The 288,358-nt window shown below is 43.2% G+C and overlaps 1 protein-coding gene and 1 pseudogene across 1 annotated transcript; one reads left to right on the forward strand and one right to left on the reverse strand.

Moving 5' to 3' along the window:
- Positions 1–42,510: 42,510 nt before the first annotated feature.
- On the reverse strand, positions 42,511–236,615 carry LOC126234930 (inter-alpha-trypsin inhibitor heavy chain H4-like). The gene is made up of 17 exons (XM_049943670.1): positions 236,187–236,615; positions 139,996–140,168; positions 121,016–121,126; positions 120,779–120,917; positions 105,433–105,547; positions 101,785–101,945; positions 95,334–95,534; positions 92,614–92,779; positions 86,475–86,854; positions 71,064–71,281; positions 68,325–68,511; positions 66,347–66,428; positions 62,603–62,662; positions 54,648–54,857; positions 51,682–51,806; positions 51,418–51,560; positions 42,511–43,080 (listed from the first exon to the last, which is right to left on the reverse strand). The coding sequence occupies exons 1-17, from the start codon at positions 236,613–236,615 to the stop codon at positions 43,011–43,013; spliced, it is 2,970 nt and encodes a 989-aa protein (XP_049799627.1). The 3' UTR covers positions 42,511–43,010.
- Positions 167,598–167,715, forward strand: LOC126237929 (5S ribosomal RNA; annotated as a pseudogene).
- Positions 236,616–288,358: the final 51,743 nt, after the last annotated feature.

Consider the following 288,358-nt stretch of genomic DNA (forward strand, 5'->3'; position numbering starts at 1 on the left):
GGAGGACTGATGAGTGGAAGGAAGATGGGGAACGCTTATGCTCCAGCAATGAGAAACATTCCATGGTCAAAAAAGCGACAGAATGCGGAAGCCAACAAGAAACCAATGCTTTAAAGATCAGTACTAATAAGGCTGAAAAGCAGTTGAAATCGCTAAAATCAAATAGCATGGCCGGCCCGAGTAAGATCCCTGTCAAGTACTATATGGAATTTATGAGTGAATCAGATCCGCTCATGACCATAATCGACGGAAGATCTCTTGACTAGAAATGTGTTCTATGTACTTTATTTTTTAAACAGTTGACATATTGCCAAACGGAAGTATGCCACATTGTTGTTGTTGTTGTGGTCTTCAGTCCAGAGACTGGTTTGATGCAGCTCTCCATGCTACTCTATCCTGTGCAAGCTTCTTCATCTCACAATACCTACTGCAACCTACACCCTTCTGAATTTGTTTAGTGTATTCATCTCTTGGTCTCCCTCTACGATTTTTACCCTCCATGCGTCCCTCCAGTACTAAACTGGTGATCCCTTGACGCCTCAGGATATGTCCTATCAACCGATCCCTTCTTCTAGTCAAGTTGTGCCACAAATTTCTCTTCTCCCCAATTCCATTCAATATCTCCTCATTAGTTATGTGATCTACCCATCTAATCTTCAGCATTCTTCTGTAGCACCACATTTCGAAAGCTTCTATTCTCTTCTTGTCTAAACTATTTATCGTGCACGTTTCACTTTCACACATGGCTACACTCCATGGCTACTTTCAGAAACGACTTCCTGACACTTAAATCAATACTCGATGTTAACAAATTTCTCTTCTTCAGAAACGCTTTCCTTGCCATTGCCAGTCTACATTATAAATGTTTATATAATAATTTATTACGTCAAGATCGCTTAACCATTAAAATGTACAGTAGCGGTATCTACTCCCATTTAACTGCTTACAGCAAGCATAAAAAGAAAATGAGCACGCTGTTATCACAGCTTCGCCTTTGACATCAGCCTCCCTTTCTTCACCCCCCCCCCCCTCTACTTCCCGAACCCCCTCTTTCCCAGAATCCGTTTGTGAATAGCACAAAACAGCATTTTAATTTCAGTCTCTTTTACAGAGTGACCAAACGATGTATTGCACATTTACATAGTTTATACGACTTCGTGTTTTTCAAAGTGCTTAACTCGAATTGTTATATATCATGATTAGATTAGATTAGATTAGATTAATACTAGTTCCATGGATCATGAATACGATATTTCGTAATGGTGTGGAACGAGTCGAATTTTCCAATACATGACATAATTAGGTTAATTTAACAACATACTTAAGTTAATATAACAACTTTATTTTATTGTGTTTTTTTGTTTTTCTTTAATTTTTATTTTTATTTTTTTATTTTTTTTCCTTAATTTATATCTAAAAATTCCTCTATGGAGTAGAAGGAGTTGTCATTCAGAAATTCTTTTAATTTCTTCTTGAATACTTGTTGGTTATCTGTCAGACTTTTGATACTATTTGGTAAGTGACCAAAGACTTTAGTGCCAGTATAATTCACCCCTTTCCATGCCAAAGTTAGATTTAATCTTGAATAGTGAAGATCATCCTTTCTCCTAGTATTGTAGTTATGCACACTGCTATTACTTTTGAATTGGGTTTGGTTGTTAATAACAAATTTCATAAGAGAGTATATATACTGAGAAGCTACTGTGAATATCCCTAGATCCTTAAATAAATGTCTGCAGGATGATCTTGGGTGGACTCCAGCTATTATTCTGATTACACGCTTTTGTGCAATAAATACTTTATTCCTCAGTGATGAATTACCCCAAAATATGATGCCATATGAAAGCAATGAGTGAAAATAGGCGTAGTAAGCTAATTTACTAAGATGTTTATCACTAAAATTTGCAATGACCCTTATTGCATAAGTAGCTGAACTCAAACGTTTCAGCAGATCATCAATGTGTTTCTTCCAATTTAATCTCTCATCAATGGACACACCTAAAAATTTGCAATATTCTACCTTAGCTATATGCTTCTGATTAAGGTCAATATTTATTAATGGCGTCATACCATTCACTGTATGGAACTGTATGTACTGTGTCTTATCAAAATTCAGTGAGAGTCCGTTTACAAGGAACCACTTAGTAATTTTCTGAAAGACAGTATTGACAATTTCATCAGTTAATTCTCGTTTGTCAGGTGTGATTACTATACTTGTATCATCAGGAAAGAGAACTAACTTTGCCTCTTCATGAATATAGAATGGCAAGTCATTAATATATAATAAGAACAACAAAGGACCCAAAACTGACCCTTGTGGAACCCCATTCTTGATAGTTCCCCAGTTTGAGGAATGTGCTGATCTTTGCATGTTACGAGAACTACTTATTTCAACTTTCTGCACTCTTCCAGTTAGGTACGAATTAAACCATTTGTGCACTGTCCCACTCATGCCACAATACTTGAGCTTGTCTAGCAGAATTTCATGATTTACACAATCAAAAGCCTTTGAGAGATCACAAAAAATCCCAATGGGTGGTGTTCGGTTATTCAGATCATTCAAAATTTGACTGGTGAAAGCATATATGGCATTTTCTGTTGAAAAACCTTTCTGGAAACCAAACTGACATTTTGTTAGTACTTCATTTTTACAGATATGTGAAGCTACTCTTGAATACATTACTTTCTCAAAAATTTTGGATAAAGCTGTTAGAAGGGAGATTGGACGGTAATTGTTGACATCAGATCTATCCCCCTTTTTATGCAAAGGTATAACAATAGCATATTTCAGTCTATCAGGGAAAATGCCCTGTTCCAGAGAGCTATTACACAGGTGGCTGAGAATCTTACTTATCTGTTGAGAACAAGCTTTTAGTATTTTGCTGGAAATTCCATCAATTCCATGTGAGTTTTTGCTTTTAAGCAAGTTTATTATTTTCTTAATTTCAGAGGGAGAAGTGGGTGAGATTTCAATTGTATCAAATTGCATCGGTATGGCCTCTTCCATTAACAGCCTAGTATCTTCTAATGAACACCTGGATCCTACTATATCCACAACATTTAGAAAATGATTATTAAAAATATTTTCAACTTCTGACTTTTTGTTCGTAAAGTTTTCATTCAATTTGATGGTAATACTGTCTTCCTCTGCTCTTGGTTGACCTGTTTCTCTTTTAATAATATTCCAAATTGTTTTAATTTTATTATCAGAGTTGCTGATTTCAGACATGATACACATACTCCTGGATTTTTTAATAACTTTTCTTAATATAACACAGTAGTTTTTATAATTTTTGATAGTTTCTGGGTCACTACTCTTTCTTGCTGTCAGATACATTTCCCTTTTCCGGTTACAAGATATTTTTATACCCTTAGTAAGCCATGGTTTGTTACAAGGTTTCTTACGAGTATATTTAACTATTTTCTTGGGGAAGCAGTTTTCAAATGCATTTACAAAAATGTCATGAAATAAATTATATTTTAAATTGGCATCAGGTTCACGGTACACCTCATCCCAGTCTAACTGCTGTAGGCTTTCCCTGAAATTTGCAATTGTTAAATCGTTGACTGGACGTATTACTTTGGAGGACTGTTTAGTATTGCTGAATGGAGCTATGTCATATATTGTAACTAGCTGTGCACCATGATCAGAAAGACCATTCTCAACAGGCTGAGCATTTATCTGGTTAAACTTATCTTGGTCTATAAAGAAGTTATCTATCAGTGAGCTGCTATCCTTTACCACCTGAGTAGGAAAATCAATAACGGGTGTCAAATTGAAAGAACCGAGTAATACTTCAAGGTCATTTTTCCTATTACCCTCTTTCAGAGAATCTACATTGAAGTCCCCACAAATAATAATTTGCTTCCCCCTGTCTGACAGATAGCACAACAAGGAGTCCAAATTTTTCAGAAATAGATGAAAATTTCCTGATGGGGACCTATATACAGTTACAATTATAAATGTGCCTTTATTTAATTTAAGCTCACAGGCACATGCTTCTATATGTTTCTCTACACAAAACTTTTTTGTTTCTATACTTTTTGCACAATGATAACTTTTGACATATATGGCAACTCCTCCTTTCTCCATATTTTCTCTCATTACATGTGCAGAGAGCTTATATCCACTTACATTTACCTTATCCATATCAGTAACAATGTGATGCTCAGACAGGCAAAGTATATCTATTTCATTCTCAGCTTCTAAATCTTCTAAACAAACCAGAAGCTCATCTACTTTATTCTTTAAACTCCCAATATTTTGATGAAATATACTTACATTATTTTTAATTATACTTTTATGAGAACCTTTCCTTATTCTAACATTTGCAGTACTCTCCTGTCTGAGTTTCTCATTGTGCTTAGGCCTAGTTCCTATACCAGTGGTCACACGGTGTTCAGAGAGGCAGATTATGTCAACTGGGTTGGGTGACTTTAATTCATCAATGCAATTACCTAGGACTGAGATACAACTTGGTGGAGATAAAATTTCTGGTGATTTGTGAAAATTTATAATTGATAGCTGTGATTGGTGATCCAATGTGCTAGAATTGTGCTGTTTAATTTCTTTCCTAAACTGAAGATTTGTTTCAATCCTGACCTCTCGTAGAACTTGACATCTTTCTGTCTTACCTATCCTAAAAAAGGGTCTGCTCCAACACCTGTAACCACTGAAGATGCTGTTAATAGATTAATCACGTCTGAAGATGACAATCAAAACAAGAAACTGGTAATGTGAACATTATAACTATTAAGCGATTTTGATGTAATAAATGCATGAAAAAAATCCAGAAGACAAAGCCAGACGTCATTGTAATTTCGTGCAAGCAGACGCATTTTCAGAGACAGGTGAAAACCCTCTGTATCAATGGACAAACAAGGCTGCGAGTATCCGAACTGCTGGAGATGGTAATTTAACTCGCCCAACAGTACCGTTGTGTGTGCGAGAAGACACAGGTACAGCCTACATAGGAGACTGCTGAACTGCCTACGACACATGTGCAATACACTGAAGAGCCAAAGAAACTGGTACACCTACCTAATATCGTGTAGGGCCCCCGCGAGCACGCAGAAGTGCCGCAACACGACGTGGGGTGGACTTGACTAATGTCTGAAGTAGTGCTGGTGGGAATTGGCACCATGAATCCTGCAGGGCTGTCCGTAAATCCGAAAGAGCACGAGGGGTTGGAGATCTCTTCTGAGCAGCACGATGCAAGGCATCCCAGATATGCTGAATAATGTTCATGTCTGGGGAGTTTGGTGGCCAGCGGAAGTGTTTAAACTCAGAAGAGTGTTCCTTGAGCCATTCTGTAGCAATTCTGGGCGTGTGGGGTGTCGCTTTGTACTGCTGGAACTGCCCAAACACGTCGGAATGCACAATGGACAAGAATGGATGCAGGTGATCAGACAGGACACTTACGTACGTGTCACCAGTCACAGTCGTATCTAGGCGTATCAGTAGTCCCATAACAGGCTGCACTTCCGTCAAGTTGAACGATTCTCTTCAGTTGTCTTTGGTCTCGTTCTTGCAGGACCTTTTTCCGGCCGCAGCGATGTCGGAGATTTGCTGTTTTGCCGGATTCCTGATATTGATGATACACTCGTGAAATGGTCGTACGGAAAAAACCTCACTTCATCGCTATCTCGGAGATGTTGCGTCCCATCGCTCGTGCACCGACTATAACACCACGTCCAAACTCACTTAAATATTGATGACCTGCCATTGTAGCAGCAGTAACCGATCTAACAACTTCGTCAGAAGCTTGTTGTCTTACATAGGCGTTGTCGACCGCAGCGCCGTATTCTGCCTGTTTGCATATATCTGTATTTGAATACGCACGCCTACACCACTTTTTTTTGGCGCTTCAGTGAAGTTTATATTAGACTCCGGAGAGGACGGACACGACAAGGACTATGTTATGCATCCGGCTTACGTCACACAAATAATTCGCAAGTGGACAGCCATTTTCCAAACGTGAATATAACCGGCACACGGCTCTACTCTGGGGAAAGTACCTCGACACAGTGATTGGACAATCGTTAGACGGTGTCAGCACAGTGTCTCACTGAGTGTTTTGGGACTCATCTACGTCACCGCCAAGAGGAGACAAACTAGACATTAACGTTAGTCATCGTCCACTGGGTTTAGGGCTAATCAGTGTTTAAAGGCAGAGCCATGCAGGTAAACAGTGAACTATGAGGGGCAGTTAAATGAAGGCGAGACAGATAAAAAGAAAAAATAAGTAAACTGCTTATTACTTCTAAAGTAATCGCCGTAATTGTTAATACATTTATCCCACTGCGAGACAAGGTCCGTGCCTACATGGAAAAATGCTTGTGGTTGCCTACGGAACAATGGCTGTTCTCAGGCCTTCCTTCTCTTCGTCCGAAGCAAATCAATGGCGACAAATGTCTTTGTTTATTACTCCAAAAATATGGAAATCGCATGGGCACAGATCGCGGCTGTATGGAAGATGTGTACTGGCTTCCTAGCGAAACTTCTGGAGCATAGTCGAAACAGCCTTGGTAACGCATGGACGGACCCACGCTTCCCAAGCGAGTTTCGGTTGTTGAAGCCTTGAAAAAAGGCATTCGTGGCTGCCTGTTTGCCTCGACGAAGAGGTGGACTCCTGGGTACAGTCGTGGTTCTGTAGGCAACCGCAATCATTTTTCCATGAAGGCATTGCCCATCTTGCCTTACATTGGGGTAAATGTGTGAACAGTTATGGCGATTACTTTTGAAATAATAAATAGTTCAATTAATTTTTTCCGACTGTTTCTGTCATTTGACTGTCCCTTTTATATGGTGTTCCAGAATGATGTTTTAAAAATTTGGGGACAGGTTCCTTCCTCTAAAACAGGAAATAATGTCCAATAAACATGGGGTATAAAGTGAATACCTTAAAGCTACGAGTACTTGTTCAGTCTCGATACTGTGAAACACGTCTCTTTTACTGGAAGTTATTTCCTTTCCGTATTCTGGGAGGAGGGAGTACGGACCAAAACAATAAAAAATATTCAGTTAACATCGGCTCTAAAGTGACGCCTTAAGAAATACGAACACTTGTTCAGTGGAAGTGTTTACAGTAGCGAAGATGAACAAGTGCTCATAGCTCTTATGTTATGCACTTTTACGCCCACGTTTACTGTATATATTTTTCTTGTTTTGGTGTAAGGAATCCGTCCCCAAATCTTTAAAATGTCGTTCTGAAATACCCCATATATTGCCACACAATTTTCCTACTCCAATTGAGTATTGTTAAAGTTCTATCAATAAATTATTGTAAATTGTTGATAATCTTTACTGCCGACTGATTTTGCCAGATCAGTTAACTAATCCTATTTGGTCCGTGAAGAATCTGCGAGGATTTTTTTATTTATTTAATTATTTACTGTCATGGTCTGATAGGTTGCAAAATGGTAACCACAGTGAAAATCAGAAATATTTTAATTGCAGCATTTAGTTACACCTTCCAGCTACTTCTCTACATAGACTTAGATATTTGTCGTAACATGATGTCAACTTTCTAATACCCTCGTCACAGAAGGCAGCCGCCTGAGCTTCGCGCCAAGTCTCTGCGGTGGTCTCTGCAGCTCATTGTATGTGCCAAAACACTGTCCTCAAAGCCAGCGGTTGAAGTGGGAAAGGAAACGAAAATCAGAGGGAGACAAATTTGAGCTGTATGGTGTGTGATGGAACAGTTCCCATTGGAAACGCTACATGAGCGTCTGCGCGTCCTGTTTCAAAGTTCCTGCACCATTGCTGCACTTTGCTTCGGACATGTCCGAAAGAACAGATACCATTAAGGCTAACTGGCCATTGACCTTCTTCTTCTGTGCTGGATGCACACGCATTGCCCGAATTCTTACGGGACTTGTGTGGCGGCGGTTAATTGTTGAAAAATAATTGCTGTATAAATGTTTGCATGTTGATTCAGTTTCTGGCTTTTAGCATGTTGTTAATGCTGTCTTTCGCCGTTCTCAACACTGGCTCTCTATTTACTTTTTAGCCCCCAGAAAGCGATTTAACAAAACGTGAAGCCTGTAATTAGAGTTCCTAGTGCCCACTTCATCTGAGAATAATATTATAGCTGCAGCTTATAGCTCTGAGGAATTAGGAGATTGTCCGGGATTTCTAATCAAAAACGATTTTCCAAAATAGTTGAGTATATTCTCAAAGTCACAAATAAAAAAAACACACAAGCATCCCTACAACCTAACTAACAGAGCAGTTCAGAGTCTAATGCGCTGATGCAACTATAAATGTCTGAATTAAATGTTAAAAAGAATGCTCGCCATAATTTGATGAGAGTATTTCATCAAACGCCACGCTAAATAATTGGTAGAATGTCTGTCCCGCGATGGCACGTGAAAATACGACAATATGCAAACTGAAGCTAGATAATGAAAATCATCCCAGAATTAACACTTCACTTGAAATGATTTCCTGGTTCCGCGCATCACGAGTAACTGAATACGGCATCCGAGGCTGTTAGTAGCAGTGATACCGACGCGACGCGGCTCCCGACACGGATGGCGTGTTATTCAGCGTCTGGAGAGAACTGGGGCCTTGCTTCCTCGCGCAACGTTCTTATACATAAAGCCGCGGTGCGGACGGCTAAGGGAACGCCCGATCAAATCGGCTCTCCCGACTAGCCGCTGGGCCAGTAATGTACCACATTAAGATACATAATAATTCATAGCTTCTCTTGCTGATGGCCGATGAAGCTCTTAATTTAAATGTGCACTCAGCACGCAAGTAAGTATTGATAATAAAATTTTGACGTGGCTAAGTTAAGTATTTTGGGCGAGAGAATTAATTTAATTGCCCTGCACGCAGCAGATGAGCTCTGAACTGGCCCTTTTGAGATCCGCTATCGCTATAATTTTATAGGTATTCAAAAGAAACTTTTCACATCTTCATAGTCATAGCGGACCTCCAACCTATTTAAATCTAAACATCCTAGCCTTATTTACTAGCCTACTTAATCTATCTTGCTTCCTTCAGTTTTGAGACGAAAACCACAAAATCATGAATTTCCACTAAAATCTTAATTTGTGAAATCCAAAGTACTGTTTTTATTAAATCATTATGAAAGATGAATCTAAATATAAATTTTGAAGTCTCTAGCTCTTTTCTGTTGCGCCAATGATTTTTACAGAAAAACGTCCAAATTTCGGAAATGGCTGAAGTTATCGAACTGATATTTAACACATATTAATTTAGTATTACTTCTGACATGCCAGAAAAGTTTTAGGTCATTTGCTTGATTTATAAGGTATTGCGCAACATTTATGACGTCAGAGCTAGTTACAGCAGACTGGCTGGCACACAATGGAAACTGATGTGAATTTACTACAGCGTGAGTAGGCTGCTTCCCTACAGACTCAGTAAGATTGTCTGCCGCGAGTAATGAGTGTAATGGACAGAGGCACTACGAATGTAATGTGTGGACATTAAGTTGGGAATGTGGGTCTCATGGGGAGCGTGCAACGGATAAATCCCTGCAGTCGCACTATCCTCTATGCCCTCGGTGGCTCAGATGGATAGAGCATCTGCCATGTAAGCAGGAGATCCCGGGATGGAGTCCCGGTCGGGGCACACATTTTCAACTGTCCCCATTGATGTATATCAAAGGCTGTCGACAGCTTAGGGTCTTGATTTAATTACCATTTCAGTTGCTCTAGGTATCTTTAAGTACTCAATGTGTGCTCGGAAATGAAAAGCGCGATGTTACAGGTATACTACAAACACTTCGCAACCTGTGGTGTCACCGCTAGACACCACACTTGCTAGGTGGTAACTTAAATCGGCCGCGGTCCTGTAGTACATGTCGGACCCGCGTGTCGCCACTATGTAATCGCAAACGTAGCGCCACCACAGGGCAGGTCACAAGACACGGACTTGACCTCGCCCCAGTTGTACGGACGACATAGCTTGCGACAAGACGTATCACGTATTCCTCTCAATTGCCGAGAGACAGATTAAATAGCCTTCAGCTAGTCCATCGCTACTACCTAGCAAGGCGCCATGTGTATCATTGCTAATTGCTATCTACTATGCAAGAGATGTATTTCAACAAGAAGAACATCATTAAAAGTTAAGTAGATGACAATCTCTCTTCTTTTCTTTATAGTTTTTCATCCAGTCTCCTGTTTCAGAATTTACGCCCGTCTGCGTTAGTTTCGCGTGCACCTAGCCACTCATTGTGTCGAGACCTTAGGGAATCGACACAACACAACCCATGTGCGCAAAGCAGCATGGGGTTTTCAGTGTGGTTTCGATTTCGTGGGAAAAAAAGATAGCTCTCGTATATAAACGGTCCAATCACATTAATGTTCGACGTCAACATTCAATAACCACTCACACTAGAGAGTGTATGAAGTGTGTCAGGAGAGCCACGGGAGACTGTTCAGGCGTCGTCGTAATGCGGCAACGGAGCGATTTATCTGACGACCAAATGGGCAATATTATTGGCTTTCTGGCCAAGGGTGGAAGCATTTCCGAAATGGCTGAGTTTGTAAACTGTTCCCTTGGCCCCAAGGTTAAAGTATATCGTGCATGGCAAAATGGCGCCATCCAAAACCAGCGCCGAGGCAACTGTGGTCCACCACGGGCCATAGATGACAGGGATGAACAACGGCTGCGGAGATGCGTATGGGCGGATGGACGTGCAACTGTTGAGCAACTGACCGCCCAGATGAACCAAGGCTCTACCTACAGTGTCTCCTCAACGACCCTTCGGCGAACATTGCTACGTATGGGCTTTTGCAGCAGGCGCCTGGTCACGCACCCATGCTCACTGCTGTTTATCTACGACGAAGGCTGGAATTTGCACACCGATACCGTAGCTGGACGTCCACTGACTAGCGACAGGTGGGTTTTTCAGACGAATCACGTTTTATGCTCCATCGGTATGAAACTTCTAATAGCAAACACCTTGCAACAGCTGTTGGTAGAGTTCAGATTGGAGAGCATTCCCAGGGTCGTCTCCCCATTACGGAAGCCACAATGGATCTACAGGGTGGTCCATTGACAGTGACCGGGCCAAATATCTCACGAAATAAGCATGCAACGAAAAAACTACAAAGAACAAAACTCGTCTAGCTTGAAGTGAGAAACCAGATGGCGCTATGGTTGGCCCGCTTGATGGCGCTGCCATAGGTAAAACGGATATCAACTGCTTTTTTTAAAAATAGGAACCTCCATTTTTATTACATATTCGTGTAGTACGTAAAGAAATATGAATGTTTTAGTTGGACCACTTTTTTCGCTTTGTAATAGATGGCGCTGTAATAGTCACAATCGTATAAGTACGTGGTATCACACGTCCCGGCGGAGGTTCGAGTCCTGCCTCGGGCATGGGTGGGTGTGTTTGTCCTTAGGACAATTTAGGTTAAGTAGTGTGTAAGCTTAGGGACTGATGACCTAAGCAGTTAAGTCCCATAAGATTTCACACACATTTGTGAACGTGATATCACTTAACATTCCGCCAGTGCGGACGGTATTTGCTTCGTGATACATTACTCGTGTTAAAATGCACTGTTTACCAATTGCGTAAAAGGTCGATATCATGTTGTATAGCTATTGTGATCAAAATGCCCAACGGGCGTGTACTATGTATGCTGCTCGGTATCCTGGACGACATCATCCAAGTGTCCGGACCGTTGGCCGGATAGTTACGTTATTTAAGGAAACAGGAAGTGTTCAGCCACATGTGAAACGTCAACCACGACCTGCAACAAATGATGATGCCCAAGTATGTGTTTTAGCTGCTGTCGCAGCTAATCCGCACATCAGTAGCAGACAAACTGCGTGATAATCGGGAATCTCAAAAACGTCGGTGTTGAGAATGCTACACCAACATCGATAGTACACGTACCATATTTCTATGCACCAGGAATTGCATGGTGACGACTTTGAACGTCGTGTACAGTTCTGCCACTGGGCACAAGAGAAATTACGGGACAATGACACGATTTTTTTAGATCCGGAACATTTAGTGACGAAGCGTCATTCACCAACAGCACTACTGGGCAACGGAAAATCCACGATGGCTGCGACAAGTGGAACATCAGCGACCTTGGCTGGTTAATGTATGGTGCGGCATTATGGGAGGAAGGATAATTGGCCCCCATTTTATCGATGCCAATCTAAATGGTGCAATGTATGCTGATTTCCTACGTAATGTTCTACCGATGTTGCTACAAGATGTTTCAATGCATGACAGAATGGCGATGTACTTCCAACATGATGGATGTCCAGCTCATAGCTCGCGTGCGGTTGCAGCGGTATTGAATAGCATATTTCATGACAGGTGGATTGGTCGACGGAGGACCATACCATGGCCCGCACGTTTACCGGATCTGACGTCCTCGGATTTCTTTCTGTGGGGAAAGTTGAAGGATATTTGATATTGTGATCCACCGACAACGCCTGACAACATGCGTCAGCGCATTGTCAATGCATGTACGAACATTACGGAAGGCGAACTACTCGCTGTTGAGAGGAATGTCGTTACACGTATTGCCAAATGCACTGAGGTTGACGGACATAATTTTGAGCATTTATTGCATTAATGTGGTATTTACAGGTGACCGCGCTGTTACAACATGGGTTCTCAGAAATGATAAATTCACAAAGGTACATGTATCACATTGGAACTACCGAAATAAAACGTTCAAATGTACCTCCGTTCTGTATTTTAATTTAAAAAACCTACCTATTACCAACTGTTCGTCTAAAATTGTGAGCCATATGTTAGTGATTATTACAGCGCCATCTATCACAAAGCGAAAAAAGTGGTCCAACTAAAACATTCATATTTCTTTACGTATTACACGAATATGTAATAAAAACGGGGTTTCCTATTTAAAAAAACGCATTTGATATGCGTTTGATCTATGGCAGCGCCATCTAGCGGGCCAACAATAGCGCCATCTGGTTTTCCCTTCACGCTAGACAAGTTTCGTTCTTTGTAGTTTTTTCGTTTGATGCTTATTTCGTGAGATATTTGGCCCGGTCACAACCAATGGACCACCCTGTATACAGTAGGCATCTATCCTTGGGTACCGTTTCCATCCCTACATGCAGTTTAGTTTCCCTTGCCTCGACAGCATCTGCCGGCATGCCAATGCAACATGTCACACAGCTCGCAATGTGCGTGCGTTGTTCGAATAGCACCCTGACCATCAAACTCCCCAGATTTAAACCTATGGAGAATCTGCAGGAGCACTTTGATCGGGCTGCTCGCGCCATATGTCCAGAAACCTCGCGCAGCTGGTCACGGCACTGGGGTCGTCGTGTCTCCACATCCTGTCAGTATCTTCCAGAACCTCAATGACTCTCTTCCTGCATGTCGCACAGGTGCCCACGCTGCAGAAGGTGGTTATTCAGCCTTTTGACAGGTGGTCACATTAATGTGACTGGACAGCACAGTTGCTGCATGCACGTAAGCCACCTCGTAACAGCAACTATTTCTGTGGTGTGGTAGAGAGTTCTATTCCTGCCACATTTATATGTTTGGGGCCAAGTGCACTTGCTGAAAATAATAGTATCGATTCTCGAGGACTGTGTTAGACATCCCGAGAGAAAGTGACTGGAGTTGAAACTTAATGACAGATGAAAAACTATGTAACAAAAATTCGCACCTTACTTTCTACGCAGAACTCATAATTGCACTCGCAGTTTTACCTCCACCTATACCTCTTCTCTTGCCATCGAAACTTTACACAGACACTCCTGCATATCTTGAAGGACAAGAACTCCTGCAAAACAGGATATTGTGGAGAGATGGCTTAACCACCACCTGGGGGATTGCTTGCGGAATGATTCTTTCACTCTGCAGCGGAGTGTGTTCACTGGTTTCAAATTTCCTTGCACATTACAACTGTGTGCCAGTCTATGACTCGAACACGGAATTTTAGACTTTCGCGGGAAGTACTCTGACCGGCTGAGCTACACAGATACGAAACACCCTGCCGGCAACTCTATCCTAATTCCAAATTCCGCAGAAACTCTCCTATCTAAGTTGCGGGACTAGCACTCGCGGAAGATATCGATGAAAAATGGTTTAGCCACAACCTCGGAGTTGTTTCCAAAATTAATTTTTCAGTCTACAGCGGAGTGTGGGAAGTAAGAGAATCTGACTGTCTGCTGATGCCCATAGTAGAAGTTAAGTAGTGTTTTGTTTTCTTCCATTGGCTAAAACTGCATTCACAAGAAACTGCAGTCACCAGCATTGTCATAAATATCCCCAAAGCTGCTTCATTGGTTCACAGGCGTCGCGTCGGACAATGTTGTGGAAGCTGCACGATACTTCAACGAGACCACTCCCCGTTGTCTTCAGATGCTTACTGGCGTGTTGCTGCCCTGGCTCTCCAATATATACGCTGACTCGCTAGAAAAGCGCGGATGCCAAGGGGTGGGGCTATAACATCATTGTAGACGAATCACAGAGCGCGGCGACATCCCGTGCCTCCTGCCTGAGAAACGGGCCACAGTCTTCGCGTGCGCGACGCGGGAAAAGCGTAGCCGCAAATAGCGGCCCGGCGCGCGCGCGGGCAGTGTTCCCGCCCAGTTTAATTGTGCGGACTCGCGATTCCCCTTCTGTGTGGACTCGAATTCGTACGTCTGCGGCCCACGATGCCTTGTACCGCCAGTGTTCGTTCCCATGCCTTGCTGAGTGGAAGTCTCGTGTCTCTATTAATCAGGTCGTTACTTATATGTATTTCGACTGCTTCTTTAATGATGGAGTCCCAGTACGAGGTAGCGGACGAAAGGATCTTTGTCTCTTCGTAGCTCATGCTATGTCCCATGTCAAGACAGTGTTCAGCCACAGCAGACTTTTCTGGTTGACCCCCTTTTCTAGCGAATCAGAGTATACATTGGCGAGCCACTGGAGAAAAACGTCAGTAAGCACCTGAAGAAGGCGAGCAGCTGTCTTGTTCGAATAATGTGCGGCTTCCACAACATTATCCGACGCGACACCCGTGAAGCAGTTATTACTTCGGGAAAGTCTCGAACAGCACATCCTCAAAGCTATTTCGAAATTTGGATAAACATCTCTTAACCCGTCTTTAAAAAAAAATTAAACTTAGGAATATCCAAATGGAAGTCCATATCAGTATTCTGGAGGGAACTGATACCATTAATCCTGCAGGGCTGTCCATAAATCCGTGGGAGTACGAAGGGGTGGAGATCTCTTCTGAGCAGCACGTTGCAAGGCATCCCAGACATGCTCAATAATGTTCATGTCTGCGGAGTTTCGTGGCCAGCGGAAATGTTTGAACTCAGAATAGTGTTCCTGGAGCCACACTGTAGCAATTCTGAACATGTGGGGTGTCGAATTGTCCTGCTGGAATTGCCCAAGTCCGTCGCAACGCACAATAGACATGATAGGATGAAGGTGATCAAATAGGAAGCTTACGTATGTGTCACGTTTCAGGGGTGCCATATTACTCCAACCGCACACGCCCCACACCATTACTGAGCCTCCAACAGATTGAACAGTCCCCTGCTGAAATGCAGGGTCCATACATTCTTGAGGTTGTCTCCATACCCTTACACGTCCATCCTCTCGATACAATCTGAAACGAGACTCGTCCGACCAGGCAACATTTTTCCAGTCATCAACAGTCGGGCCCAGACGAGGCCTAAAACTTTGTGTCGTGCAGTCAGCGGGGGTACACGAGTGGACCTTCGGCTCCGGAAGCCCATATCGGTGATGTTTCGTTGAATGGTTCGCACGCTGAAACTTGTTGATGGCCCAGTATTGAAATCTGCAGCAATTTGCGGGTGGGATGTACTTCTGTCACGTTGAACGATGATTCTCTTCAATCGTCGTTGGTCCCGTTCTTGCAGGATTTTTTTTATGGCCGCAGGATGTCGGAGATTTGATGTTTTACCGGATTCCTGATATCCACGGTACACTCGTGAAGTGTTCGTACCGGAAAATCCCCACTTCATCGTTACCTTGGAGATGCTATGTCCCACCACTCGTGCGCCTACTATAAAACCACCTTCAGACTAACTTAAATGTTGATATCTGCCATTGTAGCAGCGGTAACCAATCTAACAACTGTGCTAGACTCTTGTTCTCTTTTACAGGCGTTGCCGACCGTAGCGCCACATTCTGCCTTACATGTCTCTTTATTTGAATACGCATGCCTATACCAGTTTCTTAGGCGCTTCAATGTACACTCTTGGAAATTGAAATAAGAACACCGTGAATTCATTGTCCCAGGAAGTGGAAACTTTATTGACACATTCCTGGGGTCAGATACATCACATGATCACACTGACAGAACCACAGGCACATAGACACAGGCAACACAGCATGCACAATGTCGGCACTAGTACAGTGTATATCCACCTTTCGCAGCAATGCAGGCTGCTATTCTCCCATGGAGACGATCGTAGAGATGCTGGATGTAGTCCTGTGGAACGGCTTGCCATGCCATTTCCACCTGGCGCCTCAGTTGAACCAGCGTTCGTGCTGGACGTGCAGACCGCGTGAGACGACGCTTCATCCAGTCCCAAACATGCTCAATGGGGGACAGATCCGGAGATCTTGCTGGCCAGGGTAGTTGACTTACACCTTCTAGAGCACGTTGGGTGGCACGGGATACATGCGGACATGCATTGTCCTGTTGGAACAGCAAGTTCCCTTGCCGGTCTGGGAATGGTAGAACGGTGGGTTCGATGACGGTTTGGATGTACCGTGCACTATTCAGTGTCCCCTCGACGATCACCAGTGGTGTACGGCCAGTGTAGGAGATCGCTCCCCACACCATGATGCCGGGTGTTGGCCCTGTGTGCCTCGGTCGTATGCAGTCCTGATTGTGGCGCTCACCTGCACGGCGCCAAACACGCATACGACCATCATTGGCACCAAGACAGAAGCGACTCTCATCGCTGAAGACGACACGTCTCCATTCGTCCCTCCATTCACGCCTGTCGCGACACCACTGGAGGCGGGCTGCACGATGTTGGGGCGTGAGCGGAAGACGGCCTAACGGTGTGCGGGACCGTAGCCCAGCTTCATGGAGACGGTTGCGAATGGTCCTCGCCGATACCCCAGGAGCAACAGTGTCCCTAATTTGCTGGGAAGTGGCGGTGCGGTCCCCTACGGCACTGCGTAGGATCCTACGGTCTTGGCGTGCATCCGTGCGTCGCTGCGGTCCGGTCCCAGGTCGACGGGCACGTGCACCTTCCGCCGACCACTGGCGACAACATCGATGTACTGTGGAGACCTCACGCCCCACGTGTTGAGCAATTCGGCGGTACGTCCACCCGGCCTCCCGCATGCCCACTATACGCCCTCGCTCAAAGTCCGTCAACTGCACATACGGTTCACGTCCACGCTGTCGCGGCATGCTACCAGTGTTAAAGACTGCGATGGAGCTCCGTATGCCACGGCAAACTGGCTGACACTGACGGCGGCGGTGCACAAATGCTGCGCAGCTAGCGCCATTCGACGGCCAACACCGCGGTTCCTGGTGTGTCCGCTGTGCCGTGCGTGTGATCATTGCTTGTACAGCCCTCTCGCAGTGTCCGGAGCAAGTATGGTGGGTCTGACACACCGGTGTCAACGTGTTCTGTTTTCCATTTCCAGGTGTGTATAATGCACTTCCTAAAATTAAAGTCAGATGAAATATTGTGATGTATGCTTGAGATCTATTTTCATTTCATTTATCATTCTCTCAGATACTATAGTTTGAAGCACGCTAGCTCAATGGACGCAAGGTAATCATTGCTTTAAAAAAAGCCGAAACTATTGAAAACATACAAGTTCAGCAGTATTCCTTGCATGGGTTGACAAAAGCTATGTTATACAGCATTTTCACATTAGTGCTGCTGATTTTTCATGACTCTCAGTTATGTTCGTAAGTACCCGCTCACTGCAAGTTGCGATCCATGCAAGGATATTCTCTAAACGGCTTGTACAAGCGGCGGTTGGAGCGCCGGGAAGCGCCGCTACCCGCCAAGCCCGTTCACCACGTCCCACGTCTCGTGCCACGGAAAACCTACTCAGGGTTATGGGCGTCCGCAGAAGTTTTTCCAGAAGGTCCAAAAATCCTAAACTTTCATTTTTTTAAAGTAAGTTCGGCGAGTTTGAAAACATGTCATGTCGCGTGAACTGAATCTGACATGAAGTGCAGAAAGTTTATTTTACGTCAAACGATTGATTGTTAGCCAGTTATTTTCAAAACTGATTATTGTAATAGCTAAACGTAAAATGGTTCAAATGGCTCTGAGCACTATGGGACTCAACTGCTGAGGTCATTAGTCCCCTAGAACTTAGAACTAGTTAAACCTAACTAACCTAAGGACATCACAAACATCCAGGCCCGAGGCAGGATTCGAATCTGCGACCGTAGCGGTCTTGCGGTTCCAGACTGCAGCGCCTTTAACCGCACGGCCACTTCGGCCGGCCTAGCTAAACGTAAAGCACTCTTACTTGTACATGCAAAGTTCATATTTTCATGCTATTAATATGAATACGGATGAAAATTTCTTGATTCACAGATTTAAAATTTCATCGTCATAACCGGCCGGTGTGGCCGGGCGGTTCTAGGCGCTTCAGTCTGGAACCGTGCGACCGCTACGGTCGCAGGTTCGAATCCTGCCTCGGGCATGGATGTGTGTGATGTCCTTAGGTTAGTTAGGTTTAATTAGTTCTAAGTTCTAGGCGACTGATGACCTCAGAAGTTAAGTTGCATAGTGCTCAGAGACATTTGAACCATTTTATCGTCATAGGAGTAAATCCATCATACCCAACGAGTTACGAAATGAAGTTAGAAAATATTTACAAAAAAAAGCTTATATCCCAATAATGTGCATGAAACGAAAACTACCAATCAGACACAAGGTAGACCGAATGATTTTTCATCGAAGTGTAGGAACAGGCTGTAAAATATGAGAAAAGCTTATTATTAGGTTGGCACGCAAGTTAGTAGTTTTTTTTTTTTTTTTGCATCTTGGTATTCCAGTTGCTATGAGTTTATTTATCAGTTGTCATTTTTTAATTTGTAGATGACCGTTGCTATGTGAGTTTACATATTTTCATTTTGATTTTGTCATTTGGAGATAGTGAGTGCAGTTGTGGATGCTAGAAAACGGAGTGGCAAGTGGAGAAATGCGGACATTTTCGACGTCTTCTTCCGTTTGAGTTCAATGGAGGGGTGACAACAGTGAAGGCGGTCGGGAGCATTTGCACTGTGTTCGGGAATAATACCACTAAACAGAGCACGGCAAGAAAAATGGTTTGGTCGTTTTAAGGAGGATCGTTTTGAGATTAGTGACTCTCCACGTTCAGGAACATTTTCGGAGTTTGATGAAGATCGTTTAAACGCATTAATGCAAAATGCTCCACGTCCGATTATTCAAGAGCTGACAAATGTAATGAACTGAGATCATTCCACCATCGTGCGACTTTTGCGTGCAGTAGGGAAGCTTCAAAAATCGGGTGCATGGCTAACGTATGCTCTAAGCTAAAATCATAAAAATCAGCAGATGGCATATGTGCATCGGTGATTGCTCATCATCATTTAGCTCGTGAGCGCCATCGAACATTCCGATACTGTATCATTTCTGGTGGTGAGAAATAGTGTGTTTATGTTAACATACGGAAAAGAAGACCTGAACGTATGCACAAAAGATAATTTTATGCATCTGGTGGAACATCGACGGTGTGATGTACTGCGCATTGCTTCTCCGAGGTGTAACCATCACTACTGACGTTCATTGTCAACAACTCAGATTCCTTGAAGACGCAGTCCAAGAACAACGACCAGGAAAGCCGAGTGAGGTGATGCTGCTCCATAATAATGGCTGCCCGCGTTCTACTAGAGTAACAAAAAAGGCTACACAGGAGTTGGATTGGGAAGTCATTCCTCACTCACCTTATTTGCACGATCTTGCGCTCTCACAGTTTCACCTTTCCCGCTCTCTATCGAACAATTTTCAAGGAACTTACTTTCTGGATTAAAATGAGCTCCGAACATGTCTTGACGAGTTCTTCGCCTCAAAAGCACATGATTTCTACAGTCGCGGAATCGAAAAGCTACCCCGGTGTTGACAGACTTGTGAATGGTGGAGGAGAATGTTATGTGTATCTGCTATAAATGATAATTAATTGAAACCCTCAGCTGCCGACAGGTGTTGTTGGTATACCATGATGGGGACAGCTGAAAATGTGTGCCCCGACCGGGACTCGAACCCGGGATCTCCTGCTTACATGGCAGACGCTCTATCTATCTGAGCCACCGAGGACACAGATGAATAGCGCGACTACAGGGTCTTATCCATTGCACGCCTCCCGTGAGACCCACACTCCCAACTGTTCACAATCTACATACGTAATGTTCCTAATAGATACTTTGCCCATCCACTCGTTACTCGCGCCCACTTAAGTTGACGATTCCCGTAAGAGTTCGGGCAACCTGCGCGCACTCGCACAGACGAAGGTCAATGGTCGGGTAGCCATTTAACTATATATGAAGAAAGTAACTGTTCTCGAAAGAACAGATACCATTGATGACCGTGCAGCTTCTCTAGAATAAATGATAATTAATTGAAACCCTCAACTGCCGACAGATGTTGATGACATACCTTGATGGGGACAGCTGACAACGTGTGCCCCGACCGGGACACGAACCCGGGATCTCCTGCCTGCAAGGAAGACGCTCTATCCATCTGAGCCACCGGTCGGGGCACACATTTTCAGCTGTCCCATTAAGGTATGTCAGCAACACCTGTCGGCAGTTGAGGGTTTAAATTAATTATCATTTATTCTAGAGAAGCTGCACGGTCATCAATGGTATCTGTTCTTTGGAGAATAGTTACTATCTTCATATGTATCTGTTATATTTATTAAACTCGTGGAAAAACGCTACGAACTTGAGCACCAACCCAATATAAGGAGCGATCAAAAAGTTTCTGTTCGGAGGCGGTACATTCCAGAATGCGTATGCCAATCAGGCAGCATCGCCGTGAGCGTCGAGGATATCATCCCACTGACGCACCGGGTTGAAGATCCCTGTCTGGAAGAACACCGCGTCCTGCTACGTGAAGAAGACAGTAATTGTCTGCTGATATCCTTGCCCGAGAGGAATCGTCGATCCTTCAGGGCCTTTTTTAAGGGACCGAAGGCGTGATAACGGCATGGAGAGAGATCAGGACTTGAGATCTGGTGCTTGAGTGTTTCCCATTGTGTTGGCGTAACTTCTGCGTTACGACATTTGCGGCAGAGGGAAGTGCGTTGTCATGAAGCAGCTACACCTTTTGTCGCAGTTTTCCACAGCGGAAAACAATAACGGCTGGTGGTCCTGTTTGTACGCTCTTGGTAACAACGTCGTCATAGTTCAAAATCCGCATTTACAAATGCACCTCGGAAACACACAAATGCCAGACTAACCTCTTGCCTACACGTCGATGGTTACATACGCGCAGCGGAGTCGTGCTACGTTGCATAAACGTTACTGCAACGATCGCAACCACGCTGCTGCTACGGTCGCAGGTTCGAATCCTGCCTCAGGCATGGATGTGTGTGCTGTCCTTGGGTTAGTTAGGTTTAAGTAGTTCTAAGTTCTAGGGGACAGATGAACTCAGATGTTAAGTCCCATAGTTCTTGGAGCCATTAGAACTATTTGAACATTTTGATCGGGCCTTTTATTAAAGCTTTATGGAATATAGGGTGACGCAGGAAAACGGGAACATTTCCACAATTCAATAAATTAGAAGTGATGAAGGAAAGAAATTGCATTCATAGTAATTGAAACCTTACAACTTTGCCATTTCCGAAACATTGATGACATTTATCATTCACTGGACTCGCATTCGGGAGGACGACGGTTCAATCCCGTCTCCAGCCATCCTGATTTAGGTTTTCCGTGATTTCCCTAAATCGTTTCAGGCAAATGCCGGGATGGTTCCTTTGAAAGGGCACGGCCGATTTCCTTCCCAATCCTTCCCTAACCCGAGCTTGCGCTCCGTCTCTAATGACCTCGTTGTCGATGGGACGTTAAACACTAACCACCACCACCACATTTATCATTTTTTTTAATTACGCCCTTAGGTGGCGTCCTCCTGTACGAATACATTCGCGAAATCTGCTGTTGAGATTCCTCATTGACCGCTGCAACATTTCAGCTCGAATACTCTGAATTTGCATCCCGAATTCTCTGTTCTAACTCATCCAGAGTTCTTGGTCGAGTCGTGTAGACTTTGCTCTTGAGGTAGCCCCACAAAAAATCACCAACGGATAAATCTGGCGATCTAGGGGGCCAGGTAATGTTACGGATCGTGAGATCACACGGTTGCCAGACACTTCTCGCACATGCCACAGATTGCCGTGGAGTGTGTGTTGTCGCTCCCCCCCCGTTGAAACCAGGCTTCTTGAACGTTAGAAAAGTTATTCAATGCAGGTGCAACGAAAGTTCGTAACATCTCCACGTAACGATCGGCATTGACAGTTTTTGTGTTTGCAAAAAAATACGGTCCGATAACCCTATGTGATGAAACACCTCACCATACTGTCACTTTACTAGCTTGTAAGGGGCGCTCATGAACGTCATTATGATTAGTGTTTGTCCAGTAACGGTAGTTCTGTTTAATCACGTAACCTGTGAGATGAAAACGTGCCTCATCTGGCATCCACGACTTATTTAGAAATTCATCGTCATTGTTTTGTTGACAGAATCCTATTCAGAATGGTTCAAATGGCTCTGAGCACTATGGGACTTAACTTCTGAGGTCATCAGTCCCCTAGAACTTAGAACTACTTAAACCTAACTAACCTAAGGACATCACACACATCTATACCCGAGGCATGATTCGAACCTGCGACCGTAGCGGTCGCGCGGTTTCAGACTATAGCGCCTAGAACCGCTCGGCCACTCGTGAGTCCTAATCGTAACCGGTAATTGTTGTCCCTCAATTGTTGCACCACTGCTGCTTGCTTACGAATTGAACGCCGTGGGCTCCGTAAGACAGACTCGCGCACAACATCAATGTTCGCTGGAGAACGCACCCTTCTTGGTCCTCCTGTTCGTTTCTTCTTGAGGGCAGATCCAGTTTCTTCCAAGTTAGAAATCCACCATTTTATCGTGTTTTTCGACGGAACGGCATCATGAAGTCCTAAATTACAAAAACGTCAAAACTCCCTCTGCACCGCTACCAAACTATCATTGTTTTTATATAACATTTTTAGGGCTAACGCACGCTGTTGTCCGTTCCACAGATCCATGATTATTGAAATGGCGGACTGTTTACTCGCTGTCACGAATACGCAGTGCTGTCACCTGCCCATGGCTGGCACTATTCATTTCAAACATTCCCGTTATATATCGTTAATTCTCCAAGTATCTGCCGCATATATATATACTTAATTCGAGGACGGCTAATGGTCTCTTCAGGGCGGATGCACACTAGGCTCGAACTCTTAGGGGAATCAGCGAAATGCCTCGAGTAATGAGAATAATGGGCAAAGGACACGACATTAGTGGCGTGTGGATAAGTTGAGAATTTGGGTCTGACGGGAGGCGTGCTAGAGTATGCCATGCAGTTGCATTGACCCCTGTGTCCGGATGGCTTAGTGGTCAGAACATCTGCTTAGTAAGTAGGTGGCCCGGATTCGAACCCTGGTTCGGCACAAATTTTCAACTTTCCCCATTGATTTAAATCAATGCCCACTCGCTTCCAATGTCTGCCATTCCTTTATATCGTAATTGGTCCCAGATTAGTTTAGTACGATATTTGTTTTATTGATATACAGGGTGTTACAAAAAGGTACGGCCAAACTTTCAGGAAACATTCCTCACACACAAAGAAAGAAAATATGTTATGTCGACATGTGTCCGGAAACGCTTACTTTCCATGTTAGAGCTCATTTTATTACTCCTCTTCAAATCACATTAATCATGGAATGGAAACACACACCAACAGAACGTACCAGCGTGACTTCAAACACTTTGTTACAGGAAATGTTCAAAATGTCCTCCGTTAGCGAGGATACATGCATCCAGCCTCCGTCGCATGGAATCCCTGATGCAGCCCTGGAGAATGGCGTATTGTATCACAGCCGTCCACAATACGAGCACAAAGAGTCTCTACATTTGGTACCGGGGTTGCGTAGACAAGAGCTTTCAAATGCCCCCATAAATGAAAGTCAAGAGGGTTGGGGTCAGGAGAGCGTGGAGGCCATGGAATTGGTCCGCCTCTACCAATCCAGCGGTCATCGAATCTGTTGTTGAGAAGCGTACGAACACTTCAACTGAAATGTGCAGGAGCTCCATCGTGCATGAACCACATGTTGTGTCGTACTTGTAAAGGCACATATTCTAGCAGCACATGTAGACTATCCCGTATGAAATCATGATAACGTGCTCCATTGAGCGTAGGTGGAAGAGCAAACTAAAATGAGCTCTAACATGGAAATTAAGCGTTTCCGGACACGTGTTCACATAACATCTTTTCTTTATTTGTGTGTGAGGAATGTTTCCTGAAAGTTTGGCCGTACCTTTTTGTAACACCCTGTATATTAACAGAGACAGTAAGAATAAAAAGCAATCCAACAGCAGCTCTGCGTGTTTGACGGTAGAAGTCGACATCGGCTAGGGCAGTGCTGTCGCTGCTGGAGATTAGATTAAATTAGATTAGTTTTTCGTTCCATAGATCCGTATTGAGGAGATCCTCGTGGATGTGGAACATGTCAATTTATGCTGAAATAACAATACTAATAGTATGAATATATACATCATTTGTTTCTATTAAAAAATTCGTCAATGGAGTAGAAGGAGTTGGCCACTAGTAAGTCTTTCAGGCTCCTTTTAAACTGATCTTTATTTGTAACAAAATTTTTTATGTTTACTGGCAAATTATTGAAGATGAGTGTTCCTGAGTAGTGGACCCCTTTTTGAACTAAAATAAGTGCTTTTAAGTCCTTGTGCAGATCATTTTTTTTCCTGGTATTGTATGTATGAACTGAGCTGTTTGTTGGAAAAAGAGATATATTATTTAGGACAAATTTCATTAAGGAGTAAATATACTGAGAGGCAGTAGTTAGTATACCCAATTCTTTGAAGAGGTTTCTACAGGACGTCCGTGAATTTACTCCACAAATAATACGTATTACACGCTTTTGGACTCTGAAAACTTTAGTTTGACTTTAAGAGCTACCCCAGAATATTATACCATATGACATTATGGAATGAAAGTAGGCAAAGTATGCAAGCTTTTTCATTTTTATGTCGCCTATGTCTGCTAACACTCGAATTGCAAAAACAGATTTGTTAAGACGTTTCTGTAGTTCTGTGGTGTGCTCCAAACTGAATTTATTATCAAGTTGTAATCCCAGGAATTTAAGACTGTCAACCTCTTCTATCTGCTCTTCTTCATACTTTATGCTGGGTGGAAACCTCTTACAGGTTCTGAATTGCATATAGTGAGTCTTTTCGAAGTTTGATGTCAGTGAGTACCTGTTAATACATAACGATGAACAAATATCGCTGTGGCAGCTCCATCGAATGGGTACGGAAAATTCCGATTTAAAAATCATTTTGCCTGTAACGAGAAATAAAGCGACGCTCTTCGTCGACGCTGGGCATCGCACAAAAAACATTATGAGCACTATTTGCTTGGGCTGACTCAAGCTACACAATGCAAAAGCGAAACTGCAAATATCTGCTGAACACCAGAGAAAATCCGCCTGACATCTCCCTGGAGAGACACCCTATATACCCGCTTAGGAATGGTGCTAATACGCTACAGCAACACCCTCAAATGTAAACTTTCTGGTCGCTCCTTATAGACTGATGTCTACAACGCTTTCTTTGCTCACTAAAAACATGTGATCATGTTAATGGATTTACTCTATCACTGTAATGTTCTCCGGTTTGCGATACTGACTGGCACAACCAAAAGTGAAAAAAAAATTGCTTGAAAACCTCTTTTTTTTGCCTTTTCGAGTAGAGTTTAGCCTTGAGCCTGTACCCGACGAGATGGTTACCAGGAAACTTCAAAAATCACCTTCAAATTGGCCGGCAGAAGTGACTTTTTAACTGTATGGGACTGAACAATGTCAGTCCTCGTCTCTCCAGTCCTCACAAAAGCAAGGCCGTAAGGACTTTGCTGTTGAGTTCGTAGTTCTGTGGCTGCAAGCGGTACTGTGTTACGCCCCACAGAGTTGAGAAGGTTCCAGATCCTGGAGAGAAAATTACACCCTCTTTTTCCTCTCTTTGGTGCATAAATTGTGTTTTCTGTTTCGACTGAAACATTTGAGCTCAAAAATTAAGTGCAGAGCCTACTGCAATAACTCTGTCGTGTAAATCTGAATGCAGTGTTTGTCAAGCCACCACAGGTCTTTTTTTCTGCACAGTTAGAGCTGCGCTCTATCAAAACAACGGTTCGGTAGTTTTGGTTCAGCACATAAATGACGTAGTAAATAGTAGGATGACAGGTAGTATTGGTAGGGAAAGAAACATAAATGAAGGTGTAAGAGAGAAAGCTGGGGGAGGGGGGCCCGCCAGAACTTTTGTTTGTTTGTTTTGCACGTAATTAGAACCACGCATAACTCAATGTTCCTCCATTGTGTATTTTATATCATTACAGAATATAATTGTGTTTTATAAGTAATAAAACTATTTGATCACGTAACTTTCCTGATCTCATATAACTAAAGCAATTACTTTCGATGCAAGTACAATTTACATCTTCAAACATTTAGAAATCTACACAATTATTGTTGTTATTTTGTGCTCAATATTCGGGGAGAATTTTCTTAAGGGAGGGGGATGTGTAGCGTCACGGAATAACAAAGAGTTGGAAACGTGGAATATTGTCAAAGTTTCGTTGCCTATGCCGAGAGCCAGAGGCAGTAGACTAGCCAAGAGGTAAGAGGATTGCACATGTATCGGAATGAGTCGTCACGCAGGGGCAATGGCCTGGTTACATTCAACAGGCGAGAGAGAATTGCTTAGCACGCGTGTTTGTGTTAGACGGAGACTTTCGTAGAGTGTAAGACAGAGGTATAGCGTCAGCTGTACTGCATTTCACAACTTCTGCCGTAACAACACGTAACTCTGTCACAAGAACACCTAAGGGGCGAGTACGAGAGATAAGTCAGCAGTATAAGTGGAACGAATGCGTTCATTACAAACGAGCATGACATCAGGATGTCACTCATGCTTCCTTTAAATACGCCAGCTTTGATAGCAACAAGGCACTCACAGTTAGACTTGCAGTTAGATGTGTACTGGGACGCTGTGTAGTGCTCAACTCTGTGATCGACATGTTAATCTTTATTAAGGAGATGTTGCAGTAAGGGCGGCCCATGCAGCAGCAGACGTGAGGGGACAGTACCAGCTCTGGTCCTCTCTGCTGCCACTGTCAATCATCAACCCAGGATTAGCAGACACCGTGGCAGACTCGCTCGCCGCCAATGCTGACCACATCAGTGAGCCTTCGTCGAGATCATGCGTGGCCTAGGCCCTGTGCATCCGCCGTCACAATCGGGTGAGCCGACGACGCTGGGGGATTGCAGCCTGTTCCGCCCGTCCATCGTGGACGAGCGACCAGGAGGAGCAGGGAAGAAGATTGAGTGGGATAGAGTACACTCCGCACTACGAGAATGCTTCTCATGCCAACAGCGACAGGACTCCAACCCGAAGCCCCCTACGCGCAGCGGCGTGCTGTCCGCCACTGAGCCGACAAGCCAGCCGGGTGCCGCCAGCCACACGCGCCCGAAGTAAGGGCATTCCACGCTACGTCACAGCACATGACGCTGTGCTAGCAAGACTGGTGTGGCCCGGAGCTGGTGTCATTGCTCTGAATCAGCAGGGACTCGGGGAAGGTCAATGATATCACCAAGCTCAGCCAGCCTGTGTTACGCGGGCCACATTGTACTCAGCAGGAATAAAGGTGTCATGAATTGATAATGTTTCTTTGGCATTTCTGACACATCCACAGTCATTTCCTAGCATCCTGACAACTGGAGAGGTCACCACTCGGCCTCCAGTCCACCGTAGGCGACCGGGACCACCGGGGGCGCCTACAATATGTATGGGTGCCCTTCATTGTAAGTGAATCGAATTTTTTGTCTCATTAATTCTGGATGTAGTTTCTGTTCTATGTAATTTCTTGTATACCCCCTCAGTACTTCACTATGTCACAGTTGTTGGTCAAGTCAATGGAAGATTTTTAAAATACATGCCCAGAGCTGCTATGGAGCTGTAGTTTGGCCACTCATTTGAATGGATTGCAATCAAGGATGTTATTCACTTTTTCTATTGAATGTCCATTCACTGTTTCATTTGTCAATCAAATTTAGTGTTATTGCATGTAATGTCAAAGATTTAAAAAATGCAGAACATTTTCTCTCACTTCGAGTAGTCTTGCTACTCTTTTTCCAAGTCAACAAAAAGAAGCTAGTTTCTGGGTGAGCAAGCGAAGAAACAACTGGCCAAAGTTGCTACATAGTGAAATTCTGCATACAGTGTAATGAAAATCTTATATCTCAGTCAACTGGTTTCACTTTTCAACAAGATTACAGGTCCACGTAAGTGGTATGAAGCAGCCTCTGCTGCTGCTTGCAGATTTGAAATCGTGGTGCAAGTCAGTTTTGTTCTACACACTTTCACAAATATTTTCCTTCAGATTGACAGCTTATTTGAGATAGGCCTACTGTAAATTAATTCACGATGAAAACTAATGAATTCCAAGAAATACTGAAAACCAAATGTGGTGGTTTTTAAAGAATATGGAAAGAGTCATTCATGACATGGGTGAACAAGTAACTAAGCATTCTATGCATTAAGCTGCAGTAAATCTGAAAATTAACCATGTAAGAATCTACTGCAAAATTTTGGACACAGTGATGGGCAGATGTAAAATAGATTCAGTAATCTGGACTGTTATTTTTTGAGCTTTTAAATATACCCAGTTCAGTATAAATAGTGTTACCCACATCTTGCACACAATCACTAACACATGACAATTGATCATTTTTTTACTTTTATTTTTTCTGTTTAAGATCACAGCTGGTGGTTGTGTATATTTTTGGAGAGATGCATCACAAAAGTGTTAATAATTTATTGAGTTTTGTTGTAAAATGGACACCAAACTGTATTCCCTGAAATTGTACATTTGAAATAAATTATAATTGTTTAAGAAGACCTTAATTTTTAAATATAACTTCTCTCGAGTGCACAGTTAAATAACAGGTGTACCAACTGAATTGTTATAATTCCATCCATATTTGTTTAATATTTTCTTACAGTTCCAGTTTTACCTTTGGAAGGAAGGTACTGATGCATGCTATTAATGGATAAAAGACTAAGTTTTACACTTGACTTTTGTTGAGTGGTACTTAAGATAGGTAAATAAATTAGTGAAATCAATGTGAAGTGAAGTAGAAATTAGAAAATAAATGAAAAACTTAGTTTAGTTTAGAAGAGTTACACACTGGCAAACAGTGGGCAGAGCAGAAGAGGCAATGACTGTCAAGTCAGCACATTCATGAGAAGCCATTGCCCTCCCCACATAAGCGGACGCTGTTGATTCAGCCATCAGGGCATCGCCCGACCGGCTCACGTGTCTCTCAATTGTCACATGTGATCAAAGGACCTCACCTACATTCCAAGAGCCAATGACCAATGTTAAGAAGATTCTTCGAGAAGCTTTTCAATGTGACAGGAGAGGCAATGACCGTGAAGTCATTCACCTCCAGTGAACTGAAGTAAATAAATACCCCAGACGCAGTGGGTGCGACAGTAGTTTTCAGTTCAGTTTCGGTGCTGAAGACCGTCATACAGGAACTACATCATACACAGAAGCACCAAGTCTGGCACTGTAATGGAATATCAAGCAGCAGCCTCGCCGCCAGGAGACAGAAGTTAGAAGGTATTTGAAGACTGATTTTTACGTACCCGGGTGACTCTTGAGGACGGGAAAGAGACAGCCTCCATCAGCAGTCACCTGTGAGCTGGTGATGAAGATCTGACAGCCGAAGACTGGTAAACTGGAATCCATTGTTCGAGTCCGGGACTCTGGCCTTCCCCCGCCACGCTGCTCCACTGGCCAATGCACAACAATGACACACGCAGCCGCTTAGAGAAGAGAAACACTGGGACGCCACATTCAAGGTGTCATCATCTGATTCACGACTTCGTTCTCAATAATTAAATGGGCCACCTCGCGATGCGCGTCTCCAGTCAACTGGGCGAAACAGCGACACAAGATACACACCGCCAGGCGTAGTCAGACACTGCCGCTGCCGCAGCAGAAGGCTTTGCAAACGACACAGCTGCCACTCTCCCAGCCAGAACAATCCAGTAAGGAAACCATTGTACAAATCTTCAATAAAAGTTATCTTATGTAAAAATGCTGTTTCATTCTACCTCATACCCGAGCCAAGGAAGAACCCACCCTGCCCACATGTTGTTAAGAGAGAAAAAGTAATTTATTTAGTGTTTTTCACCCTGACATAATGTGTTACAATCAAATGCCCTTTGCAGTAATGCTCATCCTGACAATTGACTAGCATCAAAAAAGGTTAACCAGTTACACTTTATTAATAACATGTTCACAAATCTACAAAATGCCCTACAAAACCAATAAGTAATGCACTACAAAACTAATAAGTCACTTTGAAGGAGACTGTAATCCCCATCTTCAAAATTTTATTTCTCACCTAAGAAATCTGATCACAGAAATCTCTTTAGTTTTGTGTAAAATCACAATCTGTCAGTCACTTCTGGGCTGAACAGATCAAATATTGTATCCATGGCTGGGTTCTGTAGCTTCTAAAGCCAGCCAGTCCTGCCATTTAATTAAAATATTGCTGAACAAATGTCATATTAAAAGAATAATCCCAATTCTCTCTGCTAGAACAAGACATAGAATTTATTTAAAGAAATTGCAGGACATAGGTGCTAAATCTATTGTATTAAAACTGTCTATTTGGAAAAATCAATAGTGAAAAATAATGCTCATCGTAAGTTTTTTGCTGCAATAGTTTATGTTGCTCATTGTCCTGAAAATAAAAATGAAAATGGGGTATGATTTCATTGAGAGGATGTCTGTTTCTTGAAATTGTTTAAGAGCAATGTATTAATATACTTCTTGGTCTCAGAATTCTGGTGTAGTTCATTTGTCCAATAAAATGGTCAATAATACAGTCCTTTCATGTTCTCAAAATAATGTAATCAGTTAGAAAATGAAATTTCTTCAAATGAAACAATGGAAATCACCATCATGTATATTCCCTCACTCCTGAGTAATCACAGATAAATTTCTCATATCTCTTCATTATAATTGGTGTGATGGAAACAAGGTACTGTGTTGCCTTCCTACATCTGGTCATCAACACAGTTACAAAATTACTTCTCTGCTCCACAGCTCAGTACAAATACTCTTCAGCAACAGTAACATAAACCCAAGTTACAAACCATGTCGACGGATCATAGAATGTCATTCATATCGAAGTCTGTTCACAGATGACATGTGTACAATAGTTTGTACTGAATAATAATTGCATTTTTGAGAAGTTTAAATAATCAGTTAATACTGGGGAAAATAAACGATAATGGGTTTTAACAGTTTTATACGTTGATAAGATCAAATTTCTTTGCTGATATCTGGTAAGTGGAAACATAGTTAGTCACATATGATTATCAGTGGCTTACCCTGGTAATTTGTAATATCTCTCGCTCACACACACACACACACACACACACACACACACACACACACACACACAAAGGAAGACAAGCAAACATAACAGAAGAAATATGGGCCCTCAAATAAAACAATAAACACTAAAAAAGACAAGATGGCTAATGTATTAGACATGCCATAACGTGGCTGCTAATTAACCTTTGATTTGTAGTGAATAAGACAGTGTTCAATAAAAACTGTAGTGCATACAGCTATCTAATCTAAGTTCCAGTGGCTCATAGTTAGTGATAACAACATTGCCTTTAAGTTTAAATAACAGCTTAAATATCATGTCACATCGAGGTGCTCATTGTACAGGCTCCCATCCTAAGAACAAAAACACGGGTGTGTCTTGCCATGTATGTGGTGAACTATGATAAAAGGTTTCTGAATTTGTGCTGAAACCCATCTGTGGATTCATTCTTTCTGCATCCAGTGGCTCAATACAAAAAATTCATGTTACTATGACAGTGAACAGTGCATGCACATAGCCAAGTTGTTAAAACCTTATGATTTAAGTACTGGACAATTCGTCATAGAAATGCTAGTAAACCATACCTTGTGACTAAAAGATAAGCTAAGACTATTAACAATAAATATGCTTAGTAACAACAGAGGTGTGTGTGTTGAACAAGAAAAAGAAAATGTAAACACAACTGAAGAAAAACAAAGCTTAATAGGCCCGCAAAAAAAATTAGTTGTAAGCAAACTAATTTAACACAGACAATATATCATCAACAGTTGTGACAGGAAAAATTTACAGTGTATTATATGAAGAAGAAACTGGCAGCCAAAGAATAAACTTATGGCTACAGGAATAACAAAACTAAATGCACCTTTGACTGAGATAATAAAATCTGGTGACTCACTAAACGAGTTATCTAAGAATGATATCACCACAATTATGGGGGTAGCAATTATGTTTGCCAGAATGAGGGTAAACATGCTACACAGTACTTAAAACCTACACTACATGCACTCGAAATGCCCAATATTGTAGTTACTCAACATTGTAGTTACTAGCATACCACACAGATACAACCTGCATGATAACTCTGTCATAATTTTGGTGCTTGAAAAAATAAACAGACAGTTTGAAAAAAAAAATATGATAGGCCTACCATAGTGTGACATTCTTCGAACTTCCCATATCAAGAGAACTGTTTATGAAACATGAACAGCATTATAACAATGTTGGGAGATCACTCATTCGTAAAATGCTAGCAAAATTAATACAGAATGTTGACCTCACTGTAAGAAAACCAGTTGTTATAGAACCAGTCTCTACACAAACCATATTAAGCAACTGTTTGAGCAAACCTGAAAAATGTAATTTAGGAATTGTTTTTGATGAAACTTGTGCAGCTATGAAGAAACACAGGAAAAAGACACCTACAGGGAACAAAACAAAAATGTAAAAAAATACAACCACAGCTACAGGAAAAAAGACATCCAGTGTTAGAAAACAAAACAGCCCTGAAAGATTGCCACCAACAAGGATCAAGGATTTTTTATGGCCTCCGCCCCAAAAAAGAAGATCAAGCAGACACCAGTGGTGAAAGCGCACGAGTGAAAAAGAAGGTAAGTGGTCAATTACGAGGGCTGTTCAGAAAGTAACCTCCGATTGGTCACAGTGCGGGTTGTGGGGGGAGTAGCGACGCCATCTGTGCGTTCACGCACTCAACAGGTCAGTCGGCATCAAGCCGTGGTCGAGTGAACGTCGTACCTGCGCTAGTTTAGTTTTTGTGGCAGTTTGAAATGTGTGCTGCAATAGAAAACCCCACCAAATGTGAAGTGCGTGCTGTCATAAGGTTTTTTACAGCCAAAGGATATTCTGCAGCAGCTATTCATCGTGAGCTTTGTGCCGTGTACGGACCAAGAGTTATGAGTGAAGGAGTTGTCCGTGAATGGGTACGTTTATTTAAAAGTGGACGAGAAAACGTTCATGATGAAGAGAGGAGTGGTAGACCATCATTGGTGACTGACGAACTCGTTCAGACAGTTGATGCAAAAGTTCGTGAAAATCGACGTTTCTCAATGTCGGAGTTGTCTACTGGTTTTCCACAGATTTCTAAGACTCTCTTGTACGAGATAGTGACAGCAAGATTGGGTTACCGTAAGTTCTGTGCACGATGGGTGCCCAAAATTCTTACCGACCACCACAAAACTCAAAGAATGGCCTCTGCATTAGACTTTCTGTCACGTTATGAGGACGAAGGAGAACCATTGTTAAACAGAATCGTGACCGGTGACGAAACCTGGACTAAGTACGTGAACCCTGAGACAAAAGAACAATCAAAGATGTGGGCACATTCAAATTCGCCTACCAAACCAAGAAAAGCCTCGCAAGATTTTTCTGCCAGAAAACTGATGGCAACGGTGTTTTGGGATGCCAAAGGGGTGTTGTTGGTTGAATTCATGGAATGTGGTACAACCATTAATCAAGACGTGTACTGTGAAACAATAAAAAAGTTACGACGGGCTATACAGAACAAACGCCGTGGTATGCTGACTTCAAGTATCGTTTTTTTGCACGATAACGCCCGTCCTCACTCTGCTCGCAGAACAACGGCCCTTCTTGAGTCCTTCAAGTGGGACATTATCAACCATCCACCTTACAGCCCAGACCTGGCGCCAAGTGATTATCACCTCTTCATGCATTTGAAGAAATGGCTCGGGTCACAGCGGTTTGATGACGACGAAGAGCTCAAAGATGCGGTCACAGGCTGGCTCCAGGCACAAGCGGGTGATTTTTATGCAGAAGGAATTTCAAAGCTTGTGAAGAGATACGATAAGTGCCTCAATCGCTATGGAGACTATGTAGAAAAATAGTGCAAAGATGTAGTTGTAAGATGTATATATTAAAATATTTTTATTTAACTTGGTGTATTTTTTTAAATCAACCGGAGGTTACTTTCTGAATGGCCCTCGTACATATGCCTGAACTTAACATAAGTACAAATAGCATGCTCTTATCAGAATGTTCAATATTTTCTGAATAAAATCAACAAATTCGAAATACTCTTGTCAGATGATCTCAAGGAAGCTTCTGTTATATGTTTAAGTGAACATTGGTTGAGTAGTAATACGTTAGCAGTCACAAAATTACCAGGATTAACATTATTCTTATCATTTTGTAGGACACACTCTGCAGATGGTGGGATATGCATTTTTATTAGAAGTAACACTGAACATCACTGCTTAAAATCCTTAGAGGTATTGGGAAAATAGAAAGACTTTGAAATTTCAGCTGTAGAAATAACATCACTAAAAATAATAAATAGCTTATACAGAGGCCCAGACGAGGACTCACATTTTCCTATGGAAACTAGACAGTGCACCCGGCAAACTAAAAGCTAACAAGAAAAATCTAATAGTACATGGTGACTTCAGCATAAATTTCCAGAAAAACTCAAATGTAAAACAAAATCTCATAACCATTCTTTCAATGTATAATTTACAGGCCACTATAAACTCTCCCACTAGAATTACGAAAACTTGTGTATCACTATTGACCAAATATTCATAAATGCAGAAAAAAAGACTTCCAAGCTGGAACCATAAAAACAAAATTTAGTGACCATAATGGACAGTATGTTCATTTTCATGCAATACCAATACCTAAACCCACAATGCCAACAGATCTAGTCAAAGAAGAATGAATCCCAAGCGAACAGAATAGAGACACCTTCAGACAACTGTTAGCTAAGGAAACATGGAAAGCAATATATGAGCATGGAAGCACTTGTGGAAAGTCCAACAGATTTATGGAAATATTTAGCAAGTACTATGAAACTGCATTCCCAATAAAGAAACATAGACTGAGCTCTAATAGTAGAAACAGATGTTGGGTAACAACTAGAATAAGGATCTCAAGAAAGACAAAGAGAAAATTATATGATGATATAAAGATACAGCAGTTAGGCAATGAATTTCATGCTTATTACAGAAAATACAAGACAATACTTTAAAAAGTTGTCAAGGAACCAAAAATGAAGGCAAATGACCTATACATTCAGTCTGCTGGAAACAAGACCAAAGCCACATGGAAAGTTGTAAGACAACAGACAGGTAGTCACTACCACAAATGCCAATATCATACTATGTCAAGATGGAGAGAAAATAACAGACATTGAAAGTAGCTAATAACTTCAAGAGCCATTTTACAAACGTAAGTGTGCAACTAATCAGTAAGATTACTCCAAGTAACCAAACCACAACAGCATCACCACTTAAGATCAACAGCTCTGCTGCCTCATTCTATCTATACCCAATGAATGAAGAAGAAATCCTGACCATCATAAAAACCTTAAAAATGCAACAGTCCTCAGGAGTAGATGGTATGCCTGATAAAAAATAATAAAAAGATGTACTGAACGCATTGTAAAACCACTACCAAGTTTATGCAATAGTTTACTGGTATCAGGAACTTTCCCTTATTGTCCAAAAATAGCAAAATTGAAACCAATCTACAAAAAAAAGGAAACACAGAAGAAGTTAGCAATTACAGGCCAATTGCCCTATTATCTGGCTTCTCATAAATTCCACAAAAGACCTACAGGCTTTATGGAAGAATATCAAATCCTATGCACAGCACAATGTGGATTTAGGAAGAACTGCTTAACCAACAGTGCTGTCTCCTAATTACCTAATTAAATTTACCAGAAAGTGGACAGTGGCAATTATATCACTGGTGTAAGCCTTGACTTGTCAAAAGCATTCAATATTATAGATCATGAAACACTGCTATAGAAATTAAATCAACTAGGCATCAGAGGCACACCTAATGACTGGGTCAGGACAAACAGTGGAAATACAACATATTTACTGCAACAAAATCACAGACCATTACTCAGATTACCAAGACATGGAATGGTGTTCCCCAAGGATCAGTACTGGGACCAGTGCTGTTCCTCCTATATGTAAATGACCTACAAACGAAATACAGTGTCAAAATGCTTATCAGTTTGCTGACAACATAAGCTTTCTCGTCTCTGAAGAATCAGGAAACCTACTAGAAGAAAACATAACAATGACAATGGATAGCATAGCAGAATGGTTCACATACAATAATTAATAATAAATGAAGGAAAAACTGTGCAATCAACTTCCATAATGTTAAGGAAAAGGTTCCAGAAACTATAAATATCCAGTTGTAAAATAAAGCTGTAAAATATAGTTAACCTGACAAAGTTTCTTGGGCTGTAGATCCAAAATAATGTCAGGTGGGGAACTCGTATTGACAATATCAGCATAAAATTGAACACATCCTGCTATGTGATGAGGAACCTTGAAAGCAACTGTAGTAAAGACTGCCTAAAAAGTGTGTACTATGCAAGTGTCCAATCAATGCTGACGTATGGAGTCATTTTCTGGGGAGCTTCTCCAAACACCATAAAGCTACTTAGAATCCAAAAAAGAATCAGGAGAATCATAGAAAGTGCCAAACACAGAAAATCTTGCAAGTCATGCTTCAGAAAACTGCAAATCCTCCCACTTTCATGCCTTACATTTACATGAAACCATAAGTATTCCCACAGCAGTATGTGACTGAAAATATCCGCACTCTTCCTCAAAAATGAAGATGTACACATTCACAACACAAGGCAAAAAATGAATCCCATATGCAGCTTACAAAAACTAAGCTCTGCCAAACTGGAGTTCGGCACCATGGGAAAAAGATGTTCAGGATACTACCAAGTAACACACAATTAATAAACAACATAGCAGGGTTCAAAGCTGCAGTAAAGACATACCTAGCTGATAACTGCTTCTGCAGTCTGAAAGAGTATTTTGATAAATAACAATGTGCCAGTATGAATAATAGTGTACCCACTGAAACTATATTAACATTGTAACCACTGAAAAAATACAAATAATGTGCAAGTAATAAGTAGTGTAACCATAAGAGGTTAACAATATTAAAATGACAGAAACAATACTGTATTAAATGATGTCCAACATCTTATGTACATTTTATGGACCAACAAGGCCCCATGGATAAATAAATAAATAAATAAATAAACAAATAAATAAACATACACTGAGAAAGTACACTTAGCCAATGTTACAAAATATTATAGGATATTGTGTTGTACATTAGCTACAGCGATATCGTCCTCCCCTGAAGAGGATTCACCATCCAAATCCAATGGAATAAGAAGGAAGAGGATGAAAGAAGCCACCTGACACCAGCAATTATCAAAATTCCACCACTGTAGCCCCGAGAAACCAACAGTGCTGAAGGGAGGTCAGATTTTCAAGAATGACAGTATGGAATACCTTTTGTAATGCCCTTATATCAAAAGTCACATCATCAAAAATAGTGTCACTTGAAGTTCCATAAGTTTCGCTGAACCTTCAATACCTCTCTCTCAACTAATCATCAATTTGAACATTACATTTTATATTTTCAAAATTATAGCTGTGTCATTTTTATCCTAAGTAAACTTTTTACACATATTCACAAAAGAAATTTAGGAAAAAGGAATATACCTAATTTGTGCAACATCAAATATGGTATCAAAATAATTATAGCAGTTTTAACTGAAACCCTGGAAAAATTGCTAGAATTCTTTCCATAGTGGAATAAGGGGGTATTGTAACACTTTTCACATGGTATTGAGCCCTGTGTTTTACAATCAAATCAGTAACTGAGCTGCAAAACCTATCAAACTTGGTACTGGTCACCACAGTTGACAAGTTTTCACTATGAGTTAAAGATTAACATTCATAACTAGAATAACAACATTTTCAATACTATTTGAGATGATGACAAGCACTTACTGATGTAACAGATGAATTGATCTTTTCCAATTAGTGATATATAATGACAAGCCAAAATTCTTACCATGATTGAAACTATGTGACAAAACAACATGAACTAACAGCTAGCACAATGATACTCATTCTAGTCTACTACAAACAACAACTCATAATTAACCTTCAAAACCACCAATATATAAGAGCAACAACCACTTTCAAGCAACCTATAATTAAAAGTATATAATATAACACAAACTATTTACCATCTCTGAAATTTGTATTGTTCTAGAAGGATAGGGGATTGAGACTCCAGTAAAACTTTCACTTTTTATCAAATGTATTAGACTGAAGAGTATTTGACATAAGTAAGACTTATATTGCATCATAAGTAAGATATTCAAAGCAACTGTTGCCTCAATGTCACATTCAAAACTCCACTTTTAATTAGATATGGTCAAATTAATTAAATAAAATGAGAAACACGACAGGTTTGAGAAATGTATAATAAAAATGTAATGTTGATGAGCTCACAAAAAATCTCATATGCTAGTCTAAATACATGTACTACTGACACAAGAGCTCATAAAATCATATTTCCATATTTAATCACTCATACTACAACATTTGATTTATCTAGAAGAAACATCAATATTTATACTAATTTTCACACCTACACTGAATTTTTCTAAACACCTATATCTGAAATTATTATTGTAATTGATCATTTGATACTGGATGTGTTCCAAAGATCTCAAGCACTTCTGAGGCAAAAGACACTTTAAATGTTTATGACTAGTGACTACACACAAGTGGAACTCACTATGTAAAATCTACTGTTCGCCAACTCCGCTGAAAGTAACACAATGTTTAAGTGTAGTTTCAGCTCTCTGAGACTGCGGATGTGTGTGCAAGTTGTGCTTGTGTGTGAGTGAGTAAGTGTGTGTGTGTGTGTGTGTGTGTGTGTGTGTGCGCATGTGTGTGTCTACTGCTAACAAAGGCCTTAATGGCTGAAAGCTATGATTGTATGAATCTTTTTATTGTGCCTATCACTTCTCAGCATCTCCGCTGTATGGTGAGTAGCAACTTTCCTTCTCTCGTATTGTTACATTCCATTCTGGATTTCCCATTGTTTAATTAATGTATAGCGTCAGCTATCTACCAGTCAGCTAATAAACATTTATGTTTACCAGCACAAAATCATTTTTACTTAAGAGACAACAGAGAAAATTAACATATGAAAGCTATGTGAAAAACTTAACTTAGGAAACAGTGCAAACTTGACCAAAACAATACAACAAAAGGTGAGTTTCAACTTTATATATACATGATTGCGTCATTTTCTTAAAGTGTGATTTTGTTTTTGTGTGTGTGTGTGGGGGGGGGGGGGGGGGGGGGAGGAGGGCGCATGTGTGCATGAGTGCACATCCGCACACAACTCATGACCTATGAGAGCATTTTTGATTTCTGAGCAAGAACACTCAGTGCAGAGCACACAGGGAAATTTGTTCTGAATTATATGTTAATCATCAGTATGCACAGTTCATTAAAAATAAAATACACCAGCTCAAAGTTGAATTATAGTCTTTGAACAGCACGAGATTACGCTTTACAGTGTACTGTTTGTAACAAAGCAGGTTGATTCTTTGCCCCGTTATGTTTTTCTACCATCCTTCCCCCCCCCCCCCCCCCCCCCCCCAACAATTTTTATTTCCTTTTCAAATATCATCAAGGTCTTCACTTATGTGACATGTGCACCAGACATTTTTAATATTAATCCAGGGCTTAGCTAACTTTATTATCCATTGAATTCTTTTGGGTGACTGGATTTAAAAGTATGATTAGTTTACTTAAAAACTGTGCTATTTCCAAAAACCAGTAACAGCATACTTCATTATCATTGTTCATATGTGAAAATATACCCAATTACTAACCTTCAGCTGAAGTAGATCAAAAGTATATATAAATAATTGAAGTATCTAGATAGTGACTGCTGGAAATCAGTTACTAACTTTTCCAGTCCTTTACTTTCAGAGTAATAGGCATTATTACCCAACATTGTTACTGAAATAGTTAACTATTTTTTGGCAAGCTAGATAGCATAATTCAATAGCAGATGCTATTGAATGTTGCATGTTGTGCCACAGGGTGGCCTACTACTGCCCAGCTATGGCAAAGACCTGGGTGGTCTACAGTGGCCAAGAGCAAAATGGACCACCATGCAGCTGAATGTAGTATGCTTTATTTCAATGGCTGCCTCACTACTGAGCCACCTGTATCCTCCCCTCCACAACCAGCTTTTCTGAACTGTGCAGATGGGAGCCATCCCCATAACACATTCTTCGTTCCCATAATTAACCTACACTCAGCCTATGGTAACATACCGTCATCGCACCCTCCACCCAACAGTTCCACCCCCTCTGCCCTATCATCTCCTCCCCATTCTTGTCTTCCAGTCTCTTTTTAATGCCTTCGATACCCATAAAAGAATCTCATAGATAATAATTGAGTGTACATAGGTGCAGTACATCCCCCCCCCCCCCCCCACACACACACACACACACACACAAAATTCATGCATGTACAACTCACAGACATAAGCTCTGTGTCTAGGCACTGGGACCAGACCAGTCAGTGCCTTACCTTGTGGTGATGTACTACACCTATGTACACTGAATTACTACCTTATGAGATTCTTTTATGGGGATCGAAGGGGGGGGGGGCATCATTACTATGCCAAGTGAGTACTGAGTATGTCTACAAATCTATGGAAACATTAATAAATACTTCACTAACAGTTCTACACAGAATCATAAAGAAGTGCCAGTTTGGAATTATGTTTTCCCAAATTAAAAACTCATAACAACATTTTATGTCAGGGGATAAGACTGTATGATAAACTGCCAACAGAAATGAAAAAGATTACTAAAATACATAGACAGCCAATACATTCTTCATAAGAAATGCATACTACACAGTTAAAGATTACTTAGTGAACAGAGCAGTGGGTACTAATGGAATGAGATAACTACACCACCTTGTCACATTTCACTATGTGATCATGGTTTCTTGCTGTCACAGGGAAATCGTATATCAATATGTAAACTGCATAACAGCAATATCTGCTGACTCCGTTTTTCAGATGAACTGAGGAGCATAGTTGAATATGGCAGGAATGGAGTTGGGAGTTGGTAGAACGTGGACAGCAGTGTCTTCACAATCCAAGGGCCATCAGTAGGTGTTCTCCGTGTGTGCGACGATGAAGAATGGAGCTATGTCTTATTTTGTAAGTTACCAGAAATAAATTCTTTGTAAATCAAGGAACATTATACAATAGGGTCTAACTGCAAGAGGCAGTGCAGTTCTTAGGACACTGAGCTCATGATCCCAAGGATGGAGATGTTGTGTCTGGCCATCCTGATTTGGGTTTTCCATGGTTTTCCTAGATCACTAAGGGCAAATGATGGAAGACTACCTCTCCTATCTTCATAAAGTGGGTACATATGATGTGTGTTGTATGTTTTGACCTATTGATTTATACTATATTACCTTGACAAACCCTACTTCATTTTGAGGTGATCCTTGGATGAATAAGAAGATAAATAAAGGTCAATGCTTTAGAGTCTCTTTCAGCTTTCATAAATGTGTATTGTGTTTATGCTTCCAAATAAGTAATAATAGAATGTTTATTAATTTTGTAGCATTTTTCTTTCACCTTGTGATAAAATATGTCAATTGATGTTCAGTGATGATACAATTGTCCTACGACAGCTTCAGTATCTTTGTTTTAACAGACATCTTTACACTTTTCCTGCCTTATACTGATTAATCTCTCAACTGACATTTTTTACACACAACTCTTTATTTACAAGATGTCATGTAGTATGTTTATTATTATGTAAGCACAAATGTCTGTTGGAAGTATTACAGCAATGTATTATGTAAGCTTGCAGTACATTTAATTGGACATTTGGATATTTAGTAATAGGAAGGAAGAAACATCTTGGTAAGGAATATAAAAATTTATTTGTAAAACATTGACTCAGATCACCAGACCTTTGTAAATGAACAGCATGTGTTTGTAAAACCAATATTTTACAGGCTAAATCTATGTTCCAGCTATCAATATTCAACAGATAATATTTGAAACAATGGCATCCTATAATTCAGTGTGCAATAACCAGATACACAGTTCATGGAAATTTCTGTTTTAGAAATCTGATTATCATTTCTACAACAAAATAGGTAACTGTATCTTAGTAAACAGAAATAAAATTACATAATAAAATAAATATATTGCATATGTAATGCCCATTACAACTTTTTACAATTGGTTTTTAACACACTGACAATATACAAACATTCTTGGTCACGTAAACATCCAATGTGTGAATGTCATCTCTGTGGGGAAGAGTTTACTGACCTCAATATCAAACTACTTCATGTATAAATATAAATATTATTTTATGCATGAAGTATTCATGTACTGTACAAAAATCTAGAAAAAGGATTGTCAATAACAATCCTCATATTAGGAACTTGCCACACTTGACTCTGTCGATGAAACTTGAAGCTCATCAGGGCAGCACACACCTGCATACCTGTTGAAGACATTTCATTACTCAGAAATACAGCGAGCAAAATTATTCCTGTTTCAACTTCTTACATCAACAACCAATAACAAAGTATGAAAAATGTTCAGTGCTACGGACATAATGTTAGGTATCTTTACAAGTGACTAAACAAGAGTAAATTGCAACCAAGCACATGGCACTCAAGTTACATATTCATCAGGAGGATTATTACTAAATGAACTGAAAGGAGCACTGTCTGGAGGAAACTGGCAGCAGAAACTTGCAGGAATGACAGCCAGTGACTCATATGAAAGTCTGTTCCAAACCTTAAGAATGAAATTTGATAGCATGTTCCCACAAATTCCCAAGAAGAGTCCAGGAGGCGAATCACAAGGAAGAGAAAAACCCAGCAAAGGGAAGATGTGTTATACACCTGAGCTAGATAAATTAAAATACATTATCATAATGTTCAGGGACTGCACGATGATAGCTTCAGATCTTCCAGCTAAAGGCCTGCTTCATGATAACTACTTAAGAGTCAAAACTGAAGCTTGACATACCCCAGGGATCCATCACAGGACCTATCCTGTTTCTTAATTATGGCTGTAACAACATTTTACAGATTGCTGATGACACCACCCTTTTTGTTAGAGAAAATACTGCTGCACAAGTTCTACTAGCAAAAGAAGTATTCTTTGCAAACATCAAGAAGTGGTTTAGCAAAAACAATATGGAAAAGAGTAAAGAATAAATTCACCATCTGATATGTAGCCTCAGCAGTGTTGCATGCCAGGATGACAGCAAACTATCAATGAAAGAGCACACCATATGTGTGTGTGCTCCAAGCTCTCCCATATGATACACCTTCTGATGAGACCAAGGGATGTATTAACATGACCAGTTCCTTATAGCAGTGAGCTATGTGCTATTTCATAGCAGCATTAATTGTGGGCTCCTATTATGGGGACACTCTGCAGATTGTAAGGATATATTAAACTCAGTGCGAGGCAAGAAATACTTAACTATGATGCCAGCAACATGAGAAGCAAAGAAATACCAGACTGTCGAGTGTCTGGAACAGGAGATAGTTTTACAATGGTCACTTTAAAATGTCCAACGCACTGCCTGAAGAAGTGCAATGTGCACAGGACTTTACACAGCACCCATAACACTCAATTGGAGAATTTTTCAATAATGACTACAGTGATTAGACAAAATAATTTATTTTGATCTATATATGCACACATCCTTGTTGTGAACAATTTTCTTTATATGTTATATGAAAAACTGAACAGCTTGAAGGTAATACGTGATACATAACTTTGGTGCAGTCTGTCCAGCCATGACTAGTAAACAACGCAGATCTAGTAATAAAATTATATGTGAGGCATGTTCCATTTTAGTAAGTAATTTTTCAAATATGGTCGCTGTAGTACTGTAGGCACGTTCCAGGACAGCAAGCTGAGCACCTGCATCTACTTACTACACACAGACACCTTAATGGAAGCAAGGGTGCCCATATACAGTTCTTTACCATGGCCTAGACCTGGGGGTATAGAGGATTTTTAATATCCTGGAAGACTGGCGACTTTTAAGTAGCCATAAGAGAGTTCCAGTTCTGACCCTGTGAGAAACCTACATAATACAAACTTTTAAATCATTCTCTTGAAAGAAAAGCACCTGACAACACTATAATTATCTTTTTCTTTCCTTGGGAGCTGGGGGAGGGAGGAGAAGCAGCCCCCCCCCCCCCCCTCACCTCCAGGCATGGTGCCCTTGAATGGAAGCATTCATCTGTGTCTGTGTTTGCTTGTGCTTGTGTAAAATGCACATTAATTGAAAATTCTAGTTGGTGTGAAATATTCACGTATATTTATTTATATAAAAGTATTTAAAATTCTGTGGCAGATTAGTGAAGTTTATGGAAAAACCATGGACCTCACCGTTGGTGGGGAGGTTTGCGTGCCTCAGTGATACAGATAGCCGTACCACAGGTGCAACAACAATGGAGGGTTATCTGTTGAGAGGCCAGACAAACATGTGGTTCCTGAAGAGGAACAGCAGCCTTTTCAGTAGTAGCAGGGCCAACAGTCTGGATGACTGACTGATCCGGCCTTGTAACATCAACCAAAACTGCCTTGCTGTGCTGGTATTGTGAACAGCTGAAAGCAAGGTGAAACTACAAACGTAGTTTTTCCCAAGGGCATGCAGCTTTACCATATGGTTAAATGATGATGGCATGCTCTTGGGTAAAATATTCTGGAGTCAGAATAGTCCCCCTTTAAGATCTCTGGGCTGGGACTAGTCAGGAGGGCATCATTATCAGGAGAAACAAAACTGGCGTTCTTAGGATCGGAGCATGGAATGTCCGATCCTTTAATTGGGTATAATAATGAATAAAAAAGAAAAACAGGAACACAGATAAGCTATTATGAACACCATAGTGAATGCATTATTGTAGACAAAATAGACACAAAGTCAACGCCTAACACAGTAGTACAAGTTTATATGCCAACTAGCTCCACAGGTGACAAAGAGATTGAAGAAATGTATGATGTGATGAAATAAATTATTCAGATAGTTAAGGGAGATGAAAATTTAATAGCCATGGGGAACTGGAATTCGATAGTAGGAGAAGGAAAAGAGGGAGAAGTAGTAGGTGAATAGGGACTGTAAGTAAGGAATGAAGGAGGAAGCTGTCTGGTAGAATTTTGCACAGAGCATTACTTAATCATAGCTAACACTTGGTTCAAGAAAAATGAAAGAAGGCTGTATACATTGAAGAGGGCTGGAGACATTGGAAGGATTCAGATAGATAATATAATGGTAATATAGAGATTTAGGAACCAGGTTTTAAATTGTAAGACATTTTCAGGAGCAGATGTGGACTCTGACCACAATTTATTGGTTATGAACTGTAGATTAAAACTGAAGAAACTGCAAAAAGGTAGGAATTTAAGGAGAAGGGACCTGGATAAACTGAAAGAACCAGAGGTTGTAGAGAGTTTCAGAGAGAGCATTAGGAAATGGTTGACAAGAACATGGGAAAGAAATATGGTAGAAGAAGAATAGATAGCTTTGGGAGACGAAACAGTGAAGGCAGCAGAGGATGAAGTAAATAAAAAGATGAGGGTTAGTTGAAATCCTTGGGTAACAGAAGAGATATTTAATTTAATTGACAAAAGTAGAAAATATAAAAATGCAGTAAATGAAGCAGGGGAAAAGGAATACAAATGCCTCAAAAATGTGATCAACAGGAAGTGCAAAATGGCAAAGCAGACATAGCTAGAGAACAGATTTAAGGATGTAAAAGCATATATCACTAGAGGGTAAGATAGATACTGCCCACAGGAAAATTAAAGAGACCTTTGGAGAAAAGAGAACCACCTGTATGAATAAGAGCTCAGATGGAAAACCAGTCTTAAGCAAAGAAGAGAAAGTGAAAGGTGGAAGGAGTATAAAGAGGGTCCATACAAGGGACATGTACTTGAGGACAGTAGTATGGAAATTGAAGAGGATGTAGATGAAGATGAAATGGGAGATATGACACTGCGTGAAGAATTTGACAGAGCACTGAAAGACTTAAGTCAAAACAAGGCCCGGGAGTAGATAACAATCCATTACATCTACTGATAGCCTTGAGAGAGCCAGACATGACAAAACTCTTCCATCTGGTGAGCAATATGTATGAGACAAGTGGAATACCTTCAGACGTCCAGAAGAATATAGTAATTGCAATCCCAAAGAAAGCAGGTGTTGACAGGTGTGAAAATTACTAGTCAGTTTAATAAGTCATGACTGCAAAATACTAAGACGAATTCTTCACAAGCAAATGGAAAAACTGATAGAAGCTAACCTTGGGGAAGATCAGTTTGGATTCTGTAGAGATGATGGAATACACAAGGCAATACTAACTCTATGACTTACCTTAGAGGATAGGTTAAGGAAAGGCCAACCTATGTTTCTGTCATTTCTTGACTTAGAGAAAGGTTTTGACAATGTTGACTGGAATACTCTCTTTCAAATTCTGAAGGTGGCAGGTGTAAAATACAGGGAGCAAAATGCTATTTACAATTTGTACAGAAACCAGATGGCAGTTATAAGAGTCGAGGGGCATGAAAGGGAAGTAGGGTTGTAGCCTATCCCTGATGTTATTTAATCTATATATAGAGCAAGCAGTAAAGGAAACAAAATAAAAAATTGGAATAGGAATTAAAATCCATGGAGAAGAAATAAAAACTCTGATATGAAACTTTCTGGCAGATTAAAACTGTGTGCCCGACCGAGACTCGAACTCGGGACCTTTGCCTTTCGCGGGCAAGTGCTCTACCAACTGAGCTACCGAAGCACGACTCACGCCCGGTACTCTCAGCTTTACTTCTGCCAGTACCTCGTCTCCTACCTTCCAAACTTTACAGAAGCGTTCGCATATCAGCGCACACTCCACTGCAGAGTGAAAATCTCATTCTGAAAAACTCTGATGTTTGCCAAAGACAGTGTAATTCTGTCAGAGACAGCAAAGGATTTGGAAGGGCAACTGAACGGAATGGACAGTGTCTTGAAAGGAGGATATAAGGTGAATATCAACAGAAGCGAAATGAGGATAATGAACTGCTGTCGAATTAAATCAGGTGATGCTGAGAGAATTAGACTAGAAAATGACACACTTAAAGCAGTAAATGAGTTTTTCTATTTGGAGAGCAAAATAACTGACGATGGTCAAAGTAGAGGGGATATAAAATGTAGACTGGCTATGACACTAAGTGTTTCTGAAGAAGAGAAACTTGTTAACATCACATACAGATTTAAATGTTAGGAAGTCTCTTCTGAAAGTATTTGTATGGGATGTAGCCATGTATGGAAGTGAAACATGGACGATAAACAGTGTGGGCAGGAAGAGAATAGAAGTTTTCAAAATGCAGTGCTACAGAAGAATGCTGAAGATTAGATGGGTATATCACATAACTAATGAGGAGGTACTGAACAGAATTGGGGAGAAGAGGAATTTGTGGCACAACTTGACTAGAAGAAGGGACCAGTTGGTAGGACACGTTCTGAGGCATTAAGGGATCACCAATTTAGTATTGGAGGGACGCATGGAGGGTAAAAATCATACAGGTAGACCAAGAGATGAATACACTAAGCAGATTCAGAAGGATGTAGGTTGCAGTAATTATTCAGTGATGAAGAGGCTTGCACCACAACTACAACATGGAAAACACAATATGGGCCATAAGAAAGTAAGTTACATGGTTATATTAACATTCATCAACATGTGTGAAGACTAGTTCAGAAAGTTAATGTATAAATTAAAAATAAAGTTTTGGAATTTGATGCTAATTAAGGAGTCTCCAAATTTCAAGAATGATTATTTATGAAAATGTTACAGAATGTGTGAACTATTTTGAGCTCTGCTCACATTGTGTGCAAAAATGATCACTGGCATGAAGAAAAAAAAAAAAAAAAAAAAAACATCCTTGAATGGTGAAGTTTCATGCTAAATTATCACTGGAGACAAAGCAAGAGTATGTTATTTTACACCACAATAGATTAGATACAACAGTCCATGCAGAAAGCTCAGTTAAGGCATGGTACTTGAGTAAACTTTTTTTTTGTCAATTGTTCTTGCATTTTAACAGAAGAAAACCATTTAGGTAGTCAGCATCATGTCGATGTTAAAATGGCCATGCAGCCATGGGTGAAACATCAAACAGCACATTTTTTTGTGAACAGAGTTCAGAAGTTGGTTGAGTTGATTGATTGTTATGTTAAGTGCCTCCACATTGCTGGAATCTTTAATGTAGATTAAGGCGTAGTAATATTTTTTTAATGTGACATTTTGTTTAATGTGAAACTGGTCACACTTAACAAAAACATTCCTCTTATGAACCATTCTACATTTAAATAAAATATTTACACTGGTGATTTTCACTATGCATATTATATCTAAGAGTATCTTAGCAGCTCATTGACATTTTACAGAGTAAAAGCAACTACTTTAATCTATTTTATTTGGCAGTATCATGTTACTTTCCTAGATTATATACCGTATTCTATTATACTTATGTAAAGCTGTGGGGGTTAATGCTTTTGAAAATGAAAGGAGATAGAAAATGAGTGGAAAGGAAATGGTTGCATCAGCTCCAACCCAGCCCAGTCAGAAAGAGTCATGTTTCAGACATATTAATGTGGAAAGGAAGAAAAAATAAATGAAGATAAATGTATAGAAAACAAGAGAACTATAAAGCGAACATACACTGAGGTAGCAGAAGTCACGGGAACCTCCTAATATTGTATCAGACCTTCTTTTTGCCCAGTGTAGTGCAATGTCAAGGACTCGACAAGTTGTTGGAAGTCCCCTGCAGAAATACTGAGCCATGCTGCCTCTATAGCCATCCATAATTGCGGAAGTTTTGCTTCTGCAGGATTTTGTGCACAAACTGACCTCTCAATTATGTCCCATAAATGTTTGATGAGATTCATGCCAGGCAGTCTGGGTGGCCAAATCATTTGCTTGAATTGTCCAGAATGTTCTTCAAATCAGTCACGAAAAATTTGGGACCAGTGACATGGTGCACTGTCATCCCTGAAAGTTCCATCATTGTTTGGGAATATGAAGTCCATGAATGGCTGCAAATGGTCTTCAAGTAGCTGAACATCTCCATTTCCAGTCAATCTTTGGTTCAGTTTGACCAGAGGACCCAGCCCATTCCATGTAACATTCCACACCATTATGAGGCCACCACCAGCTTGCACACTGCCTTCTTGTTGATGACTTGGGTTCATGGCTTTGTGGAGACCGTGCCACACGAACCCTACCGCCAGCTCTTACCAACTAAACTGGTGTTCCAGTAATCTAGGGTCCAACTGATATGGTCACAAGCCAAGGAGAGGTGCTGCAGGTGATGATGTGATGTTGGCAAAGGCATTATCTGTGGCTTTAGCCTATTAACACCAAACTTTGCCACACTGTCCTAATGGATGTGTTTGTTGTACATCCCACATTGATTTCTGTGGCTATTTCATGCAGCGTTGCTTGTCTGTTAGCACTGAGAACTCGATGAAAATGCTGCTGCTCTCTGTTGTCCATGGTGAGAGGTAACGCCTGAAATTTGGTATTCTTGGCAAACTCCTGAGACAGTGGACCTCAGAGTACTGAATTCTCTAGTGGTTTCCAAAATGATCTGTTTGATACATGTAACTCCTACAATTATTCCATGTTCCAAGTCTGTTGATTCCCATTGTGTGGCCATAATCATGTCTGAAGATTTTTCATATGAATCACAGTTCATATGAATGACAATTCCACCAATGCACTGCTCTTATATACCTTGTGCATATGTACTACCACATCTGTAGATGTGCATATAATTACTAACAAATGTCTGCTTGTGTCTGTGTATGTGCGGATGGATATGTGTGTGTGTGTGTGTGTGTGTGTGTGTGTGTGTGTGTGTGTGTGTGTGTGTGTGCGCACGCGCGCACAAGTGTATACCTGTCCCTTTCCCCCCTAAGGTAAATCTTTCCACTCCCGGGATTGGAATGACTCCTTACCCTCTCCCTTAAAACCCACATCCTTTCGACTTTCCCTCTCCTTCCCTCTTTCCTGATGAAGCAACCGTTGGTTGCAAAAGCTTGAATTTTGTGTGTATGTTTGTGTTTGTTTGCATGTCTATCGACATGCCAGCGCTTTTGTTTGGTAAGTCACATCATCTTTGTTTTTAGATATATTTTTCCCATGTGGAATGTTTCCCTCTGTTATATTCATTACAATGTAGGAAATTTATAAAAACAGCTGTCATGTTCCCTAACCAAAAAGGATAAAATTATGTACACATCACTATACCATGACTTGTCACCCCAGTGCATACTAAGAGAAAACTGACATTTCAAACTTAAACAGAAACAGGAATAAAAAGAGCAACAGAGACATGTTCCAGTTATTTAGGATTGAAACGAAGCAGTGTAACTTTTGCAGAAGATGTGCAAATGAAAGAAATAGCAAAATTATAACAAGCAGATGATGGGAGAGAATGAGCACAGGGGCATATGAAAGGAAGTGGGTGGACTTGGACTTTAAGTAACCGCAGAGATGGGAAGAACACATATGTAAGTAGGTGAGATTTGAGGAATGGATTACAATGAGAGAAAAAAGAATTTGGCATATGAAAAAGCGAAGTCACCACATATTAAGATTATTTAGTAGTGAAACGGTTACAAAAGTAAGTAAACTACTGTTTCAATGTTGCACATCATACACTTGTGCTTCCCCCCAGTTGCTCCAGATAACCTTATTCCATCACGCTTCTGAATTAGTAAAGATGTTTTCAATAATGCAATAATGAAGTTTTTACTAATACTTACCCATTAATAGAGCAGAAGTATGGAGTGTTGTAATATAATGTCAAATTGGATGCAAATACATCAAGTGCACAGTATTTCAAATAACGGCAGTGGCTAGATATCTCAGGATCGTGTCCAACACATACTTCATGTTCCAAGTTTGCCTGTAAAAAAGATGATAGAAACTTGATATAGATGTTTAACAAGATAGCTTTTAAAGAATGTATAATTACGTTTAGAAATTGCAATAATGACACATTGTTTCTGCAGGTCATTTATGCTCACCTCTGTGACTGCAAGCTTGTATGTCTCCATGCTGCCTGAAATGTTTGGTAGATTGATAGTGTCATTGCCAACTTTGACACTTTTGAGCCACATCAAGTCTTCCTGTGGGATGATGTGTGGTGCAACTGCAACATTTGTGGACTTCAGAAATGAACCAAACTAAACTTTTGGAAGAGAGATTTAAATTTAGATATTAAATGATTTTAGCCCTCAGCAAAGCATTTCAAGGAGTATTTCATAATGGTACCACACACGATCTCTAACGAAGGCTTAAATGCTGCTTTTATCTTCATTTTCACAACATATTTTATTTACTGGATTTTATATAAACCCCGTGTTTCTTCCAGTTTTCTTAGCAGTAGTGTCAGTGATTTGGTTGCCACTTCCACTACTACCACAACTGCCATCACTGCTCTTTTGAGTGCATTCATAACAAACTTCCTCATCTTTGATTTGCTCACTGTCTGCAAGTTCTAAGTGCTCATGTTTTCAAATATTGTCCAGTTCTAACAGTCCATTTCCCCCCTTAGCGTCGTGTGTGACTTTTCCTATATCCTTAGGTACTTGTATTCTTTTTCCAATCCTTTCTGTTCTTTTGATAGAAGAATCTCCTGACATGGAAGTTAACAAATTTACTACTTTCTGGATATCACCTATTCCTACTTAGCATAAACATTTTCAGTATCACTCAATATTGTCTGTCAATCCAGTAGCCATGATCAAAACTTCATCGATAAACATCCAACATACTGGCAAGTAATTAATTTATTTTTAAGAGCTGTCCAGTAATTCAGTAATCAGTATAAAAACAATGCACATTTTCAATGCAAAAAAGATATTTCAGTAACTACATCTGCAACTACATAAATACTCCACAAGCCACCACACACTGCATGACAGAGGGTACACTGTACTTCTGCTATTCATTTTCTTTCCCATTCCACTAGCAAATATAGTGAGGGAAAACTGACTATCTATATGCCTCATACAAGCCCTAATTTTTCTTATCTTATGTTAATGGTCCTTGCACTAAACGTATGTTGGCAGTAGTCAGCCTCAAATCTGGTCCCCTAAATTTTTTCACTAGTTTTCCCTGAAAAGAATGCAACCTTTCCTTTCCACATTACTCTATCCTATGGAAACCTCTTCACCTATACATAATTGTAGAAGCTTACACCCATTCGAATCTGTTTCCTGTATTCGAGCCTTGGTCTCCCTCTACAATTTTCAACCCCTTCCTCCTCCTTTCTGTTAGCAAACTGATGATCCTGAAATGCATCAGGATGTATCCTGTCAACTGATTCCATCAAGTTATATCTCTTTCCTTTTCTTTTTAATTCAGTTAAGTAGCTCCTCATCAGTTATTTGATCTAACCATTTAATTTTCAAGATTCTTCTGTAGCACAACATTTCAAAATCTTCTATTCTCTTCCTGCCTGAACTGTTTATCATCCATGTTTCACTCTATACAAGGCTACACTCTAAACACCTTCAGAAAAAGCTTCCTAGCATGTATATTTACTTAAGTATTAAAAACTTTCTTTTCCAAAAAATGCTTTTCTTGCTAATGCTGGTCTGCATTTTACATCCTTTCTACTTTAGCTGTCAGTTGTTTTAATACTCAAATAGCAAACTTATCAAGCAGGTTTAGTGTGCCTTTTCCTAACCTACACTACTATAGAAACACAAGATATTCTGTGTTACCAAAAATCTAGAAAAGTTCTTGACCTATTTACTTTAGATTTTAACATGTTACTCTAGTAAACATAAGCTACATTTTTTATGCAGCAGTGTACAAGTTTTCTGTTTAATATGACTGAGAAAGAAAATGCTGTGCAGTGAAAATGTACAGTTTTCTTTTCTTTCTCACAATCAGTTTTAACATCAATAGCAGGGCATTTAAACCATTAGAGAATTTTTATATTTCATATATATTCTTTTTCCATATATAAAATTTAAACAAAAATTGTATACACAGCAATATGCTGTTTTGTTATGTTCTTCACAGTCTGTTCTAACAGAATACAGGAATTTGTGTTCACAGATTAATCTTTTATAAATACTGTCACTGAAGTTACTACTCACACAGATCCAGCAGCTGAAGATGTCTCTTGCACTCCACATACCCATGATCTCAACTGATTTACCCACTCATTTTAAGTGAACTCAATTCTCAATCAAGGTTTTGTTTGCAATAACAATAAACAAGTCTGACGGTAAGGAGGGGAGGGGGGGAGGGGGGGTGATGATGATGATGATGATGATGATGATGATGAGGAGGAGGAGGAGGAGGAGGTGACGGACAGAAAGAGTGGAAGGAGGAGATGATGTACAAAGAGAAGAGAGGGAGCACAATAATATGAGCTGGGAGAAGGGGGGAAAAAGGAGATTAGGACATATATCCAATTCCCATACACATTTAGCATACATGTTAAGCAATGGTGAAGCATTGTTGGGTTCACCAGCCTAATTATACCAGCATCACCTGATTTAATTAAGTTATATTCTATTACCCTCATTTTACTTTTGTTGCAGTTCATCTTATAACCTCTTTTCATAACATCAACCAATGCGTTCAACTGTTCTTCCAAGCCCTTTGCAATCTCTGCAAATTACATGTCATTGGCGAACAGCAAAGTTTTTATTTCTTCTCTCAGAGTTTTAATTTTTTCCATACTTTACTTAGCTTTCCTTTATTGCTTGCTCAATACATTCTTGTAGCTATAAATTGAATATAATAAATTAAACTACATGGAAAATCAGAAAGCAGCAACATAAGTACAGGTAATGCATTACTTTTCTGTTCTTAGCTTAGAAAAGGTAGCAATTAATTGTATTCATGGTGCGCTTGCAACCAGTGGTTTTTGAATGAGCTGTTACACAAAAAGTGTGAAGATACTCAATAATAACACGAGCACAAAATTAAATGCCTATGCATTGCACAGATTAGTAGGAACATCTGTTACCTGTACTTTTATGAGTAGTAGTCGACGTTGCTGCCATTGTTGTTGATGGTTGTGGTGGAGGTGGGGGTCCACGAACTGTTGTAGAATAGTATGGTCTGTTAACTTGTGTTGGCCGGATACCTAATGCGGGAGCCCCAGCAAATGCATATGATGGAGGCCCTGGAAGTCCTGGAGTACCAGGAACCCCTGCTTGCCCAAAACGATCGGGTGCTGTTGGAAAATTAAGACAGAATCTTACAGTTCTTAGAATCATCTACATGCTTCTTCCTAAGTAAGGAACTTGCTATTATAAAATTATATTTGAGCTTCAGTAATATGCATCACCTCTTTAAGTGTACAAGCTTCCATAATAAGTATTAATCTACAAAATTTATTTGTATATCTATCTTAAAGAAGATCTCCATTTTATAGAGAAAACTAGTGTGGGTCTGTTGCTGATTAAAAACACTGCTGAAGCCATGTTTCAGCACAACTGGTAATAAATAAGTGTTATTCATAAGAAACATTGATCAACACATTTTTTTGTAAGGATGGAATGTTCTGTAATGGAGCTGACTGTTACTGAAGCTTTGCTGTATAGTAGTTCAGTTTCAAGATGAAGAATCTAAACACAAGACAATAATCTTACTAATTAATAGGCATTTTTGAAGAACATAAAAACTACTGTTCATTGCAAGGTAGCTTACTAGAAAAGTTGAAATATGCATTACAATAAGCATTTATTTCGTTCTTTTCCTGCCCTAGTTCATCTTCCAAGGTCTTTAGCAAATTCGCTGTACAACAGTTTTAATGGCCTCATTTTCTCAAACAATTTCTCCTCTTTCACTGAATGACTATTCTGAAAGCTAATAGCATAGTAACCTTCCATTTGTGCTTTATTCTATGTTTCATCAATTAAAATTCATATTGCTTGCAACAGAAGTTTGTTTATAATTGCTTCAATTATCATCATCCCATTTACATGGGCAATCAAAGAAATTTATCCAAGAGGGTGCAAGATTCTAAAATTGCCATTTTTCATATAACTGAATTGGTGAGTATGAAAATGTGTCCCTCGCCAAGGACTAATACTGGTGGCATGTATACAAAATTTATGTTATCTCTAACAATTGACAGTTGTTCCCCTGGAACTTTTAAGGTAGATTACTTCGATAATGCAAGTGGCAAGCATATTTCAGTAGCATATGGAAATTCCACTTTAAAAACCAACAAGTTAAGAAATATAGCTAGAAAATATTGCACAAAAATTAATTCACAATCCAATAATGTTAGGCTGGCAATGAAATTTAAAAATCTGAAATTTAAAAAAGAATGACAGAAAATTCTCTTGAATGCCAACAAAAATAAAGAACACATAATCTCTCTTTAATGTTCCTCAAAGTGGAGGAACAGGGATAAACTTTTAAAAAACACTCATCTGACTCTGATGACATTGTTTGCACACAGAATTTCACAGCTGATCATGTTCATGGATTTACTGCATTACTTTCATATTTACATACTTTAATTTATACTGGAATAACTATGAATGGAAAAAAACATGCTTTTCTAAGCTAAAGTTTTTTGAGCTGATTGGGTAAAGTGTAACTCAGGGCCATTATACTAGATGAAGCTTTTCAACCTTGAAATTTCTCATTTCTTCTTTCACCCTAGCCCATGAAATGGTTTTTTTGACTGATGTATTTGGCTCCATAGATTACAGCATGACTGTGTTCTACAGTAATTTTATTGCCTGAGACCGAATGTACAATCAGAAAACTGATGTAGTTCTATGTCCACAGACAAAGGGTAAACAGCTACTGTGTACCCACTGCGCTTGATGGGGAGGTAGCATCCATAGGGAAGTTGGGGATGAATGATAAATATCTACTGCAACCATGTTTATGTTATACTAGGAACTGAAATCTGAATACACATGCCAATGCAGGCTGTAGGGGCTGGTCCCTTTCTGCACTTCAATAGTTTTTGACACTATTACGACACAGTTCTGTAATGGTTTCCACCCATCTTGACTACAGAACAGTACCAAACCCCTCGCTGCAATAAGCAATGGACATAATTTCTGGTCAACAGAGTGAAAAAACATTATAGTCATTCTTAAAGTCACAATATTTCCCTTCACATTCAGGAATGTTAGATACACAGTTGACTAGAGTCATACACAATCATTGCTGAAAGTTGACAGAATACTATTATGAGTAAAAAAAACTTTGCTCCAGGTTCTGGGGTGGGATTTGAGAGGGGGAGGGGGAGGGGGAGAGAGGGATGGGGAGAGGGGGAGGGGGATGGAGGCAGGAACCCTTGCAGGTGCCTATATCTCACTCAGTACATATGTACTACTTCTGTGGAGCATATGCACGGCAGTTTTTTCATGCTGTGTTAGGGGTCACATCTCCCCACATACTATATGGGATCAAAAAGTAATGGGAATTTTTATTTTTCTTCTGATTTATTCAACAGCATCAACTTCGTCCCTTTCACAGTAATCCCCCTTCGATATAACACACTTGTGCCAGGCCTTTTTCCAGCCTTGGAAGCACTTCTGGAACTCATTTTTGTTATGGCATTCAGCTCCTCTAGCGAATCTGTTTTTATCTCATCAATGCTGGCAAAATGATATCCTTTCATGGATCTCTTCAGTCTTCAGCCTCAAGAATAGAAAGAAGTCACGGGGGTGGGGGGCCAGTTCCGCAAATACAGTGGGCTGAGGCAACATAATGGTTTCGTTTTTTGCCAAAAAATCATGAACAAGCATTGAGGTATGAGCAAGAGCATCATTGTGATGCAGTTTCCATGAGTGCCTTGCCACAATTCTGCTTGGTTCCTTTGGATTACTTCAAGCAAATTCTGCACAACTTCCACGTAGTATTCCTTATTGACCGTATGACTAACAAACTCCTGATGCACTACCCAACTGTAATCTAGGAGAACAGTGAGAAGAACCTGCACATGTGATTGAACTTGTCCAATTTTTGTTGGTCTTGGCTCTTCAGGCAATCCCCACCCATGTTTTGTCACCTTCTTTAGGAGTTGTGGATTGTTGTTGACTTCATTCAGCAATTCCTGAGTAATGTCTGTATGACATTGTATTTGGTCAAAATTCAACAATTTTGGAAAAAAACATTGCTGCTACACATTTCATGCCCAAAACATCCAAAGAAGTAGCTTGGCATGAGCGAAAAGACATCATCTGCAACCCCTCTGAAGGTGATTCGATTATTTTTCAGAACCCCTTTCATTACTTCTTCTTTGGCTGTTTTGGGCATGGAATGTGTAGCAGCAATGGTTTTTCCAAAATTGTTGAATTTTAACCAAATACAATGTCATACAGACATCACCCAGGAAGTCAATTTTTGAAAATATATCCAATTACATTACATTGTCATCAGTAATTAATATGCTAGCCAGAATGGTCATTGCCTTAATCATCATCTCAATCCTCTGACTCATAAATGAAAAGCCTCAATCAACATTTAAAATTTTGTGCTTCTCTTTATTCCATTTTTCCATGCACAATTTAACCAAATTCTTTGATCCAGCTTTTCCACAGTTAAAAATTCACTGAACACATGAAAACAGATATAACCTGTCAACAATAAATTAAATATTAAAAACAGACGAAAATGCAAACATACATCAGGAACATGTGTACCGGTACCAACATGATAAAAAACTGTAGAAATCAGATTAATAAAGGCCACAAAATTTAAAAAATTCCCATTACCTTTTGATCACACCTCATACATCATAGAACATATGGTCACGGAATGCAATATGCAGAAGTGATTAACAAAAATACATGGTGGAATAGATTGCTATAGCTACACTCAATATGTTTTGCTAGACATGGTTTAACATAATACTCTCGGTGCCAATTTTTTGTAGAATACTTTTATTATTACCATATGCTGCAACGTCCCTGAAGCTTATTTGATATTATTTTATATAATAAGTGGCACCTTGTCTTAAATATGGATTAAATGTAAAAGGGTGTACTCAAAATGAAGGAAAATATACCATAGGTCCCAATTCTAGCCATTAGTGACAATTCTCTGGACTGCAACGTATCAATTTAACACCTAGAAATATTTTTATACAACTGTGTGAAGTGGAACAGGTAGAATCACCTGGGAGGGTAATGACTTGTCCTATGCAGATGGTATCTTCACCAATTAGGAGAATCCTGAACTGCACAGTGCAATGATCTATCATGAAGTCCATAAACATGAAAAACTTTTGCTCTTTTCTTTTGTTGGTATCCTCAACAGATAAACATAAAGGAGTTAAAGGAATCTAGAGATGTCTCTAAGTTTGTGACTGGTTAGTTTCATCTACATAAAGGGATTAGGGATATGATCCACGTACCACTGCAAAAAATATGATAAATATTCTTGTTAAATACTGTTAGGATATTCTAGGGAATAAGTCCACTAGAATGAATGGCCACTGCCAAACTGCGGAAAAGAGCAGAGATGACCATCCAGTGATGGAATTCACAGCTGGGCACAATGTGCTCAAGTCAACAGCTGCTTTACAGCCCACACCCTCTGGATCCTTACAACCAGCACCAGTATCTGTGAACTTGGCAGGTGGGTGTTCCCCTTACAACACATTGTTTGCTCCTGTAATCCTCTTGGCCTCAGTTTCCACCAACTCACTGCACCCAGACCCTCTACCCAACAGTCTTCCCTTCCTTTGTCCTGTCACCCCCTCACAATCTATGCCTCCATGTCACCACCTTGCACTGTCCGAAATTACCAGCTCCAGATCCTGTATGTTGCATTCCTATCCCACATATCTGCTACCTCCCTCCATACTACTAAGTACCCCTTTCCAACCCTTCCTCCCACTTCCCACCCTTTTCTCCCTCTACCAATCCTCAGTGATTCTATTGTTCAGTGAGTGATCTGCTTTCCTCAAACTATTTACATCCTGCCACAATTTTCCTTACCACCAAGTAAGTATATATAGGGCTAGCAAACTGAGGATGTGTTAAATGATGATCAGTTCGGCTTTAGGAAAGGTACAGGCACCAGAGACAAATCTCTGATATTGCGGCTGATAACAGAAGCAAGACTAGAGAAGAATAAAGACACATTCGTGATATTTGTTGACCTGAAAAAAAGCATTTGAAAATGTGCAAGATGTTCAAAATTCTGCAAAAAATGCTGATCTGCTATAGGGAAAGATGGGAAATATACAAGAGCCAAGATGGTACAATAAGAGTGGAAAACCAAGAAAGAAGTGCTTGGATTAAAAGGGGTGTAAAACAGGGATGTAGTCTTTCACCACTATTGCTAACTCTATACATCAAAGAAGCAATGACAGAAATAAAAGAAAGGTTCAAGAGTGAATTAAAATTCAAGGTATGAGGATATCAATGATGAGATTTGCTGATGACTTTGCTACCCTCAGTGAAAGTAAAGAAAAATTACAAAATTTGTTGAAGAGAACAAACAGTCTAGTGAGTACAGAATATGGATTGAGAGTAAATCAATGAAAGACGAAAGTGATGAGAAGTAGCAGAAATGAGAACAGTGGGAAACTTAACATCAGGATTGCTGAGCACAATGTAGATGAAGATAAGGAATTCTGCTACCTAGGCAGAAAAATAACCCATGATATATGAAGCAGACTAGCACTGGCAAAAACAGAATTCCTAACCAAGAGAAGTCTACTAGTATCAAATATAGGCCTTAATTTTAGGAAGAAAATTTTGAGACTTTATGTTTGGAGCACAACATTACATAGTAGTGAAACATGGACTGTGAGAAAACTGGAACAGAAGAGAATCAAAGGAATTGAGATGTGGTGCTAAAGAAGAATGTTGAAAATTAGGTTGACTGATATGGTAAGGAATGAGAAAATTCTCCGAAGTATCGGTGAGGAAAGGGAAACATTGACAAGAAGAAGAGACAGGATAGTAGGACATCTGTTAAAGACATCATGGAAGAGGGATGGAATAATAATATACCATAGCACATTAAGAACCATATTGTATACTGACTTCCTTCACTTGACCAAGTCCCTCCAAATTAAATATGTGAATGTAATAGCAATACTATTATTAATAATTGTATAACATACCTTCTGATGTGCACTATGAAGTACAGTGGGATCTAATTAGTACATTTTTGAAGGGATAAGTGGGAAAACATACCCCAGAAAAATACTGAATTTGTTAATGTCACACACACACACACACACACACACACACACACACACACACATATATATATATATATATATATATATATATATATATATATATATATATATATATATATATATATATATATATATATATATATACACATTTATGATGAAGGCCTTGGTGGCCAAAAGCTCACTTTCTGACAGTGTTTTTGTTGTGCCTACCTGTAACTCAGCATCTTCACTATACAGTGAGTAGCAATATCATTGTCATAATATTGTTACATTCCATACTGGATTTTCCATTGTTTGAATCTGGTAATGATTTTTTTTATTTTATTTTTTTTGGTGGTGGAAATTGGAAATGCAGAATTAAGGGTACCAAATTTAAGGATTTGAGGTAATAAGTGATCACACTTCCTGACATGCTATCACAATAAATTATAATTCAAATTGTGCCTTTTCAGGAACGTATTTAGAATATCACACCCAGAAGTTCTAAAAATTATGCTTCAGTATATAAGAAGCAAAAATGTGTCAAATATGTCAAAATTGGCTAAATCCAATACGAAATCTGTGAGTCCAACTTTCTGTGCCAAATATTTTGCTTTAGCAAGAATAATAAAACCATCAATCAAAATACTCAAAGCTTGAGTGTCTTTGATCCACTTTAGTGCCACGTTTTCCAGTTCTGGAAACTGACTGTCATACACTTGTTTTCATTTGCTGTGTCCTCCTTCCAAACATGCCACTTCAGTTGTTTTTATTAGATCACTATTGCATTCAACATTGATGAAGGAATGTTCAGTTTTTGTGCAATATCCACATGCCTCATCGGTGAATTTTTGTCCACCATTCAACCGAAAACGATCACAGACAGAATCAATCAATTGCTAAACATGGACAAAGAATACCATCAACTGAGTTAAATGCTTATAAAAGTTTAGTTTATTGTTTATCCACAACTTCACACCTGCCTTTCCTTAGTACTCGCCTGTAGAATTCTGAAGTTTTGACGGCTACTGCCAACCTATATAAACTATTCTCATGCATAATTTCTACAACAGAAAATGATCTGTTTGATGCACAAAGCTGCCGGCCCTAAACAGAACTGCCTCCCCGCGTGTTCCTTCACCCCATGGCTGCAGACGTCCTACTCCCACCTTTCCCAGAACTCTCGGTGGCAAAGTTGCAGCAACCAACCGCCAAATTGGAAATGGTAAGCTGGGAGGGAGAATATATAAGCAAGTCATTTTAAATAAGTAATTAATGCAATTGGGACTGGGACTTCCATAGTGGATGTACTACAAGTGAAAATGTTGCAATGATTGACATACTAATGAGATACTACTATATACAAATACATAACTGTAGGTAAGGAGTCCAAATATGAAAAAAAAAAAAAATCACAGAAATAAAATGTCTTTATATCTCCATAGATGTATTTTTTGTTCTAAGAATGGCTAAGTGTCATTGTTGAAATGGGTCATTTGGTTGATGCCACCTGGCTGAATATCCAACAACTTTTCAGACTAATCATATACTTAAAATCACATTCCCCAGATATACTTTCAGTGTAAAACAGGGTGACAGTAGCTTCAATGATCAATAATACCACACAAAGCTATGACAAAAGGTGTGAAAGATCATTCATGTCAAATACCTCACTTCTTAATCTAACAAAAAGTGATGGTTTGTAGTTTCCAAGAACTACCAATAATATGCAAGTATCAGAAACAGATGTCATACTCACACATTAAATGAAACCAATGGTTTTTGTAAATCAGTTCTTTCATACTCACCAAAAGCACTTAACATAAGAGCTGGGGTAGCAAAGTTTGAGGTTCCACTAGATGATGAAACTGGAAACAAAATGAGACATTGATGACATAACAAACAAGAAAGAAAATGCTTTTATTCCTAACTTAGCACAAGATGTTTCCCTTATATCTTATGATTCACAGTTATTTTAATATAATTTAGCAGTATTCCAAAGTAAATGCTAGTCAAAAGAACATGAATGACTATATAATTAATGTAAAATTAACAGGAGGCAGAATGAATGGCCAGTGCTTAGTGTCAGGGAAGAAAGAGTGGTAGGTTGGGGAGGGTAGGAAAGGAGCAGCCAGTTACTCAGACCACAAGTTCCCACCTGTTGGGAGGGTGAGGATAAGAGTGAGGGGAGGCAAAAGATGTAAATGCATGAAAACCTTGGGTCTGAATGACCTGCTCTTGCTCCCCAGCCTTCCCCAGTCTATCCACCTTTTGTCACCAAGGAAAGAACGTAACTGTTATTCATACTGAAGGTGAGCGATGGTCTGGTCTCATTGTAATTTTACATTTTTTGGAAATGAATGTGCCTTCAGTACAACAAATGTGTCAGATAAATTGAAGGCTTCTGCTATAAACAATGAGGATAGAGTTATCACATGCAACAGGGTAAGAGATATGCATTATTCACAGTAACTGATAGTTCCATGATAAAGTGAGAAATGAAAGCTTCAGCTCTAACTTTTGATTCTCACTAATGGGCACTGCCAGGACGTGTGCATATAAATACTGGTAACACAGCTGCCAATAGTAGTAACTAGTAGTAACGTGTGGAATCTTCATGCAGGAAATGCATTTCAGGGATGATTTTTTATGACTGAGGGTAGTATGGATGAATAATAAAGAACCTGAATATGTTCCTGAATACAATGCACTTGAAAAGTTGTTTCTAATCAGGTAAATGTGAATATATATTTAGTTGAGTAAGTGAAAAAATTTATTCTGTGTTCCTTACCATAGTTTGCGTGAATTTACATAACAGGGTGATGGCAGAAATGTTCAGGGCCATCCTTAATATTGTTTACATGCTTTAGTACAGATTAATTACTGAGATTGTTATACTTTATTATTGCAAATAAAGATTAATTACTGAGATTGTTATACTTTATTATTGCAAATATTGATAACACAAGGCTTAATATCAAAAAGTAAAACAAGTCAGAACTTTTAAATTTTTATCTGTGAGAGGTTTCACAGAAATGGTTCATTCATTTGCCCAGCAAGTAAATAGTGGTCAATGCTAAAACCCATGTTCAGTGCACTCAATTTGCAAACATACATCTTGACAGGTCAGGTAACACTGGGAAAATCTATTTTAAGGGATTTGTTTTATGAGTGTAGCGGATTTTAAACATTTTAGGACAATGCCATCACTTTTGAATAATTGCTGCTTGAATGGAAGAATGGCTACAAAACTTGACACTTATGTTGGAGGATTAGTGTTTAAATGCTTGACTGTGAACTCATTTTAGATCTTCCAAAAATCCCTAAATTACTTAAGGAAAATGGTACAATAGTTCCTCTGAAACAGCCATGGCCAATTTCTTATCCTAACCATTCTTGCATTTGTGCTCTGTCTGTAACGTCTTTGTTGTCAATGGGATGATGATGATCTCGGTTTTAAAATTCAAGAAACTTCCTGGATGCTGCACACTTACATTGATGTTTAGCAATCTATTTGGGAGCTAAAATAAGTACCGTATTTACTCGAATCCAAGCTGCACTTTTTTTCCCGTTTTTGAATTCCAAAAAACCGCCTGTGGCTTAGAATCGAGTGCAAAGTAATCAGAAGTTCTGAAAAATGTTGGTAGGTCCCGCCACAACTAACTCCTGCTGTCGAATATATGTAGCGCTACACAGGCATGCTTTGCAGGCACAAAGATGAATACTGGCGCCAAAACCTCTGTGTCAGTAAAAAAAAAAAGGTGGAAGACGAGCTTTTTTTCTCTGCCCCGAGTTTCGACCACTGCATTTTCACACATTATCCAATGAAGGAAATACAAATTTTGTATTGTTCATCTTCGAATGTAGCAGCATTTCAATGTACTACGAAAATCCAACTGGCAAGACTGTTTGGGATGTTTGTCAATATGGGAAACTCTACGTTCTGAATTTTTTCCTACCTGTGAGAAGAGATGGTTGCTAATAGGAACTTTTATGAATTGTGAATCACATGCAGTATTCTCTTCACTGTAAGAATAATACAAATATAAACATTTTGTCATGTATTCTTTCGTGTTTGCAGCTATCTCATTTAAATCCTGTCTGCCTAATAAACTACAAAACTAGAGTGAGACAACAGCAAACACTGAAGAATACACATATCGTGTCATGTTTATATTCGTGTTATTCTTATGCCTGATAGTGATACAGTCAGAAATGAAGCACAGCAATTGACTAGATTTTTAAATCTAAGATGACTAATTTCAGTGCAGAATGTAATGTACTAAAAGAGGCGTCTGTAAAGATTTTCAAACGGAGAAAAATTTTCGCTAAACTGTCGTTCAGAACATCTTCTATCATACACAGAATATTATTTGGTTCTTGTTGATCATTATAAAAGAAAGCAGCAGTGTAAGTGACAACAAATAGCAGTCTCTTGCCATTTTATCGCTAATGAGACGATTCCTCTTCTTTTTTCATTTTTTATTGTAGGCAGCAGTATCGTGCACAAAAGCAAGCCATGGGGTGAGCGGCGACAGGTCGTAAACACTCATTATCAGAAAGCGACAAACAATGCATGGCACAATACACAATACAGTAATACATTTTCAGCTTAGAGTGATGTAAACATCTATAACAAAGAGAACAGCACTTATCAGATCAAAGAAAAATAAGCAATCAATTCAAACCAGACCAAGCACGTGAAAAAGGAAGGCTACCCGTATAAATACGGACGGGGCACCTGACGCATAGCAATGGCTACCTGGTAAAGCTTAACTGCTAAGCTTATGACTAACCAAACTACTGTAGCTGTATCGTCATTCATTCAACCTAAATTATGTCTCATATTATAATGGACCAACTTTGTTTCGATTTGGAGGTGTGGCCTAAAACTTTTCTCTCACCTTGAATTTCGAGTCTCAAAATCTCAGGTGTGGCTTAGATTCAGGAAAATTTTCATTTCCTTGATGAAGAGTCTCATTTTTCAGGTGCAGCTTAGATTCGAATGCAGCTTAGATTCAAGTAAATATGGTAAATTATGTCCAGTTAAACAATATGTAACATATTTTATTGGAAGGTAGAGCTAGATTTTCATGTAGGAGGAACTAGCAGGCGGAAATACTTTGAAATGAGTAGCTTAGTACCAATTTAAAAATTCTGCTTTAATATAAATCCTTTCCAGAATAAATAAAAGAAAACTAAATACTATAATTCAAAAAGTTAACAATAGTTTGGAAAAGAACTGGGAAAATTAGAAAGGATTTTGTGGGTTAGGGAAAATTAATCACATAACCCATAGGATTCATCAAAATGGCCCGAAAAAGTAAGTAAATGTTGAGAAACAACTTGCCAAGAGATGTAACTGTGAAAAGGTAGCCTAATAAATGGTATATGAACAATTTAAAACTTGTGTGTGTGTGTGTGTGTGTGTGTGTGTGTGTGTGTGTGTGTGTGTGTGTGTGAAAGAGAGAGAGAGATAGAGATACCGTTACTTGTCAGCTCTAAAAGAAACTATATTTATTATGTCCTCAACTTGTTCAAACATTACTTACCAGGCTGCACACTTTCTGAGACATTGGATGTCTGATTTGGTTTCACTACTACCAGAGATGTCAGTTTAGTGACGAATGAATACTGCAAGAAACAAAGAAAAAACAATAAATTTTTAACTGGGTGCTAAAATTTTAAGGAACACAATTGCACATCCTCTTTCAGTTTACCTATTTACTCAGTCAGCTTTATGAATGAGAATTGTGATAGGGGTTGACAGAAAATTCACTGGTAGTTATGAGATGAATGAAAGTAGCAGTAAAGAAATATTTATTTATCACTGAAATTTGAATTTTCCGTAAAATATAATTTATCTTTGGAAAAACTAAGGTTTGCCATATATTTTGTGTACATGAAAACAGGCTGTCAGAGTTTTCAAATTAGTGTCTGTAATTCAAATTTCTATAACCATGAAAATGTTGTGAGATTTTCTACATTTCATCCATTTTTAAACTGATGAAGAAGCTAAAACTTAACCTATAAATGTGAAAATTGGACAGTGTCTTCCTTCAAAGAACACTTGGAATGTATGGTATTAATTAGTTTATAATTTTAATACATCAGAACAAAGATGTAGTTATGAAGAAGCATGACAGCAGATTGAATAGTCAGGTAAGTCACAGGTTCATTCTTAATTAGTCCAAAAGAAAAGTGAATGGACAGTAGGTGTATGTTACTGGAATGAGTCATTCAGTTGTTCCCAAGAGAACATACATTTGTATCACCTATTGCCTTATCTGATTTCTTATTTTCCTAAGGTTCTGGCAGAAGATTTCCTGCATTTTGTCATCTCAGCTATACCTTTCCCCTCTCTTCCATATAATTACATGCTGTTTCCTCAGAAACTGCCATCTGTGTCATAAGCCTTCAACTTAAATTTATAACTAACATATTTTCCTTTTGCACCAGATATTAGTTTCATGAAGCCCCTTGCAAGGACCTACAAAATCAGGCCATGAATAATGATTTTTAGTCTTTAACAACAATCAGCAGCATTGAGAAATGAGGGAAATAAAGAACCTTTCCTTATTCTGGCAGTGATGAAAAGGTCAAAAAGAGTGAAAAGGGCTGGAGGGGTTGGGGGGGGGGGGGGGTGAGGTGTCAAGATGCAAACAAGCAAGGTTCATCATAGTTACACAGTCTGTTGTTTAGGTCTTCAGCCAAAATACTGGTTTTGATGCAACTCTCTGCACTACTCTATCCTGTGCAAGCCTCTCCATCTCCTAGCAACTACTGCAACCTATGTCCTTCTGAATCTGCTTATCTTATTTATCTCTTGGTCCCCCTTTACGATTCTTACACTCCACGCTTCCCTCCAGTACTAATTGGTGATCCCTTGATGCCTCAGAATGTGTTCTACCAACAGGTCCCTTCTTCTAGTTAGGTTGTACCATAAATTTCTGTTTTCTCCAATTCTGTTCAGTACATCCTCATTAGTTGTTTGATCTATCTGTCTAATCTTCAGCAGCACCACATATCGGAAGCTTCTATTCTCTTTTTGTCTAAAACTGTTTATCATGCATGTTTCACTTCAATAGATGGCTACACTCACAAATACTTTCAGAAAGGACTTCCTCACACTTAAATACTTGATATTAACAAATTTCTCTTCTTCAGAAACACTTTTCTTGACATTGCCAGTCTACACTTCATATCCTCCCTACTTTGGCCATCATCAGTTATTTTGCTTCCCAAATAGCAAAACTCATCTACTACTCTGTCTCATTTCTTAATCTAATTCTCTCAGCACCACTGATTTAATGTGACTACATTCCATTATCCTTGTTTTGCTTTGCTGACGCTCATCTTGCAGCTTCCTTTCAACACACTGCCCATTCCTCTCAACTGCTCTTCCAAGCTCTTTGCTGCCTCTGGCAGAATTAAAATGTCATCGGCAAACCTTAAAGTTTTTATTTCTTCCCCCTGGACTCCTACTCACCAACCATAAAACTGAACTACTGGACTATCCATAACACACACCTGCAGTGACAGTTTGAGTGCCTTGGCCTTGGCTGCTGCTGTGGCATTGTCCAACTTCTTGTCATCATGGTCTGGTGCCTGCCATGGGTATACAGGTGTCTCATCCAGGGCCCCAGCCACAGCAACCTTCTCAAGCAGCTGTTGCACTGTTAGGAAAGCCCATAGACGTTCCAGAGAAGGGGCATGCCTGTAAAGAAGCATTTATTGCCGTATGTCACATTCCACCATAGTTGAACACAAATGAGAAAATATTTAAAATATCTAATGCAACAAAGTTCCTAGGAATTTAATCTTTAGTCAGAAACTGGGGAAAAAGCAGTTAGCAGCACCCGACTGTACCTGAAATCTATTAGTTTAACCCATGAGGCACATACCATTTACTGCTCTCTGTAACAGCTACATATTCCTATAGCAAAATATGAATATGAAGAATCTAGTGAAATAATAGGCTATACGTTGAAATCCCATCTGTTTCATTAACAGCAAACTACAAAGTTTGGCATGAGTCTGCTGAAAGCACTGACATCAAACTGACAATGAAATCATATAGTATACACTCAAATAACATGTGTTGAGTTTAGAGCAAACAATAAGGTGGAGCAAGAGTCTTCTAGGGATGCTACGGTCAAATGGGTTTCATATTAAAACATAAATTTTACAGATGTGACACTCCGCTGCAGTCAAAGGAGCATCAATTCGGTCATTTGAAAATCCCATTCCTCATATTTCTGATAACTCACTATGTCATGGAACTTATCTATAGCCTTCACTGTACAGTCATTTAAAAAGGGCTATGACTGCCTGTGTCCTAATGCTTGCCTCACAAAGTGCAAAGCATAATCATATTTTCCTGTGCCAAGATGCCATCAGTAGTTGCCTTTCCATCCAATCTGGCTGAAAAGTGACTGTCTAAAGGAGGCTGTTTCACATGATATGGTCCACACAAAGTTTACAATTCAAACACTTCAATAGCACTTCGATGTTGAATCACCTACAGTTTATGGCCAGATTTATAATGATTATTAGAGTGAGAAAAACATAACAGCTGTTTGAAATCCACCTACTTTGTCCAAGTGCTTTGACAGACATCAGTATCAGTAGCATCTCTAATGTTAAAAATTGCAGAAATTAAAAGACCTAAAGGCAGTTCATCAAAATTGTGTCAAATGATGCAGGCAAAAAGCAGAATTGGTAGCTATAATTATAAATAAAAATGTTCCAAAGGCGAATACTCTAAGGGGAAGATGAAATTTTAAGCTTCAGTGGGCTTAAGTAACAATAAAATACTTGCAGTTCTTCATGCTTTCCTGGCGATCTGTTGACATCTTGGATATTCGGGAATCCAGCTGGATGTTCACGTCGTTCTCGCACGATATTTCAACAGTGTGCCTCACTGTTTTCTTCAGGTGCTACCTGGGACTGACAGCGAGGCACGCTGTTGAAATATCGTGCGAGAACGACGCGAACATCTGGCTGGATTCCTGAATATCCAAGATGTCAATAGAATGCTTGCCTAATAAATATTTTGACTGATAATGACTGGAGGTATTCTTGCTGTCCAGAAAGCTAGTGAGATGAAAATTAAATCTGGCATTGTCTTGATCTGGAATCACTTCTCTCACAGTAACAACAGACTGGGGGAATGTGCAACATGAAAATTTGATTCATTGTAAAACTATGTGAACATCGTATTTGTATGTGATATTGTCATCTGTTACTTGTGCTGCCTCAACAGCATTCACAAATGAGTGAATAAACCACGGAAAAAAATCTTTGAAGTGAGGCTTATAAGTAGACTGGCACTGTCCGATTCAGTCCCAGCCATGAGCATTTTCAACTGTTCACGGTGTAATGAATAGTCCACCATTAAACTGAAATACATGTAGCCATTTTCACTTCTGAATCAGAAGTTGCTATGATCATTAACAGAGTAGTGGATTACCTCATTACATAAATAATCAGTGGTAAAACATATAAATAAAGCTCAAAGCAATATGATTAAAACCAGTTAAACAGCCATACAGACTATCAGTTATGACAGCATCTGTACAGTATCTTGACTGAATAGAAGGATAAACTGAATGATGAAACATTTGGGAATTTAATGACTATCTTACAGAGCTGTTCAGATACTTAGTTTTAGGTTCCACGGATAATTTGCATGATAAATTGTAATGATATCGACAACACAGCCACTCTATTAGCAATAAATATCTGGAGTGTTCTGCTCCGAAACTGGTTGTGCTTATAAATAAAGTACTTACAGTGAAGTGGACTTATCTTCATAATGACATATCCAGGTTGTGGCTGCCCTGACTACCAAGTCTGTTACATACTCTGATGAAGTTTCCAAACAGCACTAGATTTTATATGGACTTTAAATGTGTGACAATTTGGTATGTTGCAGCATTTTACATGTTAGTTTCATTACTCTCTTTTCTTTTTTGTGTTTCATCCACATTTTGCAATATTACTCTCTTAATTAGCAAATTATTTTGTCTATGCTTTTCTTTGTGACAGAACCTTACTTCTGAAACTACTCTAATACTGTAATTAATCTGTTACATGTGAAACCAAACCCATTTTAATTAAATAATGAATCATGGGTAATGGTAGTGAAAAACTACTATTTTTTTCTAAATGATGGTCATAATATTGAAACAAAAGGTTTCTAAACATCATTCCACTTGTTTACTTATAATATGGTTGTCAGGAACTTACAAATTATGTAGTCAGTACCTCTTTGATCCTGGTGAATCATCAGGGCGAGGCTCAGGAACTAGCCACAGAGGGCGTAGCTTGTGAAAGTGTGCCTCTCCTGCTGCTCCATCTCCTGAGACAGATACTTCAGTCAACTGTTTTTCATCATTTGCGGAAGACAGGCGCCCTGCCACCACCAATTCTGACCCTCTAAATAATGCAGGGAAGTGATCACGAGTTGTTGAGTTCTCCTCTATCTGTAATGAAATACAAAATAAAGTAATTACAAGAAAATAAAGACCAAGATAGGTAATGAAAAGAGTTTCACAGCATTAATCCACACTAAAAGTATGCTGGATAGTTTTAGCATGCATAATTTTAATGGCTGGCAATTTACCCTCAGAGTTACTGGATCCCAAATAAGAGACATCTTTCCATTTCATCCAATCCTCTAACTCTCCCTTGACCCAGGGTCCTGGATGCCTTTTCCAAACTTTACCCCTTTTCCTAAACCTTCCCCATCCTATTCCTTCATCTCTCTTCCTTTCCCTTCACTCCTTCTGACAGAAGGAGCCACTGACTCTGAAAGCTTGCAAATTTTAATACCTTTCATATATGTGTTCTCCTGTCACTGCCTGGTGAGTAGATCCAATTGCATTATATTTTCAAAATTTGATAATTTTCATAAATATTAATGATGATAGCTAATATACAAGATAAAACAGAGTTCAATGTATTTATTACATGTTCTGCGTCCTAATTTTAACAGTGATTCCAGCACGATTCATTTGTTCATTAATTGTAGAAGCCTGATTGTTAACAACTCACACAAATTCATTCTTCTTTTACTGCTATAGCACATTTCTGTCTCATTAACTGAAAATGAAATTGAGGTACACAGGACAGGTAAGAAAGTGAGCTGATTCTAGGTTGACAAGGGATGTTCTTTGTTAGTGTCCATAAAATTATAATGGAAGATGGGTAGATGACATTATAAAACATGCAGCAGCAACATGGTTGCATGTATTTGAGGAGTGTAATTCCTGTAAAGATCTAAAGAAGTCTTCATAGAGTATTACATCTAAAATGGCTTACAATTGTAGTTTAATGCAATTACTGATAATGTTTAACCTTCACTGTTACAAATATTTGTCTGTTGGCATACAATGGAATTTTCTTAACGTTATGAAAATGAAACAACATACATGTTGGAAGCTCCAACCAGCTATACCATACACAAATGCTAAACATTTATTTTTACAAATACTGATTGATATTCTTGTAACCCCACAAAAAGTATTGATGGACTATGTGGAACAGTTGACAAATTTCATTACATCTGTGTCTGGCAAGGGCCGGCTGATCATGTGAGATCATATAGTTGGCTGATTAATGCCTAAGTGGCCATGAGCAATTGTGGCCACGAGCACACTTATTCTCTGTGAGTCAGCTCATGTTGTATTCTGATCTAATTGATGCTTCCCTGGATGCAACCACTTTATGAACTCTGCCTGATAATGAAGCAGACTATTCTTACTGCTGTGGAAGCTGTTGCCTGTGTATGAGCTTGCTACAGTGAAGTAAAGCTTTGGTGCCAGCAGCCTGATATACTTATTCAGCCAACTAACTACAGTGGTTTCCACCATCTTCTTTCAATAATATCATACTTGTCTTATGCTAGACTGACCTGCATCTTGTTTAACCTGCATGCACAGTGATTTAATTGTGCAAATTCTTTAATTTTCTTATTTCCCAAAGCAATTATTGTATTTTATTATGAACTTATTGATTTTTGTTTCATATTGCAGTGCGCTTTCACAAGTGTTGTAAATAACTGATGGAACAGAAGAGTGAATCACAAAAAATATTGTTTTATAGTTCAAAATGTTGCATTATGTATTACCGTACTTAAAATCACTGTGTGAAATTACCAATCATGGTGACTCACTCAGTTGGGACTGGTATGATTAAATATGCAGATAGCCAAACAGAAGTGGCAGACTCTAAGAAAAATATGATTTATGTTAGAGAGGGTTATAAACTTGTAAAAAGAGAATGACCCAAACACAAATATATTATAAAACATGAAGGTTTGACAAAGTATCACTAAGACTGGAATGGAGAAAGAAATTGATAGTGTCCTTTCAAAATGAATCATACCAGTATTTACCTTACGTGATTTGTGAAAATCACAGGAAATCTATGTTTGCATGTCCTGAAAGCTTATCATGAACAGCCATCGCCCAAATAGAAGTATAGTTTCCTCACCCTTGCAGTGTCACTTGGTATCAATACTAGAGTATGGATGGTACAGTGTATGAATTTTTGGGAACACAAGCAGACTAGAAAAAGAAATACAACACAGTGGTTGTTAATGGTAGATGGTCACCCCATGTACTACACTGGAACAGGGCAGAAGCAGAGCCAAGAGGCCAAATTAAAGTACTACATAGAAACAAATACATACGACAGGAGACACTTATGGAATTTGGGTATCAGTCTTGGCACTTGCACACACAATTAGCCTGGATTATTCCTAGTGCTACAGCTGTCCTCAGATAAAAAAAAACAGAAGCCTGGATAGAACTTATTGCATCAACAACAGAACTGAACTTTAAAGCTATTTAAATGTACATACAATCTATATTTTGGTTGGTCTGATGATAGCTTTGGCCAAAATGCACCATATGGAATAAGCATACTGTGATCTAGACAAAACCTGTCAGTAAGTGCTCAGGATTTACTTCTTGCAGTATCAGACACTGAAAGAAAGTTAGGTATTTTACATTTGTCTAGCATCAACACACACAGCTTTTTGTTATTTGTTTTTGTATATCAGCAAATCATTAGTTGCTAATAATATCTTTACATTAGTGGGCAACCATTCTCCGCACTTTCCTAGACTCTGCAGCAAACAAACTATGGACGATACGATTAATATCATCATCTGTCTCACAATTGCATGGGTATGATTTAGTCAGTTCTAAAGAAGGATGTGTTGTTTAAACCACTGAATCAGTAAGACCACCAAAAGAATAAATAAAAAGTTATTGTTCATAGACTAAGTAATGTACAGCTGGTACTCTCTAAGAAAGCTTAGTGAGATGGCCAATTAGAGTGCCTGAATTGACAGAAATATTAATATGTTGACCAATATTTAATACTTTTAACTGCATGGATAAATGTTTATGTTAAAGCACTACTTCCAGGATGGGAGGTGTGCTGGTCAAAGATCTAATCTGCCTGATGGATTAACAACGAGGGTCACTGTGCTGGCCAGCCTCGGTGTCACTTTTAGGTGGTTTCCCCCACATCTCACTAATTGAATACCAATCTATTTCCAAACACTTAGAAAACTTTTGTCCACTTTCACATTAATAACATTGCATGCAGGCAGCTGGGGTACACATATTCTCCCCCACATGGAAGGGCGGGGGGGTATAATTGAGTGGTGACAGATAGGGCATTCGGCCACCCCTGAAACTAACATAATCATGGATGCAGAACAAAGACATAATAAAAAGAAGAAGGAATATTACATGTTTCTCAGCTGCTAAGAGACAACACAGTGTTTTAAGTGTCTAACATGTCAATAAATAAAATGATTTCAAACTCAATTATACACAACATTTCTTCAGTCTTTAAGTCTGTGTCACTTCTGCATTCATTGATGCTGAAGCCTTAAGCACGGTGGCCAGTGGCATTGTTAGGGTGAGTGGTGATCACAACAAACTTTGACTTTTCATAACTGCCAAATTTTAAGGAGAGCTATAGCTTGTCAATGTGACTGGCTGTTACTTTCTCATGCATTGCTTGCACTCCCTCAGCAAGAATCAGGCCTGGTTTTCAACAGAGCAAATGCAACCGAACTCAAGCAAAGGAAAGTTAACAAACAATTTGCTAGTGTTCAGTACCATTCACTTACAGTGGATGGAATGGAAGAGAACTTATGATAATGAGGATACCCTGTAATGCTGGGGTCGACAGAAGCGTCTGATCCCACGCGTCGGCTTTGGCCCATGACGTATGGGTGTTGTCGTGTGTGACGTCATGAGGGCGCGGAGTTTGGCTTGTGAGTGTGGCGTGGTTGTATATGTCATGGTGTTGTGGTTTGTTGTGCTCTCTGGTGGTATGTTCAGGGTTTTCGTTTGTGTGGTGTAATGGGCTCAGTTTGCTTTTGCTACTATCCAGAATTGTTTGAGTGTCGGCTGTGTTTGTAGTGGAATTCGTTTCAGTGGATTAACGATTTTGTGTTAAGGTTAATTTAGTGTTGTTCGCTGTAGATCGTGTGGTAATTTTAGTAAAATTAATCGGTTGATGTTTTTGTTCAGGAATGGGTATAACAGATAAAATTAACAGTGCGCAGGTCAAGGAAAGTGTTCGATCCCAATGTGTGGCTGTGTATGTTGATATTGGTATCGGGAGATGTTTTTGTGCTATATAAGCCAAGGGAAGTGTTTGATCGTAATTTATGGGCTCGGGAGCCGCTGTTGAGGTATATAGGTCAAGGGAAGTGTCCGATTCCAGATATTGTGTTTTGTGGTATTTGGGGAGTTTTGTAATGTCGGTTTTTTTTCGTCGTTTTGTGTGGTTTTGTATGGGGGTGGGTGTCTAAATTTGTTTATATTTAGTTTGCACCTACCCAAAAACACCCCATTTCCCGCGCTTGTCCCGTTAGTGTCATTAGGCTTTTTGTGGAAAGACTGTGTGTGTGTGTTTGTTTTTCGATGTATTTTCGTCCTCATAATGTGTACGTACCGACTTTATATACGCCATATTGGAATCGTGGTTTATGGTCGTTTCCGCCATATTTGTGACGTCATGGGTCTAAGCAGACGGGCGGGATCGGACGCTTCTCAATATTGTCGAACTATCAACGTACTGACCGTCTGAGGCTGCGTATTGACAGTACTAGAAATATTGATAAGCAGTATTGATGAATCTCAAAATATCCTTAGCATTGTCAATACATACTGAACTTCTGAGTCAAATACTGACAGTTCGACAAGATTCTCTATTCTGAAGCTGACAGTGCTTTTGTCGATAAATATCGAACATGTGCAGGCCCTGGAGCTCTCTTTCGTTAGTTATCTCTGGATGTTAACAATGAAATTATACTTTGAAAAAATCTCTCTAAATCAACGGATGAACAGGAAATGCAAACTAAGGCTGTGTTTGAACATGACTAGAACTGTTTGAACAGTTTGCGTCACAGTTCGGGAAATATCGGGTTCTGTTCGATATCTTGCTTAGCTTTCAATCTATGGACTCTCGCTGGGACTACCAACGACCTGTCTTAACGTTTTTAATGCACTTTGGGTTTTAATTATAAAAATAACTGTGAAACATGGACTGAAATGTCCTCAAGGATGTAGATCATGCGTAATAACAGCAACTAATTAACAAATGAAAAATTGCCGTTAAGATCGTCTCATGATAAATATGACAATCAATTTATTACTACGTTCGTTCGGCATTTGAGTTGTTTAATTTTCCGGATTCTTTCAGCTAAATGTTGCCGTCTTGTTTTCAAACAGATTAAATATGGTGACATTTCTTCCTTTAATTTCAATACATTAACAGGGATTGAACTGTTTATTTGTAAACTACTTTGTAAATCATTACAATCTCACATAAATGAATAAAATATTGTCCTGGATTCAGTCAAGTTATATTCTAGGGAAAAACATTTTCATCCTTTCTTTTACCTTTACTAAATTTTAGCCTACATATTAATACATGTCGGTAATGTATAAGAACCAGCGAATTTGTTCAGACACAACAGGAGTTGTGCAGTAATTGGATGGAATGTCATTTCGTCCAGTGATTCACGAAATTGTCAAATTTTAAACATGGCTATAGCGTAGTGTTGTACCAGTTACTAGTTTCTTAAGGATCCATCACATTCGCGTTGTGTGAGTCAAATGTTACGTGGTTGTTCGAACAAGCTTGATATTATATCGAACGCTCCGGTGTAGCGGGAAATCTCTAGCCTGTTCGAACACGAATATCATTTGCTCAGCCCTAACGCAAATAATATTTTGGCACTTGCAAAGTTCAGGTGCATTAATTTCAGTGTTTGCAGTGACTCAATTATTTCGACCTGTTGACCGTCTTTTTTTCGTTTGATTTAGCAGCATATCTTTGAAAACAAGGCATTCACTAAAAATATCGAACCATTGTAACACTTTAAAGACAGTTAATTTTTGTACTTTTTCACTTGTTGCTGCAATATCTTTGTAGTTTGATTGTATTACATTTGCTGGATGAAATAAATCATTCCACAGTGCGAATAACATATTATCACATGGGGACATGTACTTTCATTTGTTTACAACTAAAATACTAAGATGTTGGAAATTGAGTGACACTTCACTTTTTAACTAGTCACTAAATCCCTCATTAACCTTACAAACTGTTTTACCAACATGACCAGAAGCAATTACATTCATTCTGTTCTTTAGTTCTGCTATTTTTGAAACCAGCAAATGAGAACTCAGACAATTATTACCAGGTTCCCAAATCTGAAATTTTTCATTTTCGCCAACCAGTTTACCACGGAAAGAAATTTTTGTGAGAATTGTTTGAAAAATAAATGGAGGATATCTAAATTTGTATGTATGTATGTATGTATGTATCAGACAGCTTTAAACCAAGTTCCAATCTACTCAACACAGGCTCGGGATGCAATGAAACTGACAATTTGGGAATTTCTCGTCAAGGTATGAACAGTACAAGTGTTTGGTTTCGACTCAATGGCATTAAGCTCTGTCAAACTCTTTCGCAGTACATCACTGAACGAGTTGAAATTATGAGCCCAGCAAGTGTAGTGAATTAAATTTTCTCCCATAATTACCTTCAGTAGTTCAGAACATTATAAAAAATACGGGCAGAATCTGTTTCTATAAGAGCATATTAAGTTGACACTTGGCGCCGAGGCTGATCGAAGCGACCGTAAAAACATTACAGGTGGTGGCTCATGTCGGTACCAACGACGTGTGTCGCTTTGGATCGGAAGAGATTCTCTCTGGTTTCAGGCGGCTAGCGGAAATGGTCAAGACTGCCTGTCTTGCTTGCGAGATTAAGGCGGAGCTCACCATCTGCAGCATCGTCGATACAGCCGACTGTGGTCCTTTGGTGCAGAGCCGAGTGGAGGGTCTGAATCAGAGGCTCAGATGGTTCTGTTACCGTGTAGGCTGCAGATTCCTTGACTTGTGCCATCGGGAGGTGAGCTTCCGGGTTCCGCTTAATAGAAGTCCACTACACACAGGAAGTGGCTACACGGGTAGCGGGGGCTGTGTGGAAGGGACTGGGTAGTTTTTTTTAGGTTAGAGGGTCTCAGGAAACCACAGAAAGGTAGTTGTGGAAACGATCGGTATTGTAGCTGTAAAATGTCGTAGCTGTGTTGCGAAAGAACCAGAGCTCCAATCCGTTGTAGAAAGCACTTAAGCTCAAATAGTTATAGGTACAGAAAGCTGGCTAAAGCCGGAAATAAGTTCAGCCGAAATTTTTTCAAACGATCTAATAGTTTTCAGAAAGGATAGATTAAATACAGTTGGTGGTGGAGTATTTATTGCTATCAGAAGTAGTTTACCTTGTAGTGAAATAGATGTAGATAGTTCCTGCGAAATAGTATGGGTAGAGGTTATACTTGACAATCGGACTAAACTGTTAATTGGATCGTTTTACCGGTCCCCAGACTCAGAAGATATAGTTGTTGAACAGTTCAAAGAAAACCTGGTCTCATTTCAAATACAACTACAGTTGGTGGTGACTTCAATCTACCCTCGATATGCTGGCATAATTATTCATTTAAAGCCGGCGGCAGGCATAAAAATTCATTCGAAATTGTACTGAATGCTTTCTCAGAAAAGCATTTTGGACAATTAGTTCATGAGCCCACTCGAAGCGTAAATGGTTGCGAAAGCATACTTGACCTCTTAGCAACGAATAATCCTGGACAAACAGGGAGTATCGTGACGAATACGGGGATTAGTGACCACAAGGCAGTTGCTGTTAGGCTGAACACCATAACACAACCATCAAAAAGAAACGCAAAGTATATCTATTTAAAAAAGCTGATAAAAATGCTCTTAATGCCTTTTGAAGAGACAGTCTTCACTCCCTCCGACCTGATCACGTAATCGTAGAAAAGGTGTGGAATGACTGACGGCAATTAAGAAGCAATGGTACTGATCCCCGAAGGTACACAAAACGAGTCAGATTGCTGTTTCAGAAGCAACGAAAAAAGCAGACCAAATTCAAAAGAACACTAAATCGACAAGATTGGCGAAGTTTAGCAGATGTTCGAAACAGCGTGTACTTCAATGCGAGATGCTTTTGATAATTTCCACAACGAGACTGCCTCGGAATCTGGTAGAAAACCCAAATAAATTCTGGTCATACATATCATACATAAAGCACACCAGTGGCAAGATGCAATCAATACCTTCACTGCGCGATAACAACGGTGAAGTCACTGATGACAGTGCCACTAAAGCAGAGTTATTAAACACGGTCTTCCGAAACTCCGTCACCAAAGAAGATTAAGTAAATATTCCTGAATTCCAATCAAGAACAACTGCCAAGATGAGAAACATAGAAGAAGATATCCTCGGGGTGGCAAAGCCGCTTAAATCACTTAATAAAGCCAAGGCCTCTGGTCCAGATTGTATACCAGTCAAGTTCCTTTCAGAGTATGCAGATGCAATATTCCATATTTAGCAATTATGTACAACCACTCGCTCACAGAAAGATCTATACGTAAAGACTGGAAAATTGCTCAAGTCACACCAATACCCGAAAAGGGAAGTAGGAGTAATCCTTGGAATTATAGGCCCATATCACTAACGTCAATTTGCAGCAGGGTTTTGGGACATTTACTGCGTTCGAACATTATGGTTCAAATGGCTCTGAGCACTATGGGACTTAACAGCTGTGGTCATCAGTCCCCTAGAACTTAGAACTACGTAAACCTAACTGACCTAAGGACATCACACACATCCATGCCCGAGGCAGGATTCGAACCTGCCACCGTAGCAGTCGCGCGGTTGCGGACTGCGCGCCTAGAACCACGAGACCACCGCGGCCGGCTTCGAACATTATGAATTACCGTGAAGAAAACGGTTTATTGACAGTCAGTATGGATTCAGAAAATGTCATTCTTGTGAAACACAACTAGCTCTTTATACTCATGAAGCAATGATTGCTATCGACGGGGGATGTCAAATTGATTCCATATTTTTAGATTTCCAGAAGGCTTTCGACACCGTCCCTCACAAGCGTCAAACTGTGTGCCTATTGAATATTGCCTCAGTTGTGAGACTGGATCCGTAATTTCCTGTGAGAAAGGTCACAGTTCGTAGTAACAGACGGAAAGTCATCGAGTAAAACGGAACAAAATATCTGGCGTTTTCCAAGGAAATGTTATAGGCCCTCTATTGTTCCTGATCTATGTTAACGACATAGGTGACAATCTGAGTAGCCGTCTTAGATTGTTTGCAGATGATGCTGTCATTTACCATCTTCTAAAGTCATCAGATGACCAAGACGAATTGCAAAATGATTTAGATATCTGTATGGTGCGAAAAGTGGCAATTGACCTTGAATAAAGGAAAGTGTGACGTTATTCACATGAGTACTAAAAGGAATTCGCTAAATTTTGATTACGCGCTAAGTCACACAAGTCTGAAGGCTGTAAATTCGACTACATACTTAGGTACTACAATTACAAATAACCTAAATTGGAACGATCACATAGCTAATGTTGTGCATAGAGCAAACCAAAGACTGCGATTCATTGGCAGAGCACTTTAGAAGGTGCAACATGTCTACTAAAGAGACTACTTACACCACGCTTGTCCGCCCTATTCTGGAGTACTGCTGTGCGGTGTGGGATCCGCATCAGGTGGGACTGATGGATGACATCGAAAAACTTCAAAGGAGGGCAGGTCGTTTTGTATTATTGTGAAATAGGGATGATAGTGCCAATCATTAAAACAAAGGCGTTTTTCGTTGCGACGAGATCTTCTCATGAAATTTCAATCACCAGTTTTCTCCTCCGATTGCGATAACATTCTGTTGGCACCCACCAACACAGGGAGAAATAAGAGAAATCAGGGATCGCACAGAAAAATTTAAGTGCTCGTTTCTCCCGCGCGCCGTTCGAGAGTGGAACGGTAGAGAGACGGCTTGAAGGTGGTTCATTGAACCCTCCGTCAGGCTCTTTATTATGAATAGCAGAGTCATCACGTAGATGTAGACTCATCCGCAGTTGATCCCGTCAGCCACAACTTAATTCTTGCGTATAGTAGTTTGTACGTATAACTTCACCTTCTCATGGTTAATTTCAAATGTACGCAAAGCAAGCAGGATCACTTGAGAACACGTTCCGCAGTTTGCGGCAGCTACAAATGCACATTTTAACAAAAGTATTTCCTGTTAAAATACTAGATATTGAGTTCTGATCAAGCCCTCGAACACACAGCGGCCTGAAGAGTCAGTAGATTCGTTGCAGACTCTGATTTCCCTTCTGAAGACTGTTTTATACTATCTACTATTTTGTTTGCACAATGTGGGACATATCGTTTCTTTAGTTTGTTGGTTGTGGGAAGGTCTCTTGATCCTAACCAACAGCAAAAAGAGAAATAAGCATCAGAAACAGTTCTTAGAAACCCTCATTTTACTATCAGTGAGGTTTTATTGACAGACATTTTATACCTGGTGCATCTGAAGCCATTTCTGGACTACATGGTCGCCTAACTTGTCCAATGGGATGTTGGCTTTGAGTAACATCGCAGTTGTTTCATGAAGAAATTCTGTCTTTTGTTTTTGCTGTCCGCCCCCGGTAGCTGAGTGGTCAGCGCGACAGACTATCAATCCTAAGGACCCGGGTTCGATTCCCGGCTGGGTCGGAGATTTTCCCCGCTCAGGGACTGGATGTTGTGTTGTCCTAATCATCATCATTTCATCCCCATCGACGCACCAGTCGCCGAAGTGGCGTCAAATCGAAAGACTTGCACCAGGCGACCGGTCTACCCTACGGGAGGCCCTCGTCACACGCCATTTCATTTCATTTTCTCTTGCTTATCTGACAAGAGTTCTGTTGTTGCCTGCGATTTCACTGTTGAAGTGCTTGCTTTATGTTCTAAATGTTTCTTTTTTTTTTAAAGCAATGTTTTGAAACAGTATCGGTTTTCTCCAGTTCAAAATTTGCACTTCAAAATATTTCTTTCCGAAACGTATAAGTCTTCGTTCTCAAAATGTTTAGCACTGCAGTGCCCCTTAGCTCTCCTGCGCATCGCACTTAATTGATTCATCTTCGCTATTACTGACGACTGTTCATCATTAGAATAAACCTGCTGTAAACAAACACTAACGCGATGATTGGTCAAAAGCCATAGCACACGTACACTGGTGGTTTTACTCTCTTGGAAGTAGGTTCAAATGGCTCTGAGCACTATGGGACTTAACATCTATGGTCATCAGTCCCCTAGAACTTAAAACTACTTAAACCTAACTAACCTAAGGACATCACACAACACCCAGTCAGCACGAGGCAGAGAAAATCCCTGACCCCGCCGGGAATCGAACCCGGATGGGACTTAACATCTATGGTCATCAGTCCCCTAGAACTTAAAACTACTTAAACCTAACTAACCTAAGGACATCACACAACACCCAGTCATCACGAGGCAGAGAAAATCCCTGACCCCGCCGGGAATCGAACCCGGGAACCCGGGCGTGGGAAGCGAGAACGCTACCGCACGACCACGAGCTGCGGACAGGAAGTAGGTCCTATCTATATATTTGATATCTTATTAATAAGTTACGTTAAACGAAACTTTAAGATATTCAAATATATTAACAACCATCAACGTTTCTCTTAATCACGCTTTAGCTACCTAGTTTTTATTTCAAAAATCGTGTACAGTTACAGCCTCTGCAGCGTTGTGCTCTGATTGTCCCACTGTTAAGGAGCAGTATGTAAATGGCTGAGACTGCTTTCTGTTCCGTAGTGAAACATGTGCGTGGAAGCGGTTAAGTAGTGCAGAGAAATAGCTGTTCTTAATGTTTTTCATAAATTTACGGAGATAATCGGCTTTGAAGTTTTCCCAGCACTGTATATACTGCACTTATCAATGGAACTACTTAGGTCGTGTAGCATATCCGGTAGTCGGTAGCGTAATAAAGCGTGAGTCAAATGTGCATTTAGTGCGTTGGTTCAAATGCCTCCAGTACCATTGTTTTCCTCGTTCAATTTGAAATACCTACATCTCGTAATTACAATACACATCATAATTTTTTATGAATAATGCACGTCTTCTTGTTTCTAATTACATATTGGACGCGAAATTCCTGTTTCCATTTCAAATACAATTTCTTGATTATCGATGTTTTATGAAAGACTGTTCACAAAATTTGTTTAAATTAAGAAAACATAACAATTTAATTTTTAGAGCAAAAATGAAAAACCTAATCCTCTTTATTTGGACTACGTCCATCGTTTTGTACCACAGAGGTAGCTAAGTATCGTAGAAAAATAGCATTGAGCACATCATACAAATGCTGCATTTTTACATTTGCTAGTGTACCATTACAATATGAAGCCAACAGAAATGATCTGGAGTCAAGCTGAGGGATTTGGCCCTATAAGTAACAACACTGGTAAAACTGCCAGACGTTACGGTACTTCTAAACAGCGGCAGCTCACATCACAGCAGGCTAGCTGAACCAGCTGACCGGCCAATGCTGTCCAGTTAAATGGGCCGGTAAAGCTGTTGTCCTGTATTATTTCTAAGTCGATATGCGCGTAACGCACAGTGCAAAACGTACCCTTGTTATCATACTTGACGTTACTGGAGACAGCTTGGCTGCAGTCCCACGTGAAACGGAAATCCAATGAGGTTCCAGCTAACGCGGAAGAATACATAGTGCAATGTTTACATCAGGTTTATTCTTACGATGAACGGATTATATAACTTGGTATTCGGCGAGCGGTAGTTGCGTTTACGTTACGGGGAGACTGTATAGGGTACACTGCGGGGGACGTATGATGCGGTGGAGAACGAACTCCACCACCATACACAGTAAGTATGCAGTTCAGGCAACAGAAACTTTTATTTTGAGCTTCCACGAGCTCCTGATAATCTGCTGCCTTTTCTGAACTGGAGTAGAAGTTAACACTGCAATGTACCAGCAACCACACGAGCACTCTTCTAAGAAAAAAAAAAAAAAAACATCACAATGAAAATAGCGCAACGTAACAAACAGTAACATTACAGCTCAGTAACAAAGCAGATGACAATGCAGTTAAAAATAGCTCATGGTATGTTGCACAGTTGGCAACAAACATCTACGCATCACTACAGTACGAAGTCTTCCGACTGTTGCCGACTGCTGCCGATCAGAACTAAAGAGTCGACGTGCCAAGTTTTAGTTCCCCCACAGCACAAAGACGCAGAAATACACCAAGGTTTTGTGCAGTCAGCTGTGCAGCCACTAGATGTCATTAGGGATTTCCAAGAATATTGGCGTTGAAAAATAAGAAGACAGGCTGAGGTGGGATTCCCAACCACTCTTAAGAACAATATTCCAAACATTTCGTTTTGCAAGAAGCCTAGAGTCGAAGTCGGCAATATTTGTGTCTTTGATTATTCAGAAAACACCTCGTCCTGGCTAAACCCTTTCACTCATTGGCATCAAGCTTTAAAGAGATTTTGCGCAATATTAAAGATATTAAGTATTTCTGTCCTGTTGAGGAATCTGTTCTCTCTTCCCTCTCTCTTCATACGTGTAATATTGGAACAAAATTTTAAGCTCGTTATTCTTTACAAATTTCGTTTTAGATCTTTCTTATCATGAAATAAGTAAATTTCGCTTTAAAATGACGTTATCAAATTCGAGGAAATAGGATCATTATTTTCTTAACCATAAACATATGATTCGTAAATACATCGCAAAGTCACTTCAGAATGTCTTCTGTCACTTTTATTATTTACGCAAAAAAATCACGAGAAAACATCATTAAAAAAATCATGAGAAAACATCATTTAAAAATCATGCATCTAGCTAAAGCCAACACGGAACAGGGGACAATTATCGAACTATATGAAATAAAATTGTCAATTTCTGAGCGGTTTGCGTTAAGACGTTCAAACTGCACCATTCGCCAGGTTCAAATGGTTCAAATGGCTCTGAGCACTATGGGACTTAACATCTATGGTCATCAGTCCCCTAGAACTTAGAACTACTTAAACCTAACTAACCTAAGGACAGCACACAACACCCAGCCATCACGAGGCAGAGAAAATCCCTGACCCCGCCGGGAATCGAACCCGGGAACCCGGGCGTGGGAAGCGAGAACGCTACCGCACGACCACGAGATGCGGGCGATTCGCCAGGGCACCATGAGAATTAGTTTGCACTGCGCACGTGCCTTGACGACAAAGCCCACTTTCATTTGGATGGCTTCATTAATAAGCAAAATTGGCGCATTTGGGGGACTGAGAACCCGCATTTCATGATCAAGAAGTCACTTCACCCTCAACAGGAGACTGTGTGGTGTGAAATATCCAGTCACGGAATAATCGGTGCGATATTTCTTGATGGCACGGTGACTTCCGAACGGTACATGAAGGTTTCGGAAGATGATTTCATCCCCATTATCCAGAGTGGCCCTGATATCGACAAGATGCAGTTTATGTAAGATGGAGCTTGACCCCATCGAAGCAGGAGAGTGTTTGATGTCCTGGAGGAGCACTCTGGCGACCGCATTCTGGCTTTGGGGTACCTAGAGGCCACTGGCATGGGCCTCGATTGGGCGCCATTTTCTCCGGATCTGAACACATGCGACTCCTTTTTTGTGGGGATATGTTGAAGAAAAGGTATACAGCAATAACCTCAAAATCATTGCTGAGCTGAAAACAGCCATTCAGAAGGTCATTGATAGCATTCCCACACTTCAGTGGGTCATGCAGAATTTTGTTATTCGAGTGCGACACATCGCCAATGACGGTAGACATAACGAATGTGTCACAACCCAAATCCGAATATCTGAAGTGACGTTTACACGTTGAATAAACTGTGTGCACGCCGTTGTAGCTAATTCATTTTTTTTTTTTTTTTTTTTTTTTTTGCTTGCTTCAATACTTGTCACCCTGTACAATCTTCCTTTGACAGTTTGCCAAAACATCAACATCCAGCAGAGCGTGAGTGAACACTACTGATTACAAATTAAAGATGAACGATGCTGTACGCTCGTGCTTGCCCAGTGTTTTCACTAGAGAGAATTCTCATTCCCTTGTGTTCCCTCTTGTGTACACCAGGCTTCACATGCCACGAAATTGTTTGAGCAGCACTCTAAGCTATATTGTAATCTGTGGTGTAACAGGTTATCTCTGACCATTCAAACTCCAGTAGTACCATTTGTGCAGCCCTAATATTTCTTACCTGTCCCTTGGGGTAGGTGAAGGTGACGTTGGCTAGCAGCGGCGAAGCGATCTGCTTGTAGAAATGCTTGAGCTGGAGTGCAGCATCGGCTGCCTCGTAGATCTTCCTGGCAAAGCCAGCGTTGCGCAGCGAGAGCCTCCTGAGGAAGGGCAGGTCGGCGTCGTCGCCGAAAGCTAGAGAAAAGATGGCGGCAGACGGGTGTTCGTTGCGCTCACTGACCGCCGCGAAGATCTTGCTGGGCCGCGACTCTCCCACTGTGGGCTCTCCATCTGTCAGGAAGACTACCAGTGGCTCGGGCCGCACGCCTTCCAGCGTCACATTCTCCAGACCATCGTGCGTCACTTCTAGAGCTGTCTTCAGCGCGCCATCGATGTTGGTACCTGTACAAGAAGATGGTGTTCAAAACTTGACACAACCTTATGAAAAAATGGCTCTGAGCACTATGGGACTTAACTTCAGAGGTCATCAGCCCCCCTAGAACTTAGAACTACTTAAACCTAACTAACCTAAGGACATCACACACATCCATGCCCGAGGCAGGATTCGAACCTGCGACCGTAGCGGTCACGCGGTTCCAAACTGAAGCGCTTAGAAACGCACAGCCACACCGACCGGTAAAACCTTATGAAATAATTTTTTTTTGTTGCTGATGTATTCTCAGGGCCATTGCTAGGTGTTTTGCCATACTAGGTGAGAACTTAAAATGATGCAACCTCTTTTTTACTACAGTCGGTCTTCCCAATATCCTCCCTCTCTACCACCACCAACATACAGCAGCACAACAATCTGCAGCTCCTATTATACTCGTAATCATCAAACTAAGATGACTAGATGTCCTCATTTTCTGGGGACAGTCCTCAATTCAACTGACTCAGAACAAACGATCTGTAGGGGCAAAAACGGAAAGAGGGACAGAGGGATGTATGGTATCAACTTAAAACACGACTGCAAGCCAGTGCATGAGCCCCACTCTAGTGCTCAACACAGATGACTCAGGGTCGTGTTTTTTGCGTTTTGTACTCGGTAATAGCTGCTTTAGTTTTGAGGCGGGTAGAGGCAACGTGTTTACTTTCATCAAATTAGGTAAAGACTTATTAAACAACTGTTCCACACAGTTTTGAAAACAATTTGGTGTTTTAATTTTTCCTCTTTTTCATTTTTATCCTCATCTACTCAGTTTTTTCACTGTTTTATTTGAAATTAATTTTTCCACCCTTTGCTGTGCCTAAAATTTTGCCATCCTAGGCCCGGTAGAAATGGCCCTGTATGTTTCTTGTTTATTTGAGGAAAATGTGAGTTACACACTATTATAAAGGGTGGTAATAAAGTTGTAATTATTACCGAAGGTACACCCGACTCTTACAGGCCAATAAATTGACTGAGGGAGAGCACTGCATTGCCAATGGTCACTCTATGCTGTATGACAATGTCGAAATTCTAGTACTGAGCTTGTCATTCTGGGTCTTTGTGAGGAAGGAAGAAGTGGGAATTTGTTTGGCTAAGGATTTAAGTAGTAGAGATGGCGGTTTCAGTCGATACAAAGTATGGACGACTGTGATTTCTTTAAGAAGCTTTCAAAAATGTCGCTACAGGTGCAGATCCTATTGACACATTGATACCCCAACATGGACTGAATGTATGACTACAGATTGAGTTCATAGAGAATTCTTTGCCACTGAACAACATCCCTGACCTTTGTATATTCCGTGGCCACAAGCGCATGGATATGGTCTCGTGTTTAAAATGAAGAATGCGAGAGCTGTAGCTGCAGTCTGTCAGCTCACTCAAGAGATAGCCAAAAGGTGTTCGGCGAAAATATTAGTTGAAGAAAGAGTTTTTGCAGCTGCGCAACCTAAATTAAATCGAGCAATTCTTTGTTTGTTTGGAGGTATACATCTGGAATCCTGTTGAACGTTGAACTCCCCATACCACAGTTCCACCGCATGCTGCTGGAGGAACTAAACAAACTGGAGTACTGCGTGGTAATCATTCCCGCATTTGAAGTGGAACAACGCTGCAACAATCCATGCCGTGTCGACGGACATGTACGACAACAACGCACCATTATCTGATGCACTGGTTAGGCTGTGCAGACGCTTCTAATATACTCAAAGAAGTCTAAGTGATAAAGAACAGAAGCAGACCGTCTCTCTGAAGGACAGATAATTGCAAGAGAACTGGAAGCTCTGGTGCTCAAAGACCAACGTACCGTAATTGAGGCGGAAATGGAAAAAGTGATGTCAGTTATGGATTACTTTTCAACATTCTGCACATTATTTTGAATGTGACAAAGTGATACGTCAATATCGATTTCTCCTCAGGCCAATTTCACCACTATAAGGGGTCGTGGGTCCTCGTGGAGAGAGGGTGTGCGCCTCGATTTGGGGAGAGCTTTTAAGCAGCATGCAAGCGCGAAATGGGTCCTCGCCAGTGGAGAGTGGGGCCAACGAGGTATATGTGTCCTGCAACGGACATTTGACATCACAATAGTTGGCTTGTCCACCATACTTTACTGAAGCTCTGATCCGTGCAGGGCCCATGGGAAATAAATTTTTGACTTAAAAGGTACCCACTAAAGGTCTTAATTTTGTCGTATGCTATCGATAACTTGCATGCATTTAAACACGTGGTCAAGAATTATTAAACTCGTCTAAATAGTTACTTGCTCCCCACTGGATACCGCTGTTGGAACACGTAAGACCTCCAGCGTCACAGGCTGTGATGTTCGCTCCATGGCCTGTCTTTCCCAAGGGCCTCGGTGGACAGCGAGCAGAGCATATGCTGGACAGGAAAGCGCTGGTGCTGTGGGCCACGTGCTGATATCCATTCCCGAGAACTACAGACGGCCAGACCGGCTGTCATAGGTCGGCAGCTCTCCAGAGAGAGAGAAGCTGAAGTTTCACTCTCTTTTTCAATGTCCGATCAATGGAAGGAGTTTGTTGAACATTACAATCAACTTAAGTTTCTTCATGTTACTGATCTCTTAAACTCCCTAGGTGGTTACTCCGATGGGTATCAGCGACGAACGAGAGGCCAAGATTTTGAAACTTTGAGTGAAGCTCTGTCTTGCTTGTTGCATTCGGCAGATATTTAGGTTCCAGCGTGTGCTGTGTCAGCATTAAACTGTAATTACTAATTCTATTTTCTTTGTTGAGCTGTTGACCAATGCGATCGTGATTTGTTTAATTCTCAGTCTTTCATACTGTCACTTGCAGTCACTTGTTCGGCTGGGTGGGGCGACAGTGCTAATACTTGTAGAATTAACTTGCTCTATTACATTTAGATTAATTGTACCCCTCCTCTGTAGAAGGCCTCTAGTGACAATTAATTGTTTTAAACGTTATGTAACTTATTAACTGCTTCAAGACCTAAGGCCGTTACCCTGTTGCAGATTTTGTTTGAATTTATTAGCATCCAATGGGACGATTGTTCTGGCACCAATGTAAGCAAAGAAAAGTTTTTACATTGTGTATTTGCCAAAATAAATGTTTAATAAAAGGCCCAGTGCCTTACTGCTCAACAACCGCTGCATCCAAGCCAACCTGCTCAATCGTTGACCGAAGCCTACCCCTAACCTATGGTATTCATTTTTACTAAAGTCCGCATCCGCCGGGTTCCGCGATTACTAGCGTACTTTTTAAAAGCCCACGATACCGAACCAGCAACGGAAATATTGCAGCTGTTTCACTACGAATGAGTGCTGCGAGACTATGAGCCCGAGATAAAAACAAAGGCAAGACGCAAACGTGGAAACATGTGGATTCATCACCACAAAGAAAGGTGACCATCTGGCTATAATTCAGAGAGATAATACTAAGTTTTTTGGTGTTTTGCTAACAGATCTCTTAAGGAGCAAATCGTCACAGGAGCATACTACTGAAATCACCCAGCGATGTCACGGAGGCTGTGGGCTGTGAAGACAAAGCGTCGCGTCGCTGATCCATGGTAATGCCCCAACTCATTCTGACGGGGACATAAGCTGCTTCTTTGGGTCGTAAAATTTTGCCTCGTCCCAGTATTTTCCGGACACAAAAATCAGTGACTTTTCTCTGTCTGATTTTAAAATTTTTTGCTCTGTTCTAACCATCCAGTTTGTGATACTTCCCTTGTGGGTGCTAAAAAAAATTCCCAATTTACGAATCTTTTGTAAACTCTGGAAGGTACCTTAAGGTGCGCGCACCTGAAGCTACACCACATGCACTGTCATTTCCCTTTTTCCTTTCCCCATTCATGGATGGTGTGTGGAACTTTCATATAAATGGGAATTTGTTTGATTTTTCCTTCATGACCATTTCTGCAGATGTTTGTGGGGAGAAGTAACACATTGCTCGGTTCCTCTTGGACAGTACATTCTCAGAATTTCAATAGTAAACCTCTTCATGCTGTACAAAACCTCTCTTGCTGCGTTTACCATTGGTGTTTGAAAGAAGAAAGGAGAAGGAAGATCCTGATGATACCAGCGTCGGATTGGGGAAAAAAAGGGAAGGATGTCAGCTGTGTCCTTTGAAAGGAACCATCCATGTGTTTACCTTATGTGATACAGAGAAACAACTGAAAACTTAAATGTTGATGGTGGAACTGGAATTTGAACCGCCATCTTTCCTAATTTGAGTCCAGTGTCTCACCACTGCGCCACCTCACTCGTTCCCTAAACTCTGAAGAGCGTCTCCCGAACTTTCTCATGCTTCTCTTTGTTTCTCATGCTTCTCTTTGTTTCTCATGCTGTCTTCTACAGCCCCTCAAAATGTGCTGGTACATTTTTCGCACTCTGTACAGCGAACAGGAATAGCCCTATATCGTATCGTGATTGCAAGCTTTCTCAGCGTATTCCAATGATAAAACCTTCTCGGGTGATCAGCCGAGTAGTGGAGTCGTCTTGTCACAGTGTTTCAACGAGTTTCGTACACATCATCTTTAGGCAAACTTTGCAACAAGACGACCTCAGCTTTCGGCTGATCACCTCAGAAGGTTTTTAACATCAGACCTATCACAGTCCCTTGTTGTAGTAAAGGTGAATCGCCCTTCAAGGAATGGGCCCAAAGAAAAAACGACTTCTAAGGAATGATTGTTCACCATTCCCTTCAGGTCGTCTTGTTCTCACCTTTATCTCATTCGATTGGGAATGTTCTTTTTCATGTGGTTACTCTTTCCTCGTTCACGCTACGATCACTTTTGGTGTGTTTCTTTCATTTTTGGGTGGTTACTCATTCCAGTTCCGCCTTTCTTCCTTCACTTCCGACTTGTAATTTCATTCATTGAGCTTGCCCATTATTGTTCAATTTCAAATAATTATTAATATCTCGACTTCTAGCTCTTCGTACTCCTTTCATCGTCAATGATCGTTAATTTCTAATAATTCCATTATAATTAGATACTAAAACTTAAATAAGAAGTCCCAATCCACTGTAATTTGCGATTCGGCATCCTAGTCCGTGTTTCTGAAAACAATTTCCACTTCAGATTTCACAAACAATATTTATCAACGAAAATGAATGTCTCTACTTATAGAGCTTTCATAATTCGTATTACAGGCTACTTGAATTGTGAAGAGGATATAGTAAATAAAGCTTCGATAAGAAATCCATATCCAGAATATACCGTTTGGATATAAAATTAATTTGAAGATCGGAACTTTTCAAATCTCCCACTTCACAGTACAGTAAGCAATGGTTGAGCTGCACAACACTTGTATCAAGAACATTTTCTGGATTGCATCAGTCCATCACATATCATTTATGTCTGGCTACAAAAACAGCTGCAAGAAACTGGTATATTCGTAAATAGGAGTGTTGACTATGGTGCTCCATGGATGCACATCAGGGATTGTGGGCCATGTGTAAGAAAGCAAACACCACAGGTACACTTCATGCAACGAACAATAGCGTCGCCACGTGAAGCAACTCCTGTAAAGCACACAGGGTGGAGCTCCTTGTCTCCCCCGTGGGTTTACTGTAGAGTGGGAGAGTATTTTACATGATCTGACCTTCAAACTTAATTAGCATCCAAACGGTACATCTCCAGACATAGGTTCCTTATCAAAACTTTGCTGTGTCCGCTCTAAACCCCTAGAAATCTAATAGTATTTGTGAAGCACCCAATGTACTTTCAAAGAAGAAATCTTGACGGGAGAAGCGCTTACCTCCTCCAGCGATCATCTTTGAGACAATGTCTTTGGCCTTGGCGATGTACTCTTTGGTCGCTGGGAAAGCAGGCGTAGGTCCCGCGTTGGGCTGCTTGCCGCTGTCGTCGTACATGATGTACGGCGAGTAGACTGCACTGTCATTGGTCGAGTCCAGGTTCCACACCTGAAATGAAACACGTCAGTACCTGGTTACTGCAGTGAGTCGCTGCAGCTACGAATATTTCATACGGTATTAATGTCTCAGAGATACCTGCAGAGAGCAGAACTGTACAACTGGTTGGTTACACCCCTCCATATCTAAAGTCGCTAGTGTATGTTAGTGTGATGACACTTGGTTCTGAGGCAGGTGGCTCGAACCCTGGTGGTGGAAATATTTTCATCGCCAGTAAAAGGCAACAGGGCATGAGGCAATGGTGGCATATAGCTCCTGTTTGTCAGGCCGTACATGAAAATTCTTGATTAAAATCCGAAACTCTCTGCAGTCTCTGTTTCTAAATTTCGACAAATGCCCAAACAAATTTTCTCAAAGACACAAATCAGCGCCTTCCACCGTCACTCAAAACAACGAAATCAAAATATGTCAAAACAATTCATGGGTGAACTGCCGGAGTCAGTGTTCAATGGGCATAATATTTCGGCAAGCGACCACGTTGCCATCATCAAGTGCACTGATGAACTCACTGATGGAGGGCCAGTATAAAGTATGCCAGATGAAGCTTAAGAATCAAAAGATGAATGTAATGTGGAATGGCATCACTCTGGAACACACACGTGATTTGGCATACGTGGGTGTCCTAATGGACTGCTAATGGATGTACAAACATCACTGTGAGAAGACCCATCATAAAGTCGCAGCTAGAAATAACTTACTGAAAATGCAGGCTAACAGCACATGAGGAGCTACAACAGAGGTACAGGGAACTACAGACCAGGCATTGTACTTCTCCGTAGTAGAATATGTTTGTCCAATGTAGACCAGATTTGTGTATTTCAAAAAGGCCACGTAAGCTTAAATGAGACTTGCCCATTAATAACTGCTTGCATGAAACCAATGCCACTCTATAAACTATATAAAGCAGCCGGACTTACGGATCCCAGTTCCTGAAGAGGTTGTCACAACAACACTGAAAGTTTAAGGATAACTTATGTGGAGATTCCTGTGAACTTTGAAGACTTCAATCTGGTGAGAGAAGCCTGAATAGCTCACTGAGCTTCCAAACGATTATGCTTCACAGCGGGAGATACCAAGCGGCAAGAACTTGAGATGGAAGATTGGGAGAAGCCTGAACTGAACTGTATCGGAATTAGAATGAGATTTTCACTCTGCAGCGGAGTGTGCGCTGATATGAAACTTCCTGGCAGATTAAAACTGTGTGCCGGACTGAGACTCTAACTCGGGACCTTTGCCTTTCGCGGGCAAGTGCTCTACCAACTGAGCTACCCAAGCACGACTCACGCCCCGTCCTCACAGCTTTACTTCTGCCAGTACCTCGTCTCCTACCTTCCAAACTTTACAGAAGCTCTCCTGCGAGGAGAGCTTCTGTAAAGTTTGGAAGGTAGGAGACGAGGTACTGGCAGAAGTAAAGCTGTGAGGACGGGGCGTGAGTCGTGCTTGGGTAGCTCAGTTGGTAGAGCACTTGCCCGCGAAAGGCAAAGGTCCCGAGTTAAGAGTCTCGGTCCGGCACACAGTTTTAATCTGCCAGAAAGTTTTGTATCGGAATTGATATAGCATTAAAGGTAAACCTGACCATTTGGGGTCCTGATGGGAAATAACACTGCGAGGAATCTCATGATGTGCAACATCTCTTTACCTGTTCTAAGAGTTCCAGCATGCTCATCCTTGATGAATTACAACAGGGAAGCAAGGTAGCATTAGATGTAGCACAATCTGGGGTGAGAAACCTAGATCTCCAGACCTCAAAAATGGAAGTAAACTATGGCTGATACTAGGCAATGCACATAACAAAGAGGAAGAACTCTATAGTTTTTTAATATAAAGTTTTCTTTTTCAAATAGATCGTTTAATGGCTTCACCAGTTTTCACTGATTTGTCATTATCGATAGTACTTGGATGAATTTTCTCATGTTGAGAAATCATGTTGAGTCGTACCTTCTACGCTATCTAAGGTGGATCTACAACGATTAGAACATGTCCAGTTAACGTGAACACATGAGCTACTGTCCATTTTATTCTGTACTGTGATTTTTATGATGTAATGATCAGCCGTGAGGACTACATAATGGACATCACGTGGATAAGATGCTTTTTGAATTTAAATGTTTTATTTATGACAAACCTTTGTATAATGTGCTACATTTTATCCACCAACATGACAACTTGGCATGAGGTTCCAACTCAAAAGGAGCGCGTTTTGTAACAAAAATATTTGAAGACCTGAAGATGACAGCAAAGACTGTAGAAACCAGTTGTTGTAAATAAGGAAATACTTATGCGAATTTGGCTTTAGAAAGATTTTGTCAATAGCACATAAACATTTCGCAGACGATGGCTGTGTCTATGCACCCTAGGAATCTCCTCCTAAGTCCTCTAGCAAGAGCCTTATGGAAATGTCGACTCCTAGTATGCTTCGACGAAGATATCGCTTAACAACTGGAGATATAGTCACATTAAGAGCACTTTATTTAATATCGAACCCAGTAAAGACTGTTTATGTTATGCATTGATGTGACAGGACAAAGCCCCGTGGCGGACGTACCGTGACGGAGTAGGAGAACTCTATGATGTTGAAGTAGTCTCCCGGCTGCAGCTCGTCCAGGATGGTGGTCATGGCTTCCTTCAGCTGCTCGATCTTGCGGCCCTCCATGGAGCCGGACACGTCCAGCACGAAGATGGCATGCTTTCGCAGTGGGGGCAGGTCTTCTGGGGCGAAGAAGTGCACGAAGTATCCCTCGTACACCTGCAAGCACTCTTAAGCTTACTACAGGTTAAGTGAAATATATCTACACAAAATTTTTCTCATCTATTACGACAACAGTACATAATCTATGATGACTTCACTTTTCAACATAGTGCAATTGGTCCATCGCTGCTTAAACATCCCTATATCCTCATAAAAAAAAGGCAAAAACAAAGAGGCAAAAACAATGAGGCAGCAAGCCAACTCTACATCAGAATGAATCAATGATCTCTTACGTCACCTTTAAGTGGACCAAACTAAGAGAAAGCCGACAGGGCAAGATCAGAACTGTATGAAGGATGCTCCAATATCTCGAAATGAATGTTCTGAAGCGTTTTGATTGTTTGTGTGGGCGAGAGCTTTCATACAAAAAAGAACCCCATTTGACAATACACCTCAGCGTTTATTTCGAGTTCCATGCTTCAACTCGTCGCAAAGCATATCACTGTTATGTTGCCGTCTACCCCACGTAATGTTCCAGAATTCGCCATTGTGCTTCCTAAAAAACTAATGAGCGTCATTTTTCCTGTAGAGGGTTGACGTTTTAAGCTCTGTCGCTTGCTCTCTGGTTCAAAGTGATGCGCCCTTATGCCAACTCCAGAGATAATTGGTTTCAAAAAAATTAACTCTTCATTGTTGTGTTAGACCAGTAACTACTGACAGGTTCTCATACAACTGTGCTTGAGCACTTTGGGGCACATGATTCTCACCACCTTATTTCACTCTGACTCCAACTTCATTCTCAGTATTGTGTTTGACAAAAAGTGCAGGGGGTTCTCTGTCTGAACTTACGTCGCTTCGCCTAAGCGAATTCGTGGGAACGTTGCAGTTTCTTTACCCAGGAGTTGGGGAACGGCCGAGGCGCACAACATTAAGAGTAACATAACAGGGCAGTCCGCTCGTCACTCAGCGGCGGAAGTCCCTGGCTTACACGGGTGGTAGAGACACTCCAATGAGGCTTGCCGTACTCGCCTTGCATTCAAAGAAGGACGGGATTTTCGGTGTTCTGGCGTACGGCACTATCCGGTGCCCGGCTAGTGGGTTTGCGTCTTAAGGACTGGTTGACAACATCTGGAGAGAACACTATTCTTGTAGAGGCCAGAACTGCTGCTTTGTGAACGGGACCTGGTGGAGTTACCTCGCGTTCGTTTGGGGTGTTGTAAATTCTGAGCTCTATAAACAACACTGGCGGAAGTAAAGCTGTGAGGAGGGGGCGTGAGTCGTGCTTGGGTAGCTCAGATGGTAGAGCTCTTGGCCGCGAAAGGCAAAGGTCCCGAGTTCGAGTCTCGGTCCGGCACACAGTTTTAATCTGCCAGGAAGTTAAATTCATTCAACATTCTGATTCGCCTATCACCTCTTGACATCAGCCAGGAGTTCCCACAACAAACTGTGATAGGACAGTGTGCCCTGATTGGCCCTCTACTTGAAACATTCCGTGATGGTAAATTATTTAACATTGTAGTTTCACACCATTGGACATAAACAAATAAGATTTGGCGTGTTAGCGCAAATGGAGAGTCGGGTGCAGGGACGCATGGCCACAGAGACTCTGATTGGTAGTCTCATAGGCGACTTCGCATGCTCGATCGCTGAGGGGGCGATCATTCTGGTGTTCTGCACTTGGACATCGTGCCGACGACCTAGCGTGATCCGGAGATTCCTGGTTGGTACATAACTCATACTGGCCCACATCAAGAAGACAAGAGATTGGTGAGCGTATAGTGCACCACCAGCTTTTTAGGTGGGAGTTATCATTTTACTCGGGTACTCTGAAGCCACAGTGGCGTTAGATCCCAGGTCTTCTCTTTTGAGTTAGGACACCAACCGCTGCGTAGTAAAAATCAGATTCGTCGAGTCTGTTTACGTTATCGATGGAATGTGCAACTTAAAATCGATTAATAGCCTATCATGGCAGATTCGTGTTTTCGACCTGTTGGTTTTCTTGTGTACGAAGTCAACCTTTTGTAATAAACCACCAATTTCTTTTGATTAGAATTTCACTTAAAGCAGGTAGTGTTCCCTTCATCTCATTTTCATAACCGATTGTTTTTAAAAAATATAGTTATTAATTGATTTTATGGCAATTAACCTCCTTAAGGTCTCGCGTTAGGGCCAAATTTCAGATAGCGTATTTCCAGTGTGTTAAGTGTATCAACATTGGGTCTTAATGAGTGTGTCAGAGTCTAGATAGAAACTGTTACTAAAGTCAGACACGAAGTTCACACATGCAGGGTACTGCAGTATTGCTCGGGTTTTACAAAGTTGACCCTGTTATGAATGATGCCAAATGAAGAATTATGACATGTAGGTACATTTGGTGTGTCACTTCATCAACAATCACTTGTCAGTTATTCAAATTCAGACCACAGACTTGCACCATATTGGTATCAGCAGAAGATGTGACTAGACGTCCAGCTTTCCTCGTCCTTAAAACTTATTCGGCCGCTTTTGAATTGTTCACTCCACTACCAAAAACTCCACCATGTTGAAACATCATCCCCCAATTGTGCAGAACATCTATTACAAATTTCAGCTCTTTCTAAACCTTCAGATAAAAAAAAACTCTTAACACACACTGTATGGGTTTTCGTTAGCGCAAAAATGGTAGTACAGCCACTTTTATTTTACAAGATCGCAAAGCGAATTGATGTGATAAGTGCTGAAACCTGTTACAAGTGATCAGTGCCGTCTGGTGGCTGGTGACCGCACTAAGCCGCACTGCCATCCTAATGACGATTAGAAAATTGCAGATACCTATCGACGTATCATATTGTCATGTCTGTGGCAGATGAAGCCGTTCATTGATGATTAGAACCCATAAAGCTACCATATTGCATGGACTTTGATTGCTGCTTCCATCCACAGTCCAAAATAGTCCCAGACATTTTCCATGAGATTAAGATCTGATGATTTAGCAGGCCAGTCGAGGTACTGCAGAGTGCCAAAGTGTTAATCAAAGTAGGAAAGTGTGAGAACAGTCCTGTAAACATGGTTATCATCATCTATGATGATGATGGAGTCTCCACAACAAACTCATCATGAAGATATAGAAGAAAGGACACCGCTTGACCACTCCGAATTATGAAATAAACGTCCTGGTTCATGTTTAGGACAATTTGAGTCGAGTGGTCCCAAAGTCATGGTGCGAAAAACAACCCCATAACACCACAAAACCACTTCCTGCCTGAACTACACATTACACGCACTTCATATTAAATACGAATAGTTCACTGTGCGAGTAGTTCACTGTGCGAGTAATCCATTGGACCATGTTCATTTGGAAACTGGTACAGACGTTCAATGAAAGCAACAAAACCACTCTTGTGTGAAAACAGTTCTTACTGCCAAGGCATGACGCTCTTCTACTGTCCCTGTCAGTTAGATCTTTTTTTACGATTACTTTTCTTACATGGCAGCGAATGGTACCTGTTCTTCATAGACATGTTGGGCAGTCCACTATAATACACCAATTATCAGGCAGCTTGGGGGTGGCCAAGAATTCGGCTCACATGCCATGCCTGGCACGAGTGCCATAGCACTCAGCTTCACTGCACATTTCCCTCACCGCCGCCACGCCACACTCTCTGAACGAGGGTGGGAAGTAGGGGCAATTGCAAACGTACTGCATTTCAATGGCAGTACAGTCGCACTGTATACGACTTGGTTTTGGATTTCACATTCCTCGACAACAGATCACAAACAAAAAAATATTTCTGTATTATTTGTTTTTGGTGAGCTGAAGAGGTAATATTTATCTGATATAAACTGTCAGCATATGGGCAGATGCAGAGAATTACACGGATTTTCGCACTCAGATTGCCGCGTAATCGTAATTTATTTATTTTCATAATTTAGAAAAGAGTCTTTCAGACAAATAAATCGATCGAAATACTGTAGCACTTTTGCCACCTCATTATGGAGACATGGAACTACCTGAGGAAAACACTGTATCAATGTTACATCGCCACATGCACAGGGGCGCTTTCAATTTTAATGGCAAACAGTCTCTAAAACAGATGTAAGATGGACAGTGCTCTCGAATTGTTTAGGAAACTATCTTTGTAATTCTTTCAAGGCTACAGTGAATTCTTCAACCCTCTCTTTTCTTTAACAACAGTGATCTTAGGGAACCAAACAGTGTTTGTCAAAATGTGCTCCTCCTATAACTCGATTTTATTTTTATATGCATCCCCCATCAAACCAGAAAGAAGTTGTTCCTCGCCTTGCAGTATCTTACAGTGGGCAGGGTGCAGTCAAGTCCACTTACAATGCGAGGTCTGCAATTCATTCCGGATCCAACTTTTGTTCCTGAACATTTTTTCCCTTCATAAATTCAACAATAGCGAGTTTTAAAGCTAAAAATCATTACAGGCTTACTCCTTGATTTATCCAACATACTTCGCAGTAATGTATGAAGTCTCCAAACTCTTCGTTTCCATCAAAAGCAGTTGCAACTGATGGTAGCATAATATGTGCGACTTCAGAAATTTTACTATTCGTCCCAACATTATCTTCAAGTGCAGCCTGAGTCGTGCGCGGCTCGTGTTCATTCCGTTTATTGTTTGTCATCATCTCTTACGGTACTGCCGCCTCGTTTTCTTATTCTATTTACTGGCGGCACTAACTTCCTGCCTTATCTTTCCGTGAGTGGCAGCAGCAGCAGCTTTTATCGACAAGTGCACTGTCGTACCATCTCTGGAGCGACCAATAGTATTTCCGGGTCGTCGTGTGTCTGGCAGTCAGTTGGAGACGGGCCAGCAGTTCAGTCGAGGACGGAGTACCGATGAGGTGCGGGGAAATAAGTTTCTTGTTTGGTATGTGGCCTTCAGCCGAGTTTCAGCCTTTCAAAATTAAAAGTGAAAATTCCTTAAGCCGTAGATTTGTACCAAGTTGGTATGCGGCCTTTAGCCGAGTTTTCAACCTATTTTCATTAAACATTGAAAAATCTTTGTCTCGGCCTTAAGCAGTAACACTGTTCTTGATCGATATGTGGCCTTCAGACGAGTTCTATGGGAAAAATTTAAACTAAGGCTTTCAGACTATTTATATTGAAGGTAATTTTTTTTTTTTTTTTTTTTTTTTTTTTTTTTTTTTTTTTTTTTTTTTTTTACTCCAGAAGAACTCCTGTACCTCAATTCCTTGCCTAGGCCTTGTGCCTTGGATTTTCGATGTGGCCTTCAGCCGGTTTAAATTAAATCAAAGGAGGTCTTTCGTTAAAACCTTAACAGTTTTTGTTTCTTGTTTGTGTGATAGTGTGTTTTAACAAATAAACTTTATATGTTGAGTGCAACTGACATTAACTTATTTTGGCCCCTTTCCACAAATGTAACCTCATCCGCTCTGTCCTGCTAGCCCAGGGATTTCACAGCCTGCCTGCAAATTTAGTTTTCTGAACAATGAATTCCATCTGTGGATCGTTGTAATTCTTTGCTCTATCATTGTCAACTAACTCTTCAAATTCTTTCTGCATGGTATTGTAATATCGTTTGCTAGTTTGTAGTACCCATCGCTTATGCGACCGAGGAATATGTATTGAGAGACCTCATCCCTCTCTTCTGTCTTTCCCATTCATGTTTAATGGCTTGTGACGATAGATCTCTAGACTGCGTCTTTTTGTGCAAACATTCATTGGACGTGTGAATGTGCTTCATACCACGATCGAGTAGCGAAGGGCAAACAGCGCTGGCACTACCATTCTAACGACCTGAAGATGTGCCGACCGAAAAATGCTACATCGATACTAAATGAAATGTAGCTCTGTGCCGAATACTTCCGGGAAGGAACGAGCATTGCCGATACAAGCGGAACATTGGTTCGCCCGCAGCCCGCCCGTGGCCCGCACACTCTGCCTGCGTTAAGTTTGGCACGACGTCGCTGGCCCTGTTCTAAACCACGTACACAGCTAAAAAGGTGATCAGTGCGCTCATTTAAGAAGGTTCCTCATTTGAGAGGTGAGGGGGAGCTTACTAACGATCTCCTTATCTCAAGTCATCATTTCAACAGTCATGGTGGTACTCCGGTGGTATGAACCAGCACCTTTGGTATTAGGTACCAGATGGTGATGCGGAACTCTCCAGCACATTGCGATACTATGTATGAAGTGGTGATGTGCCTCCAGCGCCAGGTATGTCAGGTATTAGGCAGTGATGTGGTGCTCTTCAGCATCTGTTCAGCATCAGCTACCACCTGGCGAGGATGTACTGAGGAAGATCTGAGCTTTTGAGGTACGAGATCGTGGTGTGGTACTCACCAGCACCTCGCCGGCCTGCGGGTCGCGGTCTACGTCGTACTGGACGACCAGCTGCCCGCTGAGCCCATCTTTCCCCGACTGCAGCTGCTGCTCCGGTGTCGGTGCGTAGTGGATGTGAGCGGACTTTGCTGTTGGTCTCTCTACCGTCACCAACGCGTTAGCTGGAACGGAAGAAACAAACTGAATCACCATGCTGCAAGGTAAGCAGCAGTGAGATCATGATTATCTCGTGGTCTTACGTCATCTTTTATATGAGCCACGAACTCTCCACTGCCCTTGAGCTTCACTAGTTCTGAACTGGCGGCTAGAAGCTTTGAACAAAGTGGTACGCATCTGAAAATCTCTCTCTCTCTCTCTCTCTCTCTCTCTCTCTCTCTCTCAAGCACGCACGCACGCACGCACGCGCGCACACACACGCACGCACAAAAACACAAATCAAACGCACACAAACACAAAAGCAAACGCACACCGCATATGCACACAAACACGAACACACATGATTGTATTTGAGACACTAACGTAAGGTAGCAGAAACATTAAGTAGAGATCTTAGGTATAATTAGGCTAATCAGAACACTAATCCACCGTCGAAAATTCGCGACTTTTTTTCCTGGCATGAGCCAACAAACGACCACGTGCCACTTTTAATTTCTTACTCGTCCTTCTTTTATCTCAGTATTCATCTGTTCAGTGTGTTTTTCCTTCCTGTATTCTGTTCACTTCAGTCGCGTATTCTCACTTTCGTACCTTTCAATTCTTCCATATTCAATTATTTTCTCCTAAACACTTCTGTCAGCCCACTTTTAAGCCAGCAAATATTTGAAGATATTTTCAGTTAACTAGTGACTTGCATTCGACATCAATGTCTACAATATATCATTCTTTTTCTCATTACTTCTGATGTGTTTTAGCTACATTTTGTTAAATTAATTGTTATTTCGTAATTTCCATCCTCCAATAGCTTTTCGTGAGCCTAATAATTTCCCAATGATTCGTCTTTCTCGAATTTCTAATTTATCTAAATTGTAGTTTAGTGGTAGACATTCGCTTTCTTGTAGACATTATAGCTTCACTAGTGCACTGTAATGGCTTATTTCTGGATGTTTAGAAGTTCTTTCAGTTGTACCCTAAGCTATTCCCATTCTATATATCATTTCTGCGATACTACCTTTTTCGAAACCGTTTTCTTGGACTACCTCGTCAAGACGTATAAATTTTTTAACCTTTATCTGCCCAATGCGTGCTTTCAGAAATTTCGACACATTTCTAATGTTTGTTAAAACTTTTTTTTTTCTACAGTGAATGTTAAGCCGGTCCTATTGGCTATTTCTCCTAAAAGATTAATTTGTATTATAACAAAAGTGACGCTTTTTTAGTAAGGATAGCGAAATCCCCTGAAAATGCAAGGCAGTTTACTCCAATATTAAACTGTCTCGCGTTTGTAGAGGACTTTGCTGTACTTTATGGAAGTGTGAAATCTGCTGTATTTTTTTAATTTTTTTATCAGCGGTAAAAAATCAATACGTCATACCCCACACTTCGCAGTGGTTGCTTAGAAGGAATCGTATGATGCACCTTACATCGAGGAAAGGTATGTTGCTAATTACTTAGTGGAATACAATAACTATGCTAACAGATCAGAGAACACTCATGCGATCCAAATGCTAACATCGCTATTTTCTTTCGAAAAGTAAACTATTGGAGAAACTTAAGTTCAAACAAGACTCCCTTATTTTCTGATACGTAACCTGTGATCGCAATAGGGTGTCCTACAGCTGCTCGGGAACCTAAGTAGTCTCAGCATTTGCATCGCCAAGGGCTACTTCTGAAACTAATAGATCCTGTATCTGCTAATGGTCCTAAGAAGTTATTGCTTGCCCTTACCACAATACTGCGTTTGTAAGAGGACTTAGAATACATGCAGAACGTTAGATGTGGACGCTGAGAAGTTCAAAAACGTAACTCCTGCAGATATGCAAGCACAGCAATCGTTGAAACATTGTTGGAAATGGTACCTAAACAGAAACGTGTCGACATTACTCTACACTTGAAAGCTGCTGTCCCTGTTAGCTACTGAACTGAACGATAGAAAAATGTCATTTTAATTTCACAGTACAACTGAGGATCAGTTTTCGCTAACGAGATACGTACCTATACGTACATATTTACACTCTAAATTTTTCAAAAATGGCTCTGAGCATTATGAGACTTAACTTCTGAGGTCATCAGTCCCCTACACTTTGAACTACACTACTGGCCATTAAAATTGCTACACCAAGAAGAAATGCAGATGATAAACGGGTATTCATTGGACAAATATATTATACTAGAACTGACATGTGATTACATTTTCACGCAATTTGGGTGCATAGATCCTGAGAAATCAGTACCCAGAACAACCACCTCTGGCCGTAATAACGGCCGTGATACGCCTCAGCATTGAGTCAAACAGAGCTTGGATGGCGTGTACAGGTATAGCTGCCCATGCAGCTTCAACACGATGCCACAGTTCCATCAAGAGTAGTTCCTGGCATATTGTGACGAGCCAGTTGCTCGGCCACCACTGACCAGACGTTTTCAATTGGTGAGAAATCTGGAGAATGTGCTGGCCAGGGCAGCAGTCGAACATTTTTTGCATCCAGAAAGGCCCGTACAGGACCTGCAACATGCGGTCGTGCCTTATCCTGCTGAAATGTAGGGTTTCGCAGGGATCGAATGAAGGGTAGAGCCACGGGTCGTAACACATCTGAAATTTCACGTGAACTGTTCAAAGTGCCGTCAATGCGAACAAGAGGTGACCGAGACGTGTAACCAGTGGCACCTCATACCATCACGCCGGGTGATACGTCAGTATGGCGATGACGAATACACGCTTCCAATGTGAGTTCACCGTGATGTCGCCAAACATGGATGCGACCATCATGATGCTGTAAACAGAACCTGAATACATCCGAAAGAATGACGTTTCGCCATTCGTGCACCCTGTACGTGGTTTAGAACAGCCATGCGAATAAGATGTCTGTCATCTCGACTGCTAGTGATAAGAGATCGTTGGGATCCAGCACGGCGTTCCCTATTACCCTCCTGAACCCACCGATTCCATATTCTGCTAACAGTCATTGGATCTCGACCAACGCGAGCAGCAATGTCGCGATACGATAAACCGCAATCGCGATAGGCTACAATCCGACCTTTATCAAAGTCGGAAACGTGATGGTACGCATTTCTCCTCTTTACACCAGGCATCACAATAATGTTTCATCAGGCAACGCCGGTCAACTGCTGCTTGTGTTGAGAAATCGGTTGGAAACTTTCCTCGTGTCAGCACGTTGTAGGTGTCGCCACCGGCGCGTATCACAGCATCTTCTTCCTGTCGGTTAAATTTCGCGTCTGTAGCACGTCATCTTCGTGATGTAGCAATTTTAATGGCCAGTTGTGTACTTAAAGCCAAGTAACCTAAGGACATCACACACATCCATGCCCGAGGCAGGATTCGAACCTGCGACTGTAGCAGCCGTGTGGTTCCGGACTGAAGCGCCTAGAACTGCGCGGCCACAGCGGCCGGCTGTTAATTTTTCAAGAGACACTGTAGCACAACAAATATTAATGGGTGGTTAGCAAACACTAGAAAACTGTTTCTGTACTCACGTTTAGCGTCCTCGTCGGGTTCGACTTCGTTGCCGGAGCGCAGTTCTGGTACTCGGAGCGTCGTCACGTTGCTGCTCTCCTGTATGTACACGTCCACCTGCAGGTCCCGCACCACCTGCACAGAACACACCACTTGTCTCCTCACCATCTTCACAATCGTTTCTCTACACCGCACAGTACTTGTGTTCATTGCAGAGATGATGGTGTGTATAAAGTAAATCCACAGTAATGCGCAAATTGACTTGAAAGGGAGACGGTTTTTTCCCTTTGTACACTCTTGACAGCTGATGCGGATGAGGAGGCATCCTTTCAAAACGTATCAAATGTAGCCGAGGCCAAAATACAGTTTAATGTGTTTTCACCCTGATTTTGGTATGCTTTTTAACACTTGAGTGAGATCGGGTCAGTTCGTTATTCTTTTCTGCAGTAATTTAGTACTGAAAAACATGAATCGGGTCAGATCGTACTGTGTACATCACAGCCGACGTTTCAAAAGGTATCATGCTCATGGTCATATTTCCCAGCCTGCATTATCTGCCCGCTCTTTTGTTGGTTGTTCCCACTATTTTCATCTTGCTGCTCACAGTGTGGTGTTGATTGCGCGACTCTGCACTTTCGACCACTATGAAGCGCAATTTCCACGTGAGAAAGGGATGAGATGAGAATAAGAGCTGCGAAAACTGGAAAACAGCGTGAAAAGGAAAATTTGGAAATTTGTGGTAAGGTCTTGTGAACTGCAGAGGTCATCGGTCCTTAAGCCTATACACTAAGCTTCCTTTTCACGCCGTCGGAGGTTCGAGTCCTCCCTGGGTGTGTGTGTGTGTGTGTGTGTGTGTGTGTGTGTGTTGTCCATAGTGTAAGTTAGTTTATGTTCGATTAAGTAATCTAACTTTAACTTACACTATGGACAACACACACACACACACACACACACACACACACACACACACACACACACATCCCGAGGGAGGACTCGAACCTCCGACGGCGTGAAAAGGAAGCTCAATAAGTAATAACACCTGACTTACTTTACGAAAGATCATTTTCAGTGAAATTCGTAATGTCCGTGCACTGATGTGTTATTCGCGGGGGAAAGGTTTGATAAACGCATGATTTATACTTTGATTGAGCTTTACTCACTGTAACTGTTCCGTGAGGAGACGCATTTCGCTTTAGGTACTTCAACCGAGATCCACATTTAAGTAATTTTGAGCCACTTCTAATCATAAACGAAGCAAATTCAAGTGTGAAAGCATCCCAGTATTTTACATGACGAAATCGAAGAAAGTGACGTTTGCAGCATACGGAACAAGATCGCACTCTGCTGTCTTCAGTGATGAGATTAGGTTGTGTGTGTGTGTGTGTGTGTCTGTCTGTCTGTCTGTGTGTGTGTGTGTGTGTGTGTGTGTGTGTGTGTGTGTGTGTGTGTGTGTGTGTGGGTGGGCGCGCGCGCGCGTGTGTAAGTAATGGACATTCACGTGTACGTGTACTTCGTAGACAAGATCTGCCTATTCCAGAAAGTATTCGCCAATGACACAGGTCCAATCACAGGCTTCAGGGTGTGGGAAGCGATCAATTACAACGTTTCACTGGCTATTATTCCCATGGAACTGCCATTTATTCGACAAGAAGGTGAGCGCTTTTTCAGCATATGGTTCTCTTGCTGTAGAACAATGCCCTGGCCAACAAGATCGACAGACCTCTGGCCAACTGAACACGTATGGAACATGTTGAATTGGGAACTTACTTTTTCCCCAGGGCCTGCATGGGCTATCGCCAATTTGCAACGAAAGGTACAAATTCTTGGGACAATCTACCGCAAAATGCCGTTCGGTACCTTTATGATCATTTGCATGAGAGAATACGCGCTTGTGTTGTTGTCCGAGGAGAGTACGCTGTTTTGATGAGACTGTTTGAGCATCCTTTAATGTGACGTGTGTGTTTCATTTGGTCAGAATTTGTTATCATACACTCCTAAAATGATGAACTACTACCTGTCACCTCACTTGTCAATAAAATAACCTTATCATGCAGGATGCTGCATTTTTTCCCCCACGGCAGTTTATATATGGAACTGCGAAAAAGGTGGAGGGAAATCAGTGTGTGTGTGTGTGTGTGTGTGTGTGTGTGTGTGTGTGTTTATTTATTTATTTATTGTTCCGTGGGACCAAATTAAGGAGAAGTCTCCATGGTCATGGAACGAGTCAATAGATGAAATTATAACACGATAGTAGAAACAGATGAAATGAAATATAAGAAACAAATTCAGGCGACGAGTCGTAAGTTTAAATAAAGAAAATCAACAATGTAACACTGGAATTTGCTTAATTTTTCAGCTCTTCCAGGAGCTCCTCGACAGAACAGAAGGAGTGAGCCGTGAGGAAACTCTTCAGTTTAGACTTAAAAGTGTTTGGGCTACTGCTAAGATTTTTGAGTTCTTGTGGTAGCTTATTGAAAATGGCTGCAGTAGAATACTGCACTCCTTGCTGCACGAGAGTCAAGGAAGTGCATTCCACATGCAGATTGGATTTCTGCGTAGTATTAACTGAGTGAAAGGTGGTAACTCTTGGGAACAGGCTAATATTGCTAACAACAAACATTAAAGAAAATATGAACTGTGAGGAAAATGTCAGAATTCCCAGACTATTGTATAGGGGTCGACAAGAGGTTCTCGAACTTACACCACATATAGCTCGAACAGCCCTTTTTGAGCCAAAAACACCCTTTTTGAATCAGAAGAATTACCCCCAAAAATAATACCATACGACATAAGCGTATGAAAATATACGAAGTAGACTACTTTCCGTGTTGAACTGTCACTTATTTCAGATACTGTTCTAATGGTAAATAAAACAGCGTTTAGTTTCTGAACAAGATACTGAACATGGGCTTTCCATAAGCCACATGTGTGTGTCAACCATAGCTATTTCTAAAGCCAGGAATTGAGCTTTCGTTCCGATGGCGACACCTTATCACTGATCACATGTGAAGTCGTTCAGAGGTGTTACGCAGCGATAAGGCCTGACACAATGGCTTCTGAAGCGTAATGTCACCATCAGCGCCGCGATACCTCGGCCATCAACTCTGCACATGCCTCCGCCTTGGTCTCATGCGAAGGAAGCATATTAGTAGAAACTGTATCCAAGTGCTTGTGGGAGTCACATACATATTCATACATACATGCTTTTCCCCTCCCACTAGAGGCTGCAGATTGTCCTCAGATCATTTAAAACAATATTGTTTTTTCGATATGTTTTTGTTTTTCGATTATCTCCCACTTCAGGTTGTTCAATATGTAGCTTAAACCTTTTTCCCGTTCTATATACTTGCTTGGTGCAACTCCTTATTCGTGCAGTTGGGTATATTTCCTCCACATGGATCAATTGCCTGTAACAAACAGTGTAAGCATTTTGCAAGCCATTCCGTAGGTGAGCGAAGGGCTACAACTCTACTGATGTTCGATCGTTTCATTTCAAGCTTACACGCATTGTTACTCCTAGGTACTTGTATGAATCAATTTAAGGTTAAAACTATGGATCCACCGCGGCCGTAAACCTATAGCAACATTAAACATTATTAATATCCACGCAGGAGTTTTTTTGGATTTTAAGCCATTATTATGTCTTACTTGCAAAAAGACGAGTGTTAACAACATTTCTGCACTGACCACGTTTTCTTTTTGGTATGCGTACATCTTTAACACATGCTTCTACATTCATTTGTTGATCTGCTCATAATACCTGCTATATATTGTCAATGTAGACAATACTTCGTGACGTACAAGTCTAACAGCACACGTCTGCTCAAGTATGTGTTGATGCCTCTGTACGCCAAATGGACATGCTGTCAGCAGAAATGATATTGACATGAATCTGTGCTAGCCCCCACATGACAGTTACGTAATGGACAGACAGTGAAAGTTGTGTATGTTAATAAACTTTTACTTTTGCTACGAGTTTAAAGCCCCAGTGACGCCATGGTTTTTAATCTTCACTGAATTCTTAACAATGGATCAAGAAACCTACAGATGATTCTTCAACCTAGAAAAATTAGATGTTTTAAATCGTTTTTAAAATAGGTATACGGTGTAAGGAAAGAGAGGTAATATACAAAATGTGCCAGAACCAAGATGGACAGTAGGAATAAAATAGTAAGACATAAGTTTTCGAATTGAAAAGAGTGTAATGCAAAGATGTAATCTGCATCTCCTACTCCTCAACCTGTACAACGAAAAAATAATGGAGGAGCTGGATTAAAACTCAGGCTGAAAGCATATCATTGGAAAGAGTCGCTGACGACACTGGTATTCTCAGGAGAAATCGTTCCCAAGTGTCTTTATGAAACTTGGATGGAGGGTAGAAAGGGAAAATACATGTTTTTGCCCAGTTTCAATTGTAATGGGTTAAAACAAACACCGAAATGTAATCTGACATTTTATGTATAGAGGGAATATCTTCGAAATGCTGATGTATAAAAAATGTTTTACATAAAAAGGTGGCAAGTAATTATTGTTATTGAAAAGTGCATAACAAACTTTTGTAATAAATTGAAATTTTTGAAATATTTCACCGCCATTAATTAATTTTGAAAAATGAAAACTTTTGTCACGACATAAATTAAAGACGTTTGCAAGCCACAAACATCCCTATGTAATAAAGTTGATTTTTGAAATACCATTTTTGGAAAATAAGCTGTACACAGTGTGCTGTCTGAGTATTTTCGACATACCTAATTAAAATATCTAAACATTCATTACTAGTCCCCTTATTCATTTTACTTATATGTGATTCATGTTTAAAATTGTTATTATAGGTTTTACATTCATTTTTATTGTTTTTTTAGTTTACCATATCACATGCGTGTATTTTTTTAATTGAAAGTAATAAGTACCTGTTATGAGATTTTCACTCTGCAGCGGAGTGTGCGCTGATATGAAACTTCCTGGCATATTAAAACTGTGTGCCGGACCGAGACTCGAACTCAGGACTTTAGCCTTTCGCGGGCAAGTGCTCTACCATCTTAGCTACCCAATCACGACTCACGACCCGTCCTCACAGCTTCATTTCTGCTATTACCTCGTCTCCTACATTCCAAACCTCACAGAAGCTCTTCTGCGAACCTGCAGAACTAGGACTCCTGAAAGAAACGATATTGCGGAGACATGGCTTAGCCACAGCCGGGAGGATGTTTCCAGAATGAGATTTTTACTCTGCAGCGAAGTGAGCGCTGATGTTCGCAGAAGAGCTTCTGTGAAGTTTGAAAGGTAGGAGAAGAGGTACTGGCAGTATTGAAGCTGTGAGGGAGGGTCATGAGTCGTGCTTGGGTAGCTTAGATGGTAGAGGACTTGTCCGCAAAAGGCAAAGGTCCCGAGTTCGAGTCTCGGTCCGGTCGATGCGGTCGAGCCCTCTGGGAACACCAGACGGACAGGTTTCTTGTCCTCAGGTACGATGCCTCATACGTTTCTTTCACATTGACCTCAGCAAGAATCTAACAATAATAGAGATATTTTTTCCTCACTGGGAAAGAAAACATCTTTCAAATATCTTTTGACCTCATCAGATAGATGCTTGTTTACCAGATTTCGAAATTGTCAAGGACATTTGGGGCTTCAAAAAGAGACTCGAATTCTCGGCTCAAACTCAACGATAGTTTCTTTTAAAAAGCCCAGGAAAAAAAATTAGAAAGAAAAAACGTTTTGAGTGTCGTACCGGAAAACAAACATTTGGTGATCCCAAAGGGCTCGACAGCACAACTACAGCCGTGGAACGTTTACAGCTTTCGATGTTGGAAGAACTTCGTGAGAAGATTTTCAGCTGTTGAATGTTTATGACGTCAATCTCCACCTGAGAAACAGCACAACCAAGCTGCAGTCTCTAGCACATAACCAACTCTCTTGGATAAGGCTTGTCAGTGTTTTTGAAATATGCCTGACATTTAGAGGATCACCCGTGAAAATTTGGAAGCTTGCTGAGTTTTGTTTCGTATTGTCTTCTCCGTGTTGTATATAATATATGATGCAATTTCTTTCATTTGAAGTGCATGGTGTAAAACACCGTTATGTTTTAGGCATTTCCTCATAGATCATCAGTATCGTAATGTTTTCCTGTCATAATAATGAGTTACTTATTATTTTCATTTAACGAAATACAGGTCGTGAGCCGATAAACAAAAAAACAAAACAAAAAAACGTAAACAGCAGTTTAAAACAAAACAAATTATGTAAAATAAATAATTAGAATAATAATGTTTAGATATTTAATAAGTTATGTTGAAAATACTCCGACAGCACATTGTGCATAGCTTATTCTTCAAAAATGGTATTTCAGGAATCAGCTTTATTACACAGCGATGTATGTGGCTTGAAAACTTCCTTAATTTACGATGGAACAAAAGTTTTCATTTTTCAAAATTAATAGTGGTGGGGTATTTTGTAAAATTTCAAATTACTACAGAAGCTGATTACGGAGTTTTCAAGAACATTAATTACGTATCAAATTTATATTAAACACATCTCTTATATATCATCGTTTCGAAGATAGTCCTTCTAAAACTAAAATGTTAAATTACCTTTCGGGTTGTGCTTTATCCCTTAAAAGTGAAATTGGGCACAAAAAAATACGTATTGCGCTATTCCTCCCCCTCTAAACGACCACCAAGTTTCATCAAGATCGTTTATTGACACTTCGGAATGTTCCCTTAGCAGTGAACTTGACGAATAATTACAAGACCTGTTGAATGTAATGAACAGTCTGAAGATCACAGAACAAAGACAGAGTAAATCAAAGAAAGGCAGGTACAGCTATGTGTACAGCGATGAGATCAGGGACAAACGTAAGGATACTGGGCCCATGTAGCAGAGAAGTTGAGGGATGGTCGTTACTGTGAAAGGCGAAATAACGCATAACGGACGTAACAAGGAGGATATAAGCAGCAGATTATAACAGCCAAAGAGGGGGCTTTCCTGGCCAAAAGAAGTCTACTGGCGCTAAACACCGCCCTTAACTTGAGAAAGAAACTGCTGAGCAAGTACGTTTGGAGACCAGCATTGTATGGTAGTGAACCGCGGATGTGGAAAAACCGGAAAAGAATTGAATGAAAGAGTCTGAAGTATAGTCTTACAGAAGGATACTGAAAATTAAGTTAACTGATAACGAAAAAAGTAGGTCGTACTTTTCAAAATCGGCAAGAAAACGAATTTTTTTTTAAAAGACTGGTTAGAAGGAGGGGCAGGGAAACAGGGTGTGTTAAGTAATCAGGGCACAGCTTCCATTGTACTAGCGGAAGCTGTAGAGAATAAACACTGTAGGACAAGACAGATATTAGAAGATATCTTACAAATAACAGAGGACTTAGGGTAAGTCCTACTTTGAGGTGAAGATACAGGCGCAGGCCACATCAATCGAATCAGAAGTCCAGTGAGAAGATCTTACTGGCTGAGGTAACTAACCTAAAGAAAATGATGTGTGTGAACTAGTTGCGACTCAGGCAAGCATTAATTTTACTCTTCTACATCTACATCTACATGACTACTCTGCAATTCACATTTAAGTGCTTGGCAGAGCGTTCGTTGAACCACAATCGTACTATCTCCCTACCATTCCACTCCCGAACAGCGCGCGGGAAAAACGAACACCTAAACCTTTCTGTCGGAGCTCTGATCTCTCTTATTTTATTTTGATGATCATTCCTACCTATGTAGGTTGGGCTCAACAAAATATTTTCGCATTCGGAAGAGAAAGTTGGTGACTGAAATTTCGTAAATAGATCTCGCCGCGACGAAAAACTTCTTTGCTGTAATGACTTCCATCGCAATTCGCGTATCATATCTGCCACACTCTCTTCCCTACTACGTGATAATACAAAACGAGCTGCCCTTTTTTGCACCCTTTCGATGTCCTCCGTCAATCCCACCTGGTAAGGATCCCACACCGCGCAGCAATATTCTAACAGAGGACGAACGAGTGTAGTGTAAGCTGTCTCTTTAGTGGACTTGTTGCATCTTCTAAGTGTCCTGCCAATGAAACGCAACCTTTGGCTCGCCTTCCCCACAATATTATCTATGTGGTCTTTCCAACTGAAGTTGTTCGTAATTTTAAAACCCAGGTACTTAGTTGAATTGACAGCCTTGAGAATTGTATTATTTATCGAGTAATCGAATTCCAACGGATTTCTTTTGGAACTCATGTGGATCACCTCAAACTGTTCGTTATTTAGCGTCAACTGCCACCTGCCACACTATACAGCAATCTTCTCTAAATCGCTTTGCAACTGATACTGGTCTTCGGATGACCTTACTAGACGGTAAATTACAGCATCATCTGCGAACAACCTAAGAGAACTGCTCAGATTGTCACCCAGGTGATTTATACAGATCAGGAACAGCAGAGGTCCCAGGACGCTTTCCTGGGGAACACCTGTTATCACTTCAGTTTTACTCGATGATTTGCCGTCTATTACTACGAACTGCGACCTTCCTGACAGGAAATCACGAATCCAGTCGCACAACTGAGACGATACCCCATAGGCCCGCAGCTTGATTAGAAGTCGCTTGTGAGGAACGGTGTCAAAAGCTTTCCGGAAATCTAGAAATACGGAATCAACTTGAGATCCCCTGGAGTACAGAAATTTACACTTTCCTGTTCTGGAGTCAGGTATGAAGCTTTGTTGCGGTTGGACATGCTGTGAAGATGTTTTTATTAAAGACTCTGACACAGCTAACATCGTAGTAAAGTGAGAGACTGCAAGTGTCATTACCCGCCAAGTTGTTTACGTGTCGTAAGAGGCTGCGGCGTTGTCCCACGTATGCATTATCTTCCCAGATTTATCGTTCGTTCTCCGTCGTTCTCGGAACTATGACCCAACTCCGTTTGCATAATGGTATTCCAGAAAGTTGGTGCAAGCACCTTTTTATGCTCAGATTTGCAAATACACAACCTGTAGGATCCGGTTGAGCATGCAATAACAAGCAATTTATGATAATGATTGCTCGCTCCGTTTTTATCTAGTCGGCAGGTCTGTTAGGGAAAGTGTCTTCCATTATTTTGAAACAAAGCTTCACTTCGGCAAACGAAACGTTATATTAGAAATATACTCAATGATATTTGTCATAGTTTATGTTACAGAGTAAAAAGTACAGAATGTTTTAAAACAAAGTGTCACTTACTCCCACAGAACGTAGTAATGGGCAAAACTAGAAGTTCATATAACTACGTATGTCCGAAAACCAATACCTGTAGAGATATGGACCCTTTTACATGTGACATGTAATGTGTAGAGTCATAAGAGATGACATAGCAAATTTCGACTGTACTCACGTATGGGCAGGTGCAAACATTCGAACAGTCATGTAGGCGAGGAATGTGGATCGTTTCAGTATCACTGTATCAGCAAAAATTGTTAGTGAGACTAATAGGACACAAATTTTACCAAACGAAGTAATAGGTACTGTGCATCAGCGAGTTTTGCTTGATGAGTTAGCAGCGTTATTGGTCAACATTATGTCGTTATTGTTGTTGTTATGGTCTTCAGTCCGAAGACTGGGTTGATGCAGTTCCCTTTGTCAATCTATCCTGTGCAAGCATCTTCATCGAATAACTGCTGCAACTGACATCCTGCTGAATCTACTTACTTATTCATCTCTTGTCTCTCTCTGCGATTATTACCCCCCCCCCCCCACACACACACACACTTCCCTCCAACACTAAACTGGTGATCCCTTGATGTCTCTGAATGTGTCTTGTGTCCCCAGTTCTAGTCAGGACTTCCTCATTAATTACGTGATCGACCCATCTGATCTTCAGCATTCTTCTGTAGCACAATATTCCGAAAGCTTCTATTCTCTTTTAATCTTAACTTTTTATCATCCATGTTTCACTTCCATAAATGGCCACACTCCAGACAAATACCTTCGGAAAAGACTTCCTAACATTTAAAGATATATTCGATGTTAGCAATTTTTTCTCTTGTTCAGAAATGCTTTCCTCGCCATTTCTGTACAAGTTGTAAATAGCCCTTCGCTCTCTGTATTTTACCCCCCACTACCTTCAGAATTTCAAAGAGAGTGTTCCAGTCAATATTGTCGAAAGCTTTCTCTAGATCTATCAAAAGCTTTCTCTAAGTCTACAAATGCTGTAAATGTAGGCTTGCCTTTCCTTAATCTATCTTCTAAGATAAGTCCCTTCTAAGGTAAGTTCCTTCATTTCTCCGGAATCCAGAGCGGTGGCAATTACCCTTGCAGGAAGGTAGTTACTGTGATTTATGTACTACGCGGCACCACCCCATTTTCTGCGGATCGTTAGACAGTAGTAAACTGCAATGGTTCGTGGGCGATGGATTGGTCGAGGAGGTCCAGTAACATGGCCACCTGTCTGTTCACCAGATATGAATCCGTTAGAGTTGTGGCTACCGGGATATTTGAAGTCTATAGTGTATGCCCAACACGTCAACAATGTGCAGGCGATACAGGAGCGTGTGACCAATGTATATGACGCAATCCGAATGGAGTCAGGTGTATTTGAAAGATTGCTTAGTTGACTACGAGAAAGCGCTGAACGATGTTTCTGGCTGCGTGATGAACACATGCAGCATTGCCCGTAGTATTTACTTCTAAGTAACAGACAGGTTGGAGTGAGAGGACCGATTGAGCGATATCTCAACAGGTAACGGTTTCCGTACATATTATAGCAACTTTTTTTCTAGTTTTGACCATTTTTGTTTAAAACGCTGTGTAGCTAGCATTGCAGGTAATTTCACATCGTCTGACAGGCTTGTCTATGAGTATTTCGTAGATATTAACTTTTACTTTGCATAATGTAAAAATAAAACGGTAACTTCGTCTAGCGACACCTTAGAATTTTTCTGATACAATGGTCTTCATATTTAAATTACGTTCATGCTACAAGTTGTCTCCAGGGAGGTTGAACCTTGACACCTGGACCAAAATACAGGAAGAACGCGTTTGTTTTTTGTTTTATTATGGTCTGAATGAGGTGTCACTCGAGGTAGGGACTAATTTGAAAACCTTAACTTTCTAGAGAAAGTTTGCCAACACAGTTACGTACCTTCAAATAATTGTCTTCTGGAAGCTTACTTACGATGGTCATGACAAGGCTAAACAAGGAATGTAACGAATAGCGGAAATAATCATATTAAGAGGCGACGAAATTATAACATGCCGCGATGTTCGAGAGGACCAGTAAATCCCCCCCGAATTACTAAGAGAATGTAATCGATCGGTTTTAAGAAAAGGTAGTATATCACGCGGCTCAATTTTTGTGATGTCTTATGTCCTGAACTATGTGTTTTACAATGGTACATTTTGTAGTTACTTTCAGTGGCATACAAGTTGATCCTGTTACGATGTTAAAAACTTTCTGGGATGATGGACAAATGTAAAAGTATCAATTTGAGGTGGGGGACCCTGGTCCGAAAACGACAGAGTACGTAAATTTCGAGAAGAAAATTGTGTATAACGATATATAACTGTGTTTGGAAAGTCAACGGTACAAAGGAACATAGCATGTGGATACTTCTGCAAGAAGTGTTGCAAATAGGGTGAGTAAAGAAGTCATAATTTGAAACGACATGCCTGATGCTGAAGATTTACTGCACGACCAACGAAAATGCAGTAATGACCAACTTTTCTCCTTTCATATTTTTGTGGGGGATGTAAGTGAGAAAAAGTTTCTAAAAGGTTTGAAATCACCTGTAAGGCCTGTTGAAAATCGCCGAGTGTTCTCATTCTCATATCGGACGAATATAGTCTGGATAATTTGGGCGCTCTGAGTTAGTTTGCCTCAAGATATATTTACACTTTGTGACTTGTGTTAACCTTTTCGAACCTTTGTTTATCTTAACGTAAGGTTACGCCTCTTAATGACTATATTACGACAACGTTTTAAATTTTTGAATTCAGTCAATAATTAAACTAAATATTGAAAATAAAATTTAGCGCCTTCTGTCCAAATAACTGGCTACGAGTACTACCAGAGGTTGGTCTTCTTGTATACCCATCACGACAGTGCTGGAACTCATCGGGATGACACACAGAATCTGGTATGTTTCTTCTCCTCTGTGCTTCCATACGCAGCTATGTCTGTTATGATATGACGCTGTATGCTGATGAGGGAGTCGTTTGATACACTACGTGGTGCCCCTCCTGTGTCAGTATCTTCGTTGTACCCCATAGTCGGAGCGCCTTTTTTTTGCAACAAGTCAAGGGAAGCCACAACAACTGTCAATCCGTGGTGCTCCAGACGTCTCACTGTCCGTGCGAATACTTACCTTGCTGCAAACAATTATATTTTCCGATTCAACGTATTTGACAGCTGAGCAAACAATATGTCTATCCTTTCGAGCGCTGAGGTACGGCATGGTCCACCTGAACACATCAATACCATATTCGCAGAACAGTCGTAGGATTCTGATCAAATTTTGCAACAAATCGCGGAACGAGAGCATGTATGGTTCAGTACATTGTTTGACTCTTCTTGGAACGTAAGCTCTCGGAATTTTAATAGTGGACCATACCATAATGCAGAACGCCTCTCTTGCAGCTTTTGCCACTAGTTGACCGAGCATTTCCCTGACGCTCTCACGCTTACTAAATGAACCTGTAACGAAATATGCTGCTCTTCTTTCGACTTTCTCTATCTCCTTTGTCAGGCCTATCTAGTACGGATCCCAGGCTGAGGAGCAATATTCAAGCATTGGTCGAACGCTTGCTTTGTAAGCTACTCCCTTTGTTAATGGACTACATTTCCTTTTAGAAGGGGCACAGCACGATATTCTCAAACGACCAACATTCAAATGCGATTTCTAAATGACAAATCCATGGAGAGATCCACCATGGTTTAATAGCCGTGTTAGAAAAGCGCTATGTAATCAAAGAGGACTTCATCTCAGATTAAAGAGAAGTAAAAACCTAGCTGACAAACAAAAACCAAACGAAGCTAAAATGAGTGTAAGGAGAGCAATGAGAGAAGCGTTTAATGTTTTTTGAAAGTAAGACGTTGTCAACCGACCTGAGTAAAAACTAAGAGATTTTGAAATAATTAAATCAAGAACCTAAGCTGTTTACAGGCGTTGATATACATCAACGGGGACAGTTGAAAAATCTGTGCCCCGACCGAGACTCTAACCCGGGATCTCCTGCTTACATGGCAGACGCTCTATCCACAGAGGATAGTGCGACTGCATGGTTTTATCCCTTGCACGCTCCTCGTGAGACCCACATTCCCAAATTAATGTCTACACACGCTATTCGTAGTGCCCCTGCCCATTACACTCATCACTCGCGCCAGACAATCTTACCGAGTGCCGTAAGAGTTCGGACAATGCGTTTGCATCCAGCATCGGACATGTCCGAAAGAACAGATGCCATCTTCATATACTAAGAGAGTTTGGTCGTATGAAAATCAGTAAGTGGGTTACAATCATCTATTCATTCTCGCAGCGACCACACCGGCACCGAAACAGAAGATAACAGAGAGAAGGCCGAAATACTGAATTCGGTCTTACGAAGTTGTTTCACCGCGGAAGATCGAAGCAGTGTCCCTCCTTTCAAGTGTCGTACGAACGTCGAAATGGTAGATATTGAGATAACCGATAGCGGAACTGAAAAGTAGCTACAATCGCTTAGTAGTGGAAAGGCGTCAGGACCAGATGGGATACCTATAAGATTCTATAAAGATTATACGAAAGAACTTGCTCCCCTTCTAGCTGCAATTTATCGTAGATCGCTTGAGCAACGAAAGGTACCTAACGACTGGAAAAAAGCGTAGGTCATTCCCGCTTTTAAGCAAAGGCAGTAAGACAGACCCTCACATTTATAGACCTATGTCGTTGACGTCAATCTGTTGTTGAATTATGGAACATATTTTATGCTCAAGAATTATGATGGTTTTGGAAGATGAACATCTCCTCTATAAAAATCAACATGGATTCCGCAAACAGATATCCAGCGAAACTCAGCTCGCTCTGTTCCTCCATGAGATCCACAGTGCAGCAGACAACGGCGCTCAAGTTGATGCCGTGTTCCTTGATTTCAGTAAGGTATTTGACACCGTCCTGCATTGACATTTAATGAAAAATTGCGAGCTTACTGAATATCGGGGCAGACTTGCGACTGTTCAAGACTTTCTTGCAGATAGAACTCAACACGTCGCTCTTAACGGATTAAAATCGACAGATGTAAAGGTAATACCCGGAGTACCACAGGGAAGTGTGATAGGACCGTTGCTGTTAACAGTATTCATCAATGATCTAGCAGAAAGCGTCGAATGCTCGTTAAGGCTATTCGCAGATGATGCAGTTGTATACCAAAGTAGCAACGCCAGAAGAATTTGCAGAACGAGCACTGATGATTGATGCAGGCTCTGGCAGTTGACCATGAACGTAAATAAATGTAAAATATTGCGCATACATAGGAAAAGAAATCCACTACTATAAAGCTAGACTATTGATGTCTAGCAGCTGTAGACAGCATCTGCCGTAGAATATCAAGGCGTAACTATCCAGAGCAACCTTAAGTGGAATAACCATATGAAACAGATAGTGGGAAAAGCAGACACCAGACTCAGATTCATTGGAAGAATCTTAAGGAAATGTAACTCATCCACGAAAGAAGTGGCTTATAAGGTGTTCGTTGGCCCGATTCTTGAGTATTGTTCATCTATGTTGGATCCCTATTAGATATGACTGATAGAGGAGATGAAGATCCAACGAAGAGTGGCGCGTTTCGTCACGGGATCATTTAGCTGCCGAGAGCGCGTTACGGAGATGCTAAACAAACTGCACTGGCAGGCATTAAAAGAGAGCGTTGTGCATCACAGAGAGATTTACTATTGTAATTTCGGGACAGCACTTTTGAGGTGGAGTCGGACAACATATTACTTCCCTCCACATACATCTCGCGTATTGACTACGAGGAGAAAATGCGAGAAATTAGAGCCAATACAGAGGCTTACCGACAGTCATTCTTACCACGCACTATTCGCGAGTGTAACAGCGTTGGAAGGATCAGATACTGGTACCGAAAGTACCCTCCGCCACACATCATTAGGTAACTTGCGGAGTATGCTATACATGTAGATCCACTGTGTAAGCTTCCCTTGCGCGCAAGAATGTAGATGGCGTTACTCATATCTGGTTTGTGCGATTGACCTGACATGCCATCCAAGCATCTATTGCATTTCACCTCAATTTGACGTTTATTGCAAGCTACATTTGTGGTGTCGCTGTTCTAACGGCCAGTGGTGAGGATAAGGAAGGTTAGCCTTCAGTGGAGCGCCTTCACACGAGGAGAGCTGCAGAAGTGCGGCGCGCGGCCGTCAGTTGGATTGCCTACCTGCCCAGGCTGTAGGTTGATGGCGTGATTGTAGGTGCCGAGGCGGCGCGTCAGCAGCTCCTCGTACGTCAGGTTGTACGTAACCTTGCTGCCCGCCTCCACGTTTACAGACACAGTAAATGTGTTGGAGTCTCGCGCGCTGAAACGTATGAAGGTGCGACATGATTCGTTAAGAACTACGAATTACGAAGCTGAATGTACTATTAGGTTCTGTGCTCGCTCTAACTAGTTACTCACCTGACAGCAACGTGAGCCGCTGTCTGTCCGCTGGCCACTGCCTGCTGGTATTCCTTCTTCGCTTCCTCCTTCTCCTTCACGTAAGCTTCGTACACCTTGCCGTCAGACTCACTGAAACATTCGAAACGATAAGATATTACAAAAATATCGCGTGCTGTGCTACTACTACTACTACTACTACTACTACTACTATCACCACCATCACTGTTCACAATCATGATAGAGAGAGAGAGAGAGAGAGAGAGAGAGAGAGAGAGAGAGAGAGAGAGAGAGGGGGGGGGGAGGGAGACGCGCGCACTTCACTGTCATAATTTCGTCTATTAATCAGCAAAAATAATAAAAATTGAGGGAAAGAACGGAGTCGCATAGCATCAGAGGAGCTTTCGTGTTATGTTTGTCTGAAGAAGCAATATTTGGAATGAAGCGCATAAACTTCGGACGGAACAGTTGCCAAGCACCAGTGCTAAATTAGGAAGATGAAGTCTCCCCAATAAACATAAACTTTAGACGGGAATCTCTCTCTGTTCTAGGATAAAGTATCTAAAGAATCTAGAAATCTATGAAACTACTACTACTGCGCAAAATCGTGTAGAATAGAGAAACTTGCTGTACACCGTGAGCTGCACTTCAGATTTTTCCATTTGCCAGATCAATATTCCGACATACAGTCCATCATCTGTTACAGATGATAAACAGCAAATATTTATGTGCAGTATGTTAATGTTAAGACTGTGTAATCTCTGCACCATAGAAATTTTTTGGTAATTTGTGGTAAGGTCTTGTGGACCAAGGTCTTATGAGATCATCGGTCCCTAAGCTTACACGCTACTTAATCTAACTTAAACTAACTTACGCTACACACACACACACACACACACACACACACACACACACACACATGCCCGAGGGAGGACTCGAACTTCCGACGGGGGGAGCCGCGCGAACCGTGACTAGACCCCCCTAGACCGCGCGGCTACACCGCTCGGCACTGCACTATAGAATTGGTGGTTTCAGCAAACGACATTTTGTAAGGATTTTCATGATAGTCAGCATACAACTAGAGTTTATATATCATGATGAAAATGACTGGATTAATTTTTACATCTGAAGATGGCAGTTATTTGCTGAATCCGACAAAGTGAATACTGCAGTGATTAGGCGATCTTGGCATGATAAATAATTGTACGAACATTTATAGGGCCGCATGCTTCCAGTCGACAATAAATCAATTTTTAACAAATGTTTGCATACGCATGGCAATAACACACAAAAAATATTGTATACACCAAAGTGAAAGAAATATTACTTATATATTATGAATGGCTACATTAAAAGATGTGCCTCTTAGGTGTTTAACATCTACCATGTTTACAAATGATATCCTTCTAGAAACAAAGGAACCTCTTGAATAGAATTTGTAAATAACCATGCATACGTTACTACGGTAGGTTCATTATCTCGTGGTAAAAATGTTATCGATACGACCTGGAAGTGTGGTTGAGGTAAATGATCTTGCAGTTCACACAGAACTGATTGAAGAAATAGTCTGATGGTCTTGTCTACATGTATTGTAACAAAATGGTCCTCATTCCATTTAGCGTTTTTTAGTTTTAGAAGATGTACGACATAATTGAAGCTACCGTAGTCATGTATGCCTGTTTATGTACCAGGTTGTGATTATACTTTTAAATGTTCACAGGCTTTCTTTGTTTCTAAACTGACGTAATTTGCAATCGAATATTTTGCAATAAAAAGGCACGTCGTTTTCATGTATACGCGCGCAGTACGCATTAATCATATTTTTTTTATTTTAATGCCTACAACGCTTTTTGTATTATCGACATAGGTATGCGTACGTACGTCATTTATCCTTCCTGTCAGATGCCAGTGATGATGAGCTGCGTGCCCAAATGCGTATCTGGCAATTCGTCTGGAAGTGCTGCTCATGGTGTACAACAAGATGACATTTGTCAAAGGCACACAAAATGCAGACCACCTTGCACCTAGGTTTTCACATTAACATTAAAACGTTACGAAGGTATTGCTTAGTTGATAGGACAGAACTGAGTTACACTAGAAGTTCTACTTTGTAAATAAGGAAATTTTAATGCATCTGGTCAATTTGTGAACTACGAAACTCAGGTATATTATAACTACTGGACCCAATTCAGATACGACAGAAAGCAGTTTGTGTTTAAAGTCCACAGTTGTTGTTGCATTTGCAGGATTGACAACAATTTTTTTCTGAAATATCAACAGTACAGGCACTAAAGCGTATTCCTTGCTTTGGATGCAGATTCATTGCAGAAACATACAGTCTATGATTAAGCTATATTGTGTGGCTAAGAGTATAGGTGCCACATCACGCACCAAAGACTCGTAAATCAATCCTCAGCCATTCTTGCTATTTGTCGTTCTGCCACCTCTCGTAGCTATTTGTTCATGTGAAAAATGCCATTTCGCGTCGCAGTTCGAAGTTAATTTTAACTGTGTTCCCTTAAAATTGACTCGGTAATTCAGTTTCAAGGACGAAGGAAAGCAACGGCGTACCAATTCCAACAGGACCAAAGCACAATAGGGTTTAAATTAACCTTCCTATAGATCGCAACTTTTCTTTTTACCCTAACATTCTGTGTTATGCTAATTACCCGTGACCTAATTGCTGCTAAATGTCTTGTATGACAGACTAAAGGGATGTCTGTGTCGATGGAAGTTCACCAGTCATTTTAAAAATTTATTTCAGTATGAAAAACTAAAATTACCGTAAATTTTAATTTTCAAGGCTCTCCCAGACAATGGTGTCTCCACAATTTTTCTCACCAGACAAAAATGATGTGAATACGAAATTGCATCGACATCACATACGTACCCTGCAAGCCACGTATGGTGCATGGCGAAGGGTACCGTGAATTACTACTAGCCATTCTCTTTCAAGTTCCACTAGCAAAGCGAGCGAGGGAAACTAAACTTTCTATACGTCTCCGTACGAGCTCTAATTTGCCTCGTTTTCGCAGTGCTTAAGCCAACTGTGTGTTGGCGGCAGCAGAATTGTTCTACAGTCGGCTGCAACTATCAGTTCGCTGAATTTTGTCGATAGTATTTCGCGCTAAGGACGTTGCCTTCCCTTCGCGGTTTCCGATTTCAGATTACGAACCATCTTCGCAATACTCGCTTGTTGATCACGTCTACCGGTAAGATACCTAGTAATTCGCTTGTGAACTGCTTCGATGTCTTTCTTTAATCCGGCCTGTGGGGACCCCAAACACTCGAGCAGAATGTGTCGCACAAGTATTCTATACGCGGTCTCCTTTGTAGATGAGCTACATTTTCCTAAAATTTCTCCCAGTACTCCGAAGTCGACCATACACCTTCCCTACTACGGTCCTTTCGTGCTCGTTCAATTTCACATCACTTTACAACGTTACGCCTAGGTATTTACTTGACGTGAGTGTCAAGCAGCACACCTCTAGTATTGTATTACATGATTGTTTTTCATACTGATGTGCATTAAGTTTGTTTTCCAACATTTTAGCAAGCTGCCTCTACCACTGACAAAGAGAAGTCTACTAGTATCAAACGAAGGTCTTAATTTGAGGAAGAAATTTCTGAGAATGTACGAGGCCTGTTCAGAAAGTAAGCTCCGATTGATTGCCAAATTGAAACCACAGTGAACATCAGAAATGTTTTACTTGTAACAATTAGCTACACCTTTCAGCTACTTCTCTACGTAGTCGCCGTTCTGACTTAGACTTTTGTCATAGCGTTGTACCAACTTTTCAATAGCCTCATAATAGAAGGCAGCCGCCAGTGCTTTCCGCCAATTCTCCACGCTGGCCTACACCTCGTTGTCTGTGTCAAAATGTTGTCTTCAAAGACAGCGGTTCATGTGACCAGAGATGAAACTCAGGGGGAGACAACTGCGGACTGTATTGTGGGTAATCTCACATTTCCATTTGAAAACGATGCAGGAGCATCTTCATTGCCCCTGCAGAATGCGGCTGAGAATTGTCTTGAAGAAGAAACAGCACGACAGTTATGTAATGTTAGCTGCATAGCTTCAGGCGAAATTTCTCACCAGGCCCTCGTACTTGGCGGCAGACACTATTTTCTAGACATCTTTACGCACTCACTGCGAGCTCAGAAATGAGAAGAGCGACGTGATGCTAACTGGGGTTATACTAGAGACACTACCCAACACATGTGTGCAAAGCTTTATCGGATTTTCATAGTCGTTTCCATTTCGCGACCGATCGGAGCTTACTTTCTGAACGCCCCTCGTACATTTGCATGGTAGTGAAACATGGACTGTTGGAAAACGATAAAAGAAGAGAATCAAAGCTTTTGGGATGTGGTATTACAAAAGAATGTGGTATTACAGAAGAATGGACAGGTTGGTCTGTTAAGACATCACGGAATAACTTTTACGGTGCTAGAGGAGCTGTAGAGGATACGTGGAGGGCCGCATCAAACCAGTCAGAAGCCTGCCGAGACCACCCCCCCCCCCCCCCACAAAAAAATAAATAAATAAATTTCGTCACATCAAATAGAAATTCTGTCTGTCATTCTATATCGTTCTACACTCCTGGAAATTGAAATAAGAACACCGTGAATTCATTGTCCCAGGAAGGGGAAACTTTATTGACACATTCCTGGGGTCAGATACATCACATGATCACACTGACAGAACCACAGGCACATAGACACAGGCAACAGAGCATGCACAATGTCGGCACTAGTACAGTGTATATCCACCTTTCGCAGCAATGCAGGCTGCTATTCTCCCATGGAGACGATCGTAGAGATGCTGGATGTAGTCCTGTGGAACGGCTTGCCATGCCATTTCCACCTGGCGCCTCAGTTGGACCAGCGTTCGTGCTGGACGTGCAGACCGCGTGAGACGACGCTTCATCCAGTCCCAAACATGCTCAATGGGGGACAGATCCGGAGATCTTGCTGGCCAGGGTAGTTGACTTACACCTTCTAGAGCACGTTGGGTGGCACGGGATACATGCGGACGTGCATTGTCCTGTTGGAACAGCAAGTTCCCTTGCCGGTCTAGGAATGGTAGAACGATGGGTTCGATGACGGTTTGGATGTACCGTGCACTATTCAGTGTCCTCTCGACGATCACCAGTGGTGTACGGCCAGTGTAGGAGATCGCTCCCCACAACATGATGCCGGGTGTTGGCCCTGTGTGCCTCGGTCGTATGCAGTCCTGATTGTGGCGCTCACCTGCACGGCGCCAAACACGCATACGACCATCATTGGCACCAAGGCAGAAGCGACTCTCATCGCTGAAGACGACACGTCTCCATTCGTCCCTCCATTCACGCCTGTCGCGACACCACTGGAGGCGGGCTGCACGATGTTGGGGCGTGAGCGGAAGATGGCCTAACGGTGTGCGGGACCGTAGCCCAGCTTCATGGAGACGGTTGCGAATGGTCCTCGCCGATACCCCAGGAGCAACAGTGTCCCTAATTTGCTGGGAAGTGGCGGTGCGGTCCCCTACGGCACTGCGTGGGATCCTACGGTCTTGGCGTGCATCCGTGCGTCGCTGCGGTCCGGTCCCAGGTCGACGGGCACGTGCACCTTCCGCCGACCACTGGCGACAACATCGATGTACTGTGGAGACCTCATGCCCCACGTGTTGAGCAATTCGGCGGTACGTCCACCCGGCCTCCCGCATGCCCACTATACGCCCTCGCTCAAAGTCCGTCAACTGCACATACGGTTCACGTCCACACTGTCGCGGCATGCTACCAGTGTTAAAGACTGCGATGGAGCTCCGTATGCCACGGCAAACTGGCTGACACTGACGGTGGCGGTGCACAAATGCTGCGCAGCTAGCGCCATTCGACGGCCAACACCGCGGTTCCTGGTGTGTCCGCTGTGCCGTGCGTGTGATCATTGCTTGTACAGCCCTGTCGCAGTGTCAGGAGCAAGTATGGTGGGTCTGACACACCGGTGTCAATGTGTTCTTTTTTCCATTTCCAGGAGTGTAGAATCACTCAATCACGATAATTTCTCGGGCACTACAGAGTCATCAATAAATAGTGACAGATTGGTGTTCACCTTGTATATCAGATCTTTTATGTATTAGAGAACGCTTCCCTGGGACACTCCTGACGATACGATACTCTCAGTCCAGGACAACGTTCTTGGTCCTAATACACAAGAAGTCTTCGAGCAACTCTCCTATCTGAGAAACTATTCTGTAAACTTGGTCCTTCGTTAACACTCTGTCGAAGGACACTGTGTCAAAACACTACTCGGAAATCTAGGTATATGGCTCCCAGGAAATCGTACGAGAAAAGTGCACCTCCAGTTTCGCACGAGTGATGCTTCCTAAATCCGCGCTTATTTGTGGCCGAAGCTTTTCTGCCTGAAGGGAAGCTATTATACTCAGAATATGTTCAGAAATTCTGCAGGATACCGCTATTAAGTACAAGGGTCTTCTTCTCGTTTGGGACTTTGCGCTGGGCGAGAGATTCGCGGTAAATGCAAGCTAAGTAAGGGGCCAATGCTGTAGAGTACGCTCTGTTAACCAAGTTGGATTTCCATCCACACCTGGCGAATCGTTCGTTTCCAACTCTGAGTTGCTTCTCAACACCAGATATGACTATTTCTAAATCTCCTTACGGAATCTGTGCGACGGTAAACATTAGGTGTGAATACTTTGCAATTTCATGAGAGCGCACGCAAAATTTCCGTTTCCTCCGATAGATAATGTAGATATAGCAATGTCTAAAAATGGCGTCTGTAAGTGACGTACGTTACAAGCAGCGCGAGGTCAATATATTTCTCACTGAGGGGAAAACAACTGTGGGGAATATTCAGAAATGTGTGTGTCAAATCTATGGAGCATCCGCAGTCGACAGGAGTACAGCTGGTCGCTGGACGAAGAAGATGAGGAGAAGGCGGTTCGTCGGAGATCGATAATTTGCAGTGGGCGGTGAGACCTTCTGCGGCCATCACACTTGACATTCTGTAGCTAGGTGATGTTATCATGCCCTAGGGTACACTCATTACTACTCGGCAGTTGTAGCTGCTGTCAATTAGTAACGCAAGTGTGGATGCAATAATCCGCGCTCTTGGAAACTCGAAATAGTGTGCAAGATGTGTTACGAGCTATCGTGTCGTGGAACACAAATCTCTCAGGAAAAAAAGAAAAGAAGAAAAATTGTTCTGAGTTTTTGCAACATTTTGACACTAAGAGGACGGTCTTGTCCCAAACTGTACAGGTGATGAAACCTGGATTAACCATTTCGAGCCCGAAGCAGAGACAATCGATGGAATGACGTCATCCTTCTCCCCACTACATCCTTGTCTCGGTACAGGAATGCCACTGGAGTGGAAGGAGATTACGTGAAAAAATAGGGTGTGTAAGCAAAAGCCCTTCTTTCATGTGTGTAATTTTCATTTTATGGAATAATTAATTGTTGCAGAAACAATGTGGTGCATTGCTTCTTGATGGGAGAAGGAAGATTTGAGTTTAAAGTCCGGTCGACAGTGAGGTCATCAGAGACAGAGCACAAGCTCGGATTACGAAGAATGGAGAAAGAAATAGACAGTGTCCTTTTCAAAGAAACCATTCTGGCCGTTGCTTGTGAGCTATTTATGGAAACCACTGGAAATTCAAATCTCTATGACCAGATTGGGTTTTGAACCGTCCTCCTCCGGAATGTGAATCCATTGTGCTAACTACTACGCCACCTGGCTCGGTCATTACTTTCTGGGAAACCGTCGTAATACGGCTCAGTCTCAATTCACGACTGTTTCGTGTGATTTTAGATTCCTAAATTAGCATCCTGTTCTGAACAACAGAGTAACCGACTTCACAGGCATGTAATACATCAGGATCATTAGTACGGCCGACGAACTTCGAAAGACAGCCAAGGACGATACGGTCTTATAGGCTAATAGGGCTCTATCTTGCGTGAGATGTTTCATGAAATATATAACAATTTCGCCGCCAAGACTTTGAACATCACTAATTTGCTGATTCTCCTGAAAATATGTTCTAAAGTGACAAATATGCCATTCATTGCTTTTAAAACTCAGGTATTTGTTCCGTAGTATGGTGCAGTCTTACAACTGATCAAGAACGCGTACGGTATCATCAGCTGTGTATCTATCAATCGATTCTGGCAGCCAATATTGATTCACACTGGTGAGCAAAAAGGAAGGACGAAAGCAGCTTTTGTGTTACGTGTCACTGCGAAGTAACACAGCTCGACGGATCTTGAGCCAAACAGTATAGAATAGTATAGCGTAGCACAGCATAACGCAGAAGGTAACTGAAACAAATACGCAATGGGACAAACATAAATGACACTTTTATTTAAAACAACTAATACAATGAAGTCACCGCGATTTCTGATGGTCCTTTGGGTATTATAAGCGGCGAGACAAGATTCCTAATAGGCTCTGATCATCACGGACAGCAAAGCATGCCTGCAACGTGCTCCCATGCTGTGCACAAGGTTGGTAAGGCGTTCTTGGGGTGGGGCGTTCCAGTTTTCCAGCAGTGAACTTGTGACAACTGGTAAATGGTCGTTGGTGTATGTGGACGTGCTGCTATAGGACTCCTCACCGCACCCCACAACTACTCGATAGGATTTATATTAGCGGAATCGGTAGGCAAGTCCATTCGCCGAATATCCTCCCGTTCCAAGAGCTTCTCCAACTACGCTATTCTATGTGGTCGCTCGTTGTCATCCATAAAAATGAAACCAGGTCCGAATGCACCCCTCAAAGGAAGCACGTGGAGGAACGAGTACAATGTCACAATAACGGTGCCAGGTATGTGTACCGTGTTCAAAGATTTGTGGATCAGTACACCTGCGAAACATTATACCTTCTGAGGCCATGAAACCTGGACCACCAAAACGGTCAAGTTCGACAATATTCCTGGATGCATTACGTGTTCACAACTCTCGCCATAGGAGGATACATCCAGCATTGTCCAGCATGATGAGTTTAGTGTCCCAGGTGTCACGACAGGGGAGTATGATGTAGCATGGACGTACTGACCTCGAAATCTTTGAACATGGCGCACTCGCTGGTCAACGTTACACCATATTCCTTCCCCATGTGCCTCTTTTCCGGGGCGTTTTCGGTCCTCGCTTCACTTTTGTGGATGATAGTGCGCGACCGCGTCGAACAGAGTGGGTTGTGGACCTCCTGGAACGAGGGGATATTTGGCGAATGGGTTGGTCTGCCGAGACGTGTTGTAAATCGTCCACGCACACCAATGAATCCAATAGTTGTCAACAGCAGTGGAGGAGAAATGGTTCAAATGGCTCTGAGGACTATGCGACTTAACTTCTGTGGTCATCAGTCGCCTAGAACTTAGAACTAATTAAACCTAACTAACCTAAGGACATCACATACATCCATGCCCGAGGCAGGATTCGAACCTGCGACCGTAGCGGTCGCTCGGCTCCAGACTGTAGCGCCTAGAACCGCACGGCCACTCCGGCCGGCTGTGGAGGAGAAATGGAACGTCCTTCCACAAGAACTCCTTATCAGTCTTATGAGCAGCATAGGAGAACGTTGGAGGCACGCACTGCCGTCGCTGTCAGTGATGATCACACACCCTATTAAGAACTATGTCCAGCAGCTTGTAATGTCCAGGAAAATATCATGAATCGCAGTGACTTAAGAGTAATTATTATCTTTAAATATGAACGCTCTAACTGTCCGTTTCAATCCGTATTTCTTTCAGTTACCTTCTCTACTATACCGTAGCAGTTGTTTTTATGCATGATCCAAGTTTCATCAAGCTACGAAGGGCGTTTAAAAAGTCCGTACAAAGTCCGAGAGATGGCACCACCGGCGCGTATCTAGGTCATCTTTAGTTAGTAGCATCTTTGGAAAGAACGCACACCAAGTTTCAGCCATATTGGTCTCTTTATTTGTGTCTGGCATTCGTGTGAATCAAGGAAGTCAAGCGATTGCCAAAGAAAAGGACGAAAAAGAATTTCGTGTATTGATTAAACACTAATTTATGAAAGGTAAAACGCCTCAGGAGACTAAAGAGAAGCTTGATAAACATTACGGTGACTCTGCACCTTCGATTAGAACAGTTTATAAGTGGTTTCAAAATTTTCGGTGTGGCCATATGGGCACAAGTGATGCTGAACGTTCTGGGCGCCCTGTGGACGTTACGACTCCAGAAATCTTTGATAAAATCCATGATATGGTGATGGATGACAGAAGAGTTAAGGTGCGTGAGATTGCTAGTGCTATGGGCATCTCGAATGAATGGGTACATAATATTTTGCATAAACATTTGGACATAAGAGAGCTATCGGCAAGATGGGTTTCGAGACTGCTCACGCTTGACCAAAAACGGAATCCTCTGAAGTGGTTTCAAGGATTGTTTGCAGCCGTTCAGGAAGAATCCGCATGAGTTTAAGCGTCGTTTCGTCACTGCGAATGAAACATGGATACATTACTATACTCCTGAGACCAAACAACAATCTAAACAATGGGTTACCAAGGAAGAATCTGCACTAAAAAAGGCGAAGACCATTCCTTCGCCAGGAAAGGTTATGGCGACTGTCTTTTGGGATTCGCAAGGGATAATCCTTATCGACTATCTGGAAAAGGGTAAAAATTTTTTACAGGTGCATATCATTCATCGTTACTGAACCGTTTGACAACCGAGCTGCAAGAAAAACGCCGGGGATTGGACGGCAAAGAAGTCCTTTTCCATCACAACAGAATCCAGTACACACGTCAGCAGTTGGGGTCGCAAAATTAATGGAAATAGGATTCCAACTCGTCTCACATCCCCCCTATTCTCCAGACTTGGCTCCCTGGGACTACTATTTGTTCCCCAATTTGAAGAAATGGCTGGCGGGACAAAGATTTTATTCAAACGAGGAGGTGATTGCAGCAACTAATAGCTATTCTGCAGACTTAGACAATTCCTGAAAGAGATTTTCACTCTGCAGCGGAGTGTGCGCTGATATGAAACTTCCTGGCAGATTAAAACTGTGTGTGCCGGACCGAGACTCGAACTCGGGACCTTAGTCTTTCGCGGGCAAGTGCTCTACCAACTGAGCTAGCCAAGCACGACTCATGCCCCGTCCTCACAGCTTTATTTCTGCCAGTACCTCGTCTCCTACCTTCCAAACTTTACAGAAGCTCTCCTGCGAAACTTGCAGAACTAGCACTCTTTCAGGAGTGCTAGTTCTGCTAGTTTCGCAGGAGAGCTTCTGTAAAGTTTGAAAGGTAGGAGACGAGGTACTGGCAGAAGTAAAGCTTTGGAAAATTCCTATTATTCGGAAGGGATCAACAAATTAAAACAGCGTTGGACGAAGTGTATAAGTCTAAAAGGAGACTATGTCGAAAAATAAAAAAGGTTTACCCCAAACATGTAAGTAGTTTTTATTTTTGCACGGGCTTTTCAAACGTGCCTCGTATATTACTTGGCAGTGACACATAACGCGGAAGTTACTTTCCTCCTTACGTTTTGCACACCAGTGTATAGTAAAAAAAATACCATAAACGGTGATATTTATGTCTTACTGATAAAAAGATCCCTGTGCAATGATACGAGTCATTTACGAGAGCAACCGTGTACAAACTGTAGAGCAAAAAGAATTAGTTGTGTTCGTTAGTGCTGAAGGTGGAATCGTTAATATTAAACGCTCTAACGGTGTCAGAATGGTATGGCACTGCCTATGCTAAACTCTGGAGTTCTGGTCTTGATACCACAGATAGCTTCAGCTTTGTTATCTACTGCGGATGGAGATGTTATTCCGAAAGTAACTCTAAGCTAATCCTTTTAGTACTTTATCCGTCATCAGCAACTCTATTTCTGTTTGTTAAAATAATCAGCAACCTGCTGCACAAAAGAAATTTTATCTCTGGTGATTTCAAGCATCTAGTGCCGCTTCTTCAGAACACTGTGCAGAAAAATATAACACAAATAAGTAGACGATAGGTAAAAATATTAAAATTTGAGAACGAAGTACATACTGCTAAGTATCGTATTATTTGCGATCGTCGAAATTAAGAAAAGTGCACCACATTGCTGTTGTCTTAGAGAATACACGAGCAATATGTAATACAACAATGAATCCATTAATGCAGAAGAAGCTCGTAAATGCTTCCGTGTGGTTCATAATGTCTGTACAGAAACAAGTGCAATATCATCCCAGAATAGAGCTAATTAGTTAATGACATGCATAACTAGAAATTGGTCTCGGAGTGGGGATAAAAGTACGATAACATAACAAAACAAAAACTTACGCAACTGTAGTTGTCATAAGGCATCATTGAAAATGTAAGTCCGCAGAAGCAGTGTAATAAGAGATATATAAAAATACTTAATAATGCATAACTTAAGTTTACAGAAACGGCAAGTGCCGCTATGAATGGAAAAGTTGGGAACTAGTCTGCGAAACAGCTGTGAGTCAGTAGCAAGTCAGCAGGCAACCTGTGGGCAAAAACAAAGTGTGAAGCAAATCATTGGGCTTGAACCTGTAACTGGGTAAGTGGAGGGGCAATACTCAGTCGGTGACTAAAATTAAGTGTAAGAAAGTAACTATCGAACACAGGAACTGTGGGCACAATTGTATACTTCTATTATACGGAAACAACTAGTAAAGGAATACATGCAGGTTGCAAGTATAATTCGTGAAAGAACTGTAACTAGCGGCATCCATACCAACTGTATGGTAGCGTAAATTTTATGATGTATCGCTGGACCGGTGTAGTGAGGTCAACACCTTGCTAGCAGAAATTAAACGGTAGGTCAGAAAGCCTGCTCCCTTTCAGGCCGTTTATGATGCTTTTGCGTGTAAAAAACTAAGCACATTTGACGTAATGTTACATATATCATACTCATTTTCCACTTGCTCGAGTGAATAGAACAACAACACAACAATGGCGTCTTCTAGTCATGTGCTTCTAACATTCACCGCAGTGCTTATTTATTAGGGTTGTGACACTACTGACAACTAATTTAACGGGACGGTGATTACTGGAACTAAGCTGGGTATACCAAACGGAAATCCGAGAAAAAGGTTTAAGGTAGAATATAATTCCGAAATGCCAGATACTCTTCTGCTTCAACTAACGTTATAGCAATCCGCGTGACTGCTTCAAGAGTATTTCATTAGCATCTTGCTGCAGCTGGTATTCGAAGACACTCTGATGGAAACTAAGTCAATAATCTTATTTTGGAACGTCAATTAAGGTAGAAATGTCACTAGCTCAAAAAAACAGATTACAGTCTTAAACAAAGACCAAACGATGGACCACGAAGGAACAATGCAAATGAGATGGATATCTGTAGACGTGATTTACACGTACAGACAAACAAATAATTACAATTTCTGAAAAAAAAAAGATTTATTGAAGGGAAAGAGCTTCACAAACTAATCAAGTCAATAAAGCGTTGATATATCTCTGGCAGTTTTTCGGTTTGGCATTTATTGATAAGAGTCGTTGGATGTCCTCCAGAGGGCTATTGTGCCAAATTCTCAAAAAAAAAAAAAAAAAAAAAAAAAAGTGTGAAACCTTATGGTACTTAACTGCTAAGGTCCTCAGTCCCTAAGCTTACACACTACTTAACCTAAATTATCGTAAGGACAAACACACACACCCATACCCGAGGGAGGACTCTAACCTCCGCCGGGACCAGCCGCACAGTCCGTGACTGCAGCGCCTTAGACGCCAAATTCTGTCCAATTGGCACGTTAGATCGTCAAAACTCCTAGCTGGTTTGAGGGCCCAGCACATAAAGCTCTAAACTTTCTCGACTGAGGAGAGGTTCGGTGACCTCTCTGGCCAAGGTAGGAACTGGCAAACACGCAGACAAACAGTAGACACACTCGCCGTGTGCGGACGGTCGTTATCTAGCTGAAATTTAAGCTCAGGATGGCTTGCCATGAAGGGTAATAAAACGGGGCGTAGAAGATCGTCGACGTCCCGCTATGCCGTAAGGGTGCCGTGAATGACAACCAAAGTGGTCCAGCCATGTCACCCTAGACTATCATTCCTGGTTGTAGGGCCGTATGCCTCCCGACAGTCAGGCTGGTATCCCACCGCTGTCCGAGGCGTCTTCAGACATGTCTTCGGCCCGGAATGTCATTGGCCAGAAAAGAATCGTCTTGAATGATGAATCTCGCTTTGATCTGAGTCCCGATGACCAGCAAAGACGTGTCTGGAAACGCCCTGGGCAGCGGTGGGTACCAATCTCATCCGTCATACGGCCCGACAACCATGAGATGTCGACGATATTCTACGCCCCGTTTTGTTGCCCTCCACAGCAAGCCATACTGGACTTACATTTCAGCAAGATAATACCCGGCCGCACACGGCGAGTGATTTTACTGCTGGTTGGGCAGCAAGGTCGCCGGATCTCTCCCCTACTGAGAACGCCTGGAGCATTATGGGCTCAGGATTTTTGAAGACCGAACGCGCCAATTGGACAGAATTTCGCACGATGTCCTTCAGGAGGACATCCAAAAATCAGTCAATGCCAAGCCGAGTAACTGCCTGCACAAGGGCCAGAAGTGGACAAACTCATTGACTTGCCCAGTTTGTGAAGCTCTTTCTCTTGAATAAATCGTCCAATTTTTTTGGAAATTATGATTTGTTTGTCTGTACATGTCATCACATCTGCCGATTCCGTCCCATTCGGATAATTTCTTCGCGATGTATCTTTTTTCTTGTCTTAAAGTGCATTTTGACTGGATATATACACTCCTGGAAATGGAAAAAAGAACACATTGACACCGGTGTGTCAGACCCACCATACTTGCTCCGGACACTGCGAGAGGGCTGTACAAGCAATGATCACACGCACGCCACAGCGGACACACCAGGAACCGCTGTGTTGGCCGTCGAATGGCGCTAGCTGCGCAGCATTTGTGCACCGCCGCCGTCAGTGTCAGCCAGTTTGCCGTGGCATACGGAGCTCCATCGCAGTCTTTAACACTGGTAGCATGCCGCGACAGCGTGGACGTGAACCGTATGTGCAGTTGACGGACTTTGAGCGAGGGCGTATAGTGGGCATGCGGGAGGCCGGGTGGACGTACCGCCGAATTGCTCAGCACGTGGGGCGTGAGGTCTCCACAGTACATCGATGTTGTCGCCAGTGGTCGGCGGAAGGTGCACGTGCCCGTCGACCTGGGACCGGACCGCAGCGACGCACGGATGCACGCCAAGACCGTAGGATCCTACGCAGTGCCGTAGGGGACCGCACCGCCACTTCCCAGCAAATTAGGGACGCTGTTGCTCCTGGGGTATCGGCGAGGACCATTCGCAACCGTCTCCATGAAGCTGGGCTACGGTCCCGCACACCGTTAGGCCGTCTTCCGCTCACGCCCCAACATCGTGCAGCCCGCCTCCAGTGGTGTCGCGACAGGCGTGAATGGAGGGACGAATGGAGACGTGTCGTCTTCAGCGATGAGAGTCGCTTCTGCCTTGGTGCCAATGATGGTCGTATGCGTGTTTGGCGCCGTGCAGGTGAGCGCCACAATCAGGACTGCATACGACCGAGGCACACAGGGCCAACACCCGGCATCATGTTGTGGGGAGCGATCTCCTACACTGGCCGTACACCACTGGTGATCGTCGAGAGGACACTGAATAGTGCACGGTACATCCAAACCGTCATCGAACCCATCGTTCTACCATTCCTAGACCGGCAAGGGAACTTGCTGTTCCAACAGGACAATGCACGTCCGCATGTATCCCGTGCCACCCAACGTGCTCTAGAAGGTGTAAGTCAACTACCCTGGCCAGCAAGATCTCCGGATCTGTCCCCCATTGAGCATGTTTGGGACTGGATGAAGCGTCGTCTCACGCGGTCTGCACGTCCAGCACGAACGCTGGTCCAACTGAGGCGCCAGGTGGAAATGGCATGGCAAGCCGTTCCACAGGACTACATCCAGCATCTCTACGATCGTCTCCATGGGAGAATAGCAGCCTGCATTGCTGCGAAAGGCGGATATACACTGTACTAGTGCCGACATTGTGCATGCTCTGTTGCCTGTGTCTATGTGCCTGTGGTTCTGTCAGTGTGATCATGTGATGTATCTGAGCCCAGGAATGTGTCAATAAAGTTTCCCCTTCCTGGGACAATGAATTCACGGTGTTCTTATTTCAATTTCCAGGAGTGTAGTTGTGATTCCGTAGATTTTCCCCGGCGTCATATATGTTTATGCTCTTCACATGTATGCTGCGGGATATGATCGTCTTCACTACCGATATTTCGGCGATCCATCGGGCTGCCATCTTCAGGTGCGATCGCCCCCTTCGCAGGGGGCAGCTCTTCAGCTTCTCGCGCAGGCGCAGTGGCCTGGTCCCTGGGTATAAACGAGCTGCCGTTTCTAATGTTCATTCACTTCCTACGTGACTGTGTAATCAGCGTTCGCACCTGAAGATGGCCGCAGGATGGATCGCCGATGTATCGTGTAATGGAGACGATCATATCCATCAGCATAACCGTGAAGAGCATAAAAATGAATTTACAGTTATTACACGGGTTTTGTGCAATACACGTCTATCTTGGTGTGAGGTCTTAGGCAATGTAGAAACTGTACACAACGCCCAAATAAGCTGCTTTCACTACAGAGAGTTCTGACGTATGATGTGTCCAACAAGCGCAACTAGCTTTTCTGACGTGAAAGTTGGACGCGGGAAGACGAAAGCAGAATGCATAACGGTGAACATATTTCTGGTGTCAGTGCCTACGGCGTGACGTCCAGGAAGGAGAAACCGAGACATCCGAAGCTTAACAGGACCAGACGTTTACGAAACGTTTGTCAGAAAACTGCCTAAGTGTTCTCCACCCACGCGTTATCCATCATATTGCTGTATAGTGGGACTACGGTCGTAAATAATTTTGTTTTGGACTAAAAGCGTTGTTTTTGTGGTAAATTTCCTTTCATCTGTGTCTACCCTGTTTATTTGCAATAAGTTGTTTCATCTTCAGACAATTAGACACAGTCACCGAAATTAAATAAACCCACAAGTATAGCGCCTAGTTTGTAGGGAAACACTACTTTGCGAAACTAAGTTTAGAAACTGAAATGCCAGTCACTGCGCGCATGCAGTGAGCAGTGGCGAAAGCCGTTAGGCGTTCCATCTTTTAAGACGTGAAGTTGTCAGTTCAGTGCGCTTTTAGGTTAGATGGCATGTCAGTAAATATGTCATGAGGCGCAGAAATCGTTGGCTTATGGGCAATTACGCTATGCATAGGTTCTTGAGAGACTCAGTACCGCAGATGAGACAGTTCTTCCTAATATGTACGTACATCGAATCATTGTCCATGTCGGCGATACTGACCAAAATACATCATGGAAGAAATACTGAGATTAATAAAGATCCCTGTCTGAAATAGGAATACGTTGTAGATGCTGCGAGGTCAATATGAAGCCATCCTGAAGATGCCGAAGAAACAGTCAGCTTCGATAAAAGCACAGCTGCGTAAAAACGAAAGTTATACGAAGAATGAAAGGTGGAGTTAATAACGAAAATACGAAAGTGCAAAAACAGTACAAAATTTAACGCGTATGGAAGTTTTTTGACTTCGTATCGCCTCCATGACATAATCCGGCCAATCAGCCAAATGAGTATAGTACCTAGTGGCCTACCGAAATCTCCTGTTGATGACACTAATGAGAGAAGTCGTCGGAATCTTGAGACTGAATATAATCTGACGCGGTAAGAACTCAGTTAAGCATTTGTTCTGCAATGTCGCCGCAAAAAAAAAAAAAAACCTCTAAAATAGTTGATAGTGTACTGCTTCTTAGTCCACTAATCAAGATGCAAGAAACTGCGGAGAGATTTGGAATTTAATCCAGGACATAAGCGCCAAGGTGATGAGGAACTCTCCCCCCCCCCCCTCCCCTTTCTTGCCAGTCAAATACTAAGCAGAGAAAATTTCATCCAGCACCTGGATTCCAACCGGATGACCTATGAATCGGGAGCCTCGGCACAAGGGTGTACTAGCGACCACGGATACGGACGCAGGTACTTTTCCCGCGTTTAGAGCCATCATAGAGCAAAATGACGACAAACATTGAAAGGTGCTAGGAGAACAAGAGCTGGTTATATCGCATATAAAAATGAAACAAATACTCAGGGAAGTGTAATAGGAAATTGCTTGCACAAAGACGAAGTAGTCCTCACGATACCGTGTTGGGTAAATTTAGAGAAACTCTATTCAAAAAGGACTGTGAGAATATTGTACTGCTACCATCGTTGCATGGGGGTCATGAAATGACAAAAGACGTTAGGGAAGTGTAATAGGCGTTTTTTTCTCGTTCCATACAAGAAAGGAACAGGACAGAAAGCAGCTTTTATCGTTCTACATCTTTAGTCTTCACGTCCGAATATTTATTACTCGTCATAGTCACTCTGGCAAGGATCACGTTTCTCCCAACAACAGACGAGTTTGTTGATGCCGTCATTGTAAGTGGCTCAAATGGCTCTGAGCACTATGGGACTTAACATCTGAGGTCATCAGTCCCCTAGAACTCTGAACTACTTAAACCTAACTAACCTAAGGACATCACACACATCCATGCCCGAGGCAGGATTCGAACCTGCTACCGTAGCGGTCGCACGGTTCCAGACTGAAGCGCCTAGAACCGCTCGGTCACACCGGCCGGCTCCGTCACTGTAAATGTCTGACTTTGTTGACGGAACTACAATCTCAGCTCTTCCTTGCACGGCTTCATCACTGTCTAAGTAAATTCCTCAAAGCTGTTCTTTAAGTTTTCTCAACAGATGGAAATCTGAAGGGGTCAAGTCGGGACTATATGGAGGATGACAGATGACAGTGAATCCACGGGGTCGGATCGTTGCAGTTGTCGCAGAGCTCGTGTGCATGATCTGGCATTGTCATCCTGAAGGAGAGGTTGTTCTACCTGTGGACGAACTCTCTGAAGCGTGCAAGCGTGTAGTCATCAAGGTAGATGCCATGAAAGTAAATTGCCTTTGATACTCACATGAGGAATCCAGAAATGAAAGCGGTCTCTGGGAGCACGACGCTGAAGAAGACCTCCTGGGCTTTGCTGGCTGGGTTGGCCAGCCTGCTGCTGAATACTGTCCGGGCGTACCGGTAGTCGATGCGCGACTCCACATGCAGACTGTACATCTCCGGTTTGGGCAGCGGCTTCTCCTGGAAACAAGACGCAAACCAATAACTCACCTCTTCACTTCCTACAGTGACATTACAAAAGTAAACTTCCACGGACGTTCATTTTCTGTTGGTAATTGAGCATACAAAAGTTGCGAACAGGGATAACGTTCCACAAAGGAGAACGCGCCGGTTTTCGTACATGAATCCTCAACCATCGTGGAATCCATTTTGTTTAGTATATTGCTACCTGAAGGGGCACATACATTTGACAGCAACGTTAAGTGTCAGCTGTTGTCTCGAATCGGGTTATTCTTTAGTATTAGTAGTTGATACTGGTCTATTTCAGAGTTTCTGCAACAGCCCGGTGCAGGACCAGCGCTGCTAACGGCCGACAGCGCGTTCACAGGCATCGAGTGCGTAGCGCCTTCCATGTTTGTTATTGACGTCACTACTGAATGTTGTATGTTCCATTAACAAAGACCAGCATTGATAATGAGATTTCAGGAGGAGAATAGTATATGCAAATGTTCAAATGTGCATGAATTCCTAAGGAATCAAACTGCTGACGTCATCGGTCCCTAGACTTACACACTACTTAAACTAAAACTATCTTATGCTAAGAACACCACACACACACACACCCATACCCGAGGGAGGACTCGAACCGCCGGTGGTAGCGGGCGCGCAATCCGTGACATGGCCCCCTAAACCAGGCGGCCACTCCACGCGGCCCCAATAGTATTTGCTAGGAGTATATTACAGGTTATCATGAAATTTCGTTTATGAATGAGTTAAAGAAATCTGGAGTGCTGGTGATCGTTATATGAATGAGAAATATTTATTCTGTGTTTGATGTCTTTGTTAACTGTCAACGTCAAAAAGAATGTCATGGATCGATGTATACATAAAGATATTGAGTGCAACGACTAACAAAAATATTAGATGCTGCATAAATGGTTACAAAATAGTAGCGATGTAAACAGAGAACATTTCATTAAGCGCAACGAGAAGAAGCATTGATCCCTCGTATAGTCTAAAGCAACCGGCGGGACGGATCCAACCCGTGATATTTTTCAGTACGGTCTGCTGAAGAAATACGTGTGAGTTGGGGGGGGGGGGGGGGAGAGAGAGAGAGAGAGAGAGAGAGAGAGAGAGAGAGAGAGAGACGCTACAAATTCTGTAGTGGAAGTGTTTAAGACAGCTATTGTGAAACATCGTAAGTAAAGAAACATCGTTCACGTTGCGTAAGCAAATGTAAAGACCTGAAGGTGGGTTGAACGTACTATGAGTGTACTCTCAAAATTCACGTTTTGAGGCATAATTTGTTGGCATAGAGTATTGGAAAAGGGGTGTCAGTCATATAGGTGTGTTACCCCATAAACATCAACGTCATGGACGCTATACTTTTCATCTTATGCGCTAGGAGCGCTGCAGTCGCCTCACGTGGCGAGGCGGTCCTCGAGTTCAAGTATATGAATCAGGCACAAGGGTCACCAAAGGAATTTTAAACAGTTCAAATACAGTGCCGTCCATACAGCTCAATTCTTGATGGAATGCTAATCATGTTGCTGCGTCGTCATCGTCTTACCTTAGATAATTTCGATAGACCTATCCACGCAGCTCTACCTTGTGCAAGTTTTTTTTCGCATCTGTTTAAATGTTACCCCTTACAACTGTTTGCACCTGCCCACTGCATTCGTGCTTTGGTCTCCCACTGCATCCCATCACCCTTACACAGACAGACAGATACCCTCTATTGCGAGATCGATTGTTTATCCACTTATGATTCAGAAAGTGCACCACCAAGCTATCCATTCTTTTATTCAAGCTGTTTTCTCTCAACGTCGATTCAGTAACCTTTTATTAAAACATTTCTCTCAGTAACAAACCAGCACTTATAAACAGAAGCACGATGAAATGAAGCATCTAGCTAAATTTGTGACTGAACTGACGACTTCAGGCGTGTCCCAGGAAAGGCTGTGAGGATTCCTGTTGTTAATGTCGTGTATTAATGACTGGCAGACAATGTTAAGAGACAGCATAACATCCTGTTTAGGGAACTATGGATGTTAACTACTGCTGCTCAATATATTATTTACACCTTAATGAATTTGTCATTAAAAATATACCTCTTTTTCAAATCGACAACCCATTTCAAGGAAATAAGAAAAATCTTGATGGAGATAAGTCACTTACATTGGTCTAGAAAGGTGTCTGCTATTCAGACACAGACATTTGGATAACTTGCCGGCAGCCATAAAGAGTTTAACTACTTCAGTTTAAAAAGAGCATAAAGGATTTATTGGTAGTTACCTCCTTTTAATCCACTGGTGAATTTATAACTAGAGCCAAGTGATGTGTATGTTACTAATCATAGTGCAACCTGTCTTCCACACAAATTCAGTGCAGTAATGTAGTCATTGTAAGTGCTGTAAAATGATTTTTCTATTTGATGATGCGTGGTTATAGCCAAGAACTATCGTATGTACCTCAGTGTATTAAGCATTTACATGTTTTATAACAAGTTATTTATTACCTTTTAAATGGATATTTGTTTAAGATTTTTTCCACTTTTTCCACATCCGCGAAGGCAATTTCATTTGGGATATGTGCAAGGTACATTAGCGTATTTGCTTTTCTTTGTAAATGTTTATTGTACATTTTTGTTTTTCTCACACGTTCCACATCCCGGAGGATCTCCTCACTATGGAGCAATGTCACCTTTTGCAAGTGATGCATGTATTATGATGAAGCTGCACAGACATCCAGTCAGATGTTGACAAAATTTCAAAGTAGTGCAAAGACGGAAAACTTGCGGTTAATGTTCAGAAATGCAAAATCATGGTCTTCAAAAAAACCGAAAAGTATTATTCAATGGCTGTAATTAATATCAGTATTTCACAGTTGTAATTTGTCAAATGAAAAAAAAATGTAGGCCTAATAATTTTCATAGATATGAAACGTTGTGATCACTCAGGCTCAGGTGTAGGTAATGAGATGGTAAATAACGTAAATTTTAACGTCTAGTTATCAATTTTTTGTTTATGTAACTAGCTTTAAGCCGAAATACATAGAAGTTCCATAAGATGTTCTTATGTCATAATGATTTTCAGAGAGAATAATAAACAATAACCCACCGTAGATGAGACGGAAGTACCACAACATGTTTGAGTAAAGCAAAGAATCAGCCAATAAAATTCTTCTGAGTTTGAGGCCGCATTGTCATCTGTAAAATACCGACGTTTCGGTGACTGTTGCAAGGTGTCTTCCTCAGGGTGTGTTGCTAACTGCTGAATGAGCACTAGTTTCGATACTTAAATAATATGAAGGAATGCTGTCATTGGATGTGTGAGGGTGAGGAGGAAGGGTATTAGTTCATTTTATTGGTCTTTGCATTGCGCGTTGAACACCTAATATACCCTTCCTCCTCACCCTCACATCCAATGACAGCACTCCTTCATAGTATTTAAGTATCGAAACTAGTGCTCATTCAGCAGTTAGCAACACACCCTGAGGAAGGCGCCTTGCAACACTCGCCTAAACGTCGGTATTTTACAGATGATAATACGGCCTCAAACACACAAGAATTTTATTGACTGTGACAACGGCCGCGGAAGCCTACGTTTATGTTTACATAGAAACAGTATCTTGTTTGAGACGGAAAACAAGAAGCGCTACACCATCCAAAACATAATTAATAAATTTATCAATTCACAATTATCACAGTACTCGCTTAAGCACGAAGTAATTCTAGGAGGCTTTTAAATGCGACCTCTTTTTTGTTCAAAGAAAAAAGGAAACCATTGTTTAGAGCCGACCGGGGTGACCGAGTGGTTCTAGGCGCTACAATCTGGAAATGCGCGACCGCTACGGTCGCAGGTTCGAATCCTACCTCGGGCATGGATGTGTGTGATGTCCTTAGGTTAGTTAGGTTCAAGTAGTTTTAAGTTCTAGGGGACTGATGACCTCGCAGCTAAGTCCCATAGTGCTTAGAGCCATTTGAACCTTTGTTTAGAATCACAAATAAAGTAAAATTCAAAATAATTCCCTTAATCATATCAAATACTTAAAAACACATTGCTACAGTAATGCGTACTATGATTTCAGCGTACTTCACGAACTACTTGGAACATTTTGCATAATTAGAAGATTACAGGAACCTGTTATCTGGTTGTCAGAAATTTGTAACCCAATACTTACGATTAACTATTTAACCCATCCCTCATTTTTCGACTGTGACCATCAAGCTCGTACAAGATTTCGTGATACTCGACAGTAAAGTTACTAATCACCAAACCTTGCGCTCTGACAAGCAGGAAACCTGTGAGCTAGCTTGAAATCGGTTCTCTCGACAGAGCCAACGCGGCTGCAACGTGTTCGCAGAGTGTGACGTCACGGCACGATGCAAAGGGGAGGGGGGGGGGGATGTACCTAACGGAACTCCTTCTTGCCTCCCTCGAGACCACAAAACAAATACGAAGCGCTATAATTGACTTCTGGGAGCCTCCAAAGGTGCAGGAGACATGTCAGTTTTCCTGCAATGGAGACTTCCTATACGAAGATCTTAGCAGAAAGGAAGATTTTGCTGAAGTGAGAGTTGCCAAAGGCATTTAGGAAATGCAGATGACAACCACCCGGAAATTCGGGATGCATATTTAGTTTACAACGCCTTTATGAGTGGTCCACATTGTCAAGTTTCCAAAATGAAGTATGCCGCAGAGAGGCTGCGCGGTGTTTAAGGCATTGGATTTTTAGGTTTGCTTAAATTGCTTAAAGTGAATCAAGGGAAGGATTCAGTCTAGTTTGTTTCCCATACTTACCCAGTCAGAGGTTCACCCCGTCTCTGATTTCGTTTTCGATAGGGAATTAAACCTTAATCTTCCTTCATCCCTTGCTTCATATCTGGTCAGCCTCATCAGAAAATATCTGTTCCCAAATACACTATATTTTAGTCTCCCGAGAAAGGAGAAAGACATCATGGCAATTTTTCAAAACACCAACAAATTATATGTATAGCGTTCCAAGCTACATTGTCCCAGAATGCTTTGGCACCCATAATATTTCACTCTATAGCGGAAGAGAGGCAGTTTTGGCGTAGAGCTCGATAACTGAAGCAAGATTCACGAAAATTGGCACACGTTTATAGGATTTATCCACCTAAAAAATATTCGAAAATCTAAAATGCCATCACCTCCGGCCTTTATGCAAGCAGCTATTCGCCGGCCAGGATGGCCGAGCGGTTCTAGGCGCTACAGTCTGGAACCGTTCTGCTGCTACGGTCGCAGATTCGAATCCTGCCTCGGGCGTGGATGTGTGTGATGTCCTTAGGTTAGTTAGGTTTAAGTAGTTCTAAGTTCTAGGGGACTGATGACCTCAGATGTTTATTGCCATAGTGCTCAGAGTCATTTGAACCAAGCAGCTAATCGACTTTTCATTGACTGAGAGTTGTTGGATGTCCACCTGAGCGATAACCTGGCATTCTGTCCAGTTGACGCGTAGTGCTATCTACAAAGATGCCGCGGGTGACAACCAGAGACATTCTGCTATGAAAAGAAATGGCACCCTGGTTGTTGGCCGTATGGCGGGCGACAGTCAGGTTGGTATCTCATCGCTGTAGGGAGCGTCTCCAGACACATCTTCGCTGATCATCGGGTCTTAATTCTACTTCGGACAATGATATTCCAGGCCGAAGACGTTGCTGGAGAACAGTTCTTTGGCATCCGCAGCACCCATACACCACAGCGGTACGTCCACGATATTCTACGATTTGTTGACCTTCATGGAAAGCCATCCTGGGCTTACATTTCAGCAAGATAATATCTGCCCGCCACACGGCAAGAGTTTCTACTGCTTGTTTTCGTGCTTTCCGAACCTCATCCTTGGCAGCCAAGTCGCCGTATCTCTCCCCAATTGAGAACGCTTGAAGCGGTACGTTCAGAGCCCTACAAACATCTTAGGATTTTGATGGTCTAAAGCGCCAGTTGGACAGAACCCCGCTTGATATCTCTCAGGAAGTCATTCAATAACCCCTTCAACCAATACCAAGCCGAATAACAGCTTGCATGAGTGCTAGAGGCGCACCAACATATTATCGAATTGCTTAATTTGTGCAGTTCTTTCTCTTGAAAAGATCGTCCAATTTTTCTGAAATTGTAATCATTTGTTTGTCTGTCCAAGTACATCACATCTTCTGATTTCCGTCCCATTCGGATTACTTCTTCGGGGTGCGTCTTTATTTCCTTTTTTCTTTTAAAGTGTACATTACGTAGCACAACGGATTAGAAAGGTTGTAAGACACGGATGTAGTCTTTTACTGATAACCTTGCTAACCTAAGTGATATCACTATCACTGTAGGGCGTGTTGAGCTGAATAACAGTCTAGTCCTGTAGTAGATAAAAGTGAAGCAATTGCGCTACCTTGGAAGCAAAATAGATTGCTGAAAACCAAAAAGCAACGCATGATGGACGGAGCAAAACATCACAGGGAAGAGGCTATTCCTGGCCAAAAGCATTAGTATCAAATGTTGGCCTTAATTTGGCGAAGACATTTCTGAGAAATTGCTTCTGGAGCTCAGCACTGTGTGAAAGTGACGCACGAACTATGGAGAAACCGAGAAAAAAAAATTTCTAAGCGTTTCAGGTTTAGTACAATAGAAGGATGTTGAGAATTAGGTGGACCGCTAAGATAAGAAATGAAGTTCACTGCAAACTCTATGACGATAGAAATATTTGAAAAACGTTTAGAAGTAGAAGGAACCGGATGATAGGGCAGGTGTTAAGACATTATCGAAAAAAAAAAAAGGAAGTACACTCCTGGAAATGGAAAAAAGAACACATTGACACCGGTGTGTCAGACCCACCATACTTGCTCCGGACACCGCGAGAGGGCTGTACAAGCAATGATCACACGCACGGCACAGCGGACACACCAGGAACCGCGGTGTTGGCCGTCGAATGGCGCTAGCTGCGCAGCATTTGTGCACCGCCGCCGTCAGTGTCAGCCAGTTTGCCGTGGCATACGGAGCTCCATCGCAGTCTTTAACACTGGTAGCATGCCGCGACAGCTTGGACGTGAACCGTATGAGCAGTTGACGGACTTTGAGCGAGGGCGTATAGTGGGCATGCGGGAGGCCGGGTGGACGTACCGCCGAATTGCTCAACACGTGGGGCGTGAGGTCTCCACACTACATCGATGTTGTCGCCAGTGGTCGGCGGAAGGTGCACGTGCCCGTCGACCTGGGACCGGACCGCAGCGACGCACGGATGCACGCCAAGACCGTAGGATCCTACGCAGTGCCGTAGGGGACCGCACCGCCACTTCCCAGCAAATTAGGGACACTATTGCTCCTGGGGTATCGGCGAGGACCATTCGCAACCGTCTCCATCAAGCTGGGCTACGGTCCCGCACACCGTTAGGCCGTCTTCCGCTCACGCCCCAACATCGTGCAGCCCGCCTCCAGTGGTGTCGCGACAGGCGTGAATGGAGGGACGAATGGAGACGTGTCGTCTTCAGCGATGAGAGTCGCTTCTGCCTTGGTGCCAATGATGGTCGTATGCGTGTTTGGCGCCGTGCAGGTGAGCGCCACAATCAGGACTGCATACGACCGAGGCACACAGGGCCAACACCCGGCATCATAGTGTGGGGAGCGATCTCCTACACTGGCCGTACACCACTGGTGATCGTCGAGGGGACACTGAATAGTGCACGGTACATCCAAACCGTCATCGAACCCATCGTTCTACCATTCCTAGACCGGCAAGGGAACTTGCTGTTCCAACAGGACAATGCACGTCCGCATGTATCCCGTGCCACCCAACGTGCTCTAGAAGGTGTAAGTCAACTACCCTGGCCAGCAAGATCTCCGGATCTGTCCCCCATTGAGCATGTCTGGGACTGGATGAAGCGTCGTCTCACGCGGTCTGCACGTCCAGCACGAACGCTGGTCCAACTGAGGCGCCAGGTGGAAATGGCATGGCAAGCCGTTCCACAGGACTACATCCAGCATCTCTACGATCGTCTCCATGGGAGAATAGCAGCCTGCATTGCTGCGAAAGGTGGATATACACTGTACTAGTGCCGACATTGTGCATGCTCTGTTGCCTGTGTCTATGTGCCTGTGGTTCTGTCAGTGTGATCATGTGATGTATCTGACCCCAGGGATGTGTCAATAAAGTTTCCCCTTCCTGGGACAATGAATTCACGGTGTTCTTATTTCAATTTCCAGGAGTGTATGTGGTGACATCTCCTTGTAACGGTTGCTGCTCAATGCTTTCTGTTGTCAATGGCGTCTGCTGGTATGTAATGACCAAGAGCGTCGACAGATTTTCAATAACCCTAGAGGAAGCACGTTTTCAGCTTTCGTTTGGCTATATTATTTCTCCCCTATGAAGCCTTCTGGTAGTGTGGTATTGTGGTATAGTTCGCAGCTGGAAACACTTGTGTTTCAGTGTAAGGCGGTCTGGCGCTCTGCAACCTTTCTTATCAACCCATTTGTGATGTCTGAAAACAGGAGTCTCTTATCGGCTGTTACAAAACCTCATTTGTACGGCTAACGGGGCCGTTGAGTCCGCGTAGAGCGCGTCAGTCCGTAGGAACATTTGTCGTTTGTGAGAGCCAGCTAACAGATCGGGTCTTCCCAGCAGCATTTTCCTCTGTAGATTACGGCTGCTGCTCTTACATAATTCCCTTTTCAGAACACGGATATTGGGTAGTTTTGCAGTTACTGTTGCAGCAAGGTGGAATACCGCCTGGTTGCTATGATTTCGCTCGTAAAATAATAATTTTCTACTCTTCTTTAAACACGTACCACATACAGTGTAACTTGCATGTATGACCTTTCCGTATTCTTGTCGAAGCTGTGTTTTTTTAAATCTCGTTATTTAGTGGAAAGTCTGTTAGTAATAAGAGTATAAACTGTTCATTCAGTAACATTAATTTTAACAAATACTCGAAATTAGCGATTTACTAATACCAGTTGCACTTCAAAATTCGACCCAGCTAATAATAGTTTAATGAGTCGTGCTTGCAAAATGCGGAGAGGAAGTATTTACAATAGAATAGAAAAAAATGGTACAATCCCACCTCGTGCAGGAACACCTCGGGTTCCGAAGAAAGGCAGGAACACGCGAGTCAGTAGTTACCCTGGGACTTATAAGATAGACTGAGAAAATTCAAACTTATGTATGTAGCTCTTGTTGGTTTAGACATAGCTTTGAAGATTTTGGCTGCAATACGGTCTTTGAAATTCTGAAGGTAACAGGGATAAAGCACAGGGAAGCAGAGGTTGTATACAACTTGAATATAAACCAGACGGCAGTAAGTCTGGAAGGGCACGAAAGCGAAGCAGTGGTTGAGAAAGAAGTGAGACAGGGTTGTAACCTATCTCTGACTTTATTCAATCTGTACACTAAGCAAGCGATAAAAGAAAATAGCACATTTTGAAGAGGGGATTAAGGTTCAGGAGGAAAAAACAAAAACTTTGAGATGTATGAAGTGTATTCGCAGTTGCGAATACGGACAACCACCAGCTGTGGAAGGGAATGTCGACAATGAAAAGTGTGCCAAACCGAGACTAGAACCCGGGTTTCCAGCTTTGCGCTAGCGTTCGGCTTAACCGCTTTGGCTATCCACGCACGACTGACAGCCAGAACCAAACGCCCATATGTCGTCAACTATGCGTCTATAACCTGTACTCTTAACACATTATGCAATTCCCGTACAGGAGAGGACATTTTAATTAAAAGTCGCCTCCTGGTATCGTCGGATAGTTACGATACTGCAGTGCCTGTGCTATTAAGAAGAACGATGGACTGTTCCTTCGGACATGCCTTCTTAACAAGAAAGTCACTGCAATATAGTAAAAGTTTCAGGTTTGCGTAACATATAATTTTGTCAGTAGTGCCGGCCGCTGTTGCCGAGCGGTTGTAGGCGCTTCAGTCCGGAACCGCGCTGCTGCTACGGTCGCAGGTTCGAATCCTGCCTCGGGCATGGGTGTGTGTGATGTCCTTAAGCTAGTTAGGTTTAAGTACTTCTAAGTCTAGGGGACTGATGACCTCAGATGTTAAGTCCCATAGTGCTTAGAGCCATTTGAACCATTTGTCAGTCGTGGCCAAGGACTTGGAAGAACAGTTGAATGGTATGTATAACGTTTTGACGAGAAGTTATAGGATGAACATCAAAAGTAAAATAGGGGTAATGGAATGTAGCAGTTTTGAGTCAGGCGACGCTATAGGAATTAGATTACAATATGAGACACTAACCACAGGTAAGTTGTTTCTTGGGCTGCAATATAACTGACTGCAGCTGTAGTAGGGTGGAAATAAAAAGCAGACTGGCTACAACACGAAAATTCTTTGAAGAATAGTAATTTGTTAAAATCTAATACAAGTTTTTATAGTAAGAAGTCTTTTATGAAGGTATTTGTCTGGAGTCTAGCCTTGTACGTATGTGAAGCACAAACAACAAGCAGTTCATACAAGAATTGAATGGAGGCTTTTGAAATGCGTTTCTACAGAAGATCGTTAACGATTACCTACTTAGATCGAGGAACTATTTAGAACGTACTGTCCCGAAATGTGGAATAAAGAAATTTATGGCTCAACTTGATTAAAAGAAGGGATCGACTGATAGAACATACACGTTCTGAGTCATCAAAGAGTATTCAATTTTGTTATAGAGGGAACTGTGTGGAGGAAAAACTTTTACAACGAGACCAAGGAGTGACTATAGCTAGCAGCAATTAGTGGATGTAGGTTGCAGTTGTTAGGATATCAAGAGGCTTGCGTAGGATGAAGTAGCGTGGAAAGCTGCTTCAAACCTATTTTCGGACTGAAGACCACAACAGCAACCATCAAAATTGTTTTAGATTGACGTACATTATTTGAAAGACCTTATTCTCGTCTTTCTGAAGAACCTCTTCTTTTTTCTGAAATTAGAAAGTTACTTATATTCAAAATTGAAGGTTGCTATTTTCGAATCTTAAAATACAATCCTTTCAAAATTTCAGCGTTATTTTGTTGTAGTCCTGGTTTTCCTGTTTCTGAAAATGTATATTTTTCCTAGAATACCATGCTAGTTCACGAAACATTTCCACTGGAAAATTTGAGCTTCTAGAAAAATGTTGACGGATTTCGGAAATCCCTCTGTACTCTGAAACTCCCTCCCTCCCCCCCTCCCCTTTATCGCTTCTGGCATATAAAATTTTGTATCTCCAGAAATAAGGGCTCATTCTCAACCCATGTTGATGAATACTGAAACGTAGTGGTCGGGAGGGCACAAGCGACTAAACGTCACGTGACCAACTACTCGTGCACCCACTCACACTCCAGCACTGTATGAGCACCATCACCTAGACATTTAATAACATTTCTGCTACTTTTTTTTCAGCTCTAAACCCGCACGTTGACTCTGGTCAGGCCTACGACTGAAGCTACGAAAGCTCCGAGTCGACTGGCGAGAAGGAGTGTTTGAAGCATACAGTGGCTCCAGGCGTATAGCAGGCTGTGACGTGTGGATCGAATAGCGGCAGTGACGCGCAGAGGCTGGAAGGCGCATCGCGAATCGCAACTCTCGCGTCACCCCGCGTCCCTGACCCTGGGGCCCAGGCCGGCTGGCGCCGTCGGCCGCCAGGCCCGCGGCAATTAAATTAATTGCGAGAGACGTTCGGTTCCCACGCAGCCGGGAAGTTTCACTTGCGAGCAGCGCCGTCGCTGATACCAGCACCAGCACCAGCAGGGGCCACCAGCTGACCGGCTGACACAGCCGGAGGAGTGGCGACTTCTTCTAAGTTTAAACACTTTCGCTGGCCACCAAACTTCCTGCACAGGAACATTATTGGTGATGTCTGAGATGACTTGCAGCGTGCTGCTCAGAAGAGATCTCCACCCTCTCGTACTCTTACGGATTTATGGACAGTCCTGTAGGACTCGTGGTATCAATTCCGTCCAGCACTACTTCAGACATAAGACATGTCCAGGCAATTTCTGTTTCGGCACGTCTGCATGCTCGCGGGGTGCCCTACACGATATTACGCAGGCGTAGCGGTGGTCTCGCGGTTCTAGGCGCGCAGTCCGGAACCGTGCGACTGCTACGGTCGCAGGTTCGAATCCTGCCTCGGGCATGGATGTGTGTGATGTCCTTAGGTTAGTTAGGTTTAAGTAGTTCTAAGTTCTAGGGGACTAATGACCACAGCAGTTGAGTCCCATAGTGCTCAGAGCCATTTGAACCATTTTTTTGAACGCAGGCGTACCAGTTTCTTTGGCTCTTCAATGTAGAAACAAAGAATTAATGCTAGCATTTTTCTTAGTTCCTGAAGTGGAGGAGAAGAAGAAGAAGACTAAGATGAAAAGCGCACACCAAATGTCGACCAACGTGCTATTAAGCAAGAGGTAATCAGCGTACGAATGCGGAACAGTGCCTTCCCCACTGATCATCTATCTAGCTTTCTCGAAAACAAAGTGGATGGCAAGCGCCGAGGAGCTCACGAGCGAGCGTCGAGCTTGCAGGGGGCTCACGAGCGAGAGTGAACGTGCTCGCGGGGGAGGGTGATCACGAGCGAGCGTAAACGCGCCCGCTGGAAGGTTCACAAGCGGGCTTCAACACTCTCACGGGGGGCTTACATACATAAACACTACAGAGCTCATGAGCCGCTCGAGAGCAGAACGATCGCACTGAGCCACTCGCAAGCACAACGCTAGAGCGTGAGTCACTGCCTCCCTACACGTGCACATTGACGAGAGTTTTTAGCAAACAGAACACAGCACGTTTTTCTCAATGTAGAGACGTCTACAAACGTTAAAGTAACCTCTGGCGTGCCACAGGGGAGTGTTATGGGACCATTGCTTTTCACAATATATATAAATGACCTAGTAGATAGCGTCGGAAGTTCCATGCGGCTTTTCGAGGATGGTGCTGTAGTATACAGAGACGTTGCAGCATTAGAAAACTGCAGCGAAATGCAGGAAGATCTGCAGCGGATAGGCACTTCGTGCAGGAAGTGGCAACTGACCCTTAACATAGACAAATGTAATGTATTGCGAATACATAGATAAAAATTGCTCAAATGTCTCTGAGCACTATGGGACTTAACTTCTGAGGTCATCAGTCCACTAGAACTTAGAACTACTTAAACCTAACTAACCTAAGGACATCACACACATCCATGCCCGAGGCAGGATTCGAACCTGCGACTGTAGCAGTCGTGCGGTTCCAGACTGTAGCGCCTAGAAACGCTCGGCCACTCCGGCCGGCGATTACATAGAAAGAAGGAGCCTTTATTGTATGATTATATGATAGCAGAACAAACACTGGTAGCAGTTACGTCTGTAAAATATCTGGGAGTATGCGTACGGAACGATTTGAAGTGGAATGATCATATAAAATTAATTGTTGGTAAGGCGGGTGCCAGGTTGAGATTCATTAGGAGAGTCCTTAGAAAATGTAGTCCATCAACAAAGTAGGTGGCTTACAAAACACTCGTTCCACCTATACTTGAGTATTGCTCATCAGTGTGGGATCTGTACCAGGTCGGGTTGACAGAGGAGATAGAGAAGATCAAAAGAAGAGCGGCGCGTTTGGTCACAGGGTTATTTGGTAAGCGTGATAGCGTTACGGAGATGTTTAGCAAACTCAAGTGGCAGACTCTGCAAGAGAGGCGCTCTGCATCGCGGTGTAGCTTGATGTCCAGGTTTCGAGAGGGTGCGTTTCTGGATGAGGTATCGAATATATTGCTTCCCCCTACTTATACCTCCCGAGGAGATCACGAATGTAAAATTAGAGAGATTCGAGCGCACAAGGAGGCTTTCCGGCACTCTTTCTTCCTGCGAACCGTACACGACTGGAACAGGAAAGGGAGGTAATGACAGTGGCATGTAAACTGACCTCCGCCACACACCGTTGGGTGGCTTGCGGAGTATAAATGTAGATGTAGATTCGTGAGCCTCCCACGAGAGCGCTGACACTCGCTCGTAAGCCCCCCGTGAGAGCGTTGAAGCCCGCTCGTGAAACTTCCTGTGAGCGCGTTGATGCTCGTTCGTGATTAGCGTAAATGTATTATTGTCAACGAGTATTTCGTTATTCTTCTTTCCGAAATCTACATCATAAAATGTCCATGTAAGTAATGAAAAACAGATATACCTCATTTACTCACCTCTGGAGTAACATGCAGGGACGAACTTTCTTGGAACACTACCAGTAAGTTACAATAAGACAAACGTGTCACCTGGTGCTCAACTCCTATCTTCCTTAGATATTCAAACTGCAAGCTGAACTAGGCCTCTAACATGTTTTTCTACATTTTAGGCCAATCATGTGACCCTTCACACGATTTCCAGCTCGTTGCTTAATTCTGCCGTTATCTGGCTCACACTCCTGGGAAAAGAGATGGAACCGAGTCCTCTCTGTCTCCCCTCCCCCCCCCCCTTGTTGCTTGTTGATACTACTAATGGTCCAATTTTCTTGTGTGCAGTCACCTCCCACCCCTCATCCCCTCCCAGTTTTTTATCGCATATCCCTGTAGATCTAATGTTCAACGGAGGAAACAAAATATTTGTATCAACTGCAGTGCTCTTAGATCGCACAGATGCTTTAGAAAAGCTGAATATTTCATAGAACCCTCAGGGGTTACCTCACCTTTTAGCATGCCCAACCAGCTCTTAACAGTATAGCTGTCGTCCGCGCATACAATGTAGACCTTGCGAGTGCTGTCTCGAAGAGTGCATTCGTCCAAGACACACGGGCCCCATCCTATGATGTGGGGTGTGGTAAGCAACAACACTCTTTCACCTTTGGTGTTTCTGTAGGCGACGCTAACCAGTGCTCCGTACATGCCGAATGTTGTTAGAGCTGTTCTTTGGCCGTTCTTGTAACAGGAAGGGTAAGGCTCGCCCAGCACTGTCCGTGAAACTCAACAAGCTCTGTAAGACATGCAGCAGCTTCCCTGGTCAGCACTATCTCGAACTTGTCTCCAATCGAGCGCTTATGCAATATGGTGGGACGGGAAGTGACTCGTGCGACTGCAGGCCGGTGTGGCCGAGCCGTTCTAGGCGCTTCAGTCTGGAACCGCGCAACCGCTACGGTCGCAGCTTCTAATCCTGCCTCGAGCATGGATCTGTGTGATTTCCTTAGGTTAATTACGTTTAAGTAGTTCTAAATTCTAGGGGACTGATGACCTCAGATGTTAAGTCCAATAGTGCTCAGAGCCATTTGAACTCGTGCAACTCGTCAACTAACAACTCTTACAGAACTACGTGAACAGGTCAAGCACAACGTATCCCAAGACAGTATTCGCCATCTTTACGATCGAGTGAATGCCAAAGTCAGCGACTGCAATGCCGCCTGTGGAGGCTACACCACGTTCCAATATGGGTGTTTCAGCACTGCATTTTTGCTACAATAAATCTTGAGTGAATTGTAAACATCTAAAAGGGTGTATCACGTTTTTCCGGCAGTGTGTTAGTCATCTCGTTAGAACAGCGCACATGACGCTTTGGTGTGCAATAGACGATGAACAACTGGTGCCAAGTGGTCATCTGAACCTCTACCACTGGCGTGTAGGCGTAACGTTGCAAAGCGACACGAGATGGATCGAGCACGTAAGGTCGGTTGTAGGAAAGGCTAGTAATAGACTTCGTTTTATTGGGAGTGTTCTAGGAAGGTGTAGCTCATCCATAAAAAGACCGCGTTTGAGGTGACAAAATGCATTCAAACGTAGATGAGAGTTACATCTGCGAGACCTACGTTCCGTGTTCTGTTATTGGCTGATAAAAACATATAGAATGGAAGCCATATTGCATTACAGCTTTCTGAATAAAGTGCCATCTTTGATGTAAACTTTCATACTGGCAAAATATGCCGTTTCGATGCAACAACACATTAAAAGTTTTTCAAAAATACATCGTCAGCACAATGTAATCTTACTCCTGAAACGTGCTACATTGATGTAGAAGTATGAGACTCCTAAAATTGCTGAAGAAGCATTTGTCGTGGTAAATTATTGAAAGATTTTATTTCTACCATGAACTGTAGCCACAATTGATCACCTCATGTGCAGTGAACAAATATTTTACTGCCTGTACTAAGTACCAGAACATGGCACTGCAAATTAATGTAATTAACAAACACGTTCAATTAGCTTAATGGTGGTTGCAATCTAATTTGAATCTGTAAAGATATGCATTTGATCCTCCCACTGACTAAAATATTTCCTCGTGTCTCTTTATATAAGGCTGTGCTGAAACTACATTATCTCATGCCTTAAGGCGGAGCGTAAGATAAAAAACGAAAAAAAACGGTTCTGCAACTGCTTCGTGTTGAACGAGGGCTTTTTTATTGGTTTAATTATATTTCTGAACCCACAGAGAGAATGTAAAGATGCCTAGAAAAATAGTGTCTTCCTACAAATGTGAGGTCCGGTTAAGGTCTTTCGCCTGACTGCTTGCAGCCCACATAACGTAACTGTCATGCGTTCCCTTCTTCATGACAATACAGGGTGTCCCACTCAAATATCCCTGATTTCAAGGACCCAGGAGAGAAAAACCACAGTAGATATGACAATGAAAACTTCACCATATTGTAGAGCATCTCAATGAATTTATATTACCGCGTCAGAAGTGCCAAGTATCGTCGCCAGAGTGCAGCATAGTCGCATAAGTGAAAATCGCTACTCCACAACAGCGCGAGCAAGTAGTAGTGTGGTTTGCAGAAACAAAATCACCGATTACTGTGCAAAGAAATTGTTGTCCTGGCGTCCGCGGCTCGTGGTCTTGCGGTAGCGTTCTCGCTTCCCGCGCACAGGGTCCCGGGTTCGATTCCCGGCGGGGTATCTCTGCCTCGAGATGACTGGGTGTTGTGTGTCTTTCATCATCATTTCATCCTAATTCACTCGCAAGTCGCCGTAGTGGCGTTAAAGAACTTGTGGAGCGGCGGCCGAACCGCCCTACGAGGGGTCTCCCGGCCACCAATGCCATACGCTCATTATTATTATTGTCATGGTTATGAATGTGATCCACCTGATGTTTGTGTAGCCTCAGATACAAGACTTACAACCCAACACCATATTTTCACCAAGGTGGAGCTCCACCGCATTCGTCAACGGCTGTTCGCAAGTTCCTGGATAGAAAATTTCCCAATCGTTGGATCAGACGCGGAGGACCCACTGCATGGCCACCACGTTCACCCGACATTACGCCGCTTGATTTTTTTCGTGTGGGAATTCGTGAAGGACCGCGTGTATGCGACCAAAGTGGACCATATTCCTACGTTGCAGCGTCGTATCACTAATGCGATTCCAACAATAACAGAGGAAATGTTACAAACAACTTGGCAAGAAACTGAAAATAGAGTCGATATTCTTTGTGCTACAAATGGTTCACATGTAGATGTGTACTGATGATAAATAAATTCTTTGAGATGCTCTACAATGAGGTGCAATTTTCATTGCCGTATCTACTGTCTTTTTTTTCCTGGGGCTTTGAAATCAGGGAGGTTTGAGTGGGACACCCTGTATTCTCGGCCACTTACTGCAGGGGAAACGAAGACACTCCTGTAGCACTTTCGATGTGTAGCGTTTGATTATCCACCATGCAGCCCGAACTTTGCTCTCTCTGATTTTCATACCTACACTCACATGAACCGCTGACTATGAGAAGAGCATTTTGGCACAAATGAAGAGCTGCAGACCAACATAGGGACTGGACGGATATCACTGTGACGAGGCATTCTGGGACGAGGATACTGGAAAGCTGGTAGCACACTACGACTAATGTCAAAGTCAGTGCGGCGACTATGTACAGAAATAGCTGGGAAGTGTAGCTAAATGTTTTAAGTAAAATTCTAATTTTCACTGTGGTTTTCATTTCGTTAGCTATCTGAGGTTAAAAATCCTCGTATGATGCAACGTTCTGACCTCTGTTGCGAGAGAATATCAGGGTGGAGTATTTACCCCTCTTATAATGTCAAGCACGATGGTAACTGAATTATTGTTTCCAGAATACACATGAATCCTGGTGTACATAACGCCACGTGCGTGTGGATTTTCAGTGTACCGACCATTCACGACGAAAGCGAGGTGCCATAGAAACGTTAACGGAAATAACAAGGAAGTCTGTGAATGGAAGCTGCTCGATGCGGAATTCAAATATGTCAGTAGTGCATTGTTCAAGAATGGATATTCATCCACTGAGATAAAAACAGCATTAATACAGCGACGAAAGGATCATAGCGATGTAGAGGCATCTGTAAAACCATTTAGGACGTTACTGACCACGTAGGAAAGGTCTTGACGAAACGGTATAACGCTGTAATCTCTAAACACACTCCGAAGATACAGGTACGTCTGAAGGCGGCCAAGAATGCTCGCAGACTTCTGGGAAAAGCCAGAATTCATACGATTCCATGTAACTGTAGAGACTTGCACTTGAGCACTACTAAAAGAACGGTAGAAAAACGGCTAGAGGAAGACAAAGGTAACAGTAGAAGATGAGAAATAGATTAGCCACTATGAAACCACTGGATTCGATTTGACAAGACTCTGGTACTGGCAGCCACAATTGCTTATTGGAAGGCTATACACAGACGTCATTGAGGTTACTAAACACTCTAAAACAGTACCTTGAAACGGAAGGAGGAGAATGTGAAACTGAATTATGTATGGATTCAGTTATCATCCCCACGTGATGATAGCAACATCGAACAGTCACGACAACAGCCAGTCGCGCTTGAGTGTTCAAAATGGTTCAAATGGTTCAAATGGCTCTGAGCACTATGGGACTCAACTTCTGAGGTCATTAGTCCCCTAGAACTTAGAACTAGTTAAACCTAACTAACCTAAGGACATCACAAACATCCATGCCCGAGGCAGGATTCGAACCTGCGACCGTAGCGGTCCTGCGGTTCCAGACTGCAGCGCCTTTAACCGCACGGCCACTTCGGCCGGCAGAGTGTTCAAAACATGTGACGCCAAGCCTCTGAGCAGGGGCACAGGATTTCACTTCAGTCACCAGCTAACCAGGGTGCGTATAGGACCTTCGAAAAAGGTAAAACTTTCTTTAAAAATTTATCCGCAGTTGAAGACGAAACAATGGATTTCAATAGGAATCGCATCCGACCAAGACATTATAGCCCGGAATATTTTAATAATGCGACATTTCAGGCCATGAAAGTTTAAATTTTCTGATTGTTCTTGTGTTTCCTGCATTTTTTGGTCTTCTAAAGAGTAGAGAGAACATTTTAAAACTAGTCGAAATAAGCCCGAACGTGGCTACATAAAAGTTCAAAAATGGTTAAAATGGCTCTGAGCACTATGGGACTTAACTTCTGAGGTCATCCGTCCGCTAGAACTTAGAACTACTTAAACCTAACTAACGTAAGGAGATCACACATATCCATGCCCGAGGCAGGATTCGAACCTGCGACCATAGCGGTCGCGCGGTTCCAGACTGTAGCGCCTAGAATCGCATAAAAGTTAGACTAAATGGCAGACAACAAATTTATTTTGTCAAAACGTAGTGAAAAAGAGTGACTTCGTTATAGTTGCAAATTTTCTGTTGTACCTGAGGTAAAACTGACAGCATAGCCTTGCGTTTTCAGCTGCGTCTGTGGTGTTGAATGACTTAACTAAATCATTTGGATTCTCAGTTTTCCCATTTCTTCAGATGCCTGGTTTAGGCTGTCCTGCTACAGATGATTAAACAGTTAAGTCTGGTGTTTCGTGCGCAATTTCCCGACAAATTTTAATGTGGTCAGCCGCGCGGGATATCCGCGCGGTCATGGGGGCCTTGTCACGGCCCGCGCGGCTCCCCCTGTCGGAGGTTCGAGTCCTCCCTGGGGCATGAGTGTGTGTTGTCCTTAGCGTAAGTTATTTTAAGTTAGATTAAGTAGTGCGTAAGCTTAGGGACCGATGACCTCAGCAGTTTGGTCCCATAAACCCTTACCACAAATATCTAAATTTTTTAATGTGGTCCCCCGGTATAAATCTCCGGAAAAAAGTAGACTCTTGCAAAAATAGACAGAAACGATTTGTTAAGAATTTTGGACCTTACGTTCCAATTCGATGACTAACACCAGCCGTGTACCACTAGGCAGTTGCCCTGGTGGATGACGAGGTGTCAGGAATGCCAGACGTTGCCCTCGCGTATCATGTTTATTCAGGCGGTTCTGTATTTTGGCTTACAAATCAACAGTTGTCGTGTTACCTTCGAAGAAGTGCTCCGGTGCGGACTACGTGTGGGGAAAGAATTTGCGGCCGCATGCGCAGGAGTGCGGTGGTTTCGTTGCAGGAGGCGCGTGACCGACCTGCTAAGAGGTGCTCTCCCGGCTCGCGTATGCAGATCTCATTAGCCTTAATCAGTCACGCGCACTTTTGTTTCCAAGTTTGCACCGAAGCATACTGAGCAGCAAGGCTTACTTTCAAAAACCTTGTTGCAAGTGCAGATAGCAAACGGTGTTGCAACAGGAGAATACGTCATGTAGTGATGTAGTTCTGCCGTAACAGAAAACAGTGGAGAAACCGCACACGGCTTGTTAACAGCAACAAGAAAACAGTCTTTCTGCATAACAAAATACACTACCGGCCATTAAAATTGCTACACCAAAAAGAAATGCAGATGATAAACGGGTATTCATTGGACAAATATATTGTACTAGAACTGGCATGTGCTTACATTTTCACGCAATTTGGGTGCATAGATCTTGAGAAATCAGTACCCAGAACAACCACCTCTGGCCGTAATAACGGCCTTGATACGCCTGGGCATTGAGTGAAACAGAGCTTTGATGGCGTGTACAGGGACAGCTGCCCATGCAGCTTCAACACGATGCCACAGTCCATCAAGAGTAGTTACTGGCGCAGTGTGACGAGCCAGTTGCTCGGCCACCCTTGACCAGACGTTTTCAATTTGTAAGGGATCTGGAGAATGTGCTGGCCAGAGCAGCAGTCGAACATTTTCTGTATCCAGAAAGGCCCGTACAGGACCTGAAACCTGCGGTCGTGCATTATCCTGCTGAAATGTAGGGTTTCGCAGGGATCGCATGAAGGGTAGAGCTACGGGTCCTAATGCATCTGAAATGTAACGTCCACTGTTCAAAGTGCCGTCAATGCAAACAAGAGGTGACCGAGACGTGTAACCAATGGCACCCCATACCATCACGCCGCGTGATACGCCGGTATGGCGATGACGAATACACGCTTCCAATGTGCGTTCACCGATTGCTTTCGGACAGAATCTGCCTTCATTGCATTGCGCACCACTCTCACGGCACCAGTCGAGCCGTCCACGTCGATGTGAGTGGAAGATGGGCTAGAGGCGTGCTTGCCCATAGTACCACTGCTGGTAACCGGTTCGCAGCAGATCGTGTTGACACATCTAGGCTCACAAGCCCTCCTATCTGTGCTGTGGTAGCTGTACGATCTGCCACTGCTGCCCTTACAATACGATGAATCCAGTGGGCATCTGTACTGCATAGACGTCCAGAACCTCAGAATGAGATTTTCACTCTGCAGCGGAGATTGCGCTGGTATGAAACTTCCTGGCAGATTAAAACTGTGTGCCGGACCGAGACTCGAACTCGCGACCTTTGCCTTTCGCGGGTAAGTGCTCTACCATCTGAGGCACCCAAGCACGCCCCGTCCACACAGCTTTACTTCTGCCAGTACCTCGTCTCCTACCTTCCAAACTTTACAGAAGCTCTCCTGCGAACTTTGCCGAACTAGCACTTGCCCGCGAAAGGCAAAGGTACCGAGTTCGAGTCTCGATCCGGCACACAGTTTTAATCTGCCAGGAAGTTTCGTCCAGAACCTCATGTTCGGGTGTGAGAATGTTCATGTTACCGCTGTTATCAGTATCGTCGCAGAAGCTAACGCAGTGCGTCCAACTTGTGTGGCAGTTTTCCGAAAGGATCATCCCACCACTTGGAAGGTCACAGTTTGACCCCTTTGAAACTCGCTCAGTTGGCTGTAGGAAGTACAAGTGGCATGGTTGTCTTCTTGCTTCACGCGTTTTCATCGCACTAAGCGTTCATGAGTCCGCCCCAGGTAGCTGAGTGGTCAGCGTGACAGACTTTCAATCCAAAGGGCCCGCGTTCGATTCCTAGCTGGGTCGGAGATTTTCTCCGCTCAGGGACTGGGTGTTGTGTTATCCTAATCATCATCATTTCATCCCCATCGACACGCAAGTCGCCGAAGTGGCGTCAAATCGAAAGACTTGCACCAGGCGAACGGTGTACCCGACGGGAGACCCTCTTCACACGACATTTCTTCATTTCTTCTTCTGGCTATAAGCATTCCCTATTGAAGGGTAGACAGTGGCACTGTGGTAGCTATACCACTACGCTACCTGTTGGCGGTCGATGATGGAACAATTATCAGTACATCTACTGTCCCCAATGTGGTATATGCAGTCATTGGGACAAAATGGACGTCGTCTTTCCAGGTGTACTAACTTTTTTTCCAGTAGTGTACTTTATCCCCTCAGCTTTGTTGCATACTAACGTGAGTAGCCTCATTACTGTTCCGTCAAAGTGGTCCAGTTCCAGATGTGCGCAGTTCGGCGAACGGTCGACCACAGAGAGAAAATTTGGTTCTCGTACGTGTCACTCGAGTGGCGGCCCGAATGGCCGCATATAAGGAAAGCGCGCCGAGTGCTACGCGGCTGCAGTTCCGCCGCGTGGCCGCCTGGGAAAAGCGCGGCCTTTGGCGAGCCACTCGCGATTGGCGCGTAACGGCGCTTACGCAAGCGGCGTCGGTGCGTGAGGCAGCGAGGCAATGCGAGCTGAGGCGAGGTGAATCTGCCGGTGAAACCCCGCGCTGCGCTCTGAGTGGCAGAGTCGTGCAGCAGATGCGCCCGCCAGCTTTCTAGGCGCCTCGACCCGGATGCGGCCGCAGGGTCGCTCCGAAGTGCGCGCTGCCTTCCGCCGCCCACACATCACTGAGGCGCCACGGTACTTAGGCCGGCTTCACACGGGACGCGTTTCGCACCGTGGTCCGTGCGCGGATCTCAAACGAACTGGTTCATCACATGAAAGGTGCTGCCCTACGTGGTTTGCGATCACAACGGACTACACTGAGGCGACAAAAGTCATGCAGAAACTCTCAATATCGTGTCGGACCTCCTTTTGCCCAGCCTAGCGCCTTCACAAAAGAAGACGAAGTAAATATACCAGAATTCGAATCGAGAACAGCTGCCAACATGAGTAACGTAGAAGTAAATATCCTCGGAGTAGTGAAGCAACTCAAATCACTTAATAAAAGCAAGTCTTCTGGTCCAGACTGTATACCAATTCGGTTCCTTTCGGAGTATGCTGCTGCATTATCTCCATACATAACAATCATATACAACCGTTCGCTCGACGAAAGATCCGTACCCGAAGACTGGAAAGTTGCACAGGTCACACCAATATTCAAGAAAGGTAGTAGGAGTAATCTACTAAATTACAGGCCCATATCGTTACCGTCGATATGCAGCATGATTTTGGAACATATATTTTGTTCGAACATTATGAATTACCTCGATGAAAACGTTCTCTTGACACACGGTCAACATGGGTTTAGAAAACATCGTTCCTGTGAAACACAACTAGCTCTTTATTCACATGAAGTGCTGAGTGCTATTGACAAGGGATTTCAGATCGATTCCGTATTTCAGGATTTCCAGAAGGCTTTTGACACTGTACCACACAATTATGTGACTAGATCTGTGATTTCCTGTCAGAGAGGTCACAGTTCGTTGTAATTGACGGAAAGTCATCGAGTAAAACAGAAGTGATTTCTGGCGTTCCCCTAGGTAATGTTATAGGCCCTTTGCTGTTCCTTATCTATATAAACGATTTGGGAGACAATCTGAGCAGCCGTCTTCGGTTGTTTGCAGATGACACTGTCGTTTATTCACTAATAAAATCATCAGAAGATCAAAACAAACTGTAAAACGATTTAGAAGAAATATCGGAATGGTGCGAAAAGTGGCAGTTGTCCTTAAATAACGAAAAGTGTGTGGACATCCATATGAGTACTAAAAGGAAAGCGTTAAACTTCGGTTACACGATAAAACACTAATCTAAAAGACGTAAATTCAACTAAATACTTAGGTATTACAATTACGAACAATTTAAATTGGAAAGGAACACACAGAAAATGTTATGGGGAAGGCTAACCAAAGACTGCGTTTTATTGGCAGGACACTCAGAAAATGTAACAGACCTACTAAGGAGACTGCCTACACTACGCTTGTCCGTCCACTTTTAAAATACTGTTGCGCGGTGTGGGCGCCTTACCAGGTAGGACTGACTGAGTACATCGAAAAAGTTCAAAGAAAGGCAACACGTTTTGTATTATCGCGAAATATGGGAGAGAGTGTCACAGAAATGATACAGGATCTGGGATGGACATCATTAAAAGAAAGGCGTTTTTCGTTGCGACAGAATCTTCTCACGAAATTCCAATCACCAACTTTCTCCTCCGAATGCGAAAATATTTTGTTGACACCGACTTACATAGGGAGGATCGATCACCAAAATAAAATAAGGGAAATCAGAGCTCGTACGGAAACATATAGGTGTTCATTCTTCCCGCGCTATACGAGATTGGAATAATAGAGAATTGTGAAGGTGGTTCGATGAACCCTCTGCCAGGCACTTAAATGTGATTTGCTGAGTATCCATGGAGATGTAGATGTAGCGCAGCAACTCGACGTGGCGTGCACTCAACAAATCGTTGATAGTCCCCTGCAGAAATATGGGGCCGTGCTGCGTCCACATCAGTCCATAAGTGCAGAAGTGCAGAAATGTTGTGCACGAACTGACCTCTCGATTATGTCTTACGAACATTCCATCAGATTCATCAAGGGCGATCTAGCTGGTCAGCACGCTTGCTCGAACTGCCCAGAATGTTCTTTAAACCAATCACCAACAACTGAGGCCCAGTGAGATGAACCATCGTCATCCACAAAAATTGCATCGCTGTTCGGGAACGAAGTCCGTGAATGGCTTCAAATGGTCTCCAAGTAGCCGAACATAACCATTGTCAGTCAATAATCGGTTCAGTTGGACCGGAGGATCCAGCCCATTCACGAAAACACAGTTCACACCTTTATGGAGCCACCACCAGCTTGCGCAGTGCCTTGTTGAGAACTTGGGGGGCCATGCCTTCGTCGGGTCTGCTCCACAAATGGGTCAAATGGCTCTAAGCACTATGGGACTTAACTTCTAAGTCATCAGTCCCCTAGAACTTAGAACTACTTAAACCTAAGGACATCACACACATCCATGCCTGAGGCAGGATTCGAACCTGCGACCGTAACGGTCGCGCGGTTCTACAATGAAGCGCCTAGAACCGCTCGGCCACACCGGCCGGCTCTGCGCCACACTCTAAGCCTAGCGTCAGCACTTACCAACCGAAATCGGGACTCATTTGACCAGGCCACGGTTTTCCAGCCATCCAGGGTACAACCGATATGGTCACGAGCCAAGAGGGGCTCGGCAGGCGACGTCGTGCTGTTAGCAAAAGCACTCACGTCGATCGTCTACTGCCATAGCCCATTAACCTCAAATTTAACATCAAATTTGACTGCACTGTCCTGATGTTCGTCGCAAGTCGCACATTGATTTGTGCAGTTATTTCACGCAATGCTACTTGTCTGTTTGCACTGACAACTTTAGACAACCGCCGCTGCTCTCGATCGTCTATGGATCTCTGAATACTGAATTCCCTAACGATCTCCGAAATGGAAAGTACTATGCGTCTAGCTCCAACTACCATTCCGTGTGTGAAGTCTGTTAATTCCCGTCGTGCAGCCGTAATCACTTCGGAAAGCTTTTCACATGAATCACCTGAGTATAAGTTGAAACTTCTTAATTTAATTTTATGCTTATATAGCTGAGTGAAATTGAACATACTGTCTCTTTGCTTGTCTTTATAGTTTCAACACTGACCTACAAAATTTGCACTGACAAACAGAACTCAAACTTTTCCTGTTAATTAATTACTCACAATATTCAAGGATAACACGATCTGACCGCTTTAAAATTGATAACCTGACTTCAAATAATTAAAACAAAAGAATGGCCCTGAATTAGTAGAAATCCTATACATTTCATAAGTCACTTACGTCACAAAAATTTCTATTACACGAACTACAGCAATGCCGCAAGCACCAATACTGCCAGTTAAATAAGAGATTCTAACAACTGAAGGCTCTAACTACTAATAGGCATGTGGTTAGCAAAGCAAAGATTTTGTTGCAGAGCAAACAATTAATTTACCTTAAGAATGTGACAACCAGTTCAAAAATTATATAATCATCAGTAATAAATCTCAATGATGGATATACATTCAGACCGTCCGCTCGCATTGATACTGCAAACCTCAAACACTGCTAATTATTAACCTGTAACCTCCATCACTGCTGACTACTCACTCCCAACTTCCATCACTGCTGGCTGTTCACCTCCAAGTGCCCATCACCGCTGACTTAACTTCCAACTGCTAGTGCGACCAGCCACAGAGTCTCTTACAGAGTACACACAGCGCTGTAAGAGAGATTCATGCAGGGCGCTACATAGCGCTGCCAACATACAAACACAAACAGCATACTTACAAAGTAACAGCTCCGCCACTGCACTGTCCTTTTATGCCTTGTGTACGTGGTACTTCCGTAGTCAGAATATGTGCATATGACTTGTCACCCCAGTGTATATATCCAATGTCAGTGAAGTGGAATGTTCTAAAAATAGATCAACTATAGGTAGAAGAACATTAGCAGTGAAGTGCGTGGGAAACAAAACACTGAGGCAACTGGTAAACACCGTGTGTGTGTGTGTGTGTGTGTGTGTGTGTGTGTGTGTGTGTGTGTGAATAAAAAAAATGGTTCAAATGGCTCTGAGCACTATGGGACTTAACTTCTGAGGTCATCAGTACCCTTGAATTTAGAACTATTTAAACCTAACTAACCTAAGGACATCACACACATCCATGCCCGAGGCAGGATTCGAACCTGCGACCGTAGCGGTCGCGCGGCTCCAGACTGTAGCGCCTGGGAGGAATCATCTGGAAGGTGGAAGAAGGACAAAGTGTGACTGTTGCAGCCCAGGAATTTGGAATTGCTCACAGTATTGTTTCACGCGCATGGGGAGCGTTCCGAATCACAGGCACTTTTATCCGAACGAGAAGAGCTGATCTACGAAGTGGCCCATGTCAAACAGTGGGTGCAATTGCAACAGCATTTAACAGGACTGAAAGACACCCAATCTCACGCTCCATAGCGGCACGGCGACTGCGTGGGGGTAGTCTCTTTGCCCGATAACCAGTACGTTGTGTTCCGTTAACCTCGCACACTGGCGACACAGTCTGCGACAGTGCCAAGAGCATAGGGACTGGATCAACGAGGTGTGGGGTCGAGTGCTCTTATCGGATGAGAGCAGATTCAGTCTGGGTATTGATTCCGAACGTACTTCATATGACGAGAGGTAGGAAAATTTAATAAGCCAACGGCCTTGCCGTTGTGGTAACACCGGTTCCCGTCAGATCACCGAAATTAAGCGCTGTCGGGCTGGGCTAGCACTTGGATGGGTGACCATCCGGTCTACCGAGCGCTATTGGCAAACTGGATGTACTCCGGTCTTGTGACGCAAACTGAGGAGCCACTTGATGAAGAAGTAGCGGCTCCGGTCTCGTAAACTGAGATACGGCCGCGAGAGCGGTGTGCTGATCACATACCCCTCCATAACCGCATCTAGTGACGTCTATGGGTGAGGATGACACGGCGGTCGGTCGGAACTATGGGGCCTTTATGGCCTCTTAGAGCGGAGTTAGCTTTCTTTTGCTCTTTTATGTTAAGGAAAACGTAATGCACCAGGAACATGATCGTTTTGGTGGTTCAGGTGTTAACGGTATGAGAAGGCACAATGTTGTATGAGCATACCGACCTTCAGATTTTCGAAAACGGTACACTCACCGGTCAATGTTTTCGTGGCACTGCACTCCCTCACCCTGTTTGTCTTTTCAGGGCTGCATTAGGACCTGACTTCAGTTTTGTGGATGACAATGTGCGACCGCATTGAACAGCACAGATGGAGTAGTTGTGGGAAGAAGAGGATATTTAGAGACTGGATCGGCCTGCCTGATCCCCCCCCGACTTGAATCCCATCGAGCACTTGCGGGGTACCTTGGGGAGACGTATCGCAGCATGTCCACATGCACCAACGACCATCCACCAGCAGTCAACTGCACTACTGGAAGAATGACGTGCCCTACCACAAGAAAGCCTTAGTAAAGTCGCGGCCATCACGACAGCAAGTTGCAGATGGTACACTGCTTTCCGTGATCACACACCCTGTTGTCAATGATGTCCCGCCGTCTGCAGTGTCCATGGGGCCATCACGAATCGCGGTCACATCAGTGCAATTATTGCCTTTCAATGAACGCGTCATTTCTATTCGGGACTTTACATACCGTCTCAGTTATGTGACTCGATTTTTGATTTCCTGTCAGAGGGGTTACAATTCGTAATAATTTACGGAAAGTCATCGAGTAAAACGTGATTTCTGGCGTTCCCCAAGGTAGTATTATAGGCCCTTTGCTGTTCCTTATCTATATAAACGATTAGGGAGACAATCTGAGCAGCCGTCTTAGGTTGTTTGCAGATGACGCTGTCGTTTATTGGCTAATAAAGTCATCAGAAGATCAAAACAAATTGCAGAACGATTTAGAAAATATGTATGTATGGTGCGAAAATTGGCGGTTGACCCTAAACAACGAGAAGTGTGAGGTTATCCACATGAGTACTAAAAGGAATTCGTTAAACTTCGGTTACACGATAAATCAGTCTAATCTAAAAGCCATAAATTCAACTAAATACCCAGGTATTACAATTACGAACAACTTAAATGGGAAGGACCACATAGAAAACGTTGTGGGGAAGGCTAACCAAAGACTGAGTTTTATTGGTAGGACACTTAGAAAATGTAACAGCTCAACTAATGAGACTGCCTACACTATGCTTGTCCGTCCTCTTTTAGAATGCTGCTGCGCAGTGTGGGTTCCTTGCCAGATAGGACTCACGGAGTACATCGAAAAAGTTAAAAGAAGGGCAGCACGTTTTGTATTATCGCGAAATATGGGAGAGAGTGTCGCAGAAATGATACAGGATTTGGGCTGGACATCATTACACTACTGGCCATTAAAATTGCTACACCACGAAGATGACGTGCTACACAAGCGAAATTTAACCAACAGGAAACACATGCTGTGATATGCATTCACACAATGTTGTCGCCGGTGAAGACACATACAACGTGCTGACATGAGAAAAGTTTCCAACCGATTTCTCATACACAAACAGCAGTTGACCAGCGTTGCGTGGTGAAACGTTGTTGTGATGCCTCGTGTAAGGAGGAGAAATGCGTACCAACACGTTTCCACTTTGATAAAGGTCAGATTGTAGCCTATCGCGATTGCGGTTTATCGTATCGCGACATTGCTGCTCGCGTTGGTCGAGATCCAATGACTGTTAGCAGAATATGGAATCGGTGGGTTCAGGAGGGTAATACGGAACGCCATCCTGGATCCCAACGGCCTCGTATCATTAGCAGTCGAGATGACAGGCATCTTATCCGCATGGCTGTAATGGATCGTGCAGCCACGTCTTGATTCCTGAGTCAACAGATGGGGACGTTTGCAAGACAACAACCATCTGCACGAACAGTTCGACGACGTTTGCAGCAGCATGGACTATCAGCTCGGAGACCATGGCTGCGGTTACCCTTGACGCTGCATCACAGACAGGAGCGCCTGGGATGGTGTACTCGACGACGAATCTGGGTGCACGAATGGCAAAACGTCGTTTTTTCGGATGAATCCAGGTTCTGTTTACAGCATCATGATCGTCGCATCCATGTTTGGCGACATCGCGGTGAACGCACACTGGAAGCGTGTATTCGTCATCACCATATTGGAGTATCACCCGGCGTGATGGTATGGGGTGCCACTGGTTACACTTCTCTGTCACCTCTTGGTCGCACTGACGGCACTTTGAACAGTGGACAGGCCCAGGCGTATGAAGGCCGTTATTACGGTCTGAGGTGGTTGTTCTGGGTACTGATTTCTCAGGTTCTACGCATCCAAATTGCATGAAAATTTAATCATATGTCAATTCCAGTATAATATATTTATCCAATGAATACCCGTTTATCGTCTGCATTTCTTCTTGGTGTAGCAATTTTAATGGCCAGTTGTGTAAAAGAAAGGCGTTTTCCGTTGCGACGGAACCCTCTCAGGAAATTCCAATCACCAACTTTCTCCTCCGAATGCGGAAATATTTTGTTGACACCGACCTACATAGAGAGAAACGATCACTACAATAAAGTAAGGGAAAACAGAGCTCGTACGGAAAGATATAGGTGTTCATTTTTTCCGCGCGCTATACGAGATTGGAATAATAGAGAACTGTGAAGATGGTTCGATGAACCCTCTGCCAGGCACGTAAATGTTATTTGCAGGGTACCCGTGTGGATTTATTTCTTTCAGTTACCTTCTGTATCATACTGTAGCAGTTCTTTCTGAGTACTGTCGAACATTCATCCAGCTGTTTTGCTTTGTACAGCTATACCATGCGAAAGTCACTTTCGTACTTTTGTTTTCCACACCAGTGTAGCTTTTGCACTGAAAGGCATTAAGGACGCATTGAGAACACAGTACGTTTATACCGAGATTCTTGTGTTTATTAGTGTTTTTGCACATCCAACTAAAATATTGAATTGTGTGTTGCTATTCCAATCACTTTGTAGCTCTATGATCACTCCACGACCACAAAATTTCTGTGCGAACTGCCGAGAGGATCTAACGAATACCCTTTGATCTAGACCATTTATATTTAGATTAATGTGCGTGGTTAATTCCTCTGAAGAATCTGGCGACCGTATCCTACGCAAGTATTTCTTCTTGTCAGTCGGTGCAACGAGTAATTAATTTGTATATATGAAGGTGGTATTCGTTCTTTCGGACATGTCCGAAAGAACAGATACCATCTTCATATATATGAGTCACCCGCCATTTGACCATCTTCTTCTGTGCAGATGCACAAACAGTGCCCAAACTCTTACGGGAATCGGCAGTAAAGCCGCGAGTAATGAGTATAATGGGCAGGGGAAATATGAAGAACATTGTGCGGGACAATAAGTTGCGAATGTGGGTCTCACAGGAGGCGTGCCAGAGATAGGTCCCTGCAGTCGCACTATCTGTGTGCTCAGTGGCTCAGATGGGTTGCCGGCGCGGTAGCTCAGCGTGTTCGGTCAGAGAATTAACTGCCCTTTGTAATAAAAGAACTGAGTTAATGGATCAACGACGAACTTATACGGGTGTCTTACGACGTCCGCTCCGAGCAAATGCAACGAAGGAAAGCGAATAAAATGAGATTTATATAGATAGAGCGTCTGCCATATAAGCAGGAGATCCCGGATACGAGTCCTGGCCGGGGCACACATATTCAGCTGTCCCCTTGCAGCCAGGGGTATTCATTTCATTGTAATTAATTTTTCTCAGGCGGAGAATGACTCAGGGATACTACCACAATCGGAGTTTTAAACAACCATTACAAATGTTACTGTACAACAATAGACTTACACAGAAAGTAAAAATTATTTCTTCTCTCAATTTAGTAAAAACCTGAGGGTCTTTCCAGTTTAGTGCTTCTCTTCACGAGCAGTATATTTAAAACATATGAAATACATGAGACCAGAAACAAGAAAGTTTAAAATCTATTACTGTAAGTCGTGCTAGCTCTCTTGTAGATAAAACCGGAAAATCGTTCGTTGGTCCACGTTCACAAAATCGGGGAAACTACTTCTGAACTGATCTAAAAGAAAGTCCCTTATCTTTTGGGGGGGGGGGGGGGGGAGAGGGTGCATAGACATATATATTTGCAAAAAGTAGGATGCGAACCAAGAATGTTTCAGTTCACAATCCGCATTTCTATTCACTACATTACAGTTGATAGACATTAGTTGGGTCAAAACGACTCAGATTTAAAAATCAGAGCTGAATCCCAGACATCTGGATGAAGAAAGTGGCGCCAAATCTACTGAAAGAGTAGCAGTTCATGGGAGGCGACTTCTATAAGTGAGTGTTTTCTGGCATATTTTAATACTTTAAAGTGGTTTCCAAACGATAGAAACGAGAGGGGAATCATAAAATTTTCGAGAAAGTGGACCATGCAGGTGATTGTGGTTATAATAGCTCCGATTAGCAGGCTGTAGCTGGATGAAACCGCGTTGTAACTGTGAAGAGCCTTTATTTAGCGAGGATGGGCCTTGCATGAATTAGAGGGGAGATCGGTGCACGTAAAAAGAAAACGAGAGCAGCAGCTGGCCTATAAAGAGAACCGCTCTCTTTATTGAGCAACGCTTTCTTTTTTCGTGTGGACGAGCAGCTAATATTCGTAAGAGATGGGGGATTAAGCTGGTTGCATGCGAAGTGCCTTGGCGCTCGGCTGAAAGTATACTGCTTTGCATTCACTGCGTGAAGGCTCGCCAATACGTCTGGAGCAACGGCGAGAGGAAGAGCGAACATCTGACGAAACTGGGTCAGCGTTATATTCACACCATCTTTGCCAGACGAGCAGTGAGAAATCTGGTTCTACTCTTCCTCTTCGGCGCTTTCGCATTTAGTAGTTCAGATGTTTACTACCACCAACAGAGTAAGTACTACACGCATTCTGTCCAAATCTATTGCTGACTGCTTGTTTGTCGCTTCAGGAATCACGCCTCAGATAGATTCTTAGTGGCTTAAGAACACGACAAGGCACCAGATGCTATGTCGGTCCTCAGTCGCTGAAACCAGTGCGAATGTTTATTTCTGTACGGTACTGGCTGAATTGCAGAAGTTTTGTATTGTGTGTGTCTTCTTCAAAAAATACTCGTAAAATGTAGTTCCACTTTTAATAAACAAAAAGCAGTGCCTTTCTGGATACTATGACGTAAAGTGAAATGTTAAAATAATCTCCCTTACTCGTTTATTAAGTGATTATTGGTGGTTAACTGTGAACAATTGTGTTAAGTGATTATTAGTGATTAGTTGTGAACGAATTATTTCGGCCGCGCGGGATTAGCCGAGCGGTCTCAGGCGCTGCAGTCATGGACTGTGCGGCTGGTCCCGGCGGAGGTTCGAGTCCTCCCTCGGGTATGGATGTGTATGATGTCCTTAGGTTAGTTAGGTTTAAGTAGTTGTAAGTTCTAGGAGACTGATGACCTCAGAAGTTAAGTCCCATAGTGCTCAGAGCCATTTGAACCGTTTTGATCATTGTTACTGTACTGTACGTTAATGTGACCATCCCGTCAAAAGCCTGAATAACACCTTTTGCAGCGCGAACTACTGCGAGTCCTGTAAAAACAGTGAGGTTCTGGAAGTTACAGACAGTTGTGCTAGATTTCACGGTTGAAGCTCCATGGCGCGAGCACCCTGGTCGAGGTGGTCCCACAGATTCTCGGTTGACTTTAAATCCGGGAAGTCTGGTGGTCAGGAGGGTACTGTAAACTCATTGTGGTGCTCGTCGAACCACACACGTACACTGCGAGGAGTGTGACACATCGCGTTGTCCTCCTGGTAGATGCCATCGTGCTGAACTGCATGCGTGGGGTGGACATGGTCCCCAAGGACAGATGTACACTTGCGTTGACCCAGTGTGCCTTTCAGAATGATGCGATCACTAAATGAATGCCAAAAAAACATTTCCCGTACCATATCATTCACTCCTCCGACCTGAACCTTTCTGAAAATTATTTCAGCGTTTTTGCCGTCTGTCTGATGCAATATAAAAACTCGATTCATCTGAAATGGCCACTTGGCATCACCCAGTGGACATCCAGTTGGGTATTAACGTGCAAACTCCAGCCCCCTTGAGCATGCATGCATGAACCAAGCGCCTGCTGCTGAGGCCCATATACAGCAACGTACGCTGAACGTTCGTTGAGGAGATGCTGTTGATAGCCCCTTGGTTCATCTGGACGGATAGTTGCTCAATAGTTGCATTTCTGCAACCGTCGCTCATCCAGTGGTGCGCCGCAGTTGTCTCTGCGCCGGGCTTCGATAGCGCCATTTGGCCGTGCACGCTTTATTTTAACCACGGCTGTACGCTAACAGTTTACAAACTCAGTAGTTTCTGAAACGCTTCTTCTCTTGGCCGGAAATGCAAATAATCATTCCCATCTGGACGTCAGATAATTCTTCCGCATTACGACAACGACTTCATTGTACTTCACGTCACCCCGACACCCATTGTATACCTATCAAGGCTCGTATTGCCATTGTGAGTGATTACTGAACATTGAAGTCGAAGATAGGCGATTGTCAGATTAACGTGACTGGACTGTTTGTACACTCCTGGAAATTGAAATAAGAACACCGTGAATTCATTGTCCCAGGAAGGGGAAACTTTATTGACACATTCCTGGGGTCAGATACATCACATGATCACACTGACAGAACCACAGGCACATAGACACAGGCAACAGAGCATGCACAATGTCGGCACTAGTACAGTGTATATCCACCTTTCGCAGCAATGCAGGCTGCTATTCTCCCATGGAGACGATCGTAGAGATGCTGGATGTAGTCCTGTGGAACGGCTTGCCATGCCATTTCCACCTGGCGCCTCAGTTGGACTAGCGTTCGTGCTGGACGTGCAGACCGCGTGAGACGACGCTTCATCCAGTCCCAAACATGCTCAATGGGGGACAGATCCGGAGATCTTGCTGGCCAGGGTAGTTGACTTACACCTTCTAGAGCACGTTGGGTGGCACGGGATACATGCGGACGTGCATTGTCCTGTTGGAACAGCAAGTTCCCTTGCCGGTCTAGGAATGGTAGAACGATGGGTTCGATGACGGTTTGGATGTACCGTGCACTATTCAGTGTCCCCTCGACGATCACCAGTGGTGTACGGCCAGTGTAGGAGATCGCTCCCCACACCATGATGCCGGGTGTTGGCCCTGTGTGCCTCGGTCGTATGCAGTCCTGATTGTGGCGCTCACCTGCACGGCGCCAAACACGCATACGACCATCATTGGCACCAAGGCAGAAGCGACTCTCATCGCTGAAGACGACACGTCTCCATTCGTCCCTCCATTCACGCCTGTCGCGACACCACTGGAGGCGGGCTGCACGATGTTGGGGCGTGAGCGGAAGACGGCCTAACGGTGTGCGGGACCGTAGCCCAGCTTCATGGAGACGGTTGCGAATGGTCCTCGCCGATACCCCAGGAGCAACAGTGTCCCTAATTTGCTGGGAAGTGGCGGTGCGGTCCCCTACGGCACTGCGTAGGATCCTACGGTCTTGGCGTGCATCCGTGCGTCGCTGCGGTCCGGTCCCAGGTCGACGGGCACGTGCACCTTCCGCCGACCACTGGCGACAACATCGATGTACTGTGGAGACCTCACGCCCCACGTGTTGAGCAATTCGGCGGTACGTCCACCTGGCCTCCCGCATGCCCACTATACGCCCTCGCTCAAAGTTCGTCAACTGCACATACGGTTCACGTCCACGCTGTCGCGGCATGCTACCAGTGTTAAAGACTGCGATGGAGCTCCGTATGCCACGGCAAACTGGCTGACACTGACGGCGGCGGTGCACAAATGCTGCGCAGCTAGCGCCATTCGACGGCCAACACCGCGGTTCCTGGTGTGTCCGCTGTGCCGTGCGTGTGATCATTGCTTGTACAGCCCTCTCGCAGTGTCCGGAGCAAGTATGGTGGGTCTGACACACCGGTGTCAATGAGTTCTTTTTTCCATTTCCAGGAGTGTATATATACTTGTTGAACCTATATTTAGTATGAACGAATGACGTTTGTTTGCCGGCCACTATGGCCGAAGGGTTCTAGGCACTTCAGTCTGGAACCGCGCTGCTGCTACGGTCGCGCGTTCGAATCCTGCCTCGGACACGGATGTGTGTGACGTCCTCAGGTTAGATAGGTTTAAGTAGTTTAGTGGACTGATGACCTCAGACAGATGTTAAGTCCCATAGTGTCTAGAGCCATTTGAACCATTTTTTTACGCTTGTTTAATTTTGCTTTGTGTGCACGGGTAACAGTACAGGTCGAATAAATGACTACCGCTTTACTGAATGAGCTGCACAGTAATTTCTTTCCTATTACGTCAGAATCCCACACGTGGAATTGATCACTCTTGACTATTATACTCAAGTTCACTCACTACTTCCTTGTTGCTAGTAACCCCTGCCCCCTCCAATTTTTTAAAGAATTTGAGTCCCATATAAAAAAGATTACGTCAGCACTGTATTACATGGTCATTTACACTATTTTAATTAAAAGGCTGACCTCATTGTGTAAGATATGTTTAGTACAGTCTGATACAAGATTATGTAGTCAGTTCAAGCCAGCTATACCAATAGAGTTATTTAATTGCGTAAATTGAAAATGGAGGGTTGAGATAGGAAAGGAAAGGGAAGGGACAGGAGTATTGATGCCAGCTGCATCGGGACTTTATGCGGAATGAGAGAGGACGAGTGAAAGTGTGTGGCAGGCTGGGATTCGAACCCAGGGTCTCCTGCTGAGTAGGGAGTTGCGTTAGCCACTACGCCATTGGGACACAATGTTTATCGTACTTTCGCGGATCATCTCCGCACGCCTCTCGGCCGACCCGCACTGCCACCTAGCGTCACCTATCTTACAAGCCAGTAATATAAAACTTATTTAAGTTGCTTTGATGCTAAATTGCACTAGGCCAATCTGAACTCTTTTCTTTTTGGCTAACAAATTTACCCTGACACTAATAGGGCATCCCAACCTCATTCTCGAAAAATTTATGACGTGAAGTTATATTCTCACAAAAAAGTGCGATCTCGCATATAAATATGTATTTAGCGTTACTATGCAACGCGATAAGGTATTTTAAGCAGGTGACAGTTACAACAGCGTCTATAATAGGCGTAGAAAACACTTAACCTATCAGGAGTCATTTAGTTACAGTCTGGATCCGCACTTCTCTTCTTCTGTTTTTCGTTCAAGGTGTGGTACTCCTCTTTGCTATCTTGTCTTGAAGATGAGAATCCGTGTTCGTCATATGGTACAAAATTAGATCGTGCAAGTCTTTTCACGCCACGAGTAAACGGTCGGACGTCGAAGCGCTAGCGAGACCAACCGATCTGATTACGGAGTGATTTTGCCGCTTTGGGAGCAGTAGCGCCGAGGACCGGACTACAAGGTCACATTTCGCGGAGCCCAGCTGAGCTCTTCCTGGAATTCCCGAGATGCGATCTGGCGCGGCACGCTCCTTTGTTTTTGCCGGTGGGGGCAGCGCGGGCGCGACATGGGGTCAGAATTCCGGGCGCTCCCCGCTCCCTCCAGCGACCGGCAGCCGTGCCACAGGAATGCGCGCCGGGTTCCCACGTCCTTGAGCCCCCCCCCCCCCCTCTCTCTCTCTCACTCTCTCTCTCTCTCTCTCTCTCTCCGCGCCTGCAAAGCCAGCCGGCTCCCGCGATGCGCGCTTCTCGCTACCTGCCCGCCCGACCTCTCGAGCGCGGAGTTAGCGCATCGTTTTATTTAGCCTGTGATGATCTGCACGCCGTCGCGGACTCGGCACACCGTCTCTTCCGCAGTCTTCCTGGCGCCCGGCTGTTGCGTGCGGGACGAAACACGCGAAACGCCGGTTCTTAGTCGAGCCGGATCTCTCCTGTCAGATTGAAAACATCGAGGAATGTTTACCTTTTACAGTATCGTCATCTTTATTTTTCCTGTCGTTCCAGAGACAGTAACCCTTGCCTCCTCCAATTTCATAAAGAATGTAAGTCCCATATACGGAAGAGCATTCTGCAGGTAGGGTTGTGAATCCAGGAACACACGATATTTTTTGTCCGGTTCTTCATACTATTGACTTATTTCAGAATCAGACGAAGGAACGCATACCAGAAACAGCCATAAGCACTTTCCGTCGTTTCCTGCAATTTGTATTATTGTTGGACATTAGGTTCTGTTTTGCTCAGCGTGTGCAAATAGTTCGCATACTACACATTTATGTGGTGTATAATACCTTCAAGCTAATTGGATTGTATTGTTAAATAGCGAATCCGGCAATGCTTCGCAATTGCTAAAAATGTATGAGAATTAGATATCTCCATCTACATCCATACGTAGTTGTTGTTGTTGTGGTCTTCAGTCCGGAGACTGGTTTGATGCAGCTCTCCATGCTACTCTATCCTGTGCAAGCTTCTTCATCTCCCAGTACCTACTGCAACCTACATCCTTCTGAATCTGCTTAGTGTATTGATCTCTTGGTCTCCCTCTACGATTTTTACCCTCCACGCTGCCCTCCAATGCTAAATTTGTGATCCCTTGATGCCTCAAAACATGTCCTACCAACCGATCCCTTCTTCTAGTCAAGTTGTGCCACAAACTTCTCTTCTCCCCAATCCTATTCAATACCTCCTCATTAGTTACGTGATCTACCCACCTTATCTTCAGCATTCTTCTGTAGCACCACATTTCGAAAGCTTCTATTCTCTTCTTGTCCAAACTGGTTATCGTCCATGTTTCACTTCCATACATGGCTACACTCCATACAAATACTTTCAGAAACGACTTCCTGACACTTAAATCTATACTCGATGTTAACAAATTTCTCTTCTTCAGAAACGATTTCCTTGCCATTGCCAGTCTACATTTTATATCCTCTCTACTTCGACCATCATCGGTTATTTTACTCCCTAAATAGCAAAACTCCTTTACTACTTTAAGTGTCTCATTTCCTAATGTAATTCCCTCAGCATCACCCGACTTAATTTGACTACATTCCATTATCCTCGTTTTGCTTTTGTTGATGTTCATCTTATATCCTCCTTTCAAGACACTGTCCATTCCGTTCAACTGCTCTTCCAAGTCCTTTGCTGTCTCTGAAATAATTACAATGTCATCGGCGAACCTCAAAGTTTTTACTTCTTCTCCATGAACTTTAATACCTACTCCGAATTTTTCTTTTGTTTCCTTTACTGCTTGCTCAATATACAGATTGAATAACATCGGGGAGAGGCTACAACCCTGTCTCACTCCTTTCCCAACCACTGCTTCCCTTTCATGCCCCTCGACTCTTATAACTGCCATCTGGTTTCTGTACAAATTGTAAATAGCCTTTCGCTCCCTGTATTTTACCCCTGCCACCTTCAGAATTTGAAAGAGAGTATTCCAGTCAACATTGTCAAAAGCTTTCTCTAAGTCTACAAATGCTAGAAACGTAGGTTTGCCTTTTCTTAATCTTTCTTCCAAGATAAGTCGTAAGGTCAGTATTGCCTCACGTGTTCCAACCTTCCTACGGAATCCAAACTGATCTTCCCCGAGGTCCGCTTCTACCAGTTTTTCCATTCGTCTGTAAAGAATTCGCGTTAGTATTTTGCAGCTGTGACTTATTAAACTGATAGTTCGGTAATTTTCACATCTGTCAACACCTGCTTTCTTTGGGATTGGAATTATTATATTCTTCTTGAAGTCTGAGGGTATTTCGCCTGTCTCATACATCGTGCTCACCAGATGGTAGAGTTTTGTCATGACTGGCTCTCCCGAGGCCATCAGTAGTTCTAGTGGAATGTTGTCTACTCCCGGGGCCTTGTTTCGACTCAGGTCTTTCAGTGCTCTGTCAAACTCTTCACGCAGTATCTTATCTCCCATTTCGTCTTCATCTACATCCTCTTCCATTTCCATAATATTGTCCTCAAGTACATCTCCCTTGTATAAACCCTCTATATACTCCTTCCACCTTTCTACCTTCCCTTCTTTGCTTAGAACTGGGTTTCCATCTGAGCTCTTGATATTCATACAAGTGGTTCTCTTCTCTCCAAAGGTCTCTTTAATTTTCCTGTAGGCAGTATCTATCTTACCCCTAGTGAGACCAGCCTCTACATCCTTACATTTGTCCTCTAGCCATCCCTGCTTAGCCATTTTGCACTTCCTGTCGATCTCATTTTTGAGACGTTTGTATTCCTTTTTGCCTGCTTCATTTACTGCATTTTTATATTTTCTCCTTTCATCAATTAAATTCAATATTTCTTCTGTTACCCAAGGATTTCTATTAGCCCTCGTCTTTTTACCTACTTGATCGTCTGCTGCCTTCACCACTTCATCCCTCAGAGCTACCCATTCTTCTTCTACTGTATTTCTTTCCCCCATTCCTGTCAATTGTTCCCTTATGCTCTCCCTGAAACTCTCTACAACCTCTGGTTCTTTCAGTTTATCCAGGTCCCATCTCCTTAAATTCCCACCTTTTTGCAGTTTCTTCAGTTTCAATCTGCAGTTCATAACCAATAGATTGTGGTCAGAATCCACATCTGCCCCATACGTAGTAGGGAGCAATATACTGCTTGACTCCTCGGTGAAGGTATGTTCTCGAAAATTCAACAAAAGCCCGTACCGAGCTACTGAGCGTCTCTCCTGCAGAGTCTTCTACTGGAGTTTATCTATCATTTCCGTAACGCTTTTGCGATTACTAAATGATCCTGTAACGAAGCGCGCTGCTCTCCGTTGGATCTCCTCTATCTCTTCTATCAATCCTATCTGGTACGGATCCCACACCGGTGAGCAGTATTCAAGCAGTGGGCGAACAAGTGTACTGTAACCTACTTCCTTTGTTTTCGGATTACATTTCCTTAGGATTCTTCCAATGAATCTACGTCCTACTCTCCCTTTCCCCCCCCTCCCCCCTCTCTTTAACCCTCTCCTACCTTCCCCTCTCTTTGCTGACCCCCTCCTCCTTCCCCATCTCTCTGACCTCATTTAATGTCATTGTAAACGGAACCTTGATTGGGAATAGAAGTCAAAATTAATGGGTAAATCGGTTGGGTTCGTCAGTACACAGGGTATGAGAGAGACCTTTCCACTTGCTGGATAGGTAAGGATTGTGACTTTAATGGCAGTATTTCGTATAGTTGTAACCTACGAACAGGTAAGATTATAAAGTTAGCCACAAACATTTCCTTATATGAAACAACAAGTTTACTGTTACCAGTCAACGGTGACTGGTAACAGTAAACTTGTTGTTTCATTTAATGTCAGTAACAGTCACGGTAAAGCCTAACCTAAAAATGTTCGCATTTAAAACATTTCCTGTTTCTATTAAAAATTACTACGAGAAAGAACAAAACTGAACATTTTCATAGCACAGCTAAACATATTTCCGGCAGCCAGTTTAATAAAAAGTGTTTATTGTATAAAATGTCTGTATCACCAGAAACTTATGCAGTGCTTCGTCTGTCTGCCTTTCAGTTGGTCGTGAAGCGATTCATCCAGTCGAATCTTTCCTTGAATTTGTTTGAACTGGGTCAAAACAATTTAGATGCCTAAATGTGTAGTGTAACAGCTCGGTTTGGTAATGCTCCTGGTTAATTTGATTTCATTTACTGATTATTGGTGCGTAGGTGAGCAGTAATGTAATGAAGACTATTAAATATAGTCAAAATGTTTCTGGGTTTGTGACTGCATTGTCCATATGTAAAACTACGGACGTTTCGGTCACTATTGCAAGTCACCTCCTTCAGGGTGTTTTTGTTTTACAATGGCCGTGGAAACCTATGTTTATATGTATATTATATACAGTATTGGCAAGATATAACTGCAGCGTTTTTAAATTTCAATCGAATATTTGTTCCTGGGTACGTTTTATTTGATTTCAAAATAGAGGTAAAAACAACAAGGTCCACAATGAAACAGAGCATATTGTGCGGTTTCATTTCCTGTGGTTCTAGCAAAGCCAGCCCTCACCCTTAAAGAGTAATAGGAAACCCTTTTCTAGTTCTTTATTATATACTGCTAACTGGTACCAGATGTTGCCCAGATATGTACGAGGCCTGTTCAGAAAGTAAGCTCCGATTGATTGCCAAATTGAAACCACAGTGAACATCAGAAATGTTTTACTTGTAACAATTAGCTACACCTTTCAGTTACTTCTCTACGTAGTCGCCGTTCTGACTTAGACTTTTGTCATAGTGTTGTACCAACTTTTCAATAGCCTCATCATAGAAGGCAGCCGCCAGTGCATTCCGCCAATTCTCCACGCTGGCCTACACCTCGTTGTCTGTGTCAAAATGTTGTCTTCAAAGACAGCGGTTCATGTGACCAGAGATGAACCTCAGGGGGAGACAATTGCGGACTGTATTGTGGGTAATCTCACATTTCCATTTGAAAACGATGCAGGAGCATCTTCATTGCCCCTGCAGAATGCGGCTGAGAATTGTCTTGAAGAAGAAACAGCACGACAGTTATGTAATGTTAGCTGCATAGCTTCAGGCGAAATTTCTCACCAGGCCCTCGTACTTGGCGGCAGACACTATTTTCTATACATCTTTACGCACTCACTGCGAGCTCAGAAATGAGAAGAGCGACGTGATGCTAACTGGGGTTATACTAGAGACACTACCCAACACATCTGTGCAAAGCTTTATCGGATTTTCATAGTCGTTTCCATTTCGCGACCGATCGGAGCTTACTTTCTGAACGCCCCTCGTATTTATTCCAGTATTCTATTAGTCCATCTCTTCCTCCCTCTCTCTGTCTGTCTACTCCTCACCACTCTGTCAATCTCCTCCCCCCCTATCATTCTGCTCCTCCCCATCTAATTCCATCTCCTCCTTCACCTCTCTCTGCTTATCTTCTGCTCTTTCCTTTCTCTGTCCACTCCTCGTATCTCTCTCTCTCTCTCTCTCTCTCTCTCCCCATCTTTTCCTCTTCACTTTCTCTGTGTCTGTCTGTTCGTCTCCTCCTCCCCTCTCTGCCTATATCTTCGTCTCCCTGTCTCTGACCATCTCCTATTTCCTTTCTCTGTCAATCTTCTCCTCTCCGCTCTCTCTATCCATCCCCCCTTCTGTGTGCCAAATTGGCTGAAATCGTTCCAGGGGGTTCAGGATGAGCTTTTCGCTTACGGATTTGCCCAAGTACACGCATGTCAATATATTACACATCTATTTAATGTATTTCACATGTATTTTTACACGTGTTTCAATTGTATCTGTAAATTTCGCCCTGGTGTTTCATTTTCACGCAGCTCAACGTTTATGACATTGTATCTCCTGAACAATGTGCTGTGCAGTGACATAATTTTGCAGGCCCATTCAGTGGTGCACGTAGATACTGCCTGCGAAATGTTCTGCGAATAGAGTTATTAGTGAAGAATAAATAAATTAAAACGCGTCATGTATAGATGCTTTACTGTGTGAACATTGAAAATACAGTAAGTGATAAACTTTTCCTTTCATATTTCGTACCAGGTGTCAGCGAGAAAAAGTTTATAAAAGGTTCGACATTATGTTGGAAATCGGTAACTACTCTCACTCTGAAATACTGAATCAATATGATCCGGATAATTAGCGCACAGTGGCTTACACCTGCCTCAAGACACAAACTATCCGTCCAAAACTTCGGAAACTTGTTTTACGCCTGGCGTATAAGCGACATCAGTGCTGTAACAACGGTAGCAGCTTGCTGACAACCGTAAACCACAGATGTGCATTCAACCACTCAATTGTGAGAAGGCAGTATTAAGTAGTGGGCATGCTGCTGCAGCATGTCATGTTCTTGTGCTACAAATCGCAATGGAGCAATATCTCTACATCAAGTGCACAAGACATTTTCCAGAACATTTGGAAGAAGAGAAAAGCGTGTTCAAAGTTCGTCCCGCTCACTTTCAGTCCCGAACAAAAACGGCGACGCGTGGGCGTCTGCTACGATTTGAGTGAAATGCAAAATGTGGGAAATTCTTTTGTGGACTCGGAATTATCAATACAGACCTACAACGAAACGACAAAGTGCAGAAACTCACGTAATGGGTCTATACTTCGACATAACTGATATTCAAACCAGTGTGACAACATCCCAAAGAAAAGCTTTTATGAGAGTTTGACGTGGTTGTATGGACACTGTGCGTTGTAGTCAAATGAGGCGGGAGTATTCTAACCTCAATACTTGACTTACTGTAATGAATTTACAAATACCGTCTGGATTACTATTGTGATGCAGGCAGTGCATTGTTCATTCATTATAACAATTGAAATCACATTTGCTTATCAAACTGACTTAATGTGTTAAACGCTTATGCCTTTTGAGTAATTATGAGAGCGTTTTAAATTTGTCAGTAATTATAAGAAATACTGAAAATAAAATTTTTGTTGCCCCTTGAAGTCGTTAGATAGGCAACCTGTAACACACTGGGTGACATTATTATTATTATTATTATTAGTAGTAGTAGTAGTATTAATAACTTCGTGGAGATGCAGCTCGGTTTTACAACTAAATAAAAGGCCGTGTTTAAACTCAGAAGAGTGTTCCTGGAGCCACGCTGTAGCAATTCTGGACGTGTGGGGTGTCGTATTGTCCTGCTGGAATTGCCCAAGTCCGTGTGAATGCACAATGGACATGAATGGATGCAAGTGATCAGACATGATGCTTACGTACGTGTCACCTGTTAGAGTCGTATCTAGACGTATCAGGTATCCCGTATCACCCCAAACGCTCACGCCTCCACCAGCCTGAACAGATCCTTTGACATGCTGGGGCCGCGCGGGATTAGCCGAGCGGTCTCAGGCGCTGCAGTCATGGACTGTGCGGCTGGTCCCGGCGGAGGTTCGAGTCCTCCCTCGGGCAAGGGTGTGTGTGTTTGTCCTTAGGAGAATTTAGGTTAAGTAGTGTGTAAGCTTAGGGACTGAAGACCTTAGCAGTTAAGTCCCATAAGATTTCACACACATCTGAACGTCGTATGACATGCATGGCCCAGGGATTCATGAGGTTGTCTCTATACCCGTACACATCCATCCGCTCGATATAATTTGAAACGAGACTCGTCTGGCCAGGCAACATATTTCCAGTCATCAACAGTCTAATGTCGGTGTTGACAGGTCCACGCGAGACGTCAAGCTTTGTGTCGTGCAGTCATCATGGGTACACGAGTGGGCCTTCGGCTCTGAAAGCCCATGTATATGATGTTTCATTGAATGGTTCCCAGGCTGACACTTCTTGATGGTCCAGCATTGAAATCTGCATCAGTTTGCCGAGGGGTTGCACTTCTGACACGTTGAACGATTCTCAGCCGTCGTTGGTCCCGTTCTTGCAGGATCTTTTTGTGGTCGCAGCATGTCGGAGATTTGATATTTTACCGGATTCCTGATATTCACGGTACACGTGTGAAATGATCGTACGGGAAAATCCTCATTTCGTCGCTGCCTCTGAGATGCTGTGTGCTATCACTCATGCACCGACTATATCATCACGTTCAAACTCATTTAAACGTTGATAACCTGCCATTGTAGCAGTAGTAACCGATCTAACGACTGCGCCAAACACTTGTCTTATATAGGCGTTGCAGACTGCAGCACTGTATTCTACCTGTTTACATATCTGTATTTGAATACGCATGGCTACACCAGTTTCTTTGGCGCTTCAGCGTATTACCCAACTGTAATTCATTCTATCAGCTAGGAAATATTGGTCTGAAGTGTTAAACGAAAAGTGAAGTAAAACCATAACCCGATACTTCGTTTAATGGAAATCCCTAGGTGTATGTTGTCAATGGCGAGGTCTGTTTAACCATTTATAGGCATGATAATCACCATGAGGAGACAACATTAGGGAGCCAGACGTACACAAGCATGTTGTGCACACCGGGGGTTTAGCCAAGGAGCGGATTTCTATCATCGAGGAATTGGACGATTCCCGGTCGGGGTGGCCGAGTGGTTCTAGTCGCTACAGTCTGGAACCGCGTGACCGCTACGGTCACAGGTTCGAATCCTGCCTCGGGCATGGATGTGTGATGTCCTTAGGTTAGTTAGGTTTAAGTACACTAAACTGCTACACCAAGAAGAAATGCAGATGATAAACGGGTATTCATTGGACAAATATATTCTACTAGAACTGACATGTGCTCACATTTTCACGCAGTTTGGGTGCATAGATCCTGAGAAATCAGAACCCAGAACATCCACCTCTCGCCGTAATAACGGCCTTGATACGCCTGGGCATTGAGTCAAACAGAGCTTGGATGGCGTGTACAGGTACAGCTGCCCATGCAGCTTCAACACGATACCACAGTTCATCAAGAGTAGTGACTGGCGTATTGTGACGAGCCAGTTGCTCGGCCACCATTGACCAGACGTTTTTAATTTGTGAGAGATCTGGAGAATGTGCTGGCCAGGGCAGCAGTAGAAAATTTTCTGCATCTAGAAAGGCACGTACAGGACATGCAACATGCGGTCGTGCATTATCCTGCTGAAATGTAGGGTTTCGCAGGGATGGAATGAAGGGTACAGCCATGTATCACAACATAACTGAAATGTAACGTCCACTATTCAAAGTGCCGTCAATGCGAACAAGAGGCGACCGAGACGTGTAACCAATGGCAGCCCATACCATCACACCGGGTAATACGCCAGTATGGCGATGACGAATACACGCTTCCAATGTGCGTTCACCGCGATATCGCCAAACTCGGATGCGACCATCATGATGCTGTAAACAGAACCTGGATTCATCCGAAAAAATGACTCTTTACCATCCGTGCACCCAGGTTCGTCGTTGAGTATACTATCGCAGGCTCCCCTGTCTGATGCAGCGTCAAGGGTAACCGCAGCCATGGTCACCGAGCTGATAGTCCATGCTGCTGCAAACGTCGTCGAACTGTTCGTGCAGATGGTTGTCGTCTTGCAAACGTCCCCGTCTGTTGACTCCGGGATCGAGACGTGGCTGCACGATAAGTTACAGCCATGCGGATAAGATGCCTGTCATCTCGATTGCTAGTGATATGAGGCCGTTGGGATCCAGCACGGCGTTCCGTATTACTCTTCTGAACCCACATATTCCATATTATGCTAACAGTCATTGAATCTCGACTATCGCGAGCAGCAATGTCGCGATACGATAAACCGAAATCGCGATAGGCTACAATTCGTCTTTTACCGAAGTCGGAAACTTGACGATACGCATTTCTCATCCTTACACGAGGCATCACAAAAACGTTTCGCCGGCCGCGGTGGTCTAGCGGTTCTAGGCGCTCAGTCCGGAACCGCGCGACTGCTACGGTCGCAGGTTCGAATCCTGCCTCGGGCATGGATGTGTGTGATGTCCTTAGGTTAGTTAGGTTTAAGTAGTTTTAAGTTCTAGGGGACCGATGACCACAGCAGTTAAGTCCCATAGTGCTCAGAGCGAATTGGACGATTTGTAGTACCTTCCGGGGTTGTTCACAGAGACTTTGTGACCTCTTTGAAAAATACCGTTACGTATCTGTGTTACTTTGAAGTGTAGTGCAGCATTCAACTGGTGTTACTTGGCCTGCCGTAATAATGTGTAACTAATTAACTTACTGGAGACCCCTTGTAATTTTCTCTTCTCTTGCTTCTTTTTTCGTCACATGCTATTTCGTTTTTCCCCTTCGTCGTCCTGCTGTACAACGCGTTACAAATTCGAGACTTTCCTTCCCTTTCCGCCTCAGTATTCATGTTCTGTTTCCACACTGGGCAATACCGCAAGGAAAAACATACGACTCCTGGTTAGGGATGGAGAGCACCACTTGCCAGTGACGGATAATGTGTTACATTTCAGCGGGGACTGCCAGCGGGAAGAGACGGCAGTAGTTGGCAGGAGACCAGGCGGTGAATACCTGCGGCCGTAGTTTGTGGGACCGCCGCAGCGGGCGCGGGCGTCGGCCGGCATGCCGATGAGCGCGCAGCCTCAGATGGAACGGCTGTCGGCTGTCGGTGGCCCGGTCCAGATGCGCCGCTGGCGCACGTCGCGCTGCTAGCTGAGCTGCAGCCACAAGCCGCGTGTGCCTGCATGTATGTATGTGCGGCCGGCCGCGTGTAGCTCGCGGCTCCGCCCAGGGCAGGCGCGGGCGGACCGGCGCGGGTGTTAAATATTAAAAGCGGCGGCGGGCAGCGCACGTACTGGGCCGCCGTACGTGGCGGAGCGCCTGGGTCCGGGCCCCGGCTTGGCTCGAGGCGCTGCGGCGCTGTCGGGCGACGTACGAGGGCAAGTCGGAAAGTGTAGGCAGTCGACTACACAAATTCCGGGCCACTTGGAAGAGGGCAAATGTAGTAACAATAAATAAAGGTCCTGACAAGGATCCGACACTGGAAAAACCGTACAGGCCTAACTGGCTTTCTGAAGAGCTGTTAGCTGATCGACTGGCTGCACACAGAGTGCTAGGCGGGATGAGCGACAGGGTTGGGTTGTTTGGGTCATCGGTCTTATCGGATTAGGGAAGGATGGGGAAGGCGGTCGGCCGTGCCCTTTCAAAAGAACCATCCCGGCATTTGCCCGGAGCGATTTAGGGAAATCACGGAAAACCTAAATCAGTATACGAAGATGGCATCTGTTCTTTCGGACATGTCCGAAAGAACAGATGCCATCTTCATATCGTTTAAAGCTAACCTGCTGATAACCTTCTTCAGTGCGGATGCACACGATTTGCCTGAACTCTTACGGGACTCGGTGGATTGTCTGCCGTGAGTAATGGGTATAATGGCAGGGGCAATACGAATGTAGTGTGTGGACTGTAAGTTGAGAATGTGGGCTCGCGGTTCTAGGCGCGCAGTCCGGAACCGTGCGACTGCTACGGTCGCAGGTTCGAATCCTGCCTCGGGCATGGATGTGTGTGATGTCCTTAGGTTAGTTAGGTTTAAGTAGTTCTAAGTTCTAGGGGACTTATGACCACAGCAGTTGAGTCCCATAGCGCTCAGAGCCATTTTGAGAATGTGGGTCCCACAGGGAGCATGCCGGCAATAAATACCATCAGTCGCACTATCCTCTGTGGCCTCGGTGGCTCAGATGGATAGAGCGTCTGCCATGTAAGCAGCAGATCCCGGGTTCGATTCCCGGGGCACATATCTTCAACTGTCCCTGTTGATGTATATCAACGCCCGTGAGCAGCTAATGATATTGATTTAATTGTAATTTCATTCTAAATCAGGATGGCCGGATGCGGGTCTGAACCGTCGTCCTCCCGAATGCGAGTCCAGTGTGCTAACTACTGCGCCACCTCGCTCTGTGAGCGACAGGCAGTTCGGCTTTCGGCCGGGCCAATTATCGTCTGTCGCTTCTGCCCTGGAGGCCGACGTCTGTGGCTCATCTCCGCATGAGTATATTGTCGGCATCATGGTGGACATCGGTGGTGCCTTTGACCACCTATGATGCCCTTCGCTTTTCTCCTGCTCGCGAGAAAAAGGAGTGCCCAGGGCTGCTATATGGGTGTCTGAGAAGTTATTGCGTAAGGAAGGTCTGGTTATGGTCCCCTACTGGACGGGTTAGCACAAGAATAACCAAGGGGTGTCCGCAGGGCTCTGTCCTGGGGCCACTCTTCTGGGATATGAATATGGAGCCTCTATTGGACGAATTAAACCGCAGGGAAGAGGAGCTAAATTAAAACGCAGCGAAGAGACTCTAGAAGCCATAGCCTACGCAGACGACATCTTCCCGTTGGTAGGCAGCCGTAGCCGCGAAAATCTGGAACCGAAGATAGAACGCGCAATATCTTTGTTATCTGATTGGTACCGTAAAGCCAAGATGAAGACTGCTTCGAATAAATCCACATACTTACTGTTAAAAGGCCAGCTAGACAGAAACCCGACCGTCAGAATCTCGATTGTCGGTTAGGGCAGCGGAGTCTGTGCGCACAGGCTCACGAGGGTTGTGCCCGCCGTATCTGTGCGGAGAGCGCAGCGGAATATGCTGATGAGGTCGACTGGGCCATACAGAACAAGTCCAGTGATAATGGATCTCTGCCCACTTGACATTAAAATAAGGGAGCAGGTGGCCTCGTACTGGGTGAAAAGAGGGAAAATTGAAAGGACGACAGAAATTATGGGGGTTCAGATAGCGAATAAAATTTCGATCACACGACGAGGGAGGGAATTATGGCAAGAGACTTGAGCGACTGACGGGACGCGACGCAGGACATTTCAAAGTTTAACCAAGTGTCTAGGAGCGATTGAAAATCACGTATTTTCAACCAAGCAGAGGTCTGTTGCACTTCATCACAAGTCACGGGCCCTATCCGGCATACCTGCGTTGGTTTGGGAAGAGGGCGGTGCCTTCGTGCGACTGTGGAGCCTTGTAGGTCACACCAGACCAGACCCCGCATATGATGACTTGGCAGCTGACTTGCGGCGACATTTACCGAATAATGACACTTATCACTTATTGAGACAGGAAAATACCTTTGAGATCCTTGACAGCTTGGCGAACGAGGTTTCCATCATGATATTAAGGGAATATCTGGGCGACAATCCCTGAAAGTAAAAGATTACCAAATTGCGTAATTACGCACCCACCCCACCCTATACCGCCGCGGGGTGCACTGGCCGACCGCCGTTCTGGTCGGAATCCGCTACGTCCGGACTAGGAGGGAGGTGGGCCTTATACTGGGTTTAAGATAGTCATAGATGTAACTTAGTAGAAAAAAATTTTTTTCAGGATCCTGCAGCGATAGTATAGTTTCTAGGGCCAGCCCAATACGAGGGGCATGCCCACTGGGGTTAGCTCGGTGAGTACGGCCATGAAAGTAGGTTTATACCTGTGCTGGCACATCCGTAACGCTGCAGTAGTATAGTGAAATAGTAGTATATACCGCAATTCCCGGTAGAGCAAATAACGTAGTCATCTTGCCAACTAGAATTAAGAAACACTATTGTATATTGAGCTGCATATGAATTTGTAGGACCCACTAATTAGTTAGGTGGTGGGTTTTGTTGTATGACGAAGCCGGCCGTTGTGCCCGAGCGGTTCTAGGCACTTCAGTCCGGAACTGCGCTGCTAGTACGGTCGCAGATTCAAAACCTGCCTGGGGCATGGATGTGTGTGCTGTCCTTAGGTTAGTTAGGTTTAAGTAAGTTTAGGGGACTGATGACCTCAGATGTTAAGTCCCATTGTGCTCAGAACCATTTTTTTTTTTTTTTGGTGTATGATGAACATTGTTATGAATAAATAATTTTGTTTTGAAAAAAAGTGTAGGCAGTAACGAAAGGCACGGTGACTTTTCTGGAGGACGAAAATCTCCCTCTAAAGTAAAGTAGCCGAAAGCTGGACTTGGTTTAATAAAACCTGAAAGGAAAGGACGACTGATTGCCGTGCTCCATCATTTTGGAAGTCATATCACAGTCGATGAGTGCATCCTCATTCCTAATGGAAGGCAACTTGATGGTTCAGCTACCTGTTGGAGAGTTCTTTCATTCGGATGTCGCTTCACCGACTTGCGCGAGCTTACCGTACCTCAGTAGTGGTACCGAGGAAACAGGAATGTAAGTTTAACTTACATTCCGAACCACGTGTCTTTCCTGGCATGTCTTCACATCTTTGAGAAGTGACGGCCAGCCTATACGTTGACTGAAAAATTCTAGTTTATTAGGATTCGAGCCTGCAACTTTATGGTTCTCGGGCTTGCACTTTACCACTAGCCCACCAAGTCCAACAATCTCCTCCATAAAAACCAACATGGATTCCGCAAATAGAGATCTTGCGAAACTCAGATCGCCCAATTCGCCCCCGAGATCCAGAGTGTCGTAGAAAAATCCGCTCGTGTTGACACCGTGTTGTTTGACTTCCGGTAGGCATCCACTCTTGCGCAGCCTCCACAACCGCGTCATTCAGGTAGGTGCTTTTTCACCAGCTGAGACATAGTCGCGTATATGAACAGTGATCCAATACTGTCAAATATTTTTTATTTCAGTCTTTGCTCACAATATCAATTCTTTTGCCTATGACCGGTTTCAGTCAGTAATGACCATTCTCAGATCTTTTTTCTACACCATGTCCTAAAGTGATAAGGCCGTAATGAAACCGGTCATCGTCAAAAGAATTGATACTGTTATAAAAGACTGGAATAAAAACATTTGAGGTGCTTTTTCATCCTATCAGAAAGATAAATTACCTGGAGCGGCATCAGAACTGTTCTGTACGTTCCAGCAGATCAAAGATTTTGGATGCTGGTTTGATTTTGTGTTTCAGATCTTACAATAGCTGTCACTGTTTGTAACACAAAACTTCATAGCCGGTGCACCGGCTACTGGCGGGCGCTATTATGAACGCCGGTTCTGCTTCCCCGGTCGTAATTTATCGAACTACAACATTTTCACTGCAACAGTACCAACGTACAAACGTAGTGTTTGCTTCGCGATCGCTTCCTACAGTTTTCTACTTGTAATTATTGTGAAAGAATACTTGCACATGCTCTCGTGTATTCAGTGCATTACCCAGGTTCGCAGATTCTGATTTCTCACGGGGTAAACACATTTTTCCGAAGTGAACAGATTAGCAAACAACCATTATTTTTTTTAAGAAATTTTCGGCTTTTGACTATACGTTACTAATCATTTATTTCACATAATCTTGATTTCGGATTTATAGTCGTTTAATGGTGTAAACAGAAATGATACAAAATGTCCATCTTGGATTTGACAATTGCTATGAAGCCAAAATCATGATTGCTTGAAATAAGTGAATAGCAGTTTACGGTCAAATGGAGAAAACTTCTTTCAAAAAGCTTTACATGACATGACTATTAAAGAAACAGTTCAAACTGTCTATTGTTAATTGGCAGTCCCATTAGATTTTATTACTCTTGCATATCTAGATTTCGGCTAAAACAGCCATCTTCAGTGTGTTTGAGTTACAGTGAAACGAACTCGCGTTCCAGTTTGAACCAATTACGGCGCTCCAACTACGTTTCTAAATGCTCCAGCAATGTGGTTTGCTTCTGCGTCGTATCTAGAGTGACATCACGTTTCATATGAGGGGCCTTCAGTAAGTAACGCAACACGTTTATTTTACCGGCCAATTTCGGTTGGAAAATTGCAGAATTCGTAGAGGGACATCGTTGAATATTTTAAGAAAATTAAACACCTATCGCCGTCCTTATGTTGTCATTTACTGTGTAGCTACCAGCTTCGGTATCAAGTAACACCTGAAGATGGGACGCTGAAGGGTCGAAACTGGTAGCTACACCATAAATGACAACATAAGGACGGTTGTAGGTGTTCCATTTTCTTACAAAAGTGAACGGCCGTACTGCCCCAGACCTCCTGGCACAAGGATGGACATACAAATAGCGTGGAATATTTCCCATTCAGCCCCCACAGCTTCCACGTCTCTATACGCAGCGTTCAAAATTGTGCCTGTAACACAGGTGCGTTCCAGGCTTCCAAGCCTAGACCGGTCATTGAATTTCTTTTGGCGGAAAACCAGAGCATCACAGATAATCGTAGGCGCTTACTGAACGTCTACAGAGACTTGACAGTGAACAAAAGCACGGTGAGTCGTTGGCTGGGGGGTCCGTCAGCGTGTCGGCGGTCCAACACACAGCTGTGACTCATGCAATATCAGAACGCACGGACACTCTCATTCGAGGTGATCGACGGGTCACAATCAAACACCTTGTTGCACAACTGAACGTCTCTTATGGTGGTACTGGCACACTCTTCCACCAGCTGGCGATATAGCCTGGACCTCGCACCTTCCAGATTACTGATGCAGCAAAACGTTGGCTCCGACCTCTACCAGTAGTACCATGCAGGCATATAGGCCCTCACAGTAAGGTGGCGTAAGGCCGTCGCATTAAACGGAGATTTTGTGAAGTTTAGAAGGTAGGAAACGAGGTACTGGCAGAATTGAAGCTGTGAGGACGGGCTGTGAGTCCTTCTGGGTAGCTCAGTCGGTGGAGCACTTGACCGCGAAAGACAAAGGTCACGAGTTCGATTCTCGTTCCTGCACATAGTTTTAATCTGCCAGGAAGTTTCGCATCAGCGCACACGCCGCTGCAGAGTGAAAGTTCCATTTGGGACGGAGATTTTGTTGGAAAGTAGGGTTTTTTTTCCAAAAGAGTGGAGATAATATCGTGTACTGGAATCCTGAACCAACCAACTTACTTTCAGCAAAGCGCCCCTCGTAGCATATCGCATCGCATACCACGTCGCCTCAGTGAGAACCGCGCGGAGAAATTAGCCTACTTGGCCTTCGATGAGAAGCCCTGGCCCATGCTAAACGCCACGCTCTCCTTTGCAGTAATGGGATGGCGCGAAGAGTGTCAAGGGCTGGGAAGTGTCGCCCGGACAGACGGACAGGTCGGAGCAGCGGCGGAGACAGCGCGGTCAGATAGGCGCGACGCGCGGACGTGGCCCGCCTGCCCGAAGACGGCGGCGGCGCCCATTACCATTGCTGATGACTGGCCCCTGCCGGGATTTGCATCGCCTTTACATAATTGCCGCGCAGCCGGCCGGCATAGCAAGGGGGCGGCGGGCCGTGGCCCGCGGGCGCGCGTCCATTCAGCCGAGCCGATTCATTTGCCGGCCGCGAGCTGTATTAGGCGCCTCCCACGGCCGTAACGGGCGGCGCCCGCCCGCATACCTGAAAACCCGCTGCCCGCAACTTCGGGAAACTCCGCCACTCTGCTGGCTGCCACTCTGGGGCCACCTATGAGGTGAGGTGGTTGTACACTACTGGCCATAAAAATTGCTACACCAAGAAGAAATGCAGATGATAAACGGGTATTCATTGGACAAATATATTATACTAGCACTGACATTTGATTAGATTTTCACGCAATTTGGGTGCATAGATCCTGAGAAATCAGTACCCAGAACAACCACCTCTGGCCGTAATAACGGCCTTGATACGCCTGGACATTGAGTCAAACAGAGCTTGGATGGCATGTACAGGTACAGCTGCCCATGCAGCTTCAACACGATTACCACAGTTCATCAAGAGTAGTGACTGGCGTATTGCGACGAGCCAATTGCTCGGCCACCATTGACCAGACGTTTTCAATTGGTGAGAGACCTGGAGAGTGTGCTGGCCAGGGCAGCAGTCAAACAGTTTCTGTATTCAGAAAGGCCCGTACAGGACCTGCAACATGCGGTCGTGCATTATCCTGCTGAAATGAAGGGTTTCGCAGGGATCGAATTTGCATATCACAGCATCTTTTTTCTGTCGGTTAAATTTCGCGTCTGTAGCACGTCATCTTCGTGGTGTAGCAATTTTAATGGCTAGATGGCCCGTCAAAAAACTGAACACAGGAAGAAGGTGTACTGAGCTGTGAAAAAAGAGCAAAATAGAAACAGTGAACGGTCCAAGAACAAGAAGTCCAATATAGGGCAGCCAGCATGAGATAGGGCCCCATGGTTAAGTGGCTGCCGGCACGGTAGCCCAGCGTGTACGGTCTGAGACCTGGCTGAAAGGATCAACAACGAACTTCAATGGATGTCATGTGAACTCAGCTACGACCAAATACAACGGAAAAAAAAGAGAAGGGAGCTACGGCGTTGGACATCCAAGCGGGCGACCAGTGTTCAAAACTCTCATGTCATTTATTTATTTTTTCCACAATGAAATTTTCACTCTGCAGCGAACTGTGCGCCGGACCGAGACTGGAACCCCTCGAACCCGGGACCTTTGTCTTTCGCGGGCAAATGCGCTACCATCTTTGTTTCTCATTTTGTTCGATATAGTTCGTTACGTTTGGTCTGGGCGGACGTCATAAGACATCCGTTCAAGTTATTCGGTGATTCCTTGACTCAGGTTTTTTATTGCAGAGAGCACGCAGCCCTCTGACCGAACACGCACACTCCGCTGCAGAGTGAAAATTTCATTCTGGAAACATCTCCAGGCTGTGGCTAAGCCATGTCTCCGCAATATCCTTTCTTACAGTAGTGCTAGTCCTGCAAGCTTTGCAGGAGAACTTCTGCGAAGATTGGAAGGTAGGAGACGAGGTACTGGCGGAAGTAAAATTGTGAGAACGGGTCGCGAGTCGTGCTTGGGTAGCTCAGTTGGCAGAACACTTGCCCGCGAAAGGCAAAAGTACCGGGTTCGAGTCTCGGTCCGACTCACAGTTTTAATCTGCCAGGAAGTTTCATTTTTTCCACAACATTATGAACTGCCCGTCCAGTCACTGCAATGTTTCTCTTTCTGTAGTCTTGGCAGTTGTCATGCTATACACTGGTTATAAATGTGAATCATGCGGTAAGAATACGTTACCGTCTCAAGTAAATGTGATGAATAGTGAGAACCTGCATCGCGAGGACTGGGTGTTGTGTGCTGTCCTTAGGTTAGTTAGGTTTAAGTAGTTCTAAGTTCTAGGGGACTGATGACCATAGATGTTAAGTCCCATAGTGCTCAGAGCCATTTGAACCAATAGTGAGAACATGCCACATAAACATCTCACAGAAACGAAAAACAACAAATAACGTGGTGCGAACTGTGTTACAACAAAGGAATTCAAGAATACTTGCAAACCGGAACGCAACTTCAAAAACGTTAAAAACATGCGTTTTGACAGAGCACAGAGAAACTATGTGATTGTGAAACTGTTGCGTTCATTTGTTGCAGCTTATGTAACAAACTACTGTGTTTTCAGCATGTCTCTGGAAGTGATCACATTCACATTCATACGAACGCCTATATCGGGCAAGGAGGCATGTCTCACTTACCAGTCGCACAAATTCGGTGCGTCGGTAACAGATTCCCGACTCAAGACACACGTACTGTCACTAACGCCGTGTTTGACACACCAGACGTGTTTTCCGGTGGAGGATTCGGCTGCCTTGTCACCTCGTCATCAAACACTTGCGGTTCCCATACGAAAGCCACTTCCTTTCGGCTGCCAACAGGGTAGGTGTGCAGAATCAACTGTCATAGGTCCGTACATTACACCTCGCTGTTGCAAACGGACGCTACACCAAGTCACAAATGCAAATTTGAATAAAGCGAACAGCGGAAAAAAAATACGACTCACCCGCTTGGCAATGTAACACCGTAACCACTGTAAACAGCGACTTCTATAACTTCCCGGTTTCTCTTGTTCTTGGCCCGTTCACTGTTTCCAGTAAACCACCTTCCTGTTTCCATGCTTGATCTGAGTTGATTTTGACCGGCTGTCCTCTAGGCCCTCTTGGCACTAAATCTGATGCGGGTGCGATAGTGAGTTTCCCTTGTGGGATGCAAAATTAAAGTCCCATGATTGGAAAGCGTAGTGAAGCTCCCTATGCAATCATGTAAGTTCACTTTTAATATGTAATGAAATAAATCACGCAACAGATGACGCTTTATGCAGTTTGAATGTAACAGGCGTAGGCCCCACCTTTAAAAGATAGCAGTCATGCATGAAATACACAAGTTAACTACCACATGACAGCACATTTCAGTTAAGGGAGGCACCTGAGTATTAAATGAAAATGCAAGTTTATAAAAGTGCGTTGTCGTCGAGTATTGAGAGCGGCGCAAGAAGTATCGACCACCGCAGAGATACTGCACAACAAAGCGGAATCTCGAGGCGCCAATGAGGTGCTAGGAAGTAGCCTCCCGTAACTTCCTAGCAGATTAAAACTGTGTGCCGGACCGAGACTCGAACTCGGGACCTTTGCCTTTCAGTTTTAATCTGCCAGGAAGTTTCATATCAGTGCACTCTCCGCTGCTGAGTGAAAATCTCATTCTCAAGCCTCCCGTAGTTCTGAGGCGCCCCCGCCGCCTCTGCCCCGAGACAGCGCCGCCAGAAGCCAGGATGGCACTTCTGTTCGAGGTCGCAGCCTGCCCACTTCCAGGAATCCTGTCGGAGTACAGTCGCTGAGCTGCCTACCCGTGACACAGCCCGTGTCAACCCACCGGGGAATGAAGAGACTTTCGTCTTCTGTGAACAGTGCCTACGCGCCAACGCTATCAGAACTCTGTCAACAAGTGTCTACGAATTTACGTTTTCTCGTGACTGTAATGAAACCACGGCCATTCTGAACTTTTAACAAATCGCCAGTCAGCAATGGTGGCTCATTTAACATGTTCTGAACCACAAGTCCACGTGTGGTTGCTCCGTAATGATGTGGGCTGCGTTTACATGGAATGGAATGGGTCCTCTGGTCCAAGTGAACCGATTATTGACTGGAATGATTATGTTCGGCTACTTGAAGACCATATACAGCCATTCATGTACTTCACGTTCCCAAACAGCGATGGAATATTTTTGGATGACAGTGTGCCATTTCACCGGGCCACAATTGTTCGCAACTAGTTTGAACATTATGGACAGTTCGACCGAATGATTTGGCGACCCAGGTCGCCCGACATGAATTTCATCGACTGTTCGTGGGACATAATCGAGAGGTCAGCTCTTGCACATAATCCTACACTGCTAACACTTTCGCAATTGTAGACGGGTATAGAGGGAGTATGGCTCAATATTTCTGCAGGGGACTTCCAACGAATTGGTGAGCCCATGACATGTAGAGTTGTTGCACTTCGCCGGGTAGGTGGTGGTACGAGACGACGTTAGGAGGCATCCCATGAATTGTCTTTCTGTTTAAACTGAATAGCGATAGTGAACCTAAAAAACAAAAGAATGGTAAAAGGAATATCTGAAACTATTCTCCTTTTCTAAGACAAATAATGTTCTGGGTCGACATTTGAATCTCCTTCATTACGTTACTGGAATAGTTCAGCTGACATTTGTCCGTTAAAGGGTAAAGCATTATGATACTGAAATTGGATTATAAAGTGGTGCGGCTTCAATGGTTCGTTGCATTGAGAGCAAAGTGGTGCGGGATCGACGCTTGTAAACAGGTGACGATAGCTGAGAAGGCAGGGCCAGTATATAGTCTAGTCAAAATTATCTCCTCACAACAACAGAAATTCACCCGACCGTAGAGAGGGGTTATATCTTCAGTCATTAGAAACTCTGGCTCCTCGTTTGGAAAAAAAATTGAAGCAGATCCTGCGTGAACTTTAGTGGATATATCAGTCCAGGAAGCTCGGATGCCCTAATTTGGATTCGAATCCTGGTGTCGCACGAGTTTTCCATCCAGCAGTCTTCCCTCCATCTCCACCCCTCCACCTATGTTCAGCCACAATACATAAACTAAATGTAAAGTCCATCGGAGGAAAAATGAAAACTATGACCAATCGAGGATGGTTTTAGCATTAATAATCTAAAAGCAAGCTGACAGTCCGAACTGTAACATTAAAAGGAGAGATTGTTGTGGGTCCCTTCTCCTCAGAGAACACGCGAAGCTGACCGGCAGGAACAACGACAGCGATGCATAGTTCCCGGAGAGATATTACGTGTCTGAGTGTATTTGTATTCCCGCGAACGACAGCTCCGACGCGCGTGAGCGTTTTCAAAAATCCTTTCTTGTGAATCTCGTTAAATCGCTGTCCAGGTGCGCTTTACGGCCACCTGGCCGACGTAAACTCCGAGCGCCATCTATAATCCCTTCGCTGGAGATGCGGCAGCACGGGTCTCACACTGAAGAATGGCGCCTCGAGCCGTTTTGGTGGTCTGCTGAATATTTCATGGTACTCTTTCGCGAGGATGTAGACCCCTCGTTTCCGAAATCTATGTTTGCACAATGGGAATGTTCCAGCTGGCTGTAGCAATATCAAACCCGACACGCGACCAGGGAGGCAAATGTTCCAGGCATGCCGCTCTATCTTGGCACACACCGAACAACTTTTTTTCTTCGTTCCTCCTAGCTATTCCAAACAGGCATCCATATTATCACAAAAACAACAATAAGTACGACTCATGCTCCTTAGCTACTTGGGTAGGTGAGAAAGTGACATTTGCTATCAGGTAGTATTGGTTTATATTATATTATCCATGAATTTTTAAACTTCGTGAACTGGAAAAGAAATGTAGCACATAAACATCGTAGCAAAACAACCGCTAGTTTCAACATAAATAGATTTGCGTAATTTGTCGCCACTCGTGATGAAATGTCGTTTTTTCAATAAAGAGCATTTATGGAGTGTGCTAAAAAAATAACGGAAATTTGTTTTCAATAATTTATTTCGTACTCCTCTGACCAAACGGAATCGTTTGATATATATTTCATTAATATTCCGTTCGACTTTTTTCTGACGTTTTCTAACGTTTTCTGATTTTGTAAATTTTTAGTCCCTCAACCCCTCTTCTCCTCCCCTCCCATTTTAACCTGTATAGCATGCGAACAAAACGGACAGTTTGTGACAGACTTAAATGTCCTTCAGATGCACTGAGATATCCATATAATTGGCCATCGTCATAATTCAAAATTATATTAAACTCAATTTCATTCATTAAACACGTCACAGTTCTGATATAGGGCTTGTTTGACGCTATGGCAATGACTTTACAAGCCACCAGAATAATAATAATAAAAAAATAGCAGCCTCGGCAGAATATGGAAACATTTTAGAGAATTTTGAGCTGGTTAGGCCACTGATTCTGATTTTTCGCTGTTATTGAGTAATACGGTGGCAACACTGACTAAGCAAGGTGCAAGATGCCTGTTTTTGAGCCCTTCAAAAATCAACATCATGGAAAGCTTTTGTTTGTTGTTTATGAAGCTAATATCAGCTAAGTGACTGGATACGTAAACCTGCAATCCTGCCAACCAGAGACCACAAAATGAGCATATCCACGGGAATTGTGAAGTCGAGAATCTGCTTTCTGTAAACGAAACAATAAAATATAGGCAACGAACAAGGTCTGTATTAGGTTGGGAGGTGTCGATTTGGTTGAGCGTAAGCACAGCCAACGAATACACCATGGCTGTTTTTTTTATGTATATACATTGCGCATCCCGTAGTTACATGTACGACAATTATTAATGGGCACTGATATAGGATGTGTCCACCATTTGCCTTTGTGGCGGCTTGAACTGAGCACACTGAATGAAGTGGTAAGTAGCCTGTTGGTATGTTGGCAGCACTATAGACTGTATTAATATCGCTGACAGCGCTTTGCTCCCTCAGTAAGAGATTCTGTGGTTGGACGGATTAGCAGTTAGCGGGCTGACGGCTTGGAGAATCAGTGTTAGTAGGACATGCATTGTAAAATAACGATGGAGGTAGTTGGTAATGTTTGGGTAGTGGAATTATTGAACTGTATGTCACATGAATAAGGTAAAATCTGCTAAATACATTGTTTGCTCTTCAAAAAAATCTTTATTTTGCTAACCATATGCCACCTAGTAGTTAGAATCTTTTTATGTAGCTGGCGGTAGTTGCTGCTTGCTGTAATTGCTGTAGTTCGTGTTATGAAGATTTTCTGTGAGGTAAGCGACTTATGAAATGTATGGATTATTATTAGGATTTCTTCCAATTCAGGGCCATTCTTTTGTGTTAATTATTTGAAGCCATGTTGTCATTGTATAGGAGTCAGATTGCGTTAGGCTTGTATATTGTGGGTAATAAATGAATAGGTTAAGTTTGAGTTGTTGTTGTCAGAGAAAATTCTGTAGGTCAGTGTTTGAAATGATAAAAATTAGTAAACATCAAGAAATTTCAAAGTGTCTGAATCTCCGTGGAGGAACGGCTGTCCATTCTTCGTGAGGAGCCGAAACGAGAGAAGCTTGGACGCTGGGATCTGGAGCGAAATCGACCTTCCAGTTAATCCAAAAGGTAGCCATTCTGGACTGTCAGGCAAATCCATTTCTAAAATGTTATACTCCATAAACCTTTGGCACACATATAGCTTTCTGACAAGATGCATTGTCGTGCTGATACGAACCATCATCGCATACGAATTATTCCCTTCCTGTGCACGGTCAGCAATGCAGTAAAATGTGTTGATTCCTTCTGCTTTTAGTGCATTCTTAAGCGTAATAATAGGGCCACACCCTAATCAGGAAAAGCAGCCTCTTACCATACCACCACCACCTCATGGCAGGCAACGTTCACCATTGCAAAATTACTTGTTTCCAGTCATCCTCTTTCTAGCGGCGTCGCTATTTACACCAGTTGAGCGGTACTTAGCAATGACAACAGAAGGCCGCCCGGCTAGCCGCGTGGTCTAACGCGCTGCTTCCCGAGCGGGAAGGCTTGCCGGTCAGCCCGGCGGATTAAGAGTCGTGGTCCGGTGTGCCGGCCAGCCTGTGGATGGTATATTTTTAAGTCGGTTTTCCATCTACCTCGGCGAATGGGGGCTGGTTCCCCTTATTCCGCCTCAGTTACACTTTGCCGGCGATTGCTGCACAAACAAAAACTGTCTCCATGTACGCTTACACCATAATTACTCTACCACGCAAGGGGGTACGCTCGTGGGGGCCGAACCGCACAATAACCCTGGGTTCGGTGTGGGGCGGCGGTGGGGTGGGTGGACTGCTGTAGCCTGTTGTGGGGTTGTGTACCACTGAGAGCTACGGCGGGACGGAGCCTCTCCGTCGTTTCTAGGTCCCCAGTTCAATACACAATACACAACGACTGCAGAAATGGGTGGCTGATGGGGATCTACCCAGCCACTGTATCCCATTCTCCCTAATTCCCTACGTGCAGCCACTGTACTAGTTGGACTGCTGTTAACGCTTTAGAACTCACGTATGATCCTTCTGCTGATGTAATTTATACCAAATACGTCGCCCAACGCTATATTGCAGCTGGTGTCTCAGTACTGTGGTTTTGGAATACTTGTGACTGTATGACGTCATGTTGCTATACTGGTAATGTAGTGCTGAAGAATTACTACCTTGATGGCGTCATTAGTCAAATCTGATTGTGTCGAATTCTACATCTACAAGACTGTTCTTTATATCACAATTCTTTGTCAGAGGGTTCGTCGAACAACCTTCGGACTATTTCTCGACCGCCCCTCTCTCTAATGTCACGCTGGAGAAATACAAACACAAATCTTTCCGTGCGAGATGCGATTTCTTAGTTTTTTTTACGATAGTCATTGCTTTCTGTATTTCAGGAGACAAAGTATTTTGACAGTCGGAGGAGAAAGTTACAGATTGAAATTTCATAAAAAGATCTCGTCTCAGAGAAACGCCTTAGTTTAATGATTACCAACTCATTTCGCTTATCCTTCTCGTACACTCTCTCCCTGTGTCAGAAAAATGAGAACAATCTGGCCTTCTTTGAACTTTTTCGATGTCCTTTGTAAATTCTATCTGGGAAGGAACCCATAGCGAGCAGCAATACCCCAGAGTAGGGCGGACAAGCGGAGTGTACGCAGTCTCTTTAGCAGTCCTGTTACATTTTCTAAGTCCTCTGCCGTTAAATCACAGTCTTTGGTTCACCTTACCCTCGCCATTTTCTGTAGTACCTAGGTATTTGGCGCCGTCCGGCGTGGCCGAGCGGTTCTAGGCGCTACAGTTTGGAACCGCGCGACCGCTACGGTCGCAGGTTCGAATCCTGCCTCGGGAATGGATTTTTGGGATGTCCTTAGGGTAGTAGTAGTTGTTGTTGTTGTGGTCTTCAGTCCTGAGACTGGTTTGATGCAGCTCTCCATGCTACTCTATCCTGTGCAAGCTTCTTCATCTCCCAGTACCTACTACAACCTACATCCTTCTGAATCTGCTTAGTGTATTCATCTCTTGGTCTCCCCCTACGATTTTTTCCCTCCACGATGCCCTCCAATACTAAATTGGTGATCCCTTGATGCCTCAGAACATGTCCTACCAACCGATCCCTTCTTCTGGTCAAGTTCTGCCACAAACTTCTCTTCTCCCCAATCCTATTCAATACTTCCTCATTAGTTATGTGATCTACCCATCTAATCTTCAGCATTCTTCTGTAGCACCACATTTCGAAAGCTTCTATTCTCTTCTTGTCCAAACTATTTAGCGTCCATGTTTCACTTCCATACATGGCTACACTCCATACAAATACTTCCTGACACTTAAATCTATACTCTATGTTAACAAATTTCTCTTCTTCAGAAACGCTTTCCTTGCCATTGCCAGTCTACATTTTATATCCTCTCTACTTCGACCATCATCAGTTATTTTGCTCCCCAAATAGCAAAACTCCTTTACTACTTTAAGTGTCTCATTTCCTAATCTAATTCCCTCAGCATCACCTGATTTAATTTGACGACATTCCATTATCCTCGTTTTGCTTTTGTTGATGTTCATCTTATATCCTCCCTTCAAGACACCATCCATTCCGTTCAACTGCTCTTCCAAGTCATTTGCTGTCTCTGACAGAATTACAATGTCATCGGCGAACCTCAAAGTTTTTATTTCTTCTCCATGAATTTTAATACCTACTCCGAATTTTTCTTTTGTTTCCTTTACTGCTTGCTCAATATACAGATTGAATAACATCGGGGAGAGGCTCACTCCTTTCCCAACCACTGCTTCCCTTTCATGCCCCTCGACTCTTATAACTGCCATCTGGTTTCTGTACAAATTGTAAATAGCCTTTCGCTCCCTGTATTTTACCCCTGCCACCTTCAGAATTTGAAAGAGAGTATTCCAGTTAACGTTGCCATTAGCTTTCTCTAAGTCTACAAATGCTAGAAACGTAGGTCTGCCTTTCCTTAATCTTTCTTCTAAGATAAGTCGTAAGGTCAGTATTGCCTCACGTGTTCCAGTATTTCTACGGAATCCAAACTGATCTTCCCCGAGGCCGGCTTCTTAGTTTTTCCATTCGTCTGTAAAGAATTCGTGTTAGTATTTTGCAGCTGTGACTTATTAAACTGATTGTCCGGTAATTTTCACATCTGTCAACACCTGCTTTCTTTGGGATTGGAATTATTATATTCTTCTTGAAGTCTGAGGGTATTTCACCTGTTTCATACATCTTGCTCACCAGATGGTAGAGTTTTGTCAGGACTGGCTCTCCCAAGGCCGTCAGTAGTTCCGATGGAATGTTGTCTACTCCGGGGGCCTTGTTTCGACTCAGGTCTTTCAGTGCTCTGTCAAACTCTTCACGCAGTATCTTATCTCCCATTTCATCTTCATCTACATCCTCTTCCATTTCCATAATATTGCCCTCAAGTACATCGCCCTTGTATAAACCCTCTATATACTCCTTCCACCTTTCTGCTTTCCTTTCTTTGCTTAGAACTGGGTTTCCATCTGAGCTCTTGATGTTCATACAAGTGGTTCTCTTATCTCCAAAGGTCTCTTTAATTTTCCTGTAGGCAATATCTATCTTACCCCTAGTGAGACAAGCCTCTACATCCTTACATTTGTCCTCTAGCCATCCATGCTTAGCCATTTTGCACTTTCTGTCGATCTCATTTTTGAGACGTTTGTATTCCTTTTTGCCTGCTTCATTTACTGCATTTTTATATTTTCTCCTTTCATCAATTAAATTCAATATTTTATCTGTTACCCAAGGATTTCTACTAGCCCTGGTCTTTTTACCTATTTGATCCTCTGCTGCCTTCACTACTTCATCCCTCAAAGCTACCCATTCCTCTTCTACTGTATTTCTTTCCCCCATTCCTGTCAATTGTTCCCTTATGCTCTCCCTGAAACTCTGTACAACCTCTGGTTCTTTCACTTTATCCAGGTCCCATCTCCGTAAATTCCCACCTTTTTGCAGTTTCTTCAGTTTTAATCTACAGGTCATAACCAATAGATTGTGGTCAGAGTCCACATCTGCCCCTGGAAATGTCTTACACTTTAAAATCTGGTTCATAAATCTCTGTCTTACCATTATATAATCTATCTGATACCTTTTAGTATCTCCAGGGTTCTTCCATGTATACAACCTTCTATCATGATTTAGGGTAGTTAGGTTTAAGTAATTCTAAGTTCTAGGTGACTGATGTCCCATAGTGCTTAGAGCCATTTTTTTGAGATACCTAGCAAATAATATTCATTACTTCACGTGAATAAAGAGCCAGTTGTCTTTCAAAAGAAAATAAGTTTCTGAATCCATGCTCTTTTGTATCAACAGATCATTTGCATCGAGGTATTTCATAATGTCAGAACAAACCGTATATTCCGAAGCCCCGTAACAGGCCGATGTAAATGATATGGGTCTGCAAGTCAGTGGTATACCTCAGTTTCCTTTCTTTCGTACTGTCGTGGGTTGTTCAACTTTCTAATGTTCAGATATGGATATTTCGGCGAGCAAGCGGTTGCATTTGATTTTTTAAAATCAAGCTATTTCATCAGCATTCTCCCAAATAAATCCAATAGGTATACTTTCTGGACCAGAAGATTTGCCTTTATGTTGACGTAAGTTGCTCCGATATGGCGAGGAATCTACTTCCAAATTACTGATGTTGGCAACTGTTCGTAATTCTAATTCTTGAATATTTACTGTACCTTCTTAGGTGAAAGAAATGTAGGAAATTGTTTTCAGTAGTCTGCTTAAGTGGCGCTGCCGTCGGTAACGTTCACAAGGCCATCGCGCCGTGAAGGTACTGACTCTTGCCACTGTATACTTTATATACGACAAGATTCTCTCTGGATTTTCTTCCAGATTCTGAGACAGTTGTGGAAACCATCGACAGCATCTTGCACTGATATTTGCGCTGTTTATAAAACGTCTAAACTGTTGCAAGTGTTGGCGAATTTGCCTTCTTTTAAATTTGGCCTTCTCATTATGGTATTGCATGTTCCGAATATCAGAAGATTTTTTACTTTTGTGAGGTTTCCTTAATCTGCGGACATCAGTGTGGAATCGCGGGTTTAGAGGAAGTATAACCCGCTGTAGGAGGATGTTACTCTGCAGGCTCGTTCGAGGTACGGTTGGAACCATGTGAATGCGTTCGACGAAAGGCAGTCTCCCAGTTCCCGTGGTTTGTGACTTGGTTAAAGCTGTTAGAGTGACTGTCAATGGACGGTTGCAACTAGTTTCGACTGATCAGAGAAAATTCTTCTGACTGACTCCAAAGAGCTTAATAACCCTGCTCCAAAGAGATCAGCGTGCACGTGTGCATAGTTTTTTATGTTATGTCCCATAGCTTTCTCGTTGAAGAAACTACGTTCTTACTAGCCTTTTGAAGGAACGGTGCACTCAACCTTGTGAAAATTTGATACATCCTAGTTTAACTTTATTCCCTTCAGGGATTTTTCTGGAGTAATGTGTTGCATATATAAAGCTTGCGGTATCAAAAGCGAAAGGACCTCACTATCCTCTGTTAACTTGTCTTTCAAAATGAATAAATATTCTATCTTCCATACAAGAGTCTGATCAGGAGAACCAATAATTGGGGGGTCACATACCATACTCCTTGCTACAAACTATATTCTTTGCTATAAATGACATGCACACATTAACTTGGTTCACTGGCTATACTGTTACACATACGAGTATATTAGCGAAGTTGAGCTGCATACAAGATTCGTAACCAGTGGAAACATTACAGCCGCTAGCTATGAAGTAAACCAGCGATACTTTTTCTTCAAATTAGATAATTTTGTTATGTTTGGGCATTTACTACAGTGTAGTTTATTAACAATGGTACTAATTGTCTGCAACGTATTGTCAATCAGCAACGAAATTTGTGTTGCCAAAATCGATGAGACAAGCTTATCAAATTTGTCATCCTATCCATATACCGTAATCAAAACATAAAATAAAACGAGATGTCGATGAAGAAAGTGGTGTTACGAATAATTAAGAACTTCTTTAGTCAAAATTTTATATAACTGCTTCAACAGATGTGCCTATCACAACTGTCACTCATTCTGCAAATAATGAAATATGCACCACTTACATATTCTTGCAAGCTTAGCCAGACGCGTTTCGATAATTTGTCATTTCCATGACCAAATGTTTCGATTAGTATTTTGCGTGTTGTGCTGTCTGTCTTGCACTGTAGTTGTCTTTTTAAGGTTATGAGATACTGTGTCAAGGTTGTAAAACACTGTGACAACTCCATTACGCAGAGAACCACACATCATACTTTATTTGTACGTCCATCCTTCTGACTGAAGGTTTGAGGGGCTTAGGCCTTCCGCTTATGTAATAAAATGGGACACTTACATCCATCCTCTCTATGTTATTTATTATATGGCTATAAAAAATCGTTCAAATGGTTCTGAGCACTATGGGACTTAACATCTGAGGTCATCAGTCCCCTAGAACTTAGAACTACTTAAACCTAACTAATCTAAGGACATCACACACATCCATGCCCGAGGCAGGATTCGAACCTGCGACCGTAGCGGTAGCGCGGTTCCAGACTGAAGCATATGGCTATCAGCTTCGGTGGTTCAGTACACCATCTTCAGGCCTTCAGTGTCAGTTCAGGTGTGAAAATGATGTATTCAGCTAACGAAACTGGTAGCCATACAGGATGGATGGCTGTAGGTGTTCCCTTTTATGACACATTGTGGTATTTTGCACTGGGTGTGTGCTTCCCTGTATAATGCAGAAGGCACAGCACGGTACCTTACAACCCCAAAAAGACAACGCAGTACAGAGAGGCACAACACATATACAAACATAACAAAATATTTATGTAAATATTTGCACTCTACAATGAACGCGTGCTAAGCATAAAAAATAATACGTACCGGGTCATTGTTTCGTTATTTAAATCAGAAGCATGTGAGCAACGCAAGGAGAGCGAAACTGTCAACTAGCGCTACAGGTGGTCAAACAATGAAACACGCGAAATATGCGTTCGATTAAACCCAAAGGGTTCTGGCGGTCGAAACTATCGCGATGCTGAGCATGCGCACCACAGACAGAACGGTTTTGTTTGTTCGTAATACCTGTGCGAGCAGGGAGCGGAGTGTTGCCGGGACATGCGGCTGAGTCAGCGAGCGGCGCGCCTGGCGAATGCTGGTCCGGCGTTGCCATGCGACCAGCAGGCAGCAGGAGGCTCGCCTGCCGCGGGTTCTCACGGAGTTTGGTCCGTCGCCAGCCAGGTTGGCGGCCCCGTGGGAAACCGCTCGCCACGGCCGTTCTCGAGTACCGCGTCCCTTACAACTGCCGCGGCCATCGCAGCACCGGTGAACCGGCCGGAGCCAATTTCTGCTTCAAAAGGAGCCGGGTAAAAAGCGCCTACCGGCCACGTAGGTTAAGATTTTGCCTCAGTACGAGTCGAACGAAAGTCTCTTCCATGAAACTAATATGGATTCCGCTAACTAAGGCCTTACGAAACTCAGCTGCTCACCAAAATGAAATTTTCGCTGCGCAGCGGTATCTAGGCTGATATGAAACTACCTGTTAGATTAAAACTGTGTGCCGGACCGAGTCTCGAACTCGGGACCTTTGCCTCTCGTGGGCAAGTGCCTTACCGACTGAGCTACTCAAGCAACATTCGCAAGCCATCTTCACAGATTTTACTTCCGCCAGTACCTGTCTCCTACCTTCCAAATTTCACAGATGTTCTCCTGCGAAATTTGCGTGACAACAATTCCTGGAAGAAAGGATATTCGGGGACGTGGATGAGCTACAACTTGAGGGATGATTCGTATCAGCGCACACTCCGCATCAGAGTGAAAACTTCATCCTGGAAATATCCCCCAGGCTGTGGCTAAGCCACGTCTTCGCAATATCCTTTCTTCCGGGAGTACTGGCCCCGCAAGTTTCGCAGGAGAAATTCTGTGAATTTTGGAAGGCAGGAGGCGAACTACCAGCGGAAGTAAAGCTGTGACGACGCGTCTTGAGTCGTACTTGGATAGTTCATTCGGCCGTCAAGGTGTTCGGTCAGATGCTTTCTGTCCTCAGTAATAAAAAAAATCTTAGCGACATACTCAACAATAAACTTATAAGGGTGTCTGTCATACGACGTCCGCCCAGACTAAATGCCGAGACCAATGACGAACAAAATGGATTAATTAAAAAAAGTCGGTAGAGCACTTTTCCCCGAAAGGCTATGGTTCCGAGTTCGAGTCCCTGTCTGGCACACAGTTTTAATCTCCCAGGAAATTTTAGCTCGCTCTGTTCGTCTATGGGACTCAGAGCTTATTAGCCATTGGCACCCTGGTAGACACAGAGTTCCTAGACTTCGGGAAGTCGTTTACTTTGTTTATAAAAGATCTAGTGGATCCTTAACGACACAGGGAGGTGAAGCAGGTCCGGGTCGAATCCACGTGGTGGCTAAATGACGCTCTGGCTGAAACGCCAGCCAACCAGAGTGTGGTTTTTAGGAAGTTTCTCACGTTCGTTTAGCTGAATACTGGGGTTTTTACCAAAGAAAAATCACGAAACTGTCTTATGTTTTCAGAAGTTGTTATTTTATTTACACGACCAGTTCCGGCATACCACTGCCATCTTCAGGCCCATATGCACTACTTGTATAGAAAATCAGATACATCGATGCACGCATAACCGGAGCCGTCAATACCCGGATTCCATGAATTTCTTGTGGGAAGCGTTTTTCGATAACTTGGCAACAGTCAACTGTTGTTAAGTCTTCAAAGCACACATTCCACAAGAAATTAATAGAGTCCAGGAACTGATGGCCCCGATTATGCATGTAACGATATATCTGATTCCCTACAGGGCGTTCGGAAATTTCCTTTGCAAACTTCTAGGACTTGTGGAAGGGAGTGATGGTTCAAATGGCTCTGAGCGCTATGGGACTTAACTTCTGTGGTCATCAGTCCCCTAGAACTTAGAACTACTTAAACCTAACTAACCTAAGGACATCACACACATCCATTCGAACCTGCTACCGTAGCGGTAGCGCGGTTCCAGACTGTAGCGCCTAGAACCGCTCGGCCACACCGGCCGGCGGAGGGAGGGAGTACATAATATTTTGAATAGGAATCCATGTCCAGAAACGTACCGTTTCCGTGCTTAAGCCATTTGAAAACGTGTTTACTAAGTAGGTGTGCAACAGTAGTCATGGCGGAGGGTACTTACATCGGATTGGCTGATATCATTTGACGTCTTCCCTACCTCTCTGACCTGGTTCGAGCCTCATTCACGTGTCTGAATGTTAGACCAACATGGTTACGTACACTTTTGCAGAGTACACCGATCTGATCCTTCTGTAAGTTCACGGTAATGGAAGACCTGCTCGTCGCCTTCATCAAGATAATTGTGGACAACGTCCGATTCCATCGCATACCCTTTTCGCCACAGTTTCGCAACGACTTCGAGAAAGTGGTATCTTCATAATTAGCAGACGTAATTGTGGATCATGTTGAACACGTCAACTAGTACTCGAGCAAATGGGCGTGCAATGGATGTTGCTCCAAGTGTCGTCTGGTATGACCAACAACTGCATCCATACCACCTCCAAACCTCCAACACTACATACCACCTCTATTATTCACAGACACGTGAGTCAGGCTCGAACAACGCGAGAAAGGTACGATAGAAGTCAAATGATATCAACCAACAAGACGGGAACACCTTCACCATGACCACCCTTTTGCAAAGCTACCTAGCAAACATCTTTTCATACGGTTATAGCACGGAAACTATACGTTTCCGGACATGGATTCCTACATTTCCTAGAAGTTCGTAACGGGAATTTCGGAACGCCTTGCATACAAGGAGTGCATAGGGATGCGAAGATGGCATTAATGAGATGCAGAAATTGGTCTTTTAAACAAAATAAACAACTTCTGACAACATACTACTTTTTGATGATCAAGCCGCTGTCCCGTATCCACGATGGATCAGCAGAAATACTGGGCTGGTTCGCAATTCCTCCTTATGGAATACAATAAACAAACAGTTAAAACGCGATAACACACAGAACAAATAATTATTTAGCAATCACTGTCATGGGGTCGCATTTAAGTCGTTACTTTTCATTTTTTCGATGACCGGTTTCGATTTACTACAGCGATCGTCATCAGATCTCCATTCCGTGGTGGTAGCAGGAATCCCTGTCGTTGAGCAGGCCTGTCCGTGCTGGTACTGAGAGTTAAGTATATGCGATTAGCCGACAGGTTTCACACGCCCACATGCTTAGGTTGCTTTGGCGACCGAGGCGACAGGAAGGGCATCTGGCCAGCAAGTTAAATAATAAATCAAATTTGGCAGATCGTAAAAAAGCGGAGTCCGTATCAAACGGAATAAATGTTACGGAAAGGAAGTTGCATGATCTAGTGAAGGCTGTTCCCAGATGATGCGGCTAACTGGAAGAAAGCAGCAACGCCTCTATTCAAAATCTACGTAAATACTCTGCAATCCACCTGACAGTGTCTACCATTCCAATAACATCAATTGATCTCCCTTCCCCCTCCGTTCGCGAATGGAGGGCGAGAAGAATGATTGTGGTAAGTCTCTGTGTTTGACTTCTCGAATTTTCTTGTCGTGCTCATTTCGCGAGACGTATGTGGCGGGAAGTAATATGTTGTCCGACTTTTCCTGGAAAGTAGCCTACTCTCTCGAAATTTCTACAGTACACCTCTCCGTGACGCACATTGCCTCTTTTAGCGTCTGCCACTGGAGTTTTTGAGCACCTTTGTAACGCTCTCGCGCCGACTAAACGATCCCTTGAGGAAACGCGGCGCTGGTCGTTGAATCTTCTCTATTCCTTCTGTAAGTTCTACCTGGTAAAGGTCCCAGACTGATGAACAGTATTCAAACTCTGACCCTTTAAGCTGTTTCTGTAGCGGATGAATTACGTCTGCTTTAGGTACTGTTTGTTTTATGTGGTCATTCCACTTATGGTAACTCTGGATATACAGTCCTAGATATTTTATGTGAGTTACTGTTCCTAGTAATTTATCAATTTTTTACGAAAGAAGTGGCTTACAAAACACTTTTTCTACCTATTATCGAGTATTTTTCATCAATCTGGGACCCTTATCGGGTTGGATGAATAGAAGACAGATTCAAAATGGTTCAAATGGCTCTGAGCACTATGGGACTCAACTGCTGTGGTCATCAGTCCCCTAGAACTTAGAACTACTTAAACCTAACTAACCTAAGGACATCGCACACAGCCATGCCCGAGGCAGGATTCGAACCTGCGACCGTAGCAGTCGCACGGTTCCGGACTGCGCGCCTAGAACCGCGAGACCACCGCGGCCGGCAATAGAAGACAGAGAGAACATCCAACGGAGAGCGGCACGTTTCGTCAAGGAATCGTCTTAGTCGGCGTGAAGGCATTACAGAGATGTTCAACAAACTCGTACGCTACGGGAAAGAGAAAGAGAAAGAAGATTGGAAGCTCGGATGTTAACAATTTAAGTTCCGTAGGAGTAGTCTACATTCCTGAAATGGACGGGCAACATGTTACTTCCTTATTCATACATCTTGGGAAATGACAACAACAGAAACCCTGAAAAATTGGAACTAATACTGAGGTTTACCGACAATCATTCTTCCCGCACGCCATTCGCACATGGAACAGGGATAGGGATAGGGTAAGACAGCCGTTTCAGAAATACCCTCTGCCAACCGTAAGGTGCCATTCGGTTTGTAGATGTTGATACTAATATGGACATAAACTAAAGAAAAATAGCCACACCACCTCCACGTTTCTCAATAAAGTCACATATATCATTGGAGTGTTTATTGCATTTATGAACCTCCAACATCATGAAGGAAAAACGGGTCAAGTACTTGTTTTTATTAAGAATGTTATTTGTAATTCTGTCGACGCCGCAGAGAAGAAAATCTATTATTTGCAGTCAGTAGTTTCGGACATGACGTCCATTCAAAGCATCGCCTCCATCGCAAGTATTGACACGTAATACAACCAGTACATTTTCAGATAGCCACAATTGGCAATCCTGAATAAGAGGTACAAACTCATCTGCAGTGAATTATTAATGCTTCTTGCCAAACAGCACTAAATGTTGCCGATTGTGGGTATTTTTAAATGTTCTAGTTGTATTACGTGTCAATACGATGAAGGCGATGGGCTGATAATGGGTGTTATGTCCGAAACTGGTCACTGCAAGTAAAAAAATTTTCTCACCGCAACTTACAATTATAAATAATAATTTTAAACTTTATTTCAGATTTAACGCTGAAGCTGTCTTACACGTACTGCGAAGAGCGCTGACATTCAGCTCGTGTAGCAACACGGGAAAACGAACCAAAAAATGTTAGCTCAATATAGCAACCAAGCAGTTGACGCATCATAATGATACACACACTAGACAAATTCAAATGGCTCTGAGCACTATGGGACTTAACATATAAGGTCATCAGTCCCCTAGAACTTAGAACTACTTAAACCTAACTAACCTAAGGACTTCACTCACATCCATGCCCGAGGCAGGATTCGAACCTGCGACCGTAGCAGTCGCGCGGTTCCGGACTGAAGCGCCTAGAACCTCACGGCCACCGCGGCCGGTCACACTAGAGAAAAGCTTAAGTCACCCTCAGGGGACCTCACGCCCATATCGTCTCTAGCCTTGCAAACGGCTTCAGTTCGGAAAAATCACCGTTATGAGTGCTCTCACCTCGGGGAAAGTGCGCGTGCACACCGCGGTATGACGCACAGTGTCCGCGAAATGACGTACGTGCGGTTAGCCGCAGGAAGTGAGCTGTGTTGGTCGTGGGTGAGTGCGAACGAAACAGGTCTCAAAGCGCAGGGCTCTTTCTGTGGAATCAGCGAAATCTCTTCAAGTGGAACTTGTGGTTCAGACGTGGGTGCACCGAGAGACACTGACTAATGAAACACTCTGACGACGGTGCCCAGTATTTTACAACGTATACCCCGTAGTCTGTGTGGCAGCGGGGACCTTGAGTATCGTTATTAACACTCTCCCCTCGCTTTCTTGCACTGTTCCATTCGAAAAGTGCTCGGAAGTAAAACCTTATCAGCTCGCATTTGATCGCTCTCATCATTTCACGAGTCGCATGTGAGAGGAAGTAATATGTTTCCTGAATCTTCAGAATGCAAGCTCTCGGAATTTTAACAGTGAGGCTGAGTATCCAATGGCGCAACTGAACTAAACGGAACTGCAACGCGACCACAACCCAACTTGTTGGCTACATTTGGATCAGAGTCTATTGCAGTTTTTCGTCCACTAATGCAAATCTTTTCCAACCAGCGATGGACTCAAAAGTGCTGGTTTTTATCACAGTCTGCTCCCCAGTAGCAAGCAACACAGTGTGTGATGTTCTCGTTTTGTGTTGATAGTCGACGAAGCCTCAAAGAAAGTGCGAATTTTGAATCAATCCCTTTAGTTCGCGATAGTCAAACGGGCTCAGCTTTCCTATTAGTGCGAGGACGTGAAAAAGGCGAAGTAAATTTAAAGGGAATTTACAGGATGACGAACAAACTGTTCGAGAATTTGCCTCAAAATTTTCTTCTAGTCACTAGCAAAGAGGACAGAAACAGTTACTTTGGTTTCTTCACGGTAACATGCGTATAGTTAACCATTACACCGTATAAAACAAATGACTGAGAAAACACGAATCGCAACAATTTATTATTAAACAATTACTTATAAATGTTTACCCATTGCATGCAATAAAATTCTGTTGCATTTGAACAATTTCTTTAATATAAAGAAATGAAAAGTAGCGATGCGAGGTCTCAGAATTGAACATCTGGTCTTCAGGCATCGCATTACTACCAATAATGGTGGATGCCTTTATCTGGGAGGGGTGGATGACTGTTAGGCTGTGACACCCTTCAATGACACATACAAGCGTATTATACTGTGGAGATGGTAGGTAGGACGTCTCCTGTTTGCATAACGAGAGTACCCAGCCCATTCCTTGTAACCACAGCCCACACCATTATGGAGCCATCACCAGCTTGCACAGTGCCTTATTGATAATTTGGGCTCATAGCTTCGTGGAGTCTGCGCCACACTCTAACCGTACCATCAACTCTTACCATCTGAAGTCGAAATTCATCTGAGTAGGTCACGCTTTTCCAGCCTTGTAGGGTCCAACAGATATGGTCACGTGCCCAGGAGAGGCACTGCAAGCGATGTGGTGCTGTTAGCAAAGGCACTCACGTCGGGCTTCCGCTGACTTAACTCATTAGCGGCAAATTTCGCCACACTATCCTAGCGGACATGTTCTTCGTACATCCCACATTGATTTCTGCGGCTATTTCATGCAGTGTTTCTCGTCTGTTAGCACTGACGACTCTACCCGAACGCCGCTAGTACCGGTCGTTAGGTGAAGGCGATCGGCCACTGCGTTATCTATGGGGAGATGTAAGCCCTGATATTTTGTATTCACAGTACACTCTTGACTGTGGATCTCTGAGTACTGAATTCCCTGAGGATTTCCGAAATGGAATGTCCGATGCGTCCAGCTCCAACTACAATTACGCGTCGTGTGCCCATAATCAAGTCGGAAACCTTTTCACATGAATCACCTGGGTACAAATGACAGCTCCGCCAATGCACTGTACCTCGCGTACGCGATACTACCGCCATTTGTATATGTAAATATCTCCATCCGATAACTTTAGTCACCTCAGTGTAATGACAATGATAAATGGTATTGGTACCAATAGCACCATGCGCCACACGCCGTCGCGGAGTGTAGATGCAGAAGTACGTAACCACCCCGTTGTCACTTCAGTTACAAAAGATACAATCACGGGAGAAAAATCACGGCAGAAAATCACGGCAGCAAGGAGTTGCGCGGCGTAAACGAAAGTTGGCATGCCTGTTTCTACATCTGAAAGATAATGTCAATTTAGATCTCGCAAAAGAGTGGCGCTATTGTCGCCACTATGAGGATGCGAATCACGTTTGTTTAAGTACGCACCGTAACAGTGGTGAGCGTTATTTAACTCTGAGAATGAACGTGGTGAGTTGATGTCAGTCAAGAATGCCTTTAAGGCGACAAGGACGCCATTATTAACTACTCACTGATTTTGCAGGAGGTCGTGTAATAGGGCTACGACAAGCGGGATGTCCCTCCTGCAGTATTGCAGAAACACTAGGCAGGAATGGAGCCACTGTGCACGATTACTGGTAGCAGCGGTCACAAGAATGTACAGTCGCAAGAACACCGAACTCCGGACGGCTACTTGGCACTACCGACAAGGTAGATCATCGTATTCGGTATATCGTTCAGGCGCATCGTACTACATCTGCAGCAGCAATTTGAGCAGCAGTTGGCACCACAATGACACAACGAACTGTTACAAATCGACTACTTCAAGGACAGCTCCGAGCCAGACGCCCTGCAGCGTGCATTCCGCTGACCCAAAAACCACCCCGATTTGAGACTTCTGTGGTGTCAAGCGAGAGCACGCACGAGGGCAGGGTGGAGCTGTGTTGTGTTTCCTGCTGAAAGCTGGTTCTGCCTCGGTGCCAGTGATGGTCGCGCTCTGGCTAAAAGCTGGCCAGTTGAGGGCCTGCAACCAACCTGTCCGTTTGCTAGATACACTGGACCTGGTCTGGGTTTCGATTTCGTATGACAGCAGGAGCGCTCTCACGGTTGTCCTACGCACCCTGACTGCAAATTTGTTCGTCAGTCTGGTGATTCGACCAGTTGTGCTGCCATTCGTGAGTAGCATTCCAGATGGTGACTTCCAACTGGATAACGCTCGCGCACATACAGCGGTTGTAACCCAGCGTGCTCTGCAGAGTGTAGACATGTTACCTTGTCCTGCTCGATCACCAGATCCGTCTCCAATCGAGCACATGTGGGACATCATCGGATGACAACTCCAGCGTCATCCAAAAATAGTATTCCATCCATGAACTGCCGGCTGATGTGGCCAAGCGGTTCTAGGAACTTAAATCCAGAACCACGCTGCTGCTACGGTCGCAGGTTCGAATCCTGCCTCGGGCATGGATGTGCTTAGGTCAGTTAGGTTTAAGTAGTTCTAAGTCTAGGGGACTGACGACCTCACATGTTAAGTCCCATAGTGCTCAGTGCCATTTGAACCATTCCTGTACTGACCCACCAAGTGCAACAGACACGGAACTTCATTCCACAAACTGACATCCGGCACCTGTACAACACAATGGATGCACGTTTGCACGCTTGCATCCAACATTCTGCCGCCTACATCGATTATTATTAATGTACCTGCATTTCACAACTACAGTGACTTATCTCGCGCTTACATTAACCTGTGACCTTGCAATACCAAAATTTCAGTATTCTACTTTAATTACGTTTTGGTGTTGCGATTATTTTTTTCCGCCAGTGTATTAAGGTGCCGTTTCCATTCTTCGATGATATAGGAAAACGAAATGTGCAAACGGCATCTTCAGTTCTTCCACAGTTCAAACAACTGGTGTGTTAACGACTGTTCTTACCGGCTCTACATAAACGGAATTACAAACCTACTGTCTAACGTTTTGTCCAGCATTTCGCACTGTCAGGCATTAGAGACTCAGACACGACTCTTTAGTGTAAAGCGAGTAACAAACGTTACGATACACAAAGGAAACCATGATTACGCTCCAGGGGCCTACAGAAAAGCTCTTCCAATTCCCTTCGGCTTCGCCGAAGATTGTGCAGCGAACAACGAATACGAGTACTTTTCGCCTTAACTCTAAAATTGTTTTTCAGGCTGTCTCAACTCGCTATGACAAAAACAGAGGTGTACCTGACACTGATCGTATTCTCAGAAATTCACAATCGCAGATGAACTGGATGGAGCCGCTTCTTCTTGACGGAAAGAGAGAGCCATAAATGGAGAATTCCAGACTCGGCGCTTCCCATGGAAATTGCGGTCTTTGTGGCGCGCCCTTTGGGAGCAGTCGTTAAGGAAGCTGTGAATAGGCAGCAGAACGTAAACGGACTGCAGGCGATTCGGAGCAGCTCTTTCGGAAATGCGGTGGACTGACCGAGGCTGAGTTGCAAAGCATCTTTAACACTGAGAACGTTCCCGGTGAAAGAACAAATGAAACATGTTTCGCATTTGTGAGGGAGCAGAGTAACTAACCATTGTTTGCCTTTCGTATGGAACTTAAAGGTCAGACGAGGATTGTCACATTTGCTGTCAGGGCTCGTCTTATGACAGAGTTTTGGAAATCTTAAAGTTATCATGCACGTTTCGGATCTGATGTCCCTCTACCAATTCATCCATTGTTCTAGATCTACATTTATACTCCGCAAGCCACCCAACGTTGTGTGGCGGAGGGCACTTTACGTGCCACTGTCATTACCTCCCTTTCCTGTTCCAGTCGCGTATGGTTTGCGGGAAGAACGACTGTCTGAAAGCCTCCGTGCGCGCTCTGATCTCTCTAATTTTACATTCTTGATCTCCTCGGGAGGTATAAGTAGGGGGAAGCAGTATATTCGATACCTCATCCAGAAACGCACCCTCTCGAAACCTGGCGAGCAAGCTACACCGCGATGCAGAGCGCCTCTCTTGCAGAGTCTGCCACTTGATTTTATTAAACATCTCCGTAACGCTATCACGGTTACCAAATAACCCTGTGACGAAACGCGCCACTCTTCTTTGGATCTTTTCTATCTCCTCCGTCAACCCGATCTGGTACGGATCCCACACTGATGAGCAATACTCAAGTATAGGTCGAACGAGTGTTTTGTAAGCCACCTCCTTTGTTGATGGACTACATTTTCTGAGCGCTCTCCTAATGAATCTCAACCTGGTACCCGCCTTACCAACAATTAATTTTATATGATCATTCCACTTCAAATTGTTCCGCACGCATACTCCCAGATATTTTACAGAAGTAACTGCTACCAGTGTTTGTTCCGCTATCATATAATCATACAATAAAGGATCCTTCTTTCTATGTATTCGCAATACATTACACTTGTCTATGTTAAGGGACAGTTGCCACTCCCTGCACCAAGTGCCTATCCGCTGCAGATCTTCCTGCATTTCGCTACAATTTTCTAATGCTGCAACTTCTCTGTATACTACAGCATCATCCGCGAAAAGCCGCATGGAACTTCCGACACTATCTACTAGGTCATTTATATATATTGTGAAAAGCAATGGTCCCATAACACTCCCCTGTGGCACGCCAGAGGTTACCTTAACGTCTGTAGACGTCTCTCCATTGATAACAACATGCTGTGTTCTGTTTGCTAAAAACTCTTCAATCCAGCTACACAGCTGGTCTGATATTCCGTCGGCTCGTACTTTGTTTATCAGGCGACACTGCGGAACTGTATCGAACGCCTTCCGGAAGTCAAGAAAAATAGCATCTACCTGGGAGCCTGTATCTAATATTTTCTGGGTCTCATGAACAAATAAAGCGAGTTGGGTCTCACACGATCGCTGTTTCCGGAATCCATGTTGATTCCTACATAGTAGATTCTGGGTTTCCAAAAACGACATGATACTCGAGCAAAAAACATGTTCTAAAATTCTACAACAGATCGACGTCAGAGATATAGGTCTATAGTTTTGCGCATCTGCTCGACGACCCTTCTTGAAGACTGGGACTACCTGTGCTCTTTTCCAATCATTTGGAACCTTCCGTTCCTCTAGAGACTTGCGGTACACGGCTGTTAGAAGGGGGGCAAGTTCTTTCGCGTACTCTGTGTAGAATCGAATTGGTATCCCGTCAGGTCCAGTGGACTTTCCTCGAGTGATTCCAGTTGCTTTTCTATTCCTTGGACACTTATTTCGATGTTCTACCGAGGAGTGACATGCTTTTAAGCGCACTTGAACCTTGGAAGCCGTGGCACATGAAGTATTAGTTTTATATGACCTGAAGATATTCCTTCAGGGTAAAAAACCGGTCATCATACAGGGAGAAACACAAACAGCTGTTGCGGATTTGGACATCACTCAGTTTAATATAGACTATTTTACCATCTTTTATTTTAATTGTTTAATTGTCCTTAACATTATGAACAAGTTCTTTAGTTGTGATTACCCGACGTATAAGGTTATTTGTAGTAGTTTGGTAGTAATCAATCTTACTGGCTGAACACATACTTAAATCAATTTGGAAATTAATCCACCGAATTCGAAGCGCTCATGGGCCCTTATTGAAAGGGTTGGTGGTACAGAGCACAGCCAAATCACAGCATGCACGGAATGAGGCAAGTGAACTCTTTGGAAGGTGTTTGCGATTCAGTGATTTGCCTAGCAGCGAAGATAAAATTGCCCAAACACCTTGCTCGTAACCGGAACATTGTTATACGTAGAGTGAGTCGCGTAAGATGTAACGCCCCTCTTTGTCGTGAATGGTTAAAGGTTTCACCGAGGTTGTAGGGATATGACAGGCTGCGAGTGGACAAAAAGGATTTCCAATTGGGAATAATTGGTAGGGGTTTTCTGTTACGGGATTCGCCCTGTAATTGAGGCCTCCTGTAAAGCTTGGTCGGAATCAGAAGTTTGGAGCTATTGTGAATCAACTGTTCCCTGGAAAAAAGTAAACTGCACTACTGACGCCAGAAACAAACAGCGCTGTGAAGCAAAGTTATTAGTTATGATATTAGCCTTGCTTCGTTCTTGGGGTACCCTTTTGAGAAGTAACATCGTTGTCTGTGGACGTGGGCGCGTGTGTTCCTATGAATCTAGCGGGACTGACGAGCTAGTGTGATTACTGTATCCACGCCCCGTTAGAAATCGCTCGATTCTATATGTTGAATCACTCTGATAGGTTTGTACATACACTCCTGGAAATGGAAAAAAGAACACATTGACACCGGTGTGTCAGACCCACCATACTTGCTCCGGACACTGCGAGAGGGCTGTACAAGCAATGATCACACGCACGGCACAGCGGACACACCAGGAACCGCGGTGTTGGCCGTCGAATGGCGCTAGCTGCGCAGCATTTGTGCACCGCCGCCGTCAGTGTCAGCCAGTTTGCCGTGGCATACGGAGCTCCATCGCAGTCTTTAACACTGGTAGCATGCCGCGACAGCGTGGACGTGAACCGTATGTGCAGTTGACGGACTTTGAGCGAGGGCGTATAGTGGGCATGCGGGAGGCCGGGTGGACGTACCGCCGAATTGCTCAACACGTGGGGCGTGAGGTCTCCACAGTACATCGATGTTGTCGCCAGTGGTCGGCGGAAGGTGCACGTGCCCGTCGACCTGGGACCGGACCGCAGCGACGCACGGATGCACGCCAAGACCGTAGGATCCTACGCAGTGCCGTAGGGGACCGCACCGCCACTTCCCAGCAAATTAGGGACACTGTTGCTCCTGGGGTATCGGCGAGGACCATTCGCAACCGTCTCCATGAAGCTGGGCTACGGTCCCGCACACCGTTAGGCCGTCTTCCGCTCACGCCCCAACATCGTGCAGCCCGCCTCCAATGGTGTCGCGACAGGCGTGAATGGAGGGACGAATGGAGACGTGTCGTCTTCAGCGATGAGAGTCGCTTCTGCCTTGGTGCCAATGATGGTCGTATGCGTGTTTGGCGCCGTGCAGGTGGGCGCCACAATCAGGACTGCATACGACCGAGGCACACAGGGCCAACACCCGGCATCATGGTGTGGGGAGCGATCTCCTACACTGGCCGTACACCACTGGTGATCGTCGAGGGGACACTGAATAGTGCACGGTACATCGAAACCGTCATCGAACCCATCGTTCTACCATTCCTAGACCGGCAAGGGAACTTGCTGTTCCAACAGGACAATGCACGTCCGCATGTAACCCGTGCCACCCAACGTGCTCTAGAAGGTGTAAGTCAACTACCCTGGCCAGCAAGATCTCCGGATCTGTCCCCCATTGAGCATGTTTGGGACTGGATGAAGCGTCGTCTCACGCGGTCTGCACGTCCAGCACGAACGCTGGTCCAACTGAGGCGCCAGGTGGAAATGGCATGGCAAGCCGTTCCACAGGACTACATCCAGCATCTCTACGATCGTCTCCATGGGAGAATAGCAGCCTGCATTGCTGCGAAAGGTGGATATACACTGTACTAGTGCCGACATTGTGCATGCTCTGTTGCCTGTGTCTATGTGCCTGTGGTTCTGTCAGTGTGATCATGTGATGTATCTGACCCCAGGAATGTGTCAATAAAGTTTCCCCTTCCTGGGACAATGAATTCACGGTGTTCTTATTTCATTTTCCAGGAGTGTATATGATGCGTGCACTTGCATACTGTGGAATGCATAGGCTGATGTCGCAAAGAGGAGGCCGAGTGATGCGAACTGCCGTTAACGATGAAAGCAAATGGGTCACAAGCGTACAAGCGTACTTCCGCTCTGACCCGCCTCGTGGTTCCGCACGACTCACGGTGGCCTTACCAGCGTCACGTCATCACCCACGCTCCTCTCTAGTCCGATACCTCTCGTCATTAGTGCTACGACACAACTTCAACCATAATACATCGTGCAGCAAGAAAGGCCTTTTGATATTTATATCGGGTCTCCAGCCGGAACATAACGTCATCCTCGCACAATATTTCGGCGGTCTGCTTGCCCGCCATCTTCACGTGAGTAAGCCGTCGCACTAACTCGATGCAATTGTTAGTGGCACGGCTTACTCACCTGAAGATAGTGGCTAGGTGGACTGCCGAAATGTTGTGTCAAGATGACGTTATGTTCCGGCTGGAGACCGATTATGAATATCATCAATTGCTTCGCTGAAAAGTTTAAAGGAAAAAAAAAACTAACTCTGTAAACAATCTGATGATTTATCTAGAATATTATGGGTACGAGGAAGAGTTGCACTCTACCAAAACTCCAGTTCCCTGGTTTTGGTACAGTACACGACTGACGTCGTAAATGGTAGAATTACCGGTAGTATTGGTAGCGTTAACAGGGGAAAAACAGGTGAATGTGTCAGAGAGGAACTGAGAACGATGACTTCTTTGTTTTTTCTTTTTTGTTTGTTTGTTTTGCATATAATTAAATGAACTGCACATCATTCAGTGTTAGTCAATAGTGTATTTTATATTCTTACAGGATATAAGTTACATTTTACAAGTAATAAAAATTAGTTAATCGCGTAACTTCTGCACTTCCATGTAAAGGTACAGTTTACGAGCACGAATATAAATAGTGTATACAATTATTATTGTTTTGCGTTCAAAAGAGCCGGCCGGAGTGGACGAGCGGTTCTAGGCGCTACAGTGTGGAACCGCGCGACCGCTACGGTCGCAGGTTCGAATCCTGCCTCGGGCATGGATGTGTGTGGTGTCCTTAGGTTAGTTAGGCTTACTTAGTTCTAAGTTCTAGGGGACTGATGACCTCAGTAGTTAAGTCCAATAGTGCTCAGAGCCATTTGAACCATTTTTTCGTTCAAAAGAACGTTCTTCATCATGATCAAAGGCAAGAGCTGTTGAGTAAGCGTTGTTGATAACAGACTCTCCACGGTGCTGAAGATCTCATCCCACAGCTCCTAGAGGCAACGTACGGTAGGTCCCTGGAGGAGCGGGGTGTTTTTGTAGATCGGTAAAAACGTGTCATTCCCGTTTTCTATAAGGGTCGTCGAACAGACGTACCAAACTAAAAGACTATACCGCTGTCTGTTGTAGAATTTTGGAACATGGTTGTTGCTAGCGTATTGTGACATTTCTGGAAACCGGAAATCTCGACTGGAGGAATGAACATGGGTTCCGGAAAAAACGATCGCGTGAAACCCAGATCGCTCTGTTCGTGCACGAGACCGAGAAAGTAGTAGATACAGGCACCCAGGTAGATGCCGTGCTCCGTAAGTTCCGGATGGCGTTCGGTACAGTTCTGCACTGCCGCCAGATGAACAAAATAAGAGCGTTCGGAATATCAGACCAACTAGGTGATTGGACTGAAGAGTTTCTAGTAAACAGACGACGCCATGCCATTCTCAACGGAGGAAAATCTGCAGGCGTAAAAGCAACATTTGGTGTGCCCCAAAGATATGTACAACACCATTACTTTCCACAATTTACGTAAATGGCGTAGTAGATAATGTAAGTTGCAAAGATGTTTTTCACGGATGATGCTGTTGTGTACAGAGGAGTTGCAAAGCTAAAAAAATTGTTCCCAAGTGCAGGAAGACACGTAAAGGATCGACGCTTGGTGTAGAGAATAGCAATTGACCCTCAAATGTAACTTAATACGAATACATAGAAAGACCGTTTAATGTAAGATTATACGATTGCAGAAGAACCACTGGAGGCACTTACTTCCATGAAATTTCGAAGAGTACGCGTACGGAGCGATTTGAAGTGGAACGACTGTATGAAATTAATAGCGCGGGTAAGGAAGATGACAGACGAGATTATTGGAATAAACCTCAGGGAACGTAATCTATCAACAAAGGAAGTAGCTTACAAAACACTTGCTCTACCAATACTTGAATAATGCTCATCAGCATGGGATCCGTACCAGATAAGACTGATAGAGGAAACAGGAAAATCCAATTTAGAGCAGGTCATTTCGCTACAGGTTCATTTAGTAAGCGCGAAATTATCGCGGACATGCTATGTCGAGGCGGCCGCTGTGGCCTAGCGGTTCTAGGTGCTTCATTTCGGAACTTCGCTGCTGCTACGGTCGCAGGTTCGAATCCTGCCTCGGGCATGGATGTATGTGGTGTTGCTATGTCGACTACACTGGTAGACACTGCGAGAGAGACGTTCTCCGTCACTGTGTGTTTTACGGTTAAATTTTTGAGAGCGAGCATTCCTGGAAGTCAGCCAATATATTGCTTCCTCCTACGTATATCTCGCGAAAATACCATGAAAAAAAAGAAGATATATCTGATCCCACTCTTAGGTTTACCGGCAATCGTGCCTGTGAACCATTCGCGAGTGGAGCAGGAAAAGGGGAAGTGACACTATTTCACAAAGTATTCTCCGCCATACACCGTAAGGTGGTTTGGGGAGTATAGACCTAAAGCACTCCACTGAAGTCAATAGCGGCCCAGGTTTGTTCATACCTTTTGAGATGCATCCTGTGTAATAAATGTAAAAATACGGCATTGTTCACGGATGTGTCGAGAGTGGGAGAAACCAACTTTCTCCCTCGTCTGCAGCAGTACTGCGCATCGTCCACGCCGTCGCCCGCTGGGAACACGGAAGAGCTATGGCCTCGGTGCGGTGTGATATCGCGTGACGCGATGCACGCCTAATTGAAGATGCGTGCCGCGCGCACTTCTCAACTGGCTGCGTGCGCATCGCTGCAGACTTCCCCACGGACTGTAGCAAATAGAACGCTAGTCTTTCTCCGCGTGTTTGGTAACTTGAGGCACTGACACCGCTGATCCACTCACAAATAGTGCGTGGGAAGGACGACAAGTGATAAACCTAACTTTTGACTTACTCATCGAGATCAGTTTGTGAGATTTGTCTGGAAGGAAGTAGGATGTTGGCAGGCTCATTTTCCAATGTACACGCTCGGAATTTCAACACTAAATCCCTCCGTGATGGACTACGCCTCTTCTCCAGCCTGAAACTGTAGTTTAACGTCTCCGAAACACCCTCGCGTTACCAAACAATCCCATGACGAACCGTGCCATTCATTGCTAGATATTCCCTCTCTCTCGTAACGTCTTCGGTGTATGAAATAAATTCCCTTAAGGTTATTCCACTGAATCTAAGCCCGGCAACTAGTTTTATCTGATCGTTTCAATTCTCGTCCCGAAGTATGTATACTGCCAAGCGTTTTAGGGCTGTTACTGCTGCCGGTGTTGTATCCCCAATAGTGTAATCTAAAACTAATGGATCAGTCAGCTTATCCTAGCGCAGTACATTAGATTTATGAACGTTGGGGATCAGTTGCCAGTCTCACCGCCAAATAGCGTTCCCCAGCGGGTCTACTTGCATTCCGATATCGTTTTCTTCCCTTGACACTAAACGACAGCATGCGGCAGTATCCAAGCATTTTCGGGAAGTCGATGATCCATGATGCTGTGGTGTGTAGGAAGGTGTCGTCGTTGAGTGACTGCAGGAGACTGCAGTCTACATTTTATATCCTCTCTACTTCGACCATCATCAGTTATTTTACTCCCTAAATACCAAAACTCCTTTACTACTTTAAGTGTCTCATTTCCTAATCTAATTCCCTCAACATCACCCGACTTAATTCCACTACATTCCATTATCCTCGTTTTGCTTTTGTTGATGTTCATCTTATATCCTCCTTTCAAGACACTGTCCATTCCGTTCAACTGCTCTTCCAAGTCCTTTGCTGTCTCTGACAGAATTACAATGTCATCTTTACTGCTTGCTCAATATACAGATTGAATAACATCGGGGAGAGGCTACAACCCTGTCTTACTCCCTTCCCAACCGCTGCTTCCCTTTCATGCCCCTCGAATCTTATAACTGCCATCTGGTTTCTGTACAAATTGTAAATAGCCTTTCGCTCCCTGTATTTTACCCCTGCCACCTTCAGAATTTGAAAGAGAGTATTCCAGTTAACGTTGTCAAAAGCTTTCTCTAAGTCTACAAATGCTAGAAACGTAGGTTTGCCTTTTCTTAATCTTTCTTCTAAGATAAGTCGTAAGGTTAGTATTGCCTCACGTGTTCCAACATTTATACGGAATCCAAACTGATCTTCCTCGAGGTCCGCTTCTACCAGTTTTTCCATTCGTCTGTAAAGAATTCGCGTTAGTATTTTGCAGCTGTGACTTATTAAACTGATAGTTCGGTAATTTTCACATCTGTCAACACCTGCTTTCTTTGGTATTGGAATTATTATATTCTTCTTGAAGTCTGTGGGTATTTCGCCTGTGTCATACATCTTGCTCACCAGATGGTACAGTTTTGTCATGACTGGCTCTCCCAAGGCCATCAGTAGTTCTAATGGAATGTTGTCTACTCCCGGGGCCTTGTTTCGACTCAGGTCTTTCAGTGCTCTGTCAAACTCTTCACGCAGTATCTTATCTCCCATTTCATCTTCATCTACATCCTCTTCCATTTCCATAATATTGTCCTCAAGTACATCGCCCTTGTATAAACCTTCTATATACTCCTTCCACCTTTCTGCCTTCCCTTCTTTGCTTAGAACTGGGTTGCCATCTGAGCTCTTGATATTCATACAAGTGGTTCTCTTCTCTCCAAAGGTCTCTTTAATTTTCCTGTAGGCAGTATCTATCTTACCCCTAGTGAGACAAGCCTCTACATCCTTACATTTGTCCTCTAGCCATCCCTGCTTAGCCATTTTGCACTTTCTGTCGATCTCATTTTTGAGACGTTTGTATTCCCTTTTGCCTGCTTCATTTACTGCATTTTTATATTTTCTCCTTTCATCAATTAAATTCAATATTTCTTCTGTTACCCAAGGATTTCTATTAGCCCTCGTCTTTTTACCTACTTGATCCTCTGCTGCCTTCACTACTTCATCCCTCAGAGCTACCCATTCTTCTTCTACTGTATTTCTTTCCCCCATTCCTGTCAATTGTTCCCTTATGCTCTCCTTGAAACTCTCTACAACCTCTGGTTCTTTCAGTTTATCCAGGTCCCATCTCCTTAAATTCCCACCTTTTTGCAGTTTCTTCAGTTTCAATCTGCAGTTCATAACCAATAAATTGTGGTCAGAATCCACATCTGCCCCTGGAAATGTCTTGCAATTTAAAACCTGGTTCCTAAATCTCTGTCTTACCATTATATAATCTATCTGATACCTATTAGTATCTCCAGGATTCTTCCATGTACACAGCCTTCTTTTATGATTCTTGAACCAAGTGTTAGCTATTATTAAGTTATGCTCTGTGCAAAATTCTACAAGGCGGCTTCCTCTTTCATTTCTACCCCCCAATCCATATTCACCTACTATGTTTCCTTCTCTCCCTTTTCCTACTGACGAATTCCAGTCACCCATGACTATTAAATTTTCGTCTCCCTTCACTACCTGAATAATTTCTTTTATCTCGTCATACATTTCATCAATTTCTTCATCATCTGCAGAGCTAGTTGGCATATAAACTTGTACTACTGTAGTAGGCATGGGCTTTGTGTCTATCTTGGCCACAATAATGCGTTCACTATGCTGTTTGTAGTAGCTAACCCGCACTCCTATTTTTTTATTCATTATTAAACCTACTCCCGCATTACCCCTATTTGATTTTGTATCTATAACCCTGTAATCACCTGACCAAAAGTCTTGTTCCTCCTGCCACCGAACTTCACTAATTCCCACTATATCTAACTTTAACCTATCCATTTCCCTTTTTAAATTTTCTAACCTACCTGCCCGATTAAGGGATCTGACATTCCACGCTCCGATCCGTAGAATGCCAGTTTTCTTTCTCCTGATTACGACGTCCTCTTGAGTAGTCCCCGCCCGGAGATCCGAATGGGGGACTGTTTTACCTCCGGAATATTTTACCCAAGAGGACGCCATCATCATTTAATCATATAGTAAAGCTGCATGTCCTCGGGAAAAATTACGGCTGTAGTTTCCCCTTGCTTTCAGCCGTTCGCAGTACCAGCACAGCAAGGCCGTTTTGGTTAATGTTACAAGGCCAGATCAGTCAATCATCCAGACTGTTGCCCCTGCAACTACTGAAAAGGCTGCTGCCCCTCTTCAGGAACCACATGTTTGTCTGGCCTCTCAACAGATACCCCTCCGTTGTGGTTACACCTACGGTACGGCCATCTGTATCGCTGAGGCACGCAAGCCTCCCCACCAACGGCAAGGTCCATGGTTCATGGGGGAAGTAGAACTACTTAAACCTAACTAATCTAAGGACATCACACACATCCATGCTCGAGGCAGCATTCGAGCCTGCGACCGTAGCAGCAGCGCGGTTCCGGACAGAAGCACCTAGAACCGCTCGACCACAGCGTCCGGCTCCTGTTTCTACTTCGCTGTTACATCAGAAAGGGTCAACTTGGGAAGCGTTGGTAGGGTTGAAATGTCGCTGATGGATTTGTTACTTAGTCGACAATCAGTAACTACTCCACGTTCGAAGTCACTGAGCTCTCCTACCGAACCATTCTGCTGTTAATGCTCCTGTACAGACAACACTATATTCCCAACAGCATTTTATACTGATGGATCCGGCTGTCCTGACGATCAACTGCTCAGTTCCGCTTTACGAGCTACGGGTGTCCGGATACTTTTGATTAGCCAGCGTGTGATTCAAAGATTTCTGCTTTCTGCTAAAGCTTCATTCCTCTGTTACTATACGGTCATACGATGTAGCGCTGTTATACAAATTTTTCAAAAGTCTCAGAAGTACTCTCTGACCTTGTGGTCTACTAGGCAATTAAGCCCCAAGTCTCCACTGATAAAATTTTATAAGGGTAGTTGAATATTTAAGAAGACGAACGAGAATTTGGCTTACAATCAGACTGTGTTTTGGATCAGAGTCAGAGATCGTCGAAGAACAGAAAGAGGATAGAAGAAGAAACTGGTCGTGGCTTTGTTACAAGAAATCTTTCGGAGTTTCGCTACAGATGATTCAGTGAAACTACACCATTTACTTGGAGCCTACTGAATTTACGAAACGCTTGCACTGTGCATACATTAATTCTTACAATGGCTGAATTAATTGTCTTTTTCGCCATATACTCGCGGCTATTTTGAAGAATAATTAACTAGCTGCACTTTTGCTCATTTGCAGACTTACAAATTTGAATAAAAGGCACCCACTATGAGATGGATGTGCATAAACGTATAAGAGTGAGTACTAAACAACAGTTTTTCGTGCTGTTTATTTCTGAATCGTCCCAACCTAGGAGTTGGTAAATTAATATATGAAAACAACAGAAATAGCAACTAAATGTGTTTGTTCGGATGATGGGCTCCATCTGTCAAAGAACTAATTCTTTTTTTCTGAGAAGCGTGGTGGTCCGCATCAGGCTGACGAAATGCGTCCGCCACGAGGCAAACAGCCACGGGGAACCACTGTGACGTCAACAGGGAAATCGAGGAAATTTGCTTCAGCTCCACTGTCGCCCGTGCTTCTGCTGTAGAGACGTGTAACGGTGTCCGGCCCTTACATAAATCAGTCATACAGTGCTATTCCTGAACCTCTTATGACTAATGGACGACATTACCATCTTACGACGACACACACACACACACACACACACACACACACACACACACACACACACACACACACACACACACACACACTCCCTCATTCGATTTGAGCACATATGTGCGTGGAGGGGGGTGGGAGGGCAAGGAGTGGGGTGGATGATTATCAGTACATCTCGGCACAAGTATTAATTTCTTGCATAAGTTCGTAGCATTTTCCTGTAAATTTAGTAAACACAAGAGATACACTTAAGAGAAACTTCAGTCGTCAATAATATTTTCACCTTCGCTATTTGCAACAGCCTGCCAACGCTGGAGCAATTTTTAGATTCCGTGACAGTAGAAATCACGTAGTTGTGATGCGAAGAACTTACCGATCCATGTTGGAAGCGTACTTTCATCCGGAAAGGAAGTTCCTTGAAGGTTGTTCGATAGAAAGCGGGAAAGGTGAAAATCTGAGGGCGCAAGATCAGGTGAGAATAACTTGGGAGCGGAATGACTTCCCAACTCAACTCTTGTGAAGTGTTTTTGTCATTCTAGCAGAATGCGAGTGGGCGTTATCGTGGAGTAGCATCATTTAGCGTATTCTTCTTGGTCGTTGTTCTTGGGTTGCGTCTACAGTGCGTATCAGTCATTGACAATAAATGTCAACAGTGATGCTTACACGTCGGGGAAGTAATTCGTGATACATCACACCGTCGCTATTCCACCAGATACATAATATAACTATTTGTGTGTGGATGCGAGCAGGTCTTTGTATGAAGAGTTGCTACTTTGTTCAGGCTCAACCATTCCCTTCTTTTCCTTACGCGAACATAAAGATACCGTTTGTCTTCATCAGTAACGATACAGCATAGGAATGGTCGCTGTTGTTCACGAACAAATTGATGACGAGGAAGCACTATGCTTACACCCTGATTTTCGTGATTTTGACCCGAGCGTGAGATACCCATACACCTGATTTTTGAACCTTCCCTATCACATGCAAATGTCGCACGATGGTGGAATTATCATACTTTATCACATTTGCCAATTCTCGAGTCATTATTGATTAATGCGTTTAAACGATCGTCATCATACCCCGAAGGTCTTCCTGAATGTGTAGAGTCACTTATGTCAAAAGAGGCCTCCTTAACAACAGGAAACAATTTTTTTGGTGGGCTCTGTCCAGTGCGTTATCCCCATACACGGCGCAAATCTTTCTCTCTGCCTACATTGTTGTCGTCTCTCTACTGAACTCAATCACAAGAATACGCCGGAAATGTTCCGATTTTTCCGCTTTGTATTCCATTTTCTAGCGTCCACAGCTCCACTCACAATCTCCAATGACAAAATTACAATATGTGGACTTAAGTAGCAGTACTGAACTACAAATAAATAATGGCAGTTGGCGAGTAAACCCACAGCAACTGTAATACCAACATGCAAAACCAAAACTCTACGAACTTATGCACCAATCATATAAATCCGATGCAAATACAGATCATAGTAGTGCGTTACCAGCATATTTCAGAAACTGCCTTCCACTCCTCTTTGTCTGGTTTTACTTCACCTTGTGTATATTGATCTTTATCTAATAGGTAATCGCTTGCTAACATGGAAGTGAAAGCTTCATGTTTAAGGAAACTACTCTAACAGTTGTAGACTGTAAAGAGCCTTTATCACATTCGTACAGCTCGTTATTTGTAACTTTGTTTAAAGCAATATTTGGGAATTAGGGAATTGTTTTATAAAAATTTCATAGACATGGCCTCTGACAGATGATTCGTGTCTTTTCGAAAGACACGAATCTTGCCATTCGCCTGTTTCGTGTTCGTATTCACTTAGTGAGTCCTGGTAGTTTACTGTTACTACTGAAGACCAGTTCGTTAAGGTCACCGCGCAGCTCGCCTTGAATCTACACACATGACTAGCGTCTGTGTGTTTGGTACATCGACCATTGAGTATGGTATTAGGGGGTTACCCACAATTTTGTAGGCAGTTGGCAGGCTAGTTCTCTCAATCTATGCCTCACACGTGGCCTACTGACAAAATACAACTTTTCCCCCGTAACTGCAGATCGCACGAGAGCCCAGCTTTAAAGTCACTGCGAATCCATTAATTGGCGATCACTTGCCATAGGTTTTGCCACAGTGGGTTTAACTCAGAAGAAAAGGAAGATACGAATGAAACAAAAGCGGCTCTAAGAAATAAGACATACTTGAAGCTTCCGAGATGCGAAAAGGAGTTACGCAAGGAGACGATCTTTCGCCTATTTGTTCACTTGTGTCCTTGAGGAGGAGATCTGAGAACGGAAACAGTAATTCGAAAAGTCCTCAGTAAATGACCATGTACGACTGGACTGTAAACATAAGAATCTTACAATTCAGTGTTTAGTTTTTGTAGCCAGTCTTGCAATAAAGTCCGGAAACAGAGCAGGTCTAATGGTAACAATAAAAAAAGATCATTTTTAGCAGAATCATAGGAAAGAAGACTTGTCTTCAAATATTCAATATTGTACACAAAAACAGAATATTTGACAAATATAATATATGCTCCGACGTATATAAACAATAGTTACGGAAAAATTTCAAGCGTCAACAAATTTAAATAGTAACGCAGAAGAACAGCCGTGATGGTGAGACTAATAAACTCAGGGTAAGGGCGATGGATAGGCCTTTCAGTTCAGTAAATGTGTGTATAATAAGACATCTCTTCTCAAGCGAAGTTACAGTATTATGTTATAGTAACAGAATCAGAATGTATATGCAGTGTATGACTGCGTTTAACTAAGACGGGAGGAATAGAATGAATGTGTGTGAAATCTTATGGGACTTAACTGCTAAGGTCATCAGTCCCTAAGCTTACACACTACTTAACCTAAATTATCCTAAGGAGAAACACACACATCCAAGCCCGAGGGAGGACTCGAACCTCCGCCGGGACCAGCCGCACAGCCCATGACTGGAGCGCCCTAGCCAGCGCGGCTAATCCCACGCGGCAGGGAGGAATAGAAAACATGGAAAAGAAAGAGGAAAATCCTAAGAAAAATACTATTTGGAACAGTAAACAACAGTGAATGCGGGAAGGAGTAATGAAAATCGGTAAAAACAAACTTAACTAAATGCAACGATGAGGAAACGTCTTATGGCCATCTGGTTGGGGGGGTGGGGGGGGGGGGGTGGAAAAGAATAAGTGAGACAGTTTTTGAACATGTCAACTGGAAAAAAATTTCCTTGGTGCAAGTGGTTGTAAGAAATCACGTATGATCTGAAAGAGATGAAGAATGTGAAATTCTTAACAGCCATACCTTTCGAAAGAAGGTTTTAGAGTCCAATGATAAACAAAAACAGAAAACAGGAGAACTGTAAGAAGCTGTAAACAATGGCACTCTGACAAAAAGAAATGTTATTTGAGCAACTGGATGTTAGAAATATTTGTGTGGTCCATAGAAGGCCCCAATCGACAAAAAAGAAGGCGACTCCATTTATGACAGTGGGTATCACTATGGCTATGAATGTACAGATGACTATTTATGGCAGCCTAACAGTACTGTAATGTGCAAATTATTCCACACGTCACGTAACGTCTATTTAGGTTTACGGCCAGCTACTGATCGCTGCTCCAGTAGCCAATGCTTTTCACGTCCTTGCCCGCATCTCGTGGTCGTGCGGTAGCGTTCTCGCTTCCCACGCCCGGATTCCCGGGTTCGATTCCCGGCGGGATCAGGGATTTTCTCTGCCTCGTGATGGCTGGGTGTTGTGTGCTGTCCTTAGGTTAGTTAGGTTTAAATAGTTCTAAGTTCTAGGGGACTGATGACCATAGATGTTTAGTCCCATAGTGCTCAGAGCCATTTGAACCATTTTTTCACGTCCTTGTTTATCAACAGCGTGCTGTCCCTCTGCAGTTAATAGCGCTATCTGCGAACAATTCAAAGCCGTCCGGCTCGTTCGTAAAACCTGTTTTACACGAGAGACTTCCTGGTCAAAGTCTTATACTCGTTGAACTACGCGTAATCAGCTGCCAACAACGTTGCGAGTCCTAAAATATTGAGTATGCTGCATACTGCGCATGCGCAGGAACAAGGGGCCTGTAGCTTCGTCTGCAAACGTCGGAAGTTAACTTGTACTCACTGCCCTCTCTGCTATTATAACATTGGATTTTGTGCTTTTTTGTTTCCGTAACACAGTGGAAAGGTTGCACAAGGACTTGGTATTTTTCCTACTAGCGTTCAGCCACATGAGAACACAACATTATCTGCGTTTTACAATGCCTGGACAATTTCAATTATCAGGCATGTGGAGGGTGTACCATACGACCATTGTCAGGAATATCGACTACTGATTTAACTTTTGTCATTAATCTATTATCGTTGCTTGTTCCTACATTCTGCTCCTATATTTAGATTTATTCATAAAACAAGTGGTCCCTCTTAATCTAAGTTTCACTATTCAGGTGCCAAACGGTACAACACACGCAATTTTACCTCTTTTTGTACACCAAAACTACCGTTCGTGACACACGAGAAACAGTGCAGGAGTCTTCCGTGTTTCCCGGGAAGTCCCGAATTATAGCAATACCTTTTTAATCCTCCCGGCTCTCTTAGTGACCCCCTGTTTCTCCCGCATCTTTCGTCAGAAATCACTGTTGTAAATGTTAACTCCACGAAGTACCATCGATAGTACAAGTTTCATGACGGACACATCACGAAAAGTTTTCGTATAATAATCGACATTATTGTCGACATACAGTGTTTTCTGCTTTTGTTTTTACGGAAAGAAACCGCGGAGCGAAGGACGAATGAAACGGCCTACACATCTAGAGGAGTCGTGAGAGGGGGAATGTTAATGTTTACTCGTTTCTCGATATGAACAACAGACGGAAGTAATAAGAACTCACACAGCAGTATCATAAAGACGTTCATGTTTAAACACGCTCGTTACGTTATTTCTCAGCTGACTCAAACAACACAACGTTTCATAATGCTTCTAAAGAGTTTTTTTTCTTTCATGAACAATAGGTTGACTGATCAGAAAAACAGCAGCAGCTTATAACTTATTAAATGAGAGCTTATGTTTAAAATCAGTTTTGAAGATAATAGCAAAGAGTTTTTTAATTCTGCAGCTTCTCTAAGTAAGTACTTGTAGGGTGCACAGTTGTTAAATTTTATTGTGATTGTATTCGTTTGTTATTGTTTTGTTTGGATTAGATTAGATTAAATTTATTTTTCATTCCATAGACCCAAAAATGAGGGGATTCCCATAGGTGTGGAACACCTCAAAAGACATAATACAGCCTAACAAACACATTTAGAACGCTTGAATGTAAAACTCATTTCTGAATTTATACCACATTACATGCTTTTAGGCTCTTGAAAACTTCGTCTCGGTTTGTGGAGTGACCTAAAAATATGGTACCGTATCATGTAAAAGAGTAAATGTAAGCAAAACTGTCAATTTCCTTAAATATTTTTGTCTCCTAAGTTAACCATTCTAAGAAAATACCACGTTGTTGTTCAGCTGAAGTATACTGCGAGCAGATATCTCTTAAACCTCCCTAAAATCGTGACCAGATGGTCGTCAATACCCTTTGGGCGCCCTAGTGATGTGCCGAGAGCGCTATAGAAGAGCCATTTGGCACAAGTAGTCGATTGAGAAAGTCGCTCGTGTAATTCATGCTTAAGATAAAACTGAGACGACGTCGCGGACAAGGTGACTGTTATAATGCCGCGGAGAAGGCGGAATTGCAGCGCAGTGGTACTCACGACTTCCGTCGTCTCCGGAAGCGGGGGTGGCGTCGGGCCATCGGTAGCGGCGACGGCGATGAGGGTGGCGGGCGGCGGGGGCGTCGTGGTGGTGGAGGCGGTGGTAGCGGGCGGCGTCGTGGTCGACTCCTGGTCGGCGGCGGTCGAGGCCGCGAGCGCGACCAGCACGATCGAGAACAGCTGTGGCGCGCGACTGAGCATGACGGCGAGTGGTAGGCGCGCTGCCGCCGGCGACCTTATATAGGCGAGGTCCTCTCTCCCTCCCTCCCCTCCACCCTCTCCCTCGCGCTCGCGAACGCCACCGCGGGAATCTTCCGAGAAAGCTCTGTTTACACGGCCGGACGCCACCTGTGCCCCGTGTCCGGATTTACGATCTCTGGCGGCAGCTTTGAAGTCGGTGCGGTCCTCTGCCTGTAATGGGTAACACATCGGCCCGAGGAGTGTTCCTCCCTCTTCTATTTTTTCTGGTGATGTGATGTCAAATAATTCACGGTGCGAGGTTCTCGGTAAATTTTTGCAACTGAAAGAACGATTTCTGGGTCGTACCTCGTTTTCTGTTTAGAGTGCATTGCTCGTCTTCGCCAGTTCTTTCGAATATGTGTGGACCGACAGAGTCTAGTGACGTTACTATGACAATCTGCTAGATGAATATGTACTGCGTGTACCACGTACATAGGCAGGGACGCTCAGACGTTCCTTCTGCCAGTGGCTCGGAGCTTCCATACCGTCACTCCAAGTCTCCTTCAGCAGATACTGGCCCTTCATCTTCGGGTGCCAAAGCACATAATCATCCCCAGTATGCTCCTGTGTCCCGACGAGACGTATTTTCCATCATCAGAGATGCATGTAGTAATGGTATGGCCGTCCTTTATCTTTTCGGAAATCGACATCAGAAAGTGATCGATTTCTGGACGTTTTTGCTAACACAGAACCTCATAATGAGGCGACACGATAAATATCAGTCCACTTTTGCTAACTATTTAAGGAACCTTTTTTCCAATCCATCCTGGAGCTAGTCCCGAGTGAGCGGTGTTGACAGGTGAAGCTAAAATCTCATGACCACCAAAGGCTAGGCATGTCTCCAACCGACATCTTCAACACGAGCTGTTGCCGATTCGTTTCCGCACACTAGGAGCACCACCGATTTTTTCCTGTTTTCTATGCTTTCTATGCGGATGCAGCCATACGTTGCGCACTGGTAAGGCAGCTTACCTGTGAACGCCTGGAAAAATAAACATTTTCATAAATATAACATTTTCATTAAGTTTACACGGCTCTAACCAAAAAAAAAAAAAAAGAACGAAATCTTAGTAGGATGAAAACTGTAGATGTAGAACAACAGGAATATTTCTTCCTGATCCTTTTGATATATAATCACATTAGCTCTCACGCTGACTTTATTTCAATTTTTTTTGTACAGATTAGTAAATTTCATTTTTATACACCGGTCCATAGTTGAAATCTATGCACTGACGGTCTGTCTTGCTTAGTTACTTTTTGTAATGAATAAATATGTATTTTCCTTCCTGTTGATAATGCGTTAGCGTTTGCAGTCTACTTCCTGCCAAATAGTACCCCGAAACAGCCCAAAAAAAATTTCAGACCTCTAATTAAAATAGATTTTTTGTGCATAAAATAAACGTATCAGAAAATTTAATCCTCGGTAAATTCAGTTCAAAGCTATATTTGATCTCCGACACACTTCTGTTGTTCCTAATACACTCCAGTTGCGTAATCTTCTTGGTTTACATGTTTCTCATCTTCTCTCTCCTGTTTCTTTCTTTTTTTTTCTTGTTAATCCAGGCTTTTTAGTTCCACCAAGGACCGACTTTTAACTTTGGCCACTCTCATGGGATCAGTGGCCAACGGTGATTCTCTCACATTAAACCCAGAATACATTTCTAGCAACTCTAGAACTTCACAAGGCAACGGCCTAGCCATTGTCATCGGACGTCCGCCCCGAATGAATTCAACGAGCAGTATAGAACAAAATGAGACAAAAAAAAAAAAAGCCTCAGTGGATACACCGGTTGCCGTGAGATCAGCGAAGTTAAGCGCTGTCGGGCGTGGCGGGCACTTGGATGGGTGTCCATCCAAGCCGCCATAGCCGGCCGCGGTGGTCTCGCGGCTCTAGGCGCTCAGTCCGGAACCGCGCGACTGCTACGGTCGCAGGTTCGAATCCTGCCTCGGGCATGGATGTGTGTGATGTCCTTAGGTTAGTTAGGTTTAAGTAGTTCTAAGTTCTAGGGGACTGATGACCACAGCTGTTAAGTCCCATAGTGCTCAGAGCCATTTGAACCATTTTTTGAACCAGGCCGCCATGCACTGTTGCCATTTTTCGGGGTGCACTCAGCCTCGTCATGCCAATTGAGGAGCTACTCGACCAAATAGTAGCGGCTCCGGTCAAAGACAACCATCGTAACGACGGGGAGAGCGGTGTGCTGACCACACGCCCCTCTTATCCGCATCCTCCTCACCTGAGGATGACACGGCGGTCCCGATGGGCCACTTGTGGCCTGAAGCCGGAGTGCTTTGCTTTTAGAACTTCACACCTCTCGTTAAAATAAATTACAGGCCTAATAAAATTGAGAAAGACAAAACAGCAGCAACTCAAACTACAGAAAAGTTTTTGAGGAAAACAACGCTCTAGAACCAAAGATATACGACGGAAACAGAATAGCATTGCGAAGCGTATCCTGTAACACAGCTGTCAACTTGAAAAACAGTTGTGTACTACATGTTTCCCGAACAGGGGTCTGATGACCACAGGTGAAAGCAGCGGGAACATGAATGTGGACGCACACCGAGAGATCTTTAAGTTGATTTTTAAACAGCTTCCTGATGACCAATTCAGTTCTTTTAACCACAATTTTGTTCAAACAAACCCTAAATATCGATTTAAGATGAAAATAAGAAGCCGGCCAGTGTGGCCGAGCAGTTCTAGGTGCTGTAGTCTGGAACCGCGCGACCGCTACGGTCGCAGGTTCGAATCCTGCCTCGGACATGGATGTGTGTGATGTTCTTACGTTAGTTAGGTTTAATTAGTTCTAAGCTCTAGGGGACTGATGACCTCAGATGTTAAGTCCCATTGTGCTCAGAGCCATTTGAAAACAAGAAATCTGTTTTTTGAAACTGATACAAGAGCAAGTTGCCTTAATACATGAAACGTATTCGCAGTTGCGAATACACGCAAGCATCAGCTGTATAAAGAAATGACGACGATAAAAGTTTGTGCCAGACCGGGGCTCGAACCTGGATTTCCCGCTTATTGCGAGCGGACGCCTTACCATTTTTTAATTTTTTTTTTAATTTTACAAGAAAGGTTTCCCAGCATTTCAGAATGCAACTTCTCTGTTAGGAATGCTGATAACAAAACACATTTATCTACATGAACATAATCATAGTTCTTTCATGAAACAGCACTTACTCTAAAACTAAAGTTTATCCATTGGCTAGAAATTACAGAATACAGGTGACGAAGGGAAAAATTTTGTCTGGGTCTTTTTCAGTTATACAGTGTAAAAAGAATAATAGAAAAGTCCTTTATTTACCGAGCGAGGTGGCGCAGTGTTTAGCACACTGGACTCGCACTCAGAGGACGATGGTTCAAACACGCGTCCGGCCACGCTGATTTAGGTTTTCCGTTATTTCCCTAAATCGCTTCAGGCAAATGCCGTGATGGTTCCTTTGAAAGGCCACAGCTGATTTTCTTCCCCATCCTTCCCTAATCAGATGGGACCGATGACCTCGCTGTTTGGTCCCTTCCACCCAACCACCCTCCCCCCCCCCCCCCCCAAAAAAAAATCAACCAACCAATCACCTCATTTATTTAACATAGAAAGTAGAAAAAAAATCAAAGATGATCCTAGTGTGAGGAAGCGAACCGGCAACCGCTCGTGTTGAAGACGTCGGTTGGAGACATGCCTTCGGAAAACAGTCGCCGAGCCTTTGGTGGTCATGAGATTGTAGTTTCACCTGTCAACCCCGTTCTCTGGGGAGATTACAGCTAGCTTCAAGGTGGGCTGGAAAAAATGTTCGCTAAATAGTTAGCAAAAGTGGACTGGTATTTATCGTGTCGTCTCATTATCAGGTTTTGTGTCAACAAAAACGTCCAAAAATCGATCACTTTCTGATGTCCATTTCTGAAAAGATAAAGGACGTCCATATCCTTACTGCATGCATCTCTGATGATGGAAAATACGTCTCGTCGGGACACAGGAGCATACTGGGGATGATTATGTGCTTTGGCAGCCAAAGATAAAAGGCCAGTACCTGCTGAAGAAGAAACCATACGTCCGCTGTCGCGTCGCAGAGGAGACTGTGTTCGTTCGTGTCGTCCACATTACACCTCAGCCGGAGAGGGTGTCAGCCAGGGCGATGGCATGGAATTTGCGTCTCGTGGGGTATTTACCAGTAACGACGATGTACCAGGTGGCGCTTGTTTGCGTGGTAAAGAATGGTTGATGAACTGCGCGCCAAGTCTTCTAACCTGTGGGTGACGTTCTTCGACAGCATTCCTAGGGTGTGTGCTCATTGAGAGGTGATAAATACCTCGCGTAGTGGAAGTCCTAAAGCGAGGAAAGCCTGCATGGACATAACTATACTCCGTAAGGAAAAGTTTGATATACAATAGCGCTGGTTCAATGTGGGCCAGGGCGATCGGCGGTTTACAGGAGGTAGGTCAGAGTTCAACGATCGAAAGTCCAGTGATACTGTTGAGGCTGTGAGTGCGTAACTTCAAAAATGGCTCTGAGCACTATGGGACTCAACATCTTAGGTCATAAGTCCCCTAGAACTTAGAACTACTTAAACCTAACTAACCTAAGGACAGCACACACACCCATTCCCGAGGCAGGATTCGAACCTGCGACCGTAGCAGTCCCGCGGTTCCGGACTGCAGCGCCAGAACCGCACGGCCACCGCGGCCGGCAGTGCGTAACTTCAAGATCGTACATACCTGAGGAGCTGTATCGCACGCATGGACACTGACCAGGGCGAGACATCCTCTTCGCTTGTGGAGTATGACGCAGTCATACTTGACCTTGAATATTTATTTATTCACAGTATTTACACGTCAAGTTGCGTAGGACCAAATTGAGGATCAAATCTCCAAGGTCATGGAACGTGTCAGTACATGAAATTACAACATAAAAGTAGTAACAGATAAAAATAAAATGCTTATGAACCCAAAAAAAAGTCAAGCCGTAAGTTTAAGTAAACGGAATCAACAATACAACAAGAACCAGCTTAAGTTTTCAAGGAACTCCTCGACAGAATAGAAGGACTGACCCATGACGAAACTCTTCAGTTTCGATTTGAAAGCGCTTGGATTACTGCTAAGACTTTTGAATTCTTGTGGTAGCTTATTGAAAATGGATGTAGCAGTGTACTCCACACCTTTCTGCACAAGAGTTAAGGAAGTCCGATCCAAATTCAGGTTTTATTTCTGCCGAGAATTAACTGAATGAAAACTGCTTATTCTTGGGAATAAGCTACTATTGTTAACAAGAAATGACAGTAGCGAATATATATATTGAGAAGCCAATGTCAAAATACTCAGACTCGTGAACAGGGGTCGACGAGAGGTTCGTGAAGTTACACCACTTTTTGACCGATCGCCCGTTTCTCAGCCAAAAATATCCTTTTAGAATAAGAAGAGTTACCCCAAAATATAATACCCTACTGCATAAGCGAATGAAAATAAGCAGAGTAGACTAATTTTCGTGTCGAAGGATCACTTACTTCAGTTACCGTTCGAATAGTAAAAATGGCAGCATTAAGTCTTACAACAGGATCCTGAACGTGGGCTTTCCATGACAGTTTACTATCTGAACACCCAGAATTTTGAACTGTTCAGTTTCATATGCCCATTCTGTGAAATTAAAACGTCAGGTTTTGTTGAATTGTGTGTTTGAAACTGTAAAAACTGAGTCTTACTGCCGGCCGCGGTGGTCTAGCGGTTCTAGGCGCGCAGTCCGGAACCGCGCGACTGCTACGGTCGCAGGTTCGAATCCTGCCTCGGGCATGGATGTGTGTGATGTCCTTAGGTTAGTTAGGTTTAAGTAGTTCTAAGTTCTAGGGGACTGATAACCTCAGAAGTTAAGTCCCATAGTGCTCAGAGCCATTTGAACCATTTTTTGAGTCTTACTGTGATTTAGCGTTAGTTTATTTTCTACAAGCCATGAACGTACCTCACGAACTGCACTATTTGAAACCGAGCCAATGTTGCACACAACATCCTTTACTACCAAGTTAGTGTCATCAGCAAACAGAAATATTTTAGAGGGCATACCAGTACTGACAAAATAACGGAAGGGCGCTTGGATCCGACGCATCATCACTGTAGAGTTAGGTATAATTTGTGAGATGTATGTTATGCGGGGTGCCACGTAAATGTTAATAAACTGCACCTTTTTTATCATGTCCATTGCTCGCAATAACTGAACGCCCGACCTGATGTTCTGAAGATGACGCCAGAAGTTGATCACCGTGGTGCGACGGATGTCTCGAGTAAAACCGATTCCTAGACAGCGTAGAGTCTCCATGGTCCTGAACGGAGCCGTACTTTCATCAAGGTCATTGCGCAGGATTTGACGACGTTCATATGGCTGCCCGCACCGCTCCCATATTGTTCGATGCAACGTATTGACTCTTGAACCTCCTCGTGGGTACGTACGAAAAGATGAGGTCGTCTGCATAGGTGAGGCATTTGAATGTGTGTTCTCGCCGGGTGATCCCTGCAAAAACGTCGTTGAAGATCTCAGAGAAGCGATTGTAGTGTGATGGTGTACACGATCGATAAAAGGGACCAACCCTGTCGGTTTGACCGTGCAATCGATACTGGTGTCGTCGTCCGTCCATTGGCTGTCACCCTCGACGAATCGTCAAGAAATAAGCGCATGATTAAGAGGACGAAGGCAGGTGGGAAAGCCATCCGTTCCCCCGTCTTCGCGTGGAAGGTGCAGTTCACACGATCGAATACTTGATCGAAATCGACGGAAATCATGACTCCCTGCAGTCGACAGACTGTTTCAATGACGATGACATCTCTGTAATCACATAGCGTTGGCTGTATATTAGTATCTCCGCCCAAGGACGTCTGTGCAGGCGACAGGACCGGGTGCAGGACTCGTCTGCAACGTATCGCGAGGAAGCGCGTAAAAATCTAAACTTCTGAGGAGTAAAGTGATGCGTCAATAGCCTCCAGAGAGTTAGTGTATCGGAATAATTCGACCTTCCAGAAAAGCCGTTGGTGGCGGCGTCTTGGGGGACAGTAGATCTTGGTAGATTTCTCTCCATCGCGGCAACATTAAGTCCTTGAAGGTCATATGAAGTTCTAATGGTAGGCCGTCTGGTCCTGGCGATCGATTGAGGGCCCCCTCGGCAAGCGGATCAGTGATATCTTCAGGGGAGATGTTTGCTAAAAGGGAATGCACTACCTGGCCACCAAGGGTACGATGCACCGTCTGTAATACACTGCTGGCCACCGTAAATGCAACACCAAGAAAGACAAGAGGTAGCATAACAAAATTTATTTTGTAGATAACATGTTGACCAAGTATCAAATGATTACGTTTACAGACGTCTGTGACATGTGGTTCCTGCCAGAATCAGTAGCCAGAGTAGCCGCCATTGTTGGAGATCACCGCTGCCACACGGCTCGGCATTGAGTCAAAGAGACGTTGGATGTGTTACTGGGGTACAGCAGCCCAAGCAGCTTCCACACGATGCCAAAGATCGTCTGGTGTGGCAGCTGGGAATGTAATCTGGGTCACCCGTTGAGCAACCATGGACCACATGTTTTCCATCGGCGAAAGATCCGGAGAGCGAGCCGGCCAGGGAAGCAATTCAATCTGGTTATTGACGACGAACCTTTGGACAATGCGTGCCACGTGTGGTCGCGCATTATCCTGCTGAAATATGGCTGTGGCCGAGCCCTGAAGGTAAGGAAGGACAACTGGCTCCAGCACCTCGGATATGTAGCGCCGGCTATTTAAAGTACCGGCAATGCGTACTAGAGGCGTGCGAGAGTAATATCCAATACCGCCCCATACCATAATACCTGGTGCAAGACCAGTGTGGCGGTGCATAATGCAGCTGTCCAGCATCCTCTCTCCACGGTGTCTCCACACTCGAATCCGACCATCGTGGTGCTGCAGACAGAAGCGTGCCTCGTCAGTAAAGACAACGTCATTCCATTCTGCCGTCCACATCCGTCTGTCATCACACCATTGGCGACGGAGACGTCTGTGGTTCTGCGTCAGTGGTAGACGAAGCAATGGACGTCTTGCGGACAGACCACTCTGCTGTAAACGGCGTCGAATGGTACGCGCAGACACTGGATGATGCGTTACAGACGCAATGTGCTGTGCTATGGTTCGGGATGTCACTGAGCGATCCGTCACTGCCATGCGCACAATTTGCCTATCAGCACGTGCAGTGGTGCACCGAGGTGAATGCGATCGACCACGTCGGTCCGTCGTACCCTCCTGCATCCAACGGTCACATATCCGCATTACAGTTGTTTGGTTTCGTCCAACACGACTAGCGATTTCTCTGTATGATAATCCACAATCTCGGTAAGCCACTATCCTTCCTCTGTCGAACTCGGATACTTGATCAAAAGATGTTCGCTGTTGTCTACGAGGCATAACTGATCGTCTTGTGAAACAACCACAAGGTAAACACACGTGCCGAACGTACACTCGTCGAAATCGCCAAGACTTAAATAGCGCTATGAGGTGGCGCCACAGGCGCGCGTGATGTGCGTCTGCGCTGAAATTCTAATCAGTTGTATATCTCATCGCTGCAAACCCATGGTGTAAATTTCACTTGATTCGGATGCTTCCTTCAGAGTGTTGCATTTACGGTGGCCAGCAGTGTACATGTGTAAGTGCCTCAACGTGGGTCTTCTTCGCAATAGAAGTGCCGATAGTGAGCTTTGAAAGTTATTGCGATGTCCGCCTGTGATACCAACCGTCGATCGTCATGCAAATCTAAAGAATAGATCAGCGCTTGTCTATGGCACGTGAGATCCGCGACGGCATAATGCACTGGGGGCGTTTCTCCGGTGCCGCTGTCTTGGCATGGCTCTCGGACAGCTATATCTTCCAGACGGCGCTGAGTAAGAGCCATTATCGTGGCACTGACATGTTGAACCTGGACGTGACATTCCGGGCATGGCGGGTGTTCCATAAGATCCCGGAGGATCACGTAGTAGTATAGTACGCACAAGTATTGCGTGATGCGTCTTTCGCAGGATTCCCATGTGATCGCGACAATTCGTTGACATTCTGGGTCCTGTAAGTATGCAACGTTAAGTTTCCACGGACCCCGACTGCGTCATAGTGTTTGTCGTCGGAGATTGATTATGCACACATACAGAGTGACAAACTATATGAAATAAAATCGTTATAACTTCTGAACGGTCTGCGTTAGGATGTTCAAACTGCACACTTGGCCGAGGGGCTTCATGGGAATTAGTATGTGCATGTTTTAGCGACGAAGCCCACTTTCATTTGGACTGGTTCGTCAATAAGCAAAACCGGCGCATTTGGGGGACTGAGCAATCCGCATTTCGCGATAGAGAAGTCTCTTCACCCTCAACGGGTGACTATGTGGTGGGAAATGTCCAGTCACGGAATAATAGGCGCGATATTCCTCGATAGCGCGGTGGCTAACGAACGGTACGTGAAGGTGGAAGATGATTTCATCCCCGTTATCCAAAGTGACCGTGATTTCGATTTGATGTGGTTATTGCAAGACAGAGCTCGACCCCACCGAAGTGGGAGATGTTTGATGTTCTGGAGGAGCACTTTGGGAATCGCATTCTGCCTCTGGGGTACCTAGAGGCCATTGGCATATTATCCGCATCTGAACACATGCGACTCCTCTTCGTGCGGCTGTAATAAAGATAAGTTGTACAGCAATAACCCCAAAACCATTGCTGAGCCGAAGACAGCCATTCAGGAGGTCATCGATAGCATCGATGTTCCGACACTTCAGCGGGTCATGCAGAATTTCGCTATTCGTCTGCGCCACATCAACACCAAGGATGGCAGGTATATCGAACATATCATAACCTAAATCCGAATATCTGTAGTGACGTTACATATTGAATAAAGTGTGTACACGTAGTTTGTAATTAATCTACGCAGCTAAAATCTCCGACGATATTACATGCTCATATCGTCCCAGAAAAAGCGGCGTGATTGTTTCACAATAGAAGTGTGAACGCTCTCGTCTTTGATGTGTGCCAGATGGCTCATAAACATTCACTACTCTGATACCAAGTACTGTTACCGCTAGGCCTCGTGCTGGCTGTAAGCAAGAAATGTCTTCTACTGTAATGTCGTATAATGTCGTAGCACACGATAATCGCTGCTCCTCTTTGTCCGTTGGTGGCGGGGATGACGTAAGCAGTATAACCATAAAGTTGGGCCAAGTCTCTTGGAACAGGGAAATATCAACTTCCGCTGCTCGTATCGTGTCACGTAAAAACCGAAGTTAACATGGGAACCCATCATATTTAAACTAATGGTGGCAGTTCTGTACGCCTGTGTTGGCAGCGCCGGCCGCGGTGGTCTAGCGGTTCTAGGCGCGCAGTCCGGAACGGCGCGACTGCTACGGTCGCAGGTTCGAATCCTGCCTCAGGCATGAATGTGTGTGATGTCCTTAGGTTAGTTAGGTTTAAGTAATTCTAAGTTCTAGGGGACTGATGACCACAGATGTTAAGTCCCATAGTGCTCAGAACCATTTGAACCATTTGTGTTGGCAGCGCGTTGCCGTGCGCGGTAGTATCGGGACGAACGAATGTAGTAGGGTATTATGCATTGTTTGTCTCCTGATCATGTCCTATTCACTGGGGCGGCTTGTGACTTTTCTTCGTCCGGTGGAGGTTCAGGAACAATGTCTTTCACCCTTGAAACGGGGCAGTCAGGTTCAAATGGTTCAAATGGCTCTGGGCACTATGGGACTTAACTTCTAAGGTCATCAGTCCCCTAGAACTTAGAACTACTTAAACCTAACTAACCTAAGGACATCACACACATCCATGCCCGAGGCAGGATTCGAACCTGCGACCGTAGCGGTCACGCGGTTCCAGACTGTAGCGCCTAGAAGCGCACGGCCACCCGGCCGGCGTTGGGCAATCAGGTCCGATCAGCACTTATGCTGGAAGAGTCCTTGGCATCAGCGTGTCCGTGATGGCAGCGTGGGAAACCCTTTGGGGTCTTCACGGCGTTGGTGTGTTCCAGAGTCACTCAGTAGAATGCCGGAAACAGCGCATGTGATCTCCTGGGAATCATATGATCGGCATGTGACGGTTTCATCTTGGAAACATGATACTTAGTCTTCCATCGTTGACATCTTCCTCTTCTTGCGCAGTTTTGGTTACCTATGTTTGCTCGGCTATGGTTCATAGTCGGACAACGGGATGGAGTCGCGACATTGAGGAACGAAGGTGGCAATAGGCACAGCCATGCCATCGAGAGCCATGTCACCTTCACGTCTGTCAAGATATCATCCGGCACCAGGATCGTCAGGGAGGAGCCGGTAGTTGTTGCAAACGGTCGACCTCGTCTCGCCCTGTCTCTGCAAGCTCTGAAAAATAGTGTGGAATTTGCCCTGCAGGCGTCTGAAGGCCGTCGGGTCTCAGTGCCACCACGTAGATATGTGGAAGGGATGTCATAGTCGTCAACGGTGAAGCTTCGTCGATCCTCAATTGTGTAGTAATTCTGGGTCGCAAATGTCCGTTTTTTTTTTTTTTTTTTTGAGTCACCAATCTTCTGACCGATTTGATGCGGCCCGGCACTTGCTGCCTATGGCCTCAATTACTTTCCTCTACAGCCCCCTCTAGCATCATGAAAGTCATTCCCTGATGTCTTAACAGATGTCCTGTCATCCTGTCCCTTCTCCTTGTCTGTGTTTTCCACTTTCCTTTCCTCTCCGATTCCATACCTTATCAGTCCACCAGATTTTCAACATTCGTCTGTAGCACCACATCTTAAATGCTTCGATTCTCTTTTGTTCCGATTGTCCCACTGTCTACGTTTCACTGCCATACAAATGCTGCGTTCCAAACGATCATTTTCAGAATTTTTTTCCTCAAATTAAGGCTACTGACTTCTCTTGGCCAGGAATGTCCTTCTTTCTAGCGCTAGTCTGCTTTTGATGTCCTCTTTGCTCCGTCCGTCATTTGTTATTTTGCTGTCTAGGTAGGTGAATTCCTTAACTTCATCTACTTCGTGTTCACTAATACTGATCTTAAGTTTCTCGCTGTTCTTACTGCTTTCGCGTTTCTTAGATTTACTCTCAATCTATATTCTGTACTCATTAGACTGTTCTTCACTTTCACTGAGGATAGCAATATCATCAGCTAATCGTATCATTGATATCCGTTTGCCTCGAACTTGCCTTCCACTTCTGAACCCTTCTTTTATTTCCATCGTCGCTTCTCTGATGTGCAGATTGAACAGTACGAGCGAAAGACTACAACCTTTTTAATCCTAGCACTTCGTTCTTGGTCGTCCACTCGTATTATTCCCTCTTGTCTCTTGTACGCATTATATATAACCCGTCTCTCCATGTAGCTTACCCCTGTCTTTCTCAGAATTTCGAATATCTTGCACTATATTACACTGACGAACGCCTTTTCCAGGTCGACAAATACTATATCCGTATCTTGATTTTCCTTTAGCCTTGCTTCCATTATCAACCGCAGCGTCAGAATTGCTTCTCTGGTGCGTTTACTTGTCATAAAGGAAAACTGATCGTCATCTAGCACTTCCTCAATTTTCTGTTCCATTCTTTTGTATATTATTCTTTTTTACCACATCCAGAAAAGGTCTTAGGCTGCCCATTATATATGACTATGTGACTATCTACATCTACATCTACATCCATACTCCGCGATCCACCTGACGGTGTGTGTCGGAGGGTGCTTTGAGTACCTCTATCGGATCTCCCTCCTATTCCAGTCTCGTATTGCTCGTGGAAAGAAAGATTGTCGGTATGCCACTGCGTGGGCTCTAATCTCTCTGATTTTATCCTCATGGTCTCTTCGCGAGATATACGTAGGAGAGAGCAATATAGTGCTTGACTCCTCGGTGAATGTATGTTCTCGAAACTTTAACAAAAGCCCGTACCGAGCTACTGAGCGTCTCTCCTGCAGAGTCTTCCACTGGAGTTTATCTGTAATCTCCGTGACACTTTCGCGATTACTAAATGATCCTGTAACGACGCGCGCTGCTCTCCGTTGGATCGTCTCTATCTCTTCTATCAACCGTATCTGGTACGGATCCCACACTGGTTAGTAGTATTCAAGCAGTGGGCGAACATGTGTACTGTATCCTACTTCCTTTGTTTTCAGATTGCATTTCCTTAGGTTTCTTCCAAGGAATCTCAGTCTGGCATCTGCTTTACCGACGATCAGCTTTTCAGCTTTATATGATCATTCCATTTTAAATCACTCCTAATGCCTACTCCCAGATAATTTATGAAATTAACTGCTTCCAGTTGCTGACCTGCTATATTGTAGCTAAATGATAAAGGATCTTTCTTTCTATGTATCTGCAGCACATTACACTTGTCTACATTGAGATTCTATTGCCATTACCTGCTCCATGCGTCAATTCGTTGCAGATTCTCCTGCATTTCAGTACAATTTTCCATTGTTACAACCTCTCGATATACTACAGCATCATCCGCAAAACGCGTCAGTGCACTTCCGATGTTATCCACAAGGTCATTTATGCATACTGTGAATAGCAACGGTCCTACGACACTCCCCTGCGGCACACCTGCAATCACTCTTACTTCGGAAGACTTCTCTCCATTGAGAATGACGTGCTGCGTTCTGTTATCTAGGAACTCTTCAATCCAATCACGCAATTGGCCTGATATTCCATATGCTCTTACTTTGTTCATTAAACGACTGTGGGGAACTGTATCGAACGCCTTGCGGAAGTCAAGAAACACGGCATCTACCTGGGAACCCGTGTCTATGGCCCTCTGAGTCTCGTGGACGAATAGCGCGAGCTGGGTTACACACGATCGTCTTTTTCGAAACCCATGCTGATTCCTACGGAGTAGATATCTAGCCCCCAGAAAAGTCATTATACTCGAACATAATACGTGTTCCAAAATTCTGCAACTGATCGACGTTAGAGATTTAGGTCTATAGCTCTGCACATCTGTTCGAGGTCCTTTCTTGAAAACGGGGATGACCTGTGCCGTTTTCCAATCCTTTGGAACGCTACGCTCTTCTAGAGACCTACGGTACACCGCTGCAAGAAGGGGGGCAAGTTCCTTCGCGTACTCTGTGAAAAATCGAACTGGTATCCCATCAGGTCCAGCGGCCTTTCCTCTTTTGAGCGACTATGATCCAGCAACCGCCAATGAAGAGGTAGGACGGGACTTATGTCATTACCTCAACGCGGACTTGCCGCACTCCGTTATAAACTGGATATTAGTGAAATCTGCCCACTTCTCTGCTGCATGCCCGAGTTGTTTTCCATAAGGGTGCAGTGCCGCCATCACGTGTTATGCCGGCGTTTCGAACGGAATCTCGAAGACACGGATCGTTCATAATTCCAGGCCGGTATGTTTAACAATTACTGGGCCGATGTAGCCGTCCGAATGCCGGAATTTGAGGCCATGTTTCGTCCGGTTTAAGATATTGTCGCAATATCTGCCATTTGTCAGTTTGGCATAAACCACACACTGTAACGATTGGCAGCTGTATTCCGATCATGTCTTCATGGGGGATCTTCGCTTCGTGACTCGGGAATTGTTGGACGGTGAGTGCTTTTGGTCGCGCAGTCATTCTATGGTTGATCGTAACACGCGCGAATACCGCTGTGAGGAAAGGAGGGCAAGGCACACGCCACGGCGAGGAAGTAAACAGCTGCGTCCGCACCGCTTGGCCTCGGACAGTGAATTCCCCATTAGGCTATCGGGGCTGGACTCACGGCCAGACCAAAACTTCCTTATGTCGTCAGTCATGTGTCGACAACCTGCACTCGTACATTCGTTATGTATATAATTCTACAGGGGAGATATTTTAACTGAAAGTAGCTTAGCCATTGTCAGCGGATAAAAATGATACTACAGTGTCTGTGTTGTTCAGAAGTACGAATCGATATTCCTTCAGGAATGCATGTCTGAAGGAATTTTGCATCATATTTCTGAACAACACAGGCGCGGCAATGCTGAAGTTAACTTAAACCGTCGTCACACGGGACGAGGGAGCTAACGTTGACGTGAACGCTAACGGGAAATGCAACGTCACGAAGCACAGCACCGGTGGCAAATGGGACGAGTTGATTAACGTGATTTTGCGCTCTCAACGCTCCCGAGAGGCAGTTGTCTGCTTTATTTGGCTCGCAAAATACACAGTTTCTTTACGAAACTGGACGCGTGTAAAATTCTTACGTTAGCACCATTAAAACGCACATTTCCTCCGTTGTCGATATACTACACTTGTTGTTCTGTTTGCAGTATACATAAGTAAAAACTTCAATATCCTTGAACAGATAATAAGACAAAAAGGTGAGATACATGCCCAGTCAATGAGGACATCAGCTTATAAAAGTTCGCAAAATCGAACAAACTCAGCCGCGCAGGTTTAGCCGAGCGGTCTAGTGCGCTGCAGTCATGGACTGTGCGGCTGATCCCGGCGGAGGTTCGAATCCTGCCTCGGGCATGGGTGTGTGTGTTTGTCCTTAGGGTAATTTAGATTAAGTAGTGTGTAAGCCTAGGGACTGATGACCTTAGCAGTTTATTTAGGTTCAAAAAATGGTTCAAATGGCTCTGAGCACTATGGGACTTAACATCTGAGGTCATCAGTCCCCTAGAACTTAGAACTACTTAAACCTAACTAACCTATGGACATCACACACATCCATGCCCGAGGCAGGATTCGAACCTGCGACCGTAGTGGTCGCACGGTTCCAGACTGAAGCGCCTAGGGCCGCTCGACCACCAGCGGCCGGCAGCAGTTAAGTCCCGTAAAATTTCACATACTTTTTTTTTTTTAACAAACTCACTCCTGGCGGAGAGCGCACTTACATTTACAATAGCGACCCCTGCAATGCTTCGCAGTTCCTAAATATGTGAGGGAATTGATTATATATCATAAATTCCTCCCCCACCTCCACTTTTATTCCCATTTCCTCCGCCTTCTCCCCCATTTTCTGTCCTCTTACCCGTCTCTCTGACCTTGAGCCTTGTTTATTATTCAAGACACAAGGCAATTAAACGCATTAGCTTCCAGTGGGCATTGATTTACATCAACAGGGTAAGTTGAAAATTTGTGCCAGGCAGGGATTAGAACCTAGGGCTCCTGCTAACTAACCAGATGCGGTGGCCACTACGCCATCCGGACACATTGGTCACCACAACCACAAGGGTTGCCCTAGCACGGAACCCATCACACCCATGTCTGAAAGAACAGAGACTATATATGTTCAACGTCTGTTCAAAAAATTCCGAAACTTTGTGCACAAAAATTTTTCTTAGGTTACCTTTTACTTATTGCGCATCGTCTTCTTCGAAGTACTCGCCTCCACAATTGATAACTCCGGTCCCAATGGCGTTTCCACTTCCGCAACCATCCTGGATCGTGCTAAGCGCCGTCTACGAATTTTCTTTCATATCGTCCATCGTAGTAAATCTTGGTCCTCTCAACGAGGTTTTCAACTTCGGAAAAAACGTCCGCAGGGGCCAGGTCTGGAGAGTACGGAGGATGAGGCAGCTGTCCGTAGTACGCACCAACAGAGATGAGTGTGCGGATGCGTTATCGTGATGCAAAAGCCATTTATTATCTCGCCCCATTTCAGGCTGCTCTCAATTTTTTTCGCAGGAGTCGCAACATGTCCCTATAGTGTCGTCGACTAACAGTTTGTCTATGTGGCACGAATTCATGATGAACTAATCCTTCAAAGAAAACTATCAGTATGGGTCTGACATTTGACCTGACCTGCTGCGCGTGGTAGCCGCGCTGTCTGGGTGTCTTGTCACGGTTCTCGCGGCTTTCCCCGTCGAAAGTTCGAGTCCTCCCTCGGCCATGGGTGTTTGTGTTGTCCTTAGCGTAAGGTAGTTTAAGTTAGATTTAAGTAGTGTGTAAGCTTAGGGACCGATGACCTCTGCAGTTTGGTCCCATCAGATCTTAACACAAATTTCCAAAAAATTGACCTGACCTGACGAGCTTGTTTTGGTCTTGGAGAACCTTTCCCGGCCCATTGTGGAGACTGAAACTTCGTATCAACGCCATAAGCGTAGACCAACGTCTCATAAACAGTTACCTATGATTCTCTTAAGGAACATCTTTCATTTGCACGATCCAAAAGCTGTTCACAGATTGCGAGGCGAAGATTTTTCTGGTCTTGACTTATGATCCGTGGGACGAACACGATGCATTCCAAGAAACTGTATCAGGATTCCATGACATGATCCAAGTCAAATCTTACGTTCTTCTGCAGTCTCTCGGACAGTCAGTCTTCGACCGCACAATTTCGTTGACGACCCTGAAATGAGCGTAGTCGGTAGACGTCGAAGGGCGTTCTGAACGGGGGTCATCCTTAACTTCCGTCCGGCCATTTCTAAATAGTGTGAATCATTCGTAACACCGAGTACGGCTTAAACAGTCATCATCGTAGGCTTCTTGCATCATTTGGTGTTTCTCTGTAACGGTTTCTTGAGTTTCAAGCAAAATTTAATGCAGACGCGTTACTCCTCTAACTCTGTCATCTGGAAATTTGCAAAATGTGCAATACGACGTTCTATTCAATACAGCACTTAACACTAACTAACGGACATACAACAATTTACCTTCCGGCAGTTACACATTAAACACAGGCGTATGCAGAGGTGCCATCCGCATTTCGCTTCAACACACTGTTGGCGCGAAATTACGAATGTTCCGGAAGTTTTTAAACAGACCTCGTATATTCTTTATTTTTAATATGAACGGAACCTTGATTGGGAATTGAAATCGCTTAAAATGAATGGTTAAATCGGCTGGGATCATAGGTATACGGGGTATGAGAGAGAGAGAGAGAGAGAGAGAGAGAGAGAGAGAGAGAGAGAGAGAGAGAGAGAGAGCTCTCCGGCTGCTGGATCAGTGAGTCCGTTTCTTACAGTTTCATTCTTCGAAACGGTCGGTTCCGGACGCTTAGATTCCGTAGTAGTATTCTGATTACAAGCCGATAAGCCACAAATACAACTTTCTTATTTTCTGCAGTACTGACGGTAGGAAGGAAACAAATCAGCACATTGTTGTGTATGCAATTTGTGTCTGAAAAATATATCAGGAAACAGAATAATATCGAAGAATCATTTTGTGTAATGGCTTACGTGCCCTCCTATCATAGTTGAAACTGACTGCGAGAAAGAAATCTAAATCACTCATTTTCAACGCACAGCACAGTGTTTCCTACCTCCTGGTCGGTTTCAATAGAAGATGTGTACATTGTCGGTTAGAACGTGTATAGCCTACGTCCTTCCAAATGGTATTGGAGTATTGTGTAAGAATTTGAGGTAAATCATTCAAGAACTTTTCGAGAGTTTTGATGACACCGTTATCCATATATAGCCTATAACTGTCTAATGCATACAGAGTACCGTGCACTAATTTCAAGTACATCCGTCAAGGACTTTTCGGAACTTTTTGGTAACAAAGTTTCCCCTTTATTCTATTTATTAACGTACACTGAAGCGAAAAGTCACTAATATCATGTCGGACCTCCTTTCGCCCGGCGCATTGCACCAAGTCGACGTGGCACTGACTTTTGCAAGTCGTTGGAAGTCCCCTGCAGAAACATTGAGCCACGCTGCCGCTTGGCCTCGATCATGTGCCAAAAATGTATGGGCGATATGGGTGGCCAAATCATTGTAAGGTGACCTCTCGCAGTAAGTGGAAAATCCACTTCGAGTCCCGGTGTAGCACAAATTATCATATGTCACCAACAGGTATAACATCTGTACCTAACGCAGATGGCGGCAAGTTATTTGCATTCAGCTAATTTATTTCTATCTAATTTCGAACGGCTGTCAGTCATCATCGGTGTAAACTTTCCTAAGATTCCTTACAGAAGTTATCCGCAATGAGAGCGGGAAATGTTCGAAGAAACACATGATAGAGTTCAGCAGGAAAATGAAGGAATGCAGGGCGAACAGAAAAGCTCAAGGTACTGACGAAGAAACAGCTACTAAACTTCACTAATAAAATAACAAGTGGCTGACGACAAAAGTACAGTAAAATCACACGATGCCAAAATGAGTTAAAAAATTAAAACTGTTGTTTAAATTTTCCATTGTTGACAACACTTTTGTTTTATACTAGCTGTTACCCGCAGCTGTGCTTACATATCATTAACTTTGTGATGATGAGTAAGCAAGCTACCATATGTGCAATAACGTCAGCTGTCCTCACGTGTCTGCCTGTTCGGGTAAGTGTAGCTTGTGACGTACATCCCACTCTCCCCACTCCCACGATGTCCGAACGTCTTGACGCATCACCATGCACGGTGTCGGTGTCGAGCAGAGCATACTGGGGGCCACACGCAGGAGAGCGTCTATCCATTGCGCTACTGAAGTAGCTATACATTCTACAACGTGTAGGCCTACATTATGCGACAAATAGTAAGTATGGATTAAACATATTGAAGACTGTATAGCCATAGTGTTCATTATTTTGAATCGTATCATGTAGGACGCATCAACCAGTAAAGGTATTTTCACATATATGATAAAGATCACACGTCAAAGAGAAAGTAGCTTTTTCAAAGAGTAAATATTTTTTCCTAATTCACATATCGTTCTTCAAATCAATAAGTATCTTGCACTACAATCTTTCTAAACTAGCTTGTGCTCTTCTTCAGGGTTCAAGATGACTCCATATAAAATTTCATCGAAATCGGTTCAGCGTGTAGTCCTGAAAACGTGACCGGCAGTTACTTTCGCATTTGTAATATTAATATGCCAGAATGAAATTTTCACTTTTCATCGGAACGTGCGGTGATATGAAACTTCCTGGCAGATTAAAACTGTGTGCTGGACTGAGACTCGAACTCGTAGAGCACGCGCCCGCGAAAGGCAAAGGTACGAGTTCGAGTCTCGGTCCGGCTTACAGTTTTAATCTGCCAGCAAGTTTAATATGAATATGAATAACACTCTCATTCACGATATCTTTTTTTTTTTTTACCTGGCCCGATTTTGATGAAATGAAGCCTATATGGAGTCCCAATCTATGCTCAAGTTACTGTGTAAACACCGTGAAAGTTGGTCTAACAGTTTCGGAGATTAGCCTGTTCAAACAGACAGGCTCGATAGTTATACAGATTTGTTGTTAGCGTACGTGTTCTTCATACTTAATGTATCGTCTTTAAATGTGAACGTCTCGTAAACATTAAAGCAGACGACTCCGTGGCCTCAGTAGATATTTAATTTGTATTTCTGTTCACGTTTGCAACCAAATGCATCCACATTATTTTGAGACTGGTGCTTTTCTGTGCACTTATTAGTGTTTAGTCGTCACATTTACTGGCTTCTATGTTTACGGAGTTGATGTGATGTAAAAACGACAGGAAACGGTGCCAGTGATTACTGGAGCTATTTTTACATTCGTATTTTTCGCACCAAAATAAAAATCTGTCATTAGCTACCTTTTTTTTATTCGCTTCACCGGTTTCAACAGATTAAACTGTCATCTTATTTATGCCAGTATCTAACTTCTGAAGATGACTTGTGCGTTTTTTGAGGGATGCATTTGGCCCCGAATTTTATGGATGACATTTGTAAACGCATCGAAAAGTGCATATGGGAGAGCTATCGGAATGAAAGAATATTCGCCGAATGGAGTGGTTTTGCCCGTTCCCCTGACTTAAATCGTATCAAGCGCGTGTAGGATGCTTCGGGGAGACGTACTGAAGCGCGTCCATATGCACAAACGATCATCCAGCAGTTGTCAACCGCACTAATGGAGTAATGGGATGTCTTACCACAACAACCCATTACCAATTTTGTGGCTAACACTGGTGCACATTGCGCAACAAGCAATGCCGTCTGCAGTGATCACTCAACATATTAGGAACCATGTACCGCCTTTTCTTAAGTTTAAGTCCCTGGCATAATAATGATGTTAAGAGGGGGTACTCAATGATACCTAAGATTTCACATGTTGGGCAGTATGTTGCCACTACATTGTTTGAGAGAGAGAGAGAGAGAGAGAGAGAGAGAGAGAGAGAGCATAAATAAACTGGGGGCCAGAGAGCGTCTTGCGTAGAGTGCTTGGTGATGTGGCGTTACATCAGCCCCATAAGAAGACAGCCATTGGTCGATACCTGAAGGCAACATACATATAGACAACAAAACGGAGGGCTCTGACTGTTGCAAAACGCAAGGACGAACTTGTCTACCCTATGTCGAAGTAACAAAGCGGCAGTCGGAACGGACAGCGGAGGTGAGCGGCTATGTGCTGAGCGTGGATCCCACTGGTCATGGTAGAATATGCCTTATCAGTGAAATTGTGGCACTGTTTGGAGTGCAAAGGGGACATCATCATCTGAAAGGCGCAGGTCAATATATTTCAGATTCCTACAGCAAATACCGAGCGAGGTGGCGCAGTGGTTAGACACTGGACTCGCATTCGGGAGGACGGCGGTTCAATCCCGCGTCCGGCCATCCCGATTTAAGTTTTCCGTGATTTCCCTAAATCGCTCCAGGCAAATGCCGGGATGGTTCCTTTCAAAGAGCACGGCCGACTTCCTTCCCCGTCCTTCCCTAATCCGATGAGACCGATGACCTCGCTGTCTGGTCTCCTTCCCCAAACCAACCAACCAACCTACAGCAACCTCGCCGAACCCAGACGATCTATCTCCAATAGGTTCTGTGAACGGTCTTGCTAATGGAAGTGGAGTGTTGAAGGAGCATTCTGAATTGCGGTGACTTCAGTGTAATTATCGTCTTGGAATAAAAGTGTCATCTCTGTTCGTCACATTGCGTATTTCTTTGAGTTACCTTTGTAATATACTGTATCACTTCTTTCTAATTATGGTCCAAGTTTCATCGAGCCATCGTACTTGGTGTAACAAAACATGCGAAAGTTACTTTCACCTGTAAGTAATATATATTACTAAAGAATTAATTGAAGAAAGTATTGCACATGACAGATGTTCCATTTTTATTGTTTACACAAACACAGCTGTTAGGATGTAACTCAGACAAACTCCATGAAAAGTTTTGATGTTCAGAAATTCCATCTCCTGCTTCAATGTACTTTCGCATTTTCTTGACAGACCTCACGTACAGGTATTGTGAAGCAGTCTAGGCCTTTTTTATGACGGCAGCATTACTCACAATCAAATGATCAAATCCTCTTTTGTGTTTAAGTCTTCTTTGTCAGCCCCACAAGCAAAATTCTAAACGTGGTAAGGTCCTGGAACCTCGGTGGCCAAGAAACTTGACCATTTCTACTGATACATCACCTGAAGAATATTGGTTTCAGTTGATTTATCATCTGACGTTCAGACGATTTATCGTCTGACGACTGCACGGGCACAGGCCCCTTCTTGCTGTAAGAACGGACTCATCGTTGTAGCCAAAAGAACATCTGCAAATAATGGTGGAAGCTCGTTTTTAAGGAAGTGTAGATAACGGTGCCACTCAACTTATTGTCTATGATACCACACCATACATTTACACAGCAATCTTCTTGGAAAAGTGTCTCCTCAAAGCTATGTGACCTTTTGGCAGACTAATCATGTGACTTTCGAGTGTTAATGAGATTGTTACAAAGGAAAGTGGTTTCATCAGCAAACAATATTAATGGAATTACTCGGTGATATACAATTAAGGTAACACCAAAATTCCAACCATCTACTCTCAGCTCATTCTCTAATGTGTTGTACCCACTGAAAATGATGAAGATAGAGGCCAAGCATACGTAACGTCTACCACTACGTAGGAGGGAGAGGACAGATGCTTTTCTAGTAAAATTTTGTTTGGGGAGAGGGGGCTCATGAAATCCATCAGACGCCCTTGTATCCGCTCATTGTTATTCGAATGGGCACGCTAGAACTTTGCGCGAAACTGTCATTCTGCATAAAACAAGAGGTCACACGCTTAGCTCAATTGTGGCATGCGTGGTGCTTCGGGAAAGCTGTGTAATACTTTGACTGTAGACCAATGGTAAATATTTTTTCTCGACTGTTCATATAACTTTCGTTTCCGGACTCAGATTGATACAATAAATTTCCAAGATATGGAGCTGCGTTGTACTGTAAAATAACTGCTTATACATTGATAAGAGCGACATTTAGGCCACAATTGTAGTGGGTTTCCTGTGTTTCTACTAATGAGTAATAGACCGAGAGAATCCAGAAGAAGGCCAGTGCAACTACGGCCGAGACGTCGCTTTTTTCGATTTAATCACAGTTCTACATCTACAAGTACATGATTACTACATAGTTCACATTTGTGTTTGGCAGAGGTTTTAGAGACTTTCAGATTTATTCTCTAGAGTTTGGAATAGCACCTAAATCTCCCTGTATGAGTTTTGATTCCTCATATTTTAGCACCACAGTCATTTGAACGTACATAGTTGGTAGTCAAAAAAATATTTCGACGTTCGGAGCATGAAGCTAGAGATTGTAATATCGTGAAAAGTCCCCTCTGAAGTGAAGAATGCATTTGTTTCACTGAATGCCACACCATCTCGCTGAAGATATCAGTGGCACTCTCCCCTATTTCGCGATAGTACAAAGCGAGTCCCCTTCTTCGAGCGTTTCGCTGTTCTCCATCAATCCTTTCTAGTAAGGATCTCATACCGCTTTTTTTTTTGGTCATCAGTCTACTGACTGGTTTGATGCGGCCCGCCACGAATTCCTTTGCTGTGCTAACCTCTTCATCTCAGAGTAGCACTTGCAACCTACGTCCTCAATTATTTGCTTGACGTATTCCAATCTCTGTCTTCCTCTACAGTTTTTGCCCTCTACAGCTCCCTCTAGTACCATGGAAGTCATTCCCTCATGTCTTAGCAGATGTCCTATCATCCTGTCCCTTCTCCTTATCAGTGTTTTCCACATATTCCTTTCCTCTCCGATTCTGCGCAGAACCTCCTCATTCCTTACCTTATCAGTCCACCTAATTTTCAACATTCGTCTATAGCACCACATCTCAAATGCTTCGATTCTCTTCTGTTCCGGTTTTCCCACAGTCCATGTTTCACTACCATACAATGCTGTACTCCAGACGTACATCCTCAGAAATTTCTTCCTCAAATTAAGGCCGGTATTTGATATTAGTAGACTTCTCTTGGCCAGAAATGCCTTTTTTGCCATAGCAAGTCTGCTTTTGATGTCCTCCTTGCTCCGTCCGTCATTGGTTATTTTACTGCCTAGGTAGCAGAATTCCTTAACTTCATTGACTTCGTGACCATCAATCCTGATGTTAAGTTTCTTGCTGTTCTCATTTCTACTACGTCTCATTACCTTAGTCTTTCTCCGATTTACTCTCAAACCATACTGTGTACTCATTATACTGTTCATTCCGTTCAGCAGATCATTTAATTCTTCTTCACTTTCACTCAGGATAGCAATGTCATCAGCGAATCGTATCATTGATATCCTTTCACCTTGTATTTTAATTCCTTTCCTGAACCTTTCTTTTATTTCCATCATTGCTTCCTCGATGTACAGATTGAAGAGTAGGGGCGAAAGGCACTTCGTTCTTGATCGTCCACTCTTATTATTCCCTCTTGGTTGTTGTACATATTGTATATAACCTGTCTCTCCCTATAGCTTACCCCTACTTTTTTCAGAATCTCGAACAGCTTGCGCCATTTTATATTGTCGAACGCTTTTTCCAGGTCGCTTAGCAGTACATTATCTGATCAAAAGCATCAGTACACCCCTATTAAATGTGGAATCGACTACTAGTTTTCACGAGAAGCGGACAGCTCAGTATAAAACGAAGCACGGATTATTATGTTGCCAATAGAGAAACAAGAACAGCGGAATGGGTAGGTCGGGAGACCTCAGTGACTTTGAATGTCGACTAGTCGCTGGATGCCATCTAAAAAGGGAAGGCCGCCAATTGTGAAATTCAGATTCGATTCATACTGCGCATAATAAAAGCTCATGGCAGAGGTGTAATGTGGCAAAGCACCAAGATGCACTTCTCAGCCGTTGTCGAGATAATCGACAGTTAAAAGAAACAATTGCGGTGAAATACTCTCTACGATTAATAATTTTCCACAGCGTCGTGGCGCAGCGGTAAGCGCTCGGGTTCGTAATCCGAAGGTCGCCGGATCGAGTCTCGCGCCATGCAACATTTTTTATTATTAGTTTTTTGTAATTCATATATATATATATATATATATATATATATATATATATATATATATATATATATATATATATATAAACTATTAATGAATTGCTTATGCATGTTGGTGAAGGCGGATCGCTCTCCAGTTGTACCGCCTCCGCCTCCATTTTTCCGTTTGTTTCACAGGGTGTACCAAAGCTCTCACGTCCGCACTGATTTTCGACGATGTTCGATGTTATAAGTTGCGCTAGGGACCGCATCTACCTTCTTTCGAAGTTATCAAGCAACTACGCTGTTATGCGGCGGCTCGTTTCGGCCCATTCAACATCTGTCCTTCAAGTGTAACGAGCGAGTAACGGAGTTTATACACTCCTGGAAATGGAAAAAAGAACACATTGACACCGGTGTGTCAGACCCACCATACTTGCTCCGGACACTGCGAGAGGGCTGTACAAGCAATGATCACACGCACGGCACAGCGGACACACCAGGAACCGCGGTGTTGGCCGTCGAATGGCGCTAGCTGCGCAGCATTTGTGCACCGCCGCCGTCAGTGTCAGCCAGTTTGCCGTGGCATACGGAGCTCCATCGCAGTATTTACCACTGGTAGCATGCCGCGACAGCGTGGACGTGAACCGTATGTGCAGTTGACGGACTTTGAGCGAGGGCGTGTAGTGGGCATGCGGGAGGCCGGGTGGACGTACCGCCGAATTGCTCAACACGTGGGGCGTGAGGTCTCCACAGTACATCGATGTTGTCGCCAGTGGTCGGCGGAAGGTGCACGTGCCCGTCGACGTGGGACCGGACCGCAGCGACGCTCGGATGCACGCCAAGACCGTAGGATCCTACGCAGTGCCGTAGGGGACCGCACCGCCACTTCCCAGCAAATTAGGGACACTGTTGCTCCTGGGGTATCGGCGAAGACCATTCGCAACCGTCTCCATGAAGCTGGGCTACGGTCCCGCACACCGTTAGGCCGTCTTCCGCTCACGCCCCAACATCGTGCAGCCCGCCTCCAGTGGTGTCGCGACAGGCGTGAATGGAGGGACGAATGGAGACGTGTCGTCTTCAGCGATGAGAGTCGCTTCTGCCTTGGTGCCAATGATGGTCGTATGCGTGTTTGGCGCCGTGCAGGTGAGCGCCACAATCAGGACTGCATACGACCGAGGCACACAGGGCCAACACCCGGCATCATGGTGTGGGGAGCGATCTCCTACACTGGCCGTACACCACTGGTGATCGTCGAGGGGACACTGAATAGTGCACGGTACATCCAAACCGTCATCGAACCCATCGTTCTACCATTCCTAGACCGGCTAGGGAACTTGCTGTTCCAACAGGACAATGCACGTCCGCATGTATCCCGTGCCACCCAACGTGCTCTAGAAGGTGTAAGTCAACTACCCTGGCCAGCAAGATCTCCGGATCTGTCCCCCATTGAGCATGTTTGGGACTGGATGAAGCGTCGTCTCACGCGGTCTGCACGTCCAGCACGAACGCTGGTCCAACTGAGGCGCCAGGTGGAAATGGCATGGCAAGCCGTTCCACAGGACTACATCCAGCATCTCTACGATCGTCTCCATGGGAAAATAGCATCCTGCATTGCTGCGAAAGGTGGATATACACTGTACTAGTGCCGACATTGTGCATGCTCTGTTGCCTGTGTCTATGTGCCTGTGGTTCTGTCAGTGTGATCATGTGATGTATCTGACCCCAGGAATGCGTCAATAAAGTTTCGCCTTCCTGGGACAATGAATTCACGGTGTTCTTATTTCAATTTCCAGGAGTGTATTTCATACCTGCCACAGCAAATTTGTGTTCGTGGGGTTTCTATTCTAATTCGAACGTTTGACTTACGCTATACGTATTCGTTTCGGAACATCGTTTCTACGTCTTCCGTTAACTATACGTGGTTAACATTATGAAGACAATTAATAACATTTGTGACATACAACTTTGTTTGCGGAAAACATAATGATGTTCGAAGTCGCCAGTTTTTCCACGAGAAACGACTTTCAACAACTTATTATATGCATAATTGTTGCAACTGACATGTGTGTGTGCGGCGACTTTCGGATTACGAACCCGAGCGCTTACCACTGCGCCACGACGCTGTAGAAAATTATTAATCGTAGAGAGTATTTCACCACAACGGTTTATTTTAACTGTCGATTTTCTCGACAACGGCTGAGAAGTGCATCTTGGTGGTTTGCCACATTACACCTCTGGCCATGAGCTTTTATTATGCTCAGTATGAATCGAATCTGAATTTCACAATTGGCGGCCTCCCCTTGTAAGTAACAAATCCATTGTTGTGAAGTGGGAAGGCGAAGGTAAAGCCACAACTAAACGAAGATCAGTCAGACCTTACGTACTAGCCGGCCGAAGTGGCCGTGCGGTTAAAGGCGCTGCAGTCTGGAACCGCAAGACCGCTACGGTCGCAGGTTCGAATCCTGCCTCGGGCATGGATGTTTGTGATGTCCTTAGGTTAGTTAGGTTTAACTAGTTCTAAGTTCTAGAGGACTAATGACCTCAGCAGTTGAGTCCCATAGTGCTCAGAGCCATTTGAACCATTTTTGAACCTTACGTACTTATGAACATAACACTGGAGCATTGAGGAGGGTGGTTGCAAAAAATCACATCACAAAGACTGTGCGTAGGGAGTTACACTACTGGCCACTAAAATTGCTGCACCCCGAAGATGTGCTTCAGACGCGAAATTTAACCGACAGGAAGAAGATGCTATGATATGCAAATGATCAGCTTTTCAGAGCATTCATACAAGGTTGGCGCCGGTGGCAACTCCTACAACGTGCTGACATGAGGAACGTTTCCAACCGATTTCTCATACACAGCCAGCCGCTGGTGGCCGAGCGGTTCTAGGCGTTTCAGTCTGGAACCACGCGACCGCTACGGTCGCAGGTTCGAATCCTGCCTCGGGCTTGGATGTGTGTGATGTCATTAGGTTAGTTAGGTTTAAGTAGTTTAGTTCTAAGTTCTAGGGGACTGATGACATGAGATGTTAAGTCCCATAGTGCTCAGAGCCATTTGAACCATCTCATACACAAACAGCAGTTGACCGGCGTTGCCTGGTGAAACGTTGTTGTGATGGCTCGTGTAAGGAGGAGAAATGCGTACCATCACGTTTCCGACTTTGATAAAGGCCGGACTGTAGCCTATCGCAATTGCGGTTTATCGTATCGCGACATTGCTGCTCGCGTTGGTCGATATCCAATGTCTGTTAGCAGAATATGGAATCGGTGGGTTCAGGAGGGTAATACGGAACGCCGTGCTGAATCCCAACGGCCTCGTATCACTAGAAGTCGAGGTGACAGGCATCTTATCCGCATGGCTGTAACGGATCGTGCAGCCACGTCTCGATCCCTGAGTCAACAGATGGGGACGTTTGAAAGACAACAGCCATCTGCACGAAGAGTTCGACGACGTTTGCAGCACCATGGACTATCAGCTCCGAGACCACGTATGCGGTTACCCTTGACGCTGCATCACAGACAGGAGCGCCTGCGATGGTGTACTCAACAATGAACCTGGGTGCACGAATGGCAAAACGTCATTTTTTCGGATGACTCCAGGTTCTGTTCAAAGCATCATGATGGTCGCATCCGTGTTTGGCGACATCGCGGTGAACGCACATTGGAAGCGTGTATTCGTCATCGCCATACTGGCTTATCACCCAGCGTGATGGTATGGGGTGCCATTTGTTACACGTCTCGATCACCTCTTATTCGCACTGACGGCACTTTGAACAGTGGACGTTACATTTCAAATGTGTTACGGCCCGTGGCTCTACCCTTCATTCGATCTCTGCCAAATCCTACATTTCAGCAGGATAATGCACGACCGCATGTTGCAGGTCCTGTACGGGCCTCTCTGGATACAGAAAATGTTCGACTGCTGCCCTGGCCAGCACACTCTCCAGACCTCTCAACAGTTGAAAAGTCTGGTCAATGGTGGCCGAGCAACTGGCTCGTCACAATACGCCAGTCACTACTCTTGATGAACTGTGGTATCGTGTTGAAGCTGCATGGGGAGCTGTACCTGTACACGCCATCCAAGCTCTGTTTGATTCAAAGCCCATGCGTATCAAGGCCGTTATTACGGCCAGAGGCGGTTGTTCTGGGTACGGATTTCTCGGGATCTATGCACCCAAATAGCGTGAAAATGTAATCACATGTCAGTTCTAGTATAATATATTTGTCCAATGAATACCCGTTTATCATCTGCGTTTCTTCTTGGCGTAGCAATTTTAATGGCCAGTAGTGTAAAAAGAATGGGTTGCAATGGTCGAGCAGATCCTCATAACCCACCCATTTCTGTAGTCAATGCTAAGCGACGCTTGAGCTGATGTAGGGAGGAACGCTACTGGATAGCGGAAGAATGGAAACGAGTGATTTGCAGTGATGAACATGTGTATGTGTTACGGTCGGGGTGTTTTTTGTGGTTAGGGTGCGGTCTTCTTTTATTGCGCTTAAGGAAAATCTAAATGCGGGACGGTATCAACACATTTCACAGCGTTGTGTACAGAGTGCAGTAGAGAAACATTTCAGATACAATGGGACTGGTATAGACGTTTCATTGTTTACGACTGAAGTGGATTTCTTACTTTTACCAATTTTGAGCCGTGCTGCGGCTCGCGTTGGTGCTGTTTGTAGGTTTCCGCCCTCTGTTGGAGGCCAGACCGTATCCTTTAGTGGGCATGGTTGCGGTTGTTTGTCTTCTTCTCGTCTTGACTGGCGCCACTCGGTTTCGCAAGCGTTGCCTTTCCGCTAGGGGCATCAGCGGCGGTTATCGATATGTAGTAACTGCTGCCCTGTCTTTGGGGCGACGCCGTTGTTTTGGCGGGTCGTGTGAGTGGGCCGGTTCGGTTGGGAACTCAGGAGTCAGGTCCGTGCAATTCAAGTAGAGAAACCTCCACCACTGTGACATCTCGCGATTCTCCAGTGACTTGGGTTCGTGTTGCTGCTCGTAGTGTCGCCGAGGCGAGGAGCAGCGAGTGGAGTGCTTGGGGAAAGCGGATCTGATTAGCTTTCCCCGACTTCTTATTACTGTTTACTGCGTTCAGCTTGTTACAATTTGTTAAGTTCAACCAGCGGTATTTTTCCTGCCTGGTGGCCGCTAACGCCCCAGTTACCTGCCCTGGTTGTTAGTGTATGTAACGGCAGTGTTCGTCTCCTCGCCTTGCCTCTGCTGTCCGGTAAGGCGTGTAGTTTTGATAGCTTTCTTGATTGTAGGCCGTCTGTGATTCTTCTACTCTGGTGGTAGTGGTTACTGTCTCATTCTGGGCGCTCTAAGCACAGTATTCTGGGGGCGTAGTGCAGTCCGCCAGTTCCGGCTTTGGCGTGTTGTTCCATTCTTGCATTTGGTTTATTGGACGTCAGGTAGCTTCAGCAAGATTGTCATTAGCCATTCGATAAACTGCCACTAGTGTGAGTTACCATCTTGTGAAGTGAATGCAACTCTTGGCTGCCTATCTCATCGCTCGCAAAAGTGTTTGTTGCCGGACCTTCTCAGAAGTCGATTCCTGGAGCACCGTCTGTGATTGGTCCTTGTGTTTTATTATTGTATTATTTATTACCATACTTTGTAATACCTTCATTAAAGGTTATGTATGTCTAGTTAATAGTTCCAGTCGCTTTCTGGAATAAATCTAGCAGTGTAAGTGTTGTGTTACAAGGTTACCATCATCTTATTTCACCCGTTTGGTGGTCAGTTGCTTGTCTCTTTTAATTTACCTTTGCTTGTATTTGCTGCTATACAGCAGGCTTCTAAATTTTTATATAATTGCCGTTCCTGGCGTGTAAGGCCTTCAGCCGTGATTGTGGTCATTTGATTTGAAAAAAATAATTCGATATCTGTATTTTAGCAGTAAGCCTTAAAACCTTATTTACTACCATTCCTGGCGTTTGATACCTTCTGCTGTGTTTGTGACCACTTACTTTTTAATATTTCAATACCTGTAAGTTGTAATTGCAGCGAGATCTTAAACATTCTTAATTAATTGCTATTCTTGGCGTGTAAGGCCCTCAGCCTGCATTTTAAAGTGATTTGCTAAATTGTAACGCACAGAAAACACTATTATTTACACAGTTGTTAATTCCTTCATTAATAATGTGTAGTATTTTTTTATTGTTGAGTCTGGAATTACTGTTCTAAAAATAAATGTGTGTAGCCGTAAAAGGCAACCAATAGTAACTGATTACGATCCGGTCCACAATCATAACCGAATCCTGCCTTCCCTTGACTATCAGGTCACAAGTTTGTTTCTCAGTTGTGATTGTCCACCAAATCAGAGTAACGTCGGAGACGATAAATGTATCAGCATGATAATGTACCCTGTCGTAAGGCAGCGTCTGTGAGGCAATGATTTGTAAACAATAACATTCCTGAAATGGATTGGCCAGCTCAAAATCCCAACCTGAACCCAACGGAACACCTCTTGGGACGAGTTAGAGAGTCGACTTCTCTGCAGGCCCCAGCGTCCGACATGGCTACCTTCGTTGGCTTCGGCTCTTGAGGGAGTATGGTCTGGCATTCTCCACAGACATTCACATGCCTCACGGAAAGTGTTCCCAACAGAGTTCAAGCTGTCATAACGGAGAAAGATGGACACACGCCATACTAATGTCCACTAATAACATCGATACTTTTGTCAGATAGAGTACTCTTCAGCAGGGCTAAAAATTGTGGTTTAGGGATTCACTTTAGAATACTGATTAAAATGTAAATATGACATGCAATGAAAAATATAGATCTTATTTTAAAGTTGTTGTGGATTTTCAATGATAACATCATCAGGAGTCCACAGCCATAATCTCTTATGTCAGCTGACACCGCCGGCGGGTGTGGCCAAGCGGTTCTAGGCGCTACAGTCTGGAACCGCGCGACAGATACGGTCGCAGGTCGAATCCTGCCTCGGGCATGGATGTGTGTGACGTCTTTAGGTTAGTTATGTTTAAGTAGTTCTAAGTTCTAGGGGACTGATGACCTCAGCAGTTGAGTCCCATAGTGCTCAGAGCCATTTGAACGAATCAGCTGACATCTGACACGAAGGCCTGCTTACTTATATCCAACTGGTTCATTTATCCTTGTTGATGACCCCTGAATGTTGTAGCAGTACGGAAACACGCTGCATATGTCAAGTTACCGATGGACTGTACGACATTACTGAAACTATTAACAAGCTGAAAAGTCAATTAAATCCTTCCACCATTATTCACGCCTGTGTCTTGGTGCAACTTGGGTAGCTTAAAAGAAATGCGTCACTCAAAGCGTCGCTTCAGCCCTGATTAACACGTTTATTAGAAAGCTGAATGAATAGTTAAAAGAAACTCGCAACATTGTGTTATATACATTGTAGACAACGACTTTTCACTTAAAGTGTAAAATGCTGTCGATTAATCTTTCGAAAATGTTTGGCTGGGTGATAACTTTATTTTGCGTGATGAAAAGCTTCCGGATTGCAGCCAGATGACTGCAGTGAAAATCGGAGACGTTCCGAAGATAATCTAATCCATCATGTTAATTTTGCATGTTTCGTAGTTAATGTAGTGTGATCGAAAAATAACAGCGTTTCATCTCTTAAAAATTCTTGGCGTGTTTGAGTTGGAGACTCTGATTTTGTGCTGATGGTCGCGACGCTGAAGTTATTTTATTCTTATACGAACTAGCAAATTTTTCGTCTAGGCTTGAATGAGTGCGCTATTAATCAAAAATATAAATACTGTGATTGCTACACGCTATTTTTCTAACATTAGGTTGTAAAAAAATCTCAAGATTTTTACTTTTTCAAATTTTCCGATTTCAGTAAAACAATAAAAATACGACTGCATGGCAAGAGAAGCAGAGCAACACACACGTAGACATCAGGTACAAGACCAGTGTAACCAGATGTACTTGAAAATAAGGATAAATTCCTGAAACGCGTCGTGTAATGCACGAAAAAACGATACTGGTGTTGTGTTATACTATTTAGATCGTATTATGGAGTTATCTTGCGTCGACGGAAATCTGACAGTGCCTAGCTCTTCCGCAGCAGAGAAACGAGACGTTAACCCCTAGTTCCGTAAGTTACTGTTTACGTATTGTATGTGCAGCACTGTTCACAAAAGTATTTTATACTATATATTTTTATAATGTTTAGATGTTACTGTGTTTGTGCGAGGTATCATGAACCAATGTTGTTCAAGAACAGCCGGCTGCGGTGGTCTAGCAGTTCTAGGCGCTCACTCCGGAACCGCGCGACTGCTACGGTCGCAGGTTCGAATCCTGCCTTGGGCATGGATGTGTGTGATGTCGTTAGGTTAGTTAGGTTTAAGTAGTTCTAAGTTCTAGGGGACTGATGACCACAGATGTTAAGTCCCATAGTGCTCAGAGCCATTTGAACCATTTTTTTGTTCAAGAACGTCGTGGGAATCCCGCCACGGGAATTTCTGAGTGGAATTATGGGTATGAGATGAATACGTGGTTGTGTGAATAAATAAGGGTATTACTTGTCATATATTGGAGATTGTTGCAATTAATAATAAAAACCAATAAAATAACGAAAAGAAGTTTTTTTTTCACTTTCACATCCTCGCTGATTTCTACGACTAACCTCATTTCTTGGTTCAAATGGCTCTGAGCACTATGGCACTTAACATCTGGGGTCATCAGTCCCCTAGAACTTAGAACTACTTAAACCTAACTAACCTAAGGACATCACACGCATCCATACCCGAGGCAGGATTCGAACCTGCGACCGTAGCGGTCGCGCGGTTTCACGCTGAAGCGCCTAGAACCGCTCGTCCACAACGGCCGGCCTCATTTCTTATTCCAGTAGTCTACTTAATTTTCAATATCCTTCAAGTCCATGTTTTAATCGCTTTGATTGTCTGTTTCTTATATCCTCCTTGTTTCGTTCGACATGGCTTGTTTTACTTGCATGTTGGCAGCGTTCATTCACTTCATCTACTGCGTCCTTGCTAGTTTTAGTGGTTCTTCAGCGTTATCATCACATTCAGTTTTAGTTACGGCATCATTGCCTGTTCCTAAGTCAAGTAGAATACGGCTGATCTTTTCATGTGTTCTCAGGACGCCCACCATTTCTTTTCCCTTGAGGGGTATATTTGCTTTGTAATTTAGGTATTTGTCCGCCTGACATCTTCTGAATGTGTTCATGCCATTTCTTTCTGAAGTATGCTTTTAACGCCCATTTCATTTCTGATTTCGCTATTCTTTACCCAATCAATGAGTTTGCAACTATTAGTGGTCTCAGGAACCTCATCTCTGCTGCTTCTTCGTTGACTGATGGTTAGAGTCCAGTTTTCTGACCCACGCTTTAGAACCGGTACTGACACCACACTAGAGAATTTTAATACTGTCTCTTCGCTAACTTTTTTATTGAGAGTGTGACTTATAGTACCCAACAAGTGGTGAAATTATTTGCAGTTTGTGTTCTTGATCACGGGATGTAATATATGAATTCCCACATCCAAAGTTCAATAAGTAATGCAACAAATATTTTCTGGAAGCGAGTTGGTTTTATTCAGGATTCCAATATGCCGTATTATTCGCCACTCTTTTGGCTACAACAACAGGCTTCAACATAATCTCCTTTCAATGCGATGGACTTACGCCACCTCAGTGTATGTAGGGCCTGTATGTCCGCACGGTACCACTGTACTGGTCGGCGTGCGAGCCAACATCTTGCTGCGTCACTGACATGCTCATTGACCACGTACTCCTTGCTGCGGAGCGCACCCTTCATTGAGCCAAACAGATGGAAGTCGGAAGTAGTGAGATCCGGGCTGTGCGGTCGATGAGGAAGAACAGCTCAATAAGTTGTGTGATCTTATCCCACCTATGCTGGCCTGTATGAGGCCTTGCCTTGTCATGGAGAAGCAGAAATTCTTTTTTATTTTTATGGCGACAGAAACGCTTCTGAGTGCGGCAGAATACACTTCAGAGTTGAAACTTCCTGGCAGATTGAAACTGTGTGCCGGACCGAGACTCGAACTCGAGACCTTTGTCTTTCGGGGCAAGTGCTCTACCAACTGAGTTACCCAAGCACGACTCACGCCCTTCCTAACAGCTTTCCTTCTGCCAATACCCCGTCTCCTACCTTCCAAACTTTACAGAAGCTCTGGTTCGCAGGAGAGCTTCTGTAAAGTTTGGAAGGTAGGAGACGACGTACTGGCAGAAGTAAAGCCGTGAGGATGGGGCGTGAGTTGTGCTTGGGTAGCTCAGTTGGTAGAGCACTTGCCCGCGAAAGGCAAAGGTCTCGGGTTCGAGTCTCGGTCCGGCACACAGTTTTAATCTGCCAGGAAGTTTCATATCAGCGCACACTCTGCTGCAGAGCGAAAATCTCATTCTGAACACTTCAGAGCTGTTCGTTGCACCGTGAGGGAGGACATCAAACAAAATAACTCCATTCAAAGCCTCAGAAGACTGTTGCCATGACTTTCCCGGCTCAGGATGAGGCTTTCAAGTTTTTCTTCGGAGCAGAGGTGGTGTGTCACCACTCCATGGATTGCCGTTTTGTTTCTGTATCGAAGTGATTGCCCGAAGTTTCACCACCCGTGACGATGTTCGACAAAAAATTGTCACGATCAGCCTCGTAGCGCGCACGCAATTTTGCACAGACGGTCCTGCGTTGCTCTTCATAGCTGTTAGGTGGCCAGGAAACCAGCGGGCACACACACCTTTGGGTATCCCAACTGGTGCAAGGCTGTGTCAGCACTGAGCAACGAGGCGTTTGATTATGATCCGCCGATCACCTCGAATGAGAGTGTCTGCACGTTTCAACATTTCAGGGGTCACAGCTGTGTGCGGCAGGCCGGCACGGAGAGGTTTGCTCGAACTTGTTGCAACAACTCGCCGTGCCGTTGCTCATTAATTGGTCTCCATAGACATTCTGCCAGATCCTATGAATATTTGCGATGCTCTAGTTTTCCATCAAAAGAAACTCAATGACAGCTCTCTGCTTGGAATGCACATCCGTTACAGATACCATTTTGAAATTTACGTATAGCGCCTCCACCTATCTGAACATCGTGATGTCCCACAACAAATTCCGCAGTCTTTCAACTGAAATCGGCCGATAAAAGAAATGTGTTGCGTTACTTACGGAACGCACCTCGTATATTTTTTTTTTTTTAGCGGGTTATCACCAATTTCTGCTCTCAGATGCTGCTTACAGTGGAACTTCATTATTTCTGTTATATCCTTAAATATTTTCATACTGCACTAATTTGCTACCTTGCGCAAAGGCCAAATTTCTATCTGTAATTGCCGGCCGGTGTGGCCGAGCGGTTCTAGGAGCTTCAGTCTGGAACCGCGCGACCGCTACGGTCGCAGGTTCGAATCCTGCCTCGGGCATGGATGTGTGTGATGTCTTTAGGTTAGTTAGGTTTAAGTAGTTCTAAGTTCTAGGGGACTGATGACCTCAGCAGTTAAGGCCCATTTTCTGTCTGTAATTTATCTTCTGAGGCCTCTAAGACTATTTGATCGCCTGCAAATTGGAGTATATTTGTAACTTTATTATTATGGTTATAACGGTGCAATCTTTTTGCCATGCCTTTACATCGTCATCTACGTATATATTAAATAATGTGGGGTAGGACACCCTTGTCTCACTTCATGAGAGATTGTTCTTGCAAACTGACTTCTTTTTAATACTTTGATTTTTTTGTGTACGTACATACGTTGAATGGTGTTACTTTCGCCGCTAATATCATTTCTGCTGCGCCTTAACTCTTTCGCCTTTCTTTTAGTTGCTGTCCGTATTCTGTGGTCATTAGACTATCCATTCCAGTCACCATATCCTGTAATTTTCCTCGCTTTGACTGAGCTTAGCAGTATCACAAAGAAGCTTACTGTTGACATTCTTTTGCAACAGTAACAAAATACGTCACAAGTTACATAGACTACAGGTAGTGGTAAAGCAATCTATATACATAAAAGATGTCCCTTTGTCTGTTTGTTTGTAATGCGTACAAATCTACACTTTTATTCCAATCTTCATGAAATTTTGTACACTTTGCCTTCCAGAAAAGAGGAAGAGCACTGTCTACATAAGATTTAGTAATGTGACTTGAAACATATGCGGGTGTAATGTATGTATAGAGGAAAGGTTATTACCGAAAGTGTCTAAATGTTCTTGGCCGATTCACTTCAAATTTCTGCACGATCCGCTAGTGGAGATTTGGGTGGACATAGATTATACACTCCTGGAAATGAAAAAAAAAAAAAAAACACATTGACACCGGTGTGTCAGACCCACCATACTTGCTCCGGACACTGCGAGAGGGTTGTACAAGCAATGATCACACGCACGGCACAGCGGACACACCAGGAACCGCGGTGTTGGCCGTCGAATGGCGCTAGCTGCGCAGCATTTGTGCACCGCCGCCGTCAGTGTCAGCCAGTTTGCCGTGGCATACGGAGCTCCATCGCAGTCTTTAACACTGGTAGCATGCCGCGACAGCGTGGACGTGAACCGTATGTGCAGTTGACGGACTTTGAGCGAGGGCGTATAGTGGGCATGCGGGAGGCCGGGTGGACGTACCGCCGAATTGCTCAACACGTGGGGCGTGAGGTCTCCACAGTACATCGATGTTGTCGCCAGTGGTCGGCGGAAGGTGCACGTGCCCGTCGACCTGGGACCGGACCGCAGCGACGCACGGATGCACGCCAAGACCGTAGGATCCTACGCAGTGCCGTAGGGGACCGCACCGCCACTTCCCAGCAAATTAGGGACACTGTTGCTCCTGGGGTATCGGCGAGGACCATTTGCAACCGTCTCCATGAAACTGGGCTACGGTCCCGCACACCGTTAGGCCGTCTTCCGCTCACGCCCCAACATCGTGCAGCCCGCCTCCAGTGGTGTCGCGACAGGCGTGAATGGAGGGACGAATGGAGACGTGTCGTCTTCAGCGATGAGAGTCGCTTCTGCCTTGGTGCCAATGATGGTCGATGCGTGTTTGGCGCCGTGCAGGTGAGCGCCACAATCAGGACTGCATACGACCGAGGCACACAGGGCCAACACCCGGCATCATTGGGGAGCGATCTCCTACACTGGCCGTACACCACTGGTGATCGTCGAGGGGACACTGAATAGTGCACGGTACATCCAAACCGTCATCGAACCCAACGTTCTACCATTCCTAGACCGGCAAGGGAACTTGCTGTTCCAACAGGACAATGCACGTCCGCATGTATCCCGTGCCACCCAACGTGCTCTAGAAGGTGTAAGTCAACTACCCTGGCCAGCAAGATCTCCGGATCTGTCCCCTATTGAGCATGTTTGGGACTGGATGAAGCGTCGTCTCACGCGGTCTGCACGTCCAGCACGAACGATGGTCCAACTGAGGCGCCGGGTGGAAATGGCATGGCAAGCCGTTCCACAGGACTACATCCAGCATCTCTACGATCGTCTCCATGGGAGAATAGCAGCCTGAATTGCTGCGAAAGGTGGATATACACTGTACTAGTGCCGACATTGTGCATGCTCTGTTGCCTGTGTTTATGTGCCTGTGGTTCTGTCAGTGTGATCATGTGATGTATCTGACCCCAGGAATGTGTCAATAAAGTTACCCCTACCTGGGACAATGAATTCACGGTGTTCTTATCTCAATTTCCAGGAGTGTATATATGTAACAATTAAAGAAGAATTGTTACCAAACATCTCGAAAAGTATTTGATCGATTTACTTCAAAGTTTTTGGCCAGTTTACTTCAAATTTCTATTGAACATTCAGATGAAACAATGAAGAAAATTAATGAAAAAATAAATACTTAACAAATGTAATATATCGTCGTAAACTGACCGTAATTCCTGTTGCAAGAATAAATAACAGGGGCAATACCAGTCTTGCGTCTTGCATATGGTACCACCAGACGTTACTAGGTCCCTGGACGAGCGAAAGCTCGAGAAATTGACAGAAACATGATTGCAAACTCTTATCTATTGATCAGTTGCCGTTGGTACATATAACATATATCGTGTTTCACCGTTATTTTTATTACTGAAATCTACAGTACCATACAAACGCTAAGGCAGGTTATGAATATCGTACCAACAAAAGTCACAAGATCGAGGGCCAATTAAAAGATCGAACAGAACCTGAGATTTCCCGAACTGTCACGTAAACTGTTACAACAGTTTGGGGCGTGCTCAAACACAGTCCTATTTGGAACAGTGAAAACTGAGCTGAAACAATTAAGACGAGTTCTCCAAAACTACAATGAGATACGTATCCCAAAATGTAGCAACTAATCATCTGCTCACACAGGTGTAGACGTATTCGCTCGTCGCACTGCATTGATGCCAATTGGCTCAAACGTGCACTTCGATTTAAAGCGTTTGCTGTTTCCCCTGTAGCTTGCATTCACTATGAGTACCAGTAATGCACAGGGCCAATCACTTTGTATGGCAGATATTAAACATCCCGGACAACGCCGGGCGCTGCAGCTAGTACTTTATATTATTGACATCAATGAACCTTCCTCTAACCTGATGTAATGATTTCGTGACCTGAAGATGGTCGTTTGAGGGAGACTGGCTGTAGATAAACAGATACACATTACATTTGTGCAGCAGCGTTTACATAATACTTTTTAAATTGTTAATTGGGGTGGTGCTGGTTCACGTAGAGCAATCGATTAGCAAGAGTGATAGAATAGACAAGAAAAATATGAAGTCCCTGCTTAATACGGAGTCAGAAGAGTACGAAAGAAATGATGGATTGCACCAGGGAACAGTGCGAGGCAATCGAATACATTCGAAGAGTCGTAAAGTGATCACCAAGCTGTGAGCGCCTTTTGGCAGAGCGAACCACCACAGGCACTAACAATTGTGAAGAACGCCTAGGATAAGTAATGCTGCAAAGTTAAGCTCCATGTATACGACAAATATCGAGAACAGCCACGTATGAGCTGTTTAGATACTGGTATTATGTACGTAGTACGGCTGACGATTACGACGACGAGCCATCTCTTCACTTCATCGTTTCCAGGCAGGGAACTGATTAAGTGTTGTAAACTTTCTTTTGGATTCAATAAGCAGTGTTATCCTAATTCTTTTGTGTACAGTGCATTACCTAGGCTAGGTTACTTGTTCGAAAGTTCATCGAACTTAAGTGTCAAATTATAGAGTATTAGCTATGAATTCTGTCCATTTCAGTGATTTCAAGATTTCACTTGAATTGTGATGATGAGTTTCCATACTCCGAGGACGATAATCTCCCTACTATATAGCAGTATCGCAATTAGTAGTGAGAGCTCAAATGGGATCACATGGAGAAACAAGCAAGGGGGACTTGTAGCAAAGCGAGCGCGCGTGCTGCTGAGGGATTCAGTATAAAATTGATAAGGTCCTACAATGCCGGAGCCTCAAAATACTGTACCAGTACTGAAATCTGCAGCACGTCGTCGATAGGCAGCGTCCTGATGATGTAGGCGCCGACTTCTGCCGTGCAGCAACTCTGTGTCAAACCCTGGCCTCAAAAGCTGTCCGAAGAATTCTAAATTCTTCCGAAAAAGAGCAATCAAGTCCCAAGAACGTCCGACTCCGACGAATTTACACTGCCCGCACAACGCAAGAGCGAAGCCAACATTGCTCTACTCCCTACTCTCCTCGGAATTCGTGAGTCAGCATTCCGTTCTGATTCCAAAATTCTCCCACACTGTCTCAGAACATCATTCTCGCCAATAGCGACCGTTCCTCCAATTTAGAGCAGGGCTTTATGACGTCAACTAGCCTCAGTTTAAGTTGACCAATCATGCCTCTGCTATTCAGCTGAGGGCACTGAACTTGCCGTTTGACCGGCTACGAAAACAACCTGCCTAGACCACCGGCCATCCGGCACCAGGCAGTCGCACCCAGCAGGGCACGGTCCACAAGTATTCTGAGAATCAAGAATGCGTGTGAGATCGCTCTCCAAGTTTTTATATATTTTTAGATTTCAGATACATAATTTAACGGTTTTTCTGATAATATTTACTATATAAGTGACTTATTAGTGGTTTCTTCATTCACGTCTGCCTTTCTTGTGTTGTGACCTGATATTTGTGAGTGTTTCGTATCGAGCAACGTAACCTCTTACCTGTGTTTACATTCCGCGCTGACCAGTTGCAGCTGTAGCGGCGCATCGAAAGCTAAGTACTAATTCATTGCTTGTGTATAGTGGTTTATTTAGGAACTTTAGTAGTCTTCAACCGGAGTTTTTGTGTTGTCTGGTGAAATAATTTCAGAAGAACCTTTTGGGAACTGTTTTCAGCTTCGTTACTGTGTTATTGGACGCTTTATTCTCTTTCTGTATTAGTCTTTTGTTATATTCACATTTGTTGTTTATTAATATTGTTAATAATAGTAGTTACTTCCCTTGCAGAGTAAGTTTGTGATTATTGTAGTCAGGTTTTTAACATCTTGTTATTGTAGTAGCGGAACTTCGAAAAAGTAAAATTTTACCATGAGTGAGAAGTGTGGGCTTTGCCGTAGGTTCGTGAGTAGTGGATTGCGGTGTGAGACTTGTTCGAAGTATTTTCACTGGGGGGAATGCAGTGGGGAAGCCAGTGGGCATTCTGGTGAGATCCTCTCCTGGAACTGCAGGTTACCTAGCAAGAGTAAGTTGATAGAGGAGCAGGAGCGTAAGGTCTGTGCCCTTCAGGTGCAGTTGAAAAACGCACAGGAGGAGCTAGATAGGATGAGGAGGGAGAAGGGGGTTGAGGAATGGGAGCTGGCTGTTGGCAAGAGATCTGCCAGGAGAAGAAGATTTTCAGATTGTTTTACTATTGGTGTTTACAATAGATATGACCAATTGTCAGAGTCTAGTGGAGAGGAATCTCTAGTAGCTGTAGATGTAGGAAGTATGCAGCAGACCTCAGTAGTTACGGTGGCTAGAACAGTTGCAAAGTCGAAGAGGAAGAAGAAGGTTCTGCTGTTAGGTAGTTCTCATGGCAGAGGTGTAGGCCAGCAGTTGCAGGAAGTGCTGGGGAGTGAGTACCAGGTCACCAGCATTGTGAAGCCTAATGCAGGATTGGCTCAGGTGACTGTTAACATAGCGGGGTTACGTAGGGATTTTACTGAAGAGGATCAGGTAGTGATTGTGGGTGGGGCTGGTAATAGTATTGATAGGGATGGGGAGTATGACATAGATGGTGACCTGGAAAAGATAGCTACTCAGACTGGCAACACGAATGTGCATTTCGTGGAACTGTTTCAGCGTCACGATCGGCCTCATCTTAATACAGCCGTCAGGCGTAATAACATGAGACTTGGGGGTGCGCTGATGACAGAAAGCATGGGTCACATTTCAGTGGTATCGGTGGAGTCTTTCAGCAGGACGGGTTTCACTAGACATGGCCTGCACCTCAACAGGTATGGGAAGGGGAGGTTGGCAAAGCTTATAGGTGACAGCATAGGTGGGGTTGGTGGGATCACTCATGGGAAAATCCCTGCAGTAGTGGGTGTTAGAGCTGCACCTTTTTCAGATTGAAGTCAGCTGACAGGTATTCCTGCTTAAGGGAAGTTTCTCAAACAAAGGAACCACTTTTGACAAAGCTTAGGTAACCGAGTAATGAGGGAATTAGTATATTTCATCAAAATATACAAGGTATTAGAGATAAAGTTAGTGAACTGCTTATAGATGTTGACTCTGAAATTATTGGTATATCTGAACACTTCTTGAATAAGGAGATAATTCAGAGGCTCCCTTTAACAGCATACAGGTTGGCTGGCAGCTTTTCTAGGAGCTCTTTGTGGTGTGGGGGAGTAGCCATGTATGTGAAAAACGGCATCCCATTTGAGTCAAATAATGTTTCAAAGTATTGCACTGAAAAGGTGTTTGAATGTTGTGCAGGTGTGGTTAAATTTAACAGAGCTAAACTTCTAACTGTTGTTATTTATAGATCCCCAGACTCCGACTTCACAACATTTTTGCTAAAGCTAGAGGAGGTTCTTGGTTCACTTTATAGGAAATACAAAAAGTTAGTTATATGTGGTGACTTCAATATTAATTGTTTAAGTGATTGTAGAACAAAGTGGCAATTATATCAAAACGTTAGAAACAGTCAAAATCTAAATGCAGCAGCCCATTGCAAACAGTATTGTTATTAGGAAGGCAAAAAGTATGTGGTATGCAGATAGAATAGCTAAGTCTCAGGATAAAATTAAAACCATATGGTCAGTCGTAAAGGAAGTGGCTGGTCTGCCGAGACAGGTCGAGGATATAGAATCAGTGCGTAGTGGGAATGTCCGTGTTACTGATAAGTTGCATATATGTACAGTATTTAATAATCACTTTCTGAATATAGCAGGTGAACTAAATAGAAACCTAGTCCCAACAGGGAATCATATAGCGCTCTTAGAAAAAAGTGTTCCGAGACTGTTACCTGAAATGCTCCTCAATGATAATGACAAGAGGGAGATTGAGTTAATAATTAAATCACTAAAGACCAAGAACTATCATGGATATGACGGGGTATCTAGCAGAATACTGAAGTATTGTTCTATGTATGTTAGCCCAGTACTTAGCCATATCTGTAACTTTTCCTTTAGGAGTGGTCGGTTTCCTGACCGATTAAAGTACTCGGTAGTGAAGCCACTTTATAAAAAGGGAGACAGGGATAATGTTGACAACTTTAGACCTATTTCTATGCCATCGGTGTTTGCTAAAGTTATCGAGAAGGTTGAATATACTAGGTTACTGGAGCATTTAAATTCACATAATTTGCTGTCAAATGCACAGTTTGGTTTTAGAAATGGTTTAACAACTGAAGATGCTATATTCTCTTTCCTTTGTGAGGTTTTGGACGGATTAAATAAAAGGTTTCCAACGCTATGTGTTTTTCTTTGATTTAACAAAGGCTTTTGACTGTGCTGACCACAAAATATTACTGCAGAAGTTGGATCGTTATGGAGTAAGGGGAGTAGCTTACAATTGGTTCGCCTCTTACTTTAAGAACAGAAAGCAGAAGGTAATTCTCCGAAATATTGAGAGTGGTAGTGATGTTCAGTCGCAATGGGGCGCTGTTAAGTGGGGCGTTCCCCAAGGGTCGGTGCTGGGGCCACTGCTGTTTCTTATTTATATAAATGATATGTTTTCTAGTATTACAGGTGATTCAAAAATATTTCTGTTTACTGATGGCACCAGCTTGATACTGAAGGATCTTGTGTGTAATATTGAAACAGTATCAAATAATGTAGTTCGTGAAATAAGTTCGTGGCTTGTGGAAAATAATTTGATGCTAAATCACAGTAAGACTCAGTTTTTACAGTTTCTAACTCACAATTCAACAAGAATCGATATTTTGATCAGACAGAATGGGCATATTATAAGCGAGACGGAACAGTTCAAGTTCCTAGGCGTTCGGATAGATAGTAATCTGTTGTGGAAAGCCCATGTCCAGGATCTTGTTCAGAAACTAAACGCTGCTTTATTTACCATTAGAACAGTATCTGAAATAAGTGACACTTCAACACAAAAAGTAGTCTACTTCGCATATTTTCATACGCTTATGTCGTATGGTATTATTTTTTGGGGTAATTCAAACGGCTCTGAGCACTATGGGACTCAACTGCTGAGGTCATTAGTCCCCTAGAACTTAGAACTAGTTAAACCTAACTAACCTAATGACATCACAAACATCCATGCCCGAGGCAGGATTCGAACCTGCGACCGTAGCGGTCTTGCGGTTCCAGACTGCAGCGCCTTTAACCGCACGGCCACTTCGGCCGGCTTGGGGTAATTCTTCAGATTCAAACAGGGTATTTTTGGCTCAAAAACGGGCTGTTCGAGCCAAATGTGGTGTAAGTTCGAGAACCTCTTGTCGACTCCTATTCAATAGTCTGGGAATTCTGACATTGCCCTCGCAGTATATATTTTCTTTAATGTCGTTTGTTGTTAGCAATATTAGCCTATTCCCAAGAGTTAGCAGCTTTCACTCAGTTAATACTAGGCAGAAATTAAATCTGCATGTGGAATGCACTTCCTTGACTCTTGTGCAGAAAGGAGTGCAGTATTCTGCTGCATCCATTTTCAATAAGCTACCACAAGAACTCAAAAATCTTAGCAGTAGCCCAAACTCTTTTAAGTCTAAACTGAAGAGTTTCCTCATGGCTCACTCCTTCTATTCTGTCGAAGAGCTCCTGGAAGAGCTAAAAAATTAAGCAAATTCCAGTGTTACATTGTTGATTTTCTTTATTTAAACTTACGACTTGTCACCTGAATATGTTTTTTTTTATATTTCATTTTATCTGTTTCTAATATCGTGTTATAATTTCATGTATTGACTCGTTACATGAACATGGAGACTTCTCCTTAATTTGGTCCCACGGAACAATAAATAAATATATAAATAAATAAATAAATAAAAATGCAGTCAGTCGGTGCGAGTCTTCGTTCCGGACTCGCCGGGACGGTGAACACATAAACTGCGGCGACACTCAGACGTCTCGCAGGCCGTTTCGCCCTGCATACAACAGGCGAAACTCGACCGACGTCAGTCTTTCCGCTAGGCGCTTAAGCCCATTACGTCCTCCGATGCTCGCCTCGCACAGGCCACACAGGAAGTAACCCAACATGTATAGGAATCAAGTGAAAAGTATTTTTTTTTTGAGCTCTCAGTACAAAGACTCTCATTACAATAACTTTATTCGGTCTGTTACTACCGTGCAGTGACATACAACATTAATAAAATTGATGAAAATGAGAGGAGACATGCAAAAGAGGGAATGGAAACTCACAAATTCATTGACGGCTAAATTGAAAGGTCAAAATTAAATGTTTTTGTGGCATTTAATTCCAAGGGATGATTCTAATACTTGTAATCGTTTTTCATTGCAAATTTTCTGTGTGTGTGAGTGGTTGCGTGTGGAGGGGTGGTTACGTTGTTGCCATCATTTAGCAGTTCAATTAAGCGCTATGACTTCTTGTCTATGTCTGATGATAACAGGTTTATGTTACAGGCATTATAAGTTATTCTATGCAGAAGGGCCTAAAGGCGGAGAAAGGGCACCAAGTGCACTGAAGGACCTACAATTTGTAAAACTAATACCAATACAGAGGCGCATAGCCCCCCCTCCACCCCCCCTCCCCTCTGCCACAGTTAAGTACTGTTGTTCATCTCTTGGCTTCAGTGGATTCGCAAAGATTGTATCTGTTGTGTAATTGATTGTCTTGAGTGATTTCTCGAGCCGGCCTTTTGTTAAATTGTGGATTTTAATTATTTGTTTTGAGGAGAAAAAGACATACCTGAAGATTCTTGGAATTATTTGCACATATTGTGTATTATCAATATTATTTTACTGTCAGTAATCGAAGTTACTAATGTTTTTTAATACTGGTTATCAGAATTTGTTTGAAGTTTTCTGAACTGACTGTCTGTGTTTAAGTGTTTAAAAGTTTTGCAGAGACTAGCAATAACTCTGTTTTTAAGGCATATTTGTAAAGTGACTTGGCACCTTACCATTCGCCTCTCGCTCCTGCTATGTCAAGGACAACCATCAGGAAATGTAGTGCATCAACAAAGGGGGTGATATACAAAACACTTGGTCGACCAATACTTGAGTATTGCTTCTCAGTCTGGAATCTGTACCGGATTCGGCTCATGAAGGAATTAGAGAAGATTCAAAGAAGAGAAGCACATTTCGTTACAGGGACATTTAGTAAGCGTAAAAGCGTCACAGAGAAGATCAACGAAATCCTAAGGCAGACACTGCAAGAAAAGCGTTCTGCATCACAGTATAGTCTAGTGTTGTAGTTCCGAGAGTATACATTCCTACAAGAGTCAACAAATATATTGTTTCCTTCTATGTATATCTAGCGAAAAGATCATGAAAATTAAGTTAGAGAGATTCAAGCGCACAACGAGTAGGTTTACCATATTTCAAAATGAAGAATCCGGGGAGTATTACAATGTTTATGTGAACCAAATGGCTTACTTTCTTTTTACAAAAGCTTATCTCTCACGTCCTCGAACCTTCTTATGTAACTCTTCCATTTGTTGTTACAGTGCTAAGAACGAGTGAAATCTATAGAATTATAACTGACGATCAATAAATTCTTCAAACATCCTAGAGAAAGTATTTCTTTCGTCAGTCCATCGTATATTAGATAGATAGATATCCAGCGATCAAAGGCCCTGCAGACCACGCGCTGCTTCCACAAACTGCCTCCATTCCTTCCTGCTTTGTGCTCGGTTCCTCCAGGTGTCTTCAGTCCACAGGGCTGCTAGGTCCTTCGTCAGGTCGTCCATCCAGCGCTGCCTTAGTCGTCCAATGGGGCGCCTGGTTTCCCCTTTTAGTTCCATCTTCGCCTATCTAGCATACGGGCTACATGGCCCACCCATTGTATTCTTTTGTTCTTTATCTTCTGTAGGATAGTTGGTTGTCGCATCAGAAGGTAGATTTCCTCATTTTTCCTCCTCCTCCGTTCTCCGTTATCTAAAACTGGTCCCCATATCTTCCTCATTACTCTTCTTTCAAATATTAATAGTTTTTCCTTTTCTCGCTTACTCATGCTCCATGTTTCTGAGCTGTACATTACTGCTGGGCATATCACTGTGTTTTAGATTTTCATCTTAGTGTTCACTGAGATCGATTTACAGCCGAGCTTCTCTATGAGGGAATGCATGCATCTCATTCCCACTGCTATTCTTTCCTTGATGTCCATGTTGTTGTCCGTTGTAAACTAAGATCCCAAGTATTTGAACTGGTGTACTCTCTTGAACCTCTTGCCATCTAGCTCAAGAAATTCTTCCTGCTCTTGTCTTCTTACTAATTGCGTGAACACTGTTTTGTCTTGATTCACCTTTTGTGCCTAATTGTCCATTTCTGTACATTCCTTTCAACTCATGCTTTGATTCACTTAGTAGTACTATGTCATCTGCATAATGCGAGACAATTGAGTTTACCGTCCATTTGTATTCCAGCCCACTCGTTTTGCCTACATTCTTTTATTACTTTAAGATGACACTGAACAGAACACATGAGCAAGCATCCCCTTGTCTGAGGTCTGTCTCAATCTCGAATGTTTCTGATGTGCTCCTCGGAAACGTACTGCTGCCTTTGACCCTTCCATACAAGTTTGCACCTTTCTCACTAGCTTCTCAGGGATTCTGAAGTCACGCATTGCATTGTATAGGCTATTCCTGTGGATGCTGTCATATCCACGTTGAAAATCGACGAACAGGCTGTAGATATCTTTATCATATTCCCAGTGTTTTTCAGACAATTGTCTTAGTGTGAAAATGTGATCTCTTGTCCATCGGTTTGGTCGAAATCCAGCTTGGTACTCCCGTATGTTGTTCTCTAAGAATGGTTTCAATTTTCTAAGGATAATGATGGACAGCACATTGTACGTTACATTCAACAAGCTGATTTCCGTGTAGTTACCACATTCCATTTTGCTTCCCTTCTTGTATATTGCGCATATTACAGCCAATTTCCATTCTTCTGGCAGTGTCTCCTTCTCCAATATCAACTGGATCAGTTTATATATATATCTAAGTGTAACCTCTCACCTCCCTCCTTGATTAATTCTGATGTTATTCTGTCCTCGCCTGGGGCTTTGTTGTTTCTGAGTCCTTTGATTGCGATCTTCACGTCTTCTTCACTAACTTCCCGTTCTTCATCTTTCTTTTCCTCCGCAGTGTCTGCAAGTAATATCTCATAGGGGTCTGGACGATTCAACAGTTCTGAGAGGTACTCTTTCCATCTTTCTCCAATACTTTCCTTATCATTTATCAAGTTGCCGTTCTTATCTTTAACAGAATTTGCTGCTTTGTTGTGTATTACAAATTCAGTGCCGAATTCGTGTTTATCTACACATCCGCCCTAGAATAGTGTGTATCCATCCTCTTTGTGAGTTCCTTCTCCTAGCCATTTTGTCTCTTGTACCGCCACAAGGTCCAGTTTATATCGGTTAATTTCTGAGACTATGGATGGTTCCTGGTCTATACAGGCTCTGAACATTCCAAGATCCAAAATTAAAATTTCTAGATCGTATACCGTTTCTCCTTCGCAATTTTCGTATTCCAATGTATCCATTCATGTCTGAGGCAAGTTTGTGTTTCGTAACAAAGAGTTCTTTTTATACAGGATTGGGTTGTCAGCCCAACGCCTCCTTTATCCGGGCTTGGGACCTTCAGTGGCTGTTGCAAGGCAACTGACCCCAGGCTGAGTTCCATCGTATATTTGATAACGAAAATGTCCTTTCCACAGATGCACTTTGGGCAGCGATTGCAGAAAAGTATTTCGCAATTTTCAGAAGCTCCAGAAAAGCTATCTCCAGAATGACTGTTTATAAAATCCTATCGTCTATCAGATACAATGTTCTGTAAAAAACTGATCTGGTTTCTATTTATATTCCTCAAATTCGCTCCATCATTTTCCACACTTTCTCAGTCAAGTTCTTTGCTATTAGCTAACTAATCGAACAGAGTTAATTCATCATACTGCCTCATCCATTCGCTAATGTAATCACTACAAACGTAATAGTAAGCATTCATATCTTTTTGTGAACACATTAACAAGCTGGTCATTGTCACATGTAGAGATGCCATCTTTTATTTTTAGGGGAACGAAGTTAGCTTTAGCTCTCTTGCAGACTTGGTGCGGTATCACTCAGAACAGAATATACTCCCACTATAGTCTTTTTTTTCACGTTCAGTAAGCAATATTTGTTTGTGCAGGTAACTGGAGACACTATAAAGAAACCATAGGTACACTTCATCCAGTGGTGCCTTACTCTACAGGAGCGCAGTTGAAGATAAAGTAGCCGTGGCACGACAGTCGACGAGCGCTTGAAATGTTGCCAACCAGCTTTCATGTCTCCCACTTTATGCCCAGTTTCAATTTCCGTCCGACAGATGACACTTAACAACATAGAAAAACAACTTGACATAGAGTTTTTGTACGTCCAATCTTGTGAACGACGGTCTGTGGGACTTCGGCTGTTCACTTGCATGCAGTCAGTTCCACAAGAAAGTGCACGCCGTTATCTGTATGAAATAAAATACACTGTTATAAATATATGTTTACATGAAATTACATGTTATTACTAACTGCACAATTACCTAATAGTTAATCCAATCTCCGCCATTATCCGTTATAGCTTGGCAGCTTAGCTCTCTCTCCGGTAAATTATCCACGTTTCAAACGTCTAAATATCATTTGACCCACTTCGCAACGAATGTCTTTGACTTTCTAAGTATTTTAGTAGCAGCTCCATATGAAAGCTTTGGTCCCTTTGGATGATTTACAAGAAACACTGCCTCGTGACGCTTCAGATATTTTGCACTCATTTTAAATTGCAACCGACAAAACAAAACACTCAACTCTCACACTATTTATCTATACGCTGTGCAAAAGCGCATCGATTAGAGATTCGAGACCACTATAAGATAAGTCGCTGCAGACGTTACTTTTAAAATTATGGCATACAAAAATGGTTCAAATGGATCTGAGCACTATGGGAGTTAACATCTGAGATCACCAGTCTCCTAGAACTTAAAACTATTTAAACCTAAGGACATCACGCACATCTATGCCCGAGGCAGGATTCGAACCTGGGACCGTAGCGGTCGCGCGGTTCCAGACTGAAGCGCCTAGAACCGCTCGGCCACAGCGGCCGGATATGGCGTACACTTTTTTGTAGAACTGACTGTAGTGAATTGAAGCACTTGCAACTGTTATTTTGATACTATTTCATTATACTGCAACCAGTTTCGGTGACTCAATACACCATCTTCAGGCCTTAACTGACGCTGAGGGGGTGAACTTCAATCTTATACGCGCTCCCATCAGTGTCGTAGTTTGAATGGTTTTCGTCAATTGGTAGCTGATGGTTGCGGGCACAACATAGCTTTTACAGTATTCTACGGAGGGTAGTTCGTAGATGTTGCCCACTGAAGGGATCGTGTATACGATTCGAGTTCGCGCCCTCAGCGGCAGCTGAGGCCTGAAGATAAAGTACTGAGTCATCGAAACTGGTTAAAATATAATAAGATAACATCATAACGACGACTGCACGTGTTTAATTTTTTACATACTTGACATAGAAGTCCAATAATCGTGATATTTTACTGTTTTAAAAATTTGCAATCTGGGGTTGAAATATAGCATTAAAAACTGGGAGGAAGCCTTATAAATCGGGCGATTTGGTAACATGGGCTCGTACCGGCAGTCGTGTTTGCTGCTAATTTTTCACATCTGGAACCGGAAAGGGTAAAGTGACAGTGGCACAGCTAGCTCTTCATTCACATGAAGTAATGAGCGCTGTAAACAAGGGATCTCAGATCGATTCCATATTCCTAGATTTCCAGAATGCTTTTGATACCGTTCCTCACAAGCGACTATTAATCAAATTGCGTGCATTTGGAGTATTGTCTCAGTTGTGTTAGTAGACTCGTGATTTCCTCTGAGACAGGTTCCATTTCGCAGTGGTAGGCGGCAAATCATAGAGTAGAACAGAAGTGATATCTGGCGTTCCGCAAGGTAGGCCCACTGCTGTTCTTGATTTATATAAATGACCTAGGTGATAATCTGAGCAGCCCCCTTAGATTGTTTGCAGATGACGCTGTAATTTACCGTCTAGTAAAATCATCTGACGATCAATTCCAATTACAAAATAATCTAGAGAGAATTTCGGTATTGTGCGAAAAGTGGTAATTAGCGTTAAACAAAGAAAAATGCGAGGTCATCCACATGATTACTAATAGAAAGCCGATAAATTTGGGGTATACGATAAATCGCATATATCTAAGTGCTGTCAATTCGACTCAGTACCTAGGAATTACAATTACGAGCATCTTAAATTGGAAAGGCCACATAGATAATATTGTTGGAAA

This window comes from Schistocerca nitens, chromosome 2 (genome assembly GCF_023898315.1).
Source record: "Schistocerca nitens isolate TAMUIC-IGC-003100 chromosome 2, iqSchNite1.1, whole genome shotgun sequence".
Taxonomy (NCBI): domain Eukaryota; kingdom Metazoa; phylum Arthropoda; class Insecta; order Orthoptera; family Acrididae; genus Schistocerca; species Schistocerca nitens.

What these genes read in the sequence shown, in the direction of transcription:
- LOC126234930 (XM_049943670.1), bottom strand. Translation starts at nt 236,615, where the DNA reads ATGTGTTACCCATTACAGGCAGAGGACCGCACCGACTTCAAAGCTGCC. An exon ending in GCGGCTCACGTTGCTGTCAG is followed by an intron (nt 120,918 to 121,015) that starts GTGAGTAACTAG and finishes CATACGTTTCAG; the next exon opens with CGCGCGAGACTCCAACACAT. An exon ending in AGTTCTCCTACTCCGTCACG is followed by an intron (nt 92,780 to 95,333) that starts GTACGTCCGCCA and finishes GTTTCATTTCAG; the next exon opens with GTGTGGAACCTGGACTCGAC.